At 50.3% G+C, this 286,609-nt stretch overlaps 4 protein-coding genes, 1 long non-coding RNA gene and 3 pseudogenes across 5 annotated transcripts; 2 read left to right on the top strand and 6 right to left on the bottom strand.

Moving 5' to 3' along the window:
- Window positions 1-20,969: 20,969 nt before the first annotated feature.
- Window positions 20,970-21,906, bottom strand: LOC129735176 (olfactory receptor 14C36-like; annotated as a pseudogene).
- Window positions 21,907-28,318: 6,412 nt separating this feature from the next.
- On the top strand, window positions 28,319-29,255 carry LOC129735175 (olfactory receptor 14C36-like; annotated as a pseudogene).
- Window positions 29,256-31,706: 2,451 nt separating this feature from the next.
- On the bottom strand, window positions 31,707-53,745 carry LOC102051567 (olfactory receptor 14A16-like). Its single transcript, XM_055700535.1, has 3 exons — window positions 53,622-53,745; window positions 37,699-38,567; window positions 31,707-31,838 (listed from the first exon to the last, which is right to left on the bottom strand). The coding sequence occupies exons 1-3, from the start codon at window positions 53,743-53,745 to the stop codon at window positions 31,707-31,709; spliced, it is 1,125 nt and encodes a 374-aa protein (XP_055556510.1).
- Window positions 53,746-81,594: 27,849 nt separating this feature from the next.
- LOC129735174 (vigilin-like) lies at window positions 81,595-89,476 on the bottom strand. Its single transcript, XM_055700534.1, has 10 exons — window positions 89,352-89,476; window positions 88,280-88,434; window positions 87,727-87,942; window positions 85,880-86,086; window positions 85,190-85,405; window positions 84,136-84,342; window positions 83,820-83,921; window positions 82,414-82,494; window positions 82,118-82,249; window positions 81,595-81,815 (listed from the first exon to the last, which is right to left on the bottom strand). Exons 1-10 carry the CDS (start codon window positions 89,425-89,427, stop codon window positions 81,606-81,608), a joined length of 1,602 nt encoding a protein of 533 aa, XP_055556509.1. The 5' UTR covers window positions 89,428-89,476; the 3' UTR covers window positions 81,595-81,605.
- Window positions 89,477-114,333: 24,857 nt separating this feature from the next.
- LOC129735173 (hydrocephalus-inducing protein homolog) lies at window positions 114,334-220,096 on the bottom strand (annotated as a pseudogene).
- An 8,218-nt stretch (window positions 220,097-228,314) lies between these two features.
- Window positions 228,315-231,412, bottom strand: LOC129735178 (uncharacterized). Its single transcript, XR_008730602.1, has 3 exons — window positions 230,309-231,412; window positions 228,843-228,998; window positions 228,315-228,421 (listed from the first exon to the last, which is right to left on the bottom strand). It is a non-coding gene; the product is annotated as an uncharacterized LOC129735178 (long non-coding RNA).
- A 1,529-nt stretch (window positions 231,413-232,941) lies between these two features.
- LOC129735172 (ankyrin repeat domain-containing protein 26-like) lies at window positions 232,942-237,661 on the bottom strand. Its single transcript, XM_055700532.1, has 4 exons — window positions 237,535-237,661; window positions 235,372-235,585; window positions 233,014-233,197; window positions 232,942-232,950 (listed from the first exon to the last, which is right to left on the bottom strand). Exons 1-4 carry the CDS (start codon window positions 237,659-237,661, stop codon window positions 232,942-232,944), a joined length of 534 nt encoding a protein of 177 aa, XP_055556507.1.
- Window positions 237,662-268,846: 31,185 nt separating this feature from the next.
- LOC129735171 (heat shock factor protein 5-like) lies at window positions 268,847-272,910 on the top strand. The gene is made up of 4 exons (XM_055700531.1): window positions 268,847-268,971; window positions 269,070-269,263; window positions 272,140-272,514; window positions 272,906-272,910. Exons 1-4 carry the CDS (start codon window positions 268,958-268,960, stop codon window positions 272,908-272,910), a joined length of 588 nt encoding a protein of 195 aa, XP_055556506.1. The 5' UTR covers window positions 268,847-268,957.
- The last annotated feature ends 13,699 nt before the right edge of the window (window positions 272,911-286,609 follow it).

Here is a 286,609-nt window from a genome sequence, read left to right as displayed (position 1 = left end):
CCACCACAAATCTGTGTCCACCTTGAAAACACAGCACCTTTTGCATCAGCAGTACCTTGCCAAAAATGTTGGGAGGAGGAAAACAACTCCTGGTTTCTCATAAAGGTCTCATACATCGGCTGAGCAGGTTTGATGTGTATTTTTCTTCTCCACAGGAGTTTGCATCGTGCCCAAAAGCCATTTTCTGTCAAAAGAGTTTTTGATGGGAAATGTTTTACTAAGCCTCTTTGAAGCCCATCCTAAGCATTGCCAAGAAAGAGGGAATGACTAAAGCCTGTGTCAGCTACTTGGCGCAGTAAAGGAAATATCACCCGCCTTCCCAGAGCCTCAAGAGGGTGGCTGGGTGGTCCTGGTGCTGGGATGGTGGGGCCGGGCACATCACAACCCCCGGCAAAGGTGAAGCTAACAAACCAACCTGCTTCCCTCAGCAGCCAGAGCGTAGCCTCCAAAGTGGCCTGAAGCTTTCTAGTGTTTGGCATGTTTCCTTGCAAGGAAGGCAGGCTCTGAATTCCAGCATTCCAACCCAAATGAGACATCTCTAAGAAGAGCCCTTCCGCATGGTGGGGCAGGATGCCGTCAGGAGGAGGAAGGTTGGAGGAAACAAGAAGTGCTTCCCCTGAAGAGGCAGGCTGTAGTTGCCAAGTGATGGGTTTCAGTTCTGCCTCTGGGTGATTGTCCCTGGAGTCTCCAAGCCCATGGAGGTGGCTTGCAGCTGCCGATGGCTGGGGACCTGAGTGGCTCACTGGCTCCTTGGATTGACAGATCCCTTCCGTAGGGACCCGCTGCCCCCCCTGCAGTGGAGCTTTGGGTCTGCACAGGCTCGTATTTATTACCCACTTGGCAGTCCCGGCCCTGGGCTCTTCCAGGTCCTGGTGTCGACCTTCTCCTTACTAGCCCCACTTAGAATGGACCACCAAAGCGTGCAGATACACTCATGCCCAAGGACACCACGTCTGATGTCCCCTTTCCAGCAGCCCATCTGCACAGAAGCCCTTGCACTTGCCTGCTAGATTTCCCTTCCCCTTACTCTTTGATCATTCAGACACCTTCCAACACTCCACTTGCTTCTTGGAGATTCAGGCAGTTAAAAGCTTGCCTCGCCTTCACTACTCCGCCCAGTGAAGCCTTTAGCCAGCTCTTGATATGTCTTTATTTTATCATTTCCTTTTCATCTGGAAGATTTCCTGCACAGTGATGCCTTGTGGAGGGTGAACCTCATTGGTGGCAGCTTGTCTTTGGCATAGGCCTGAGGAGTGTGTTTTGTTTTAACGGTGTGTGTTTTTAACCAGTTGCGGAGATGTTAGCCATGCCCGCAGGGATCTGGTCCACTCTCTCTGCCTGAGCAGGGCTTGCTCCAGAAGAGCCCTGGGTGCGGGAGCCAAGTGGGAGCTACTGTGGGAAGGCCATTGCGTTCTGTTGTCGCTGGGAGCATGGTCCTGTGTTGGAGGACCAGTTCTCATCCCCGCTGCTGAGGGGTGGTACTCTGTGAACTGCCTGTGGAGATCATAGCGGTGCCACAGGGATCTGCTCCGTGCTCTCTGCATTGGCAGGGTTTGCTCCCTGGGAGCAGCCCTGGCTGTGGGAGTATACTGGGCACTGCGTTTGGAGGGCCCTGGAGCTGTGTTATCCCTGGGAGTGTGGTGACATCTTGGAGGACTAGGTCTCCTCCTCTTCCTCCCTGTGGAGCGCTTGCAGTTTGTGGTTTCCACGAAGCAGCTGTGGAGATCATTTCTGCGCTGCGGGGATCTGCTCCGGGTCCTCTCCCTGGCACCATTCCTCTGGCAGCGGGAAGAAGGGCTGAATCGGTGCTCCTCTTGGTGGCTGTCTTCTCGCGCAGTGTGCAGCGCATGGTCAAATGGTGGACGGCGCTGTGGGCATGCAGCTCTAGTGCAGGACTCCAGCCTTCTACAGCCACAGGAGTGATGCAAGGGCATGTCCACATGGGAGGTGATGCTGAGCCCGCCTGGCCAGGAGCTGCTGTCCTCTGCAGAGGCCTCCATGCCCATCGCCATATCCTGCCAAGAGAGCTGTGAAAAGGTCCTGTCCTTTCCTTCTGGAGGGGATGGAGCGGGGGAAACCCCCAGAGCTCTCTGAGGCGACAGCTCAAGACCTCCCAGAGGCCCTCCTGGAGGGCTGCAAAGGCAGAGGGGCCAAAGGCACACCAGTAGGATGGATCTAGGGGCGATGCTTTGAGAGGGAGCAGCGCGGTGGCTCTGAAGAAAGCTGCAGTGTGTGGGGGCAAGGAGAGCAATGCCAAGACCCCCAAAAGACATCCGCTGTCCATCTGCTGCCCTGACCCACCTCCCCAGAGTTACCTTAGTCCAATCAGGCTGATCCCGTGGTCCCACAGGGTCTGCCTGCTGCCTGCTGCCCCGCTGCTGACTGAAGAAGGAGCAGGCATATGATGGTGCTGGTGACATTGACGCCTGTTGACCAGATTTCCCATCAGAGCATCTGGGGAAAATAAGAAAAAAGAGTGATGTCCACTTAGGGCTGCTCCTGCAACCTCCACTGGGCTTCACTCATTGACTTGAGCGGTTTGTATGACAGAGAGAAGACATGTCAAGGCTACAAATGGGGACTTCACTTGGGGTCTTCCCACCAACTCTGTCCCTGTCACAGCAAGACCTCCTCTTCATACCCGCTATGGCCTCCATTTCGTGGAATCATAAAATCACAGAACAGTTTGCGTTGGAAGTGACCTCGGCGATCATTTAGGTCATGTCCCTTGCCACAGGCAGGGACACCTTCCACTAGACTGGCTTGCTCAAAGCCCTGTCGAAGCTGGCCTGGAACACTTCCAGGGAGGGGGCATCCACAGCTTCTCTGAGCAGCCTCTTCCACTGTCACCACACCCCTGCCATAAAGTAATTCTTCCTAACATCAAGTCTAAATTTACATTCCTTAAGTTGAAAACTAATGGCCCTCACCCTATCACTATGCTCCCTGAGCAGGAGTCCTCCCCGCCCCCCCCCCCCCCCCCCCCCCCCCCAGCTTCCCTGTAGGCCTCATTAGGGACTCTGCTCTCTATCAGCCACCTACAGAGAGCAGACAAATAGCAGCTTACATGGGGGCAGCAGCCTAAAGCCCAGCAAGGGAAGGGAAGGACTGGCGGCAGGTAGGTCATGTTCGACAGCCCTGAGTGGTGCAGGTAGTAATTGCCTCCTGGGACGGAATGACTCAGGAGGATCAGAAGAGAAATAGCAAAACCCTGAAAAGGAAACGTGTTGTGAACACTGTTAGTCCTGGCTGTTACCTGACATAAAACAGTAAGTAGGCTTGCTGCCCAAGAGCTGTGTTGCGGTCACAGTAAGCCACAGACATATCATCCATCTGGTACCAGAGTCCATTGCTGGCCTGTCAAAGAAAGGCAAGGACGAGTGGAGATGAACTGCATGGTTTCTCCCGAACGACACAGGCAGAAAACTACAGAAGCAAGAGTCCACCAACGCAGATCCAATGCAGCCGGTAAGGAGACCTTCTCCCCCAGAACCTTGGCTGCCAGAAAGAGCGCCGCCAAAGTTTCCCTTCCCCAGCACACATTCTTCCCCGCGACAAAGGAAGTGGCTCTTTACCTTTGTGTAGCAGAAATAGTGTCCTGCCAAGGAGCTGCCACCGCTGTGCACCAGGACAGCGTATAAGGCGTAGAGGAGCGGTTCTGCAGCTCCCTGAGACATGTATGGCCGGAGATCCAAGTACTGGGGATACTGCACAAACTGCAGAGAGACCAAGAGGGCTCATAAGTGATCCTGGCATACAACGTGAAACAGCCTGCCAAGACCGGGGCCCAGCTGTGTAGAAATACATCTCTGGAGCTCATCAACACTTGCTTGTCCCTGAAGCAGCAGGTGATGCCTTGGGTGGCAGGAAACTGTTCTCGGCCAGACCAGCTCCGTCGCAGCAGAGCATGTGCTTGCCTTGCCACAGGAGCTCTCCTCTCCCCAGAAGGGAACACCAAAAGCTCCACCTGAACAGCTTGTGACAGAGCATCCTGCTTTGGGAAATCTCCTGCTCCAGGACGAGAAAGAAAGTGGCCCTCCAATTGCGTACACACCTTGCCGATCTTCTTGCCAGAAAAATCAAAGCGTTTCAGGCACAGCGTGAGAACCCTGGGCGCGCGATCGATTGTAAACCTCTTGAGGGCAGTAACCTTCTTGCCACACCTTGAAAGCAAGCAGAGAGCCAAGCACTGAAATGAACCCTAGCTTGCCCCACTGTGGCCAGACAACCGTAGCCATCTCACACGTCCTCAAGCCATTTCAAGACTCTTCAGAACCATTAGGCCGTAAGAAAGAAAAGCTGTGCCTCCTGATTGTACATCGAACCTCCTGAGGCTCGATGACAGGCAGCATCTCCACACAGGCACAAGTCTTAATCTGGTGTTAGACATCCTCTTACCTGCTACATTGAAAGCTGTTTTCACCAGCCAGCCGCTCAGGTTTGACAAAGTCCTCCAGAGATGCAGTGACAGATGAGGCTGCCTGGAGGGGTGAGAAAGGAGAGCTCTGAGCTGGGGGAAATGCCCTCACCCAAGCACTCAGGAGGAGTTGCCCACAAGACCCAGGGAGCTGCTGCTGAGGAGATCCACCGTGACCCTTCAAACCTTGGCCAGAGGGAGGAGGAAAGAGGGTATGATGCCAACCATTTCCCTCCCTTCCCAGAGATTCCCGGCTGACACTATCAAGAGCTACCTCGCCGTGCCACCGCTCAGTTCAGCTACCGATGGTGTGCAGGGTCATCAGGAATGAAAACAACACGAGCCATCAGCCTAGGAGCCAGGTGGGTGTTGAGGGAGGGCAAAGAGAAGGTGGTTGAGAGTCCCTCAGGGGTGCAGAGAGAATAATGCGTGCTTGTCCAGCTTAAAGCCAGCACCTACAGGGAGTCCACTGCTTTGCCGTTGCAGGAGGACACCACCCATACCACTTCCCACCACCCCCACAGCTCTCCTGTGTTCACAGTGCACTTTTCAAAGCCAGCTGCGCAGATTCTGGGAAGCCACAAGGAGCATGGGACGACTTGAAGCACAGTGAGAAACCCTCTTACTTCGATATCCAAAGGCACATCCAGGAAGGCCTCGCAGGAATCGGAAACTGCTTTGCAGCTGCAGCACGTGACTGGAAAGCAAACGGAAATGCTCAGCAACAGGCAAAGTCAATTGACTGTGCCCGTTTATGCTCTTCATCCCTACTCCAGCCAGCCCCACGCTCAGCTGTTTCTCACAGGCACACAGCAGGGCACAGGCAAGTGTAAGGAGAGCAACAGTTGTGGAAACATACCTCTGGACCTCAGGAAGCCCCCAAATATTTGATGGACAATAGTAGTATATTGAGAAGAGATGTCCCAGCTGGAAGGAAATGGTAAGGCAGAGAGTTATCTCCTCCAAGAGTTTTCCTGTGCCTGAAAGCCCTGGGCATAGCCTTTCCTTGATGGGGTACGTCAAGGAGGCCAAAACGCTGGGCAACTTTGAAAGGTCATTTGTTTGTGCTTACGCGCTGCTTCCAGCCAGACAAGCTCTCTGCATGGCAGTGACAGTACAGCGTAAGAAGTCGTGGGCGTCTTCCTGCATGCCAAGTGTGAAATGTCCTCCAATTCCTAATCAAGAGGAAGGTAGTACTTCAGTCCTCTACCAACAGAGGAAAGCACATCAAAGTAGCTGAGGTGACCTACGTGAGAGGGCATTGATGACGGCCCTGGGCTGGATGGCACAGGCTGAGGTGGACAAGGCATCGTTAACGTGCGCTTCCATGATGCACATCATGCAGAAGCCTTGCTGGAGACCTGAAGAAGGAGGGAGGGAGGGAGGGAGGGAAGGAAGCAAGCTGGTCAGGTTAGTAAAATAGCCATTGCGATGGGAAACCTCATGGAGACCTTGGAGTTCGGCTAGAACAGTCTCCTAGTCGTCTCCAGGTGCCAATGGCCCAGCAAGCCCACGACACGTCAGTTCACAGAAAACATTCTTGAGAGGGATGCCTCCCTGACAGAAGTTTTCTGTGCAACCAGCAAATATGTAGGTTATATATAGGAATAGGGAACGACAGGCAGCACTAGAAAAGGCGTCTTTGTGACAGCAAACACGCCTCGATAGGCCAAGCGGCTTTAGGCTTGAGTGTCCCAAGAGCACCACCTTGGCAGTGGCTGAGAAAGAAGGGCTGCTTTTCTCCTACATCCCGTTGCAGGTTCTGGGGGTCCTTGGGAAGTGCCCAGGAGACTGACAAGGAGATCTTCCTAAAAGTACTCACAGGAGTCGCTGTGCTCACGAGAGAGCAGGTAGTTGGCAAGAGGGGGTGTGTACGTCAGGCACTGCAGCACGGAGTTGAGGAAGCACGTATTGCCCAGGTTGTAGAGGCCTGCTCCAGCTCTCTGCCTTTGCTGCCAGTCCATGCAAATCTTCTCCGGGGGAAAGAGGATCCTTTGTGGTGGAGCCATTCCCCCGGCAACGACTGCAGGGAAATGATGGTTTTGTTGCACAAAACCCTGGGTAGGCCTGGCTGCTCTCAGGAAAAGCCCCAGAATTCCCTCGAGGTTGTCCCCACAGCAACATTGCGGGATGGAGCACCAGCCGTGCCCATTGCATTTGGGGATTCACCAAGGCCAGGCCTGCTGGTGAAACCGTTACTCACAGGAGTTGTTCCCCATTGCAGCCATTGCTCCTCTCAGCAGCACAGCAGGAAGCTTTGGCTGACAAAGGATGTCCGGACGCGGTCCAGAAAGAGAAGATCAGCGCCAATCCTGTCACCTGGTTGCAATGAAAGAAGTGGAGCTCAAGAAAATCATTCAAGCACAAAAAAACCCAGAGGCCAGCAGTCACCATCAAACGTGTTCCAGTGGTCATTTTAACTGCCTGTAGCGACTGTTGGCAGCAGAGCCCTCTGGCTCTCCAGCCCACATTTGCCCACCCTGTCCTGCAGGAGTGACAGCCTTTTGGCCGCTCCTTTAACGGTTGCCTTTGCTGGGCTGTGTTTCTGGTCTCCCTTCCTGACCCATCAGTCAAGGTGAGCTTTGGGTCAGGCTACGCTGAGCCCAACGCCTTGGGCTGCCCCCTCCCTACTTTCCTAGCCTAGGCGATGGCAAAGACATAGGAATTAGCCAAGAGGAACGCTCCCCATAGCGCCTGTCTGGCCAGCCTAGAAGGGTGGAAGAGCTCAGCCTAGAGCTTGGGAGGCAGAGAGCAGCCTCCACTTTTATCCCCAATCTACCTCCTGTAGGACCTGTGCCAAAAGTCAAACCCAACTTACCTTTGAAAGAGGGTGGAAGGTGAGGAGGGGTCAGCAGGAAAGGAGAAGTGCATGGAAGGAGGTAGCCATGCCAGGAGCCAAAGAAGGAGCCGTGTGATCCCGAAGGGCAGCTCAGCCCCACTGGCTTTCACCGCCCCACTGTGCAGGTTGTCAAGCCCTGGCCAGGTGAGGTCACAGTTCCGGGTGGGTGCCGCATCACTGCCCCTTTGTGACACGAGGCTGCACGGCGGGATATGGTTGCCACGCAGCCACCACCTCCCCTGCAGCCAGCAGGCGGCTGCCACTGGGCTTCCCCACGTGCTGCTGGCGAAGGGCTGTTTGGCCGCCAGCACAGCTCCCACCTCTTCCCCGTGCCACACAGCCATAGGAGGAAACTCCTGACCAGGGCTGGAAGCTGCCCGTGCACAGCTGCGGCTGGCACCGTCCATTGTGCAGGGTTTCTTTGTCACTCTTCTCAGCTACAGGACTGTGCACGTCAGACTCGTGGAGCAAAGCACCTGGGCTCTGACAGGTCCGCTGCCAAGGAATTTCATCTACCCGCCGAGACAAACCCTGACTTTGAGGCATCCAGTTGGGCCACCAACTTGCTTGGGTGGCTTTTCTTGACCCCTGCCCCTGGGGATGGCTGGTGTTTCCCCTCTCTTGCCTGGGGAGGCTGCTGGGAGAAGTCGTGCCCTGGGCATGCTGTGAGCTGTAGGCCTGGCACAGCCCCATGGCCATGTGGTTCCCAAGGCATGCTGGGAGCTGTAGGCCTGGGACAGCCCCATGGCCATGTTGTTCCCAAGGCATGCTGGGAGCTGTAGGCCTGGGACAGCCCCATGGCCATGTTGTTCCCAGGGCATGCTGGGAGCTGTAGGCCTGGGACAGCCCCATGGCCATGTGGTTCCCAAGGCATGCTGGGAGCTGTAGGCCTGGGACAGCCCCATGGCCATGTTGTTCCCAGGGCATGCTGGGAGCTGTAGGCCCTTGACAGCCCCATGGCCATGTGGTTCCCAGGGCATGCTGGGAGCTGTAGGCCCTTGACAGCCCCATGGCCATGTGGTTCCCAGGGCATGCTGGGAGCTGTAGGCCTGGGACAGCCCCATGGCCATGTGGTTCCCAGGGCATGCTGGGAGCTGTAGGCCTGGGACAGCCCCATGGCCATGTGGTTCCCAAGGCATGCTGGGAGCTGTAGGCCCTTGACAGCCCCATGGCCATGTGGTTCCCAAGGCATGCTGGGAGCTGTAGGCCTGGGACAGCCCCATGGCCATGTTGTTCCCAAGGCATGCTGGGAGCTGTAGGCCCTTGACAGCCCCATGGCCATGTGGTTCCCAAGGCATGCTGGGAGCTGTAGGCCTGGCACAGCCCCATGGCCATGAGGTTCTTAAGGCATACTGGGAGCTGTAAGCCCAATACTCCAGGGCAGACATGTTGTTCTCGTTGCATGCTGAGAGCTGCCGTTGCCCACCCTCAGCCTCCTGGCAGCCATGTTGAGCTGGGCAGGCGCAGCCTGGGCTGGGCTGGGGCTCTGCCCTTCAGTGGCAGAGCTGGGCGCTTCTCCTCGCTGATGGGATGAAGTTACAAAGAATCACTAGGAGAGGCTGCAGCTACAGCAGTGATTAACTCCACCTATTGAATTAGCTCACCAAGGGGTGGCAAGCCTTCTGAGGCAGCTGGGCTATAACAGTAGCCAAGGGAAGTGGGGTAACGGAGCGTTGCCTTCCAAAGCATAGAGCACAGAGAAGAAATGAAGTTCTGTAAGAACAAGTAGAGTGCAGGTGCCCCTGGAAAGCTCAGCTGAAGTTCACCAAGTTGTTGACCACCAGTGCTCTCCAAAGACCCCATTAAAGACCCCCCCAGGAGCAAAGGGCCATAGGCAAGTGCCTTATGCATATGTAAATATTTTTTAGGAAGTAGTTAGTGCAAAGTACATCTTCCCATCTGAACATGTGCAGAACGGACCCTGAGGGGCAGGATATTGACCAGAGGAGCGTGCTGATGGGTGGTGGTAGCTTGTTTGTTTTCCCTTCCCACACAACATTCCATTTTGGTTTGTGGGTAAGCAAGACTACATATTTCAATGCATTGTCTGGATAGGTAGTTTTTGCATAACACGTGCGAACTCCAGGTTTAAACCCTGGTGCCGGAAAACCCCAACAAGGACACGTGCTTGGAATAAGGCTTCGCACTTCTGGGGTATACCGTGGTTCTATTTCACGACTCACATCAAATTGTTCACGAACAATTCCTGAGGGAAGTATTTGGATGGGGTAGGGGATTTATTTCCCATGTTTCAACTCTTTGATGTGGTTTGGATGAGAAACGTTCAAGGGACCAAGGCCATACCCCATTTGTTAGGCATTTGAAATTTGCAAGGGGTCCAGATCCCCTGACCAGTAGGCAGCTGATTGAGGGGCCCACCAAGACTTCTCTGCCAAGCTGCTTTCCAGCAAGGTGGCCCCCGCTTGTGCTGGGGCCTGGGCTTGTTCCTCCACAGGGGCTGGACTCGGCACTTGTTGGACCTGATGGGGTCCCTGCTGCGCCCTTTCTCCAGCCAGACTCGGTCCCCACCTGCCAGCACACCCACTGTGGTACCAGACACCCCTACCCCCCTGTTGCCTTCGGAGGCGTGGCGACCTGCTTCAGGAACGGCATGGCGACCAACCCCAGGCTGCTCGGGCCATCAGCTCACAGACACCAATGTGGTGGATGGCAAATGGCGATTATTGGTAAGTGGCGCGGCATTATGTAGCTTGGGTTTACAACGTCACTTCCGTCTGCTTACGTCCTAAGCTAAAAGCTATTGGCTATCCGGAGAGGGGCTCTATATTTCCATACAGCGCAACATCTTCCGACCGCCAAGCCCTAACTACCTACATTCCCCCCCTCCCTATGCTTAACTAAACAGGCTAAAATAGTAAAAATATTTTAAAAAGTACAAATAATGATTTTGTGATAACAAACATAAGGCACACTTAGCAAGTGGTAATTGGAGGGTAACTGGGGGTAATGGGGTGTAACTTGGGATAACTGGGGATAACTGGGGAAAAAAACTGGGGGGAATACTGACCAAGTACATTTTTAAAGCAGTTGTTGGTGTTCTACAAACATGATGTTGACCTTTTCTAGCCGGCTCTTCACGAAAGACACAAGCCTATTTAATATACAGGGTCCGAAGATCAATGTCATCATGATCATTGCAATCGGTGCTATCAAGGTGGATATCAGGGTGGTTAGCCACGGTGATTGGTTAAACCATGATTCAAACCACCCCTGTTGGGCTTCCCTGTCTCTTTTTCTTTGAGCCAACCTCTCTCTCAATTTAGCCATCGAGTCTGTAACCACTCCGGTGTGGTCAGCATAGAAGCGACATTCCTCTTTCAGGGCGGCACAAAGGCCTCCTTGTTGCATAAACAGGAGGTCTAATCCCTGTCTATTCTGCAAAACAACCTCTGAAAGCGAGGAGAGGGATCATTCCAGAAAGGTCATGGATTTCTCGATTTTTTGCAGGTCTTCATCGATGGCGGCTTGTAGTTGAGACAGGCCTCGTTGCTGGGTCACCAGGGAGGTCATTTCCGTGGCCGTGCCAACTGCTCCTAAACCAAGCAGCAACACAATTGTTAGGGCTGTCAGCACTTCTCTTTTTTGAAGTCTGCTATTAGTTTCTCCCCAATAATGGTACATTTCTTCTTCTGGATGGTATAGGACTCTGGGAGCAATCAAAATTTGTACACAAAAGTCAGCAGAGTCATCAAAAAGTTCACGGGACACACAGGGGGTTACTCCCAATTGGTGGCAAATCCACATGCCGGGTGCGGACGGGATCGCCCATTTACTGGTCCTGTCAACCACAACGGTTTTTGCACAAACAGCACTATCCCAGCTTGCTAGGGTGGTATTACCAAAACACATGCCCTGGCCCCTGACTTGGTTCAGGGTGATTCCTTTCCATGGTGTGTCCCACCTACACTGGGTTGGACTGCTGTCTGATGAATAGTCAAAAGAAGCATTGAGGGCAATGCCCTCGTAGAAGGGGGGATACACGTCATAATATAACCAACAAGAACTCGTGAGACTCGGGTTTGACTGATCCAGCGACCGGAAGGTGGCATCTAACACGTTAAAAAATGGCTTGTCGGGCAAGTTGTGGGAGTTCACGTTTGGTTGGCTTGAGGGAACTATTTGCATGGTTGGCAGGGGATCAGTTGGAATGGGGGTGGAAATCGGCAAGCTTTCTTTTCTTTGCTGGTTATCGCTTTTGATTATGACATTGGGGCCAATCGCTGTGCTGCTTCTCACTTCCCGTTTTTTAATAAAAAACAGTCCCCCATAATCAGCACCGGGTTTAAAGTATCTAACACCCCAAGTTTTGCCGATAGTCCATCCCAGGTCGTTTTCATTGGTTACGTTTAAGAAAATATATTAGCACATGTTCTCACACCTGCCATGGCATACTATCCCTCCCGACCAGTCTGTTGTCAAAGGTTTGCAACCTGTTGACCCCCAACTGGTCTTAAGAAACGGGTCTGGTCTTGCTACCTTCCAGCCAGCCACGATGGTTTCGCAGCCCCAGTAAGAACAATAATATTCATTAGTAGCGTTACAGTAAGATTTGCCGGGGTTAGGGCTGGGACACATGTAATACGGTATCTCATTCAAACAGGGTTCTACAGGGGCTAGGTCACAGAGGTATGTCCGAAAGCTAGGGGGCCCCGGGGTAACAATCTTTTGTAGTATCTTCTGATCCTCCCATCAAACCAATACCCATTCCCATGGTTGATGTTCTATGAGCCACTAGTTGGCGTTATGAACCCAAAATTAAAATCACTTGGATGGGGATGTTTTGGCTCTTGGCTCTGTCTACCTCCATTTCCTCCTCCTCTAAGTTTGAATCAGCTGTGAGCCACTCATCCCAGCTGGTGTCTGATCCGGAGTCGGAACTCGACTGACTGGTCACTTCTGGCTTCCAGTACCTTTTTGTCGGGCTCCGGCCCCGCCCACTCCCCTTGTGGGCGGGCTGTTCCCTCCCTCTTGGCTCACCCCGCCTTCCACTCGGCGGGGTGTTTGCCCAATAAGGGCATTTTTTGAAATGGACCTTCTGATTGGTTCTCCGCCCCTCGCTCGTGATCTTTTCCCTTTTTTGGTCATCCCTATCGGTCTTTTCCTTCTCATTCTCCTCCCCCTCCCGTTTGCATGCGCTTGTTAGTTTTAACGCTTCCTCCCTGTTCCCACCGGGGGCATCCTCGCCCCGCCCTTCCCCTCTCCACTCGGTGCCATCTTGGGGCACATAGGGCGGTGGTCTGGCCCAGACTTCCTCAGACTCTGGTTTCCCCGCGGCGCCCCTGGCCTCCTCGGCTAACCCACCCCAGAAGGATTTTGCTCGTTTCTGTCCCTCCGTAAGCGGGACAGGGTTCGGGGATTGAGGGGACGTGTCGCCCTCTCACAGATCTTTAGGCTCAGCAGAATTGTCATCATCTGGGGGGTGCAAAGTTTGTGGGGCTGCCCCGACTCCCACTTTCAGGGTGACTAAGAAACAGTCCTTTGCCACCCTCCAGGTCTACTCCTCTTGTATGGCCTTCTGCAAGGCCTGTATAACTTTCCCCCAGGACTTAAGGTTTTTCCCACAACCCGAGGACATCGTCTCCTCGGCTAAAGCTTTAGTACATTTATCCCACACTTCAGGGTGGAGAATATCCACCGGACGGTCAATGACCCCAATTTCTAAAAGCCTCGCAACAGCGAGGGTAAAATCTTTGGGTTTACAATCAATACCCCACTGCTTATGTAAGTGTGATATGAACTTCACAAGGGCTTCCATCCTTCTTGTTGGTCCGGGAGCGTCCTCCCCGCCGGGCTGGTCCAGCCGCTCCGACCGCCTATTCACTCGATTCCAGGCGAGTAATTCCTGGGTTTCGGCACCACTTGTTGCCTTCGGAGGCGTGGCGACCTGGTTCAGGAACGGCACGGCGACCAACCCCAGGCCGCTCGGGCCATCAGCTCACAGACACCAATGTGGTGGATGGCAAATGGCGATTATTGGTAAGTGGCGCGGCATTATGTAGCTTGGGTTTACAACGTCACTTCCGTCTGCTTACATCATAAGCTAAAAGCTATTGGCTATCCGGAGAGGGGCTCTATATCTTCCATACAGCGCAGCATCTTCCGACCGCCAAGCCCTAACTACCTACACCCCCTGTTTTGTGGGTGCCAGCAGTGCTCAATGCCAGACCATCCCCACTGGGTTCAGGCACTGAGGGTGATGCAGCCCCAGCTGCGGGATGGATGCATGAGCTCCATAGATAGATCCATGGATAGAGAAAAGATTGAACATTTCAGATGAAGAGTATGCCAGGGGGGTCCCAGCCCTGCACCCCGCCAGCTGCTCACTGGCAGGGGAACCCACTGCTCTTGTGGGAGCAGCGCTGCCACCACGGGGGCTTGCAGAAACGGACACAATGGAGCCGGCAGTGGCATCTCCACCAAGCCTTTGGGCAGCCCCACAGGTGGGAGCAGCCCTCCTGCAGGCACAGTCCTGCCCGGCACAGTCCTGAGGACACCTGGCCACATGCCCTTCCCAGAGGCACACAGTGCTGGGCCTGGGCTCTGCTGGGGTGCTCCTGCCCAGCCCTACGTGGATGGTGCTGCCCAGGCCCATGGAGCTGATTCTGTCTGGCATCATGGGGCTCCTCTTCGTCACCCCCACTGGACTCCTTCTGCCCATCTGCACAGGGCTGTTTCTGCTTGGCCACGTGTCCTCCCCTTGGTCTTTGGCCTCATCCGCCGTCTTCTCCATGTGCGCATCTGCCCTCAGCAGCTCCACTCTAAGGCCCTGGGGCCACCCTCTTGCCTCCAGCAGCCCCGGCTAGAGCTGCTCCTCTTTCCTGGCAGGGTGGAGGGAGGCAACTGCGGGGAGGTGGTGTGTGTGGGGTGTGTCCCACCACAGGCCGCCTCTCGACACTTGGCCATCATTTTTTGCAGGAACTTTTGGTACTGCCTGGTCACTGTGAGGGTGCCGTTGACGATGTGGATGAGCTCCTCAGTGAGCTTCTCTGTGACTGTGGCCATGGCTGAGGGGATGCTGATGGTGGCTCCACATGGCAGGTGCTCTACGCCCTCTCTCTGCCATCCAGTGGGGAACTCCTCATGCTTTGGAATCCCTGCCATCCACAAGGAATTCCTCCTCTGTCACCTCCAGGGAGAGGCTCTGGCCAAGGGCTATTCCCAGCTTCCCCACTGGCACCCAGGTTGCCCTGATGGACCAGGAAGGTGCAGTGCCGGGTAGTGTGGAGTGGCTGGAAGACAACGGACATATTATGAGCAATGCAGACCAAGTAACTTTGTTGTAATAGCAGGCCGAGCAGGCCGCAGCTGTAACAAGCTGCAGGTGTTGGGAAGGACATGTGCAAGGCCAAGGGAGACAAAGAGACTGTGTATTCGCAAAGAGATAAGAGAGTTGGACAGAATGATGAGTAAAAACAGGATGCCTGCACAAGGGGGGAGCAGCGTGTAGGCGTCACACCAGGACCAATCAAATGGAGTGCGATGCCGCATGGACAACAGCTAGGTGGCATAAAAGACGCCAAAGGAGACTGATGTAACCAAGCGATTAGACAAGATAAAGGACCTCTGTGGGTCCCTAGCAGATCTGTCCACCCTGCATGTCAACTCCAGAAGAACGGAGAAAATATAGACGACAGCTTTACCTCCAACCAGTCTTCAATAAACTCTGTGCAGAACTTGGGCCAGTCCCATCCACCATAGAAGACGTGCTGTTGACAATAGCAAGAAGACAATCATTTGGGCCATGAGCTTGTAATGTTGTGTTGAAAAATTTTGTAATACCAAAAGTGCTCTTTGCAGAAACTGTACTGAACCAGCAGCAATAATATTAAGTTGTGGTAACTGTAGACAGATTTTTGTTATATATTGTAGCCGCTTGTGAAATGCTTATGTTTTGTGTTTAGATTGTCAAAACAGCTTTGCTAATATTACTTTTGAAAATGTTTGTAGGGAATTTTTGAACCTTAAGCCAAATCAACATTTTCCAGAAATATGGATGCCAGAAACTATTGACAGCAGAATTGAAGCTATCTCTTGGTGGGCCGTGACCAAAGCCTTAACTGCTGTTTTAGCTACAAAGAAAACACAAGCTCTTGGTTTGTGGTGCTTGTTTTGTCAGTTGGGAACAAGAATTGTGAGATAATGACATTGCTTGCTTTGATTATAGGGCTGGTAGGAATAATCAACACGCCCTCACAAGGAACAGCGTGGGTTCCTGCCCAACCACAAACCACCATGTGGGTTACCTGGGCCAACAAGACAGGGCAAGATCCATTTTGCTTATCGTTAGCTACCCCATCTGGCCCATTTTGTACCTGTTTGATTGGGGTCCCTTTAAACCATATGAAGGATTTTGGGCACTGGAAAACAGGTAAAATATACTCCGAGTACCTCGACCAAGCAACAAATGACTTTTAGACCATCAACAGTGGATCTGTGCAAGCCGATTGGTGCAAATCACTTGGTATTCCAAGAAAGCCCTTGGGGGCTCAAGCGTTCAAAATTGCTCAGGGCCTGAATGTTACGGGCATGGAACCTCAGGAGCTTGACATCTTAGGATCTATGCCGGGAAACTGCTGTTTGATTTTTGGGGTTTACAAGAAAGACATTGACTCCGGTAATTTTAGGATCCACAAACCAAGAAATTACAATACTTGGATTTGTGGAGATGGTGCCTGTCCCGCTGTACCTGCAACGGCACAGGGAGGACCATGCTACTTTGGCAAACTAACATTATTTGCCCCTAGCATCCATCAAATGCTTAACATAAGTAACAAGTTGAAACGTGTCAGACGTACTGTGTACCAATTGGGACCTGAATGAAAAGATGATGCTGAGTTGTGGGAACGTCCATCTGTCATTTTAGCATCACTCTTTACACCACAAGTTGCTTCTGCCAAGGCTCTCACTCAATTGAGACGGTTAGCTTGTCTGACAGGAAAACAAATTAACATTACCTCCAAAGTATTAGATGAGCTCACCACTGATGTCAACAGTATACGACATGCTATAATACAAAATCAAGCTGCTATTGATTTTCTGTTATTAGCAAAAGAACACGGTTGTGAGGATTTTGAGGGAATGTGCTCTATGAATCTTTTGGATCATTCTGAGTCCATTCACAAAAAGCTTTTCCAACTGCAGGATAATATGAAGAAACTCACTGTTGTTGAAAATCCTTTCAACGGTTGGCTTAAGAGATGAGGAACCACCGGCTGGTCAAAAACCCTGTTGATGGATGGGTTTCGATTTTTTTGTTATTATCTTTGTTGTGCTTGTTATCTTTTGTTGTATTTTCTCCTGTATGAAGAAAGGTTTGGAATCAATTGTTGATCGAGCCTGGCTTGTCCAAAAAGAAAAAGGGTGATGTGTAGGGGAATTCCTGACAGAACAAGGGCATACTGTACCATTGCAGGAGTTGGACATCCCTGGCCTGCAGATTGCAAATTTACTTTGAAAATCTTGTACTGTCCTTGAATAGGCAGAATAATGAATAATGAGTATTGTACAAGGACAAGGCCAGATGCCAAGCGAGATATGAAAACGGCTAACTAGCACATCCTTATTAGGCGCTTGCAACATAAATACGTAATTGACAGCCAATCAGCAAGTAACGTGAATACGTAACTGACAACCAATCAACAAGTAACATAATTGCTGCTGCGTTAACAGTTTATTAGAAGTATAAATAAGACAAAGTTGCTGAATAAAGGAGGGCGACATGTAGCCATACCGGTGTAATTGCCGTTACTCGGCTGACTCTCCGATCTGGGACCCTCTTCAGCTGTCCTGCTTCTCCTCAGCGTTTATGGCACTGATGTCACAGCTCTGTGGTGGCACAGGGGGCTCCTGCTTCCCGCGCGCCCAGGCGGTGGGGTCTGGGGCCCATGTGGGCTGCAGCACCTCAGGTGTGGCACCAGGGACAAGGGCAGGCTTGTCACACAGAAACCGGGTACCCAGGGATGGAAGCCCTTGTGTGAGAAGGGTTTGCTTCCCAGCAGAGGATGCTGGAGGGGATGGCAGGGGGCAGCAGAAGGAGGAAGGAAGTTCCCAGCATGAGAGCAAAGGCTGCAGTGGCCAAGGCCAGAGGGCAACAGGCCTGGGCTGTGCAGCCCTGGCAGGAGAGGGCTTTGCTCTCCCAGGTGGCTCTACAGAACCCTGCGGCCTGTGCCAGAGGTGAAGCTCATTTCCAAGAAGGAGAAGCTGCTGCTGCTGCTACTGCTGCTGAGCAAGTCCCTGGGGGAGGCCAGGCTGTGATCCAGCCCTCCTGTGGCTATCCTGCTGGTGGCAGGGCAGCCAGAGAGCAGCTCTGCACAGAAGGACCTTTGGGTGCCAGAGGACAAGCAGCTGAGCATGAGACATTGATGCACCCTCATGGCAAACGCCAACAGCTGTGGGGACTGCATTAGGAAAAGCATCGCTGGCCGATGGAGGGAGGTGACCCTTCCCCTCCTCTCAGCACTGCTGCGATGGAGAGACGGGACGCTGCTTTATGCAAGCAAATATCGATTTATTGCACACAGTCATTGGTTTATATATGTTATCAGAGGCCACGTGCTTTAAACTGATTGGTTCTTTAAGCTAAGCATTACATACTAGGCAATCCCTAATTGGTTAACAACAAACAAAGGACACTTTAAGTAAGTGTTTACAGTCATCAATTAGCAGCAACTTGCTACTTCTGGTCACCATCTTTCCTCATCTCCTTGTCTTTTCTCTGCATGACTCAACAGTCAGCACTCTGTGGGTTGTTATCTATTCACCCTCCTTGTCCCCCCAGGGTTTGTGGCCTACAAGCTGAGGGACATTCCTTTCAGCTAACTGATTGTTACTTATGGTCCTGATTTCCAGGCCCCGTCCTGCAAACACTACTAAGGCCACATCTGGAGTCCTGTGTCTAGGGCTGGGCTTCCCAGGGCAAAAAAGCTGTTGACCTACTAAAGCAAGTTCTGCAAAGGGCCACCAAGCTGCTTGAAGGGACTGGAACATCTTTCCCAGGAAGAAAGGGTGAGAGATCTGCAACTGTTTAGTCAGGAGAAGAAAAAAAAGCCTTGTGAGGTTCTTATGAATGTATACAGAGTTCCATCTGAACCCAAGAAAACACTTTTTGTCTCAGGATGATCAACCACTGGAAGAGTTGCCAAGAGAGTCTGTGGAATGTCCATCCCTGGAGATACTCCAAACCCATATAGCCAAGGCCTTGAACAACCTGCTTGAGCTGACTGTACCTCGGCTAGCACATTTCACTGGATGATCTCGAGAGGTCGCTTCTAATGTCAACATTTCTGTAATTCTGTGAGTATCAAGAGGAAAAGTAGACAGAAAAAATGAACAACACATACCCTTTGAGCACAAAGATGTTGGGGTCCCTGAAGAGGACCCAATCTGGAGAAGGGCAAAAGTGTGAGGAGAAAGGAGCAGCAGAGACGTTCTGTACCATCAACCCCCTCTTTGCTATCCCCCTAGTGCCTCCATGGCTGTGGGTGTGTAGATGAATTGGGAACAATGGTGTAATTTGGCCCTGGGAGAAACTGTGAGGGGCATCATCATTAATGTTTTGGTCCTTGTTTCTCACAATCAAAATCTGGTTGAATTAGCAATAAATTAAATTGATCTTTGGAAAGACAACACACCATTGGCTATGACAGTGATCGGTTAATAATCTCTCCGTCTTTATCTTGACCAATGAGCATTGTTGGTTTATTTTCTCCTTTGTCTTGTGGAGTCAGGGGAGTGGATGAACAGCGGGGGACTGACTGGCCACTGCCTAAGCTTAACCCACCACAGGACCATATCAGGACTGCTATGCCCAGAATGGGGCTCTCTAACAAAAGAAAGACCCTGACAGATTGGAGCAAGTCCTGCAGATGCCGGAAGAATGGTTGGGGCATTGAGCACATTATGGACAAGGACACTCAAAGTTGGGATTTTATCTGAGAAATTGTTAAGACTGAGAAACTGGAGTACTGAACCCAGGCCATCTGGTGGGACCTCACTCAATGGCCTGTTTAAACATTTCTAAAAACACAGCCATGAGCACATGATGTGGCTGAAGGTGTCTGACCACACCATTGGCTGAGAGACCAACTGTAGCAAGAGCTATGGGACATGTGTGGAACAAGTGTCAGCAGGAAACTCCCTCCCATTATATTTCAAAATGGCAATGCAGTTTGATGTCACTAAGCCACAGAGGATGACAGAGGTGATGATGAAGGAAAGGTCCCTTTTTGGGGCTACAATGTATGACCACAAATGGAAATGAGCAGTGTTTGGGACTTGTTGAGGAAAATTTCCCTGCTACATCTTCCCCAAGGTGTCCAAGGTACATGGCACAGACCAGGCTCTTCAGTCCTGCTCCTTTGGTGCCTTGCTTCATTCACCATGACCCCTGGGTCTGCACCAGGACCACCCTGCCCTGTGCCTCCACCCTGCACACTCACACAGATGAGCTCTACACTGGTGTTTCCCTCTCCCAGGCCCTTCCCAGCCCAGCCCCCCCACAGCTCTGCCCACCTCCCCTGTTCTCTCCCCAGCCCAGGCAGACACAGCAGCCCACACTGGGCTGGCCCCATGCAATTGCCCACCCAAAGGGGGCTGCAGAGCTCTGGGCACTCACCCCAAAGACTCTTGCAAGGGCACAGCAGATGCTGGTGATCAGAGAGGGGTCTCATCCTGCCAGTCAGCCCCAGGGCTGGCACCAGCCATGGCATGAGGGGACAGAGGCCAGTGTCCGCCTCTGTCTGCTGCTCTTCTCTCACACAGACCCTGATTGCCCACTCCCGGCATCCCCTCTGGGCCAGTCCCTGTCCCCAGCAGCAGGCTGCTGGCCTGGGGGCTCCCCAGGCACCTCCTGCTGCACCAGGGACACAGATTACAGTGATGATGATGAGGCCGTTGGCCATGAGGGCAGCCAGGTAGATGCCCAGCAAGAGCCAGAAGTGCAAGAGCTGCAGCTCCCGTGTGTCTGACAATGCCAGGAGGAGGAACTGGGTGACAGAGCTGCTTTTGGGCGTCTGCTGCCTCTGGGCCTGGGGACTCTCCATGAAGGAATATATAATGAGATGTTAGGCAAGACTTCTCTGATTAAAACCTAACACCTTTCTCAGAGAAAGCCCACTGAAATGGCCTCCCTGCTTTTTGGAGGACCTTTGGCAGGTCCATCTCAAGAATTGGTTCTGACTGAGGGAGTACAGGAAGCAGGGGGCTCTGCTGTGGGCTCTGGAGGAGTCAGTCCTGCCCTATTACAACAGGTAATAGGAACATGGGGTGACGGAAGATTAAATCCACTCAGGGCATCAAAGGGCTTTTCAGCATTGTCACCTCCAATTCACCCCACTACAGAGCGGAGTTGAGGGGATTTTTCTCTGTGTATTTTGTTCTGGTTGCCCCACCACAGCTGAGGAGTGGTTTTGGCACTGTCATTTCTGCTGCACTCCAGGTGCCATCAGGTGGATCCTGAGAGGCAAAGAGACAGTCCCTTTGTGCAGACTGAGGACAGCCATCTGTCCACCCGCCCTGGTCTCAGCTTCCCTGTGCTGGCAGCTCCTTGACCTGCAGGACTATCACCCCAGATGTTTCACAGAGAAGGAACTGGTCACTGCTGAGAGTAGAAGCATCCAGTTTCCAAGTACAGATCTCAAGTGCACAAGAGATTTCAGAGAGGAATTGGAAATGCCTTGTGAAAAAACGGGCAGCTTATTGCTTCTGAGACACACCTGACTGCATCATCTTCTTCAGTGCGCCCTTCAGCTCCTGGTTCCTCATGCTGTAGATGAGGGGGTTAACTGCTGGAGGAACCACTGCGTACAGAACTGTCACAACCAGGTCCAGGGATGTGGAGGAGATGGAGGGGGGCTTTAGGTAGGCAAACATGCCAGTGCTGACAAAGAGGGAGACCACGGCCAAGTGAGGAAGGCACGTGGAAAAGGCTTTGTGCCGTCCCTGCTCAGAGGGGATCCTCAGCACAGCCCTGAAGATCTGCACATAGGACAGCAGAACGGAAACAAAACAACCAAAGCCTAGAAATGTACCAAGCACAAGAAGCCATATTTCCCTGAGGTAGGCCCGTGAGCAGGAGAGCTTGAGGATCTGTGGGATTTCACAAAAGAACTGTCCCACAGCATTGCCTTGGCAGAGCGGCAGTGACAGTGTATTGGCCGTGTGCAGCGCAGCATTGAGAAACCCAGTGCCCCAGGCAGCTGCTGCCATGTGGACACAAGCTCTGCTGCCCAGCAGGGTCCCGTAGTGCAGGGGTTGGCAGATGACCACGTAGCGGTCATACGCCATGATGGTGAGGAGGGAATACTCTGCTGAAACGAAAAAGACAATCAGAAAGACCTGTGTAGCACATCCTGCATAGGAGATGTCCCTGGTATCCCAGAGGGAGTTTGCCATGGCTTTGGGGAGAGTGGTGGAGATGGAGCCCAGGTCAAGAAGGGAGGAAGTTGAGGAGGAAGAAGTACATGGGGGTGTGAAGGATTTGGTAACAGGCTACGATGGGGATGATGAGGCCGTTGGCCATGAGGGCAGCCAGGTAGATGCCCAGGAAGAGCCAGAAGGTCAAGCGCTGCAGCTCCCGTGTGTCTGCCAATGCCAGGAGGAGGAAGTGGGTGATGGAGCTGCTCTTGGACATCTACTGCCTCTGGGCATGGGGAGCTGTCACAGGAAAAAAAGGCAGTGACAAGTCAAGGGAGACTTCTCTAAGCAAAATCAACACCATTTCCCCAGACCATCCCCTGTCATACACAGACATCCTTTACTCTTCGTAGCAGACCTTTCTTCAGTTGTGTGGCTGGAGGCCTGCTTGGTGCTGGTCCTGTGGGCGATGAAGAGCAGGGCATCTGCCCTCGGGCTCTTTATCAGTCAGCCCCACTCCGCAGAAGGGGGTGGGGGGGGCAGGGACCAGTCCTGATGTCAACTTTGTCATGTGAAAGCAGTGCCAGAGTAGAAATGCCTGTCAGCATCTGCACTGCCAGAGCTACAGAATGGGAATGGTGAAGACACTTTGAGAATATTCAATTCTTGTTTAAAATCTCTACCCTCTCTCCTTTTGGTGAGTATTCTTGGATGTCAGAAACTCTCAGCATTTCTGCTGCTGTCAGGTGGAACACAGTTGTTATAGATTTGCTAATAAGTTAAGATTGATTGACTATTTGATTGATTATTTGATTTTATAAAATTATTTTATAGAATAGAAATGTAGAAGCATAAGAAATATATTTTAATGAAACTTATAGTTGCACAGTAAAAGCTGCTATGAGATCCTCTGTACATCCCGTACCACGGCTAGAAGAATGGGCTAGTATCAGTGTTTAAAACTTAGGTAATAAATTTAGGGTTGAAAGGTTTCTTTGTATTTAACCAGTCTTCTGTACGCAGAGGTGTATTGAAATGTCAGAATATGAGATGAATGGGAACTGGGGAGAGTCGACTGGAACAGCTTGTGGTTACCTGCCAAGAAACCGTGAACTTTAGTAAAAGGTAATTCCGGCAGGGGGAGATCGCGACCACCGACTCACATACCACCTACCCAAATCGTACCCCAGACCCATTACTAGACCTTTCTAAGCTTTACTGCGCAGAATCGGATATAGGAGGAGAGTATGTTAATGATTTACGGGAAATATCATGGTTATGCATGATTACTTAATGAATATGTATGAATAAGTTCTATATATAGTGTCTGATTTTGAAAGTTGGTGTGCGTTGATCGTGAGAGGACTCGCTCACGCACCCGTAAAGAAGTGTCTGCTTATCTACATCACATTGGTGTCAATAAGTTCTTCATTCCGAGATTTTGGTAACACAGTGAGGTCTGCGAGGCAAGAGGATTGCCTGTGGGTGAGTGCCCAGTGCGGGGAGGTGGTCTGTCCATCTGGTTCCCAGTGTCTCTGGGCTTGCACCTTCCTGAGGTGGAGGGTGACCACACTGCTATGTCACCCTGAAAATCCACCAGGCACCGCTGAGAGCAGCCTGACCCACCACACACCCCTCACCATTTCTTGAGGTCTCAGCACCCCACTTGCAGCCAAGGACACACAGGGCTCATTTCACCCACCCAACAGCATTTTCTCTGTCACAGCATCCCTGCAATTCTCCGTGAGGCTTTCAGATCATAAAGGGTGCGAGGGGACAGGTTTGCATTCTGGAGGGCAACTCACTGCTTGGAAGCAGATTTCAAGTATATAGGCAAGAGTCACCAATATAACATCTGATTCAGAGAAAAAAAAAGCTCAATGCCCATCCCCACAGAGGGCATTGCCCGCAGCCCCCCAGGTGGCAGGAAAGCTGGGACACTTGTTCCCATGGACACAGCTGCAGGAATGGACCCACAAGATCAGTGTGTGACTCTGCAGCTGAAACACCCATCCCCAGAGAGCCTGACAGCAAGAGCAAGAGAACAGTAACAAATAACAGAGACAATGGAGAAAGGAGGCAAAACAGAGTGAGGGTGCGACTGAGAGAGGCCAGGGCGAGCGTGCCAGGCACTGAGGGCAGCGCTGCCCTTGCCCAGCTCTGCTCGCCACCTCCCACACACCAACATTTCTGGGCAGCTGCTCTCAGCCCCTGTGCTCTGCAGAGGGGCCGGGGCACGTGGCTGGAGAGCTGCCCCGCGACTCTGCTGGAGCTCTGGCTGCAGAGGGGGTGGCTCATTCTTCGGGACCCTCAGCCCTGAGGGCAGAGGCTTTGCTGGGGGGAGAGCAGGCCAGGGGGATGCCTCAGAGGAAGGGCTCCCTCAGTCCCTGATATTACCCCAGCTGCACAGGGTTTCCCTCCTGGGAAGTGTTTCCCTGTGCCAGGTCTTTCCCTGTCGGTGCTCGCAGACCCCATCCCAGCCTCTGTGCACTGGCCCCACACAAACCTGCCTGTCTGCAGGGCACTGGCTGGGCACAGAGTCCTGTCTGCAGAGGGAAAGTGCAGCTCTAAACGACCCTGATGGCTCCAGCGAAGATGCTGCTGCTCCTGTTCATAGACAGAGGAGTGGCTGAGGGCACTTCAGAAGCTCCTTATCACTCATAGTTCCAGCTAGGAGTCTCAGGGACTTCTTCCAACTAGAGATTTCCTTTTCCATCTCTCCCTTCCCGCTCCTGCCCCCAAGAGCAGGAATCCGAGAAAAAGACTGAGGAGAGCCGTGTATTATGATAGCAAACTCTGCCCTGACCTTCCTCTTGAAATTAGTCTTCCAGACATGTCCTTAGGGTAAACTAGACCTGAGAGCAGCCCTGAACCATGCAGCATCCAGGCAAAAGGAAAGGAATCCTTCCCTACTGGGTGTCGTTCGGTTTCACCACCGAGCTGTGGGAAGCTCCCCGGCAGGCTGAGAGGTGCCCCTGGCAGGCGGCAGAGCCCCTGCCCCAGCACACAGCCCCCTGGGCTGCAGGGACCCTGCTGGCAAGGACAGCCCTGGGCACCCCTGCCTGCACAGCCACCTTCACAGCCCTGCAGCCGGCCGTGGCACAAGGCAGCCCACATGCCCTGGCCCTCCCACGCTGCAGCAGGGAAGCCCTGCTCTGCAGCACACTGGCCTCCTCCACAGCACAAGGCTCCCACACGGTCCCACAGGCTGGGGGTGCCCCAGCTGCTGCAGACCCGGCTAGGAACTGCAGAGGCATTGCCCTGCAGCCACAGACTCACCGGGTCAGGGGCTGTGCAGATTTCTCCAACAGTGAGCTCGGAGCATCCTCCCACCAAGGTCTGCTTTTGAGCTCTCCCTGCCTCCCTTCTCTGCCCCTCTGGGCTCCTCCAGGTGCCCCTGGGGCTGCACGGGAACCTGCTGGGGAACAGCCGGATGCAATCACTGATGCTCCCGGCCTCAGCTGGGCAGAGACACTTCTGTCCAGCAGTGGCATTTCTCTGAGGAGAAAAACTTTTGTGCATCAGTATCAACTTTTGTTAACCCATTATGAGACGGGATAACAGGAAGACTGCAGCAAAGGATCTAAGTACTCCTAAACAGCATCTGTGTATGTGTGTGTCTGGTGGTTCTACAGGCAGGGGCGGGGAGGATGTCTTCAGTGCTTCAGTAAGCATTGCAGAGTCAATTGAAGCACCTCACTGCATAGTCCTAGGGGTACAAAGACTCAGCTCTCCTTTGCCCAGGCCAGGTCTCTGCTCTGAAGCAAAGCCTTTGCACCCACGGGCTCGGGGACACTTGGTTCCAGGTTTCCTCATGGCAGAGCTGGGCTGGTGCCACAGCTGGGGGGCTTCAGCCCAGATGGTCAGCAGTGCCCTCAGCCAGGGGCCCACGCAGAGGCAACTGTTGCCAGTGCTGTTGCAGACAGAGCTGTGACACTGAGGGAACCAAGTGCCAAGGCAGGTGGCAGAGCTCAGCACAGCTGCTCTGCAAGGACAGCAGCCTCCACCAGTTCCAACATTCAAAATGGAGTTTATACTTGTGAGACAATTTCAGCGAATCCTAAGGAGTGTTCACTCCTTCAGCACAAGCCACTGCCTGCCGGTGTGTGACCTGGCACCTGAACTCTGCTGCTCTCCTGCCTCACTCCCCGTAGGAGATGAGACTCCAACATTTCTTTGCTTCTAGAACCAAGGTGGACACAAATGATGCAGGATTTTAGATCCAGTTGAGCATCACAGCTGTTGGCCCATCTGGCAGCTGTGCTAGAACGCTGATGCAAAGAATCTGCAGACACCTAAAGGAGCATTGTTACTGTATTGTCCTGTGACTGTCAGCAGGTGGTTACTTGACCACTGGCTTGCAGGATCCCACCAAGCCTCTGTCTTGATGGGATCCAAGCCTCTGTCTCACTGCTCCCCTCCTTCTTCACTCGCCTTGATGTCTGTAGGGTTGTTCTTTCACATCATTCTCACTCCTCTCCCGTTGTGTTTTGTCCTTTCTGCCATAGGGTATCACAGAGGTGCCACTAGAATTGCTTATTGGATCAGGTTTGGGTAGTGTCTGGTCCATTTTGGAGTCAAATGAAAGTGGATTTATTGCCATGGAGTCAGCTCTTGATCTCTTCTCACCTTTGCCAGACCTACAAACACCGTGACCACCACAAACCCTTGCCATGTAAACCCACGGGATCTCTAAATTCCCCAATAGGATGTGAGGTTATTGATCCTAAGGCTTCCTCACGCTGGTTAAATAAGACTTTTTCCCATTCCTCTCCCTGATTTAGGTTATTTCACAGCAGAGTTACCCTGAACCGCACCTGTGTCCCCAGGGCCAAGCTCAGACATGTAACAAAAAAAAATAATAATGGGTACCAAGTGTCCAAGGTCCGAGGAAAGCAAAATGTTTTACTGCAGAGCATGCTGGCGTGGGGGACAGAGGTCACTGTGGCGGTGAAATGAGATGTCCCTAATGAGAGCAAACCATGCTGTCCTTGGGGCCAGAGAGATGCAGGGCTGGACTGTGCAGTGCTGGCAGGAGAGGGCATTGCTGCTGTGATGTCTCTGCATCACCAGCGGAGTTGTGGTTCAGCTGTAGTTGATGCCCAGGAAGGACAAGGTCCTTTTGATTGACAATTGTCAATTGACAATTGTCAATTGTCAATTGACATTGTCCTTGACAATGGACATCCCATGATCTAGGAACCCTTTGAAAATCATTGGTCTGTTTCTCTATTGCCTCACCACAGCGATGACTTTCAACAGTGCTGGCTAACTGGGGAGGTCCATGAAGACTGAAGGTTAGTCAAGTGGTGCCCACCTACAAGACAGGCAGCAAGGAGGATAACTAGAGGCCTGTCAACCTGATGTTAGTGCCAGGGAAGGTTGTGGAGCTGATCGTCCTGAGCACCATCAAGGAGCAGGTGCCGGAAAACCAGGAGGTCATGCCCAGCCAGCATTGGTTTATGGAAAGCAGGTCCTGCTCGATGAATCCGATCTCCTTCTGTGACAAGGTTGTTACCGAAATCTCGGAATGAAGAACTTATTGACACCAATGTGATGCAGATAAGCAGACACTTCTTTATTAACGGCCGGGTGCGTGAGTCTTCTCACGATCAACGCACACCAGCTTTCAAAATCAGACACCATATATAGAACTTATTCATACATATTCATTAAGTAATCATGCATAACCATGATATTTCCCGTAAATCATTAACATACTCTCCTCCTATATCCGATTCTGCGCAGTAGAGCTTAGAAAGGTCTAGAAATGGGTCTGGGGTGCAATTTGGGTAGGTGGTGTATGAGTCGGTGGTCGCGATCTCCCCCTGCCGGAATTACCTTTTACTAAAGTTCACGGTTTCTTGGCAGGTAACCACAAGCTGTTCCAGTCGACTCTCCCCAGTTCCCATTCATCTCATATTCTGACATTTCAATACACCTCTGCGTACAGAAGACTGGTTAAATACAAAGAAACCTTTCAACCCTAAATTTATTACCTAAGTTTTAAACACTGATACTAGCCCATTCTTCTAGCCGTGGTACGGGATGTACAGAGGATCTCATAGCAGCTTTTACTGTGCAACTATAAGTTTCATTAAAATATATTTCTTATGCTTCTACATTTCTATTCTATAAAATAATTTTATAAAATCAAATAATCAATCAAATAGTCAATCAATCTTAACTTATTAGCAAATCTATAACAACTGTGTTCCACCTGACAGCAGCAGAAATGCTGAGAGTTTCTGACATCCAAGAATACTCACCAAAAGGAGAGAGGGTAGAGATTTTAAACAAGAATTGAATATTCTCAAAGTGTCTTCACCATTCCCATTCTGTAGCTCTGGCAGTGCAGATGCTGACAGGCATTTCTACTCTGGCACTGCTTTCACATGACAAAGTTGACATCAGGACTGGTCCCTGCCCCCCCCACCCCCTTCTGCGGAGTGGGGCTGACTGATAAAGAGCCCGAGGGCAGATGCCCTGCTCTTCATCGCCCACAGGACCAGCACCAAGCAGGCCTCCAGCCACACAACTGAAGAAAGGTCTGCTACGAAGAGTAAAGGATGTCTGTGTATGACAGGGGATGGTCTGGGGAAATGGTGTTGATTTTGCTTAGAGAAGTCTCCCTTGACTTGTCACTGCCTTTTTTTCCTGTGACAGCTCCCCATGCCCAGAGGCAGTAGATGTCCAAGAGCAGCTCCATCACCCACTTCCTCCTCCTGGCATTGGCAGACACACGGGAGCTGCAGCGCTTGACCTTCTGGCTCTTCCTGGGCATCTACCTGGCTGCCCTCATGGCCAACGGCCTCATCATCCCCATCGTAGCCTGTTACCAAATCCTTCACACCCCCATGTACTTCTTCCTCCTCAACTTCCTCCCTTCTTGACCTGGGCTCCATCTCCACCACTCTCCCCAAAGCCATGGCAAACTCCCTCTGGGATACCAGGGACATCTCCTATGCAGGATGTGCTACACAGGTCTTTCTGATTGTCTTTTTCGTTTCAGCAGAGTATTCCCTCCTCACCATCATGGCGTATGACCACTACGTGGCCATCTGCCAACCCCTGCACTACGGGACCCTGCTGGGCAGCAGAGCTTGTGTCCACATGGCAGCAGCTGCCTGGGGCACTGGGTTTCTCAATGCTGCGCTGCACACGGCCAATACACTGTCACTGCCGCTCTGCCAAGGCAATGCTGTGGGACAGTTCTTTTGTGAAATCCCACAGATCCTCAAGCTCTCCTGCTCACGGGCCTACCTCAGGGAAATATGGCTTCTTGTGCTTGGTACATTTCTAGGCTTTGGTTGTTTTGTTTCCGTTCTGCTGTCCTATGTGCAGATCTTCAGGGCTGTGCTGAGGATCCCCTCTGAGCAGGGACGGCACAAAGCCTTTTCCACGTGCCTTCCTCACTTGGCCGTGGTCTCCCTCTTTGTCAGCACTGGCATGTTTGCCTACCTAAAGCCCCCCTCCATCTCCTCCACATCCCTGGACCTGGTTGTGACAGTTCTGTACGCAGTGGTTCCTCCAGCAGTTAACCCCCTCATCTACAGCATGAGGAACCAGGAGCTGAAGGGCGCACTGAAGAAGATGATGCAGTCAGGTGTGTCTCAGAAGCAATAAGCTGCCCGTTTTTTCACAAGGCATTTCCAATTCCTCTCTGAAATCTCTTGTGCACTTGAGATCTGTACTTGGAAACTGGATGCTTCTACTCTCAGCAGTGACCAGTTCCTTCTCTGTGAAACATCTGGGGTGATAGTCCTGCAGGTCAAGGAGCTGCCAGCACAGGGAAGCTGAGACCAGGGCGGGTGGACAGATGGCTGTCCTCAGTCTGCACAAAGGGACTGTCTCTTTGCCTCTCAGGATCCACCTGATGGCACCTGGAGTGCAGCAGAAATGACAGTGCCAAAACCACTCCTCAGCTGTGGTGGGGCAACCAGAACAAAATACACAGAGAAAAATCCCCTCAACTCCGCTCTGTAGTGGGGTGAATTGGAGGTGACAATGCTGAAAAGCCCTTTGATGCCCTGAGTGGATTTAATCTTCCGTCACCCCATGTTCCTATTACCTGTTGTAATAGGGCAGGACTGACTCCTCCAGAGCCCACAGCAGAGCCCCCTGCTTCCTGTACTCCCTCAGTCAGAACCAATTCTTGAGATGGACCTGCCAAAGGTCCTCCAAAAAGCAGGGAGGCCATTTCAGTGGGCTTTCTCTGAGAAAGGTGTTAGGTTTTAATCAGAGAAGTCTTGCCTAACATCTCATTATATATTCCTTCATGGAGAGTCCCCAGGCCCAGAGGCAGCAGACGCCCAAAAGCAGCTCTGTCACCCAGTTCCTCCTCCTGGCATTGTCAGACACACGGGAGCTGCAGCTCTTGCACTTCTGGCTCTTGCTGGGCATCTACCTGGCTGCCCTCATGGCCAACGGCCTCATCATCATCACTGTAATCTGTGTCCCTGGTGCAGCAGGAGGTGCCTGGGGAGCCCCCAGGCCAGCAGCCTGCTGCTGGGGACAGGGACTGGCCCAGAGGGGATGCCGGGAGTGGGCAATCAGGGTCTGTGTGAGAGAAGAGCAGCAGACAGAGGCGGACACTGGCCTCTGTCCCCTCATGCCATGGCTGGTGCCAGCCCTGGGGCTGACTGGCAGGATGAGACCCCTCTCTGATCACCAGCATCTGCTATGCCTTTCAGAGAGGCTGGGTCTTTGGGATGAGTGCCCAGAGCTCTGCAGCCCCCTTTGGGTGGGCAATTGCATGGGGCCAGCCCAGCGTGGGCTGCTGTGTCTGCCTGGGCTGGGGAGAGGGCAGGGGAGGGGGGCAGAGCTGTGGGGGGGCTGGGCTGGGAAGGGCCTGGGAGAGGGAAACACCAGTGTAGAGCTCATCTGTGTGAGTGTGCAGGGTGGGGGCACAGAGCAGGGTGGTCCTTCTGCAGACTCAGGGGTCATGGTGAACAAACCATGGCACCAAAGGAGCGGGACTGAGGTGCCTGCACTGTGCCATGTTCCCTGGACACTTAGCAGGAGCTGCTGCAGGGAAATTTTCCCCACGAATTCCCAAAACTGCTCATTTCCATGTCTGGTCATACACCCAAGACCCAGTGAGGGATCTTTCCTACGTGGTCACCTCTGTCTTCCTCTATGACTCAGTGACACATAAATCCATCACCAGTTTTAAATAAGATGACAACCAGTTTCCCACTGCCACTTGTTACACCAAGTCCTACAGCTCTTGCCACAGTTGGTGTCTTACCCAAGCCCACCGAAGGACACCTCCAGCCACATCATGTCCTCATGGACTTGTTCTGACAAATACTGAGACAGGGCATTGACTGAGATCCCGCCAACTGGCCTGGGTCCAATGCTCAAGTCTATCACTCAAATAATGTCACAAAACCCCCAAAATCTCTCTCAGCTTCTCCTTGTTCAAAATATGATCCAGGCCTCAACCATCCTTCTGGCTTCTGCAGGATTTGTTCCAATCTGTCAGGGTCTTTCTGGTGCTGGGGAGCTGCGTTCTGGGGGCAGCATTTGTGATGTGGTCTGCTGGTGGGTTAACCTTGGCCATGGGGCAGCCAGCCCCTCAGCTGCTCATCCTCTTGCTTGACTCAACTAGATAAATAGAGAAAATCAACCAGCAATGCTCCTGGGTAAGGATAAAGACAGGGGGATAGTAACCGATCCCCGTTAAGGCCAAAGATGTGTTGTCTTCCTATAGACCAATGTCATTTTGTGACAATTAAAACCAGTTTGGATTGTGAGGAATAACGACCAACACATGAATGACCATTCCCCTCACAGTTTCTCCCAGGACCAAATTACTCCATTGCTCCCAATTCATCTACACACCCACAGCCATGGAGGCACTAGGGGGATAGTGAAGAGGGGGTTGATGGTACAGAACGTCTCTGCTGCTCCTTCCTCCTCACACGTCTCCCCTTCTCCAGCATAGGTCCTCTCCATAGACCCGACCATCTTTGTAGTCAAAGGCAATGTGTTGTTCATTTCTTTGTGTCTAACTTCTCTTGATACTCAGAGAATGAGAGACGAGAGAAGATTGGAAGAGTCTCTGGACATCTTCTATTTCAAGACGCAGCTGAGACAGGTCAGCTTGAGCAAGTTAATCGTGGCCTTGTCTAGGTGGTTTTGGAATATCTCCATGGATGGACATTCCACAAACGCTCCTGGCAAGTAGATCCAGTGATTGATCACCTGCAAAGTCAAAAAGTGTTTTCTTAGGATCTTGTGAAATTTTATATACATTTGTAAGAATCTCACAAGGCTTTTGTTCTCCAGACTGAAAAGGCACAGATCTGTCTCCCTTTCTTCCTGGGAAAGATGCTCCAGTCTCTTCAAACAATTTGATGGCCCGTTGCAACTCTTGCTTTAGTAGGTCAACAACATTCTTGCCCTGGGAAGCCCATCCTGGACACAGCACTGCAGATGTGGCCTCAGCAATGCTAAGATGAGGGAAGGGTCACCTCCATCCATCAGCCAGCAATGCTTTTCCTAATGCAGCCACCACAGCTGTTGGCGTTTGCCATGAAGGTGCATCAATCATTCATTCTCATCTGCTTGTCCTCTGGCACCCAAAGGTCCTTCTCTGCAGAGCTGCTCTCTGGCTGCCCTGCCACCAGCAGGATAGCCACAGGAGGGCTGGATCACAGCCTGGCCTCCCCAAGGAACTTGCTCAGAACCAGCACCAGCAGCAGCAGAAGCTAGTCATTCTTGGAGATGAGCTTCACCTCTGGCACAGGCAGCACGGTGCTACTAAGACACCTGGGAGAGCAAAGCCCTCTCCTGCCAGGGCTGCACAGCCCAGGCCTGTTGCCCTCTGGCCTTGGCCACTGCAGCCTTTGCTCTCATGCTGGGAACCTCCTTCCTCCTTCTGCTGCCCCCTGCCATCCCCTCCAGCATCCTCTGCTGGGAAGCAAACCCTTCCCACACAAGGGCTCCCATCCCTGGGTACCCGGTTTCTGTGTGACAAGCCTGCCCTTGTCCCTGGTGCCACACCTGAGGTGCTGCAGCCCACATGGGCCCCAGACCCCACCGCCTGGGCGCGCGGGAAGCAGGAGCCCCCTGTGCCACCACAGAGCTGTGACATCAGTGCCATAAGTCCTAGAGTAGGGGCAGGACAGCTCCCACGGCTTTGGTGGTGGATGGAGACACAAGGTCTGTAGGGGCGACCTACGGGAAAGATGAGGAGTGGGGGATGCTCTGTGTGATGTCAGGGCAGCTCAGATACATGGGGCTCTGGTATTGGACAGGCAAAGAGGTTGAGTGAGAGCTTGTGTGTGGATCAAAGGAGAGACCAGAAAGAATGACACAGTGGTAGGAATTAGTTGTGGTTTGACCCTGGCCAGCACCTAATCACCCAGAATCAGTTGCTCAGTGACCCCTTACATGCTCAGCATGATGGCGGAGAGGCTCCAAAGAAAATTCACAGGTCAGAAAAAAGTTCAACAGGAGAAGCAAAAGCTGTGTGTGCAAGCAAAGCAACATGAGTAATTCACTCACTCCATGCCATGGGCAGGCAGGGTTTCAGTCATTTCAGAAGAGCAGGGCTTCTGCACCATCTATCAGTGACATGGGAAGATAAACACCATTACCATGAAAGTCCTCTTTTCATCCTGCTTTCCTTGTGCTGTTATTATGAGCACAATGTCCCGTGATATGCAATAGCCCTTTGGACATTTGGGGTCAGTTGTCCCAGCTTCTTGCGTCCCCCCAGTCTCTTGAGCAGAGGCAGAGTGCGAAAAAGAGAAAGCCATGGCAACTACTCTGCAGCAGTAGCCAAAACACTGGTGTGTGGTCAGCGCTGTCTTAGGAAGAGACACAAAGCACAGCGCCAGAAGGGCTGCTGTGAAGAACATGCACTCCATGCCAGCCAGAGCCAGGACAGAGTTACAGGTCATACGGTCAGGCTGAGGAATGGACAATGTCTTCTTCACATGCTCCGAGGCAATCTGTGGGTCACAGAGCCTGGCTTTTCTGGAGGAAGCAGTCTCCTTGGTATTCACTGCACAGGTAAGCAAGGATGCCAAGAGTCCAGGGCCTTGTGGGCAAGTTCCCCATGCCCAACAGCCCATCCAGTCTGATGCCTGCCTGGAACTGGGACACCCCAAAGAGGAAGAGCTGCTCAGGGATGTGAAGACCAGTGCCAGCCTTGGTTGTAGTGAGTGTGAAGTTGTGGTGACCCTGATCCCCAGTCATGTGCGGAAAGAGATCAGTAGAGCACAGACCTGAGACAGGAGGGAATGAGAACCTGGCCTGTTGAGGGCCCTGGCAGGTGATATCCCATGGGGGCAGGACCCTGAGGGTATCCCTGTGCCTTCCTGGCCCTGATCAGATTAAGTGGGGCCTCCACCCAAAGCTTTGTCCATGGCTCCAGGAGTTCACTAAAGCCAGGCAGGAGTTTCAGGTCCAGCATCATCTACGCTGTATGTGTGTGGGTCTCTAGGCACAACCATAGACAAAGTCTTGCCTGTCCATGGACCTTGTCAAATCGAAAATATTCAGGCTCACATCCCAGTTTGATTCTTGATGGGGTGGCCAATGAAAGGACTTTATGGCCCTCAAAGTCTTAGGGCCTTTCTACTTCCTTTCTTCTCATCCCTACATCAGTTGATGGGAAGAGGGGAAGGAAGAGCAGGTCAGGCTTCAGGGTGTCACGGACTGAAAGGGGGGAGAAAAAACTCTTACCTTCAGCTCTTTCCCAAAAGCCTAAAATCTTCCATAGAACTGGAAAGCACTGACATTCTTCCACGACCCCCACTTTTAGCAAAGAAGTTGAGAGTTCCCAAGCAGAGGATTTGTTCCCATTCTGTTTACAGCTTCAAGCACCCCATGATGTGGAGGTTGGTCATTGCATTATCTCCTGCCAAGAACATTCTTATTTCCACACCTGAGGATTGCCTATCACATTCCTGCCAGGCACCACAGCTCCAAGACTGGCTTCATCCTCCTGACCACCTCCCCGTTGGGACTGGCAGGTCACTAGGAGGCTCCCAAGGCCTTCCCTTGTGCAGGCAGAACAAGGGCCTTGCCCTCAGTTTCCCCTCCCAGGAAAGTGTTCCAGCCCCTGAGCATCTCAGTGACTCTTCACTGAACTCACTCCCAGTCATACACATCTTCCTTGCTGTTATGGGTCCTGTCTCGAGGCACTGAGACACTTCTTGCCTCAGTCCCTCCCCAGTCAAGGCCCAAAAATGAACACAGCAGTCTACACATGGTGTAATGGGCGATGAGCATGGGGACATCATCACTTCCCTCACTCTCTTGGCAAGGCACCTCTTCATACACTCCAGGACACTGCTGGCTGCCTCTGCTACCAGGTCACAGGGGGGGATTGTGTTTTGCCTTCTGTCCCCCAGCACCACCAGGGCCTTTTCTGCACAGACACTGCCCAGCCAGGCAGGTCCCAGGCCCTGCAGCTGCAGGGTGTTAGTCCATCCGAGGGAGGTGCAGACTCTGCCCTTGGTCCTTCCTGCATCTGTGCAGCTCCTGACAGGGCAGCCACCCCACCTGCCAGGTTTTCCCTGGATGGCATCCCTAGGGCACAGGAATGGGCCTCCGAGTTCAGGGCCATCACCAGACCTGGTGCCAGTGGCCTCCACTGGGCCATGTGTACAGCTCCTAAACCTCACAGGGCACAGATCAGTCCCCTGTGCTGCCCGCAATGCCCCAGTATGTCCCAGTGGCCTCCAGGTGGGGTGTGAGCCCCTCACCACTGCTCTCTCAGCCTGACCATCCCACTGGTGTTTTACCCATCTCTTTCCATACGCACCCAGAGTGTCATGGCCTCACTGGGGCAGAACACTGAGGGAGACCATGGGCGGAGTTTTGCTGAAGCTGAGGGAAATGACATCCACTGTGGAGCTCCTCACACACAACTGCAGGCTGTCAGGTTGGCAAGGTGTGATTTACCCTTGGGAAATCCACCTGGACAGTTACCCTCTCAGGTGCCAGGAATGTCACCCAGGAGGACTCTAAGTGGTGGCACACCCCTCCCCAGTGGGGGTTTGTGCAGCCTCTGGTTCCCCGAGTTGCACTTATGGACTCCTTCCAAGACATCGCAACAATGCTTGTCCTTCCTCACAAGTAACTTCTGTCAATTCATGGAGCTTTCAAAAGGGATATTTCAAAGAAATATTAATTTTATAACAGAACTTCACCACCATTATTATTACAGATATACCACATCCTTAATTTATCTCATCCTCCTTATATTTGTACCTGACAAGGAGGCAGTGTCGACTTCTGTACTCCTGCATTAGTAGTTCCTGAGACCCGATTGCTCTGCTAATACCATACCCCTTCAACACCCTCCTTGTGCCCCATGACCTGACAACAGAAAAGCAGTCTTTTTTCTTTCAGATTTATCAAATGTATTTCGCACAAGCCATTTGAGAGGAGAAACAATCTCTACATGAACTCCTTGGGTTGCGTTGACACAATTTATGTATGATCTTCTACCTCTATGGCGTTTTTTCAGGTTGGACAGACCTCTGGAGATCATTGAGTCCACTCCTCCAACTGAGGCAGGGTGAGCTAGACCAGCTTTCTCAGCAGCTTGTCTAGGTAGGCTTGCGATATCATAGAAGCATAGAAACAGAGAATTGTTTAGGTTGGAAAAGACCTTAAAGATCATCAAATCCAAAAGTAATCTCAGGACAGCCAATTCCATCACTAAATCATGTCCCAAAGCAGTGCGCCTGTGTATTTCTGAAACATCTCCAGGACTGGTGATTCCACCAGCTCCCTGGGCAGCCTGTTCCAATGCTTGACCACCCTTGCAGTGAAGATGTTTTGCCTCATATCCAATCTAAACCTCTCCTGGTGTAACTTGAGGCTGTTGCCTCTTGTCCTGTCATTTGTTATGTGAGAGAAGAGACCTACCCCCACCCATCTACAACTGACTTTCAACTACTTATAGAGAGCAGTAAGATCCCCCTGAGCCTCCTCTTCTCCATACTAAACCACACAAGTCCCCTCAGCTGCTCCTCAACAGACCAGGGCTCCAGACCCTTCACCACCTTTGTTGCCCTTCCCTGGACCTACTCCAGCACCTGAAAGTTTCTCTTGAAGTGAGTAGCCCAAAATGGAAAAACAATGTTCAACGTGTGGCTTCAGCAGTGTTGAGTACAGGGGGTTGATCACTGCCCTGGTCCTACTGGCCACACTGTCTCTCATACCAGCCAGGATGATATTGGCCTTCTTGGCCACCTGGGCACATAGATGGCTCATGCTCAACCATCTGTCAGCCTGCACCCTCAGGGCACTTTCCCACCAGGCAGCATTCCAGAAACTCTCCCCCGAGCCTGTAGCGTTGTGTGGGGTTGTTGTGACCCAAGTGCAGAACTGGCACTTCTCCTGGTTGAACTTCATACAATTGCACACACACAAATGATCCAACATGTGCAGATCCCTCTGCAGAGCCTTCCTGCCCTCAAGGACATCAGCACTCCCACCCAACTTAATGTTGTATGCAAACTCACTGAGGGTGCACTCAATCCCCCTGGCCGGATCATTGATTAAAGTTCTGGAGCAGGACTGGCCCCAGCACTGAGCCCTGGGGAACACCACTCCTTATGGGCTGTCACCTGGATGTCACTCCATTTACTACCACTCCTGGGGCTTGGCTGTCCAGCCAGCTCTAACCCAGTGTGGAGAACACCCATCGAAGCCATGAGCAGCCAGGTTCTGCAGGAGAATGCTGTGGGAGACGGTGTCAAAGGCTTTTTTAAGGTCCAGGTAGACAGCATCCGCAGCCTTTTCATCATCATCAGCGCAGGCCAACTTTACAGTCCTCGCAGGCACATGTGCAAAGAGCTCTGGGTCAAACAGGCTGGGTTCATGTCTTTGAGTAATGGCAGTGGATGCTGCCATACGGGGACAAAGAGGCTTGTCACAGATAGAAAAATAAATGCACAGGAGTTTCCAGAGGTAACTTGGAAATTATTTGTGAAGAGCCATGGGTAGCTTATGGCTGCTGAGAGACATCTGACTGCATCAGCTTCTTTACTGCATTCTTCAGCTCCTGGTTCCTCATGCTGTAGATGAGGGGGTTCACTGCTGGAGGCACCACCGAGTACAGGACTGACATTACTGGATTGAGGGATGGGAAGGAGACTGAGATGGGCTTCCGGTAGGCAAAGGTGGCAGTGCTGAGTAAGAGGGAGACCACGGCCAGGTGAGGGAGGCACGTGGAAAAGGCTTTGTGCCGTCCCTGCTCAGAGGGGATCCTCAGCACAGCCCTGAAGATCTGCACGTAGGACAGCACAATGAAAACAAAACAGCCAAATGCTACTAAGAAACTAACCACAAGAAGCCCAAGTTCCCTGAAGTAGGCCCGTGAGCAGGAGAGCTTGAGGATCTGTGGGATTTCACAGAAGAACTGGTCCAGGGCATTGCCGTGGCAGAGTGCCAGTGAAAGTGTATTGGCCATGTGCAGTAAAGCGTAGAGAACATCACTGCCATAGAAAGCTACTGCCATGTGGACACAAGGTCTGCTGCCCAGCAGGGTCCCGTAGTGCGGGGGTTGGCAGATGGCCACGTAGCGGTCATACGCCATGATGGTGAGGAGAAAATATTCTGCTGAAAGGAAAAATACAAAGAGAAAGGCTTGGGCAGCACATTCTGAGTAGGTGATGATCCTGGTGTCCCAGAGTGTGTTGGCCATGGCTTTGGGGAGAGTGGTGGAGATGGAGCCCAGGTCAAGGAGGGAGAGGTTGAGGAGGAAGAAGTACATGGGGGTGTGGAGGTGGTGGTTACACGCTACAGCAGTGATGATGAGGCCATTGGAAACGAGGGTAGCCAGGTAGATGCCCAGCAACAGCCAGAAGGTCAAGAGCTGCATCTCCCGCGTGTCTGCCAATGCCAGGAGAAGGAACTGGGTGATGGAGCTGCTGTTGAACATCTGCTGCTTCTGAACATGGGGACCTGTTCAAGGAGGAAAGACAGGGACAATTTAGGAGAGACTTCTCTGAGCCAAGTGAAAGCCTTTCTCCTAGATGTGTCCCCGCTGCCCCATGTCCCCCCCTCTGCCGTTCCTAGGAGAGCTCCCTTCAGAGCCGTGGCTGGAGCTGTGCTGAGTGTGCTGTGAGGAGCAGGGGCTGTGCCCGCTGGCTGCCCAGCAGTGAGCCCTGCTCTGCAGCAGGGGCTTCATGGGAACCGTGGGGGCAGGGGCCACTCCTGGCCTTGGACTTGGTCAGACCCAACTGCTCCCAGCGCAGAAGGGCCTGTCAGCATCTGTTCTGCCCGTGCTGAGCAACGGTCATGGCCAGAGTCAGGTCAGGAGGGCTTTGTGCTGTGCTCAGGGAGAGCAGGGTGAGTGCTGAGAGGCAAGGGGACTGTCTGTGCCTTAGGGCAGTGTGAGGGAATCTGGTGTGTCCCTCTAGCTCCTTCGCAGCTGCCCAGCTCTGCTGGGTGAGGAGGTACCAAGGAGCCTGGAACTTAGGAGCTAAAGGCTGTGATGGGTGGGAGAGGAGAGAAGACTTGTGCTGTTCAGGGAAGGCATCTGCAATGTATGGCACAGCTGGGTGGTGATCCATCTCCCCCACTTAAGGTTTACCCTCAGCATTCCTCCACTGCCCCTGATCCCCTCTGTCTGTACCTCACCGGCCTGGAGCTGTCCCTGCCAGCAGCTCTTTCTCTGGCCCCATGGCTCTTCCCTGCCAGCGCTCACAGAGCCCAGCTCAGCCCCTGTGTGCCCAGCTCTGCCCTGCAGCCTGAAAGAACAGGTCACACAAACCCTGATGGAAAAGGAAAGCTGATGCTGGTTTCATCTGCAGTGTGCTGGGGAGGGAAGGCATTTGCTCAGCTTCCTCATCAACCTCCCTGTGATGCTTTCAGCATCTCACCTCCTGCTGTGATCTGGACAGCTCAGTTTCCATTGCTACCAAGTGGAGCCAGAGAAAAGTGGCAGCAGAGATTCAGGCAAGCACAGAGACTAGCTGGACACCCCTGCCATGAACTTTGTCATGAAAAGTCTCCTTAGAAATGATCTGGAGCTGTGAGCAACCCTGTCACATGCAGCACCCACTCAAAAGCACAGGGAACTTTTCCTAATGGGGATCACTCCTTCCACCCACAACTTCTCCCCAGAGCTCCATGGGAAGCTCCTGGGCAGGCTGAGAGGTGCCCCTGGCAGGCGGCAGAGCCCCTGCCCCAGCACACAGCCCCCTGGGCTGCAGGGACCCTGCTGGCAAGGACAGCCCTGGGCACCCCTGCCTGCACAGCCACCTTCACAGCCCTGCAGCCGGCCCTGGCACAAGGCAGCCCACATGCCCTGGCCCTCCCACGCTGCAGCAGGGAAGCCCTGCTCTGCAGCACACTGGCCTCCTCCACAGCACAAGGCTCCCACACGGTCCCACAGGCTGGGGGTGCCCCAGCTGCTGCAGACCCGGCTAGGAACTGCAGAGGCATTGCCCTGCAGCCACAGACTCACCGGGTCAAGGGCTGTGCAGATTTCTCCAACAGTGAGCTCGGAGCATCCTCCCACCAAGGTCTGCTTTTGAGCTCTCCCTGCCTCCCTCCTCTGCCCCTCTGGGCTCCCTCCAGGTGTCCCTATGGCTACAGGGGAACCTGCTGGGGAACAGCCTGATGCAATCACGGATGTTTTGTATCTCAGCTCTGCAGACACACTTTTTTCCTAGCAATGGCTTTTCTCTGATTAGAAAAAAGATTTCAGCATGAGAATCAGCTTTTGTTAACCCTTCAGTAGCCAGCACAGAAGGAAGTTCACAGGAAAGCATCTCAGATCTCCAATGTGGGGTTTTGGTGTGTGATGTCTTCAGTTACTCTCACACAAGGTAGGCATGTAAGTCTGGGTTTGTAGTCTCAGGCCTACTAAGACTCAGCTCCTTTTCCCAGGCCACGCCTCTGCTCTGAAGCAAAGCCTTTGCACCCGTGGGCTCGGGGACACTTGGTTCCAGGTTTCCTCATGGCAGAGCTGGGCTGGTGCCACAGCTGGGGGGCTTCAGCCCAGATGGTCAGCAGTGCCCTCAGCCAGGGGCCCACGCAGAGGCAGCTGGAGCCCGTCCTGGTTCAGACAGAGCTGTGACACTGAGGGAACCAAGTGCCAAGGCAGGTGGCAGAGCTCAGCACAGCTGCTCGGCAAGGGCAGCAGCCTCCAACAGCCCAGGCATCCACCACGCAGTTTAGACCGGTGAGGCAATTTCAGGGCACGTGAAGGAGTGTTCCCTCCTTCAGGAGCAGTCACAGAAGACACAGAGATACTGTGTGGCCTCTGCTGAATTGAGCAAGGGCAGGTGTGGATACAGCTGAGGTTGTCTCTGTCCTCTTCTCCTCTGCCTTCCCTGGCCAGTTCTCCCAGGCCTCTGTGGCTGCAGGCAGGACTCTGGAGGAGAACAACCAGCACTGGGAGGGGATCAAGTCTTTTGAACTCAGGGAGTCTTGAGCAGTCCGTGGGAGCAGAGGGGCGTTATCCCAGGGAGCTGAGAGAGCAGGCTGCTGTCACAGGGAGGCCACTCTCCATCCTCTGGGAAAGGCCATGGAGACTGGGGGAGCTGTGGGAGGTGTGGCAGCACCCACCCATGGCACGCCCTTTTAAAAGATGGCCAATGTATGACTAGGGGACGTAAAGGCTGTGCCCCAGAGCGTGTCCACTGAGATAATATTTCATGGTGTATGAAAGAGAAGTTGAGTGGGTTGATGCAGGGGAGATTGTGCCTGGACATCCTCTTTGCTTTCTGTGAGGAAAGGACAGGATTTCTGTGCTTAGAGAGAGCAGTGGTGGTCTTTCAGTGGAGGTCAGTAAAGCTTTCACATTCATCGCCTGCAATAATCTAATTTCCAAATTCTGATATTGTGGACTGCGTGGGTAGAGAACTAGATTGGAAAAAATACCTGGATGGTCAGTCTCTTAAATACGTGATCAGTACAAGGTGCTCTGCCTGGAGGCATCCATTTAGCAAGATCCTGCTGGGGTCTTTCCTGTCATCTGCCCTGTTGAACCTAGTGTGTATGACCTGGAGGAGATGAGAGGGTGATTTTTCATAGCATTTGTAGATGTCACGACACTCAAGATAACAGACACTGCACTGGAAGGCAGGGTTGCCATCCTAAAGGACATAGGCGGGTCACAGGGATGTGCCAAAAGTAACCTCATTGTATGCAATGAAGAAAAATCCAGAGACTCGTCTCCAGAATGGACTAAGCCCCTGCAATGGCAGAGGCTGGGGTCTGTATGACTGTGAAGGAGCTCTGTAGGAAAGGCTCTGGTGGTTCTCGGATGTCATCAGGCAAAGCATAAGCCATCAGCAAAGGCAGCCAACAGCATCCTGGGCTCTATGAGAAGGAGCAGGGACACTGGAAATGGTTATCCCCCTCTAGTCAGCACATCATACAATAGATGCAGAATATGTGGAATCCAGAATACCAGAGACATTGGTGACATGGACTCAGTTCAGTGGAGGCCCACCATGGTGGTCACAGGTGGAGCACTTGCAATGTCAGAAGAAGTTGAGACAGCTGGGCTTGTCCAGCCTGGAGAAAGGAATGTCTTGGGGGAACATGCAGCAGCATGGCAGTGTCCCCAGGAGGACACAGTCAGGCTCTTTTCCATGCTACAAGGAACAAGGACAAGATGCCATGGGCTGGAGGAAGACATGGTCAAAGTATATACAGGGAGAAGCTTTTCCATCATGACGACAGTCAAGTGCATATCCAAGAAAGTAACAAAGCTGTATCCAAGCTGTATCCAAGAAAGTAACCAAGGTGCCTTTGGATAAAATTTTGAGTCATCTGGTCTGGCCCTGGTTTTTATAAGCGATTGGTAGAGAAACATGCCCAGGTCCTTGCCAGCCTGAATGATGTTGTGTAGAAGGATTTTTAAAGGACCGAGGACATATGTTACCATTGTCCAGAGTGGACAACCCAGGCCTGTTAGTTGAAGCTGCAGAGCAACTTTAAATTGTCCTTGAAACAAGGAGTGAGAGAAAGAAAACAAGCTATGCACAAACAAGAAGCCAGGTGCAGAGCAAGTCCTGGGAACTGCAAAATCAACACACTCTCATCGGCACACTCTGATCAGGCGCCTGCAGCATGCCCACCAACCAGCAACACGAACACCCGCGTGACCAGAAACTTTTATCCAATCACCTGTGTGTAAAGTCGCGTGAGCGGTTGGTTTAAGTTATACATGGAATTAGATGTGTCAATTAAACTTTTAACTAGTATCCTCTTTAAGAGAGGTGAGAGCACTAAAGAAACAGAAGTGGAGGCTTTAGTTCGCTGGGCACGAAAAAAGGATAAGATTCCCGAGCCCGCGTTATTGTTTAGTGTTACTGAGTGGAGAGAAGTGGGAAATTGCCTCTGGAATAGTACAATTGAGGGAGGTAAGGAAGGAAAAGAAGCTAGAGCGTTAGGAGCTATGTGGCGGTCGATAGTTAACACTCTGGAAACTATGAAGGCGGAAAAAAAGGTAGCGGCAGCAGCTATAGAAGTGTTGCGGGGAGGTGTGGTAGAAAAGCCGGTAGAGCAGAAGGGTGACTCACCTAAGCCTTCTCTCTTGGCTACACTTTTCGGAGTTGGGCATACTCGTCCTATGAAGGGTATGTCCGCCCCTGCGTGTTCAACAGTGCCGGAGCTTTTAGATAAGACAGCGGACAAACCAGAAGTTACTCCTCGGGAGCCTGAGGTAACTGAGCCAAACCTGGAAGAGGCGGCCGAGCCTCCCTAGGAGGGCGGGGCAGCGCGTCCTGCTGCACCAATCGGAGCTGTGGGTGGAGCAAGGCCATTTCAGGAGGGCGGGGCAGCGCGTCCTGCTGCACCAATCAGAGCTGTGGGTGGAGCAAGGCCAAAACAGAGGGTGGCAACAGCTAGTAGGTCTCGTCAGGGCAGGCAAAAGCGGCGTCCGATGACGTTTCCTCCTCTTCCTGAAACATCATCAGACAAATTTGAGGAGGATAGCGGGGAGAAGCCTTGTGATAACAATACAGAGAAATCCTTACAGGAGGTAATAGATAAATAAAGAAACCTGGAAAAGCGAGTTGAAATGAACCTGCCTACTACTTCAATACCTGTAGTTCCTCTAGTTAATGCAACTACCCCTCTGATGCTGAACTCGGGAAAAGATCCAATTCTACAGCAATGGTCCGGTGCTGTTTGTGATGCATTTTTGGAGGGTGACTGGCAGGTGACCAGCTCATTAGCTTGTCCTGTAGTGGTTAATAATCTTGATGCACATCACTGGGACATGATTTATGAAAGGTTAATGATCAGATTTTAGAGATGGGTGTGTTGCAATCAGCTATTCCACCTTTGATGATGATCCCTCAGATCTGGCAAATTGTTGTGATAGACTTGACTGTTTCTTTATGATTCCCTTACACCCTGATGACACACAAAGAGCCTCACTAACGATGATTTGCAAACGTTCCGATCCTGGTTGCATGGCACTGAAGCCAACGGTCCTCGAACTTATTCACCAGAACAGTGGGCTGCCCTAGAAGTTGTGTCCTGCAAGACTCAGACTGGCTGGTGTGGTCGCCGAATGGTGAATCATCCGTTATCTTTCTTGGTTTGTAATGTTGCCACTTCACCTTTTGCCCTTATTTTGCAATGGCAAAAGAAAAAGGGGGGAAATTCGGCCATCATTTTAGAGTGGTTGTTTTTGCCATTGCAACTCAGACATCGTATTTTAAGTTGCCCTGAAGCAGTAGCGGCCTTGGTGAGAAAAGGAAGAGACAGGATTGTTGAAACTGATGGGACTGAACCGGCAGTTATCAGTATTCCAGTCCGTGGTGATGATTATGGGTGGCTCCTGAGACATTCAACAGCCATACAGGAAGCCTTGATGGGTTATACAGGTGTTGTACACAACAACCGGCCAAAAGGACCTCTCTGGAAAATGTTAGAACATTACCAGTGGATTGCAAGACCGTTATGCTCAAAAAGATCAGTTGACAAGCCAACGGTGTTTACAGATGTAGGACGAAAGATGAAGAAGGCTGCGTGTGTTTGGCAATCTGATAATCAGTGGCAGAAACACATGATCACCGGTGAACCATGGGACAACCTTCAAACCTTAGAGCTGAAAGCAGTGTGCTGGGCATTGAGAAGCTTGAACGGTACACCTGTAAACATAGTATCAGACTCATTGTACGTAGTTGGTGTAGTAGAGCGTATTGAAGATGCCTTGTTGAGAGAGACAAAGAACCAACATCTTGGTGGAATATTTCTACAACTGCGTGGTCCTCTTCGACAGAGAAAACATGAATTTTGTATTATGCATATTAGAAGTCATCAGTGGACCATTGGGTTGGGCAAAGCAATGCTAGAGCTGATGAAGCAGTCAGCTGTCTGGCAATAACTTCTCCAACAAATAAGTTTGAAGAAACTCGTAACAGCCACGAGATGTTTCATCAGAATGCAAAGTCTTTACATCGACAGTATCAAATACCCATAGCAGATGCAAAGAGTATTGTCCGCTCCTGTCCTCAGTGTAGTCATCATGGACCTGGTTTAGGGGTGGGCACTAACCCAAAAGGTCTGAAGGCACTTCGGTTTTGGCAAATGGATGTAACACATGTACCTGACTTTGGGAAGCTTAAGTATGTGAATGTCACAATTGACACATTTTCTCATTTTATATGGGCCACTGCACAAACCGGTGAAAAGGCATTACATGTGGAGAGACACTTAATGTCTTGTTCTGCTGTCATGGGAGTACCTGTAGAAATAAAGACAGACAATGGTCCAGCGTAGAGTAGTCAACGAGTCGCAAGGTTTATGACAACTTGGGGAATTAAACACATCAAAGGGATTCCTCACTCCCCAACAGGCCAAGAAGTTTTTAAAAGATCAAACCGTACCCTGAAGGATTATCTCCAGAGACAGGAAGTATCGCAGGACATAGATGTAACTAAACGGTTGACTAAGGTGTTGTTTACCTTAAACTATCTCTCCCTTATGGAGGATGGAGAGGGACCACCTGTTGTTATACATCACCAAACAGTACAAGGGAACCAAACAACTACAGTTCCTGGTTTGAATGTTCTGTAAAAAAATATGGCTTCAGGTGTATGGTAAGGACCTGATCTGGTGTTATTTATCGGTAGAGGTTATTTTTGTATCTCCACAGATAAAGGACCTATATGGGTCCCTAGCAAGTTTGTGCGATCCGTATGTCAAAATCAGAAGACGGAAGAGAAGACGCAGAGCGAGCAGATGGAATAAACTGTCTATGTTGTAAGGGATGTAACCCGCGGGTATTGTGCCAATGTATGCTATGTGGGGTAAAACTGTTCTGTAAGCCAAAGCTGTAATGTAAATGGTGTAAAGAGTGTATGTGTTTAGATTAGTAACCGGGCATGAAGCAAGAGAAAACATACGACTAGTGTAATACCATGCTGATTGGAGACAATGTACATCATCAGAATCTGTGAAAGCATTTGTGGATTGTGGTGGAATGTTAAAAAAAAAAAAAAGTGGAAATTGTAGGACTAAACATATTTGAGTGGTGGACTTGGTTTACGGTCTTGATGAATTTTTTAACCGTTGGCCAAAGTATTTTGCCATCTTGCCTAGGACAAACATATGGGTGACATGGGCAAATATCATGGGAGTAACAGACTTTTGTTTAAGTCTGCAACAGGCAGACAACCCCGTTAGAAATTGTTTAATTGGTATTCCCAAACAGCAAATGTCCTAGCCTCCATATTTATGCCGGGGGCAACGGCAGCATTAAATGCTAAGAATATATGAAGGTTAGCATGCTGGGGAAAGAAAAAATTTAATCTTACATCACATATTTCAAATTCGTTATTGCTTGATGTAGATAGTCTTAGGCATGCTACGTTACAAAATAGAGCTGCAATAGATTTTTTGCTATTAGCACATGGACATGGTTGTGAGGATTTTTTGAGGCATGTGTTTTATGAACCTTTCCGATCATTCCATATAGAAGCACAAGACGTTGTCACAACTGCAGGGAAACATGAAGCATATTCTTGCTGATGATAATCCCTTCAATGAGGATTGGGGATAACAGGTTGGTTAAAGACTTTATTGATGGAAGGAATACACTTTGTTATAATCATTGTTGTAATGTTTTTAATTTTTAGCTGTTTACTTTCTTGTTTGAAGAAAGGTTTAACATCTATTGTGAACCAGAAATAGGTTGTCCAAAAAGAAAAAGGGGGATATGTATAGGGATTTTTAAAGGACCGAGGACACATGTTACCATTGTCCAGAGTGGACAACCCAGGCCTGTTAGTTGAAGCTGCAGAGCAACTTTAAATTGTCCTGGGAACAAGGAGTGAGAGAAAGAAAACAAGCTATGCACAAACAAGAAGCCAGGTGCAGAGCAAGTCATGGGAACCGTGAAATCAACGCACTGTCATTGGCACACTCTGATCAGGCTCCTGCAGCATGCCCACCAACCAGCGACACGGACACCCATGTGGCCAGAGACTCTTATCCAATCAACTGTGTGTAATGTCGTGTGAGCGGTTGGTTTAAGTTATAAATACGACCTGTTTGCTCAATAAAGTGAGCACGGCATGTAGCCATATTGGTGTGATTGTCGTGACTTGGCCGACTCTCCACGGGGGACCCTCTTCAGCAATTATAAAGTAATTCATTACAGACCCAGACTGTCTCCTCTATTTTTTGATTATTGGGTTTGGTTTTGCTTACAATAATGTTGTCATTGCATTTGTAATTCAGTCTCAGCTTTGCTTTTCTGCCCCAGTGGCTGTGTAAATGAGGATCCCTGCTCTCCACCAGTTTGAACAAAATAAAGGGCCCTTCAGTCACTATTGTCCCCTGAGATCCTTCCTCCAAGGCCTATTTGGGGCTGCAGGGACAGTTTCTGTATGCAGAGCTGGATGGGAAAAGAGTCCTGGCATGGCCGCACTGCCAGGGGGTGGAAGCCCTTGGCTCTGCAAAACCGTCCTCTTCCCACTTCCACGCTCCTTCTGATCCCTTGCGTTGCTGTCAGGCCTGAGTGTGCTGGCAGCCTGGTCACAGCCGTGCTGCATGGCAGTGCTGTGACCGCAGGCAGGGACAGGCAGTGGCACCTCTGTGACACAGCTGGCCTCCATGAAATGTTCTGTATTGACAGAAACCACCGGAATGCAGCCCTGGGATGTGCTCCCTTGAACCGAGGTGCCTGTCTCCACTGCTCATGACGAGGGCCATCTCTGAGAGGTGCCGAGCAGGGCGCTACACCCCCGGGCTGAGGTGCTGCCAGCCTCTGGCAGGGGCAGCAGGAGGCCAGGCAGTCACTGTGCCCGCTGCAGTGCTCTGCCTCCGCACGTGCCAGGGAAGGGCTCACTAGCGGCATCCCTCGAGATAGGAACCTTGGCCAAATGTATGGAATGTATTTATTAAGGCACTGTATACTGTGATGGTGTGCCTTTTCAGCTCCTCTTTGGATGACACCAAGCTGTGTAGAGCCTTTTATCTACCTCCTCTGCTTCACCCTGCCTTGAGCAGGATAGCTGGACAAGATGACGTTCAAGGGACTCTTCCAACATGAGTTATTCTACGGTTTCATGAAGCATTTTCTTAGAGAGCTCTTCAAGACAGAATAGCAGGAGGAAGAAGGAAAAACTGGAAGAAAGAAGTGGAGGTATAAAAAGTACCAACAGAAATACCACAGTTCTTCTGAGGAACACTTCTCCACTCAAAACATGAGTAGGAAATCTATTAGATTAAAAGATCCATGAAAGAATCTTCCCTTTATCTGCTCAGGTACTGGGTCACAAGGAGGGTTCTGGGTTGGGATGCCTGCCTGAAGAGTGGTTTCCCAGGTGTTGGAGCTTTCCTTGGAGGTAGGAAAGAGCAGGAGAGAGAAACAGTGTCACAAAGTGCAGCTTAGAATGTTGAGAGTGGAGATCAGGAGGAGGAAATGTCACTCAAGGACTAAGGCTGTGGTAAGAGAAGTCCTCCAGAAGGAGTATGAGATCTGAGGAACAGAGTGTGAGGCTGGACAGACACCAGTGCATGTGTGGAAACGCCAAGGTAAGAGCAAGGTGGGGAAACCAGTTGGGTGTCTGCAGCCTTCAGTGAAAAAGCAGCAGCTGTGGGACAGCGTAGGACACTCTGTGATGGACATGGCAAAAGGCACTGGTAAGGCTGGAAGTCACCGAGAGAACCAAAGGCTTTGTCCCTGTGGTTACAGGCACTGTCTGCCACCAAGGCCTATGAGGATATAAGTTGTCCTAAGGCCCTGGGGCCTCATGGCCTCCTTGCTACCACTTGCAGAACACTCTTCTCCCCTTGAGCGATACTGCACAGTGAAAGTTCCCAGCATTGGCCACAGCCTGCCACCCTGAGGCCTGGCACCTGCACTCTGCTGCTCTCCTGCCTCCCTCGCCCTGGGAGATGACACTCCACCATTTCTTGCTCCTAGAGCCAAGGTGGACATGGATGACTCAGGGTTTCAGATCCAGCTGAGCATCACAGCTGTTGGCCCATCTGGTGGCTGTGCTAAAAGGCTGATGCAAAGAACCTGCAGACACCTAAAGGAGCATTGTCACTGTGCTGTCCTGTGACTGTCAAGGGGTGGTGGCCTGACCATTGTCTTGTAGGAACCCACCAAGCCTCATTCTCACAGATCCCCTCCTTCACTCACCTTGGTGTTGGTAAGGTTGTTTAGCTCACACGTTTCCAACTCGTCTCATAGATGCTGTACATTGGGTTTTATCCTTTCTCCCATAGGTTATCAGAGAGGTACCACTAGAATAGTCTATTAGCTCAGCATTGGGCAGTGGCTGGTCCATTTTGGAGTCAAATGAAAGTGTCTCTTATGCCCATGGAGTCAGCTCTTGATCTCTTCTCACCTTTGCCAGCCCTACAAACACCTTCAAACCGCTCCCAAACCCTTGCCATGTAAACCTGCAGGATCCCTAAATTCCCCAATAAGATGTCAGGTTATTGATCCTAAGGCTTACTCACACTGGTTAAATAAGACTTTTCCCCCTTCCCCTCCCTGATCTAGGTTATTTCAGAGCAGAGATGTGCTGGACCACAGCTGTGTCATCAGGGCCAAAATCAGACGTGTCACAAAAAAAAGCAGGTACCAAGTGCCCAAGGTCCCATGAAAGCACAAGTTTTGCGGCAGAGCATGCTGGGCTGGTTGGCAGTTGGCACTGTAAAGGTGAAATGAGATGTCCCTAAGGGGAGCAAACCATGCTGTCCTTGGGACCAGAGAGATGCAGGGCTGGGCTGTGCAGTGCTGGCAGGAGAGGGCATTGCTGCTGTGTGATGTCTCTGCAGCCGCAGAGGACCTGTGGTGCAGGTGAAGCTGATGTCCAGGAAGGTGTCCTGGTTTAACCCCGGCCAGCAACGGAAGACTACCAGCAACCAAACACCACACAGCCACTTGCTCACTCCCCCCCACCCGGAGGGGTGAGGAGGAGAATCAGAAAGGAATGTAAAACTTGAGTGTTGAGATATGAAGAATTTAATAATTAAATTGTTAAGGGATAAGAACAACAGTAATAACAATAATAATAGCCATAATGATGATGATGATGATAACAACAACAATAACAACAACTAGGAATGGAAAGGTGGGGAAAAAAGGTAAAATCCAAAGGAAGGGAAAAGGAAAAAAATAAACATCACGTGATGCACAGTACAACTGCTCACCACCCGCTGACCGATGCCCAGCCAGTTCCCAAGCAACAATCCCCCCAGCTAACCCTCCAAGTTTACATAGCAAGCGTGCCGTCCCATGGTATGGAATACCTCTTCGGCTGCTTCAGGGCAGCTGACCTGGCTGTGTCCCTTCCTAGTCTCTTGTGCCCCTCCAGCATTCTGGCTGGCAAGGCCCAAGAAACCAACAAGTCCTCGACTCTAGTATAAACATTACCCAGCAACAACTGAAAATATCTGTGCGGTTATCAACATTGTTCTCACATCACAGCCAAAACACAGCACTGTACTAGCTACTAAGAAGAAGATAAACTCCATCCCAGATGAAACCAGGACAGTATCCACTCCTTACTCCATACCATTTATGTCATGCTACATTTTCCCATACGTCATCCTCATCACTCCTCCTGTACTTTATATAAATACACAGATATCACCCCTTAGTCTATGGACCCTCCCTATAAAATCCATTGAGTTCATTTAGTCCATGATGTAAGGCTCCATCTGTTATAACAGTCTTTCTGGGCAAGGAGGACGGTATGAGGTGTTAAATTATTCCACATTGAAGCCAGTTCTAATCCTACTACAGCTGTGCTGATCTGGTTTCACCAGCCAATCTTCGCTGGTGTGGCAGTCGAAGAAGAAGTAAGGTTCAAATCTTCCCATCTAAAGACGGTAGAAATGGATGCCACAAGATTATCCAGTCTCTCCACGGTGTGGCTTCAGATTCTACCATCATCACCAAAGACAATATACAGCATTACATAACAATTAACATCACTTAATTTATTGACTATTTTCACCCATAATCAATTCCCCTTGATGCGCACGTTGAACTTCCCCACCTTCCCGCACTACCCACCAAGTGCTCCCAGGCCCTTGAGCAAAAACAGTCCCACGAATGGGTTTGCCTTTGCCTGAGGCAGGAATGACCCCGACTGTTTTCTCAAGCATATTTGTAAGGTGCACCACAGGACCTTTATCCCCCTCTACAGTACGCAAAAGCTTTGGCTGGGCAGGACCAGCTCGGGTAGCAGATCCTCTGGTATTAACCAACCAGGTAGCCTTTGCTAGATGTTTATGCCAACGTTTGAAAGTTCCACCACCCATTGCTCTCAGTGTAGTCTTTAACAGTTTGTTACATCGTTCAATTTTCCCAGAGGCTGGTGCATGATAGGGAATGTGATATACCCACTCAACACCATGGTCTTTGGCCCACGTGTCTGAGACTGTTTCAGAAATGAGTTCCGTTGCCTGATTCAGTTCTTCCCGGGGTGCCATGTCACCACAAGACCTGTCTTTAAAGGCCTAGGATAGCGTTCTGGGCACTGGCATGGGGCACAGGGTATGTTTCCAGCAAATGGTGGTTGCTTCCACCATTGTAAGCATGTGTCGCTCGCCTTGGCAAGTCTGTGGAAGTGTGATACACTCAATTTGCCAAGCCTCACCATATTTATATTTCAGCCATCATCCCCAATACCACTGAGCCTTTAACCATTTGGCTTCCTTAATTGCAGCGCATGTTTCACATTCATCAATTACCTGTGCAATAGTGTCCATGGTTAAGTCCACCCCTCAGTCTTGGGCCCATCTATATGTTGCATCTCCTCCTTGATGACCTGAAGTGTCATGAGCCCACCGAGCTATAAAGAATTCACCTTTATGTTGCCTATCCAAATCTACTTGGGCCAGTTCAATCCTTCCCAAATGGGTAGGATTTAGGTGACATCCATCAGACAAAGTATGGAAACGCTGTGGTGAGAGCAAGGCGGGGCAGCGAGATGGTGCCTACAGCCTGCACGGAAACAGGGGCAGGTGTCCAACCATGTAGAACAGCCTGTGGTGGAGATGGAAAAGGATTTTAGCAAGTCTGGAAAGCCTGAAGAGAACCCAGCTCTTTGTCCCCTTGGCTATGGCAGCTGTTTCTGACACAGAGGCCTGTGAGAAAACATGTTGTCCTCATGGCACTAGAGCATCATTGCCTCCTTGCAGCCCCACCGGGAAGCTGGACGTTGTTGTGCCATCACTGTCCTTCACTGGGCATTGGATCCCCCACCTTCCATGGTCCCCAGGAAGAGCCCTGAGCCCTGTGTGAGGGACAGCACCGACCTTCCCACAGGCTGCAGGTCACGGCTTGGCCTTTCTGCTTCATCAAGCAAGCCAAGGCTTTGCTCAGCAGCACAGCTGCCTGCACAGCGCCTTTGCCTAGCTGCACTCACAGCCTCCAAGGATGGGCTCTAACAAGGCCATGGGGACGCTTCCTCGGTCATGGCCCTCAGCGGGGCTTGTTAATGCTTCCAGGGACTTTGGGCTTTGCTTCTGACTTGGTGTTCTTGAGAGGTTTCTTCAGTCTCCTCTCATGATCTGAATTCACAGCACCAAAGACACCCTAGGCTCATTACAAGGCAGAAAGCCCTGACAAGCCATGTCTCTCCCATCAGAGACATCTGGTCTTCAAGTCTTGCTTGCACAGTTAATGAGATAAGTTTCAGAAGTACAGTGAAAGAGGAAGGCAGGTAATGACCACTCTGGAGAAGAGATAGAAGGCTTTTCCAATTGCTCTTGATGCAGAGTGTCTCCTTAATAGGTGTGGCCAGGTGGGAAAAGCAGTCCCTGGAGCTAAACACTGTGTGGACAGCCTTGCTCCTCAACTCTCCAGCCCCACTATTTCTCTTCTTGTCTCCAAGGGATTTACAACACTTTACATGAGACTTCTTCAACCAACTCTGCAGCTGAATATAGCAAGTGCTTGGCAGCAATTATTGTCTACTTTCCTTAGAGAACAGGGTGTTAAAGACAAATAAAAGAGGGCTTTCTTATGGAGGGGGTGTGTGTAGGGGAATGGGTTAGAAATTAATAAATAAAAAATATATTGCTCAGCTGTATTATTGTTAGTTCAAGCAGATCCCCATGAAGTCTGTTGCCACAACTGAAGAGTTGCCCATAGGGAATATTAGAGACACCACTGAAAGACAGTCCAACTTTTCCTCTCTGAACCTTAAAGGAGAAGCTACATAGGTAAAACGGATTGGCATGATCATAGAGGAAGAGAAGAAAGGCATCAGGAGATGAACTTCTTAACCCAGAGCTGTAAATCAGGAAACCAGGACGTCGGCGTATTCCCAATGTCTTGAATTCCATAGAAGGTGTCAACTTTCTGGGACTTATGACAAATATTACGATGTTTCCAAATCTTTTTTATATCTGTAGAAATCCCCCCATTTTAACGTACATATACTCAATAACTGGTATTAACAACAGCACAGGCTCTGCCTTCAGACACCAGCTTCATATCTAATGCCATTCCATTTTGCACAGCTATAGGGACTATTTCTCAAACTTCTTCCTGCAAAGCCTTCATGGCACCTGCAGGGTCCTTGGCCATCTCTTCCATTCCTGTGCATCTCTTTATCACTGCCTTCTCCAATTCAGGAACCGCTAACCAAGGAGTAACCAAGGCCACAAGAAGGTGGATGATCTGGGCTATCATTATGACACCCATGACATCTGAGAAGCTCATAGGCCACTAGGAGGCACGTGGCCATGTTGGCAAGTTTGAGGTCCCTGGAGTCTCCAGTTCCTAGGGGATTGGCCACCAGCAGCCCAGCTGGTTATGGCTGCAGTAAGAAAGGCACTTGGACTCTGAGACAAAGTGTCATTTCAAATGGCCTTGGTTAGAGCAAACTCTCCACACACGGAGACAATCGTGTCAGCTGTATTCCGTCCCTTCTGAGGCTGGGAACACGGAGTTTACAGCGTTGGGAGGGTGGTGCAGCAAGTTGTGCGGATCCTGCCTGCAGAAGGCTTATCCCACATTGTCTCCTGTGAGACCTTGAAGTGCTTTCTGCCAGGGAAACCCATTCTAGTCATCACTTCTCGTGTTCTAAGAGGAGATGTTCACTTGGGAGTTGGTAACTGCAGTCCCAGGTAAAGGTAGGGGCGTGGGGTTGGCCATTCACCAGCAGCTTCCTGCAGATTTCTTCTTCCAATATGGCTTATTCTGCAACCCAGGGGCACACTCAGCACAGACCAGCCTGAAGGCCAAGAGGTACGTGGAGCACAGCACAGGCCTGCTCAGGTTTCCTGTGACACTCATCACTAACTCCTCCATGTACAATGGTCCTCTGCTCAGATTCTCTGAACCTCCTGATGAAAGTTAGAAGGAGAGCAATATCTCCTTTAGATCACTAGAGAAAGGGACCTGTACTTGAAGTCCTTTCATTGAAGGGCAGGTGGAAGGTGATGCCTGAGCTGACTTGGTGGGAATGCTCTCCTGGACTTGTTTTGAACAAAAAGACAAGGCAGGAATGGCTCCAGATGTGGAGGGCAGCTTTGACTGGAGTATGGGTGAAGGTGGTGTGAGAAACCAAGGGACTCTCTCAAAGCTTGTTTACATCCCTGATGAGCGCTGTGAGGCTTAACAGTTGTGAACAGACACTGTGCAAACAGCTGCCTGACATAAGATTTCGGCTGGGGTCAAGGGCAGGCCACATGGCTTTGAGGGCTGTGCCTAGACATGGACAATAACCGCTACCTGTGCAGTAATCGCATGTGCCCCACAGAGGAGTGCGGTATGTCCTGTTTGGGAAATGCCCCCCCTGAACACCCTAGCAAAGACTGTGCTACCAAACAATATGTGGGGATGCACAGATCCCCATCACCCATGTGAATGGAGACTATGGATCAAGGGGAAGCTGCTGGATCCATGGTGGTGACTCTCTCTTGCAACTCTATCTTGACTGATTGCTAGATTTCTTTCTTTCCAATCTTTCTCTCTTCCCTGTCACTGTTTTCTTACCACAACACGTGAATGTTTTGTTTACAAAAGTGCTCAATACATTTCCTTTATTAAAGGCTACTGACCTTGTTTGTGTCTATCTCACTCTGAGAATCACAAAGAATCATCCCAGCTTGGGTCATCCCAGACCGGAACATGTGGTAACAGAGTAGAAAACCCTGAGAGAAGTCAGCAAGAAAAGTTGTAGCAGGGTTGGGTAGAGAGGAAAGATCACCTCCAACAACCCTTGGGCAGTGCTCTTCATAACAGCCCAGGATGCCGTGGGCCTTATTTCTTTGAAAGGTGCAAAGCCAGGAGAAGAGGAGGCTTTGGGGACACCTAAAAACAGCCTTCCCATATCTTCTTGGGACACAGCAGCAAGAAAAGGCAGCCAGGGTCTTGCCTCTTGTGCATGATGGGAGCAAGAGAGCTAATGGGCATCAGCTGAAGTGAGGGAGGACAATCTTTCTCCCCATGAAGACAGTCAAGCACTGGAGCATATGTCCCAGAGACCTTGTGCCATGTCCATCCTTGGAGATTTTCAAGACCCACATGAAGGAAGGCCTGAGCTACCCAATCTGACCCCATAGCTCATCCTGCTTTGAGCAGCACATTGGCCTGGACACCTCCTGAGGTCCCTTCCAGCATGAATGATTCTGCATCTCAATCCAGCATGGATCTTGCCTTCATGATGGGAGGGCAATCACCCAGGTTCCCAGCAGCTGTTGAAGCCAAACAGAAAGTTGGTCAGATGACCTGTGACTTTCTTTTCCCACTCCAAGCATTATTGCTTCAATACAGGGTTGCTCGGCAGCTACGCCCAGAGAACTGTGATTGATTCCAATTCTTCACCTTTTCCTTCCTTTGTCCCTCTTTTCCCTTGCACAACTGCTTCCCCTTGACCATCCTTGTATCCCCCCATGCAAGCAGCCAGCCCAGCCTTTCCCTTCCCTCCCTGGCCTGTGCCTTCCTTCCTTTGGTGACTGAACTTTTCAGAGGGAAAGGAGGGAAGGAGTGGCTGGGTGGCTGCTGGGTTATTTCCCAGAGACAAGCCATTATGGTAAGGAAGATGTGTATAACTGGGACGGGGTTCAGGAAGGAAGAGAGGCATCCAAATGTCCCTAGGACTTGGAGGGCCATGGTGTCCTTTCATTGGCCACCTCATTAGAAATCAAGCTGGGAAGTGAGCCTGAAATTCTGAATCTACAAGGTCCAAGGACAGAAAAGGCTGTGTCTATGGCTGTGCCTGGAGACCCGCACACCTACAGCATAGATGACACTGGGCCTGAATCACCTCCCTTGCTTCAATGGTGTCCTGGAGCCATGGACAAAGCTTTGGGCCCTAGGCCCCAGGTGAGGCTGGTCAGGGCCAGGAAGGCCTAGGGATGCTCTCAGAGCCCTGCCCTGCCCCCATGGGATCCCACCTGCTAGTGCCCTCAGCAGGCCAGCTTCTTATTCTCTCCTCTCCAAGGGCTGTGCACTGTTGCTTTCCTTCCCCACATGCCTGGGGATCAAGGAAACCACAACTTCATAGTCACTACAACCAAGGCTGGCACTGGTCTTCACTTCCCTAGAGCTACTCTTCCACTTTGGGGAGACCTAGGTCCAGAGGAGCATCAGACTGGGTGGGTTGTTGGGTCTGGGGAACCTGACCACAAGCCCCTGGACTCTTGGCATCCTTGCTTACCTGTGCAGTGAACACCAAGGAGAGTGACGCCCCCAGAATAAACCAGCCTTTCCCACCCATTGTTTCTCCTCCCATAGTATCTCACAATCCAAAAAATATTAATTGGTAAGAAATTAATCATTGGCAAGACAACACATCTTTGGATATGACAGGGATCAGTAAGTGATCTCCCTCTCTTTATCTTGACACACAAATGTTGCTGGTTTATTTTCTCCCTCTGTCCAGTTGAGTCAGGGGAGTGAATGAGCAGCTGGGGCACTGGCTGGCTTCAGGCCAAGGTTAACCCACCACAGGACCACATCAGGATTGCTGTGCCCAAAATGTGGCTCCCCAGAAAGAGAAAGACCCTGGCAGATTGAAGCAGGTCCTGCAGAGGTGAGAAGGATGGGTGAGACCTGGAGCACATTATGGACAAGGAGAGGCTGAGAGAGTTGGGGTTTTATTTGAGGAATCGTTTAGAGTGAAAGGCTGGCGCACTGGGCCCAGGGCATCTGCTGGGATGGCAACCCTTGGCCTGTTTCAATATTTGTCAAAACAAGGCCATGAGCACATGATCCGGCTGGAAGTCTCTGACCACGGCCTTGGCTGAGTGACCAACTGTATCAAGAGCTATGGGACACTTGTGTGTAAGAAGTGTCAGTAGGAAAATTAATCACTTTATATTGGAAATGGCAATGGAGTTTGGTCTCACTAAGCCACCAAGAAGGATAGAGGTGACAATGCAGCAAAGGTCCCTTGTTGGGGCTGGGACCACACAGGGAAATGTGAAGTGTTTGGGACTTCTTGGGGAAATTTCCCCTGCTGCATCCTCCCTGGGGTCTCCAAGGAACATGAAACAGTGCAGACCCTCTCCTTTGGTGCCTTGCTTCCTTCAGCATGACCCCTGGGTCTGCACCAGGACCGCCCTGCTCTGTACCCCACCATGCACACTCACACAGCTGAGCTCTACACTGGTGTTTGCCTCACCCAGGCCCTTCACAGCCCACCACCCCCCTCCCAGCTCTGCCCCCCTCCCCTGCCCTCTCCCCAGCCCATGCAGACACAGCAGCCCACGTTGGGCTGGCCCCATGCAATTGCCCACCGGAAGGGGGCTGCAGAGCTCTGGGCACTCACCCCAAAGACTCTCACAAGGGCACAGCAGAGGGGTCTCATCCTGCCAGTCAGCCCCAGAGCTGGCACCAGCCATGGCATGTGGGGACAGAGGCCATTGCCTCCCTCTGTCTGCTGCTCTTCTCTCACAGGGACCCTGATTGCCCACTACTGGCAGCCCCTCTGAGCCAGTCCCTGTTCCCAGGGACTGTTGCCCTCTGGCCTTGGCCTCTGCAGCCTTTGCTCTCATGCTGGGAACCTCCTTCCTCCTTCTGCTGCCCCCTGCCATCCCCTCCAGCATCCTCTGCTGGGAAGCAAACCCTTCCCACACAAGGGCTCCCATCCCTGGGTACCGGTGTCCGTGTGACAAGCCTGCCCTTGTCCCTGGTGCCACACCTGAGGTGCTGCAGCCCACATGGGCCCCAGAGCCCACCGCCTGGGGCGTGGGCAGCAGGAGTCCCCTGTGCCACCACAGAGCTGTGACATCAGTGCCATAAGCACTGAGGAGAGGCACGACAGCTCCCACGGCTTTGGTGGCAGGTAGAGACACAAGGTCTGTAGGGGCAACCTACGGGAAAGATGAGGAGTGGGGGATGCTCTGTGTGATGTCAGGGCAGCTCAGACACATGGAGGTCTTGTACTGGACAGGCAAAGAGGTTGAGTGAGAGCTTGTGTGTGGATCAAAGGAGAGACCAGAAAGAATGACACAGTGGTAGGAATTAGTTGTGGTTTGACCCTGGCCATAGCCTAAACACCCAGAATCAGTTGCTCACTGACCACATACACGTCCAGCATGACTGGGGAGAGGATCAGAGGAAAACTCACAGGTCAGGACAAAGTTCAATAGGAGAAGCAAAAGCTTTGTGTGAAGAACATGCACTCCATGCCAGCCAGAGCCAGGACAGAGTTACAGGTCATACGGTCAGGCTGAGGAATGGACAATGTCTTCTTCACATGCTCCGAGGCAATCTGTGGGTCACAGAGCCTGGCTTTTCTGGAGGAAGCAGTCTCCTTGGTATTCACTGCACAGGTAAGCAAGGATGCCAAGAGTCCAGGGCCTTGTGGGCAAGTTCCCCATGCCCAACAGCCCATCCAGTCTGATGCCTGCCTGGACCTGGCACTCCAAAAAGGAAGAGCTGCTCAAGGATGTGAAGACCAGTGCCAGTGTTGGTTGTAGTGAGTGTGAAGTTGTGGTGACCCTGATCCCCAATTAGGTGGAGAAGGAGGTCAGCAAAGCACAGCTCTGGGACAGGAGGGAATGAGAACCTGGCCTTTTGAGGGCCCTGGCAGGTGGGATCCCGCGGAGCCAGGGACCAGAAAGCATCCCTATGCCTTCCTGGCCTAACCAGCTTCATCTTGGGCCTCCACCTAAAGCTTTCTCCATGGTTCCAAGAGGCCATTGAAGCCAGGCAGTAGTTTCAACTCCAACGTGATCCATGCTGTAGATCTGCAGGTCTCGAGGCAACATTTTAGACACAGCACTGCCTGTCCATAGACCTTGTTCATTTGGCCTTCAAGCTCATTTTCCCAGTTGATTCTTGATGGGGTCTCCAATGAAATGAACTATGACCCTTTAAATCCTAGGGCCTTCTGCTTCCTTACTGCTCATCCCTTCATCAGTTGTTAGGAGGAGGAGAAGGAAAAGCAGGTTCTGGCTGTCAAGGACTGAAATGGAGGAGCAAAACTGTTACCTTCAGCTCCTTTCATATAGGCCTTAAATCTTTCACAGGAACCAGAAAGCAGTGAGATTCCTCCACCTCCCCACCTTTTAGCAAAGAAGTTCATAATATCCAAGCAGAGCATTTGTTTCCATTCTGTTTACAGCTTCAAGCACCCCATGATGTGGAGGTTGGTCATTGCATTATCTCCTGCAAGAACGTCCTTATTTCCACACCTGAGGATTGCCTATCACATTCCTGCCAGGCACCACAGCTCCAAGACTGGCTTCATCCTCCTGACCACCTCCCCGTTGGGACTGGCAGGTCACTAGGAGGCTCCCAAGGCCTTCCCTTGTGCAGGCAGAACAAGGGCCTTGCCCTCAGTTTCCCCTCCCAGGAAAGTGTTCCAGCCCCTGAGCATCTCAGTGACTCTTCACTGAACTCACTCCCAGTCATACACATCTTCCTTGCTGTCTCGAGGCACTGAGACACTTCTTGCCTCAGTCCCTCCCCAGTCAAGGCCCAAAAATGAACACAGAAGTCTACACATGGTGTAATGGGCGATGAGCATGGGGACATCATCACTTCCCTCACTCTCTTGGCAAGGCACCTCTTCATACGCTCCAGGACACTGCTGGCTGCCTCTGCTACCAGGTCACGGGGTGGGATTGTGTTTTGCCTTCTGTCCCCCAGCACCACCAGGGCCTTTTCTGCACAGACACTGCCCAGCCAGGCAGGTCCCAGGCCCTGCAGCTGCAGGGTGTTAGTCCATCCGAGGGAGGTGCAGGCTCTGCCCTTGGTCCTTCCTGCATCTGTGCAGCTCCTGACAGGGCAGCCACCCCACCTGCCAGGTTTTCCCTGGATGGCATCCCTAGGGCACAGGAATGGGCCTCCGTGTTCAGGGCCATCACCAGACATTGTGGCAGTTGCCTCCACTGGGTCATGTGTACAGCTCCTAAACTGTACCACGCACAGATCAGTCCCCTGTGCTACCCGCAATGCCCCAGTATGTCCCAGTGGCCTCCAGGTGGGGTGTGAGCCCCTCACCACTGCTCTCTCAGCCTGACCATCCCACTGGTGTTTTACCCATCTCTTTCCATACGCACCCAGAGTGTCATGGCCTCACTGGGGCAGAACACTGAGGGAGACCATGGGCGGAGTTTTGCTGAAGCTGAGGGAAATGACATCCACTGTGGAGCTCCTCACACACAACTGCAGGCTGTCAGGTTGGCAAGGTGTGATTTACCTGTGGTGATGCAAGTCGAGGTGGACTTAAAAGAAACACTACGTCTGCGTGGCTGGGTTCAGACAAAATGGCCTTTATTGTTTATACAAACTATTTATATATCTTAGACAGTGCAGGTGTTAGACCCTGATAGGATTTTGTGTCCTTCTTCTTGCTTGCTCTTTGCTGTTGCTGTAGATGCCCGTATGCTGCGGTTCTAAGTTCCGATTCTTCACATCCTGTTTATATAACTGACAATTTGTGGCTGTCTTAAAGGTACACGGCTAAGTCTTTGAAGTCAACTAACTTATCTGCAGACCCGCTGCAGACCCAACATTTACCCTTGAGAAATCCACCTGGACAGTTACCCTCTCAGGTGACAGAAGTGGGGAGTGAGTTTTTTTTATTTATGACACTTGATCATGCTTCACATTGCTTGCATATACGAAAGATCCATCTGCGCCTGTGTGCACCCAGAGCTCTAAGGCAAACAGGTGGGAGACGATGCAAAGGACCTGTAGAAACCACCTGCAGAACTGAGAATTCTTATGTAAGGAGAAGGGATGTAAAGTCCCCGGGGACAATGAGAAAAAGGGTGGGCTTGGGGACATTCAGAGCAAGGTTGTCCACCCTGTGTCAGACCTCAAGGGACAGTGTTTCCTACCACTCCAGACCTCCTCAGGAGAACCTCTGCCTCATTATAAGTTGGAGAATGCTGCTAGAACCTCTCCTCTAACCTAAAAAGTAGCAAAATATAAGCGATGAAATAAAAATTAATTATTTTCAGGTGCACTTTGAACTCCTCTCTCTTATCTACAAGAATAGGACAGATTCAATTAGCTACACAGGTCTCCAAGACTGGAAGGAAATGACAAAAAGATAAACACCTCATTAGGGCATTGGGGGTTCCTGCCATGAACCTGAGCTACTGAGAAAAGACTGAACCAGCAACTGAAGGAATGCAAGTCAGAAGCAATACTGAAAATACCTTCAAATATTAATGGGTCCCAATGAGGGCCGTTACTAAGAAAGTGTCCCCATGGACTCCTTAGGGTAGCTAATAGAGGCCAGAAGTGCAGGTAGGCAAAGGTACTGTGTCAGTGCTTGTAATACTGCAATTATCCATTTTTTTTATTTTATTATTTTTTTGATGAAGCAGAAAGGCCAAGCCCTGACCCCCAAGCCCTTGGAGTGCAGAACATAAGTCCCTCCCAATAAAGTTTCCTGTCACAGGCCTTGGTGACATGGGCAACTGCCGTTGCCAGGGGGACAAAGGCCTCAGTCCCCTGTGGGGCCATTCAGCCTTGCTGCAGCCCTGGGCCACCTCCGCTGCAAGTTGCCCTGCACTGTCCGTGCTGGTATCACTTTCCACTCTGGCGGCTGGCACATTTCTTTCTTTCCCACCCAGCCCTCACACCCTTGCTTGTCTGCCTTCACTGATGTCTCTGCACTCATCCCTGCTTCTTCCTTGAAACTCAAAGCCATGGGCTGATCCAGGCTCCCTTGGGTGAACCCTGGCATCCCAGGGTAACCCTCAGAGGGACACTTCTTTTTCCTCACATCCAATCTTATCCTTCTGTTATCAATTTGTTAATAAGTTAAGATTGATTGATTTTATTTGATTAATTGATTTTATAAAATCATTTAATAAAATTAAAATATAGAAGGATAAGAAAAAAAATCTTATAAGAAACTTATAGCTGCACAGTAAAAGTTGTTATGAGATCTTCTGTACGTCCTGTACCAAGGCTAGAAGGAGGGGCTGGAACCATTGTTAAAACTTAGGTAATAACTTTAGGGTTGAAAGGTTTCTTTGTATTTAACCAGTCTTCTGTATGCAGAGGTGTACTGAAATGTCAGAATATGAGATGAACGGGAACTGGGGAGAGTCGACTGGAACAGCTTGTGGTTACCTGCCAAGAAACCGTGAACTTCAGTAAAAGGTAATTCCGGCAGGGGGAGATCGCGACCACCGACTCATACACCACCTACCCAAATCGTACCCCAGACCCATTTCTAGACCTTTCTAAGCTTTACTGCGCACAATCGGATATAGGAGGAGAGTATGTTAATGATTTACGCGAAATGTTATGATTATGTATGAATATTTAATGAATATGTATGAATAAGTTCTATATATGGAATCTGATTTTGGGACCTGGCGTGCGTTGATCGTGAGAGGACTCGCTCACGCACCCGGCCGTTAATAAAGAAGTGTCTGCTTATCTACATCACATTGGTGTCGATAAGTTCTTCATTCCGAGATTTCGGTAACAGTTTTGGCGACCCAGATGGGACCTCGCTGAAGGAGACCGGCGGAGTCGGGGACCTGATCGGTTCCAGCCGGCACCGAGGATTTCTCGGGGACACCCATCGATCCCCAATCCGTAAGGCTCTTCGCGACGTTCCCTGGATTTTTGGGTAAGACACTTCTTTTTTTAATTGTAGTAAGTAAGTGCACTAGGGGAAGTGGGTAGGAGTCCCACTATAATAATTGTATGGGAAAGAGTGGGAGGAAGTCCCACCAGTGGGTTGGAGCCCCACTGAGTAAGTCTGCCTGTCAGACGCGGTGAAAGAGCTGCGCAGGGTAGGACTAGGAGTCTGCCCGTAAGACATAAGCGAAAGCTATTGCAGGGTTGGACTAAAAGGATCCTTGTGGAAGTGGAAGCCTAGGCGTCTGCCCGTAAGACATAAGCGAAAGCTATTGCAGGGTTGGACAAAAGTGGAGACAAGAGAAACTATACGCTATAGTGTTCTCTAAGGTAGTGCCTCTAACAAGAAGTTAGAAGGTTTTGGTGTTCTTTGTTGTTTTGTGAGTTTGTGTATTAAGAAGAAAATTAAGAGGTATAATATTGTGTTATATGTTTGTTTAAAGTAACTGTGGGAAAGTGTGTGTGTGGCTGTAAGGGTCAGACGTGCAGTTGAGCACAAAAGCGAGTGTGGAGTAAGGATCCGCGGATCAGAGTGACAGAGTTGAATAATTGTGTATTGTACTGTGAGTGATTATACCATGGCAACTAAGTTAACTCGATTGTTTAAAAGTAAAAGCATGGGTAATCTTGTGTTAAATAATAAAATCCTGAAAAATTCTCCATTGGGATGTTTGTTGGCACATTGAGGGGATTTATATGAGGATTTGCCAAAGAGCCAGATGATCGAGTATTGTAATAATTGGTGGCCGCTATATATATTGGAAAATCAGGAAAAGTGGCCCACCAATGGGACACTGAATTATAACACTATTTTGCAGTTAGTGCTGTATTGTAAAAGAGAAGGGAAATGGAATAAAATGCCAAATGTGGATTTGTTCTTTTATGTAAGACAAAGAAAGGATTGGCAGGATGAATGTAAGCTAACTATTAGAGATAATTTAGTAATGGCTATAACTTCTGATAATAAGAAAGTGGAAGAGAAAAAAAAGTGTTGTTCAAATTGTGAGGTTGGGAGTGGATACAGGAGTGACATTTTTTTTTATTAAATATCTGTAAAGGAAAAATTGGAACAAAACCAGGCCATTCCTGCAACCCCTGGATTTGAAATTTGGAAATAAGATAATTACACATGAATATTTGTATGGACCAAAATGTCCGATATCCTTCTTAGGAAGAGATTTGTTATCCAAATTAAATGCACAAATTGTTTTTGATGAAGGAGAACTTTTCTTGAAAATACCTGAGTCAAAAACGGGAGAAATCCTGATGATACAAGAAAAGGTAAAGGAACAAGAAATTCCACCGGAGGTGGATTTGGCAGTGATCCCTACTGTATGGGAGACAGATATTCCTCGTAAATCGAAACTAGCAGAACATGTTAAAATAGATTTGAAGGAAGGCGCAGGAACAGTGAGAATTAAACAGTATCCAATCAAACCGGAAGTGAGACAGGAATTGAAGAAATGGATTGATAAATTTTTGGAGTATAAAATTTTGGAAGAATGTGAATCTGAGTATAATACTCCTATTTTACCAGTCAGAAAACCTTCGGGTGAATATAGACTGGTATAAGACTTGAGAGCAGTAAATCAAATAGTTAAGGATATTTATCCTGTGGTAGCAAACCCTTATACACTGTTAACAGCATTGAGGGAGAATTATCAGTGGTTTACAGTGCTTGATTTAAAAGATGCTTTCTTTTGTATACCTTTGGAAAAGAAAAGCAGAAAACTGTTTGCTTTTGAATGGGAAAATCCTCAAACCGGGCAAAAGATGCAGCTGACATGGACTAGATTACCCCAAGGATTTAAAAACAGTCCAACTATCTTTGGAAATCATTTAGCAAAGGAACTTGAAATCTGGAAACAGGATAAATCAAGACCTGGGCATTTACTCCTACAATATGTGGATGACATATTGATAGCTACAGAAGAAAGACCTACCTGTATACAGGTGACTATTGACCTCTTGAATTTCCTGGGACTAAATGGGTATAAGGTATCCAGGAAGAAAGCCCAGATAGCCTGCCAGACTGTGATATATCTGGGCTTTGAGATTTCAAAAGGACAACGACAATTAGGAAAAAATCGCAAAGAAGCTATTTGTGGTATACCTGAGCCGAGAAATATTCATGAACTCAGAGCATTTTGGGGAATGACTGGGTGGTGTCGCCTTTGGATCATGAACTATGGGCTAATAGCTAAACCGCTGTACGAGGCCCAAAAGAACCCTCCCTTTGTATGGGGCCCACAACAACAAAAGGCTTTTGTAGAGTTGAAGCGTGCCTTAATGTCTGCACCTGCCTTGGGACTGCCGGATCTAACCAAAGATTTCCAGCTGTTTGTACATGAAAGACAACACCTTGCACCGGGCGTGTTAACCCAGAGGATAGGAAGCTGGAAACGACCAGTCGGATATTTCTCTAAACAACTGGACACAGTGAGTAAAGGGTGGCCAAACTGCCTGCGAGCAGTGGCCGCAACAGTGATGCTCATACAAGAAGCTCGGAAATTGACTTTGGGAAGAACAATAACAGTCTATGTGCCACACATGGTGATAACTGTCCTAGAACAGAAGGGGGGACATTGGCTGTCCCCCAGCCGAATGATGAAGTACCAGGTGGTATTGACTGAACAGGATGATGTGATTCTAAAGACAACTAACCTGGTAAATCCTGCAGTGTTTTTAAGTTCCATACAGGAAGAAGGACGACTGGAACATGATTGCTTGGCTACCATTGAGTATGTTTATTCCAGTCGTGAGGATCTGAAGGATGTGCCATTGGAGAGACCAGACTGGGAACTGTATACTGATGGAAGCAGCTTTATGGAACAAGGAGTCCGATACGCCGGATATGCGGTAACAACAGAGACTACAGTCATAGAAGCAGGAGCATTGGCGGGTACCACATCAGCCCAAAAGGCGGAACTCATCGCTTTAATTCGAGCCTTAGAACTAAGCAACGACAAGAGAGTAAATATCTGGACTGATTCAAAATATGCCTTTGGGGTAGTGCATGTCCATGGAGCTTTGTGGAAAGAGAGGGGGTTATTGTCCTCTCAAGGATCAAACATTAAGCATCAAACAGAAATTTTACGATTATTGCAAGCAGTTCAAAAGCCAGATCAAGTAGCAATCATGCACTGTAAGGCACACCAGACTGGCAATACAAAAATAATAGCTGGGAATAATTTAGTTGTTAAAACAGCAAAAAAGGTAGCAAAGAAACAAGCATTGCAAATGGCAATAATTCCTTCTAAAACAGTAACCCTTCCTAGGGAAAAACCGAGATATTCAGAGGAAGATGACAAATTGAGTCAGTTATTAAATGCTAAGAAAAACTTAGCGGGATGGTGGGTAACTCCTAATGGACAAGTAGTAATTCCACCTCTTTTGATGAGAGAGAGAATTCAAATGAGACACCAAGAATGTCACTGGGGAGCAGAAGCCTTAGTAACATCTTTGGGAAAACAAGTAATATCAGTTAAAATGTTGGGAATAGCTAATACGGTAACTGCAAAGTGTGAAGTAAGTTTGAAAACCAATCCAGTGATTAAGAAAAAGGTTCAAATGGGCAGACTGAAATCCGGTACAGAACCTGGAGATTATTGGCAAGTAGATTTTTCAGAGCTGCCTAGACAAAATGGGTACCAGTACATCCTGGTAAGGGTTGATACTTTTACAGGATGGCCAGAAGCCCTTCCCTGTCACACCACACAAGCAAAAGAGGTTGTGAAGTGGTTGTTACAAGAAATAATTCTGAGATTTGGAGTTCCTATTGGAATTTCCTCTGACAGAGGTCCACACTTTGTGGCTGAAGTAGTCCAAAGTGTTAGCAAAGCATTGGGTATTAATTGGGATTTACATTCATCTTGGAGGCCACAATCTAGTGGGAAAGTGGAAAGGATGAATCAAACGTTAAAATGACAAATAAGTAAAATTTGTCAAGAAACCAGTCTAAAGTGGCCTCAGGCACTTCCATTGGCGTTATTACGAATCAGAGTACAGCCAAGGAGTGGAACCTCAGTCAGTCCTTATGAATTATTATATGGAAAACCATATGAGTCTCCAGAACCAAATCCAAACATACATGTGAAAGGAAAGCAGGATGTATATAACTATTTGCTTTCTCTAGGAAAAACTTTGACTGCAATTCGGAGTGCAGTAATTTGGAATAGACCTTTATCCCTGGAAAATTCAGTGCATGATTTCCAACCAGGAGACTATGTCTATGTGAAGACCTGGACCTCTGAACCTTTGCAGGAGCGCTGGAGAGGACCTTTCCAGATACTGTTAACCACTTTTACAGCTATCAAAATAGCAGAATCAGATGCTTGGATACATTATACTCGAGTGAAGAAAGCACCTACTCCGTGGAAGACTGTTAATCGTGACCCAGAGACTTTAAAATTGACTTTGAAACATGTCTAATTTTTCATATCAGGTTATGATTATTCTTTGGATTTTATTTTGGTCGGTAGTGTTGGTGGGATCATGGGCTGACTTGGTGGACAGGAACAGAAGACAAGTAGAAACAGAACAAGTGATTGACATTCCCAAACAAATGGCTGAGGAAAATTTGATGGTAGGATTGATTAAAGAATTTGCCAATTTACAAAATGTCACACAGATCACTGCTTGTTTGCCAATACCGAGGGCAGTAGGTGAATCTATTCCATGGGGAATTTTAACCAAGAATCTGACCAATCTGGAACATAAAAATGAAATGACATATTGTAAACAAAGGCCAGTAACTCAATGGTATGAACAAGTAAAGGTTATTAGAAAACAGTGGAAGTCGCCAGGTAAAGAAACAGATTGTAAAAAACTACTGAATTATGATTTTATCACAGGATCCCAACCTAGTGCCATAACTCGAGTTCTTCTTCCTGGGGGTCCAAATCCCCAGTTAGGATGGTGTTCCTATGATGAACAATTTAAAACCAATATGAGCAAAAGTGTCATGGAATGGAAGTGTAACGAAACTGGCCAAGGTACCCAATTAGTAGCACAATGGGACTCTATATGGTCTATGTCCATATTTTCCCATTTTCAGTATATGGCAAGAACTTCTTGGTGTTTTACCTGGTATGGAAAGGTTTTTTCAGTATTACCCTGGGTTGATGATAGGTCAACTTCATCGGGAGAGAAGGAAAATAAAATAGTGCCATGGTGGAAATGTGAAAAAGTGTATGATTGCAGTAATGCAGACTTAGTAATCCAAAGAATTCCTCCGTTGGCCGCTGCTTTGAAATATGGTTGGTTTTGTCGAGGTCTTAAGAATACTCTCAATTTAACCAGCACTTTTACAGTTAGAAAAGGAACTTTGTTTAGTTGTAGAAAATCTACTATTCGAAGTCCAGGACATTTAGTTTGGGCATTAAGTGATGGAACCTGGACCACACATTTACCATTAGATGGTAAGGTGAAACAAATTACTTTAGGCATGCCAACATTGTGTCCAATTTGGAAGAAATCACCATTTAGAGGATCTCTAGAGAATTTAGAATTGAAACAAATAAAGAGATCTGAGATAAATGATGATATTTGGAATGAACCATCTACAGGAGTGAAAATTGGCTGGGCACTGGAATCACTTTTAAATCCTATAGCTTCATATAGAAACAGAGCATGGCTCTATCAGTTAACTGGTCAAGTGGAAAAATTAGCAAACATTACCAAAAAGGGGTTTAAGGTATTGAATATACAATTACAGGCGACCTCCAGAATGACTTTACAAAATAGAATGGCATTAGATATGCTCCTACTTAAAGAACATGGAGTATGTGGATATCTCAAGGATAAACTGGACCACTGTTGTATCCACATTCCAAATGTCACTCAGGATGTGCAACATGATCTAGACCTATTAGGAAAAATTGAAAAAGAAACTGAAACAATTCAAAAGGATATGTCAGAAGATTGGATTGGAAAAATTTTTAACAAATTAGGATGGAATTTGAGCTCTTGGATACAATCTATAATTAAAACTTTGTTTCTGTTACTAATTGTCTTTTTGATGATCATGCTAGTATATGCATGTTTGAAGAAACAGTTTACCAATAGAATTGCAGTCAATCGTATGATTATGAGAGAAGTACCAACTATTTTATCGACATGATCCATCACCAAAATATGTTGAAACAAAAGATATATGAATAAAGTGAAAGTATTGAAATAATGATTTTCAACACTTTCAAAGGGGGGAAATGTTATCAATTTGTTAATAAGTTAAGATTGATTGACTTTATTTGATTGATTAATTGATTTTATAAAATCATTTTATAAAATTGAAATATAGAAGGATAAGAAATATTTTTAATGAAACTTATAGTTGCACAGTAAAAGCTGCTATGAGATCTTCTGTACGTCCTGTACCAAGGCTAGAAGGAGGGGCTGGAACCATTGTTAAAACTTAGGTAATAACTTTAGGGTTGAAAGGTTTCTTTGTATTTAACCAGTCTTCTGTATGCAGAGGTGTACTGAAATGTCAGAATATGAGATGAACGGGAACTGGGGAGAATCGACTGGAACAGCTTGTGGTTACCTGCCAAGAAACCGTGAACTTCAGTAAAAGGTAATTCCGGCAGGGGGAGATCGCGACCACCGACTCATACACCACCTACCCAAATTGCACCCCAGACCCATTTCTAGACCTTTCTAACCTTTACTGCGCAGAATCGGATATAGGAGGAGAGTATGTTAATGATATTATGATTATGCATGAATACTTAATGAATATGTATGAATAAGTTCTATATATGGAATCTGATTTTGGGACCTGGTGTGCGTTGATCGTGAGAGGACTCGCTCACGCACCCGGCCGTTAATAAAGAAGTGTCTGCTTATCTACATCACATTGGTGTCAATAAGTTCTTCATTCCGAGATTTCGGTAACACTGGGAGGTTGTTGCTGTTAGTGCAGATCTCTATCTCCTCAAAAAAGTTAATTCTCAAAGACTACCTGAGCTCAAGTGCAGCTGAGTGCTTATTAATGGAAGAAAAGAAGATTCATCATGGTGCCTGTGCAGCTCTGGCTGCTCTGTTCTGCTCCTTTTTGGACTGAACCTGAGGACTGATGGAATGAGCTTGTCAGGTGAAGGAAGTAAGGCAGGAACTGGTTACAGGATCAGCAAGGCATGTAGCCTCTCTAATTGCACTCTATCACATGCAGATAGGAGCTCTGACATTAAAGAAAGATCAATCCACCCCCCTTTAACAAGCACTCAGGTTGCCTGAAGTACTGGTTGCTTGTGAAAATGTAGGGGGAAAAAAAAGAACAGGAGGTAGACACAGGCTTTCTGCTGACTTTATCTGCACGGCTCTGCCAATGTCCCTCACTCCAGGTTGCAAGGTACTCAAACTCTGGGTCTTGAATTACCCTCTTTCAATTCTGCCAGTTCATGTTGGTCCTGACCCAGCGCAGACAGTGCTCTTTCTATTTCCTGACATGTTGTTCATAGCTCTGGCCAATCCCCTCATTTTGACCCGAAGCTTTTCTTGTCTTTCTTGGCTAGATCCACTCTTGAACAGTTATTGTCAGAGCAGAAGTAGGAATTCCCAAATCTATTGACTCTAGAATTGTGACCGAAGCCAAAATCATCTCTGCCCTCAATAAATACACAAAAAATTGACCGGGTTGAGTAACATGTGAGTGATGCTCCCAGCGTGCATTAGGATTCTCCCTTAAAAGACCTAAAGAACAGGACTGAGAGATTAAGGGCTGATTTTAACCTGTCTAAAAGTAACAACTCTTTTGGAATAGTTTTCTTGATTAATTGGAAACTGAACATCTGTGGTGGCTGTCAAGGGTGTAACTGTCATCAAATGTATGGGGTGTCATAATAGGAGAGCAGAGGTGTCTTACAGAATGGAAAACTGGAGGCAGAGAGAACATTTTATATGACAGCTGAGGGGTGGGAAGAAAGGAACTTAAACCAGATTGAATAAAGGAAACAATGGTAAAAGCAGAGAGTTTAGTGCAAGATTGGGGAACCTGGAGTTTTGTAACAAAACTGTCTGCCACCCTCATCTTTATCAGTGATATCTGTGGTGATTGCAGGTTCCAGATTCTGTCCGTGTGTCTGTCTATTGGGTTATTTGTGCACTTCAAGAGTTCAGACTATGTTGCTGCTCCTCCCCTAATCATACTGTGAGTCTGTCTGGTTTTTCTTGGTGTCTCAGCTCCCAGAGACAAGTGACTGTGTAAATTAGATTTTACTTTAAAAATACATTTTTGTAAATGATTGTAGAGAAAAGTGGGAGAATGCAAACCCTGTCTCAAAAGCAAATTCAATTGGCTTATCCCCTCTAAAGTCACCAGCTCTCTGAGCCAAACTCATGAATTTGAGTGGCCTGACTCATGATTTTTGAACATGGAGGGGTTGTGATACTGATCTTCTGTCACCACAGTATCAGATCATGTAATGCTTCTTTCTGATCCAAGTGGCCAGCTGGCCATAATGTTGCATGCTGGGATCTGTAGGTTTTGCTGGCCATATGTCTGCATTAAAGATAAGCTTGTTTGCTCTAGCCTAAGCAGACAATCTGCTCAACTTTATGCACAATTAGATATAGCCTTTCAGCTGCTGGCAGATTGCCAGTGTGGTCCTTTCTGTTGCATGGAGTTTGGCACCCTGGGTGGTAGCATGTCAGGATCTAGAGTTGTGGCAGTTTTACATGTGCTTGTAGATAATGGAATGGTGAAAAAAATAGCAGAAATTCCTAGCATGCCTACAGCATTTTCACTTGATGACCTAATGTTGCATAGGTATGAAATAATGGTCACCTGTCAAGCATTGACATGATGGGAAAAGTGAAAATGGAGGGGGAAGGATGATTTTACTGTCACCATAGTATCAGATCAGGCTATGCTACATTCTGCAAGGACAAATGAAAGGGGATGGGAGAAAGCCTAAGGTACTAGCATAGACTGGAAAGCTTGGGAGGAAGTAAAACAGGGGATGCAGAATTCAGGTCTTTGGTGCTTTCAAAGTACAGTTCAGAAAAGCAATAAATTGACTCTGAGTTTTGTTACAGATTGCTGACTCAGATCACTTTGATATGGAGATAAGGGACACCAACAGGTTAAAAAACTGATGCAGTTAAAAACTGATGCGGGAGGGGAGGTATGTTGGAGGCAAAGGAAAAGAAAAATGTGGATAGGAAAAGTTATGAGTGGAAAGAGGATTTATAAAAGAAGACTTTATTCACAAGTCATGACTCCCAGTCAATAAAGAGCTGCTTCTGGCTGAAAGCCTACTACAGTTCACTGGTGGAATAAGGGTAGGAATTAGAATTTAAAAAGCAATATAAAAGAAATACAGAAAGTTGGGAACAAGTAATGATTGATATAATTTGGAATTTATATTGAGTAGAAAATGACAAGGAAGCCAGGATAACCTGCAGTAGTCCCTGACAACTATAAGGAGGACTTTTTCAACTATATTGATAGGAGAAGAAAGCATAGTAATGGTACTGGAAACTGTCACTAAATGGTGAAGGTAAAAAGGCTGATAAGAAATGTGGAAGAGCAGAAATGCTCAATTTTTTTTCCTGGTTTGTTTTGGGGAAGAATAAGGACTCACATGAAATGAAGACAATAAAATACTCTTTCAGACAGTTTTCAGACTGTTTGCTATGGGAGGGTAGTTAGACAACCTTTACTGTGTGTCAAAAAATGAAAATGGCTGAGCCAGATAAGTTATTGCTGAAATCATTATCTCAGGAGACTTGTGGCATACTTACAATGTTAACCTTTAATAAATCCCAGCATTGCAGAAATATTCCCCTAAACTTATCTTAATTAGTAGTTGTGATTTAGAAATCACTGAATGGGCATATTTCTGGAGAGGGTCAGAAGGGGAGTCAGCTGGGACTAGTGCCAGTACTGATATTCTTCAACTTATTTATAAATGATCTAGGAGTAAAGAATTGGTGGAGAGGCAAATAATGACAAGGGCAGGACAGCTACAGAGATCTGGTAAACTGGGCTTGCTTAAAGAAAGTACATTTTGATGTAGCTACTTGCAAAGTCACAGACCTAAGAGCAGGGACTGGAAGCCAGACTGTGAGTTGTATTCTGGAAGCTGTGGCTCTGAAAGGAAATCCAGGCACAACCCACTGAACATCAGCTCCCAGTCTGATCCTGAAACTTAAAAGGCTAATTTGATCTGTAGATTTATAAACAAGGGTGTAGCAAATAGGAACAGGGAGGTGATTTTTTTTCTGCGCAGGCTGTTAGTGGAATCAGGACTGGATTACTGCACATGGCAAAACTGGAGAGTTACAGAAAAGAGCCACAAAAGGATTCAAGGGCTGGTGAGAGACATAAACAGTTCAATCTGTTTATCTTGCAGGAAAGAACATGAGAATGACTGTATTACACTGTGTAAATACTCCATGGAGTTTAAGTATTGATTATTGAAGATCTATTTAGTATAGCAGAGACAGGCGTAACAGGAATCAGCAGCTGAATATTATAGCCAGAAAAATGAAAATGAGAAACTAGGTACAAATTTTAACAGTAAAATTACTACCGGCTAACAAGGATAATGGAGGAATTCGTGTCTCTTGGTATCTTAGCATCATTCCGGATGTCTTCCTGGGAACTGTGTTTTAGCCAAAGGCAAATCTAAGTTGCTAGTCCCAGACATGAGTAACTGAGTTAAGTTTAATGTAGGAGTACAGAACAGGTGATTTCCTGATATGCCTGGCTGTAAACTTGATGACAGCCATAGAGGGTGATTTTTAGTTTGGGCTTCTTCATTGTCAGTGACATTAACGCAAAGGTGGCAATGTGCTCCTGAGACAGCGACTCTAAGCACAGGACTCTCAGTACAGCTGGCTTTACACTCTGAACTATGACACACGAAGGCTCAAAAGAGGACTGAGGAGATTCCTGACATTGCCATGCATTGTGTAGGGTAGACTGGGGAGCTGAGACCTCTCAGATGTAATTGCTCTGGCTCTGTTATGCTGGGATTTCGTAGCGTCATTCTAAACGGGTATACAGTGGCAGGGTGGATCATAGTGGGTCTTGTCTAGTTGCTGTTTCATGATTCAGCCAGAGAAGTGCCTAGAGAGAAGATCGTTTACCATTTTGACTGCGGAAGAAGTGACAGCCACTCAGTCTGTAGCTCCGTTTCTTCACCTGAAAGTGCAGTGATTTTGAGGCATTCCTTACACAGCATTGCAGACAATGGGATTTGTGGCTGTTTCCTTGGCTGAATACTTTGGGCACTAGCCTTTCTGCAAACTTGCTGAACAGTAGCCTGGGTTAGAACACTCATAACCTCCTGTTCTCTGAGCTTCATTGGCATGCTTTTTACCGGTTTAGCAACAGCTGGTGCTTAATGGGCCCTTGAAGATAGAGAGGCTGCGTTTCTAAGTGGGAGATAATTTCCTTTGGCCACTCTCAAGGCCCATTTTGGTAGCTCCATCTTGGTTGCCCCAAAAGTCCAGGTGCCTGAAGTAAGGTGGCCAGGAGGCACGAACCTGCTTTATCTCCATGCATTAACACAGCTAATTAACTCCCTTTCGACCCACCCTCCAGGCGATTAATCCTCTATCAGCCTAGTCTCCAGCCACTTGAAGAGTCTGTGTCTGCAGAGGTATTTACAACCCCCAGCTAGCTAGCAGAGAGCAAGCCTGACCGTTATCAGGGCTCTAAGACAAATGGCTATCTCCCCAGTGGCCTTGCAAAATCCGGCAGTGCTATGCTGTGCTGGCCACCTACTTTCACCCAGCCTCCCTTCTCCGCTAACATTTCACAGATGTGACCTGAGCCCTCCCCTTTCATTGCTTAACAATAAGCAGCACCTCCCCAGCTCTGTGAAAACTGAGAGCAAAAGCACTTTACTTCTTAGCCTGCCAAGAGCCACACGGGGACACGGCTTTTCAAGCTGTCTTGCTGAAATTCAAACTAAAAGACCCATAATGAATGAGAGGGTAGTGCTTCATATTAGCAAGGATAAAAAGAGGTAGCCAAAACATAGAACAAAACTCCTAGTGTGGCTCACAGCTATCCTCATTCCTGGTTAGGAGAGGTGATCTGTAGGTCTGGTAAATGTGTGAAACTGAGCTACAGCATCCCATGGAGTTACCTGACATTTATAGAAGTGTTTTTGACAAACTTCATAACACAGTAGTACAGAAGGAGTAAAACAGATTAGCGTGCATCAGAACAGTCGGCTTTTGGATGTAAAAATCGAACCAGTTAGCTCAGTGGGTTATTACTTAAAGCATTGGTACCTGAAGTTCTCTGTTAAAACTGCAGTCATCCATCCCTAGAAATAGTTCCAGGCTGGCCGTAGCTGCTGCTTTCCAGCAGGGCGCACTGTGGTCCAGGCGTTGTCAGTGCTGAGCGCAGAAAAGGAGAGACTATAGAAAAGCAAAACGAGAAAGAAAAGCACCGAGAGCAGCATCAAATTGAGGAGAAGGTATGGCCTGAGTTTCCAGGCTGTGTGTGGTATATTGACCTTCTGAACTGTAGGTATGGAGAAGCTACTCTGTCCCTTCCAAGCTTAGGCAATTTCTGGAATGGTCCTGGGGCTTTTCAATAGCTTTCTTCGCACCCTTAGTGATTACAGGCATGCAATGGATGTACACAAATACGTAAGCATGTCTCCTACATCCTTCAAAAGTAGAGACACTCTTCATGTTTTTGGACTGAGGAGCCTTTAAAGGCTGTTAAGGCTACGCCTGCAGCGACCCAAGAGCATTGCCTGGGAGCAATACAAGATGTTGTCCCTCTTACAAGCTGGGGTGCTGCCAGCTCAGGAGTTCAAGATCAGACTGGAACCTCTCCTGCTATGTTGCCACGTGAGGACTCCAGAGCCAGCTGGTATTATAGCTTTTGACTGGCTGTCTGTGGTCTGCTTTGATTTCTGGAAAGGAGTCTGTTTTCCTTGGGCTCTGTGTCCATGGGTAATAAAGCCGTGCATTCACTGCTTTTGGGTCCTAGGTCTGTATCACCGCAGGGGTCTTGCTTAGTCAGAGACCTTGGATGAGTTTATACTGGAGCAGGGCTGCCCATCAACCGAGAGCTGTGGTGGAATCCTTCACTCTCCTGACTGCTGCAGTGAAAGGAGGAGGACAGAAGCAGAGTCTTCCGTAGCAACTTTCCAGGGATTGTATTTGAGTTTTTTCCTTCTCAGTAAAAGAAATCATGGCCCACCCTGTCTCCATTTCAGCTCCTGGTTCATTGGACATGAAAAGGAGATGAACTTCTTGCTGAACTGATGGGAAATGCGGGTGAAGCCTCTTAGAACCAGAAGTTGTAGTTTTATCACCACATCGGTCAGCCTTGGCCTAGCCCTTTCTCTAGGGAATGATGAAAAATTACTTGCAGGGGAAAGCCCAGGGCAGTCTGTATGTCACTGAAGTCACAACAAGTTGAGCTTTTGCTAGGAGTGATCTATTTCTGAGTGGCAGCTCCTGCCTGTGCAGCAGCTGGCATTGGTGCCAGCCCTGTTTATAGCTTTGCTTTGCTGTTTGCTGCCCCTTTGGCCATAGAACATTTGCAGGGAGGAAGTAATGGGCGTTGTCTTGCTTTACTGTATGCAAATGTCATATAGATTGAAATTCTGCATGCTGAATGGGTGCGTGGCTGTGTGTAGAGGGAAAAGGATGAGACAGTTCATCTATGGGTATATTTGTATGGCAGTTGTGCTGTGCAGGTTGTGCTGTGCAGAGACAGCTAAGATATCCCAGGCATTAGAAGACGCTTAGCCATCTTTAGTGTTCAGAATTAGCTTGAATATCAACACAACTGCACTGTGCTGTGTGGATACGCTCAGTGTGACAGTCTTCTCAGAAACTGGTAAGCTCTTCAGGTAATTCGGGCCAGAATTTAGTATCTAGTTTAGTATGAGAACATCAACAGTTAATAATCCATGCCATCTGTTCCTCACCCTAAGCCCTTTTAACTAGTCCTGCTAATTTGATGATGAGGTAAGTACAACTGGGGGACTGACAGGGCTTGTAGCCTTGCCCCTCCTGCAGGAGAGAGAATTGGATGTCCTCTAAGCATTCGATGGGTTTTGAATCCCAGCATCGACTGCTTTGTGTTCTCTCAGAATTCAGAGATGGATGTGAGGTTCTTTGCCCCTAATCCAGCCCCCGTTCATCATTATCACCTCCTCAAAGTGGCCAGTGCTTTGTTATCAGGAGAGGCAAAATCTTACAAGGTGGCCATAATCTCCTCTGAGAGTCAGACAGATACTCTCCGTGGGTAAGAAAGTGACAGTGACTGAAAGCTCTAGGGGGAAGCAGGCTAGAACAAAGCTGTCCATTGCATCCTTTCATCAAACTGTTAATCTTTCTTTCAAAGACATCACATTTGTTTGGTGACAAAAGCCCCAAAGAAGCTGAATTGAGCCTGAAATCCTGTAGCAAGATTTAGAGGAAGCGTCTTTCATTCAGAGCAGGGAGGGGCGAGAGTCCTTCGTTTTCCTCCTACCAACCAATGGGCTCACAGAAGCCCACGAAGGTGACGGATTAATGCAGGGGCTCCCCAGGTAGATGCTACGTGACTCATGCCACGCTCCAAAAACGATTCCACAGCGACCAGCTGAACAAGAAATACGGAGTGTGACAAGATCCAGCATAAACTTGTGCTTTGGAAGGAGGGTGCTTTGCCTCTCTGAGAGATTTGTAAATTTACTACAGAAGACCCAAGATACAATGATCAGTATTACAGTTGTCAGAATCCAAATAGCACAGATTTTAACCAGTTTTTCTACTCCTAAGTTTTGATTGTATATTGTCTTGCTGTTTCCTCTAGTGCACAGCCCTGTTCCAAATCTTTGTTCTGGATGCTTTCTGTGCAAAGTCTGCATCTTTTTCTCAAGGACAACAACAAAAGTTAAAAGGATTCTAGCTCTATTCTAATTATCAGGTGGATTTAGGACTTAAGGGCAAACTAACTGGGCTATAAGGGAGGCTGTAATTTGATGTGTGTTACTTCTGTGCTAGCTTTTTCAGTCTTTCCCATCCTTTGCTGCTCATTTATGTCTGTGTATTGTCCCTTCTTTTGTGTTGGCATTGCTGGCTGTGCAGCCAGATTTCAGCTGGAAAAATAACTTTATTTTTGGCTAAACTATTTTTCAGCCAGATCGTTCCCTGACCTGGTTCACTGAGCAGTAAATAAACACTTTTGTGGTCTCTGTGATGGAAGAGTGATGAGGAGGGGAATAAGGGTTTGGGGGCAGAGCCTGCTTAACCGGATTAAGCAGCACTGTTGTCAGATGTCTAAGTACGGCCTCATTTCAGCCAGTACTTGGAGGCACCTGAATACTGTGCTCCTGGGACAACATTGCAATGCCTGGGTCTTCCTTGTCAGCAGGAAACAGGTACTTTGTGCGTAAATGGAAGGCCCAGGGCTGTCTTAATCATTTGTGCTGCAGAGGCATCCCCAGTGGGGGAGGATAATGGAGAGAAAAACCCTCTGAAGCGAGACCATTTTACTTTGAGGTTTGGGCATGGTTGTATTTGTGTGTCAAAGATGTGGCAGGCATTAGGACCACGCAAGAGCCACTTGGAAGCATCTGACTGTTTGTAAACTGTGCTTTCCTGGCTCTGGAGGCTTTTAAAAATAGTACCGAACCTGCAACCAGTCTGTGTTTTTGTTTAATTATTATGAAATAGTTATATGGGGAATTGGAAATATTGACAGCAGTGTTAACGTATGGGGTGCAAGTGGTGTGTCAAGCAAATGAAAGAGATTTAGTTTGTAGCCAGTAAGTGGCATGAAGGAGTCTGAGCCCCACATATAAGAGCGTTTGGATGTGTGTCCTTATGGCTGGTAGGCTGTGCGTCAAATGTCTGTGCAGCAAAATTTCCTTACAGCTGCTCTGCAGGAGCAGGCTGGAAACTAGGACCATGCGTGGCAATCAGTTAGCTGAGGGGAATGTGCTCGGGCTTGTCTAGACAACAATCAACATGATGAGCTTGTCTAGACAGCAATTAACATGATAAGGCCTGTTTGCAGAGCACAGGGGAGCGGGAAACGGATGGCGCCAAAGTTGGCGCCAAGGAAAGGCAACACCTTGCTGTTAATTAGCCGCCAATCAGGGATTGCCTAGTATGCAAGGCTTAGCCTCAGGAACCAATTGGTTTAAGACGCGCAGCCTTTGAAAGTGTATATAAAGTTGTGCTCCTGTACAATAAACCGACATTTGCTTGCATCAAGCTGCGTCCCGTCTCCTCATTCGCCGCAGGCATTCTTTATGGCAGTGCTGGGAGCACGGGGGAATGTTTCCTCTGAGCGTGCTCACCCAGTTACTCGAGGGCACGCACTATGGACAGCAGAGCACTTGCACACTCATAGCGCATTACACATGCATTTTCAGTCAGGCACGGGATGGGTTACAAGTTGCTTGCTTTAATGCAAACGAGCACACACCCTCAGACAGCACTGCTGAGGTTTTTTACTAGCTCCCCGTGCTCCCCAAGCGGGGCCTTGCCCTCTCTCGGGGGGCTATCTGAGTCAGAGGTCACGATCTCCCCCCACAACAATTACCTTTGTCCGAATTCCAACCAACATTCTGCGGATCGCAGCACTCTTATCGGCTTGTCTCCTCCTGCGACCACAACGTCCTCACCCAGAGGCTCTTTCTGCATCACTGAAGAGAATGCAGATCTTTTCCCCATCCATTCTTTGTTCCCCATCCTTCCCAAGGCTGACTCCCTGCATGAGAGGTCCCTTAATTCGTCACTTCTAACAGCTTTAGAGAGTCAGCTTGGCCTAACCTTTGTGCGCAGGTGTGTTTAACGTAGAGCTACACAGCAAATCAGAGCGTGGTAACTGGGGAGCTCAGACATCTTGTCCCTTTGCCGAGCCAGCAGCCTTCCCTTAACAGAATCCCTGGACATAAATGTATATACGGTGGAATGTATACAGTGACATCAAAAGTCCCACCAGACACCACATTCGTCCCTAAAATCCTTCCCCCCCAAACAACCCTGAAAGACTTCCCTTGACCCCCTCCTCCACCCCAGGCTGTTCCTGAAATCATCCCCCACCTCCACCTCCCCGCCCTGGCCCTAAAACATTTCCCCCAGACCCTGGTCCAGCCCTAAAGTCCCTCCCCCAACCTCGGTCCAGCCCTAAAGTCCTTCCCCCAACCCCCCGGTCCTTCCCTAAAGGCCTCCATCAAACCCCCTGTCCGTCCCTAAAACCCTTCCCCCAGACTCCCCACTCTGTTCTCTAAATAACACACACCCCCTCACCCTACCCCACCCCCGATTTATCAATACACACCCCCCCACCTGCCTCCACCTCCCTCACCCCCCATACACCCACTTCCACAAACACACATCCTTGCCCCACCCCCCACCCCCACACACCCCGGTCCATCCCTAAAATCCTTCATCAATTCCCACCTGTCCCTCCCTAAACCCCTTCCCCCGCCCCCTCCCCTGCTCCCGTCCCTCTGTCCCTGGCATGGCCCAACTGCCCAGCACCACCAGACCACTCTGGCCCAAACACCATAAGGCAATGGTTCCCACCTGACAATAGCAAGTCAAGGAACATTTTTTTTTTTCCTAAATAGAGAGAGTTTTACCTCGTATGCTGCCGACTACATCAAATTATGTTTTGCTGGCTGACTGGATAGACAGCAAAGCTGAACTCCACATCAAATATAATCAAATCTATCAAGTATATCACATAATGGAATATATCAAATGCAGTTTCTTATATTGCAATAAAAGAAAATAGCATGCAATATGATAAAAGGAACCAGTGGCAGTTACTGTGAGCGATATGATAAAAGAGCAACAGGAGCGAAGCACCAAATTGTCACTGCAAAGCCTTAACGTGACTAAGGAAAAGGAGACATCACCAATTCCAACCCCAACATCACACAGAACCACCCTTTATCTGGGAGCGCCCTTGCAGCCGGCACCAGCAGTCTCTTGGGACCTGGGAAATTCCCCTGGAGAAGGTGCCAGAAAGGAATCCTCTTGCTGCTTCTCAGTCTGCCCTGGCAGACATATGACGCACATCATAAAAGTTCTGCTCCCTGCTTTCTGTGGTGAAAAATTGGCACAGCACATTTACACCCATACAGAACCAAAAAACATGGCTTGGGAAAGCGCAGCACTGTTCCCCTGGAGAGGGTTCCAGGCAGGAATTCTCTTGCTGCTTCTCACCCTGCCCTGGCAGCCATGTCAGGCACAGCACAAAAGTGCTGCTCCCTGCTCTCTGGGGTGAGAAAATTGACACAGCACATTTGCAATAATACACAGATTTGGACACCCGGTCATTCTATTCATAATAGATCTAGGGGGATCTAGGTGGAATAGACCTTTCCATTTTCTTTCTTCAACGATTTCCTGACTTGATGGCCTCCTTCCCTCCTTCAGGTGCCCACCTTTTCTTTTCTAGTTAGTCAGACTAGATGCCTTTCTCAACACAAACAGAGCATTGCCATTTATTTATTTATTGATTGATTGATTGATTAAGACCTTGTGCTGTTTCACAGGTGCAGCAGCTGTTTCTTGGCTTTCTCCACACCCTGGGCTGGGCCCCTGATGCTCACGGTGTCACTGCCAGAGCCCTTGGTGGGGAAGTGGATGTGGACTCCACCACACTCCTTGACGATGGAGCGGACGAAGCGGCCTTTGGCACCAATGAGGGAACTGTGCAGTTTGGAAGGAATAGAGACCTCCACCTCTGTGCTGTTGGCCTAAGGGAGGACAGTACCAGCCTCTTGAGTCAAGCTGCAGAAATGTGTTTGCACCCACTCTGCTTACCCTCTGACTCCCACCTTGCTAGGAGCTTTATACAGCTGGAAGAAATGCCTGAGCAGAGGGCTTGGAGACTGGCTACTCCTGACAGGAGCAGTCACAGACTTTGGTTTACGAGTCACGAACAGACCGACACGTTTGTCTCCACCCTGCCCTCATCCATTACAACCACGTCTGTATCTGTGTCTTCTAGCAACATTGTCAAGTCCCTCAACCGCAAAAGGCCAGTCGCTTCACTTACCAGCTCCTTCTGGATGGCAAGAATCCTGTGGCGAGCAGCCTCACAGTTTGCCCTCTTGCCTGTGATAACAATTGTCTCCGAGCTGCTGTTCTTTGCTGGGAGATCAATTTTGGTGTTGCTTTCTTTACGGATCTGCCACAAAGAAAAAAAAAAATCATCTCAGAAGTGTCCCATGTCAGAAGAAAAGCCCTTGCAGGCTATATTGGACATCACCAATGAGCAGGAGAGAGCATCCAGTGGGCTTTTGCTGCAGGCAGCGATTATCACGAGCACTTGAGTTAGGAACGATAGCTCACCTTCTTGATGTTGGCACCTCCTTTCCCTATGATGTTCTTGTGGAACTGTTTGCAGATGGGGACAGAAATAGAAAAGCTGTTTTCAACCTAAGGGAGAAAGGAAGGGAGAACTGAAGATTACACTGTCATGGCAAGGGAGGCCCGACTTCAGGAACTCTGATAAACGAGCTTTTGAAAACAGGCTTAGACCCAAGGAAGTTCTCTATACGAGGGACTTGTAAGACTAAACAAAGGCAAGGACGTTCCCCTATAGCCTTCCCATAACAGGTCCTACCCCCTGCCTCCATTCAGCCAAAACAGCGTCGACAGCTCCCTCATCTTGAGGTGTTTTAGCTCTACCCAAGCCAGTAGAGCTCTGCTTTGCCCCAGGGTTATCCAGGCACGTAGGAGGGAACAAGCACTTCTGCTCTTAAGCAGAGCACAAGCATTCCTCTGCTTTGAGAAGAGAGCATTGTGCTCATGAAACATTGAAAAGACTGACTTACATGCCTCTCCAGCTATAACAAAGAGAATCCTTCCTTCTCTGCACCAAAAAAATGAATGCTGACTTTTCAAGAATGCTATGGATGAGTTTCATAACCAAGGGGTGTCATCCACCTGCCACACAGTTTGTCTTCTGCAACCTCGATTAAGCATGCCAAGACATCCTATGGATGTGACAAACACCTCATCACCTCTGCTCTGTTGCCCCTTCTTCCCCCAGTTTCTTACTGGAACTAGTAACTCCAGCTCACCAGCTCCTTGACCATGGCTTCAATCTGTTCCTGAGCCACATGCACATCTTCCGTAGGTCCTTCCAAAGTGATGTTATCCTCTCCTCCAGTGAATTTGATGTGAACCTTGAGGTGAAGGACAATGAATCTTTTAAGAATTTGCCAAGATCCAAGCCAGGCCAATGCTCTTGGTCAGGCCTACACCATCGATCCCTGCCACTGAGAGATGTGCTCCTTCCGAAAAAGCCCAAACCAAATCCCCACAATTTTACAAGTCAGTAACTTAACGATTTCGGCCATATGGCAGTGCCTAGAGCCCAAGGCTCTGGTGCTGTCCCAGTTTCTGCAAGGGCTTTGGAGAAGTTTACTCATCTAGCCTTTATCTAGATACCGTCTAACTCCCCAGGGAGAAGCCTTGCTGCACTCGCCATTTCCAGGTATCCTACTACATCAGTGCTCAAAACAGCACCACATAAAGCTTCCTTGGAAGGGCTCAACCCATGACAATAACATAGGATGAGCAGTGTTTGCAGCAGTAAAAGAGAGGGTTCCCTTGAACAGCAAAGATCTGTGTCATTTCCCCCTGGGTTTACCCACGCTAGAAGACACCTCTCTCTTCCGTGTCGAGTGATCTGGACTAAACCTTTTTCTACGCCGGGGGTGCTAAGCTAACCAGCTCATCCATACCTTTGGCATCTGCTGAGTTATTTTGGCCAGGTTCTGTCCTTTCTTTCCAATAATGAAACGATGAAGCCAAGAGGGGGCAGAGACCGAGGAGATGGTAAAACTGTTGGCCTGAGAGACAGAAAAACAGAGAAGCTGTTTGATGGACAAACTGGGAGAGGCCTTCACAACAATTCAGTTCCAATTCCCACGCTGCACCTCCGGTATTGACTTCTAAGCTGCACCTCTAATGGCCCAAGAGAGACCACCCCCGCTACACCTGTCAGTGCTCACAAATGTATCTTCGCGGGACCTTCAAAGGAGGCCTAGCCCATCTTGTCAGTACCTTTGCATAGACTTCAGTCAATGCTTGCCCAAGTTTCTCAGGCTCGCCTCGCAGTATCAGCGTCTCCGAGCTCCTGTCAGTGGGTGGGATCTCGACAGAGACTCCAGTCTTCTCCAAGATCTCCTGCAGGGAATTCCCCTTGGGGCCGATGACATACTTGTGCTGGGACTTCTTCACCTCCACGGCAATAGTAGTAGTCTTCTTTTTCTGTAGGGGCAGAGACACTGAGGCATCAATCACAAGGGGGCGGGGAAGGACAAGAGCGACAGGAAGAGGCACAAGATGCAGTCAGACTCTGCACCCAGCAAAGAGCAAAGCCAAGCTGAGCACAGTGGCTCGGCAGCACCCTAGCACCCCTTGGACCCCTGCCTACAGAAAGCCTTGTGCTCAAAAATTCACAGGGGAAGTACAAAACTAGCATGCTGGGTCAAGCTCCCTGGGACACGGCATGCAAGAGACCACACACACACACACAGGCATGTCGTTGTCGTCGTCCCCGTCCCCCCGTTGGACAACAGGGTTCAACTCCCAGCCGTCTCCCAGGCAGTGCCGTGATGCAACACTGTGCAGGCTATAAGCCGATTGTTGAAATCCAGACCGGTACAAATACAGACCTAACCACGAGGAGAAACAGCCCAGCAACCCACAACAAGGATATTCACAGCAGCGTTGGCTGTGGGAAATAAACTGGAGTGACATTCACTCTTCAGCAACTTCTGCTTATGTAGCAACTTTGATACTGTCAGCTGGCCACCACTGTAGACTTCACACTTCTTTCCTTCCTTAGTAGCCCCGGTGTGAACAAGAGCCAGGGGAGCTCTTGGTGGCCTGCTAATTCCCACGATACAGAAAAGCCAGAAATCTGTCACCTCCCGGATAGTATCAGCCCAGCTCCCACTCTGCCGAGTGAGGAAACGGTAGGATTCGGGGTCATGTACTGCAAGGGCTGCTGAGCCAGATGCAACCGAGGGATGCACAAAAGTAGAACAAGAAGGGAAGAGTGCCTAGGAGCGGGTGCCAGGGGAAGGTGGGAAGCTTTATGGACCATCCGTACCTTCTCCTCATAGATCTTCTTAACGCGAGCCACAGCCTGGGCTAGTTGCTCCTTTTCTCCGGTGAAGACTATCTCGGTCTTGTTGACACTGGGTGGAGGAATGTTGATGCGCGTCCCTGTGTCCTGCATGAGCTCCCTCACCAGCTTGTTGTAAGGGCCAGCAATGAAAGGGTGGTACACTTTCTCCACGTCCAGCCGCTCCACGGCACGCTTATCCTGGAAGAGCCCACAACAGACCTTGGTGGGAACTGCCCTCTATATTACAGTCTCTGCCAGGCACAGCTAAGTTCCCAGGGGTGTCCTGCCTGACACTCTGGCCCAAGCAACCTTCTCAGTTTGCGGGCTTGTAGATCTCCACCTCTTTCAATCTACAAATACGGTTGCTGCTGCTGCTCCTTGTTTACGATATTCACCCCTGTGATCTCCTGCCTTATCCCAGCTGGCACCTAAGACGCGTCCCTTCAACTATCAAATGCTTGTTTGGGCTTCAGAGATGGACAAAACGCAGCACAAGAAGTTTCAGGACCTGGCAGCGGTGCTCATACAGCCGGCGAGTGGCACAGTATACGTCTCCGTTCAGGCTAACGTTAGCCACTGACTGTAGCCACGGTGGCTACAAACTCCAACTATACCGTGGGGAAGCAAAAAGGCTGACCAGCTAATGCCATGAGAGAGATCATACTGAGGTACCTGCTCAGCGGAGATAAGCAGGATCTCGTGCCGGGCCTTCTCAATCCCTTCTTTAGTGCCGCTGATCTTGATCTGGTTGCTGGGGTCATCTGGGCGGGGGATCTGCATTTTGGTTGCAGTTTTGAGCTTCAGGTCCTGCAGCTTCTCACCCTTCTTTCCAATGACAAAACGGTGGTGCTCCTTGGGGATGGCAACTGTTGCTGAAGCCTGCGGCAGAAGAACCAAGCATCTGTGAAAAGCCTTGCCTGCACTGGCAGATCCACAGGAACAGAGCCAGGGAAAGCAAGGTAGACGCTGCTCAGCGGTACTGCTCCTCAGAGCAAACACAACGCCTTCCCAGCACATTCTGTCTGAGGGCTGACACTGTACCAGCTGATCTACAGTGCCTCTATGCCAGGAGTATAAAGCCCACCTTTCCCTCAAAACCCTTCTGTTTGCACAGGAGCAGTACTCTGAATTAGCAAAGGCCTTCCGACACAGACGAGGAGGTGCCTCTCCTCCAGTGTAAGACACCAGACAACAACTGAGATGGCAGCGCACAGCTGGAGTTTATCTGAACTCTGGCATCTGCTGCCAAGGCTACAGAGAACAAGACATACAGTATGACTCCTAGGAAAGAGAAATTCAACACCAGAAACCTACTGCAGGAGGCAGGCAGCTAGCACATGCTTACCGCTACTTAAGTGCTAGGTGTCTTCAAGTGTAGCACATGCTGCTCCTGGGACTGCTTCTAGAAGGCCCCGCATGCAAAAGGGGTCCTTCTTAATCTACCATTAAAGGGCTGCTCTATACAAGGGCTTCCCGACTTCTTCCCTTCTCACTGAGTTTTTACAGGTCTGGTAGCTGATGACTGCTATCGTGCTCCTGATCCCTGTGATTAGGTAACCACTAACAGCAATCAGACAATGAACATTCAAGCTATAATGGAAAAATAAAAGATGAAGAAAAGATCACTCGGTGTGACTTTTCAGCTCTGTGTTCCTGTCCTGAAGCTAGCCAAGCCCAAGAGAAGCTGGAATACAGACACACCTTCCAGACCTGGGGCCAGGGCAGAAGGAGGTATATTTGAGAACAGTGGCTCACGGGTCTGTGGCGGCACGACCTGAACTGTTTTTTCAGATGCACATTGTGGATGTAGGGTTTCGTTCCTTTCTCTTTCCTCTGGCAGGGTATGACACAGGGGCTGAACAGCGCTAAGCAGACATGGTATTAACATTGCATTACCTACCTTTGGCATTATACTTTAAAACACACTGCAACACCTGGCTGCGATACATCCTAACAAGAGCTACCACCTTGACTATGAGCTCAAGAACCATAAGGGAAGAGATCAAAACCTAGAGGACTGAAGCAACCGAAACAACAGGGTTGTGGCTCCTTACCAGTGTGCCTTGAGTTACACAATGCAGAACCCTGACCCGAAGCTTTTGGCTTTTGGCAGGACTTCCTTTCCTCTACTTTTCTTTCTCCCAGCCTTCCACGTTCTCCTCTGAAGGACTTCAGGAAAAGCACAGTCCCGTTCTCACACACTACTAGCTTTGTGTGTGAGGCTCCTGCACCCCCTCCAGCACCAGCACCTCAGCACAAAGTCACTGGTTGCAACTCAAATGTTCCAGAGATCGCAGGCTCCACGCTTCATGCAACACCACGGCCTGTAATTACCTTGGAACCCTATTTTAAGCCTCATTCCCATTCCAAATTGCCAGTTGGGTGCTTTGAAAACGTACAGCAAAGCTGAATTAGTCATACCTCTTTGGCTTACAAGCACATGGGCCCAAGGGTCTCAAAGCATTTGCGAGTCTTGGGGAAGAGCAAAGACGAAGGCAGAAACAGTTAGATGCCCTCACCTGAGTCTGCAGTCGAGCGACAATCTGCTTCCGAGCCTTCGTGACTGCTTCCGCCTTGCCAGAGACCACGATCGAAAGGCCCTGGTCCTTTGCGAGAGACAGCTCCAGGTGAGCTCCCGTCTTCCGCATGATGTCAAGGCAGATCTTGGCCTGCTCGCCTTCTCCAAACTGATTCATGCCCTTGTATTTCCTCTCCTCCAGTGGCACATGGAACACCTGCTCAGCCACGGGACAGACACAAGCAGGGCACAGCAAGGTGTCAGTGTGCTTTGGATTGTCAGTGCCTCCCTCTGCAATCCTCCCTTCAGGCCTGTTCCAGCTATCTGTGCAACAGGGATGCAGAGCTTTGTCTGGGCAGTTTTTCAACACATCCCTCCCCCTCCAGAGCAGTCCTAGCATTCAGCTGCAGTCTTCCTTGTGCCCCAGGGCAAAGGACAGCAAAGAGGCAGTTACTCTGACACACTAAGGGATTTCATACTCCAGGGAAAGCTTCACTTCACCTACTTTTTGGAGGGATGAAAAGGAGGGAGATAAGACACCCACTCCCACCAACCTGAGTGATGACAGAAGCCTTTATTGGCCGGATTTTGCTCCAGGGCCCAGCAGGTTCCCGGGCAGCTTCCAAACATGGTGCTTTCTCAGGGAGCGCAGGGAAGGCTTCCTCGTAGGTGGGAGGATCCTTCTCTTCTTCAGAGTTTAAAGCTGTTACTGCGGTGAAGCAAACAAGGCAAATGAGATGCTCTCCCCACAGAAACGGCCCCATTCATCGGCAGTGCAACTCTACTGAGGCATCATCAAAGAAGGACAACAAAGGACTTGTGCACTTCTATTCATCCTGCTACAGTTATGCTTGTGGAGAGCAGCCGAGTTGGGAGCACAGCTGAGCTCAGCACAGCACAGACTGCAGTAGGTGCCGCCATGGATGCAGGAAGCAACCGTGCAAGTGAATGGTGGCAGCAAACAAGCACATTATGGCCAACTTTGTTGAGAGGAGCTTCATCAGGGGACAACAGGCCAAGCAGAAAGAAATCAAAGGGACACAGCAAGGCTGTAGGTCAGAAGGGGACAAGACAGACACATGCCCAGGAAGAAGGCAGAGAGAAGCAGAAGCACTCTAGTTGGGGCAGAGTCCAGGGAAAGCCTGTAGCTTATGTTCGACTCAGCTGTGCACTGGGCTGTGCCAAGCGGGCCAGCTCGCAGCTGGAGAATGGGTGCCGAGACCCACCAGTGAGTCACTCAATACGGTTATAATGACTTTCCCCAACACCTGGCTGAGCAAAGGAGGAAGTGACAGTCCAGCACACTGATCCCACGAGGCTCTCTTGCAGCCCAATGACCCATGCTTGCACATGCCCTGCCCCACGGCTGACAGCGTTGCTAGCCAGAGCTCTGTGAAGATCTGAGGCTTGCCTCCGCCTGGCCCTGCACTGTGCAGCACCACCGATGTGCTCCTGTGGGTGGAAAGCCAGAGTCTGGCAGGCCGCCAGCCTAGGAATGGCGAACGCCGTGCCTGGACACTTAGGGGGAGCCGGAGGCATGGAGCGAGCTTGGCTAACAGCAAGGAACCTTGCCTGCGCAGTCTCTATTTAGAGGCACATCACAGGAACTCAGCTGTGTCTTCTCACCTTTCACCTGCTGCTGCGTCAAGGCACTGCGGTGTTCGGCAAAGCTCTCCTGGGTCAAAAGTGCCACCGAGCTCATCGTCGACCTCCCACGCACACACACAATCTGGGTATGCCACTGGAAGAGACAGAGGAGGCAACGCTATTACCAGCACCATTCAAGATGCACACAAGTCACTCCAGGAAGGCAAAAGACGTGTTTACTGAGCACTTTTCCAGCCGGCCTCTTGAGAAGCGCCTACAGGGCCAGTCTGCTGCCCTGTTCTCTTGCTGAACCACACAGAAACTCAGGGGGGATTTTTCCTCATAGCACAGCGGGCATCAAAACCAGAGCTCCTCGTTAAGAAGGCAGAGGATGTGCAACCTAAGAAGCCTCTTGGAAAGGGGGACACCCCAAGCTGTTAAAGCATACTCTCATTAATCTATCAAGTATTAATGGCGTACAGTTTTAAAACCAGTCTCCCAAGGTACACATAGGCAGTGCAAGACCCTTGTGGAACCCTGGAGAGAAAACAAAAAAGAGCCCAGGATGCTGCCTCTTCCTGAAAAACTTACGCCTTGATTACCAACCGAGCATGAGCACCTGGGGCCCAGAGAGCAGCTCCTGGTGTCTCCAGCTCCTCTGCAATCCCTCCCACAACAGGCTCTACCGAGCGTGACCTTCCCTTCCGCTCCACGTACAGTCTCACAGCCCACAGTAAATACCACAGCCTCCTGGTAGCAGACTCTGCTGGAACTGCTTCTAGAACTCACCCCCCCCCCCCCCCCCCCGAAAAACAATCACCCAAACAAAAAACCTACCTGCAAAGCCCACTACAGTACATCATGCAGCCTAACAGTTTCTTCTCTCAAGGTTAGGAACATTAGGAAGAGAGGCCTAATCCTGCAGCTGGGTTTTACTTTCCTGTCTCTACTTTATCTGTTTTCATATTTTAATACAAAGAACACCTCCCTACTTCTTGCACAGACCCGTGTTGCAAAAGTTTTACAGGCTCTGGGCCTCTCAGTGACATGCTCTTGGACAAGTGAGACTCCTTACATGCTGGGTGAACATGCCTTTCCCAGCCCACTTCAGAAAAGCCCCGGACTTTCTGCAGCAGTGCATGTCTTTGTCAAGGATGTCACAGCATTTCCCTAAGGGTAATGCTGCAGAAAGAAGGCTGCTCTTGTGCTTGATCCACAGGGGCTAAAAGGCTTGTATTTCTTGTTACAGTGTCTGCTCAGGCCGTGCCTGGGTGCCCACTCCTGCTAAGGATGGGACCAACGGATCTGCAACTTCTCTCTTTCTGGCCACAAGGGAAGTGCAAAGGCAGTTTCCAGATCCTGCCTTGACTGCTTGTCAGCTTCAAAACAGCCACGAGGACACCTGCCAGGCTCTTGCTCTCCTGCTGTAAGGTTCATTTGATAAGCTCTGCACAGTATAGGCCTGAGGATTTTCTTCTGTAGCATTCTTGAACACAAAACAAATGTGAACCATAGTTTAGTACTTTTTTGTTTTTTTAAGAGAAACAATGCTTTCACATGAAGTGGGTATTTTGCAGAAACCCACAGATCAAATTGTCAGATACCCTCACAGCCACGGCGAATGAACTTTTTCAGCCATACGCTCGCATTCAGTTTGAACATGTTAGACTGGTCTCAGTGCAGCTGCTGACTGCTCTAACCACCTGACTGGTAGCGGCCTGGGTGAATGACCTGGATCCCCGCAGCAGCACAATCCTAAGTGCACTTGTATCAGCTTAACATGCTTCTATATGCAAAGGGAAGAGTATGTTTTGGGAAAGGCAGTATCAGCGGAAATACTGTAACCAACAGCACATCTTGATTTTCTTTGACAAGGTGTGAACCGCACAGGGGGGCTTATCTGGGATGGCTCTGCACTCTGATAACAGCTGTAAAATCCAGGGTTACAGATCTCTCTTCCAATAGGCCGTACCCTCTTCAGAAGCAGCTTAATGTGCATTGGGAAAAAAAGACTAGCTACCTGACCGAGAGCAACTGCCCTTATCCTACCAAAGAAAAAGTTACCATTGTTACCGGAGAGCGGCGGGGGGGCGACTGGGCGACCGCCCCCCGCAGCCCTGTCCCCTCGGGGGTGGCCCCGGCCCTCCCACCAACCCGCAGGGCAGCCGCCACAGACGGGGGAGCGCAATGTGACTCAGGGCTTTGGTTCGCGCCCTGGGTGCCGCCGGAGCGCTCCCCGTTGCCGGCGCAGTGCGGGGCGGCCACTGCGTGGGGGAGCGGCTGGGGAGGCCGGCAGGCTGGGCGGGTGCAGGAGGCCGGTGGGCCGAGCCCCTCCGCGCAGCCCCCCGCACCCCCGCTCGCTGCGGAGGGTTGCCCTGGCGGCACGTGGGCCACACCACGCCAATGGGAAAGGCCGAGACCACAGAGTGCAGTCGGGTGCTCGCTGGACATCCCGCTTGCGGAGCCCGTCTCTCTGCTGCCGCTGTCTTGTTGGAGGCAGCGCAACCCGCCCGGCCGCAGAGACGGGCCCGCACCCTCCTCCCGCTATAGCTGAGGCTATATCCCCAACCCCCACCGCCCGCCCCGCGCGGCCAGTGCCACCGCGTGCCCCGGGACCGGCCTTACCTCTAGTAGGCCCGCAGCTAAGCCTATGCTGGGCACGAGGCCCAGGGGCCTGCCGCCATCGTGGCCAAGAAGAGAGATGTGTGTGACCTCCCAACATACGGCTGGTCCCTCCCCTGTGTGCCCTTTGTCAGCCGGTTGCTAGGGGAAGAGCCCGACTCGTTCCCATAGCAACCGACCAAAGGGCACATGGGGGCGGGGCCACACCTGTGTTGGCAGGTCACGCACTTCTCTCCTCTTCACCAAGATGGTGCCCCGGGACCGGCTTCACCTCTCGTAGGCCTGCAGCGAAGCCTGTGCTGGGCACGAGGCCGAGGGGCCCGCCTCTTCCCGCCAGCTGCGCGCGTGGGAGCGGCGGTCGGGGTCGCTGGCTGCGCGAGGCGCGGGGCAAAGGTGAGGAGACGCGGCGGGAGGGGGGCGGCCAGCGGCGCTGCCCTCCCTCGGCGGGGCTCGGGGGTCTGCCTGCGTGGCCCCCGTCTGGAGGGGCGGTGCCGGACAGCCCCTTCCCCGGCTCTCCGGGAACTCTCCGGGAAGCCCCTCTGGGGTGCTGAGCAGGTGCTGGTGAGGAGGAAGCAGCCGAGGGGAGCTGCGGGGTGGGGCACACACACACCCCCCACCACCACCCCCCATACCCACAAACACCCCCGCCCACCCCGGTCCATCCCTAAAATCCTTCATCAGTTCCCACCCGTCCGTCCCTGAAGCCCTTCCCCCGCCCCCTCCCCTACTCCCGTCCCTCTGTCCCTGGCATGGCCCAACTGCCCAGCACCGCCAGACCACTCTGGCCCAAACACCATAAGGCAATGGTTCCCACCTGACAATAGCAAGTCGAGGAACCTTTTTTTTCCTAAATAAAGACATTTTTGCTTCATATGCTGCCCACTACGCCAAATTATGTCTTGCTGACTGACTGGATACACAGCAAAGATGAACTCCACATCAAATCGATCAAACATATCAATCATTGAAACATATCCAAGGCAGTTTCTTGTATTATAATACAGGAAAATAGCATGCAATATGATAAAAGGAAACAGCAGTAGCTATTGTGAGCGATATGACAAAAGAGCAATAGGAGCGAAGCACCAAATTGTCACTGCAAAGCCTTAACGTGACTAAGGAAAGGAGACATCACCAATTCCAACCCCAACATCACACAGAACCACCCTTTATCTGGGAGCGCCCTTGCAGCCGGCACCAGCAGTCTCTCGGGACCTGGGAAATTCCCCTGGAGAAGGTGCCAGAAAGGAATCCTCTTGCTGCTTCTCAACCTGCCCTGGCAGACATATGACGCACATCATAAAAGTTCTGCTCCCTGCTTTCTGTGGTGAAAAATTGACCAAAACCTTTTGCGCTCATGCAGAGCCAAAAAAATACATTTTAGGAAAGCGCAGCATGGCTCCCCTGGAGAAGGTGGCAGGCAGGAATTCTCTTGCTGCTTCTCACCCTGCCCTGGCAGCCATGTCAGGCACAGCACAAAAGTTCTGCTCCCTGATTTCTGTGGTGAGCAAAATTGACACAGCACATTTGCAATAATACACAGACCCAAGAAGTCACCTTGGAAAAGTAAAAGCGCAACACTGCTCCCCTGGAGAAGGTGCAAGGAAGGAGTTCTCTTGCTGTTTCTCACCCTCCCCCTTGCAGCCATGTAAGGAACAGCACAAAAGTTCTGCTCCCTGCTTTCTGCTCTGAGAAAAAGAAAATTGACCTCTCATACCTGGAATCATTCACATTCCAAAAGAAGCCACCTTGGGAACATGCAGCGCTGCTCCCCTGGAGAAGGTGCCAGGAAGGAATTCTCCTGCTGCTTTTCACCCTGCCCTGGTAGCCCTGTCAGGCACAGAGCATAAATTCTGCTCCCTGATTTCTGTGGTGAGCAAAATTGGCCTCTTTTCATTGGCAATCATGTACAGCCCAAAGAAACTCACCTTGACAAAGTGCAGCAGTGCTCCCTGGAGAAGGTGCCAGGAAGGAATTCTCTTGCTGTTTCTCTCCCTGCCCTTGCAACCATGTGGGGAGAAGCACAAAAGTTCTTCTCCCTGCTTTCTGTGGTGAGAAAATTGACTCGAACCTTTTGCACTCATGCAGAACCAGAGCTCACCCGGTGAAAGTGCAGCACTGCTCCCCTGGAGAAGGTGCCAGGCAGGAATTCTCTTGCTGCTTCTCACCATGCCCTGGCAGCCATGTGAGGCACAGCACAAAAATTCTGCTCCCTGATTTCTGTGGTGAATGAAATTGACCGGTTTAGTTGTACTCATGCAGAGACAAGACTTTTCTTACTCGAAAGCAAAACCAGAAAGCCACACAGGCTTGGGAATCCTCTTGTCTTCTGCGTGGCTGGTGACTTCCCATGGCTATTCCGCAAGGCAGGAGAAACAACCATGAATTTGGAAGCCCACGTAAATTCAAGTACACTTAGTCCTCTGACAGTCACTACTTATGGGCCAGCAGTCCTCTCACCCCTCCACAGATCTGCCTCTTAGTCCTCTAGCAGTCATCCTCCATGGAGGGACCACAAGTCCTCCATACCTACCTACCAACTCACCAGAAATGAGTCAGACCACATCAGAAGTAACACTGCCTGACCTGCAGGAGATATAGAAACCATCATTACTGGTCGACAAGACAGAAAAAACACCGCCATCCACCAGACAGCAGAAAAACAACCAGAAGAAACATTGTATACAAACCAAAGGCCCCCACCCAAACCCTGCAAAGGCCAAAAAGATGAAAAAAGGCACTCTCCACATAAAAAAACCAAACCAAAACCACACAAAGAACACATAATAAGATCACACTACCATAACCCCAGGAACTCAGAGCCAACAAACCCAGATTCTGTCCATAACAATAACATGCTTTAACGCTTCACTCGCTTAACCTCTGGCATACCACAACCTTGTCGCCCCCAAACCCCAGCACGCTGTAGCCCTAAGGCAACACAAAATGGAACACAAAGTCCCTGGAGATCTCTGTCAGGGCCTTCAGGTGGACCCTGACCTCAGGCATCGCAACCTTGAAGTGGGAGCCAGGTGGAGGCACCAGAACATCACCGGCACCCATCTTCACACCCTGAAACAGTGCCTGGGATAAACGCTCCTGGGCAGAGAGGCTGAGGCACTCGGAGGCTTTGAGCCAGCCCTCCACCACCACAGGGCTTCAGCTCATCATTTCTGTGTCAGAGCCACCAGGCAGGGGGCCCCATCCTCCCTGAGAGACCGCTCAGGGCACCTGTACCCAGCTCCAGGGGGCTGGACACACAGCCTCGGATCCATGGGGGGGAGGGGTGCTTTAATCCTGGGAGCAGGATTTCTGACAGTGCCCCTGAGGAGGAAAGCCTCCTCAGGCCTGGAAGCCTGAGAGACATCCCTGCGCTGCTCCACACGTCACCAAAAGCAGGGGCTGAGGAAGGCTGCTTTGGGGCCCGTCGAGGGAACCAGCTCCCCTGGGCTGCTCTGCGGCCACCGGCTGCCGTTGCTGTCGCGCGGGTCTCAGTGCTGCTCTGCAGTCGGCCGTCACCTCCCCGCGCGACACTCTCCAGCGCAGCACACGTCTGCACTGGCTCTCCCTGGGCACAAAGATCACAAGCGAGGGATGGGCTTGGCTTTGCCCCCAGTCCCAGGCTGCCACCAGAGAGACCTGCCACCCCCGCCCCAGCTGTGCGATGTGGGCACCACGTGCAGCTGCAGCTGTGGGTCAGGGCAGCTGTGGGCAGGGGCAAGCCCCGTGGCGGTGCCCCCGGCGCTGGCAGCAGGCAGAGCTGGGGGAGCGAGGGGCAGCCCAGGGCAGCCGGCAGCCGGCGGCGGGGCCCGGCAGGGTGCAGCACCCTCAGCAATGCCCGGCTCCTTGCGCCTCGGCCCCAGGGCTGCAGCGCAGGGCTGGCCCCAGCCGGGGCTGGGCTGGGAACAGCCAGGCAGGCGCCCTGGCACCCCGGCACGCACCTGCTCCCTGCATGTAGCAGCCTGATCCATTGAAAACAACCCCGTGGCATCCAGAGAAGAGCCCTGCGGGCCCTGCCCTGGGCCTGAGCCATCTCTGCAGGGGTGAGGCCTTCCTTGGCGTCCATCCCTCAAAACCCTCCCTCCGGCCCCCACGATCCGTCCCTAAAACACTTCCCCTCGCCCCCAGTCCCTGCGAGCGGGGAATCCGCCTCCCCAGCTTTGAGCCCGGGCGGCGCAAGCCCCCCCAGGGCTCACCCTGCCATCCCATGTGGTTCCTGGAAGAAACACCATCCCACCATGCCGCAGGCAAACCGCTATCCCTATGGGACACAATGGGGGCAGCCGGCACGGGGCGGGGGGGGGGGTGTCACTCTCGGGGCTATTCTAGTGAGCAACACTCAGAGAGGCCAAAAACTGAGTGCAGGGGTGATGCCGGCATTACAGCCGGCTGCAAGCGAAAGGCACTCAATGGGCATGGGCGCTGCTGGGAGGGAAAGCGCCACGTCAGGACGGTGGTCGGGAATCTCGGCTGGCTGGGAGGGAGCTCCATCGAGCGCTCAGAGTCGAGGCTTGAGATCCTTGCAGCCACGGAGGTTTTTGCACGGAGAGCTGCGCTAAGCAAGGCTGGTTTATCACTTTGGCTGCAACACGAGCGTGCTGCACCCATGCATGTGTGCTTCCCCTGAGCCGACAGAGAACTTTCTCTCCTGGGCTCTGTTCCCTCTGGGACAGCGGCTGTGAGCGAGGCAGGGCTGTCAGATATGCACAGCAGGGGTCGAGGGGCTCAGAACGGATAAACCCCCCGGCCTGCGCCCGGCCCTGCCCCTCTCTTACAGCCTCCATGGCAGTTCCCCTGCAGCTGAGTAGAACCATCAACGCTCTGTCTTCAGTGGGGTTTCTTGTACATAGAAAAAGGGGACAGCACAAAGCGTGAAGCAGAGCCAAGAAGGTGGCACCTGATTTTAAAAAGAATACATTCAGTACATCACAAAAAAATGCGGTGGAACTCACTCTTCCAATTGGGTTAGGCAGGAGGAAAATGGATTTGGAAAGCTCACTTCAAGCTATAAGGTGGCTACTGAACACAGACTCTCCCGTGCATGTCCTGCACATTGGTTCCGCGCCTTGGACATGCCTGCGGTTTCCCTGAAGCACCCTCTCTGGGTTACTCTTCCAAAGGGGTTCCTGGGACATCTGCATAGGGAAGCTGCCTGAAGCAATCACCGTTTGTTATCCTGTCAGGTTTCAGCCAGGGCAGATAGCCTGTGCATGCAGGGACTACAGACTTTTTCTGTAACTACAGACTTTTTCTGTTAACACACTGATCTTGCAGAGAAGTCATGCACTGTGCAATTAAAAACAGAGAACAGTGCGAAACTAGTTTTGGCCTTCAAGGCATTTCTGACCTAATTACATTGAACTTTATTTGCTCAGAAGCCCTTAAAAAGTGCTCCAGTTGAAGGCAGTTTCCTGATCAGCTCTGGGTTCAGACTAACTCCTATACACCTACAGCCGTCCAAGTCTGAAAAGTCACACAAGGACCCCCCTACATCACCCCAGCTTTGAAGTGTCACTTCCAGTGCCTCCCCCTGGGCTAGAAGCATTTCCTTGCTGCCCCAAACGGAATTTCAAAGCTTCAGAGACACCCTTTGGAGAGCCTGCCCCACCTCTCAGCACCATGAAGACACAGGTGCTGACGCCCAAAGGCACTTCCAAGTCCTGTCCCTGCCTTCCCCGCAGAACCCTCCACCTCCGAACTCTCCCCAGCCCCGGAGAAGGGGCAGGGATACCTCGTTGTGCTGGAAGCCGGGACAGCGCGAGGCAATTCAGCATCCTACAGCCGGATGGCCTCAACGTTCGGGGCCAGCAAAGCACCCTGCCCTGCGCACTACTGCAAAAGCAGGCTGAAGAAGGTTGCCATCCTACCAGAGCTGGAGGGGAAGAAACTGCAGTGAATATCACAGCAGGTATGCTGCCTGCAGCTGTTAGGTGCTACCGCTCAACGCCGTCCCAGGTAAGGAGTGCCGACACTTTCCTCAGCCTCACAGACCCCCTGCGAGCCCAGGGACCTGGCCTCACTGATTTAGGGCTCCCACAGACGGGAATTTGCTCTCCGAGGAAATGCAGTCATTGCAATCAACCTTTCCTCCCCAAAACATCAGCTGGAATGTGGATAACTGGCTAGCTGAAAAGGGTCACATAGACATAGTCCAGCTGGCTGGACAAAAATGCACATGGCTCTCAGCTTATCTGAAGTAAAGCAAAATACACTGTCCTTGGCTGTTCTTGTTACACAGTAACAGGAAGATTGCGGTGGGAAAAGAATGTTGCAGGTGGGAACAGAAAACTACAGAAGAGAAACAAGGGGGCGGCTTGGTATTTAGGCAACTAACCAATAATGAGCTTAACTTTTGTAATATGTATGAGCTAATTATAACAAGGTATAAAAGGTGACTGTGAGAAACAATAAACGAAGTCTGCTGATCACTCATATTGAGTGACTGTGTCTTCCCTCCGTCGCGACAAATGGCGCTCCGAACATTCAATTGCTGAAGTTCAGCATAAAATCCGTATCAAGCAGGATTCAACACACGCTGGATCACTCAACAGAAGAGTTGGCAAGGACATTGCCAAGAGATGCCAGACACGACTGGGTATCTGTTTTGGTGGTGACGACTAGATCTGGAAATCCCAGAGGGAAGCTGTACAGGGATTTACAAGGTCCTGCCTACGTATTTCCACAGTGAAAAGCAGCAGCCTGCTTGAATAGCATCCTGGAAGCCTGCTTCAACAGCCTTGCCAGGCTTTGGTAGAAGCCTCTTGGACCTTCACGCTTCCCAGGAGAAAGAGCAAAGAGCCTTCTCTTGACCCCTGTTTTCCTGGGGAAGAAACTGAAGCAACTCAGGTGCACTAAGGCAGACGGCAGGTCTTTGCTGCGTTCTGGACCTCAGCTCCTGCACCAAGACCTCTGGGACCAAGCAACTCGGAGCTAACTACCAGCCAGCTGAACTGGTTTCCTTGCAGGTGCAGTGTCCAAAATGCATTACCTTCTCCAGTTCAGCAAACTGGAAAAACAGTGACTGTCTTCTCAGACCAACAGGAACAGTACAGGCTGTCCACGACACAGCACACATCGGGCGCTTGACCAGGAGACTGCCCAAATACCACGTGCTTGTGGCCTCCCAGGGAATGGGTATATTTGGCCAACAGGGCCACATAACCATTTCAGAAGGTACTGAGGATTAAGGAGGTTGCTGGTAGCTACTACAGCATGCTAGAGCACTTTCCAGGAGATCTGAGAGAGACAAAGCTCTAGAAAAGGCTCCCAACCCACGCACCAGGTATTTGCTACATCTTTTGCCGGTGCGCCCATTGGCATTCTGGTTTGGGGCTAAAGTGTAGTTTTGAAGCCGCTGCCAGCTCATCTCCACTTAAGAGCTCATTCTGCTGAAGAATATTGGATCCCAGGGACCAGATCAAACCTACTGGAGAACCAGGTTCTGGATCACAGCCTGTTTTTGTCAGGGTCTCTATACCAATTGCTTTGATCTACAATCTCCAATTGCACTTGCTACTCTAGACAAACTGCTGATAAAGCTGCTGATAAATTCTTAAATGTCTCTTCCACCAGCTCAGAGCTTGCCCATTTCTTAACACTGCTGCAGGAACTGAGCTCCTGGAGCTGTTGTCTGCCCCGCAGGATCTTCCACAGCCCGAGGGCAGTCCAGCTGCCTTCTTACAATTGCTCTTTCAGTCTAACAGAATCAGTCTTGCACGACTGTGCTCTGAAGACACCGTTGCACTATAAAACTCCACTCTGCAGCTTGCAGGGTTTTAGCAGAGGTTGCGCCATGCTTCAAACACTATAATCAACAGCAAAACCCACGTGCTCTGCCCATTTCCAGCCACGGCAGCAGCACGGCAGCTCAGGTGCTCCGGTTCCTTTTTGTCACTGTTTCCCAACTATATTATCACGCCACAGTGTTTTGCACAAAAAAAGATGAGCTCCCTACCTCTGCGTGCTGATGCAGTAGCGGGCCTCCCGGTTACCAACATTGCGAACCAGCAGCATTTTCTGGGTGCTGTACTTGACTGGACAGGCTGAGAAGTTCACCTGGTCGGGGAAGTCCAGGATAGCTCGGGCACCTATAGCTCGGATTGGCACAACAAACTTCTCCCTTTCTGTGATGCAGATGAGCTCGTGGAAATAATCCTGCAGGGAAAGAAACAATCTCAGCACAATGCATTTAGCACCATTCCCACGGCAGAAGAAAAACTGCTGTTTTCTAGGACTGTTGCAGTAGCGTTCAATAACGGAATAATAGTACCTTTTACCTTCATGACCTTTCATTCCAGCATGACTTGCACACAGTTGTTAACTTGCAAAGAAGAAACAAGCCCACTGATTCACCCGCTTTCGCAGCAAGCTGGTAGCACCACAATTATCTGATGCTTTGATTCCGAGGCACCAAAACAGAGTCACTTCACGCAAGGGATCACAGCACTAATGGAACCTGCTTCGATCGCCACCGCAGACTATTGGAAGCACCACTGAGAACCCAGCTGTGCCACAGCACTAACTTCAAAGCCAGCAACGCGGCGACCTCGTTGAAGCTTGGCAGGGGATGCTCAGGTACGTTTTCAAAAGGACTTCAGCACATGCATGGTCAACGGTCAGTCGCTGGGGAAATGCTTCACAAGCTGGACACGGTAATTGCTGCGATGCCAGCTGAGTGTAGGGTACAGCTGTATTTCTCACCCGCTCCCACAGCCTTACAGGGCCAAGGCTGGGGACACGCACCCTTCAAAAGCCACCTGACCCATCTCCCCACACCAGAGCCGGCTCAGCTCCAGACCCAAACTGTTTTTGCAAGAGGTTTCACAGGTACTTCAAAGCACTAACGGTTCCACCCCTGCCCTCAGCAGCCTACGCCAGCTCTGCACTGCAATTCAAGAGAGTTCTTCCTCTGCCTCATCTCAGTTTCCCTTTACATCTCACCCAGCCCCAGGGGACACAGAGACAGCTCTGGCTGATGCCTTAATCGAACCCCTCTGTAAGGTCTGTTCTAGAGGAGTAAGTGACGGGGTGCCTGGTTAGCACACCCACCCCAGGCAGGCGGCATCGGGAGCTGCACACGGGGGACACTCAGACACCCCACCAGAGCAAAGCCGGCTGTGCATTCCCAGCCACTGGCTCGTTCAGAACAGAGCCAGGCAATCCCCCCCGCGCCCCGGCTGCCTGGCATTTAGCAGCAGGAAGGCAAATCAAATTACCAAAAGCATTTTACTGTAGGGATGAGCAGAGCAGTCTCCAGATGTATGGCATGGCGTCGCTGCGCTGGAACTATCACCTTGCCCCCACTGAAATCAGTGGTAAAGCTGCTGCCATAGGGCCAGGAGCCATTAGCCCCAGCAGCGCTCTTGTTGATGAGGTGATCAAAGCTCTGCTTCTCATCAGTCACTCGCTGCCCTGATTTTTGCCCCGGTGCTTTTAACTCATTTGATATTCTTGTAATTGTTGAAGCAGCAAGCACTTTGATTTAGGAACCGCACACAGCAGCAAACTCCCTTCAGCAGAACTGATCCGGATTCCTCCGCGGTTGGGATTTCCTGCTCCCATCCCCATCCCCTCCTGGAAGGGCCCTAAGGCAGCCAGCCCAGGCACAGACACGTACCTATTGCTCTAACGCAAGCGCTGACAGCCAGCGCCTCACCCACAACCCAGCACCTCGCCTACCACCTGCTCAGCTGGGGTTTAAGGTTGTCAACACAGATGCTGCCCCATCCAAGACAAAAAGAATAATCTCTTTTTCTAGACATCTCAAATATTCACCCTAGAAACTGCAGAAGGGCTTTTGCTTTTCCTATTTGGAAGGTAAAATACTAGGAAGGGAACTGCAGCAAGCAACCTGCATGATTTAATACCACATTTCAGGAAAGCGTTTCATCTTCAGCAAGTCGTTCTGAATTAGCAAGTTTGTACTCAATCTTGCAGCTAAGCCCTCTAAAATAAAAGCTATGGGCAGCCCATACGAATTTAAAGCACCTGTTATCTGGGTACTTCACGTCCTGCACTGTTTAGATCCTCAGAAACTCATTAGCAAATGAAGAATGTTATTTGCTTTTGTTGTTGTTCTTTTGGCCACACTACTGTAACAAAGGCATTGCAAAGCCAATTGAAAGCTACCTGCCTTATTAAGTCTTGGCATGCCATATTTACTTATCTCCCTCTTCCAGGTGCCAGGTAGGCAGGGGAGGATGCAAGTTCAGATCAGCAGGAGGATAAAGAAAAAAGGAACTTCAACAACTGGAGCTACTTGAAGGAAGTAAAAGGAAGTAATTGTCAAGGCGTTGTCATTGCTAAGGAGCAAACGGATCAACAGCAATGCAATTAAGAGCCCAAGAAATAAATCCCCCCCTCCCCCAAAAGCAAGCACAGGCAACCTTCCCAGCTCCTTTGCTGGTGAGGGGCACTGGGACCACCTGCACAGCAATGCACAAGGGATTTCTCCAGGGACCTGAGGGCAAGGCTAAAGCAGCAAGGATTTGGTTTCACAGAGACAGCCACGACCTTGGGAGAGAAAGCTGCCTCTCACCATTCATGCAGATGCACATCATGTCCCAAGCCCCCTCTCCAGGGACACCGTGGGACATGGCATCCCGTGCAAGGCTTGACTCAGCACTTCAGAGCGGGCTGACCCTTCAGCCACGCTCTACCACCCCACCAACGTGGGACCTTGCACCAGGCTGAATGCAGCGTCAGCCCAAACAGGGTGAAACCCAAGGCAGGAGGGGTGCTAGGCAGAAGCTGGCTGTTTGTGACACTGTGGACCCATGGTCCCTTAAGCTTTTGAAAGCTGAATTGCCCTCCCTTGGGGGCAACAGGTTGCAAAGTCTCTACTGCAGCACTGCCTCGTGTTACCAGGGCACTAACCCTGCTACGCACTTGCTTGCAGCCTAGGGGCACAGTTGAGACCAGTTCAAAATGTTGTTCTGCTTCGCAACTGCAAACCCTTAGCAGACTGTTTAAGACCAGGTTTCTAAATAAACATGCCTGGATGACAGAGGGGTTGCATCCCATCTATGCTTTAAAGTTTGTTGTGTTTAGACACAGCTTCAGGCTATAGGTTTTCATGCAAATATGACTTCATCCTGCATACAACTCCCCTCTCAATTTCAAGGAAGATACAGACAGTTGTACGATGGTTCCCCTTCTCGTGCTCCCCTGTGACAAGCAGTAAATTACAAGCTCTGGCCTTCCAGGTTTCACCACTGGCAGCTGAACTGGCACCCACTGAGACTGAAGCAGCTGCTCGTCTTGGGTGTTGTTTCAGGCTCTTTGTAAACTCAGGCTAACAGTAATTACTGTCACAGCAATATTAACCCTAACTGCCCAGAACCCCAAACTCAGATGTCAGTTTCCCTGCATAACCTATCCCAAATGCTTCACTGAATTCCTTGCAGCAGACGACTTGCACAGAAAAGATCCTTGTAGCATGAGGTCACACGGCAAGCCAAGCAGGGAAAGCTCCCGCTGAAACCCTGATACCAGAAAGTCTGGAAAATAAGGGCCGTGACAACAGAGGAGAGACCAGAGGATGAAGATCCGTTCGCAGCAGAGGGGGTGCCCCTGCGCCTGCCCCCCTCAGCCGCCGGTTCGCAGGAGTCTTTGAAATGAGTCACTTGGCTTCACGTTCATGTGGCGCCGGGCCATTTGCCTTGGTCTTCTGCCCCTTTCCTCCCCACACGAGTCATCTTAAAAGTATTCTTGGAATAGCTTCTGGGCGCTACAAAGCATCTAACAGGGCTGCGCTGAATTGTAAAGGACTTCATTTCAGTAATGCAGTAACTCGCTGTCCTGTCGTATTTCATAGTAATCAATGTGCATTAATTCAGTCTCCACCGAGCACCAGTAATGAATTTCACAAACCTCACAGACTGAACTTGCATTGCCTGAAAACAGTGCACTGCTACAGTGAAAAGAGCAAGACGACAACACGGAATAAGCTGTGCTATGTTTTTATGTGCTTCTTACTTCCTTCTTCCTTTACAATAAACTATTAATAAGCCTGTAGGATGCACAAATGGAAGTATTTCTGTCTGTTGTTTATCTGCCAGTCAGTGCCACAATGGTTTCCAATTCAGCAGAGGCCGTCAGACCGTAATGCAAGAACATGTGGGAACAGGGGCTGGCACGAGAACACCCACGCTGTACAACTGGAGCCATAAAACAGAAACGTGCAAATCAGAAGCAGCAAGAGTAACAAATTGGAAATGTTGCCCAGCAGAAAAATTAGCAGTTCATTTATAACACAAGTGCCAATAAACCAAGAGGCACACCAGCTGTTTATTTATTTTCTGACAGTCCAATCACGTGGCACATTCCCAAATGACTGCCAGACAGCAGGGAACTGCTCATTTTCCAAGAAAGGGCTACGTGGCACACAGCATTTCAGCCACCAACAGCTCACATGGCCCTAGTACTTAAGGCTTGGCCACAACTGTACTCCTTTGATTCAGGAGTGACTTCACTGAAGTCAGACTTACCCCAGGGAAGAACAGATTCAAAGCAAGAGAATTATACAAACCAACTCCCCATCAGGAAGACCCGCATCCCAGTTCACTGGGTTACCCACAGTCCCTGTGGATCGTGCAGCATCAGGGATGTAGAGGTTGTTCAAAGGCAGCACTCCTGAGCCTTCCACAATTAACACACAGATACTCTGCAGGCAAGCAACTGCAAGCCCAGCGCAGGAGGCTTTACGGAACCATTTCCCAAAGCCTGCCTCTTGGCTAAGGGCTTTGCAAGGTGCTCTGCACATCCTGACCATGCTACTGATGCATTTCTAGCTCAGCTACAGCACTCTGGCACTCCGCTGACTCACGCTCCATCAAGTATGAGCCAAAACATTCCGTTTGTACAACATTCTGGTTCTGCTGTACAATCCCCTTGTGCTCCTCACCAAGCAGCCCACATCCCTCCCCCAATGCCCTGCAAGGAGCACAAAACCCAGGTCAGCAGAAACTGCCGTGGTGTCGCTGAAGCTGTGCAGAGGACCTTGCTGGCACAGCTCCCTAATGCCACACACTCACCAGTTCAAGGGCAAGACAAGGGACAAAGTACTGGACATGAGTGCTCCTGGGGGTTCTCTCACCCTACTTCTATTTGGGGTGATGTTCATGTGTTGCTCTGCTGCTTCTCTATAGTTGAAGAGCAGCAATTTGCCCTTCATGGGAACCAATTTACTTCCACCCCAAAAATGAATGCTCATGAATACTAATAAATCACATTTTAAAGGAAGCAGCGTCCTCTGCAAAGCCTACCTCGGTGAGGTTAAGCTCTTACGTCACTTGGGCAGTATGGAGAACTGCCCTAGGCCAAGGTCATTTTAACCTTCCATACGAATGATGTAAAACCATTTCTCAGTCCCTCCCCAAAGCAACAGATCATTTCACAAGCTCAGGGAGCCAGGGGCCGCAGGGCATTTCCTCTTTAGTTTGCTACAGCCACGCTGTTTGAGGATAGGACAGGGCATTAAACTAAATCTAAGCAGCAAACAGAAGATGAGAGAACAGCTGTGCCCAAAGAGAGCCTGCACCTCTGGCCTGGTGCGGAAACGCCAGCTGGCTCAGAGCGACCCCCTCACCTTGCATCACCCACAAATTCACACAAAGAACTGTGCCAAGAGGCAGCAGAGTGCTGGTGCAAAGAATCAACCTGTCTGTCTGTGTTCCCCTGTAGGACAAGGCCTCAAGGACAAGAGTCCAAGTACTGATAGCCTGATGAGTAGAGACTTGTTAGAACTTGCAGGGCACAAGCCCTGGGAACCAAGGAACAAGCTAACTGCAGACCCCTGAGCCGTCACAGTTGAGGAGGCAACCAGACGGACAGAGAAACAAGTAGCCAGATAAGGGAACGGATGGCGCCGATATGTAACTTTGTTAATCAAGAAAGCCGGGTAGAAAGAAACCCCCTAATTTGGGTATAGAAATTGTTGCTATGTCAAGGTAAACTAATAAGTTCCTATTGTTCTAACGGTGTGCCTTAAATATCAGCCAATCAGTGTTTTTACGCTTAAGATTTAACCAATCAGTGTGTAATATGTAGAAGGTAGAAACATATGTTATTGTAAGAAAATCACTAATAAATGGACAACTTGCTTGCATCAAGCTGTGTCCCGTCTCTTCATTCGCCGCAAATTGGTGACCCCGACGTGATCCAGTGAAGGATCTGACGTGAAGGGCTCTCGAATTGCCTAACTGAGCGACATGCAGCGAATCCCACAGAACTCTGAATGATCCGCTGAAAGGAAGCGGGAGCCGGCCAGAAATCCCTCCGGAGTTGAGAGGTGAGCTGTGGGAAATCCGTAATGGGGAATCAGGCTTCGTCCCCAGAAAGAGACGTTTATGAGCTTATGAAAGGTCTCCTTAACAAACATGAGAAAAGTATTTCTGGGCATGACCTTAAAGCAATGCTTAAGTGGGTGCAAGTAAATATGCCTGCAGTGACTGCAACTACAATTTTCACGCGGGAACTTTGGGACGACACAGGGGTGAAATTGTGGGATTCTGCGACAAAAGGCGATACTGAGTCCCACCATCTGCTCTCTTCATGGAGAGTTATTTTTGAGACTATGAAAGCACAAAAAGAAAAGGCAGAGGAAGGAGAGGAGGAGTCGCAAGCTCATATAGCCCTGTCCTTATCAGCCTCTAAATCACAGTGCTCTAAACCCCTGGGTGTCAATGCAGTGGGGTATCCGCCAGAAGAAGACCCCTTTGACCCGGGACCAGTAGACCCTGAACAAGAGCCTGATTTATACCCTCCTGATCTGCGTGATGTGTGGGCAAAAATAAAGAAACAAGCCTTAAAGGAGGGGGATCTAGAAATGGCTAAAACTATAGTTGCTCCGGTCTTGTATTCTCAGGGTCGGGCAGGGGGAGCACGATGGGAGGCTCTTTCCTTTTCGGTTGTTAAAGAACTGCGCCGCACTGTTACGGAACGTGGCATTTCTTCTCCCTATTTTATAAGCCTGTTATCTTCTGTGTTTGATACTTATATCATGACTCCTCATGATTTGAAACCTTTAGCACGATTGTTACTAACCCCGACTCAGTACACGTTGTGGGAGTCGCACTGGAGAGGGGGACTGCAAGCCCTCCTGCTCACGTACGTTAACCGTAATGATGCTGCATTAGCTGCACTGACAATAGAGCATCGTACGGGCACCGGGGCACGTGCTGATCCGGTAGCGCGGGCTCAACACTGCCCCCGTGCGGCTCTCGAGGCAATTAGAGAAGAGGCAAAAAAGGCTTTTTTCCAGGTCCCTGACGTACAAAAGCCACAAAAAGCTTTTACTAACATCACTCAGGAGTCTCGAGAACCTTATATGCAGTTTATTGATAGACTAAAACAGGCTTTGGAACATCAAGTAGATAATGCGGAAGCTTGGGATATATTGTTAACAAAACTAGCTGTTGAAAATGCTAATGTCGATTGTAAAAGGCTACTGAAGTCTCTTCCCAACCCGAACCCCACTCTGGTGGAAATGGTGGAAGCATGTAACCGAATCGGTACGGTTGACCACAAGTTTGAAGCTATGGCTGCTGCTTCTGCAGCGATGCGTGGTGTGGGGAATTGCTATGGTTGTGGTAAGCCTGGTCATATAAAAAGAAATTGTCTTGCTCGGGCTGCGGGGAATAAACAACAACCTCCTGGTCCTGGATTTTGTCCGAAATGTCAGAAAGGGTGTCATTATGCTAATTGATGTCGATCTAAGTATGACTTCCAGGGACAACCGATACAGGGAAACCGACCACGGAGCGCGGGGCAGCGACGCGCGCAGACACAAGTGCCACAGCTGACATTTCAACAAGCTCGGAGAGAAGCACCGACACCTCAAGTCTCTGTCCAGCAACCTCAGGCAGCGCCGGATTGGACCTGGCAACCTCACACACAGTAACACTGCTCGATTCCTCGGTTCATTTATTATCAACAAATGTCAAAGGACCATTACCCCCTGATACACAAGCTCTGTTAATTGGTAGATCTTCCACAACATTTTTTGGTCTATTTGTTTTACCAGGTGTTATTGACTATGACAGTGTGGACGAAATCAAAATTATGGCACGGACTCCATTTCCACCCTGTACGATACCTCAGGGTAGTAGAATAGCGCAATTGATACTGATTCCAGCAACGGTAAACTCTCTTATCACTGATCATCCTCCGCAGAGGAGAGGAGGTTTTGGATCCACAGGGTTACCTCACATTTTGTGGGTACAATCCATTTCTCCACAGCGACCTATGTATCAGTGTACCCTTATTTACAATGACCAACAAATAGCACTAAATGGGATCATTGACACTGGAGCTGATGTCACAGTAATTTCTCAAGCCAAATGGCCTCCGCAATGGCCACTGACTAATGTCTCTCAGGCACTGGCTGGGATAGGGGGGACCGGTAACAGTCGTCAGAGTTTGGAACTAATTTGAATTCAAGGACCAGAGGGACATGTGGCTTCTGTTAAACCTTTTGTGCTGCCTGTCCCTATGGTTTTGTGGGGACGTGATGTATTGTCACAATGGGGAATGTCTATCCGTACACATTTTTAGATGGGGTCACTGAAGTGCACGACACCCTAAAAATAACCTGGAAATCTGATGTTCCTATTTGGGTGGATCAATGGCCCCTTCCTTTGGAAAAACTTCACGCGCTTCAAAACTTAGTCTCAGAACAACTGTCCCAAGGACACATTGTACCTTCTACTAGCCCATGGAATTGACCTGTTTTTGTTATTAAAAAACAAACTGGCAAGTGGCGCTTGCTCCATGATCTCAGAAAAATTAATGATGCTATGGAAGATATGGGAGCCCTCCAACCCGGGCTCCCGTCCCCAGCTATGATCCCTCGACATTGGCATCTGACTGTCATAGATCTTAAAGATTGCTTTTTCAGTATCCCGTTACATCCAGATGATGCCCCGAAATTTGCCTTTTCATTTCCAAGCATCACCATGCAAGCTCCGTTGCAGAGATATCAGTGGGTTGTACTGCCACAAGGTATGAAAAATAGCCCTACAATGTGTCAATGGTATGTGGCGAAAATACTCAGTCCTGTCCGAAATGCTATGCCTACTGTGTTATTGTATCATTATATGGATGACCTTTCAGTGGCAGCACAACATCACGAAGTCATGGAGAAAGCTGTAGCCCTTGTCACAGATGCCGTGAATTCGGCAGGTCTCTGTATAGCAACAGAAAAGGTCCAGAAGTTTCCCCCTTGGAAATATCTGGGCTGGCGAGTAAGAGCACAAACTATTGTTCCTCAACCATGGCAGATCAATACCAATGTAAGAAACCTGCATGATGCACAAAAATTACTGGGAACAATAAATTGGGTTCGACCACTATTGGGAATTTCTAATACAGACTTGGGTCCTCTGTTTGACCTACTAAAAGGGGACACTAATCCTTGTTCTCCACGTAATCTTAACCCTGAAGCAGATACACCTTTACAAAAGGTTGCCTCAGCTATCGCTTCTCGACAGGCCCACCGATGGGCCCCTGAACTACCTTTTTACTTGATTATTTTAAACCCTGCTCGACAGCCTCATGCCCTGATATTTCAATGGGACCTTCAGAACTCAGACCCCTTGTTAATTATTGAATGGGTCTTTTTACCTAACCAGCCTACAAAAACTATTTTGACACAACATGAAATGCTTGCCTCCCTGATTGTTAAAGCTAGATCACGCCTGTTAACCTTATCAGGGAAGGATTTTGTCTGTATTTGTCTACCAATAACAACAGTATACTTACAATGGCTTTATCAGCAATCAGACACCTTTGTTATGGCACTTGCCGACTATACAGGCCAAATAACTTCTCATCCACCTTCACACAAACTGTTTAACATTGACTTTCGTCTGATGTTAAAACCCAGAAGAAGCGAGCAACCCCTACAGGCACTTACTGTGTTTACAGATGGATCGGGCAAATCACATAAATCTGTTCTCCTATGGTGGGATGATCAACGGAGACGATGGGACTCGGACATAGAGACAGTCTCCGGTTCACCTCAAACAGGAGAACTGAATGCAGTTGTTCGCGTTTTCCGAAGATGGAACGTACCACTCAACCTTGTTACTGATTCAGCTTATGTTGCAGGTATTGTTCCACGAGCTGAAGCTTCTGTGCTGTGGAATGTTTCGCATTCACAACTCTTTACCCTGTTACAGGAACTTATTTTCCTTTTGGACGCTCGATCTGCGCCTTGTTATGCATATTAGGTCTCATACCTCGCTACCTGGTTTTCTTGCAGAAGGCAATCGACGAGCTGATCTATTGACGTTACCAGTTCAAGTACTGCCAGACCGCATTGCACAAGCTAAACGAAGTCACTCTTTTTTCCATCAAAATGCTGGAGCTCTTAAACGACAGTTTGACCTTACTTCTCAACAAGCGTCAAATATTATTGCTGTCTGTCCCGATTGTCAAAAACATTCTTTCCCATCAGTTGCTGCAGGAGTTAATCCTAGAGGATTACAAAGCCTACCGTTATGGCAAACAGATGTCACACATGATTCTGAATTTGGTAACCTTAAATATATCCACTCCTCCATTGATACATTTTCAGGTGCCTTGTTTGCCTCGTGTCACACAGGAGAAAAGGCACGAGCTGTTCGTAGACATTTAATGCGTGCTTTTGCTACTTTGGGTATTCCCTCAGAGATCAAGACAGATAATGGTCCAGCTTATGTTTCAACAACTATAAAAACCTTTTTTGCCCTATGGGGTATAACTCATATTACTGGCATTCCTCATTCCCCCACCGGTCAATCTCTCATTGAACGGTCTCATCAGTCTCTAAAACGTCTATTACAACAACAAAAAGGGGGAATGGGAATGGCTATTCCAGAGGAACGGTTACAGAAAGCATTGTATGTTTTTAATTTTTTAAATTGTTCTTGAATAGATAACAACCCACCGATAGTTCGACATTTCACTGCAAATACATCTTTTGAGGCACGGGTTAAAGCCCCAGTGTTGGTCCGAGATCCAGAAACAGGTAAAATTATGGGACCATATCCTCTTGTTACATGGGGAAAAGGTTATGCTTGTGTCTCCACAGAAAAAGGACCCAGATGGATCCCAGCAAAGAATGTACGACCTTTCCGTGAACCTTTATTGCAGACAACTGATACCGACACCGACCCTACAGAATGAAATAAAAACTGCGTGAGGATTTCTGTTTTGCATTAATGTCAGGTAAACAAATTCAGGATATAGCATCTAGGTTTCGCTTTTTACAGCGCTTGGAACGGACAATATCACCCTGGATTAAACCACTTAACAAAGGTAATACATTTGGACCAGACCAGATCCCCAACGCACTGACGGCACCACTAGCAGATATTATCTTCCCTTACATCGACTTTCAACGACACTGTCATGAACCAGATTGGACAGCGTCTCGATTTCTACAGTTATGTTGCTATGAACACGGACCATCTTGTCGACCGTGGATCAAGATCCATTGTGAACTCTGTGATCACGATCGCTGGCGAGTTGTAAGACTAAGGGACAGATGGGGTCATTGGATGTGTTCTGAGTGTAATAATCAAATATTAAGGTTTAATCAGATACAGTGGGCTGAATGTTTTATGGGAAAACCTCTTTTGGAATTAGAGGGAGTTCCAGGGTTAGGTTCTGAGATTTTGCCAAACTTAGTTTTTGCAAATTTTTTATCATTGATTGAAAGCCTAGAAGTACGGGCTATTGCACGGTTGTTGTTTCAATATATTGCATTAGCAAGCAGAATTTATATTATTAACAAGAACATTATTGTAGGATTAGAGTGTGGACAATCAATTGCAGTGCCTCGGTCGTGGACAGTACGACCAGAAGAATGGCTGGTTGTAAAACGACAATGGAAAAAGAAAAAGAGAAACAAGCATTGACAGTAATACGGATAATGATGTTCATACCTGGACCTTGGCCTATTGACGGTAGCTCTTATCCCCCTTTTCTACCAAAGGTAAATGTTTGGGTCACGTTGGCGAACTTGACTGGACAGGATACTCTGTGTCTTGCTATGGCCTCTCCGGATCAGCCTTTTTCCACCTGTCTTGTGGGCTTACCATTAGATGAATGGCCTATACTAGGGACCTTCAAAGTCTTTTTCCACCCAAAAACGTATCAAAAAATGTGACAGACAATTAGGATGTATGGATACCCCATCTCCCACTGGCCACTTTGGAACCACAAGAAATTGAACTCCTTGGTTCTGTAAAAATGGATTTTTGCATAAAATTTAACTACATGGGAAAGAATCAATCTAGGGAATGGGACGTTTCCCCTATTCATCCTGTTTTTAGAAATGCAAGTATCTGGTGTAATTACACTGCTAACAACTTGTCTAAATCTAGCAATACTCTGCTCTTACTACCTACTGGAGTATTTTTTATTTGTGGTGATCGAGCATGGCCTGTCATTCCTTCTCATATAAAAGGAGGTCCGTGTAGCTTAGGGTGACTTTCCGTCCTGATTCCTAACACATCTATGATTTTACAACATCGCTACTCTCGAAGGACAAAGCGTGGCGTTCATGCATTTGCCTCCGATTGTGATGATAACATGCAATTTTGGTCCTTTGGCCAACGCTTTTTTGCATCTCTTCTGTTGCCTGGAGCTGCTGCAGGAAAGGCTCTAGCGACATTAGATAAGCTTGGCTGTTGGCTTGCCAAACAAACTAATGCCACAAGCAGTGCCCTGTCTGGTCTTTTATTAGATGTTGATAGTGTTCGCCACGCGACATTAAAAAATAGAGCTGCAACAGATTTTTTGCTTCTGGCACAAGGTCACGGTTGTGAAGAGTTTGAAGGGATGTGTTGCATGAACCTTTCAGATCATTCGGAATCAATTCATGCTAGCATCCAAAGATTGAAGGATGGAGTTTCTCATCTTCAACAAAGTGATACTTGGGATTGGTTAGATATTAGTGGTTGGGGCATTTCAGAATGGTTAAGTTTAGTGAAGATGATTATATATGCTTTAGTTGCTTTTTTGTTTGTTTTATTACTTACACCTTGTCTTTTACAATTCTTACAAAAATTAATAACTCATTCGATTTCAGGGTTCTTTTTGTGCAACAGGAAGGGGGAGATGTAGGACAAGGCCTCAAGGACAAGAGTCCAAGTACTGATAGCCTGATGAGTAGAGACTTGTTAGAACTTGCAGGGCACAAGCCCTGGGAACCAAGGAACAAGCTAACTGCAGACCCCTGAGCCGTCACAGTTGAGGAGGCAACCAGACGGACAGAGAAACAAGTAGCCAGATAAGGGAACGGATGGCGCCGATATGTAACTTTGTTAATCAAGAAAGCCGGGTAGAAAGAAACCCCCTAATTTGGGTATAGAAATTGTTGCTATGTCAAGGTAAACTAATAAGTTCCTATTGTTCTAACGGTGTGCCTTAAATATCAACCGATCAGTGTTTTTTACACTAAGATTTAACCAATCAGTGTGTAATATGTAGAAGGTAGAAACATATGTTATTGTAAGAAAATCACTAATAAATGGACAACTTGCTTGCATCAAGCTGTGTCCCGTCTCTTCATTTGCTGCAGCACCTTACCATCCAGACTGGGTGGAAGCAGCTCCCCAGTGTGGCTCAGTGCCCTTTCGTCCTCCACAGCCGCCATCCGGTTGTATTCCAGGGCCACATTGCCCGTGTTGGACAGCATGGAACTGAAAAGCAAGAAGGAGGAGTGAAAAGACAATGACCAATAAATACAAAGCAAGTAGAAAAGTAACACTGTATGGTGAGCTTCTGGTACCCCTTCCTTGATGCTCAGGAGTATCTTTGTCCCCAGGTAACTCTGCCACGTCTAGACCACTGCCCTGGGCTGCCCCGAGACAAAGTGTTTCAAAGTTTGGAGGTTAAAGAGGAAAGGGCAGGCATGGTGCCCAGGAGACTTAATCCAAGGGTCTTATTCAGTTTGACATTATTTTGACTGCAAACTTGTCCTCGAGCAGATGAGGACAGGCAACATGCAATGGAAGCAAACCCATGGTTGTTGTCAGCAGAAAGGCATGGCAGAATCGAACCTTTCCTGGCACGTCTTGGCAGGATGGTGGCCACCATCTCCTGCTTGGCTTTACGTGCAGATACGCAGGCCCCAGCACCCTGCCAGGACTTGGACAGGATGAAACAATACATGACTTGTTTAAAGAGAAGAACAGCAGGTGAGACTGAACACAAAGCCCTAGAAGGGACTCGAGTCCACATGTGAGGCATCTCCAGGCGCCCAGGATGTGTGGAAGCTGAAACCTCAGAACCAGCAGGCAGCAGCACACACACCCCTGCCCCCACCCCCCGCCAGGCCTAATCACCCAGTTAGAAATTAGAAGAGGTTTATTAAGTGGCCAAGCAATAAACACGTCAGTGGGGTTTTTTTTGCCTTTATTGGCACTTTATTGCCTTTATTTTCACCAGACCACGAGTAGAAGGAGAAGCAGAGGCCACCAGAGAGCACGGCACGGCTCCGGCGAAGCAGGCACCAGGTCAGCCCTGGGCAAAGGCAGCTCCCACGCACGGGTCCCTGCCTGGCCTCTGGCTCTCACGTGAATGTCCTCATCTGGAAGAGCAAGGTCTCCTTGAACTTCCTTGAATCGTGTCCGTATCCAGCTTGAGCTCAGCGTAGTCGACAACAGCACTGAGGCAAAGCTCCACCTCACGGCTGCTCTCCTCCAGGACAGTGTGAGCTGGTTCTGGGTCTGTCTCGATCACCTCCAAACAGGAAAGGGAAGAATCACTGAGCAGAGCCTAGAAAGCCCGGCTGAGCAAGAGGAGGCTTTTGGCCTCCAAGATCAGCCACGTACAGGGGCTAGAAAGGACCATTCCCATTTATTTCCCCGGGAAGGTGATAAAATTTAACCCTTCCATTACAGTGTTTGTTTCTACCGACTGAACACCATAATCACCACCACGACTGAGAGTACACCCATGGGGACAATGACCGGGTCATAGGTACCTCTCCCTGTGTTTCAACCCTGTAGAGTGTCAGACCTTTTTCATGGCCCGCTACAGATCCAGCAGGCCTCTAAATTAGGATTAAGTTCCCCTGTGGGAGGTCTGTGGATGGAGAACCCCAAGACTGAACCAAACCAGAAAGCACCTTTTCCCTCTTGTCTTAGCGGGAGGTGCTTTCCAGACACCATGTGTGGGGCAACAGCCACGCTGGTGAGGGCTGGGGACGGGCATTTTGGAATGGGGACGAACTCACTAGGAAAGCCTCCGAGTGCTGCTGCTGACGGGGAAGAAGTGTGGTTTACAGGTCTTAAAAAGGCTCAGAAACTAGGGAGGAACCGTCACTCCAGGTACGTGTGTGTGGCAGTTTCTGGAGCGATGCTTCTCCAGACTGCTGCACGACTGCCACGCAGCGCCCGGGCTGCTCCACAATGAGACATCCCACACAATATGGGCACCACCACCAAAATCTCTGCTATCGGTGTAGGCAGAGCTGACAGCTCACCCACCATGTGCCGGTGGGCTGGCCAGCGCACACACAAGAGCACTAGTGTGGCTCTCCACTCCAAAACAAGAGTCAGAGTGCAGCGCCTTAAACTCCCTGTTGGTGAAAAGGCACTGAATTTGATGAAGAAATTTTAACACCACAAAACGTGATAAAATCGTAAAATGTGCCCTCCCGTTCAAACAGGTTGCAACACTTCAGCTTTTGGCAGAGACCGGTAGTTTGCATGTGGCTAAACGTGTCTTGTCAAAAGACCTCCCCATTTTGTGTTGGTGTCACAGGTCACTGCATCTGCCTCTCCCCCAAAACGCACTGCGGGTGAACCTCACGGATGGATTAAACGTCAGGAGGATGCAGGAGCTGCTCAGCCAGCAGAGATGGTGGCCTGCCAGGGGTTTTTTTGTAGCAGCTCCGTTAACTTTTCCTGTTTGCATTTCTTACCTTCTTCTTCACAGGCCACGTGGCTCCTGGGCCCCTCATGGTGGTATCCACCCACTTGATGGTGCGCAGGCAGTCATCCCAGTCTTTAATCTGCTCCGGCGGCAGCGCGAAGGTGATCCTAGCCACCTTGCACTTCACAGGGTGCATTTTGAAGGTGACCGCGACATCTGATTTCAAGGTCACTGTGATGGCCTTAGCACAGCCAGCATGGAGGTGTCCCACCTAGGGAGAACCAGAGAGCCAAGACCTAACTGGAATCACTAGCAAGGGCAGGACTGACAGCAAAGAGATCGATGTGGTGAGCAGCTGTGCCAGGAATCTGCCTCTTACCGTGTATTCATCTGAGGTTTGACAGAGGAAAATACAAAAGATGCCACCTCCCGTAACACTGAGCCTTTTCTGTGGGGTTGACAGCCCCGCGCCAGCTAAGCCAGGGATTGCAGCTCCTTTGTGGCACTGAAACAGGCTCTCACCGGTACGTGGTGACTCCCTGCCAGCTCCTGGGAACCCGCCGGGCAGGGCTGGAGCAATGGGAAAAGGCAGAGCCATCCAAACTCACCTTGGGGGAGAAGTGAAATGGGGTGTCTGCCAGCCACTCAAACCGCATCGCCTCCGTCCTGCTGCGGTTGGTGATGGTGAAGGTCACGCTGTAGGGTTTCCCAATGTGACAGTCCCCAAACGGGATGTGATTCACTCTGGCAGCTGCTAGGAATGAGAGCAGGAGGTCTCAGTGTGCCTGAGGTCCATCCACCCCCCTCACATCCACAGAGACAGGCGTGGCCAACTCTTCCTTGCTCCAAGCCTTCCTCCCTGGGGAGACGCAGTTCCCCATCCTCCCGCTTCCATGGAAGCGCCCTGCCACATGCCTAAACCCGTGGCTGTGGCTGTGCAGAGCCACGCAGCACAGCATGCACTGCCCCTCTGCACAGAGCCAGCACGCTCCCAGACCGCCAGGTCAGGGGGTGACAGCACAGGCTGCGTATATCGAGGGCACAAATCATTAGGCACAGGCTTCATCTCCATGGCATACCATGGGCTGGCAGCCCTCCTTTTGGAGATACCCAGCTGAACGTGGGTATCTCTGACCCTTCCCTGCTAGCCTGCAAGCTTCTCCCTTGACAGAAGATCTTCTCTTCTGCTCTCAAGCTGCCTCTTAAGCCTCTGCAGGCTACAAAAGGCAGCAGGATCTGGCTGCTGAAGCTGGACCGCAGGTGCGCGGCACAGGGTGAGCAGAAACGTCTGTTTTCCTGTTCCTTGATCCACCTGGGCAGCCTTTCCTCTCTTACCCTCAATTACGTCTTCCTCTAGATTGCCCTCAGCATTCTCCTCCTCCTCACTGTCTGCCACCAGTCCGTGGATGTTATCTAGCGTGAAGTCATCCTCGTAGCCTTCGCCCACCAGCTGAATGTCGGTCTCCTCATACGGGTTGTTCACCACTGACAGGTGGATCCTGCCTTCCACACGTTGGGCCAGGGTGGGTTTGAAAAGCACGTCAAACTCTGCTAATTCCCCACGGAGCAGGACCAGGAGAGCGGTGTGAGGCTTTCTCTCTGCACAGCAATGGAATCAGCGACAAGTGATACAGCTGTACCGCTGAAATATTTCTGTGGGGCGTAAGGGGCTGAAACCCAGCTGCCTCCAAGCACAGGTTCTCCCACCAATGGTGCCAGACCCTCCTCCTATGTTCACAAGGCTACGACAGCACCACGCGTATCACTGCTGAAGTGTCTTAAACACAGGTTAACACCCAGCGCTCACTCAAACTGCAGTCAGTCAGCTCCTGCCACACGTAAAGCTGAGCCAAAGAATGGGTTTGGCTTCTGTTGGCTGGCTGTGGGCTCAGGGGCTGCCTCCATTCAGGCTGTTACTCTCACATGCAGCAAAGACCTCAGATAGTCCGCTGAAGTGGTGATAGGCCCCCGCAACTCAACCCACCATGTCCAGAGGAACAGAAAAAACTTCCAACCACTTTCTAGGAGGAAGCCCTGCGCAGAGTCCACATGAGAAGCTGGGGGTACAGAGAGCCCCAGCAAAGAAACAACATCTAACATTTGGCGGCTGCTTGGCCAAGCCAAGAGCAGGGCACACATTTCTCCCCTGTGTGGATGACCGCGCTTCACGCTTACTGGATTTACGTCCTGCAGGAGAGTCCTCCTTCACGCCCCCAGCTTGGTAGACGCACTGTGTGGTGGGCCTGGCTTTCAAGAAGAAAACTCCCGCTTCATCCAACAGGTCTATCGTCAACTGAGAAAAAGGAACACAGAGCACAACCACACTGGTGTGGGTACAGGGTGACACGTGGGTTGGCACCATACTGGTGCTGGTCCAGCACGGGGCATCCAGCATGCTTCTCCGCTTCAAACACAGCTCGTAGCTAAACTTACAAAGTTCAAGTAAAACTAGACAGAAAAAAGAAGTGTTCAGAGGTGCTGGGATACAAAAGTAATGAACAGAATTTTTCATTAAAGTGTAGTAAAATGGGATCAAATACAATCTAATGCAACTAGGACATCACACGTGCCCACCCGAGAATCAAAGCGTGAGAAGAGAGATGGGGGGGAAACACCCCACCAACTTTCTTGCGTTGTATTTAACTGAAAAGGATAGGCTAGTCAGAAAAATCGCATTTCCAAGAGGAACTCTCTTCCTGGAAATTACAAGTCATTGATTTGCTTAAAAAGAATTTGAGAGCTGTTTCCAGGTCTGCCATGCTTCCTGGGACCTCTTCTCCACGAGACAAGCACTTGTTCCCAGACCAGAGCATTTCCTGAGCAGGTCCTCACCTGGACAGGTAGGGTGCCACCATTACGAAGGACCAGAGGGAGTTTTTGTGAATCACCCAGCAACAGCTTCTTAAAGACCAGCAGAGGGTTCCCTCTCTTACTGTGAAGTACCGGGCGCAGGACTGTCACCCGAGGCAGAGTCCCATCTCCACTGACACGGAAGGTCAGGCTTTGCGCTTTAATTGCTGCAGGGCTGCAGGAAAGGCAGAGGAGAAATCATGACGGCTGGCACTAACCAATTTCCCACCTGGCAAGCAACAAAGCAGGGGCCACCCACTGCATTTCCCCTGGCTGGTGCTCCTGTACCCCACGACACAGGTCTCCTCCACCCCCCTCCTCCCAGTCCGATCAGGGCCATTCACAAGAGCTCTGAAGAGCCAGAGCCTTCCAGAGTAGCAGTTAAAGAACATGTCACTGAATCGAATCGTGCAGCACAGCAGGTAAATAATGAGGCGACAGGTGAGACATGGCAAATTCACTGGCTGCGATGATATGAGACACATGCAAAAAGCACGAGCGCAGCATGGAAATAGTATAAAAGCAAGAAGGGAAAAATAAATAGCACCATCAGTAACGATTATTTCCAAGGACGCTAAAAAAGGAATTGCGTACTAGAGCAGAAAGCTGACTTGTCCTGACTCAGCCACTAAACAGCTGGGGAAGAGCCGGTCAGGGCCCTGGTACACACGTCCCAGGACAGGGGAACTGGGCTCCTCTTTTAGAAGGGCTCCAGTCGCTCCTTTGACAGAGAATAGCTTAACATACCCCAGGTAATCACATACAATCATCTCATTTTAACAGAAACAAGGAGGAAATAACGCACGCTGGCTGGCTGGCACAGAAACGGCTTCATCTAAACCTTTGTCCTTGGAAAGCCCCAGCTCAACTGTTGCACATCTCCATTTCTTTCGGATTCACTAACTCCCAGTTGGCTGCCAAATGCTGCACTGTCTTCACAGTCACTCGAGGCTAAGCTATAACCCCTTCTCCTTCTACTCTGTCTAGTAGTTACCGCCTCCTCTATTCTCTAATGCTAAGCACTCTGCCTAAGGCTACTGAGAGCATCAGGGTTAACAAGAGGTCGGGGTCCTCCCAGAGGAGGGGCAGCCATCAGGCAGGTCCCCCCGCCCAGATTTCACAGGGGGAGTTACCTCGCCAGGACATCGAGGGAAGCCTCAAAAGTGCACTGGTAGCTCCGCATCATCTGTGGAGTGAAGGTCACCGTAGCAAAGGCGTGGGAGCAGCTGGGCACGCACATCCGAACGGGATCCACCTTGAAAATGTCCCTGATGGGGCTGTGAAACTTGGGGGAACCCACAGAGCCCTGTTAGGAGGAAACATCCTTCGGTGTTTCTTACGCAGTCTTATTCTTATATGCGTCAGCGGGAACAGCCCCAGACAGCGTGTCTCCCTTCCTGCTTGCCCTGGGCAGGCTCCTTCCATCGCAGGGGGTGACTCCAAAGCGGTGCTGACCTTGCACAGGGAGCCCAGGAGCGCAAAAGCTGGCTTTGAGCACTGGGCAGCCACCCCAGCACACAAGGGAGGGGGGCACTGCACGGAAACCCCGCGACTAACCTCAAACTGGCCTTTAAAGAGAAGGAAAAGGCCAGGGAGCCTGAGGGAATGGTCTGCTTTGAGCCCAGGCACGTCAGGCCAGTAAAGGCCCCCTCCGAGCGGGCTTCCAAGAGATGTGCAGAAGGGTTTGGGTCTCCCACCAAAGACCCAGAGCGGCGAGCCAAAGCCTTGCTCGAGACGTGCCAAATTCAGAACTGCCACCCTGGCACTGCTGCTCCCCCCTGCAGCCTGACCTGCACGGAGCTGGACTAGTGCGGGCAAGAGGAAGCAGCGAGTCTGGAGAACAAGGCAGCGCAGCCTGTAAAGAGCAACGGTCACCCTGGCCTCTTGTTCTTACCTCACCGGCGATGGGTTTGATGGAAAGGACCACATTGCAGGGGACTTTGTTGACATTGTGGATCTTGAAGCGAGCTGTGGCCCGGTGCCCAACCCGAACATTGGTGAAGATAAACTTGTTCTCATCTCTGACATACACACCCTTGTCTCGCACCGTCTGCGGGGTCTGGCAGAGGTTGACGTTGCTGCAGATTCGATGCTCCTCAAAGATGGACTCGATGTCATCAACCACAAATGCTGCGAGCAGAGCAGAGGGAGGGCTGAATGCTGAATTCCTGATGAATTTCTCGGGACCCTGCTGGCCTCTCGGAAGGCTTGATAAACCCTTTTTGCCCAGGTCACTGCAAAACCCAGCCTTGGGCAGGGAGTCGGCTGCGAGGATGGAGCTCAGTCCCAGTCAAGGAGTACTGCTTTCCTTTTATCCTTCCATGCATCCCTCCCAGCCTCTCCCCGCTGGCTGACTTGAAAAGAACTGGAACCTCTGAGGATTTTAGGGTTTAGCTTCAAGGTCAGGGCGCCTCTCTAACCAAGCAGTAAGTTCAGGTGCTGACCAGCAGCAGGTCTGGCTGCGGGAACCTGTGGACGGGGCGTACCTGGGAGGCAGGACTCAGCCAGCAGGGTATAGGGGATGCCGAGGGGATTGTCCTGGGGGTCTCTGTCACTGATATCGATGCGCAGGTGCTCCTCGCACGTCCCCAGTGATTCCGCAGAGCAATCCACCGTGATCAACTGCTGGCCCCCAGGAGGGATGGAACCAAAGCCAGGGTACACCGTGAACATGCCTAGAGTGATGCGAGCCTGCAGAAAGAGTCCCAGGAGAAGCTGATGTCCAGCAGCCCAGCCTTGAGCATCCCCAGCAAGGAGTACGCCACTCCTCAACCTCCAGCCAGGCCGAGCCCCCAGTCCCAGGGCAGGGAGGGATGACTCCACGGCCCAGAGGCAGCCCCAGGACGAGAGGGACAAGCCAGGAGGAGAGGGACAAGCAAGCCAGGAGGAGAGGGACAAGCCAGGAGGAGAGGGACAAGCCAGGAGGAGCTGCAGGCCTGTCCTGGCTGGCACACAGGAAGGAGTTTGGGTGTAAAAGGTGAAGGTGCTAGCTGGGATCCTCCAGCCTCAGGGGTAAAACAGGAGAGCAGAAATAACTGTGAGAAGTGACGGGAGGGAAGAGAGGGGACTGGGAAGACGAAAACACAAGGTCAGCTGGTATCTATGGAGTGGGACTTCAAACAGGAACGTGCCCACATCTGTGGTATTCACAGACCTATTTTGGCTAGCAGCCACCAAACACGGGACCTGCTCCTCTCTCTTGACCCCACAACTCCAAGTCTGAGCCGGAGCACGGGACTGTCAGTGCAACTGAGCAGCTCCTGCCTCTGCTTGTGGCTGGGAGATGACGGACCTCCATCGTGCAGACCATGTCCCATCCCACGGTGATGAGCCCCCATCAGCGTCCTCCCACAGCACCCGCAGCAGTGTGTCTTGGGGAGCGGGAGCCACCCACCTGCATGAAGGGGCTGGCAACCTTCTGCAGCGAGCGCTTGCTTTTCTTGGCTGAGGAAGTCCTTTGGTGTAAGTTCTCACTCTTGCCAGAGTGGGCAGATTTCATTTGACATCCACTAAGAGGAGAAAGCAGAAACATCCATCATGCTGAGCCCCCACCCCGTCTTCCTCTGAAGCCAAAGCTGACCTTCCCCTCCCCACCGAGGAAAGCCTCCCTGCCCCTCGCAGCCCCCGGCGGCACCTCCTGCAGCTTACGGACAGCTCAGCTGTATCACCAGCTTTGCCCGACACACGGGGACACTGAGGCATTTTTCCACTCCCTGTTCACAAGCAGGTGACGTGAACTGGACAATAACCCAGGTGTCTGGGCTGCCTGTCACACACCAGCCATGCTGTCGTGCCTCCTCAGGCAGGGCAGGTGGTGCAGGTCTTCTCTCACCTTTTCTCTTGCAATCGGGATGCGTCCTGGTCTGCTCGGTAGATGAGGAATTTAAAGTCAAGGCTGCCTTTGTTCTCCAGCATGAAGGTGCAGGTTTTCCTGCTGCCCTTCACCATGGCACCGAAGCTGATGAGCGAGGCGGGGTGAATGCTGTACTTGCTGAACACAGCTTTCGCCGACACCCTCACTGGGATGACGGCGACGGTCTCGCCTCCTCCGCAGATGCTGGGCTCCATCACCTGCAGCCAGAGGAGGGCTTGGTAAAACCAGCAAAGAGGCCAGCCTCTGACTCTGTTCCCTGATCCCACCCCAGGTCCCCACCAGCTCATCCTCCCTGTTTCAACGCCTCCTCCGGAGCCAGACTTTCAGCTCCGCTTAGGAAGCATCACAAATGTTTTCTGAGACATTGCTGTCACCTACGAGAATTACCCAGCTAAAGCCCTCCTTCCAGAAGGCACCTGTCCTGCTCACGCTCCCAAGACATGCTGTGCCACCACTGCCTGGCTGGGGCAGCTCACCTGGTAGTGCAGGATGGGTTTGTCCTCGATATTCACTTCCGTCTTGGGGTGGAAGAACACCTGGACCTGCACAGGGCGCCCGGAGGCAGCCAGCAGGCCCTTCTGCGGCTGGATAGTGAAGTGGCTTGCCAGGTCTGGTATGGTGGTGCCTGCAGCTTTCAGCTGGAAACTGGGGAGAAAGGAAAGGAACAAAGACCTCTGCAGTTAAAAGTACAAGTGCCACCAGCACAGCCAGGACTTGACATAAGACCATAAAAAAATTAAAAGGGAATGAGTCCAGCTCTGCTTGGGGAATCTCAGATCTTGACAGAGTGCAGACCATCATGAGTGTTGCAAACTAACCTCGACACCCAATTTTCTCATCCCCTCCTTTAAAGAGTCATAAAGAGAAAGGAGCTGCCCCTCAGAGGAAGGCAATGGATCTCAGCAGTGAGTGGCTTCAATTTCAGGGTCTCTCCTTCTGGTTCCTGCTCAGCTGTGAAGGACTGCTGGTGTGGGGCTGCATTCTCCCTTAAAGTCTTTGAGATTAGGGAGCCCGGGCTTTTTATTTAACCAGACCACGAGGCAGCCAGCACGGGAAGCGGTTCTAGCCAAGGGCAGGAGGAGAAGGCAGGCCTGGGCAGATGGTGGCACCACGCGTTCACAGACCAGGCAGCTGGACCCACCTGTACGCAATCTCGTACTTCCCCTTGTTCCTCAGAGTCAGCACTTGCTTTGCATCATCCAGGACTTTCAGGACTCCAAAATCCACGGTGCCACCTGCACCTGCAGAAAACCCGCAGAGCCAGGCAAGAAACGGGGAGTATTAGTGAGCTGCTACAGACCACACCAAGTGACAAGACAGATATTTCAACACTTCCAGGCCAATTTCAATTGGCCTCTCAATACTGAAATGGGGCTTATAAGAAAGGTGGGGACAGGTGTTTCCGGGGGGGCTGTAGTGACAGGACAGGGGGCAATGGCTTTGAACTGGAGGGGAGAATTACATTAGCTGTTGGGAAGAAATTCTTCACTGTGAGGGTGGCGAGGCACTGGCAGAGGCTGCCCGAGCAGCTGTGGCTGCCCCATTCAAGGCCAGGTTGGACGGGGCTTGGGCCAACCTGGACTAGTGGAAGGTGTTCCTGCCCATGGCAGGGGGGTTGGGACAAGACAATCTTTGAGGTCCTTTCCAACCCAAACTGTTCTATGACACTTGGAGTTCTCAGGCAGCCCAAAACCCTTCTCAGCAAGTCTCCATTCTTGGAAATTTTCTTTAGCTACTTTGCTGCCCTTGCTCTTCTTACTCGGAGGGTATCTGCAGGGTTTAGCAGGTGAGGAGCTGCGTTTCTGTCTTCTTGCTTCCAAGCACTGATCCGACAACTTTGTGTGCCCTGCTGAGCCCTCAGGAGCTGCCAATTGCTCGCTCACATCGCTGTTGTTTCTAAGCCCCCAGACCAACCTGCACACTGCAAAGCTCAGGGGCGAGAGACTCGAGGCTGGCTGTGCCCTGACAGCCCTTCACTCCACTCAACTTGCAGGATACGCGCTTTATGTGACTGGGCCACGCTTGCATGCTACCCCATCCCAAGCGCTTTGGTTGCTCACCTGCCAAGGCAAGGCAACACACCCAGACTGCTTTGTTTTGGGGCATCCACTGACCTTTAGGAATGCTGATGATGGGAGCAACATCATAGCCCTCTGCAGAAATGAGGATATTTTCAGTCTGGACAATCCCCAGGATGTTTTCTGCATCTGAAACCTGAGGCAGCGAGAAACGAACACTGCTTAGACCGTTCTCTTAAATTCTTTTGGTAGACAACGTACGAGTCCTTGTCTCTGCTGGCTGCTTCCACCATGGCCTCCCCTGCTTGACAAGCACTTGTGGATTCCCAAACTCTCCCAACCTGCTCATCTCACGGGCTGACCCAGCGAGATGCTGCTGCAGTAAGAAGCCCTACCAGCCCAGCTCGGCACTCCTTCAGCAGGGAGTGCTGCCGCGGAAGCACCCGGGGAGACACAGCGATGGAAAAACAACCTCAAGAATTGTGAGGTGTCCCAGAGCAGGTGGCATTGACCGTCAACCCTCTCCTCTTCAATCACCCAGCATCCTCACTGAAGTGCAGCCCCCAAACCACGGGGAACAAAACCCCAGGGTGACAGCTTGTTGCTCTCCGTTAAGAGCCCCGGACAGGCTCCAGCATGGGCGCAGGGAGCACGCCGAGGTCTGGACAACCAAACAGCAGCATTCAACCACGCACAGCGGCAAGGTGGCTGTAACGTGCGCTCAGGACACAGCGCCTGGTTGTCTGGGCTGACGCAGATGCTCAGGGATGCACCATGTGCTCTGGTGAACCCAGGCTGAGGCAGCAGAAGTTGGGGTCACAGCAGCCTTGTGTCCCTCAGGTGCAGCTCTTCCTGGCCCAGCAGCACACATGCCCCCTGAAGCTCAGCTATAAGAGCAAGTTCCTTGCTGCTAAGGGCCTGCCCCCCCGGCGATGCGGGTAGAAAGGAACCTCAGGAAGGCTCATCCTTTGTCCCCCTCTTTGCAGGGAACCCTTCAAGCACAGCCTCCACCCCGAAGATCTCGTTGCCCTGCCAGGGAGGGCACAGTCCCCCCCTCACCTCCAGTCGGATCTTCTTCTCAATGTTGAGAGCCTTTGTGGGCTTGAAATACAGATGCACGTCAAACTCCGTGCGCGGAGCCACGATGCCCTCGCGTTGTGACACGGAGAAGTCCTCGCCCAGGTTTTCCAGCCCACAGAGCTGCCAGGCCACAGGCAGCAGGGTGCTGTTTTGCAGGACCAGGGTCTTGCTGTCCTCCCTGCAGAGGCAGAAAGACACCCTGCACCAGCTGCTCGATGGTCAGGATAGGCCTTGCAACTGAATGCATCTTGGAGCAGCCCTATGCATTAGTTTATATATATATCTTTATCTATACACATCCAGTATTTATAGTATCCATAACATTAGTTAAATGTTTTCTCTGTGTCACAAGTCTCAGAGGTGAGGTCCTGGGGAAGGGCTGGGTGCTAACGGTGTATCCAACAGAAGGGACATAAGGAGGAGCAACTGCACTGCTCTCCGAAACAGCAGACGAGATACAAATGAATCAAGATGCCCATTGCACCACGTTGCTGGGGGCTACAGAGCTTGCGGCTGTCCTGGGAGAACCAAGCCAGCAAGGAACGGTGAGCAAGAGACCGGGAACTGCTGGCAGAAAGAGGGACGCCAGCCCAACACCCAGCCTGAAGGGCCATGCAGCCAGCCAGAGAGGCTGAAGGGGAGCTCACCGACAGCACCCGTCCCCAGCAGAGGGGCCGTGAGATGACTGACCTGTGCAGAAGCAGCCTGTTGAAATGCACGTGCTTGGGGCTGACCCTCAGCTCCACCTTCACCCCCTGGCAGCACAGGGGGAAGACCACCGGCTCTGGGTTCTCCTTAATGCGGCAGACGAGCTTGTCTTCCACCAGACCAGCTGAAGTGGGGTACGCCCAAATGCTCAGCTTCTAGCCCCGTCCCCGAAACAAGAAATACAGAAGAGCACTCAGTGAGCAGGAGGAATGGCTCCTGGGCACTTACACCAGTGCCTGCCCTACCTGCTGTCCCCTACCTGCTTCTCGTTCGGTTTCAGCCTCAGGCTGGGAGGTTCTACAAGGAACGTGTCCGCCTTGAGATCGCGCTCAAAGGAGAAACGCGCCTCTACTTCCACGGGGGTGACGTTGAGGATGGTTATCGTCTCACAGTTGCTGGGACAGTCCAGTGCCTTGTACCTGTCCACAAAAGGGGAAAAGGCTGCAGAGGAGACCGTCGCCTTCATCCCACACCAAGGAAAGCGCCATGTCCTGGCAGCGGGAGGCTGCACTGCAAGACCATGTACCAACAAGCAGGCCAAGAAAAAGCATCATTTTCAGGGGCACACTGGATGCTATGTGTGTCCATCCTTGCGTTACTTTGATGTCCACCCCTGTACTTGGTGCCTCCAGCCCAGACGCGTGATGATGCACAGGCCACTTAAAGAGCATTTTACAAATTAGAAATTCAAAGATGCCTGGAAAAACAGAGGTACTGCAGGCACGTGGGTTCTCCCCCTTTCTTTGTTGGGTTTCCTTCCCTGCAGGGTACAAAGAAATGCTCTTGGAAAGAGCTTTTAAAAATAGTTTAGCTTTTGTCTTCCAAAACAGTCACGAGATTGCCTTGTATTTCACAGGTTAGCTCAAAGTCTGAGGGAAGGAAATAGAGAGGATTCATTCCCAAGAGGAATGCTGAATTTAAAAAACGTCCCTTCCCTCGGGTATGGAGCAGATTTGGGAGTTAAAGGGTTAAAAAGCACAAACAGAAACCCAAGGCCATGCAGCAGCCTGGCTAAAGATCCTCTTTTGGGTTTTGAACTGTTTTGATTTCATTTGCTTGGGTTGTCAAAATACCACTGGCTCTCCAGAGCTCCCATGAAGAGGAGAACTTAATTTCTAATATTTTAAAAAAAAGCTATGTTAAAAATAGAAATGCGCCAGCAGCTACAATGGCAACTTTTTCCGGCAGACTTTGTCCAGCATTGAGGACGGGGAAACAGAATTTCCATTTTCATTCCTCTGCAGATCCCCCACGCCCCCATATCGGCAGGTCGAATCATAAGGCCTTACTAATATTACAAATGGATGAATGTTTTATAAAACCATCAGCAAAATAATTGCTTGTTCAGTCCACCTGTAGAGCTCAAAGCACTTTTAAAAAACACCATAAAGTTCATTTCTTAGGTGGCGAAGCTGAGATGTGGCGGGGAGACACAAGCTGCTCCAAGTGACCTTCAGGCTGGAAGCAGCACATGGCTCTGGCCACCAAGGCACCCACCAGGGAGGAAGATCAGCTCCGTCTCTCCCCTGCTCCTCCAGGACTCACTTGCCCATCATCTGCTCAAGTTCACACATCTGTGGCCCTTCAGCCCCCTGCATCTCCCAGGCAGGTCTCCACCTGGGCCTGCCCTGAATTGTGCCTCTGGGACGGCTCGTCCCCAGACGTGTCCGTGGCAGCACGAGGCCCTGGAGGTGCCATCCCAACGTCCCATGCTGCGCAGGCAGCGCATCAGGATGCTCGCTCAGGGCGGGGAGCACGTACCAGTCTCTTGACTTCCCACACAGCAGCGGTCCAAAGTGGAAGACACCCGTCTCCGTGACATACTGCTTGAAGACAATGTCGTCGTCTGCCTTGCTCTTCCTTCGGCGGGGAAACACCAGCCTGGGCAGAGAAAACAGGGAATGAAGAGCTGTGAGATGCTCCAAGTAGAAAACCTGGTCAGAAAGCCGTAACCCTTACTGGTGGCTGCGGTACCAGTACTCCCAGCTCCAGGCATGGGACAAGATGCTGGGCGGCTCAGGCAGCACGCTCTGCCCGAGCCAGAAGGTCACCGGGGTACAAGGGGCAGCCCTGGCTCTGAGCCCAGGGGGGAGCAGCGTGGGAGGCTCCCAGGGGCAAGCCTTACCGTGGGTCTTGGCTGATGGTGGGGTACAGGCAGGTGCCCCTGCAGGGCAGCTGGTACAGTCGCTTTGTCCCCAGGATCTCGAAACGCAGCGTCTGCTCAAACTGGCCCAGCACCGTGGAGCTGAAGTGGACCTTCAGTTCCACCTCACCGCGGGCAGGCACTATCCACCGGCAGCTGCTCAGCCTGGCAGTTAAAGAGAGGGCTTCAGACACGGCTAATGAGCAAACAAGACGAGGAGGAGGGCTGTGGACTCGCCATCCCACGGAGGCACCAACAGAGGGGCCCTGAGGAGCTGGGGATGACAGACCTCACTTGACAGGGTGGCCATGAAGCAGAGCGATCTCCTCAGCCCTCAGCTCACCTGACATGTCTCGGCGGGGATGGGACCATGTCCTCGCCGCTTTGGTGCGCCCCAGGAGAAGATACGGGTGCTTCCCTGTCCAGCCCCTGGAGACATCTCCTGCCCTGACCGGAGCTCTGCTTCTCCCTCGCAGCCTCCCAGCTGCCCGCAGCTTTCTCCTCACTCGACTGGCTCCTCACAGGGGCGACCTGCTCCTCTGGGGTCTGAGCCACAAGGGGAGGGAGAAAACAGAGAGGTGAGACCTGCCCCGAGACATCCCCCTCCTGGAAAGCAAGCTGTGGGTTTGTTAACAATTAGGGGAAGCACTAAATAAACAACCACATCTGCCCAGGGACTTGGTCTTCCTCATCAGGTCTAGTTTTGCCTACAACACTCTCCTTGCCCAGGACCTCAAGGCAAGGCGAGGGTTTGAGGTGTTTTTTTAAACCGTTATTCTCATCTTACAGACATCACAGTGATCCTTCCCCACCCACCCCCCTGCCCTGGCACCTTCACTTCGGGCACAACGGGGGCATCCACGAGACTTACGGCAGCATTCTTGTCTTCTTCTGCAGTGGCGCCTTCTGGCACAACAAAGACAAAGTGCTTGAGGGCTTCTGCTGCAGGGGCCATCCGCTCTGCCGGGTAGTGGATCACGGAGTAGAAAGCAGTAGGGGGGATGGGAAGCCCGGAGGGACCCAGTCCAAGGCTATCCAGGACCTAAAGCGTAAGAGAAAACCCTGTTTGTACTCCTGTCACCTTCATCCTCACACTCACTCCTTAAAGGCACGGAGCTTTCGGCAATGTGGTGGGGGTTTATTTATATCGGGCACCGTGCTTCTTCATGCCCAGTGGAGTGGGCAGGCTCCAGAGCAGTGCCAGGACCTACAAGTGGGACCTAGAGAGAAACCTCTCCCTGCAGTGACTCAGCTGAAGGAAACCTGAGCTGCCCTGCCCTGGGACCATTTGCAATGATTTCCAGGCTGGGAAATTCTCTCAACAGACGGGATGCTTGTACAGAGAGCACTCCTGCTTCCCACCCACCTGAGGGATGGTGAGAACCTCCCGCAGCCATGGGGCTGCTGTGGAGCCATTGTGGAACATCATCGGTGGCCCGGACAAGGCTCTGTGCCATTGTCACCTGGTGGGACACGATGCACCGGGGCCCAGGAGCACGGCAGGCTCAGCCTCCGAGCCTCACAGGGCTTTACCTGCTCTGCCGCTGGCAGCTCGCTGCTCTCCAGGATCTTCCTAGTAATATCTTCTGAGCCCAGCACCTGGATGTCCAAGCAGGGCACCCCGACACCCTGGCCTCTGGCTGACCCTTTTGCACCTTCCCCTTCCAGCTGAGGTATTCTGGCATCCTCAAGAGCCTTCAGTTCTGCCAGATGCTCTTTCTCCAGCCTCCCCTGATGCTCCTTCTCTCTGTCCCTCCGGCTCCTGGGGCTGGATGTGTGCTGGGGCTGCTCTTCTGCTGGGTGCCGTGCGTCCTCGTGGTTCAGGGGGAACAGCAGGATACCCTGAACCCTGTCCCAGGATGACAAAATATGCGCAACATCCTTCTGTGACGTCTCGTAGATATTAAACCTCAGGGCTAAGTTCTCGCTGTCACTCTGGGCCTCATTTTTGGTTTCCCCCTCTTCCAGGTCTGTGGGGTGTGCAGCCGCTGCCAGGTGGGCATCCATCAGGGTGACCTTGCTCTGCTTTTGCTCATCTTCCTTTGTGCAACGTGCAACAGAGCCCGGGTGCTTCCTTACAGATCGTGTCTTGACCACCCCCTTGGCGACCTCCGACCTCCGGCTGTTGGATGTGTTGGTGTTGCTGGTGGGACTGTTCATGCCCTGGGCAGGAAGAGCAAAAAAAGCAGTGAGCATTTCAAAGCACTGACTCAGGTGCTGTAGGGCAGCAATGATCTTTACAATAGCACCCCAAACCTCGCTCGAGACCTGTGCTAGGCACCCTACAAATCCCAGTTCAGAACATAGCTGGTACCCAGTTTAGCTCAACAAACCAGACTCTTCAGTGTCAGACTGATGAGGAGTCCTGCAAACCAGCTGAGGAACAGAACAGGTTCCCAACCCAAGCAGAGAACTTAAGACACCTCCTTACTCCCGTGCAGTCCTCTGGGTTCATTTCTGGTGCGCTGAGCATCCCTGTGGCTGGCTGATCCTTTGCAAAGTCTGCCTGCTAATGAATACCTAAGGCCTGGGGGCATCTCCTGCCAGACATGTAGGAAAAGACCCCACATCCCAGACAGATCATGGCTCACAGGTGTAAGTCACAGGCAGAGTGGGAAGAAACGCTGGACTAAAACTACCTAGGGCTTCAGTAGTCAGTATGTGGAGTTACATGAAGCCAGGACTCAAAGGCGGCATGATCTTAGTAGAGCAGCTCTAGCAGCAAACCCATGGGAAGACACCCCGGTGCAGCAGCAGCACGATCAGACCCCGGTGGTTGTTTCCCAGCACAGCCCCACATGTTGCTCCTGCCAGGTGCTCGTCCCCAGCACTGCGTGGGGCTCCCTGGGGCACGGCGCAGCTCCGTAGGAAGGTCCCCAGGGCTTTCAGTCATCTCTGTAAACAACCACGCACCTGCTTGACACCAGGCCGGCTTTTCCTCCTCAAAGAATTCTCTTGGTCTTTTCCAGTCTTTCTCTTCCCCTGCTCAGAATTCTTCAGCTCTTCCTCCTTCAAGCGTTCCAGCTCCTGCCGACGCTTTTCCTCCAGCTCTCGAGCTAGCTGCTCCATCTCCCTTCAGCAAGCCAAACAGAAAACATGCCCGAGAGTCACCACCAGAAGCCTGGGCTTGCCGCCATCCCAGCTGGTCCTGCACTTCGTTCCCTGACCCTGAGGCCAGGCAGAACCGTTAGGCCATCTCTGTGGACCTCCCTCAGCCTGGGGAGGCTGGGAATATCCCATGTGAGGAGAGGTGGGAGGGGACCTCCAGGGCCAGCCAAACCTCAGCCTTGCTTCGTAAGGTCAGCCTGGGCTGAACGAAGTGCGGAAACACACGCTCGCTTTAAACAGGTCCCCCTCCCAGTTTCAGACTTAGCCTGTGCATCCTCCTCAACCCCTGCGGCCTCCCCTCCTGGGCTGCTTTGCTGGATCAGAGCTTCTCCCAGGCTGACCTGCTGCTGCAGCTGAGGGTGAGCCCAAGAGCCACCGGCTTCTATGGCCAGTGTCGCTCAGGAAGGAAAAACCTAGGAGATCAGCAAGGACTTCCCCTACGGCAGGACTGGCATCTAAACCAAGCCAGCACAGCTGCGCCTCACACCAAGCCACACCACAACCCCTCTGGTGTGGGGAAGAAGGGGGTGAAGATGAGAACCAACGTAATTAACTTAGAGACACTTCTAAGAGCAGCGGTCAGGCAAGCCCAGAGCCCAGGTCCCGGCAGCCACCGTCTAAACCCGCGGGCTCTCCGCTCAGCTGGAGAGAAGATGTTCTCTCCCGGGAGGAAGGGCCTTCCTCTGCTGGGAACCTGGAGGGTGGAACTGCCCGCTTGGAACAGACACTTTCGGGCCTTCGCCCCGTGACCCCTCTGAGCTCAACCGAGGTCTCCGGAGCAGGAAAACCCTGCAGGGGCACCCTCCTGGGGAGTTACAGGCGCACAGACCTCTGCCTCCTCTCGCGCTGGACTTGGCGTATCTTGTTATGAAGCTGAATTTTCTGCTCCACACTGAGGGCATCATACTCATCCTCGTCCATCTCCCAGAGACGTTCTCTCTCCCTGCGGGCAGCTTCTTCCTGCTCCCGTCCTTCAGCCAAGGCCAGAGGAGAAACCATTAGCAGAGCTTGCTGTTGGGGGTGAGCTGCCAGGATTCACAGCTGTGTCCCGAGCCAGCCGATCATCCTGCCAGGAGATGCTGGGGAGCTCACAGCCCTGCTCCAAAATTCAGATCAGCCCCTGAACTGTCAACAGTTCACGGCGAGTTCCCGCGCCTTGCCTGGCTCCTGCGCACCAGCGTGGCAGGCAGCTGCTGCTGCTGCTTCGGTACTGAGCCACAACAGCTGGCACTTGTGCCCAGGCTTTCACGGTAGAGACCAAGGGAAGTCTTCCCAGCCTCAGCTCTGCTCTGCTGCATTTTAAGCGACTGTGAGCTGAGCGCTGGCTACACCCAGGCAGAAGGTGGAAGGATTAATAAGACCACTTCTTACAAGCTCTGCTGGTAACCCAGATACACACAGATAAGGCTGAGTGCTTGACAGGGAAGATTTGAGAGGTGCGGAGATGAAAAGTCTCACCTTCCTGCTCTTTTGCAGCTGTCTCCCTGGCTTTAAAGGACACATAATCCTGGAACAGGTTCACGACGTAGATGTGAGGCCGATTTCCAACAGCTTTGAGCAGGCAGAGGAGAGCAGATGCCATGTTGTGCGCAAAGAGGGTTTCCAGGCCATCAAACACCACGCCCTGGTAGCAGTCACTCAGCTGCGAATAAAGTTGAAAAGGAACAGCTTTTCTAGTCAGCTGTGGCACACACGGGGCTCTCAGCCAGTCAGTAAATGTCCACTGTCAGCAGATGTCAAAGGACACCAGCCATCGTTGTGTCCAGCGCATCAGCCCAGACGAGCTCTGATCTTTCCCCACGTTCTGCCACCTTGGGGCATCTGCAGCTTCCCCCAAGGATCCCTGCGTGCAGCTCGGGGCTCCTCTGAGAGCAGATACAGACCTCCTCTCCAAACTGCCTCGCTGCCTGTCTCTCTGGAGCAGGAACGCAGCATCTGCCCCCACCCCACCCACGTACCTGGAGCCTTTCGGAGAGGATGGCCACCAGCAAGTCCTCGGGCAGCACGCAGCTCAGACAGCCCAGCCCTCCCTCTGTGCTGCCACCGATGCTCAGCCGTCGCTGCGCAGGGACGCAGGGAAGGGGAGGGTGGAGATGAGAAATGGAGGAGCCCTGCAATGTTGAACGCCACAAGAAAAGTAAACCACTTGGGTAACCCCTGAACAGTTCCAACTGCTGGGCTTGCAGCCAGGGTTTTCCACTAGCGGGAGGCTCGAACCAACCCTGCAGGCCAGCAGCTCCAGGGGACAACCCTGGAGGACACATCCCGTGGCTTGCAAGCCCCCAGCGCAGCATCCCGCAGCTTTGCCCACTGCCTGCGGCCACATTAGCCAGGACTGCACTTTGCCAACAAACTGTTGAGGCCCAGTCGAGATTTCTGCCAGAGCACAGGGGTTTGTTCCCACCCCAAGCATGCCCAGCTGGCGCTCTGCACCACACACCCACACACCAGCCCCCACTCTAAGCAGCCCCTTCGCTTCTCAGAGGCAACAGAAAGGACCCAGGCATTAACCAGCGCAGATCACGCTTCACCTGGCAGCTTGTCGAATCCCTTCGATGCTGTTCCCGGGATTGGGATGCACGGCCATCCGCCTTGCTCTTGCTTGCTGCAGTGCTCACCGGCCTTTGGGAACTCGGGGACTGCAGGCTGCCGTCCTCCCCAGAGCTGGACTGGCGCAGCACTGAGCTGTGCCCGGCCTTGGCATGGCACTGCACGCTGAGAGAGACATCTGCATTGTGACCTGCAGAGGGGACAGATGGCTCAGCGGGGCTGGCGATGGGTGCTGCGGGGAGCAAGCGGGCACCTTCCACCCCTGGCAGGGACACAGCACTTGTCCCCCAGCCTGCTGGGCACTAGCAGCGCTGCTCTCCAGAAGCAGCTCCTGCCCTGCTTCCCTTACTAGCACGATAAAGCTGAGAGAGGACGGAAAAGCCAGAGAGTTTGTCGTGCACAGCCCCGTGTCCCTCCTTAATAAACATGCACACAGGTGACACTTTGCACAGCAGCTCCCCTATGGATCAAGCCAAAGATTCGTCCCCCAGCACCATCATTTTCCTACCTTGCACCCATCCTGCCTTCTCCCGTGGAGACTGTAACGGGCAGCCCTGCCCCAGCGGCATCACCCATCTCCACGGAAGCTAAACCCTCTGCCTGGGATAACCCCACCCGGCACCCAGAGCCTTTTCCCTTCCACCAGCTCCCAACCACCCAGGTTCAAAGCTGAGCAATGTAAAACGTCCCCCGCCAAGGCCAGCGTCTGGCCTCACCCTGCAGAGCTCAGGGCAACAACTGCCCAAGAAAGTTTCCCCAAAGTCTCCAGTCTCACATGGAGCACAGCACAGCACGCGCCAGCTCCGCAACCTGGCAGTGTCAGTATAGGGGGAAAAAAAATACATTTCCAGAGAAAAAGAGCTCATCTGCAGTGAGTCTCATCCAAAATTCCTCCAGGAGGTTATTCTTCCCTTCCTCTCATGTCTGTGAAGCTACACTCACAGTCAGTCACCTAGAGCTTAATGAGCCACTTCAGAGGGTTATTCCTTGTTCAAGTGGGCAGCAGTTCTGCCTGATGGCCACAGGGAGCAAGCTGGATTCAGCTCTGAGAAAATGTTTTTATAAAGCTCTGAGAAAGGTACGGGTGTGCTTCACCACTCCCAGAAAAAGGGACGTGTGTCAAGAAGCCCAGAGGCAGTAAAAATGCCTTTGTCTGACCCCTCAAAACAGAGCTGCTTAATCACCCGAGCTGTGTTATGAAATGGCTCTGCATTTCTACACGCTTGCACCCGTGCTCCCCAAGAGACCCAAGGGCTGCCAAACTCCTCTGGAGCAAGCAGAAGCAGGTGGCCGTGGTGGGCTTCCAAAGCGCCGCTCTGCGCCCAGTGTTCCTCCTTACCCTCATCCTCTGTCTCCTTGTGGCTCTGCTCAGCGGCAGCCCTGACGCACAGCTCCCGGGCACGGAGCCCTGCCGCGCTGCTCCCGTCAGAGATGGCTTCTGTCACCACGGCGTCGATGGACAAGCAGGCAGCGCCGTAATATTTGGACAGGGCGACCGCTGCCGCTGTCTTTCCTTGAGAGAGAGAGGAAGGCGGCTTGGTGACATTTGCAGGTGAAGCATTCTCAGGGACAGGCTCTGGAAAGCCCCCCCAGAGGCTTTGCAGGTTTCAAGGACAGTCAGAAAGCACATGTCCCTTTAGGGGACACCACGAGGGAGGCAGCTTCAGCACGGTCAGAAGCGCTGAACTCCAGAGGCAGGTGGATCGCCTCCACCTCCGGTTCAGCCCAGGACTCTGTCCCTTGTGGTGTGACCTCAGCCCTGGGCCAGGACATTGTTTCGAGCCCTGTCCCACCACCACCGTTCGCTACCCTGTGCTGGTGGGTGCCAGCTGGGCACAGTCTGGGGGTCAGCACGGGCTAGGGGCTGCTCCCATGAGGAAACACGGGCACTAGGCAATGTGGTCCCATGCAGCAAGAGGGACGTGGCCACCCCGTCTGGGGGGACAAGAGCCTAGCTATACGGACACAAGATGAGCCACACCACTGGCACCAGCTAGGCAAAGGCCTGGGACTGTTTCACGGACCAGCAGAGCTGTGGCTTGCCTCGCTTCGCTTCAACTGGCCGACCAAGCACCACGGCCCACCAGGATAAGTCTCTCCTGCTTCCCGCTCTCCTTGCAGCCAACAGCTCACGTGCCTGTCCGAGGTGCCCCATGGACGATGATGACGATCCCTCTGCGGTTTCCGCCTGTGCGCCCTTCTGCAGGGATATCGATGCCCAGGTGGCGGGCGATGGCCCTATGGACAGGGCTGTCGGCCAGCTCTCCCGCAGCCTCCTTGCTGCTGCTGGTGCTCTGCTGGTGCTCTGCTGTGTAGAACCAGGTAGAAAAGTCAGCCTCCTGCCTCCCTGTGACCCTGATCGCCCTCCCCATCCCCTCAGATCCTGCGAGAGGAGACTGCTGAAACCAATGTCACAGCCCAGATCTCATCGTGCCTGTCCTCGAGGCTCGCGCAGATCCAGCTGCTGGTGAAGGGGCCTGTTCAGAGCACAGTAAGTGGGGTGGCAGGAGGAGGAAAGAGCATCTGGCAACACCCAAGAGGCCCGGGCCACATCTTCCATGAACCCTCCCCACGGTCCTCATGGGAGTTTGGTCCCGGGTCCTGGTGCCTAAGGGGGGTGACAGGTGCAACTGGGCATTGGAAACAGTCCCGAGGGAGATGGCACCAGGCTGCAGTGAAGCAATGGAGGTGGCACTGAAGTCCACCGCTGGGGCTCTTTTGCTACAATGGACAAAATAGGTGAAGAGCTTCGGGTTACCAGCCGTCCCGCGTCTTTCCTTAACACCTTCCTCCTCCTCTTCCCCACATTCGGATTCTGAATTCACCCTGTTGGACTGGCTTTCATCGAAAAGGGAGGGGGGAACGACCGAGCTACGGGGTGAGGTGCTGCAAACAACCCCAGCGGAGTGCTTTCTGCCCCCATCTGACAGGTGCCAGGCACCTTCAGAGCTGGCCGAGGAGGAAGGACGTGGGGAAGGAATGGCAACCTGCTCTTGGCCATTCCCACTTTGCAGGGCCACAAGCAAAAGCAAAAATCTCCTAAGGAGGGAGACTCCCAAGGCACCGAGGAGCCTGTCCAGGGGTATTCTGAGCTTGTGCTTGTGTTGCCGCGAAGGAACAAATCTAAACCAGCTCGTTAGATTAGACTTGGTCCTACAGGCTGAAGAACTCATCTGAGCCTGCTCTTTGCGGCTGAGGGACACAAGGGGACACCCTGATGATTTCCCCAGTGTGTGGCAGTAAGATATGAGCTTGCTTTAGCTGCACTCAGGGCTGCGAGAGGATGCGTCTCACAAGCCACAGGTTTTCACCTGGCAATTCCTCCACCAAGCTGGGGAACAGGCGGCTGCTAAAAGCACGGGCTTTCCGTGGAGAATGAGGTCATGGAGAACTCAGGGTACGCAGCCTGGACTCCCTGCTGTGTCCACACTCAGGACAGACCATGCCAAACCCTCACCCTTGTCCTGGTCCGCTGGGTCCCCGGTCTTGGGCTTTGCTTGATCATCCTGCAGCCTCTTCTGGTCCTGAGAGTACTCCAGCACCTCTGGGGGCAGCTTCTCACCCGGGCCACGCAGAGGCAGCAACAAGGTGTTGCGGCTGTCGTAGTCCTTCAGCATGCGCAGGACCTGTGCGCGGAGGGAAGAGAAACCACGTACAGGAGGGGTTTCTTGACCACACGAACACACTGCCCAGCCAACCAGTCTTCTCCCTCATGCCTTCCTCCCAACACGGACTACCCAAGCACCCCCCTCCGCCTGCCAGCAGAGCTGGCTGCCCCTCAAGTGCCGCCAGGCTGTGCCCTGGGGACTGCCTCCATCTCCCTGGCGCAAGCCCGGGAATGCCACCACAGCGCTGTGAAGCTACGGCAGCACGCACACGGGGACCAGACCTTCCCGCTCACCTGCTCCTCCTCAAGGTACTGCTGGTCAAACTCCAGCGAGTAAAACTCGATGGGAAACTCGCACGGGTTCTTCACCACCACTGTCCCCTCCGCCCCACGGCTGTATGGCAGCACCGGTCCCAGCTCAAGCACTGGGGGGCTGAACTCCAGCTGCGGCTCCAGACCTTGTCCCGAGACCTGCAGCTGGAGGTGCTGGCTGCTCTGGCAAATGTTAATCTTCAGCCTCCTTCTGTAGGACTTCTGAAAAGAGAGAAGCACAGAAAGGTCCTGCACTAAGTCCCAGGTGACAAGGGCCTGGAATTCAACCCTTGCCCCAAGGTCAGCGGTGTCATCGGTACCTCTAAGGTGAATGGAAAACAGGTATTTAATTATAGCAGAGGCTGCAGCACCTGCATGCTGGCTCCGGGTAACTGGGATGGATCCTGGGTGAGGTGTAACTGGCTGTTTGGTGTCAGATCTGAAACAGTCTGTCACACGTTTTCACCCAGTCACGAGGGAGCGCAGTGCTCGTGAGAAAGGTCCTCGGGGTTACGCTGCCCAGACACAGCTGTGGCACTGCTGCATCAGGCAAACACCAGCCACGCAAGAGGCAGATGAGCTCCCGCTGGCTAGAAATAAGGGTCATCTTCTCTGCTCAGCGTTTGGCTCTGGCCAAAGCCCAACACAAGCTGGTTGCATCCCTACTAGCAATTCTACCGTCCCTGGGACTGTTCCCAGGCATGGAAGCACTTGTGTCCATGCTGTCACACACTGCCAGCTTCCAAGTCACTGTGGCCACATGCAAACTGCCTTTGGGAATGCTCCATCGCTTAAGCTGACTCCCAGACCGCGTGGGAACACGCAGGCAGGTTGGGCCAGAGCCACAGGGACTGCTGGCAGCATACCGCTACAGGTGACAGTCCCGCCGTGCCCAGGAAGGTGTCTGGCGGCTGTTTTGTCTGCTGGTACCGGCAGCAGGATTAGCCCAGGTTGGCCCTTCCAGGGTTGTCCCCTGCGAGCATGCCAGCTGCTCTGCACCGGGGCGTTGCAGCCTGCAGATATGCCCACACCAGGTGGAAGATGAGGGGAAACAGGTGGATCTCCTCCACGTGCCGAGAGGGAGCCACACCGCCGAGCCTGGATGCTCCCTGTGCAACTCCCCGTGGGGATTCCAAAGCGCTTCTCAGAAGTGCGCGCTACAGGGGAAACTGGGGCACAGTGGGTACGGGGCTGGCAGAAAGCTCCATGCGGAGGCCAGACCTCATCCCCTGCGCTGGGCTCTCATTTCCACACTGCCCTGCCAGACCTCCGCGGGGTGACACCTGCCAATCTCACCTCTTCCACGGGTGAAAACCTGACTCGCATGTTGCATCGCTGTCCGGGAGCGAGGGTTCCGGCCGAGGGCAGTGCCTCAAAGACACGGGGCTTGGCTTCCAACTCCTGCAGCAGCTTCCGACGCATGCTCGCTGACAAGCATTTGTCCACCTGGGCACAGAAACCAGGCGTGTGAGGTGGCCTTTGTGGGGACAGACTCTTGGTTCCTGCCGTGCTCTGAGATACTGTTACGGTGCGGAGAGCACCCATGTCCAAACCAGACGTGGCCACCATAACCTGGTGGCACCATAAATGGGAGCAAAGATGTGTAGGCAGGGCAGGCAGATGGGGAGGCACTGTCCTCAGAGGAGGAGGAATGGGTGAAGATGGCAGAGAAGTGAAGCATCAGCTAACGAACAGGTCCAGGCGAAGCAGCCTTGCTCCGTACCCTCAGAAGCTTCCTCAGCCCAGCTGTAGCCCAAGCGCCCAGGCAGCCACGGGGGCAGAAAGGGCAAGAGAGGCAAAGAAAACCCAACCAAGAAGTTACGTGTCACACGTTGTCTGTGCTTTACCTTAACAGGCTCGTGCACGGTGACGAACCATTGACAGGGGACCTGGAGCTGATTGTGGAGCTGGACAGTTTCTTCCCGGCACTGCCCACACTGGACAGCGGAGAACTCCAGCCTGTCCCTGGAGAGGCAGAGGGACGGCACAGTCACGTCGGCACGGAGGCGGACATGGAACGTGGGGCCACCTGCTACCTAGTGAAGGACAGAACATCCAGCTGAGAGACCAGGTGACATCTGCGGCTGTGTCCAGCCTGCTGCCTGCCCCAAAAGGTGGTACCTTGATGGGCAGGAGCACGTCCACCTCTCCCAGTGGCAGGTTGGCGCTTTGTGGGTCAAAGCGCACTCTGAATGTCTTAGTCCTGCAGCAGGGCAGGCACTTCACATGGTCCAGATCCACGCTGAAACCTTGAACAGATGAAAATAAAGCAGCTGAGATACATCTCATGCCGCTTGTGTGTCACAAGCACGTTAAGGCCACGCGGGTGTCCTGGCTGGCAGCTCTGCGAAAGACCCCCTTGTATCCCCGGAGAAGCCTGCTGCTCTTTCTCCCTTGTCACCGCCCAAGGAGAAAGCGTTTTTGCAGCCAGAATCCAAGGTCCACATGGTAAAAATGAAACCCATCAGCTGAGCTTCAGCAATTCCTTCCTTGGGCATCTCAGGGAAGGAGGCACAGACCTCCCCAAAGGAGAATTTCCAACGAAGGTTCCCCCATGCTGCGGTGTTCCCTGGACAACAACTTAGAGAAGACACCTGACCACCCCTCAGACACAGCAAGTCACCGTTTGATGGGACACAGCCTTGCCTCAGGGCCTGTCGTGGAAGCCTGTTTTGATACACCAGAGGATCTCACAGGCTCTTTTCTCAATAAAGGCTCAACTGAAGGGCTATGACATCATGAAGTCTAAACAAAGCACTTCCAAACCACAAAGGGTCCCGTCCGTTTGCAACACGAGCCCACAGAGAGCACAAAACCTCGGCTGTCACTCATGGTAGCCAAGAGCAGAAGATGATGAGAGGTGACCAAGGTGATCAGCCCACCTAGTCCCTGAAATGAGGTGTCAGGGCAGTCCCAGGCAGACCAGGTCTCTGGGCACTGCTGGCCAGGAGAATTCAGGCTCTAAAGCACCGGGCAGGGGGCAGTCAGGAAGAAAAAAGCTGTACAAACAGGCACTCAACCCCCCCACACACCCAGTGACTTAAGCTCATCTGTCAAGCCCACGGGAAGTCCCTCCAGCACTGGTTACCTGTGCCACACAAGACACGTCTATCGGCGAGGAAGGACACAGGCAACCGCCCGGGGTTGGTGATCTTCACAAGGTGTGTGCGGACGGTACCAGGAATGACACAGCCAAAGTCCAGGATGTACTCAGGCAGCTGAACTCTGAAAGGAATAGAGACATTCCTTAAACCACAGCCCGGCTACATTTCCAGGTGGACAGAAGACACAAATAAAGTGGGTATTTGCTGCTGTAAAAACCCAGCTCAAGCCTGTGAAAGCCAAGGCCTGACCACCTGGTAGTAACACTTTGGTAAGTCACGGAGGGTGCAGGTCCTAGGTTTTATCAGCTACCAACGGGACCTCAACATAAAATTGTGTTTAACTGGTCGCAGCTCCTCGGCTACAAAGAGCCACTGTGGCTAAGTCCACCAGACCTCCACTGGCCTCAGTGGAACTGCTAACCTGGTGTACAGCCCAAGCCTGAAATCGCTTCAGGACCTTGCAATGAGATTTGCCTGCACAGGCAATCTTCCCTGCTCTGCAGCCAGGTCTGTCCCCAGAGCAGCCCCGGGAAAGGCAGGAATCGACACCTACAGCGTTCAAGGGCAGCTCCTTTTCCAGAGCAATCCCACTCGGGAAAGCGCATAAGTGGTCTGTTTTGCAGAGCATTTTCTTCCTGAACTGGAGCCTACCGTGCCCCTGCCTCATCAGGAAGGAGCAGAGGGAAGGACCAAGGCACCCAGGCAAGCCCTACGGTCCCACCAGCATCTACACCCCCTGCTTTAGGGTTTCTCAGCCCGTGCGATTCCCTGCTGGCTTTGCTTAGCGTGGCCTGTCAGTTGGAACAAAGATGCCAGCTTTGAGCTGCCTCTTTCAGAGCTGGTCAGCAGGGACGGTGTCTGTGCTGTCTGGAGGGGCTGGATGGTCTGCACTGCACCCCCTCAGCACTAAGAGCAGAACCCAGCATCTGTGGGGAGCTGAGCACCCCAGGGTGGCACTATGAAGTGAGGACACTCGGCTGCTCACAGGGAGCACGTCAGAGCTACCAGGGTCAGACCCTTTCTGCAGTGCCCAGCTACTGCCAGCTCTGCAGACACCAGGAGCTCTCGGGAGCAGGGGTGCACTGCTGGGTGTCACCCTTGGGGCACCTGGAGTCTCTACTAACTTGAGAAGCCTCCGACGAGCACGCTGGTCAAAGGCTGCTTCCTCTGGGGGACCGGAGCTGAGAGCTTTCTGCTGCTCCAGGGCATGTTCCTCTATCAGCAACTGCTCCATCTGCAGCTGCAGCTGCGTGTCCCACTGAGGAAAGGAAAGAGAGCGGCTGGTTAGCAAAGGTCCTGCCCAAGGCACAGGCTTGTCTCTGAGAGAGGATCCCACCCTGATCTTGTTGAGAGGGGCGATGGAGTCCCTCTGCCTCGCTGCTCAGCGTCTGTGACACCTCCTGCTCCCTTAGTCAAGACCTGATCTCAAGGGAAACAAACTCCTGCACCTTCGCCTGCCCAGTCACTGTCACAAAAGCTGATCTGGCCAGACAGCCAGCCAGACAAGCCAGGAACCTTCCAGAGCTCCGAGTATTTGCCTGCCCCCAACCAGTGCCAGAGCAGCTTGGACAGCAGCTCTCTTGGAAAGGGAACCACGAGAAAGCTGACGCCTCTTGGAGATGACCGCTGACAGCACAGCCCCAGGGCGCAGTCAGGCTGCTGCTGGTAAGCTGGGTCGTGAGCAACAAACCCCTCAGCCACGACCCGCAGCTCCTTCAAAGTGCCAGGAACTCAGTCACTTGAGCACGGCCTTCAGGAGCTCTCCCTGAGGCAGTCGGGGAGCTGGTGCATCTGCTGGAGGGACAACAGCCAGAGCTGGGCAGCCCCTGGGGCAACGCTGAGCTGACACATGGTCGTGGCCAGGTGCGGGCAGGGAGGTCCCAAGTGCCAGCAGGGCCCCAGGAAGCCTGCTGCGGGGTGCCCAGGGCTCGAGTGACACAGGGGCAGGGTGGCACATGCCAAATGGGGCTTCTCACCGCGGTGTCCGCATCGTCCCTGGGTGGCTCCGCGGCCGCAGCCTCCCCCAAAGCAACTGCTTCAGCTCGCTGGCTGTCCTTTGCCATCTTTTCTTTGGCCTCTTTGAGGACCTTCTCATATTTTGCATTTCCTGGAGGAAGAAGAGATCCACAAATAGAAGCGTGGACGCCGTGCCAATCCCACTTAAGCTGGGAAGCCCCACTCCCCTGATGCTGGCCTCTCCCAGAAACAAACTCCTTGAGCAATCTATGGGAAGTGGATGCTGCTGCTCCTCTCTGAATCCTGACGTTCACTACCACCCACCTTCCCCTCTACAGAGGAGCATCCCATCCCCTGCAACGCCATGGCAAATCCAACCCTGCCAACATCCCTGCCAGCCCGCGTTACAGCTTCCCCAAGCTTTTCTGCCCAGCCGCCACCTTCCCAGGCCTCCGACAGATATGCTGGCAAGCTCTGCAGGGTGGTTCCTGGGGCAAAGCCCACATGGACTCACCTACTAGAGACTCAGGAAGCAACCCGAGGGTTGAGTGTTGCTCTGACAGCCCTGAAACCTCCAGGCTCAGTGGGGGTGGGGGTGAGCTGCCCTGTGGGCATATGACATGGGGAAAAAGCCAGGGGACCTTCCTGCGGAGCAGAGAGGCAGTGCTCACCGCTGATGTTCCTGGGCAGGTCCAAGCAGATCCTGGGAAGGGTCCCTTCTCCTCTCAGGGTGATGCTTGCTGGTTCCAGGTGACCCACTTGAATCTGCAAAGCCCTGCAGAAGACTCCAGGCACTCCTGGCAGGTAACAGGCTTTGAGCACTTGCTCCTTGCCAGGTCCAATGTAACCCTGCAGGGCACGGGAGACAAGAGAGGGAATGCACCAAAGAGCGTTTGGTGGGGGGACGGCTCAGGCGACAGACACACTGAGAAGAGAAAACAGCTTCTCCTATGGAAGAAAACGTCAGACAACATGGCCTTCTGGCTTTCTCGTATCCTAAAAGCTCGAGTCTCCTACACCAGGGTGCAGTACGTCCTTCAGAGGGCTCGCAAGGCTGCATTCCCACAGCACAGACCGCCCTTTGCTCAGCAGGAGCGCAGCTCTGCTGCTCACAGCGCTTACCCTCTGCTAGCAAGAGCCAGACTGAATAAAGAAAAGCTCTTTTACCAGCTGCTGTGGAAGACGAGCTAAAGCCCATGCCCTCAGCAGGGCCAGCAGCTCCTCACACTGCACGTCAGTGGTTCCCAGGCTGCTGCTGAAGGGCCTGACTCATTCATCATCCCAACCAAACATCTCCTGCCTGCGTGGTTACACCAGGGGTGCGTGAGCCCATCCAGACTCACAGCGACCTGCAAACATACATCTCTGGAAATGCAGGAGCAGACTAGGACAAATTCTAGGGAAGAAGGTGTTGCTGGGAAGGACATCTCCTCTCTGGGCTTCCAGAAAGGCTCTCCAAGCCTCAGGCTGGGCTCACGCCAGCCACATCGAGAGCAAATGGAAGCAGACAGCAGCATGGCTCTGGGTGACCGGGCACAGACGCAGACGCCTTTGGCTCGCCCTCTGCACGCTGGGCTGGACCCTCGGCTCCCCGCTCCCCTTCACGCTGCAGGGGAAGCCGCTGAGTGGGACAGCTCCTGCCACTTGGTCCCCTGAGCCTGTACTCCAGCGCACAGCGCAGCTGCAGCAAAGGTGAGCCCTGCCAAGCTGCCAGCACCCACGCTGCTGCTGCAGCAGCTGGCTGCACGGGTCCAAGCAGAGCTGCGTCTTCGGCAGCCCGCGGGAAGAGGGCATCAGTGTGTCATCCCTTGTAGGAGACGGGCACGAAAACAATGTGAAAGCCATTTGGCTTCCTCTTCCCCTTGCAAAAAGAGACAAAGGTAAGAACGCTGCTTCAGCTCAAAGACATCCACGCGGGACTAAGAAGCTGGGGCGCCGGGATGCTGCAAACTCCTCTCCTGGCTGTTCCAGCCCCGATCCTCCCTGACCCCCTCGCTGCCCCACAAAACTGCTGCAAAGCAGCAAAGCTGGAGGAGGGACCAATACAGGGGCTGCTAAAATTTCTGGCAAAGCAGCTTCATGCCCAGGCAAGACAGTATTTCAGTCCTGCTTAGTGCTGGCAGGGGGCAGGTGGGGTTTCTTACAGGCAGGGACAGGGAGTACGCCCTGCTTGACCACACAACCTGGGGAAGGTGACCCTCACAAGAGCCTGCACCATCTGGCTCCAGTGTCGGCACAACCACAGAGCTCAGCACTCGGGGTCCAAAGAGCTACCGAAGCCCTCGTGCCTCCCGCCGGCGGCTGCTGCAGGATGCCAGAGCCACCCACCAGCAAAGGCCATGAAGGGGCTCTAGTAGGACCGCGCTTGCTCGACCTTCTCTGCCACCCAGCAGCAGCTGCTTACAGCCCTGGCTCTCCGTGCTGGTTTTGTGGCTCTGTCTTCCTTTTCTTTTTTTCCACCCGCCCCACCACCTTTTTTCCCTACAACCCTCTCCTGGGCAGCCTGGCCAGGGTGAATCACTCGTGCTACTCACCGTGCTGGGCACGGCCAGGGGCACGCCGAGCGGAGGGCTGTCCGCAGCGGCTGCGCTGGAGCCGAGCACCACGTAGGTGAATCCCATCTTCCCTCTGTTCTGCAGGGTGACCTCCGCTTCCCTGACTTTGTTAAACAGCTGGAGAGAAGACAGAGGAGCGGGAAGTTACAGACGCAGGTCTGCTGCTGGGAGTCTCCTTCCCTTTTCCCTGGCTTGAAAGCACATGAACACAGCGCAGAAGCAGGGAGCGCAGAGGAGGTACAGGCACTGCGGTGTCCTGGGTTAACCTGGGCAACCCCCAGCCACAGGGTACCTCTTAGCCCTACGCAGGAACACTATCGACGGCAGCACGTAGAGGTGCAGTAATAAATAAACCAGGGGATACAAGCCCCCTGCTCTTTAAGGTGTCACCTAACAGCCAGCTGAAACAAAAGAGGAGGCATCGAGGCATTTCAGAACAAGAGGCACCTGCATACAAGTATTTGCAGGCAAAACAGAAGCAAAAGTAGAGACAGACAGGGCAACAGCCAAACAGGGCCAACAGCTGGAAGGGTCTGTGGGGATTTTAACTGAAAAGGAGTGCCAATTGTTCTGGGACATTCTCGCCAGATGCAGTGACTGGAAGCCCAAGTTAACTTCCTCCCTGGTTTATTTTGTTGATTAATCAAGAGCATTAAAAGAAAGCATCTCCTTGGACCTCAGGCTTTAGGAACGGATGGGCGGATGAGGGTCCTGGGGACATGTCCCTTTGGAGATCACCACGGGGTCCCTGCCTGTCCCGGGAGGCAGCGCTCGTTACCTTGAAGAGGAGGAAATCCCAAATATGGGGGGGTAGAGATGGCCATTAAAAAACAACTCTGATGCAGAATGTATCACCCAAAGGCAGTACTTCCAAGCGACAGAGCCAACAGAGTAGCTGGGAAGGGAAGAGCGCCCTAGACCTCGGTGGGCAGCAACGCGCCGGCGACAGTTCCAAGACAAGGACCTCTGCCAAGAGAAGCGTGCGGTACCTGCAGCCCGCAGTCGATCTCCGTCACGTCAAGGAAGTAGTTGATGAGCGAAGCCTCCCCACTCAGCGCAATCTCGTAGGTCGGGCCTCCCTCCACACTGCACAGCGCCGTGACACGGGCAGCAATGTTTGTGCGGCCAACGAAGGTGAATGTGACGCGCTGGCTCTTGCCCGGCGGCAGCACGCCGTACAGTGGCAGGACATCAAAAACCTGGAGGCAGGGGAGGAGAGACAGAGATGTCGAGCGTGGAAATTGATGCAGAAGAGCAGCCGTGGCTGGGAGCAAAGTACAGATGTGGCTGGAGGGGCCTCTTCATCACAGGCGAGATCACCCTACTCTCATTCTGCATCCATTCCACTTACCGGTGGGAGAGACCCTGGGAAAAATCTTCTCCCATACTAATTAATGTATTAATACACTAAATTAATTTGGGATGTCTCCTGGCAGCAAGACATTCTCTCAGCTGAAGAACTTGCCTTGAAAAACACTTTTTACTGCCTTCAGAAACACACGAGACTTGGAGATGAGAGCCCTTGGAGCTGGGGGTGGACTCCAGCCCAGCTCGTCTGACTCCTGACACTTTTCACACTCTCTCCGACCCACACACTGCTCTCGCAAAAGCTACTGCAAAAGCTACTGCAAAAATTTCCTACCGAGCACCTGATGAGCAACAAGATGAATACACCCTCCACAGGCGCTGCACAGGCAGGACCCTCGGTCAGCCCTACATGGCCGGTTGCTTCAGCAGCGCTGTGCAACGTGCTGGGAGGGATGCGAGGCCACTCCGTGAGCAGCACTGAGGGCCACCAGTGGCAGCAGGGGCTACGTAACTGTTTGCCACGCTGGGAACGGGGAAGTGAGACAGATGCCCACTTACCTCCTCCGCTCCCGAGGGGAGGGGCTCCACCTCCACAAACCGCATCCTTTCCTGGGTCCTCACCGGCCTCCGACTTTCCAGATCCACAGCAGCGGACGGCAGCAGCTGGAAAACAAGCACCATGGGCTACAGGAGGCAGCTGGCTGGGCTGAGGGGGATCACTGTGCTGCAGGCTCCACCGCCTCATCGAGCCAAGAGCAGCTAAGATGGGACACAGGCACACACCAAGTACGGGGACGCCTGTGCCATTAGCCGAGTGTGGGTCCAAGACCCGTGCGGATGAGACACGAGGTGCAGGTGGAGCCCGTGTCACACCGGCAGGTGGGCTCGGACCCACCGGCTTGCACGAGGAAGCGGGGTGCTCCCAGCACCCTGTCCTGGCAGGGACCTCGAGGGCACGTTGCACCCTCATGCCACCCCAGCTTTGCTCACTCCTGCCCAAGAAACGCACCAAACACCCCACCCCTGGACAGCTCAGGTTCTCCATGACAACAATAGGAATGCAGCTGCAAGCGAGAAGTGTCAAAAAGGGGAAATAAGGACTTCAGAAGTCCTTGGCACAGCTGTCCCATTTCAGGTGGTGCTTAGCTTTCCCCTTGTGCACTCGTCAGTGCTGGAGGGCTGAGGATCGCCATTTCTCTTGAATAACACCATCCTGGAAAAGGCAGCTGAGATGTTTTTCTGCCTTGCAGCAGCTGAGGGCTGGTGTTTAACCTCAGAGGTGCCATCCTTTAAATGGAACCTCGTCCCTGGGCTTCTGACCCCTATTTATAAGCAAGGGCTTTGTGATTGCTCTTGAAGTTTAAGAATACCTGCTGCTTCGGTAACATGAAGGAGGGCTTTGCGCTGGGGCTCTGACATGGGCAGGGTACGTACAGCACATCCTCAGGCCTAACCAGAGGCTACATCTCTCCAAGGAGATAAAGCACTGGGGAGGGCTGAGCCTTCTCACATCTCAGTGCTCTTTCTGTTGTCTCCACATCTTCCAGCCTGCAAAGCTTTGCCAAGGGCATATTCCCAAAGACGCTAACCCACATCTTTCCCAGGCTTATGGTCTCCCACCTCCCCAGGAAGGCTACATGGACATTGCCTTGATACAGTGACACAAGCAGAAGACAATGCTGCAACCCAGATGTATCCTTTGAAGCAATTTTGGATCCTACCTAGCCATATCCCCTTGAATTTCCCTGCTTTATCTGCGCATACATGGCAACAAAGCAGGGCACAAAAATGATTTCATGCTTCTATCTGAAAACATTCAGCCGCGCTATTCTTTATGCCTACCAGGTATCCTTTTTCCTGATTCAGAAAACACGTGCAGAGCTACAACATTAAAACCACTGATATTTAGATGTCAGCAGGTGCGACCCCCCTCCTTGAACTTGACACCAACTCCGGCACTTTCAGAACCTCCTGTGCTCTCCTATATCCTTTTTTATTGCCCCAGGAGCAGCCTCTGTCCCACGCGAAGCAAAAGGTGCCATCAGCTCCCACTAGCACCGAGGCCAAGCCCCAAAGCACCGAGGCTCACCAGGAAGGTCAGCAGACCAAAGGCTGTTTCCCATACTAAGAGGAAAAGACAGCGACTTTGTCAAGTCTCCATTTATAAAAAGGCAGCTCTGTGGCCATCGCTGCAATACCGGGGCTCGGGCGAAGGCAGAGACGTGACAACGGGTGGCTCTAGCTGGGGCTGAGAAGGTGGTACATGGAGACCAGTACTGGGCAGGGCTTGACAGAGGAAGGGAACTGGAAGCCTCCACATCACGGTGCAGGTAAAACCCCTCCTTTCACAGTGCAAAAAAAACCCAGCCAAAAAACCCCAACCTCACCACAGGTCAGGAGGACCTGAATGGGCTTCTCCAAACAACACTACCCTACTTGTCCCTCCCCATAAGCCCCGTGTCCAGCTGCTGGCCCTGCTGCCCAGCCCACTCTCAGGGCACATGGCAGCAGGGCAGCAAAAAAGGGACGCTACGCTGGCACCAGCACGGCTTTTTGGTGGCAAGCTGGGGGAGGCAACGCAAAACAGTGAGCGTACAAGAAAATCTACCTTTGCTTCCAGGGAGTCCTCTGCATCTGCTGGCTCTTGGGCAGGATCCCCCACTGCTCCCAGGGCTTCAGCTGGCTCCTCTACGCATCCATCACTGACACTGCTCTCTGCAGATGCCGAGTGCTCCGAGCAGGCTCCCTCCTCCTTCGGTGGCTGGGGTTTGATGAACAGTTTAGGTGCTGGAGGGCTGAACCTGGAAGAAACCGTAACTTCCATCATGAAGCTGCAGTAGGAGGGAGGAAGACCTGGACAAGCAGCTCCTTGGCAGGACGTGGCCCCTGGGTGGGCACTGGTGCCGCCAGCCCAGGAATGGATCCGACCTGGCAGCTCCAGAACCAGGATGCAGCAGGTCAATGCTGGGGGCTGCCCAGGGACAACGCTGGTCCAGCAGTGGCAACTGCTTGCCATGAGGAACTGCAGATATCAGAGGTGAACACCTTGCAGGGAGACAAAAGGACAAACTGCACAAAAAGGTGGGACTGAGACACAAAGGGGCAGATCTGGATGGCGATGCGCCAGCACAGACCCAGCGCCGCAAGGAGGTTTTCAGCTCTTCTAGGTATTTACCCTGAATTCTCCCCTGGGCGGTTACGCACAGCTGCGGGTCAGGACCAGCAGCGGCGATGGCAGGAGCAGGGACGGAGCCCGCCGCCTGCTGTGCCTGAACCCCGACAGAGCCGGCACGAGCCCAGCACGGGACACCTTCGCACACGCAAGGAACACGGGAAGACACGTCAAGCGGCTCCAGGCAGAGACTCACAATTAAACAGCCCATTGATCCCCGATGAGCACCAAAGCAGCTGCGATTAGTACTTTGGGGAAGGAAACGCTGGTCATTTTTAATCAATCTATTCCAATCGCGACACCGAGATTCAGCTCCCTGCCGTGCCACAGGTACTCCTTGGCTGCAAAACAGCAGCTCGAACCGCACCTCGCGCCACAAAGGCTGCAGCTCTGCTGAAACGAGCTTATAACCGGTGTGGCACGTCCTGATGCCATCATTACCTCCCCAGCAGTTTCTAAACACAAACTGTTGGAGGACAAATTTGGCAAATGGTTCAGCAAAGCAGTTCAACCACTCGTTTTGCAAACAGAGCCGAGTTTATCCTTTGAGCAACAGCAGCCAGTAAAAAGCATATGAGTTAACGTTTTCAGAATTCCCAAGTGACTCTGACTATGGTCCCTGTATGAAATTGCAGCAGGTGCTCACAGTAGCTCTGCTTGGATTTCCAACGCCACGTGGAGGGACGCGCTCAGGCCATGCCTACCTGCCGCTGTGCCTAGTCGTAAGCGTTCCCCCCGCAGTCAAACACGGCACATTTTTTACAGCTGGGAATTCAGTGCCTTGAACCACGGGCTCCAAACAAAGATTTGTCTTTAGTATCTAAGGCTGGTTTTCATTTCTGGATTACAGGCTCTGCTCTTCATAACCCGGAAGAGATCCCGCCTGACTTGCCCTCCCTACAGCGACATGCAAGAACACGGCTTGGCCCAGGTGAGCCCCTGACAGCCCTCCCTCCGCCTGCTGCTGGGACGCCACGGGGACCCCGAGCAACAGCTCGGCACCGTCCGTGGGGAAGAACAAACCAGGGCTGGAGGGGATGAAGGTGCTCGCTCAGCCCTGCAGCGCATCGCCCACCTACGGTCCCACCCACGCAACCTCTGCTCCTCTCAGCCCAGGCACCCGGGTGCATGTTGGGGGGCCCTGATGGGCGACCAAACTGCCCGACACCTCCAGCGGCCGCTGACTTGGGCAGCTCCGTAAGGATGAGATAAATCCAGCTCAGCTGGGACAGTGGTGCTTTTGGGCAGCCTGCAGCTGCACGCTACCTTTCCCTGGCGGCAGGGGAGATGCCCGCAGTGTCAGGCCACCAAGAGGAGCACCTCAACACCCTCCAGCCACGCACCAGCCCACGCACCCGTAGGGCGCCTGGGTCCGGCCGTCATCGCAGCAGCTGTCCCAGAACCGCTCGCTACGATGCACATGGTGAGGAAATGAAACCGCAGCTCTTAGAGTGGCTCGTGATAAATACTGCGGCTTAGTGACAGCTCCCGAGGAGAGGGAAACCCCCGAGATGGAAAATCCATAATCATTTATTAAGGTACCTCTAGTTCTACAGAACGGTTTGAGGCAACTTCACCAGACCGTGGTGCCTAGACAACAACAGTATTTTTCCCTCTAAAGTAGAAGCCCTCTGGGACCCAGCGCTGGGAGATGATGCGATTAGCAAGTCCTGCTGCGGCGAAGCGTGAAGCAGCACAGCCAGGGACTCTTTCCAGTGGGGGAAAGTCAAAACGAACAACAATGAGCATCACATGAAAAGGAAGGGAGTGAGGAACCCGAGGTGTCAACAGAAAGCTGATCTCTATGACACGACATCTTCCTGGCACTGAAGGAAAGGGGGTTGGTCCTGGGAAAGAAGGGCAAGATGATGAGATGTTTGGCATCAGCCCAGGCTTGAGGTAACCCTTTCTCAGAATCGGGACCTTCTGGGCAGCCTCCAGCACTTTCAGAGCAAGGCTGTGAACGCAGGGATGAAGGCAAGGAGCAGCGAGCGGCTCCTCCACCTGCAGAAGGGACCAGCCCCAAAGCAGAGGGGCCAAAGGGCTGCGGAAGTGCCTCCACCAGCACGCTGGAGCGGAGATGAGGAGCCTCCTGACATAAGCAGGTCAGCCTGGGGCTGGAGGGGCTGACAGCAAGGTGTTAACCCCCCTGTGTCCATCTCACCCAACCTGACCACCCGTCAGATGAGACAAAATGGATCCAGGTATTAACAGGGGGGATTCAATGGCAGCACAGGCACACTGACAGCAGGGAGAGAAGAGTCCTTCCTGCTAGGGCCAGGACAGCCTTGTGCCACCCACCATCCGAACCGCTGAGACATTAGGAAAAAAATCATCTCAGCCTGTCTCTTGGTTTCTGAGCCTCCTAAGGACACAGCTTCACACCACTTCCCACACCCACCTCCCAAAACAGAGGAGCTAGAAATCACACCGCTTCTGCAAACTGCGCGTGAAGATTCAGGCAGGATGACGTGACCTTGCCAGCTCAGGCTGTGTGAGAGCCACCACCAGCAGGACAGACACCCCAGAACGGTGATCTGAAGACCCGAGGTCCCTGCAGGTCCTGCCAGCACCAAGGACACGTGCCAGGAGCCACCACCCCTTTGCATTAAATGCAGGAGTTTTAACAGCGCTGAGGCTGCTGCCCTGGTGCGTGGCACCCACACGCCCGGCATCCTTGCCCAGGCCCCCAGGGACCACACGCTGGTGCATCCCTTCGGCACAGCCAAAGCACCGGGGGAAAACAAGCCCCCCAACAAAGCCCGAGCTCTGTCACAGGGCAAAGCACCAGAGACCACGCGCCCCTGAGGCATCTAAACAGGCTTACGGACCCCGACGATGCACTTTGATTTGTCCTGCAGGCCAACAGACGCAGATTAAAAAGGGACTTTGGAACAAGCAAGACAGCTCAAGGGTGTTTGCAACTGAAAACAAAACAATGTGATACAGAAGTAAACTCAAAACCTGCCCAGTGCACCCTGTGGGAACACGCGGCTTGAGCTGGGCCACATGGCCAGCAGCTGGGGAAGGTGGTGGTGATGGTCTGCCCTCGCCAAGAGCAAAAACTAGAAACTGCATTTTGTCCCAATGCCCTGATGACTATTTCTTTGCTAGGATAAATTCCTCTGCTGAGCTAAGATTTGTGCATTTACTGAGCCACCCGTTGACATTCAGACCAGGCAGCGCGGAGACAGAGAAGCAACATCACTACAGTGAGATCCGACAGCTCCAACTGTCACTGTGCGCGCCCTGGAAATGACTAACCGCACAGCAATGGCTGGACTGTGTTGCTGATACGATTGCTCAAAGTAGCAGCAGTGACTAAAGAGTAAGGAGGAAAAAATGGGTTGAACAATTAGAAGAAACAAAAAAACCAAACCCACTTTAAGCACAAATAGTCTTGTCCAGGCAGAGAAACAACATTTTTCTCTCCTGGCCAAAATAAATGTGTGTGTCTGATTGATGCTGGGAGTCTCTGGTGATCAGCTCCAGCAAGGTTAGAAGTGTGGACGCTTCAATTCTATCGATCTCGCCTTCACGAGACCTGATGTTTGATTCCCTCGATGTCAGACCAAGTTAGTTTGATCTGATAATTTAGAATAGCAACAGTGCTTAATGTAGACCAGAAATAATACCTGACATGCTGCCCTTCTGCTGGGCTCTTAATGAGCAATCTGAGGTGTTAATAGCCTGGAGACCATCTTCATTTCCAGCCCTGACATGGAGAATCACATGGTGTCTGCCGAGGGACCCAGAGCGAGCACATTACTGCTGAATTAACATGCAGAGCAGAAAAGGGAGCTGTCCTAACGTCCACAGCACTAACGAGCCAGCAAAGGGGCTATGCCAAACCCTCTGGAGCAGGGGCTGCTATCCTGCCAGATGCTCAGCTATCCTGCCAGATGCTCAGGACCCTCAGCTGCTACCAACTCAGAGCTGGGTAACTCAGCGTCTGCCGGAAGAACCTGCAGGCTCAGGTCCAGCAAAGCTAGTTTAAGTGGAGATGGGGGAATTAAAAGCTGAAAACTGATTCAGCAGTCACATTTCCAAAACCCTAAAAAAAAAAAGAAAAAAAAACAAACCACCCAAACAGGCAACTGGCCAATAAGTGGCCCCAGAGGAAATTAATTCCACACAGGCTTTGCTCCAATGTGTGTGTTTCTCTGTTACCATAAAATATATGCATTGTTCTACCATCAACATTAGATTTTTCCCTTAGCTTGTAATTAAACCCTAATCTAATTTACCAGGAGATGACAGGGGCTTCCGAGCAAAGCTTACAGCCCTGTTACTCTTTCCCTGTCCACCTCCTTGCACCTGCTTTTGCAGACTTTCCCCTGCATTTTAGGGTCTGTTCTTGAAGGTGCCGCGCATGAAGGGCCACACCAGACTGGCCGTTCCCTGGTAAGACCCCGCTGTGAACGGGCTACCCCAGTGTCCACAGCTTCTCCCCCAAGCCCTCCTCACCGCCATAGCTAATGCCAGTGCCCAGTCTCCTCTAAGCCAAATTCCAACTCCCTAAACAAAACTGATCTCTGTTATTTGCAATAGCAGCACTTCAACGCGCAGTGGTTAACTTTGCTTGGTTTCCCAGGGCATTATGGAAAAACCAGTTGCTACTGCCATTAAAACCGCCCAGACTAGACTTCTGTACTACGCAGAGAGGCCACAGCGGGAGGAACTGCTAGAAATGTGTTTATAGACGTGCTGCAGCACCACTGCAAGAGTGCTCTTGGGCTTGGAAACCACTGACCAGGGCTGGATGCCCTGCCTCCCAGGGATGCTCAGACAAGCGCTCCCACCGACACCTGCAGCTGGACCTACAGCCCCAGCAGAACCTGCCGTTTTGGTGAAAAATGCTGAATCAACTGCACATCGCATTCACAAAACAGCTAACAGACAAAAACTCCCTTCTCCAGGGTGGTGTTTGCCTCAGGCCACCAGGGTCTGCGAGCACAGCTCTCCACAGCAGCTTTCCTTCCCGGGGAACCAGTACGGGGGCTACAGCAAAGCAGCAGCAAGGGACCGGGGCAGCAGCAGGTCCTTCTGGTGGCAGCGCCTATGTAGGCTCTTAGGATGAAATGACAACGTACAGGGTCGGCAGGGATGGAAAACCGGTGATGTTACCGTCCACGTGCCTAAGCGTGGCTTTGTAGCTCCAGAGGCACAGCAGGACTCCAGGGTATGGGCTAAGCAAAAAGCGTTAGTAGTGTCATACAGCCCCAGCTTGGCTGGAGAACATGCTCTCCCCTGCAGCGTCCAACCGGCAGAGATCACCTTTTCCCTGAGCATCTAGCCTGACCACGGCTGGCAGCTGTTATTCCCACCAGGGAGAGTTGAAAGCTGCTTGCCAGATCCCAGGCAAACAGCCTGGGTCTTTGCCAGGTACAGACAGGACACTAGGAAGAGGAGCTTCAAGGAGAGGGCAACGGTGCACATACCTCAGCTGGCTCGCGTGGCCGCCCGTCAGGAATGACCAGTGGTACCGGACGAGAAGCGGGCTGCAGTTGGTCATCTCAATGTAACGCTCCACCTCAGTGTCATTCAAGATGCACCCAAAGTCCACGGCCATGGTCTGGAACTGGAGATTTGGGAAGAAGACTTCTCCCCGAACAGTGACCTGCTCCTCGTGAGGATGCTCGAGCAGCTGTATCTTCAGAGCCTTCTCTGCCACCCAGCTATTCAGACGCTCCTCGTGAGCAGGGTTAAATCCGATGAAGAAATGACGTTCCTCCCCTACCTCCAGCTTCGTTGGCTGCAAGGAGATTAAAAAGATCAAACACCAGCGTAATGAAGTCCAAGGCTGGATAGCATGGAACACGTCAATGTCTTAAAGCATGACCTCAGCGTGGGCTTCTCAGCCCACCCTGCACGTTCTTTACAGCGAGTGCCTGACTGCAAGCACCACGCTCTCGTCAGACTATTGCAGGCTCACGTTTCTGCGCTTTGCATCGATACCAGGGGGAAATAAATATTGTCCTACTGAATTCTGGACCCACAGAGGCTCTGGGCTAAACACACAGCCGAACCAGCACTCCGGCAAGCCAGGGCTGCTGCCCTGACTCCAGAGAAACTCCTTTATCCTCACAGCACAAGTGCACCTTGTGCAGCCTCAGCCTCGCAGGGGCCAGTCACCGGCGCGGCACAGGAACGGTGCCCGCACCTCCACCAGCGCGTGTCCAGCAGAGCCCATGTCCAGCGCCTTCCACCACCGACAGGGCAGGTGCCAGGCGACAGTGGGAGGAGCATCCTCAGCCTTCCCGAAGGCAGAGCTGCCCTCACAGAGAGCAAGCTGCTCTTGAGGTTGGCTGAGGACGGCTGCTGCAAGTCCCAGGAGATACCTCTACTCCATGGCTTGCCCAGCCCTAGGTGCCTGCTCCCTTCTCCTCATGGCTTTGAGCCACGAAGTATCTTCCCAACTCGGGTATTTTTGTTTCTTCCAGCAGCTCGCTTCAGATCTGATTGAGTTGGGGCCAGGCTACTGCTGACTCTACAGGAGACCCTGCCAGAGGACCTCCCAACAGGAACGCACCGCCACATCCCTCCTCCTCAAAGCCCACCGCGGGAAGGTCCTGCTCACCTGGACATCTGCAGGGAGGGGCTGCCGGGCCGCATCACAGACTCGGAAGGGTTGGTCTAAGGCCAGGACGACGCCCAGCGGCAGGGAGGACATGTTTTTTAAAGAAAGAGGCTTATGCTGTAGGCTGAGGACGTCACTGGGTAGCTACAGAAAGAGGAGACAAGAAAAAAACAACCCGAAGTGGCCACGCACCTCCCTTCCCTTCCGACGCATTTCAGAGTTTTCAACCCCAAAATTGCACACATCTCTTATTCACTGTCTGTATTAGTTTCTACCCTTCTACAAGGTTTTTCTTTCAGAACGTCAGGTGCTTTTCACATTTAGAAACCACAGCATCCCCCAGGGGGCCGGGAAACAGTCTCACATACAGACGAGGGAACAGCACCTCGAGAGGAGGCAGCTGCTTGACCAAGGTCAAAAGCAGAAAGTGAACCCAGAGCGCTTGTCTCCAGTTTACCCTCTCTTGGGCAGAATGGCACAAGACGATTTTCACCCCCAGTCATTTCGTACAGCCTTAGTGGCTCCAGGAGCCTCATAAAAGCAGGGATGGCTAGTCAGAAGAGAAAAGCAAGCAGGATTTGGCCTGGAGGAGAGAGCCTGCAGTAGCCTAAGGTTAGCTTGGAACATTTACACGCACAAACAGCCAGCTAGAAACCTCAACGGTCTGGTTGCAACGTGTGTCCTGCTGTCCCTGCTCCAGTGACAAAGTGTCTGTAGCCTCACAGTCAAGCTCAGCCTAAGCTATTTCCTCCTGCTTATGCATCGCTCTGGCCTTCCTGCAGGGTTCACATCAACTAGGCAGCGGTTGGGAAACTAGTTCTGGATGTATCGATATCCAACAGCTGCAGTGTCATAGCACTCGATAAACCAGAGCACGGGGCATCAAGCAGAACACAGGCAGACATCAGGAACAGCTGAAAAGCTTCTCATTAAGTGTGAACCGCCCGCTCACAGGATTTTGTGCTTCTCTGGAAGCCTGGGAACCAGAGGAGAGGCCTGAAAATACAGAAACTAAATAATGGACAATCTTCTCTGTTTCAGACACCGCACTGGAGAGGGAAAGATGATGGAGGAGTCAGGACCCAGAGACTAAAGGGCTCCTGTTTTGCATCGGTGTTGTCATCACTGCAGCTGAGGGATGACTGCAGGTCCTTTGAAGGAGGTGAGGCTGAGGGAAACGCAAAGAGCATCCATGCCAAGAGCAGGGAAGGCAGAGAGAGACAAAAGATGACAGTTTTCCTTCACCAGCCTGAGGAATTGGCAGGAAGCTCCATTTTTCTCAGCTTCCCTGCAGGATCGGCGTTCAGACATCCCCATGCCTTGGAGGAGCCTCAAAAACCTCCCTTCATCCTGACTACACAAATGCGTGTCTCTCTACAAGTGGCTACGATCCCCCCTCAGCGCAGCAGCTGCAATCTCAGCTTTACTTCGCTGAAGTCAGAAAACCATCTCATCACTAAGAATACCCTCACTTACTTCACAAAGCACCTCAGGAAGGGTGAGGAGGGGTTTAGCATCGCTCAGCTGCAGCGATCGGCTCTTCCCCCAGCAGCCCCAGCGCACAAGGCAGCTGTGCAACGGCCACGCTGCGCTCGCGGGTCCCACTGCCTCACCTGTGCCCTTGGCGCAGCAGCTCGATCCTGCCTCCACCTCGAGAAGGGCAGAGCTGTGACTGTCCCCGACCCCAGGGCAGCAAAATCACCATCTCTGTGGTAGAACCATCTCGTGGTAACGGCCAAAGCTTGCTCTGGCTCGAATCGATAGCCGAAGCCCCGTGGACCTGGGGAAGCAGTTTAACCATCCCCGTCCCCCCGTGTTTAACGGGCACGCACACCCCGCAGGCTTTCGGCCATCAGCCACGCTCTTCAATGCCAGGATGCAATCCTGAGACTTACCTTCTCCACCCGGAATGCGATTTCTCTGGTAGACACTTGCAGAACGGGATCAACGAACTCACACGTGACGTCCATCTGCATTATCTGTGCCTTCCCCGCCTTGCTCCCCACCACGGCGTGACACAGCAGCCGCTCCTTCACCACCTGCATGCAAGAGTCACGCGTCACCCAAGCAGGTGCTGGCAGGGCATCCACAAAACACGCTGCAGTTGCTAGCCACCCAACCACGGACCCTATTCCTGCCGCAACTTACAGCCACTGCTCTCCTCAATAGCCCCCTCCTCTTGTTATGCTGCATCCTATTTATGAGGGCACTCAGCTAGGCGAGCGATCAAGCCTTCTGCAAGCTGCCACTGAGGCAACCCTTGCAAGCACCTTTCAGATCATTAGGAACAGCAGGAGCTTCATGAAGATTCATTCCACATTTGCTTAAACACCTGGGCCCAGCGGTCCCAGAGCCAAGGAATGTACACCAGGGTTAGCTGGCAGCTCCTCTGCAGAGTTGGATTTCCCCTGGCCTGGAAAGAAGGGCCCGGGGGGGGAGAACACCCCGTGACCCTGCTGAGCTGCCACCCAAGGGTGCTGCCAGACCCGGCTGCCCTTGGGACACCAAGGCTGGCTGAGAGTCTGGGGTGAGCTGGTATGGAAATACCGACAACAAGTCAAGCTGTCAATTGTAACGGTCCCTGGGAACACTTTCCCACGTGGATGAACGTCACTCTGACCATCAGGGCTGGCACGCACTGTTTTTTCTCCTCCAGGACTCAGCGCTAGACAAGCCTCTGCCCATGTTTGTCTACAGAGGAAAAATGATGCTGCTCTCAGACTCTCCCTCTCTTCACAGGTTTGGTGCTTGGGTTTTTTTAACTCACTCTTTTCACCAGATCTATGACCTCACATGTTTTCATTTATTTACAGCCTCTGCTCCTAGCCTAAGCGTAACTTATTTTCTCCGCCCTTCCTTTCTGCCTCAGCACACGACACCCTGTAACCTGCCCTCTGCTTCTGAAGCAGCAACATTCCCTTCAGCCCGCATTTTGGTACCAGCGAGCTGGGTTTATGGTGGCTATGGAAACACTGATGGCGGCCAGCAAGGAAAGCAGCCGGTGCTGCCATGGCAACTTGTGGCATTAAAACAGTTTCTGGAAAGCGCTTGCTCCTCTTCCCAAGGCAAATGTCAAGGGGTCGGAAGAAGCCCCAGCGGAGGTGACCTGGTGGGGAGGGCGCAGCCCTCGTGGGGCACCTCACCTGGGGAGTGCTGGAGGAGCCTTCCAGCACCATCTCCACAGTCTTGCCCGGCATCAGCTCTGTCCTCAGCGGTTGAAGCTTAAACACAGGGCAGGCAGGTTTGGGGCTCTGGGAGGAATCTGTGCCCTTGGTGTTACTGATGGCACGGAGACGGTCACGATGGCTGAACGTGGGGAAGCCTTCTGTTGACCAATACAGCTGGTGGGTGCGTCGTCCTCTGTTTGTCATCTTGAAACGGTAACAGCAGCGATCAAAGCTAGAAGACAAGCAGAGATGGAAAACGTTATGGGAGCTGCTATTTCCCAGCGGTCACCCAGCTTCAGCACCCCGATGGCGTTATCTGACCACACGCCCAGCAACAAAACCACCTCTGAAAAGGCTGACCTAGCTCAAAGCTTCAGCCAAAGCCAGACCTCGGCTGGCCCGAAGTTCAGCATCCAGCAGCTGGTCAGTTTGTGTACAGCAAGGAAAAGCTTTGCAAAGATCCATCACCTCAGGTACTCGCGAGCAGAGCATCACCCTTTGGTGCTCAGCACTCAGAGGGTTTTCCCAAGGTGCGTCCTGCAGGTCTCCCTGCACCAGGCACGAAGCTGGTCTGCCCTGGCTGCAGGTGGGTGGACGAACAGCTCTGCTGCCATTTCACCTGCCCCTGGGGAGCTGCTGCCTCAGGTGGCTTCCTCTGAAGATGCTACTGGGGAGCTGGCAGGGTGCAGAGACTCATCTGGAGATCTGGGCACCAGTTATCCCACCGTCGGGGCCCATCTTACCCCCCTCACTCCCCCATCTCTTAGGGAGCATCCAACTCTCCCTGCCCCCAACGCATCAGCTGAACAGGGCAGATGGTTTTGTGTCTTCGGAAGGTAAACGCACTGTGAGAACGCAGGATCAGCATAAGCTTCGCCCAAGACAAACACAGCAACAAGACCCGGTCTACCAGCTGAGGGAATGGAGTGACAACAAGAGATTGACCAGTACAGCTAGATATAAACCAAAACGAATATTCCATGGAAATTGGTTCCATTATGTAAAGAAACACTAACTGCAGGCCAGCGTGGAATAATTATTCTACCCTCTATAAATCTGAGCACCACCAGGAACAGAATTGTTCCTACAACAGTTATTGGGTTTTTGAAAGGTACAGAACACGTGGCTTGCAAAATGCACGTCTGCCACAAGCAGCTAAACACCAACACAGAAGTGACAGATTAGAACAAACGAGTCTTTGAAACACACTTTACAAATGATGTGTACAAGGCTTAGTATGAACCGGTTTTCTGTTGTGGACAGCGGCAGATGAAGGCTAGGGGAAGCTCTGGGTAGATGCCTGATTTGTGGCTCTGGGAAAGCCCACCTCATCTGGGATGTCACCTGGGTCCCCCCAGCTCACCTGGTGGCAGCTCTGCACCCGCTGCCAACGGCGGCTCCCAACTAGCTTGCGGGCAAAGACACGAAGGGGGGCAGAGGACGACGACAGCAATCCCACCCACACTCTCCCCTCCGCAGTGCAGCCCATCTGTGGCTGCACAGAGCACAGGGCACGCTGGCCAAGTGCCAATCTCCCTGTAATGTCCCTGCTTACCTGGGGGGCTTGTGGGTGCACATTTAACACACCCCAACACCCCACCCCACCCCACTAATCTAGCCTAAATGCTTAAGGCAGCATCAACCTCCTCTTTCTAGCCCAAAATTTAGGTATCAGAGCACTGTGGAGCCTCTTTGCAGCCAGCAAAAGGAACAGGCACTTGGAGAAGAGTATTATTCTCGTCCCAAGAGGACTCCGACAGCAACAGCGCTTTGAAAAGGCTTAGTTTCTCTCCCATTTATAAGAATGTAGCCAGTTTCAGACACACGCACTAGGATCCGCGAATGCCCCCTCGCGAGCTAAGCTCTTTCAGGCAGCACACGCAATTTATCCCACCCAACCTCAGCCAACCTCTCCTCCTCTCCCGCTCAGAGCTGCTCCTGCAGGCACCCTCGCTCGCTTCTGCCTCGGGCTGCCGCCGCCGCAGTGCTGGCAGACCGCAAGGAAAGCGGGCGGGGGAAACGAGGGAAGAGCAAGCGCCTCTAAAGAGCGGCCCAGCCGGGGAACCGGGGAAGACGAGCAAACTGATGGATGATACAGGGCAAAGAAACTCGGCAGCTCCTGCAGGACTCCCAGGCAGAAGGGAAATAAACCAGCACCATTAATTCAGTCGAGGAGTTGCTAACAAGCTACCACCAAGGTTTTCCACTCTTGCGAGAGAATAGACCATAGCGACTGGAAAGGTAAGCAACGTTATTGCAAACAGAAATATGTTTATACTTGTAATGTAGCATTTTCCAGCAGGAGGCTTCTGGGACCTGCTGTTTTCCTCCAGCTCATTCTTTGATAAAGTATGGAAATAAACATATTCCAACTAAAGACAAGTCAGGGACAACCTAGCAACTGGTTTCCATTTTGGTAGCTTCTGAGGGTATCTAACGACTTTGAAATGGCCATAGAACATTCCTAAAGGAGTTCCTGTGGCTTCGGTGAAGCAGAGCCAGGACCTCGAGCACTGAAGAACAACTAGCCTGAAGGACTACAGCAAAACTCCTTGCCGAGCCCACGTGGGAAGTGGGAGCCGAGAGATCCCTACCTGAAGCGGAGGCCCAAGTTGAGCTCCGGAGCAATGGGTTTGTCGGTGACAATCGTTGTGCCCGTGCCGACAGCCTGGACGGGGATGACGTAGGTGTGGCTGTTCTCTATGGACACCTTCACCTCATCCTCAAATCTCTCGGTGTCGTCCAAGTTTGCTATGATGGCCACAGACACCTCGCTCTCGGGGGGGATCACTCCTTTACTGGGTTCAATCCTCCAGCGCGAGCGTTTGCCAGCCTGTAAGATGAGCCAAACAGTAACTTAGGATGGAAACCATGGACCCTGGTCTCCTGCGGGATGCAGAAAAGGATTAAAGACATGAGGGTAAAAACCATGAAGGCTTCGTTTCCCCAACTCTGAGCTACAGTGCCTGGAAACAGCACCCGTGCAGGAGCTCATACAACCTCTGTTTTACCCTCCCTTAACAGACTCACTTTGTTAACCCAGCTTTGTCTGACCCAAGGGATGCTCACCCTCAGGAGAATGCTACTGTCCCTCCAGCCTCCCTCTTGGAGGGCACACCCAGGCAAGCCACTTGATATCTCCTGGCTTCCCGACAACGGTGGCCAGCTCTGCCATAAAGGCTCCAGGCCAGAGGAAGCCAGGACTGCTCCAGTCCCCCCGCCGCAGCCACACGGCTGGGGGATACTGCTGAGACCCCAAAGAATAACTTTGCAAAAGCGGTTGATGAAACCCCAAAGTCTTCTTTCCCAAGAGTCAGGCTTCTCAACAGCCCCTCAAGGGCTGCAGCCCTCTGTTCCCACGGATCATCACCTGCAGTGAGGTGCCCCAAGGCCCTCTGCTTTGGCAAAGTCAGCTCTAAGTGTTTATAGCAGGGCAGCGAAACAAGAAGCAGAAAGAAAACCACAAGACATGTGCCCTGTGGGCATGGCCTGGGCTTCCCAAGCACTCTTTTCCTCTGGGTCCTCACGGGCCTCCCTCTACGGATGGGGCAACAGAGGCGCTGGACCCCTCCAGCCCACCTAAAGCCACATTCACAAGGAGCAAGCTCGCAGAGGAGAAATGCACGCAGTGCTCCTGGGCCAGCAGGAAATGCACTGGGATGCAGACACGTGGCTTTCAAGTGTCCGTCACAGCATCAGTGCTGCATGCATCACAGTTCAGTGCTGTGTTTGGGATGACAGGCACCACTCATCCAAAACTCTACAGTATTGTCGAGAAGAGGGTTACTTTCCTTTTCTTTTTTTTTTTTTTTCCTTTAAATAGAAAACAACGGTGTGCTCAGAGGCCTGACATGATAAAAGCAAGTGCTCGATCCAGGTGAAGTTAGCTCGAGTTTCCGTCCGGCGGGCTGGCAGCTCTGAGCTCTAACAGGACACCAGCCAGCCCAAGGGAGAAGAGCAGCAGAAAACCAAGCAGCACTTTGAAGTCACAGAAACATTTAAAATAACACCCCAAAATGACCTCTGCTGACAAGGTGAAGGCTAGCTGGAGGCCAGGGAAGCGGTAACTTGCTGAGCATTCAGGGTCCCAGCAGCAAGTGTAGATGCTCCCGCTACGCTAACTCCTTAGGCTGGCTGTGCCCTCCACGTAGAGCAGGTCAGGGCTGCATGCCTGCATCCCATAACGGAGCGTGCCAAAGGCATCAAAACGATCCCAGGCACCAGCAACATTTATACACTCAGCTCCATTTAATTTGTCCTCTAGGGCTTCAAAAAAAGAGTCTTGAAAAAAATTTTTAAAAAAGCAAGACGAGACTGGGATGGAGGCAGGTGGCTGCCACGGGGTAAACACTGGGACCTCACTGACCACGGAGGATTCCCACCAACCCTCCCCTGTGGTCCCTGCAGCTGGTCGCTGGCCTCGGAGGGCTACCCAGCCGAGGGCTACCCAGCCAGCTCATTCACACCGAGCCAGTGGGCGTTAGGTTTTCACTGACGTTAATGTACAACTTCTCCTCCGATTCACGCTGACACCGAGCAGCTTGCTTGAAAAGGAGACCCGACAGCTCTGCTCCAGAGGTGAATCTGCAAGTCTGCTATCTGACAAAGCTCATTTATCACAGCTTGGCAACAAGCCGCGCAGTAAGTTGTACCCAAGGAACTATTACTGAGGAACAATGACAGGCTGTCTCGATGGAGCCAGACTCGCAGTGTCCCAGGGTGACCCAGCGCAGACCCACCATGCCCTGCCAGGCCAACAGCCCACTCCGGAGGAGCACGATTTGCATCGCATCCTCATCCTTTCCGTTAGCATCTGGTGTGGGTCCCAGGGGCAGCACAGTGCACCGCTGAACAGGAGACCTGCCAGGACCAAAAGGCTCTGCCGGACCAGCTCCGCTCAGGTTTTTAGGTCAGCTTCTGCCTACACCGGTCCAGGTTGTGTCCCAGAGACAAGAAATCCCTTGGGAACACGCTAAAAGCATCCATCCCCCTGCTCTGAAGGCCAAAATCTAACTTCTGACAAGATCCCTGCTCCTTGCTTAGGCGTGAATGCTCCAGAACACGATGCAATAGCTGCACGTGCTGGGCAGACAAAGACAGCAGCTATTTCTGTCCCTGCAGGAGCCTGCACCACTGGACGCCAGAGCCAGAGCGCCAGGCAAGGGCTGGCATCAACCGCTTCGAGAAGCTCAGCGCTGAGATCGTTAGCTTCTCCTGGGACAGATTTCATTGGGAATAAGAGCTGCCAACGTTTGCTTCTAGCGGGCATCAGCGCGCATCAGAGATGGACGGCTGGATGGCTGCCCCAAGGGATGGCCGAGGACCCACCACGCTGCCCTCTGCAAGTTACTTTGAGCCCGTTAATTGAAGCCATCTGGTCATTCCAGCCTTGCACGAGTGGAAGAAGCAGCAGAACTCAACATGAAAAATGCAGCTGTACTTTACCAAGCCATAGCTCTGGCGAGAGAGCGCTCACACCTCGTCAGGCGGATCCACCGCCCCCAGTGGGGGTCACGCACGAAGGGGAAATAACCCCCCACCACATCAGCTGCGCACGGAGCCTTGTCCCAGGGGCTTTAGCTGTCCTAAGGGGCGGGAGCCTGTGCTCTTCATAGCAGAGTGACTCCTCACCCGCACAAACTGCCAGTGGCAGAAAGAGCCCAGAAGCACCCTAAGGCCCACAAGGTGGGGATCAGAGCACAAGGCTGGCCGGATGCTCCCACCAGCCACCAGCCTCCTCCTGGCACCTCGGCACCAGCATCTCCTCGGCAAAAGCAGGGGGACCGCTTTGGTTGAGCCTCTGCCCCAGAGCACCAGCAAGGAGAAGTTTTGTGAAATCGAGGCAGAGCTTCTAAAGCCAGTGGAAAAAAAAAAAGAAAAGAAAAAAGAATTAAAGTGTGGCACTCACTGCCACCGACAACGGAGCCCAATTTGTCACACTTGCTTCAGCTAACAGCAGCTGCTGAGTGAGCCAGCAAAGCTTGTCTCCATTTGTGTCCCCTGGCCATTGCTCAGCCCTCCAGGTCCCATCTGCCCTCCCCGCTGGGCTGGGGAGACCAGTGCCACCACTCTGCACATCGGGGCTCTCCAGCCAGGACACGGCCATGGCTTGGCCAGCTGCTGCCAAGCACAGGATTGAACAACCAAAATCCTCCGGCTTTTCCCTTGGGAAGAGAGCACAGCTGAGTCACTCTGGCCTGTAGCAGCGTAACTGCCTTGAAGACTTCTACCCTTCTTGAACCCTGTTGGCCAGCGGGTGCAGCACAACGCGACAAGTTCCCTTCTCCTAGATGAGCAGAGTAACAATTTCTTCCATTACTGAAACACAGCAATTTTGAAAGACCATGAACCCATAGAAGATACCGGATGCCATAAAATCCAAACTCTTCCCTGAGGCCAGGTTTCAGGCACCTTTTCCAAGGTCTCCTCCAAACCTTTGCTCCCCCTTTTAAGGCCCACGTGCCCCAGACCTAAGCCTGAGTGACACTGGGAGGGAAACAGCCTTCTACCTTCCTCAGCTTTTGGTACAACCCCTCACCAGCATGAGACTGGACGCTCCTGGCCACGAGCCCTGTTCACGACTGATGCTGTGTGTTTCCAGGCCCTGTCAGCTACAACAAAGGGCTCCGGCAAAACCAAACTGGGTGGAAATGCACAAACTGGTACCGCTGTGTATAAGCAAAACACAGCCTTTAAAGCCAAACCAAGGGTTTCACTCTAAAGGTGAGCTTTTGGAGCACCATGAGGCTCTGGTGGGACAGCTCAGGAAAGAGTTAAGCCTATCCATCTTCAAAACTTCTGCTCACCTTGGAAGAGGCCACATATGCAGGGCTAGTGCTGCCCGTACCCTGGAAAGTTAATTTAATCCTAATTTCTAAACAGCACTGCAGATATCATGAGAAGGGCGCAGCACTGCCTGCCTCTGTCTCACTATGAGCAAACACTGACAGGCTGGCCAATTATTCAGCTGCTTTGGGGGCGGGGGGAGTGATTTACAGTAGATTTGAAAACCATCCTCTTGCTGATTGAAGTCTGCTCCGACTTCAGCGAGAGTAGCTGGGGAGAACTGCAGACAATGCTGATGTGCTCTTCAAAGCCTTCACTGCCCGCAACCTGCACGGTTTGCTCAGAGAGCAACAGAATCGCCCATCAGCCAGACCCAGAAACAGAGTCACTAAAGCAGCATCAGCACTGTTTGGAAGTTTATCTCCGTGTTTTGCGGTCTTTCCATATGGCCATTTCATTAATAAAAGCAATGTCATCAAAAGCTTGAGGGAATAAGCAATGAAATTAGTAAATGAAACAAATCCTGCACTACAGGGGAGCAGAGAGTATGGGAACTGCGTGTTCTGCCCTTGCTTACACCGCACCTGACCAAGAGCCTTTATACGCTGCCTGAAAAATCCATGGAGTTATCCACAGCGAATCCCAGTGACAAGATAACCAGGTACAGCTTTTTTTTTTTTTTTTTTTTAAAAAAAAAAAAACCAACCAACCAACGAAATCTTGGTCTATGCTGCAAGGTCAGCTCCAGTTGAATGTGGCAGCAGCTCATCCCCGGGAACGCAGAGGGGGATCTGCACTGAGCCACCAGGCACCCTCCTGAAGACAACCCAGCTGGCTGTACAAGCACTGCTGGAAACCAGGCAGCAGCGAGCTTCACCTGGAGCACAGGGCTCTGGATCCGGGAGCTCAGGGCTCAGGCTGAAGGAGACAGGACCCCGCATTACGACTGTCATGAGAAGAGGAAACCCCAAGGAAGCTTTTCTGTCTCCTCCTCGTTACAAGGCACTGGGAAACCATTTGCCACCCTGCGGTAGCACATAACAGACCCAGCACGGGCGTTATGCAGGCAGAAGAAAGCTGCCACTGAATAAGAAAAATTACACCCTAGGCCTGTCTTTTCTTTCCTGATCACAGAGACGTGATACGCAGCTGCCTTCTGTGATGCCAAGAGATGTCAACCTTAGCAGTCACACAAAAGATCCCTGAGAAGACAGCATGACAAAGAACAAGTAGGAAATGATCTAAGAACGATGCTTTTTCCTTTCTGCAGGGAGAGCAAACACTTCCATCTATCCATAACAAGCCTTTGGCACTTGTCAATATGGCAAAAATCAGGCACTTAGGGAGGCAGGAAAAGAAGATGACAGCGGAGCAAGGAGGAGAAACAGCCACTTTTATCAGCAGGTTACATCAGCCCCCAGCTAAGCTGCAACAGCTCCTTCATGTTGACCCATTGCTCCAGTCTTTTTTTACCCAAGACAGACACAAATCCCCCCCTCGCTGGATCCAGAGGATTCCCTAGCAGGCTGGGCTGCCTGGCAGCTGGGAAAGCAATCTGACAGGGAAAAGCACACCCGACAGACACAGGATTCACTGGGTGAGCACAGGACGACACACTGGTCCCAAGGGTCGCAGATCTGCAGACACCCTGGCAAGCAGGGATAAGCCAACCGAGGACGCAGGTATGCAGTCCCTACAACCCTCTTCCCACCCAAAAAGCCCCATCTCAACACACAGATTTGGCAGGGTTTTATTTATTTTCTTCTGGTGGCAGAGATGCTCCCTGCTGCTCCCTGCAACTGAGAACAGAACAGACACAACTCACCCAGCAGAGAGGAGAGGGGTACAGGGAAGCTGGTGCCTGAGGGGAACTGCAAGTAATTCCTGAAGTCACTGTCCCAAAGTGAAGTTCACCACAAATCATCCTGGCTTGCTCAGGTAATGATCTTGTCTCCCCCAAAGCGAGCAGCAAGCTTGCCTTAACAGGAAGAGCAATTTTCACTCGACGGTTAAGAGTACCATCGGGGTGGCAGCACGGCCATCTGCATTACAGCATCTTCCTTTTCTGTTTCAAACAAGACACCAGCCTTTCGTTTGCCCTGTTGCTGCCCCTCAAATTAACCTCATTCAGTTCGTCAAGCTGCCGGTCAGTGCGCATAACATTCCCGATGCAACGCTCCTGCGAAAATTTCAGTCAATAACTTGCTCTTTCAAGTGGAGACCATGATCTCTGAGCCTCACAGCCACCGTTTGCAGATTGGCCAACAAATGGGAGACAGGGAAATCACGGCTCACCCCCCTGCAGCAACCTCCAAGCAGGAATCAAAGCAGTGGCTTTGGCGCTTTACAGGACACAAGGCTTGGGTTCAGGGACATGGGGGAATGAAGGATGCCCGTGTCACCCATCAGCTGGGCTAAGGCACAGCCCAGCCTGCTCCGCTCTCAGGTGGACACGTGCGCGTCACCCTGACGCCCGACTGCATCCCAGGCTTTATCTCCACAATTATTCAGTCCCCTCTGCTTCCCGTCAAGGAGCTGCCAGGCAGCGTAAGGCAGCCAAGGGCAAAACTTCAACTGGGGCAGCAAAAGAGCGGCAGAGCGGGCAGCTGCTGAGGGCCAGGGCGCAGCTCGGGCACATCTCCCCCATGCCCGCGCTGCTCCCATCAGGCAGCCTCAGCAGCACCGTGCCCGGAGTCTGTCTGAAGAGCCCTTGGTGAAGCGGCTGATGGAGCAGGTTCTCAGGACCTGCCTCCTGGCACGTCTCCATGAGAGCAGCAGCTGCCCTGAAAAGCAGAGATGCTCACCATGGGGGAACTCAGCCCCGTGGAGTCAGCAGGGGGGATCATCACACACACACAGTCACAGAGCGGCTGGGGCTGGCGAGACCTCTGGAGATCATCTGGTCCAAGCCACTGCTCAAGCAGAGCCCGTCTTTATTGCAGGCAAAGAAACCGTCCCTGAGCCGCCTCGTGTTACTGCTCTAGTGACTGATCAGCCCCAGGACTGGCAGAGATGGCGGTGAAGCACGACAGGCTTTATTGCCCAGTCCCATGGGTTAGGGCCCTGAGGCAACGGAGGGGCAGATGTACCCTGCAAGCCCCCCGGCTACACCGCGAGCTGCCCGGGGAGGAGGGAGGCATTGCACCGGGGCAGCAGGACCCGAACAGCTCTGCGGGTCACTGCCTGCGACAGGCATGCAAACCCATCATTTCAACACCAGTACCAGCCATCCCTGGTGGCTTGCTCTCGCCACAGATGGAAAGTGGGTTTTCATGGTGGATTCAAAGAAAGCTGCCCTGGGAATCCCTCCCCGACTTGGAGGTTACCTTTGTCCCCCAAACAGCTGGAAAAGCAGCAAGGAGGAAATTCGTCCCCCTCCTCCTTGGCCCAGGAGGCTGAGCCTGGCCTCTCGCACGCTGCCTGATGCTTTACCCGCAGACCCAACCAAGCCCACAGAGCCAGGCCTGGGTGAACCAGCTCCACAAATCCAGCCCACCTAGCATGGAGCAGAACAAACCTCCCCCCAACCCTGTTTTTAAGCCCCTCACAGATCCCACCTCCAGTGAGCGGCACATCCCACCCAGCCTCCACACGGAGCCCTCCCTGGCTGCACCAGCCCTGCCCCCCCCCGACAGGGCAGCAACCCAACCGCCTCCTGCCACCTGCCACGCAGCTTGTCAGCTGCGGCCTCCATCAGTTCAACGGCCTTTCCCTGCGGCTGGCCCCCGGAGATGCTCTGCAACGCGACGGAGCCCACAGACCCTGTAGCTACACAACCCTTACCGTTACATGTTTGTGCAACACCACAGCTGGTTGGGCCCCCAGCAGGTGTGAAACTCACCTCACCACAAGCAGGCTGAGGACAAACTTCACACCCCAGACTGTCACAAACAGCAGTCTGACACAAAGCAAACGCAGACCTAATGGGGAAAGTGTCGGGAAATCCATGCCCGTCCAGGAGCAAAGGGCCACAGGGGCCTCTTGATCTCAGAGTTCCAAAGACACGACTCTCCGTTAAATACCCTCCAGAAAACAAAGGGAAAACTTGTAAAGATGATCCAGACTCCTTTCTGCACAAGCGTCTATGCAAGCTGTCTACTTTACTGAGGGGTGCCCCAGCTAAAACTGCCCCCAGAGCCAGGCTTCTCTCGCTGCGTTGGGACGGAATGCCTTGCTTTCTCTCCAAGACAGCAATATGGAAACGGTGCATGTAAAAATCAAGCCACAGGCTGCTACAGACCAGTCAATTTTCATTGGGAAACAGCCCCACAGATACTTACCATCTCTACACAGAAGGATGCAGGGATGACAGCCTGATTGGAGAGGTGGAGACTTTTGGACGCATCTTGTAGAACTTGAATACTGCCAAAATTTATCTCCCTCGGATGCACATAGACAACCAGTTCTTCTCCAATGCTCACTAAAGACACGTTCTGCTCCAGGAAGCAGGTAGGAAAGAAAAAAGAAAAGCAGGGGAAGTTAAAAAATATGAGACAGCTCTAAGGTTCCTCCTCGACGGGGCGATAAGTACGGCTGTTGGAAGTTTTCAGTGTTGCAAGGCTGAAACAGAAGGCCTGGGGCAAGTGCAGGCTCGGGAGCGATCCCATCTGAAAGCCACAAGCTCCCGTTCTCAGGGGACAGAGAAACCCTGGGTCCCACGCTTTCCTTTCCAGACCTCCTCCACCGTTAGCTCTCCTTTCTCTGCCTTGTGCCTGCTCCCGCTCCTTCTGCTGCTCAGCCGAGCCCCAAACCTCCCTGACCGCTGCTGCTGCACAGTGACACTTGGACGGTTACTTCTCTGACATTCCCAAAAATGCACCTCTGAAAACCAGCACAAGCCAGAAGCGAAGCAGGCTCTTCAGAGCAGAGATCGTGCAAGTTACTGCACACATCTGATGTGTGCCTAGGTGCATTGCCGGTATGGCATGAATAACAGGCATTAATTATTCATTACATCATTCAAGCGGTGTTTTTTCTCTTGACAGTCAGACCCAAAAAGCTTTCTCCTTGCAGAACTGGCACAGACTACTGGAGGAGGAACACGGATCCCTTTGCTAAACCACCTTCCCACATCATTAAAAACAAGGAGAATTTGTCCAGTCTTGCTGTGGATTTTACTGGTTCCAAACACCTCAACACTTCAACAGGATCTGAATGCATAAAACTCCCAATGCTGACCAGATGCTGTATGATTCACTGGAGGGCACAGAGTACGATTTAACCGAAAAAGAAACCAGCCTCCACCGTGTACAACCTTTAATGATGTCTGGCTCAAGGAAGTGGTATTGACAGCTGTCAGAATCACCAGCCTAACTCAGCCAGAAGCAGCAGCATCCAGAAATGCTCATCCCTTGACAGGCCACTGATGCATGCAACTAAGCACCAAAAAAAATCACCTACCAAGGCTGGGGCCTCAAAAATAAGGAACTGAAGCCACGCACGACGATGCATGTCTGGGCGATGCTGCCCAAAGCTCCCAGGAAGGAGGAGCTGCAGGGAAGAGCTGCGCCTCGCCAGCCAGCTCAGCTTCCTGGTGACAGCAGGACAGCAGCAGCAAAGGCAGGGCAGAGCCCTTTGGGGATGAGCGGAACAACATCTGGAGGATGCCCAGGCAAGCTGGCTTCTGTCAGCCTGTGTACTAACACGACGCATCCTCACCACCAAGGAGAGGGCTTCAAAAACCCCAACCCCTTCGTCTACAGGGTTCTTAAAAGGGACAAGAAAAATGCCATGCAACAGCGTTACAGGCAACATGGCACAGGGAAAGGCAGCAAGAAGAGATGGCAGCTCTGCCATCAGCAATATTGCCACAGCTACAGAAACAGCCACCAGCCACCGCCCCACCCCACCCCACCCCCCAGCACCTCTGGCTTTGTCAACAGGTAGGTCATGTCACATTTGATCACTTAGGAACGAAGAGCATCTGACCCTGGCGGACAGCTGTGCTCGAGTGCCCGCTTATTCTGACAGCGGTCAGCTGCCAAACCCCCTGCCCGCGGCACACGAGGCTGCCTTGCCACCAGTAACGCCAGGGCTGGGATTTACCAGCTCCTTCATGGAGCTGGCGCGTGGTCACCTGCAAACAAAATACCCGACAACAGAGCTGTGGAGGGACTCTGCACAACCTGGATGAAAGATCTGTACCACGTTCCGCCTGAAATGGTGGTAAAGACCAGGCATCGACACTGGGCACCCCAGCCGAAGGCAAGAACAAGCTTTGAAGTTCTATTGGAACACGCAGCCATTCCCAAGGTCAGACTTGCATCCGTACGGGTAGGATCTGCCACCAGTGCAGGACACGTAACAAGACAGCCAGCTCTTCTGCCAGCCCAGAAAGCTTTGGGTGCGTCAGCTACCAGGGAACTACTGGAACTGCACTGCAACCAGAAGACAGACCTATAGAAAACGCAATGCATCTAGTCCTTTCTTTAGGGACAGCTACGATTCTCCAGCTGAAATGCTCGCCCTTTGGGCAAAACATCGACACGTTCACGGCCAAATAGAAAAGATTAAGGTAAGGTCAACTTTCAATTTATAAATTGTTAGCCCAAGGGTAAAAGCTTTTCAAGGGACCTGCAGCTCAAAAACCAGGTGACATTTAAACAACTGGCTATTCCAGTGGGGAGAAACCCTCCTCTTCCAGGGAAGCATGCCTTCTGTTTGCAAGCAACTGTTCTGTCAAACGTGAGACTTCCCTGCAAAGCCTGCATTGCCTGGCCTTGCTGTTGACTGGTTTACATGCACATCCCCAGCAGCCGGGGTTGAGATGATCAGTGGCATCCAGGGGATTTGGCATCATCGTTTCAATTCATTTTATAAAAAGTTTATAGCCCTGCATTTGCTTTCAAAATGCCAGCCTTCCTTTCCGTTACAGAAAGCTTCAGGTTCTCAGGAATCCTCTGATATCCCCTTCTGTGCTCAGAGAGAGGACAAGACATTTTAAAACAGCTGCTTCAAAAGTTAATCTCCTTTTAAATTAAAAAGGTTTTTAAATTAAATTATTAACTAAATTTGTTCTCTGTTTCAGCCAGTGGAAGCCAGGACACCACATACAACATTCTCTTGCCTACACTTTGTTGTTGCTGCTGTACATGCCTGAATGCCAATGTCTTGTAGGAGGCTTTAGTCCAGGAATGCTTCGCCTCACCCCTTTCCAAGCTTGGTAGGGAAAAAAAAAAACCAAACCAGTCTGTGCTCCAGATGCAAGCAGCGTGGAGTCTCATGCATCTTTGGATGGGGCTTTTGGCAAAGAGATATGATGGGTATTTCTCAGGTGGGATGGACCTGACTTTCATGAAAGCTTAAATCCAGCTTTACAGAAATCATCATTTCAGCACGGCCTCCTACACCGCCCTTGCTTTAGCGGCATGCAGCAATGTCCCTGTGTGCTCCTGAACAAAAGTTCTAATGAAGCAGCAGTTGCTGCTCATCTAATGATGCAGGAGAGCGAGAGACCCAGGAATTGTTCTGGGTTTCAGGCTGGGCTTGTTATCCCGCTTCACACGCCCATAATTAAACACCATCTCAGACGCCTACGAGGACACCACCCTTCCCTAGGCATTAGCTGTTACTTATGCCACGAACCCCTTCTTTCCTTGTCCACACCAGCCACATATTATGACCTTCTCCTTTTCCCTGGCAGAACCCCAGCACACTTTATGCCCCACCAAGATGAGTCACACAAAGGCACGCATCTCGCCTAGCACTCACCAGCGGGGATCTTTCATTCCCAAACACTGAGACACTAGCAATAGTGTCCTGCCTTCCCATCGCCTGGGCTTCCAGCGTAAACGGGATCTCCACCGAGCTGTGAGGCTGGATAATCCCACACGGCACAGGGCTGGAGTACCACACAGCAGCATCCTCCTTGTGCTCCTATAAGGGACAGAATCAAAGAAGACAATTGTCAGAATTTGACAGAACCTCAGAATCTGAGGAAACTTCAAGCTCCTTAACATCTACTACAATGGAAATTCACCCGCATTTTTAAAAATCCCTAGGAGAAAGCAGAGAAGCGCAACGCAAGGTGCAAGATTTATATGGGGCTAAGTAGCATCCTCACAGGGTCCAAAAGCTGCTGCACCCACAAACACCCACTCCGGTGCTGGCGGCCTCCTTGCAGCTGCTTTTCACAACCCTCAAAGTTCTCCTGCATGAAAGCACCCCAAAGACTAGAACCAAAACTGCTTCCTAAAGAGTTCAAACCGCTCCTGAAGTTCATATTCAGGTAGCTTCCCGTTCTCTGCAAAACTTTAGGTTTGAACACTAAACAGCAAGGTCTTCCCCAAACCCCCTTTTTTCCTAATAAACCCCTCGATAACGACGTTGGAGGGCAGGAGGCGAACGCAATGCCAAACCTGAGGAAGGACTCCATAGCAGCCTGGAAGATCACTGTCATTCACAAGGGTCAGTGTCCGCTCGTAAGGGAATTTCAGAAAGCACCGTCCGAATCTCAGAACAGGGCTGAGCACGTGCAGCGGAGGAACCACACATCTGGGTGAAGAGATGACCAAAAGGAATTAGAGACACAGAGAATGTAGAAGTTGTTCACTCCCCAAACAGCATGAAATAGACACAAGGCATTTGTCTCTGCCAGATAGACGTTTCCTACCTCTACAGCAATCGCTCACCTCTAACTTCTTTTTTATCAACAGACTCTTGTAAAGGAGGGGCAGCCCCAGACTCCCGTGGCAGAGGCTGCCCAGTGCCCTGCCCCAGTGCTCTCTCATCAAGCTTTGCCCCTCCTTTGCCCCAGGAGGCCGGCAAGGACCCTCCCACAGTCCCAGCAAGGCACGAGCTCTGCGGGAGCCTTCCCGCTGAGGACCAGCGCTCCCCAAAGCTCAAGAAAAACAAGACTCCAGCATCTCAGTAAAAGCAACTCCCTCCTCTCCCGTACCGCTCTCGCCCTGCCTGAAACCTCAGCCGCTTGCCCCCGCGATGGAGGGCACCAGCACCGCCTGCCTCTCGCAGTGGGTGACCAGCCTCTCCCAGCTCCTGCAGCTGCCTGGGTCCTCCACACACCAGCCCACACACTGACTTTTCCCATTCCCACTCGTTTTACAAAATTGCAGCCCAGGCACCGCCTGGCTGACTGCCTGGGAGAGGGAACAGCACCAGCGAACTGTGTCCCTCTCGTCATTAAACTGGCACCCGCTGCGGCGCAACGCCATTGAGCGTGGCTGCAGCAAGAGCAGCTTTTGGCTTAAGTCTGGGAACGTTCGTGCTCAAGAGAACCAGAGAGAGCTGAGCTCACCTGCCACAACAAGGACGAGTTTCCCCTTTAGTTTCCCCCCACCAGTCCTGCCGTAAGCCCCTTTCCCATTTGCACACGCCTTCATTAACTGAGCCAGACCCCAGCTTTCAGCAGGCTGCTCGTCGCCTTCCAAACAAATGCTGCATTTTGGGCCAACCCAACACAAGCCCACCGCTTGCAGGGAGAAGCAGGGGCAGCCCTTTGCAGATTCGTTACTCCTCAAGTCCCAGACGACGGGCCAACAAGGAATATAAGCACTGTTGCCTTCAAAACAGAACAAGAAAGGCATGGCCCTGAGCACGGAGCACAGGTGCTTCTCAACAGGGCCGCTGGCAAAGCACGGCTGTGCTCACAGCGAGCTGGGCAGAACCAGCTCATGAAGCACCATTTCTCCTTTGGGGCGGCAGCCAGCACACCACACGCCAGGCAGCGTGCTGGGCCTGGCTACGCGGGGAAAGGTGGCCAGCTGCAAGGAAAGCGCCGGTACCTGGCTGTGAGAGGCAGCGCCAACACCTCCTGGCCAACACCATCCACGTCCAGCACCAGCGCCAGCTCGTATTGCCTCACCGTGTTGGAACACAGGGTGACCTGGTAGAGGAGAAGAGCAGCGTCAAATACTTCAGCACTCCCAGAAGCCATCAGCCACGCACGTGTGGTGTCCTGCCCTTCTCCTTCCACGCTAAGGAAAGGGAGTGTTTTGCCTTGCTTCTGCTGCTGCTCCACGTGTGGACCACTGCCTTTCCCAGTAACAAAACTCTGCTGACAAACCCCACCTGTGAAATACACCTTGCACACCAGGGCACGTGTAAGCTAAATCAAAGCACAACTCATGGTCTACTCACCACTGTATTAAGGGACCAATTTTTCATCTCAACTACAATAGCGGGAACCCAGGGGAGATCTGTTGACTTTCCCAGAACGAGTTCAGCTTTACACTGGGAAGCTGAGGGCAAAACGTGGCCCAGCAAAAGCTGTGCAGTTTGTTCATGGCTGCTGGAGCTTTCTCAGCCCCCGCTGCAGTGAATGCAACTCATCCTGCTCAACAGGAGAGGAAAAATAAGACCGGGAAGAAAAGCAAACTGCTTTAGGGAATGGCATCTCTCTTTTCAACAGCCACCTTCCGTCCTCACCCTTCCTCGGCCCCCTTCAAATCAAACAAATCGCTCTAAGCAGCTCAGAAACACACACACGGCTTCTGTGCTTGACCACACGATACGTGATCCTTGGCTTACGACTCTGGAAACAAAACGCTGCTCCATCCCAGAGTCCCCCAGCTAACAAAAGCCCATCTCTTACTCGGTTATGCCCAAAGCCAGCAGCGCTGCAGCTCCACCTGTTGAAGCACGTATGGCCGGGCTCATCCCATACCTGGATATCCAGGGCTCCTTGGGAGCGGATGGTGCCTTTGCAAGGCATTATGGTAAATTCCATTGGCTCGACGTGATGTTGGGCTCCCTTCCTCCAGGACAGGCAAGCGTTGTCTGAAATCTGAGTAAAACTGGTGATGCTGCGCTGTCCTGAGCCATCGCCAGGAATGCGAAGGTTGAAAGTCACAGGCACCAAGGAGGTGTTAGTGAGGCGACACGGCAGGGTGTGAGGAAAGCCTGGAAAGGTGAGACAAATACCAGTTAAGTCCCCAGTTACGCTGCGATTCCTGCTGCGACTCTCCTGTTAGGATAAAACCCTGCTTGGAGTTGAGCTCTTGTCAATGTGCACGGCAGGTAACTGAGAAGCTCGGGGAGGAGCGAGTTGTGACTGAAGTTGCCTTTTCTCTCGACGGCCGAGCTTGCTTCCTTGGCAATGGGCAGCGGTGTTGGTGCTGAAGAGCAGAAGTCTCCCTCTAACTGTGAGGAGCCCTCTCACCTGCCCCCAAACCAGCCCCAACTCTTTCTCACTGACGAGCGTGCATCCAGACAGACCATTTATGCTGAAAATTCAGCCTGTAAAATTCCCCATTAACTCCATGAACATTCCCCTGGTTTTCAATATATGAAAGTAGCAGATTTTCCTTACTGTAGCTTCTCTTCAATAACAAGGAAGGACGAAACTGGGCACTACAACATGATGCACAGCACTCTGATGCAGCTTCCCTAGGCAGGATCCCTAAGGCAGCTCCTGTTTCGGGGCAACCAGACTGAGCACAGGACGACTGAGCACAGGACAACTCAGCCCACCCCACTGCAGGAAACCTGACGCTTCCTTAGAAACGAGCAGGAACGTGTCTCGCCTTACCTAACAAATGGGGACATCACATCCTCGCTGCCTTTGATTACTGCCCGCAACACCTGACATCACTTTAGCTCTGACACTTGCTTTCCCTAATGGAAAACCAGTGATACAACCACACTGGGTGGCAGGGGATGTGCTGCAGAGGCAGGACACCAGCCCGCAGCTTGCTCTGGAGCGGACACCAGCTCTGCCAGAAGGAGACACCTCCCATGCCCTGCTTACCAAGCGCTATTTGCATACAGACAGGGAGGAAAACCACCTGCAGGCACAGCAGATGTTTCTCCGTGCCCATCAGCAGTGAGCATTGCCCACCGCCAGCAATTACTCCGGCCGGGGGGTGGGGGGGGCACAGAAAGGACACACACAGACTGCACAGCCCCAAATGGGACCGAAGTCGCCAGAGGCAGACAACAGTCAGCAGCACAGTTACAAGAAGCAAAAATACAATAGCTGCCTTCAGCTGAAAAGGCCTTGTTAACGAAATCAGATTAAGTAGGATGAATCTCCTATTACACAACCGTATTCCTGCCTGGTGCGTTTCTTGTGGGTTTATTTATTCAAAAGGAAACACAGCAGTGGCAGAGCGGTGATGCAGGGAGAGGGGGAAGCGGCTCGGGGAAGGTAATGAGTTTACTTTAAAAAGCCCACAAACATCATGAAAACACAGAGGCATCCAGGGTGCAGAATGATAACGGCCCTTCAATCAATCCACAATTGATTTCACATTTAAACTTTAGATCATCTCAGTAAAAAGCCTTTTGTGAGACTCGAGATGGAGAATCAGAATCTGCATTTCAATGGAGACACTGGGGCTCAGCCACCCGCTCCGTCAGCGCTTCAGCTGGGGAAGGAGAAGGAGCCCACATCTCTGGGGACATCAGTGCCCAACACAGAGCTACTGCCTGGGCTTAGATAACCAGGAGCCCTCACGGCACAAATCAACATCTCACACTAAAGGTCAAGTGGGTAAGTGGTGTCCTCGCCTTGCAGCAGGAGCGTTCGCCCTGAGCAGCCACAGGCTAGCGTGTGGCTCCAACGCCCTTCTCCTGCAGCCCCAACCCCTGGGCCCTTCTGGGACAAAGGCTTTCACCATCATTCTGTCGCCAAGGTATGGGAGGCTGGGGCTGAGCAGGCTCTGAGGGCACCAGAAAAATACTGGCTTGCTATTCCTTTGGCCCTATTTGCTCTCACGACAGTAAAACACCACCTGAGCAAGCGGCAGCCCTGCTTTTAACACCCTGAAGGCTGCTGTGGAGGAACACAAGCGACAGACGCTCTTCAAGTGCTTCATTTCAGTAAGGCACAGACCTCCCGACCTGCGGTCCAAGCCCAGGGCACACTCACCAAAGGAGACATCACCGAAGTGGAGGGAAGGTACATTGAAATGGAGAGTTGGTCCAATGACACAGCCCCTGTAAGGACAAAGGCAGAGGAGGAACTGGCTTGGTTAAAAAGAACTGCAAAGCATTCAGCTTTTGTTACCACCGGGACAGGGAAAAGCTGGTCTCAGCACCACAGTGGGTTTCAAACCAACCCGTCACCCTCGTGCTCGACTAAGACATTAGACGACACCCTTTTTTCTCTGCTCCATCACCAAATGAGGTAGGTGGGAGATGATTACCCAGAGATGGCTACAGATGTGCCCACCAGGCTCCTAGAACCCTCCTCACCTGACAGTCAAGGTCACAGGCTCAGGGGACCCACCCACACTGAACCGGAATTCTTCTGTGAATGGCCCCAGGATGGTGGAACTGAAGGAGATCCGGAGGACTTGGAGGCCATCTGGTGAAATGATGCCCTCCTGGGGGTGGAAGGAGAAGCAGGAGCCCAGAGCCGTCCCTGGAGGGACCAAGCTGAAGGGGGCATCGATGACTCCTTTGTTAAACAGGATCGCCTGCAGCAGCAAGAAATCAAAATGGAAATACATGAGGAATCTTCCTTCCTTACAGAAGGCTGATTTCTTCTCTAATTAGACATCTATAAAAGGCAGAAGATGCCACGTGTTGCTGCTTGGCTGAAGCTAAAGAACACACAACAGGGCAGGTTCTGCCTTTGGGCTTTTGCATGCAGAACAGCGATAACTTCACAGAAACTGAGTCACCCTGGGCTTATTCCACTGACACAGAGCAGTCCGCTTGGACTTGCATCACCAAGGCGATGCAGACCTGCCCCAAAGAGCAGCAAAGGGCAGTCACAGCATTACTAGCGCATCGCCACCTAACTGCTTCTGCTCCAGACGAGCCCAGTCCCGCCAAGGGCAAACACATTCAGCTCCCATTGCCGCCAACAAGCTCATCTGATGTGGAAAATACCTCAGGACAGCCCTATAACCAGCTTCAGCAGCACTCCCCGACTCTGCTAGGGTACGTCAGTGAGGCTCATTTTATTCTTTTCTTTCATCCGAGAGTCTCTCTGTCTTTGCTCAACCAGACACGTCAAGAAAGGGCGAGAGTGAGGTGCATAGCAGCTCCTCCTAGACTAAAGAATTTCTCTTTCACAAATATTCACAGCCATCATCTGCTAATTTACCATTATTTACTGTTCCAACAAGCGACGCAGTCCTGCGGCGCTTGGTGAGATTCAGCTCTCTTCACGTTCAGCAAGGAGCGCCCACACCTGCCTGTGAGTACCAGCACGCTGTTGGTCACCAGACCTACCCAAAAGCAAAGCTCTACAGTTTCCGATGGCTGCAGGTGACATCCTGCCATTTCTGCACTCCCAACTACCTGCTCTGGAGGTTTTTTCCCTAATTTCTGTCCCCCCAAAACCTGTCAGAAAAACTGAGACAGAAGCAGACATACAGCCCTTATTTTCCAGTTTTGCAGCTGCTGTTGAAAACATTCACCTATTCCAACTCTGCACTGGTAACTGGAAAACTACTCATGTGTTTTACACCTTAGTTACAAATTGCACTTAGGGATCCTGCGCTGAGGTTCACCTCCAGTCTGGCTGCTCAATACAGCACCTACAGTATCATCTACTTATTCACATTTTCTCAAGTAATGAAAAAAAATAATTTATATAAATAGACTCCATAAAGTATCAGCATTAAAAATGCATAGAGCGCACAAGATTTTGGTAAGAAAACCCCTTAACATGTCCTTCCCTGCCACAGTCAAGCTTTTGAAAGCGTCTGGCACGACGTATTGCCTCATTTTCTACCTCTTTCAGTTGCTGTATTTTTTGGGGGGGGTTAGATTTTTGGGGTTTTGGGGGTTTGTTTTTTGGGGGGTTTTTGGTTTTTTTGGGTTGGTTTTTTTTCTTTGTGTGGGTTTTGGTGGTTTGTTTTTTTTGACAGAAAACTTGCCATCATGGGTGGGGGGAGGGAAACATGTAGAAAGCTCCTCTGCTTCATTTCCAGAACTGCTCTGCTCTGTTCACAGAGCCAGAGGTGCACCAGGTCTGAAGGGTGGCAGGAGGCTGGTCAGCAGGGAAAGCGCTCCCGGTGCCTGCGCGGGCAGCTCTGTGCGGGGAGGCTGGCCGGCTTCCCTCCGGCGCCAGGAGCCAGGAGGATGCGCTTCACTGAAAGGTGTTTGCAACGGACTCGAGTTGGAACACAACACGTTTGTTCCAGCTGCTTTTTAACCGCCAGGGTACCAGGGTGCAGTGATTCTAGGGCTGAAACAAAAGCCTCTGGATCCTGACCTTTTTGACCCGGTGTTGCTTTCATGTGTCAAGGTCTGGTTTTTCTGCATGAAGCCTCCCAGCTGGTCTCAAAGGGAGGTTGCCAAAAAGCAGGGATCGGGGCTTTGGGAACAACAGACACACCCTTCAGACCCCATCAAAACTATCCAGATTCTGCAAAACCTCCCACATTTCACTCACGTCAAATATTCCGTGCTCACAACTGCCAGCGTTGCCAGAAATCCCGCAGGCCCACAAAGCTCACCGCTGCCCCAGGAGCCATCAGGATCCACCCCAACCCCAGAAAACCCCACTGCTCACCTCATAGCTCTGGGCTGATCCAACAAAAACCTTCCCGATGTCCAGCTGGTCAAAGCTGAAGCGCAGCTGGGGCCCTATGCCGCTCCCTTTGATGCGCAGGGGCAGCCTGGTCTCACGGCCTGGGGAGAGATTGCCATGTCAGTACAGAATTCCTTCGGTTCGCCTGGATTTTCCAGGCAGCCTCGGAGTCAGTCCCTAACTCCGGGCTGGGTGGCACCAGCACTAGGTGCTCCGCGAGAAGATACCGGACCCCTCTCTTCCCTCAGGAGATATACTTCGGGGCTGGCTTCTCATTTCTAACTGAGCCCTCGGGCTGCTTTATAACTTAGCAATCACTTTGCACCCTGAAGAAGATATGCTGCGCATAAAAGACAATTTCGGAATTCCTTCCCATGCACTTAGACAAGCTTTGAAATCCGTTCAGTGAAGGCACAAAGCTCACAAAACAGAACCAAAGATAAAAACCTGCTGTCTGTATCACTGCCATCAGAGATGACCGCACAGGAGCTGAGAAGGAAGAGCCCAAGCAAGGCCCAGCAGCCAGCTGACAGCCGCACCCCAGCAGCCTGCTGAACCCTGCGCAGTTACCGTATCAATAAAAAGCTGTTTCATGGCCTTTGCATCCGTCAGCTTGGAGCAGTAAGGACGGGATCAAAGCAGCTGGGTTAGTGATCTCAGCACCCTCCAGAACGGGAGCCTGGCTGCTGGGGACCACTGGCCTCGCACCTCCTTCCTCTTAGATGGGGAAAATCATTTCCCTGGATGGAAATCTGACAGGGACCTCCCGCTCTTGAAAACCACCTCAAGCAGCACCACACAGACGGAGAGGAAGGACAAGGTAACCTGAACCACGGAGCTTGCTGCAAGCATTCCCTGCCCCGTGCCAGCACAGCAAAGCCGTCACACCTCTGTAAGGGCAAAGGCAGCGTAACGCGGTGGGTCAGTGATAACCGCTCCCAGCAAAAGCCGTGACAGCACTTCTGTCAGCCAGGAGGAGCATAAAGCTTGTCTAGCAGGCTGCTCGCACTGTGCTTCCTGGGCAGGGAGCTCACCCTGCTGAGGGCAGCGAGCCCTGTACAACACTACGCAGATGCAGCACGGACTTCGAGCCACGAGGTGACTGGTCCCACGCAGGGAGAGCGGCACACGCCTGGTACTTTCACAGACACCCTGCGCTCAGCGGGGCTCAGCCACCTACGGTCTGGCAGCGCCTGGAGAGCGGGAGGTGACCCAGGGGCAGGGGGCACGTTTCACTCAGCTCCTACCGCCTCAGGAGCCTGACAGTGCATCCATGGATCCAAGGCTCATCTTGCAGGTCTACAGGGGCTCAGTGCTCGTCCACCAAAGCTCTTCTGCGGTGTAGCTCTCTGGCCTTTACAAACACCTTGCAGCAGAGCAAATGCCTGGTAGGAAGGCTTATCCCCTCGCTGCTTTGGCTGCTCTAGAGCCATCAGTGGTCAGAGCCAGGCATCCTAAGCCCTGGCTCTGCACAGACCAGCTGGAAGCCACAGGGACAGCAGGAAGGTGCCGGCGCTGCCCTGCTGACCACCGGCCCTTCCTAGCAAGTCCACGGGGACCAAGGGGGCTGGAAGAGTATTTGTGCCCTGCCTTTGCGGTGGGTGGCAGGAGGAGGAGAAAGGAGCCGTACCTGAGATGTCGCAGTAGGCTGTTTGTTGATAGACTCGGGCTTCTCGGGGTTTGAAGATCACCTTAATTTCAATTGAAGAATTTGGCCAGACATCTCCCTCCTAAAACAGAAGCAGACAACAAACCATTTATCCTCAAACACTACATTTCTTGTTTTCAACCACAGCCCTGTAAGCCTTTATTTAGAGCACCAATGAAGAGCAAGAAGCAAACAGCACTTATCCAGGTTTGTAAGACTTTGGAAGCAGCTGCAAAAAATGTCAGTCCCTTACCTTTACTAGCACCTGGTAAAGGCTTTTTTTTTTTTTCTTAATTAGGGTTCTAATAAAGGAACCCAACTGGCTGGCTTCAGCAAATCAAGCATTTCTTCAGAAGTACCAGCTGATCTAAGCACAAGGCACCTTTTTCCTCCAACCCTTCCCTTGCATCCCTGTCTCCCTATGGCCATGGGAATGTTTTACCCAGATCAGAAGAGAGTCAGCAAGTCAAAGGGATTTTTCCATTCTTCGTTACAAACGTGCTGCCTCTTATACCCTCAACCTGTACGTGCATGTAACTCTTTAATGGATTCTGGTGAGTCAGGGCACTCGGCACCAAGCAGAACAAGCCCTCCTGGGGAGCAGTGAAGACCAGGCTCCTCCTGCCCTGTGCCGCCAGCACTGAGCCAGCTCGCAGGCTCTTCCAGCTGATGGATGACCCGAGAAGGGAGCTGAGAGTCACATGCAGCCCGGTTCTCTCTGCAAGGTGCGTACATCCCTGTTTCCCTGAACACAGGCTCAAACAAGAAGAGATGGCATTTGCTTACAGCTCCACACCTACTGCAACCAGCAAGCTCTTTTCCTTGCCAGGCTCTTGCTCCGGGATTTAACTCCGGCCCATGGTACCAGTGTGTGCGCAACCGCTGCTTCCTCAGGGTCTTCATTCTCTCCCCCTCTCTCAGAGTCCTGGCACTGGTGCTCAGTCCCAGGGAGCCTCGTCATGTGTTTTCAGAGACATCCCTGGCTTCTAAAGGCTCTTGCTTCTTGCAACCGGTTTCAACAAAGGCACCACTGATATTCCCCTCAGTCCCCAGCACTACAAATGCTTCTTCATCCATTTGTTGGCATAAATATATGCATCTCTGACAACCGTAATAATATTTTAAAGCAATGAAAAAAATTGGGAAGACCACAAAAAGAACAGTTATTTTTCTATGCACAAAGCTTGATTCTGCTTGCTGCTGGGTATTCTCCGTGCTTTGTCCAAAGGAATCTTGAACTGAGTGGAGCCTCCAGCACTGCCACAGCATAAATATTAAACAACTATAATACTTCCCATCAACTTAGCACATAGAGCTCAGAGGCCAGCCCCCACAAAAATTAAAGAGCTATGACATGCTGAGTTACTGGGCTGCAGCTACAATGATTCCCTAATGCACAGCCTGCTCAGAGGGAAGAACAGGTAGAGAGAACCGTTTCCAACTCCAACAAACCAAGCGTAAGAACACAGAAGAAACAATAAAGTCACCTGGATTTTTCTCAAAACCTAGAGAAAACACTTTGCCAGATCAAACGGACTTTGTGTTTCTGCCCAGCAAGCAACTGGAGGAAGATGAAGCATTACTAGATGATAACACACTCGCTTGAGGAAGCAAACTGGGGACACCAGCCTGCAACCCACAGTCAGCGTACGAGATAGCAGATCCCTTGGGTCCTGCTGGGATGCTGCACAGACTCAAAAGCGTCCAGAGAGTAATCTTGAATTTACAGGAATAAAAGCCTTTGGGGTGCTGCTCCGAACAACATAAGCCCTGCTACGACACCTGGAGCTTGCCTAAGCCGAGCCACTGAGAAGAAACACTCAGATGACGGATTTCCCTGGCTTGGCTAATTAGAGTCTAATAACTCACCAGCGCTCCTCACCCAGCTGCTCGCTGTATGTTTAACAGACTGAATTCAGTGGTCTCACCCTGGGCAGGCAGTCCCTGGGGGGGCGGGGGGGGGGGGGGGGGGCGTGCATTAGGCAGCTGCTTGCATTTGCTTCCAGCCTGACAGCTGCGGCTGAACACACACCCCGGCTCACCGGCGTTCTGCGCTCCTCCTTAAAGGGCGCTGCGTGGGCTGAGCTGCCCAGTGGTGCCCTTAGATCCTCCAGCTGCTGGGGCCCTCTGCCCAGAGAGCTGCTGACAGCCCTCGCTCGGCTCCTGCGCGACAAACTGTGCCTTGCCAGGCTTACCAGCACCACCCGCCACACAAACCATTGCTGCTGCTGTGCTGAGGAAGGACGTTAATGAAATGCTGAGAGTAGTGACGATGCTTGAGGTCTTCATCTTAGAGGGGCACCAAGCGGGGAAGGAGAGCGCATCCTGAGCCTTCAAACCAAATCTCTCCTTCCACTGAGGCCAGAAAACAAGCTTCTGGCAGCCTAAGGCAGCAGTATCAGTCTTTCAGGTCAACTATCTAACAAAGTACTCTTTTGCTGCTCGTCTCTGCTGGATCACAAGCCAGTGGTACTCACTGGTCTATTTTATGTGCCGCCATCAGATATATTGGCCCTGTGGACGCTTCGGGGCAGTTTGGTTATTACTCAGAGGCTGACAGAGGCAATACATCTCCCGTTAATGGAAGCAAGTGTAACACAATTCATAAGCAAAAACGAAGCTAAGCGGGAAAGGAAGAAAATTAAAAAGAACCGTTGGCCTGGTGAATATGTATCTGCTAACAACAGCGCGCTTTTCCAGCTGAGTGAGTTTAGCTGACTTTGGGATTCGATGAACTCCAAGGCCAGCACATCTGTGACAGAAATACAGCCGACATCTCCGATAAATCAAATCGGAGACACGCTCAGAAAGCCAGACTTACACAACAGCTTGTCTCCCACAGGCTTGGATGGCTGCTCGGAATGTTCATGGTCACATGCTAATTCCAAAATCACTGCCTCCTTTTTTGTTATTATTTTCATCCACAAGTTAACCCCATACAGGCTGAAATAACCCGCTGCAGCTTCCACAGAGAGCAACACCTGGCAGCTACCGGCCCGCTTACACAGCAAAGCTGCTGCACAAACCCTGCAAAGCCACCCTGCCCAGAGAGCCTTTCCAAGGCTATCGTCCCTCCAGCGGCCTCCTAACCTCTGGGAACCTCCAGCCGCTTCTTCCAAGGGTTTGATTCTTTCTATAGGGTGCTCCCAGGGTGATAGGTGGGAAGAGCAGCAGCCGCTTTTGGCCAGAAGGTCCGAGGCAGCAAGGTCCAGGCTCTGGCGGGGCCCCTCCAGCAGATTTACACGGCGCTGCCAGAAGGGGCCTGCCCAAGCTAAAAGTTACGGGGCTGTCACCGGGGAGAAGGTTGTGGAAGTCGGCGGCAGTGCATTCTTAGATTTTACACTTGATAAAGAGGAAAAAATACTAACATTTGATGTGAAGACACCCATATGCCGGGGGGGAAGACAGACACGAGCAAAACTCTGAATGTGAAACTCATTGTTCCATAGATCATGGAATTAATGGGAATCACAAGATTGATAATGCTGGACAGGACAGAAGGGGAGAGGCTCCTGCAGTAGCCCACTTACGCTCAGTCCTAGAGCAAACTATAACATCAACACAGCCATTTAGGAAAGGTTTCCACTCAAGGCGTGAGGCCAGGCTACACTCTGGGTCCGTACAGCGCTACAGGGAGCACCAGGACTCAGTGGGCAGCCAGGCTGCTGGACCTCACCCTAATGCACTTCAGGAGCCCAAGAGCAGGTTAAGCTCGTTATGGAGGTATAGTCGGCTGTACTGGAGCAGGAGCCCTGGGACACGCTCCAAAACCAGCTGACACACTGCAGGATGCTCTTCATGTTCAGCTGATCAGCTCCCACTCCCTGCTACAGCCCTGCTGCTCCGACACAGGCTCTTGGTCACATCACGCTGCTCTCAGCTGCGGCGGTGTGAAACTGCAGCTGTGCTGACATGGGGGGCTCTCAGCCTTGTACGGGCTATAGGAGCAACCAAGAAGAGAACACGATCCCCTTCCTTAAAAATAAATAATAAAACAATAGTTTCACCTATTTTACAAGAAAGAAGAGGCTAAGATTATTCTAGGGTTTGCTCCAAGATGAGAAGGGATTTTACACTGCTCAGACAGCAGGCACTCGTCATCTCAGACCACACAAATACTCAGAATCAGGGCTCTAGTTAATTGAAGGACATGAGGTTTTGTTTGCATAAATACAAAAGCAAAAAGTTTTCTCTAAGCGTGCAACAGAACTCAAAAAAGTCTGTTTAAACCCGCCAGCCTTGCGTGCAGGTCACAGACGATGCTGGGAGGGAGATTCAGGCACGGTCTAAGTCCAGATTATATGAAGGGATTGGTCTTGCCGCAATTAAACTTGGGCTGAACTTGCCCTCCTTTCCATAGAGGACCTTTTCATTCTTCAGTATGTGAACTAATACTCATGGTTAATCCCCATACGCTACGTGTAAGGAGTGCCCTTATATATAATCATCGATACCTCGGAACACTGTCAGGACACTTAGGAAGTGCCCTTAATTTACAGCCCTTGCAGCAGAGCTCAGCTTTAGGCAGGCTCTCAGCGCCTGCCCGGAGCTCGCAGTTTAGAAATGCTTTTTGCAACAATCTCTCCCAGCCTCACTACAAACCTCATGTCTTCCCTCTCGGCACATCAAGACACTGATGTGGGGATCTGCCAAGCAACCTCATTCAGGGAGGAGGAAGAGGAGGAGGAGGAGGAGGAGGAGGAAGGGAGGTTCCCAGCTATCACTTACCACTGGCTCAATGGCAAAAATATCATCAGAGAAAAGCATAGAGTCTTCCTGCACCTTTGCCCTTTGGTTCTGGAAGGCACGGGAGAGAAGGGCAAGGCGTTCTTGGAGCGTGGGGTCCACCGCGCGCTGCTTGAGAAAAGAATTCCTCTCATTCTCCTCCTGCTTCTGCAGCTTGCGACAGCGCCTGCAGCCATGGGGAGACACAAACCAAGCAGATCATTTAACAAACAACATATTTGCAGAGACTGTCATGTAAGTGCAGGAGCAGCAACGCACTGGGGGAGGAAGAGCAGCAGCAGCTCAGCAAGGGGCTGACCCCAAGCCACGGGGTCCCAAGCAGATCAGGCTATCACTCCTGCACTGGCACGGCAGGTACTTTTACGCCACACTCACAAGCTAAGAAGAGGGGTTTGAAAGCTAGCAGCCCTCAGGGGAGCCTCCTGGCTCAAAGCTACAGCCACACCTAATGGACAACCCCACCAACACCCTCAGATGGCTTTGTTGCCCGTAGAGGTGCTCGGGGGAGACGGATGGAGATGAAGGAGCACCCACTGCAGTGCTTCGCTGGGAAGCGGAGAAGCAGCCGGGCTTCAGCTGCAGGTTACCAGCATCACTTGTTTATCTTCCCTTTTGCACCGGCAGGGATAAGCAAACTGGCTGCTCCGTTGCCTACACTGCCATCCAGCAGAGGATCCCAGAGCACTTGCAAAGCAAGCTAATGCATTCGGGCATCGCATCACTTCAGTGAAATTAATGGGTTTAGGTGCATGAAGACAGAGGCCCTGAGAGCTTTGCCTGGCATTGAAACAGAGCAAGGTCTTAAAAAGATTAGTCAGGATGTGTTTGGTACTGTGCTCTGGGTGATGCTCTCTTTGTGTTGAGGTAAGAGAGAGATGGCAGGGCCTATTCCCTCCCACTGACCACGTTAAAGTAGAGGAATGTGCTCTGAATGATTAGAAAAGGTAAAGGCGTGTACTCTGAATAATTAGGAAAGGTTCCACTGAGGATGTTAAAGGAAAACCATGAGTCAGAAGATCATTGAACAAAGAAAGTTGAAAGGTTTACTCCACCTAGATCCCACCTATTATGAATAGAATGATTAGATGTCAAAATCAAATGAATATGTATGTAAAGATGTTGTAACCTCTCACAAAAACTGTATAAATTACCCGACTTTTCACCGAAAACTTCGGAGCTAGTTTGTCCGGTGCAAATCGGTAGCTCCCCAGTGTTGCACGAAATAAATACCTTTGCTGCTTAAAGACAAAATTAGTCTCTGAGCTGTTACTCTGTGCCGTTTTGGCATCAGCATTAGCCAATAAAGAAGTCAGCACCAGCACCTCTGAATCCAAACCCTTACATCCAGCCTTGAACCACTTCACCTTTTTCCTCTTTTGGGCCTTCTCCACAGAGCTTTGACACAGGTCACCTCTCCCTTACTTGGTAGTTGTAGCAGCGATCATTGCAGCATTGAAAGCTCACAACCGAGAGGTGAGAAGGGAGCACTGCTGCAGAGCACTTGCTTCCCAGCTGGCACGTTGCTGTGCCCCCTTCACGCTCCAGTCCCCTGGCCACCAAGAACCAGCAGGTGACTACTCGAGGGGGATGAGGGGAAGGCTCCGTACACAGAAAATCGAGGCAACACGCTATAAACAGGACAGCAGTCACCACCCAGCTGAATTCCAATACAATCAGCAAGGAAACACAGTCACGGACGTTCCTAGCGGCACACAGACAGAGCCTCGGGCAGCTGCTGTCACTGGTGCCAAAAATACTTTCTTTGGCTCGCTCCCAGTGGAGTGTCGTGGGAAATGTTTCTCCATGGCTGACCTACAGCGCTGTGCATGAGGAGGGCTTCCAGCCACCGACATGAGCAACCCTCAACTCAGCCTTCAGCAACGGACAAGAATCCCACCGCTACATCCCAGAAAGTCCTGCAGGAGGGAGACAGAGCAAACCCCTGGGTAGACCTTGTGAGAGCCAGGTCTTTCTGGGTGACAGCCAAGCACAGGCTGCTGCACTGCCTCCTCCCATTGTCAAAGTCCTCTCTGCTCTCAAAAGATCTCAAAAGCTGCTCCGACAGCAGCACAGTGGCCTCGGAGCCATGACCACCCCTAAGACTGCAAGTAAGGAAGAACAAAGCGCCCTGGTCACAGTAAAGAACACAGGCTGGCACGAGATCAAGCGTCACTGCAAAAAAATTGGGGAAACACGTTAACTGTGGCGAAAGCTGGTCGCTTCTGAGGGGAGAGAGGATCGCTCAGGGTCCCATCTGTGACGGGCAGCTGGGGAGAGATGCGAAAAGAATGGTGCAGGGAAGTAGCAAGAGAAGGTCATGAGATTTTTTCCTTTAGCACACTGCGCTTGCACCAAAGTCACACACTGTGTAATTAAAAACAGAGAACAGTGTGAAACTAGTTTTGGCCTTCAAGGCATTTCTGACCTAATTACATTGAACTTTATTTGCTCAGAAGCCCTTAAAAAGTGCTCCAGTTGAAGGCAGTTTCCTGATCAGCTCTGGGTTCAGACTAACTCCTATACACCTACAGCCGTCCAAGTCTGAAAAGTCACACAAGGACCCCCCTACATCACCCCAGCTTTGAAGTGTCACTTCCAGTGCCTCCCCCTGGGCTAGAAGCATTTCCTTGCTGCCCCAAACGGAATTTCAAAGCTTCAGAGACACCCTTTGGAGAGCCTGCCCCACCTCTCAGCACCATGAAGACACAGGTGCTGACGCCCAAAGGCACTTCCAAGTCCTGTCTCTGCCTTCCCCGCAGAACCCTCCACCTCCGAACTCTCCCCAGCCCCAGAGAAGGGGCCGGGATACCTCGTTGTGCTGGAAGCCGGGACAGCGCGAGGCAATTCAGCATCCTACAGCCGGATGGCCTCAACGTTCGGGGCCAGCAAAGCACCCTGCCCTGCGCACTACTGGACAAGAAGGCTGAAGAAGGTTGCCATCCTACCAGAGCTGGAGGGGAAGAAACTGCAGTGAATATCACAGCAGGTATGCTGCCTGCAGCTGTTAGGTGCTACCGCTCAACGCCGTCCCAGGTAAGGAGTGCCGACACTTTCCTCAGCCTCACAGACCCCCTGCGAGCCCAGGGACCTGGCCTCACTGACTTAGGGCTCCCACAGATGGGAATTTGCTCTCCGAGGAAATGCAGTCATTGCAATCAACCTTTCCTCCCCAAAACATCAGCTGGAACATGGATGGAACCAGAATGGGAAGCACCGAGCTCCATTACCCTGAAGCCCATGGACACAGACCCGGATGCGGTGGATGCTTTATTTCTCCTACACCATCCAAAAAAGCACCAACATCCCTCTGAGGCCGTATGGTAGTTTTACCCCTGGGCAGTGTGTCTTACTGAAAGGAATCTTTCCAACGAACCTCAGCTTCTCCTGATCCTCCTCCTCTTGAGTAAGAAAAGCCTTCCACTGGAAGTGGGCTATGATTTTACTCCGGTTGTGGATGACCACACATCTGTGATTTGACAGCGTGATGTAGGTCTTCCCAACTGCCAAGGAATTTCTGTCCAGCCTGATGTTGACATCTTCAGCGGCTCCATGAAGGCTTGTGTGCGTATCTTCACCTAGAACGAAGCAAAAGGCAGACATTGCTCATCGCCCTTGCTGATGGGAGTACAAGGAACGGAGGAAACCACAGGGAACAGAAGTGTCACAGCTTTTAGCTGTGTGAGCAGTTCCACAGATCAATATATTTATTGCACCCCAAGAGCTGCAGGTGTACAGCATGAGGATGTCCTGGGCACCACCTTAAGCACCTTATTTCTGGGTGGGCTTGTAGACATTTATCCCCAAGGCAACACTATCTACAGGGAGACGTTTTCAGTGTGCCCAGGTGGCCTTTGGGTTGCCATCCCACCTGGGTCACAGGGAATTCTGCATCCAAAGTCATTCAGGTGACTCTGAGGAGGCCCCACCTCGGTCACGGCTCGCCCAGAGTCTCCTGCAAGCACGCCACCAGGGTTGTCTCTCCTGATCCCTTGTTGCCAACATGACAAGATGCCTGGGGCATGCAGGCAGAAGAGGGAGGTGAAGAGAAACAGGCAAAGTGACAGCCCACGGCAGGATGGGACGCAGATGAGAACTTCACCGTGTTGGAGCAGCAGTGCCCTCACTTGCTGTGGGTCTGTGAAGATATGTCAGAATGAGACCGGTGGGGCACGGCCCACACCAACCTGCCCATCACAGCCCTGCAAGCCCATTTCTTCTGCCTGGAGCCTGCTGGTGCCTATGCCTGAGCGTGCAAGTCTACACCGAGTATTCCCAAGCTGTCCCACAACCCGAGCGAGCACACCTTTGCTTTCCGCCTCAGACCGAGCTGAAGAGGAGAGAGTCCCTGGCTGCGCACAGCAGCCGATTAACGCCTGGAGTCTTGCTGGAGCACCTGCCAGCACTTCACCCTCCAGAAGAGACCCCCACCAAAGCGTCCCTCACTGCCAGAGCTTCCAAACCTTCATTCTTCCTACCAAGCAACTCCCAGGAGTCAACTAAGCACAAACTTGAGCACCGAGCCTACTCTGCCTGTTGCAGGTGAGGGCCTCCCAGGTGAGAAGCAAACCCCAAACACGAGACATTCTCCATCGAAATGGCACTTCTGTGGAGCGTGTTTAAAGCCTCAGAGCCAGCCCCAGCTGAGAAGGGCAGCGACCCGGCCATCCCTGGAGAGCATCCCTCTGCCGAGGCAGAGCCTTCCCCTCGCTGCACGGGTTACAGCAAGGCAGCCAGGGGATGGACCTGCCTTTCCAAGGCTGCCACACAAAAGCACAAGGGGAGAGCTGGCTGCCTACTGGATGGACTCCTTAAACCCTAAGCCAGACACAATGCGGCAGTATCACAGTCGTGCCGGCAAAAAGAGCCCCCCCTCTCTTGGAGGGAGGTTGGAGAACGACTCACCCTTCAAACAGATCTCTGCAGCCATTCATTCATCTCCACACACGGAGAGTTCAGCCTTCGTGCCTGTATAACCTCGACTTCTCTGCTCTTAAGGGAGCCGAGGAGGAGTGGGAGGGATTCGTGGCCAGACACGAGTTATGTTGCGAGAAACAGCAACGTCTCCAGTGACTGGACAGCCTGCTTTCTGTAACAGACAACTCAGCGTACAAAAATAACCGAGGTTCAGAAGCGTTACAGAGGCAGGCGTGCTTTATAAGCTTGCCTTCCCCCTCCGCTGAATCCTCGGCATACGTTGGCAAGCAGAGGAAGCAGGACCCAAGAACTGGGAGACATGCACAGTGCTTCGAGCATGCACAACTCCGGTTCATGGAAACATGACCTCATGCTCTACGAGACAACTAACTACTGCAAAATAAACTCCACGAAAACTATCATGGTCTCACTGTCTAAACCCATGGCCACGTGGGTCTCGAAATAATGGGTATAGTTTTGATCTTCAAAGCCAAGCTGAAGCCTTTGAAATGTAATCATTCTTTCTGCCCTTCTCCAAAGTACAGAGCAGCTTCTATATGAAGACTGAACAGGATTCCTTAACCTAGAAATCACACAAGAGATAGGTAGGTTTGTAAGAGCACAAACGGCCTGGGAAAATCCGAAGGAGGAAAAATTTGTCACCATTTGTCGTAAAACAGGAACCCAAGGGCCTGAAATAGTATTAGTCAGAAATTACAGAAGTGTAGTACCAGCACTTTCCCAAGGAATATTCCTTCCTTTGGAACGTACTGCCATGGGAGCCTACAGACGCTCATAGCTACAAACCCACAAAGCAACTGGACAAAGGCTTGGAAGGTAAAACCATCAGAAGTGATTAAACAAAGACGTGAATAAAGCCTCTAGCACAGAAAAATGCTAACTCCAGGGCCCACGAGGCAGAAAGCACATGCACTGCCTGCTTCTACACGCTTTGCTGAGCATCCCCTACTGCTGCTCTCCTGGAGAGGAGCCGGGGACACAGACACACTTACGCTCCCGGCTGACACCAGCGTCCCCCAGGGAGAGACCAGCACGCAGCCACACAGAACAAGGGCACACTCAGCCTTTGCCCCTTACCTGCTCACTTGAAGCACCAAAACATGCAGAGGTTTTGAAAGAAAAGGGTTTAGAAAGAAAAGGGTTTAGAGGAGTCTGCAAAGCAAGTTTAACAGTCTTCTGCTTTGAAGGACGCAGAGCGTGGGCACCATGCAGTGTCCCGCACTTACCTGTGTCGTAGTGTACTGTCAGGGACCCGGAATAATCACCCGTCTTCTGTGGGTGGAAGTCCACCGTTACTTGCACGGCATCACCAATCCCAAGAGTCCCAGCAGAGGGATCGACAGAGAAAGGGCTGCAACACAGAGAGGCACATCAGGATTACTGTGGGACATTTGGGGACTATGTGGCTGTCTCGTTCACTCCAGCTCACCTGCGCAAGCAAGAAGCAAACAAACCACAGTCAGCAGAAGAAAAAGAGAACAGACAGTATCAGAAACTGAGCCACCAACTCGACTCCTGAAGAGCTCCAGCCCTCAGAACATCCTATGCTATAAAACGACCTCGTCTCCCCCATACCCTGCATCCAGTTCTCTGCAGCAAGGCTCAAGAGTCTGACTGCTAGCGATACGATCGGAGGAGGGTTTTTGAAGAGCACGGAGATGGTGAGGGTTATTTGCATGCACAGCTTGACACAGACTTCCTCAGGAATCCATCTTTTCCTGCCACCTATACACCTCAAGAGATACAAATGTCAAGGCAGTGAGATTGCAGCCTGGAAATCAGACAGGGAGAAGAGAATTTCTTCTTGAAGACCAGAGAATAACTGGAGTTTAATTTGCAGAATTCAACTCTTTTTTTTTTTTTTTTTTTTTACCTTGAAAGCATCCTGGTTTTGCCTAAGAAAGGGCACATTTTAACAGTGTTTCAGTGAAAGCTGCTCTAAGCAAAGAAAAATCTCTACGAGTGCAAAGGCACATTAGAGTGATACAATAACAAGGGAACAAGACACAAAAGGAGTACCCATTTACAACCTGAACAATTAGATCTCTGGCTAAATGAAGCACCATCAGCAGGAGCATATCGAGGCAAGTTTAACAGGAGCTTTTCGGTGTATTCACAAGCAATGCAGTCTGGGGCTCCGGGTTGTAATCCAAGCTTGGTAACTGTTTGCTTGGCCTGCTGGAGGAATTCTGTGCAATGTGTTGGAAATAATTATGAAAACGTGTTGGTGTACTTTAGATTTAACACGAGCAATTATGATTTGTGGCCAGGTAAACAGCTCTCGGCTGACAGACACATAATTCAGTTCTTTAACGCTCAGGGAAAAGTCAGATGCAACATGCTCCTGCACAACAGCAGCTGGGCTTTGTGGCTCCTGTACAGCCCCACTTAGAAAGCAAAAGTTACTGGCTTTAGTGCTTTGCTGGTGGTCAATTTGTCACCTCAAAAACACCTTCCAGAGAGTTTCCCAGTGATTAGGGAATGCAGCACACAAAAATAATGAGAAAATCTGGAGCCATGCACGAGCTGAGCTTCATTCATGGAAGTAGTGACAGCTGATGACATTGCTGGAGTTCCTGCTCATTAAGGAGATATTGCTGCAATTAGGGGCCTGACCTGCTCCCCTGACAACAGCAAGAACATTGGCAGTGACTAATGGGGAAGCACTGGGCCTGCAATGTTCACGTGCTGGACCTGAGACACCTGGGAGGGAGGAGGAAAGCCAAGGCCCTGCCAGCCTCAGAACTGGATTGTTCTACATGGCCCTGCACCTGCACTGGGGGTTGTGCCTGGTTATACTGGGCAGGGCTCTGCTGGTGCTTGGCTAGCATCACTGCCTGCTGGAGGAAAGGCACAGAAAAATTCCCCCAACTTTTTTTTTTTTTTTTTCCCTCCCCCCCCCCCGCCCCCCAAAACATGGCCAGAACAGAAAAGCTGCTGGTTAAGGGCCACACTTCAGCACCACCTCCCATCCCATCCCCTTGTCTGCATACCCCTGCCCTCAGATAGCTGGGATGGGCATAACACTCCTGAGGATGACTTCAGGGGATGCCCGAGAAAGAAGGTATCTTCCCATCTTCAAATTATCAGAAGAAGAGGATCCCACCAAGGTCAGGACTCATTCTCAGGACTGAGAAACAGAGCACAAGTCAGACACCGCACCCCCTGCCTCCCACCCCACGCTGCACCCACGGGACAACTTTGTTACTGCTGTCGCAGGAGCTTGGTACCCCTCACGTAGACCTGGTTCTCCAAGACCCAGAGGGATGCAAGGTCCATGCTTAACCTGAACTCTGAATTTCAGTCCACATCACTAAGCTGTTCCCTGCAGCCTACAGATAAGAGATGCTAAGGAAACGTCTCTGACACACTAATAGCCACATGAAAGCCACTGCCAAGAGATGAAGCTGGCAGGCTAAACTCTGGCCTTCTCTCCATTAATTGTGAGCTGTTCTTTAGGATAATTCTTGTCCTGTTAGATCTACCCTGTTAGTGAATCACTACTGCTCCTGAAAAAACAGGAAACATAAGGTTTGGAGGTTTTTTAACAGCTTCTTTTCTGACATCCTTTTTAACTATGTCCATTTGTACGTTTGCTTTGTTGTACAACATCTAAACTGTCACAGGTCCAGATCTCCCAGCGGTGCCTTGCAATCCCCAGCTTGTATAAACTCCTCTAGCCACACCAGCCTGAGGGAGACCTTCCCGCCAGAACCTGCTGAGATCTTGCCCGTTACTGCCCTGCAGAAAGGGAGCAACACCAGACTAGTAAGCAATTTCATAGGGATCTGTTCTGGCATCTGTTGTCCTGTCCTTGTACATCCTGTGGTAACTCTCCAATCCCACACCTCGATGTCGTATATGGGTACTACAGGGGGCTCCTAGCACTGCACCTTGTAGCATCATTTCCTGAGCTTTCAGAGCCTGATGGGCCATTCCTTAATGTATCTTCTCAGACAGATCCTCTCTGACGCCATAGCACAGCGTAGCACAAGGTCTGTAACGTCAGAAAAAGGCAGTGCTGCGCTGAGATCTGCTTCCAGATGCCATTTTCAACTGAAACGTACTGGAATGACATTTATCTCCCTGAATGCCATGGAGAAGAAACTCGTTATCCAGCCTTAACAACGAGAATGACAGGAAGAGACTTTCTATATTTACACTAGTACTGCTCTGACTCTCCAGCCTACTTGTCACGCCAGCTGGGAGGCCACTTCTTTTCTGCTGGGGTTGCTGGAGCCACTGAGCTCACCTGGGACCTCGGGGCAGGTACCTGAGCAACTTCTCACAGCACAAGCAGCAGGGAACCCACTGTCACACAGTGCAGTCCCCAGCACTGGCTGGAAGAACCGCTCCTGGCACACCATGGCCTCATCGCACAGGGAGAAAGAACGTGGGGGTTCTGCTCTCGGGCTGCAAGGGGATGTGCTGACCTGGTCAAGAGGGGGGAACACTTGGATTCTGAGTGGGGGATACAAGCTTGGGGCACTACGGTCCAGATACTGGAGGGCTGGGCTGCCATTCACTGGGACACAGCAGAACTGCATGCAGCCGAGGGATGGGAAATGCAGCCGAGGGATGGGAAATGCAGCCACCTGTATTTGGGGTGGAAGAATCCCTGGCAGTACAGGCTGGAGGGCACAAAAGCCTTTCTACGGAAAGGGAGCTTAGAGGCTGCAGCACAGGACATACAGGGAGATGCTGGGATAAAGGGCTTTGCACAGCCTGGAGGAGGACAGAGCAAGGCTGGTATTACCCGATCTTACTTCTCATGTTGTGTGCACACCCGACTGAACTTTGACACTGGTCTTGCTTTGAGCGCCGTGTTTGGTCAGATGATCTCCAGAGGTCCCTTCCAAAGTTATTCTGAGTTTCTCTTCTCCATCAGCCCAATTCCATTTCACATATAGCCCCCAAATTTCTCATATTTCCTATACATTTGTGCATATATCCAAGCAGATGGTAGACAGACAGGCATTGGAGGAACTCAACCTCTAAGAAAGTTCCCAATGAAGAATCCATTATGACATTTTGCTGAACACTTAAAGCAAAAAAAATAAAACCAGCAGAAACACAGGAACTTCAGAGTATTTAAAAAGAAATCTGAATGAAAGTGGAGGCGACTTCATTAGAATAAAACGCTGCTTATACTCAAAGATTTAAATCATCAGTTTGAAATTTCAAACTGGCTTTCAAAAATTCGTAATGAAATGGAAGAGATGACTGATGCCTTCAGCTGACATGGGAAATCTTACCAGCTTCTGATCTCTGCACACACACAATCCAGTTATTCAGAATTGTACTTTTTTGTGTGTCGTATGAAATAAAGCTTTTGTAACACTTCCCATCTCTCTGTTGCAAATCAGGACTGAAAAATTTAATTGCTGAAGTTCAGCATAAAATCCGTATCAAGCAGGATTCAACACACGCTGGATCACTCAACAGAACAGTTGGCAAGGACATTGCCAAGAGATGCCAGACACGACTGGGTATCTGTTTTGGTGGTGACGACTAGATCTGGAAATCCCAGAGGGAAGCTGTACAGGGATTTACAAGGTCCTGCCTACGTATTTCCACAGTGAAAAGCAGCAGCCTGCTTGAATAGCATCCTGGAAGCTTCCATAGCCTTGCCAGGCTTTGGTAGGAGCCTCTTGGACCCTCATGTTTCCCAGGAGAAAGAGCAAAGAGCCTTCTCTTGACCCCTGTTTTCCTGGGGAAGAAACTGAAGCAACTCAGGTGCACTAAGGCAGACGGCACGTCTTTGCTGTGTTCTGGACCTCAGCTCCTGCACCAAGACCTCTGGGACCAAGCAACTCGGAGCTAACTACCAGCTAGCTGAACTGGTTTCCTTGCAGGTGCAGTTCAGCAAACTGGAAAAACAGTGACTGTCTTCTCAGACCAACAGGAACAGTACAGGCTGTCCACAACACAGCACACATCAGGCACTTGACCAGGAGACTGCCCAAATACCACGTGCTTGTGGCCTCCCAGGGAATGGGTATATTTGTCCAACAGGGCCACATAACCATTTCAGAAGGTACTGAGGATCAAGGAGGTTACTGGTGGCTACTACAGCATGCTAGAGCACTTTCCAGGAGATCCGAGAGACACAAAGCTCTAGAAAAGGCTCCCAACCCATGCACCAGGTATTTGCTGCATCTTTGGCCTGTGCCCCCGCTGTAAGGCATTCCTCTTTGGGGCTGTAGTGCAGCTTTGAAGCCACTGCCAGCTCATCTCCACTTAAGAGCTCATTCTGCTGAAGAATATTGGATCCCAGGGACCAGATCAAACCTACTGGAGAACCAGGTTCTGGATCACAGCCTGTTTTTGTCAGGGTCTCTATACCAATTGCTTTGATCTACAATCTCCAATTGCACTTGCTACTCTAGACAAACTGCTGATAAATTCTTAAATGTCTCTTCCACCAGCTCAGAGCTTGCCCATTTCTTAACACTGCCCTTGGTCTGCAGGAACTGAGCTCCTAGAGCTGTCGTCTGCCCCGCAGGATCTTCCACAGCCCGAGGGCAGTCCAGCTGCCTTCTTACAATTGCTCCTTCAGTCTAACAGAATCAGTCTTGCACGACTGTGCTCTGAAGACACCGTTGCACTATAAAACTCCACTCTGCAGCTTGCAGGGTTTTAGCAGAGGTTGCGCCATGCTTCAAACACTATAATCAACAGCAAAACCCACGTGCCCTGCCCATTTCCAGCCACGGCAGCAGCACGGCAGCTCAGGTGCTCCGGTTCCTTTTTGTCACTGTTTCCCAACTATATTATCACGCCACAGTGTTTTGCACAAAAAAAGATGAGCTCCCTACCTCTGCGTGCTGATGCAGTAGCGGGCCTCCCAGTTACCAACGTTGCGAACCAGCAGCGTTTTCTGGGTGCTGTACTTGACTGGACAGGCTGAGAAGTTCACCTGGTCGGGGAAGTCCAGGATAGCTCGGGCACCTATAGCTCGGATTGGCACAACAAACTTCTCCCTTTCTGTGATGCAGATGAGCTCGTGGAAATAATCCTGCAGGAAAGAAACAATCTCAGCACAATGCATTTAGCACCATTCCCACGGCAGAAGAAAAACTGCTGTTTTCTAGGACTGTTGCAGTAGCGTTCAATAACGGAATAATAGTACCTTTTACCTTCATGACCTTTCATTCCAGCATGACTTGCACACAGTTGTTAACTTGCAAAGAAGAAACAAGCCCACTGATTCACCCGCTTTCGCAGCAAGCTGGTAGCACCACAATTATCTGATGCTTTGATTCCGAGGCACCAAAACAGAGTCACTTCACGCAAGGGATCACAGCACTAATGGAACCTGCTTCGATCGCCACCGCAGACTATTGGAAGCACCACTGAGAACCCAGCTGTGCCACAGCACTAACTTCAAAGCCAGCAACGCGGAGACCTTGTTGAAGCTTGGCAGGGGATGCTCAGGTACGTTTTCAAAAGGACTTCAGCACATACGTGATCAACGGTCAGTCGCTGGGGAAATGCTTCACAAGCTGGACACGGTAATTGCTGCGATGCCAGCTGAGTGTAGGGTACAGCTGTATTTCTCACCCGCTCCCACAGCCTTACAGGGCCAAGGCTGGGGACACGCACCCTTCAAAAGCCACCTGACCCATCTCCCCACACCAGAGCCGGCTCAGCTCCAGACCCAAACTGTTTTTGCAAGAGGTTTCACAGGTACTTCAAAGCACTAACAGTTCCACCCCTGCCCTCAGCAGCCTACGCCAGCTCTGCACTGCAATTCAAGAGAGTTCTTCCTCTGCCTCATCTCAGTTTCCCTTTACATCTCACCCAGCCCCAGGGGACACAGAGACAGCTCTGGCTGATGCCTTAATCGAACCCCTCTGTAAGGTCTGTTCTAGAGGAGTAAGTGACGGGGTGCCTGGTTAGCACACCCACCCCAGGCAGGCGGCATCGGGAGCTGCACACGGGGGACACTCAGACACCCCACCAGAGCAAAGCCGGCTGTGCATTCCCAGCCACTGGCTCGTTCAGAACAGAGCCAGGCAATCCCCCCCGCGCCCCGGCTGCCTGGCGTTTAGCAGCAGGAAGGCAAATCAAATTACCAAAAGCATTTTACTGTAGGGATGAGCAGAGCAGTCTCCAGATGTATGGCATGGCGTCGCTGCGCTGGAACTATCACCTTGCCCCCACTGAAATCAGTGGTAAAGCTGCTGCCATAGGGCCAGGAGCCATTAGCCCCAGCAGCGCTCTTGTTGATGAGGTGATCAAAGCTCTGCTTCTCATCAGTCACTCGCTGCCCTGATTTTTGCCCCGGTGCTTTTAACTCATTTGATATTCTTGTAATTGTTGAAGCAGCAAGCACTTTGATTTAGGAACCGCACACAGCAGCAAACTCCCTTCAGCAGAACTGATCCGGATTCCTCCGCGGTTGGGATTTCCTGCTCCCATCCCCATCCCCTCCTGGAAGGGCCCTAAGGCAGCCAGCCGTGGCACAGACACGTACCCAGTGCTCCAACACAACAGCTGACACCCAGCGCCTCACCCACCACCCAGCGCCTCACCCACCACTAAGGTTGACAAAACAGATGCTGCCCCATCCAAGGCACAAAGAATAAAGAAGGATCTCTTCTTCTAGACATCTCAAACAGTCACCCTACAAACTGCACAAGGGCTTTTGCTTTTCCTATTTGGAAGGTAAAATACTAGCAAGGGAACTGCAGCAAGCAACCTGCAGGATTTAACATCATATTCCAGGCAAGGGTTTCATCTTCAGCAAGTCTTTCTGAATTAGCAAGTTTGTACTCAATCTTGCAGCCCAAGCCCTCTAAAATAAAAGCTACGGGCAGCCCATATGACTTTAAAGCACCCATTACCTCCTGGGTACTTCACCTCCCAGACTGTTCAGATGCTCAGAAACTGCATTAGCAAATGGAGAGTGCCATTTGCTTTTGCTGTTGTTGTTATTTCGGCCACATTACTGTAACAAAGGCAAATCCAATTGAAAGCTACCTGCCTTAGTCTTGGCATGCCATATTTACTTATCTCTCTCTTCCAGATGCCAGGTAGACAGAGGAGGATGCAAGTTCAGATCAGCAGGGAGATAAAAAAAAAGGAACTTAAAACAACTGGAGCTACTTGAAGGAAGTAAAAGGAAGTAATTGTCAAGTCGTTGTCATTGCTAAGGAGCAAATGGATGACAGCAATGCAATTAAGAGCCCAAGAAATAAATCCCCCCCTCCCCCAAAAGCAAGCACAGGCAACCTTCCCAGCTCCTTTGCTGGTGAGGGGCACCGGGACAACCTGCACAGCAACGCACAAGGAAAGGGAATTCTTTCTCCAGGGACCCGAGGGCAAGGCTAAAGAAGCAAGGATTTGGTTTCACAGAGACAACCACGACCTTGGGAGAGAAAGCTGCCTCTCACCATTCATGCAGATGCACATCATGTCCCAAGCCCCCTCTCCAGGGACACCGTGGAACATGGCATCCCGTGCAAGGCTTGACTCAGCACTTCAGAGCAGGCTGACCCTTCAGCCACGCTCTACCACCCCACCAAAGTGGGACCTTGCACCAGGCTGAATGCAGCGTCAGCCCAAACAGGGCGAAACCCAAGGCAGGAGGGGTGCTAGGCAGAAGCTGGCTGTTTGTGTCGCTGTGGACCCATGGTCCCTTAAGCTTTTGAAAGCTGAATTGCCCCCCTGGGTGGGGAACGGGTTGCAGTCTCCACTGCAGCACTGCCTCGTGCTACCTGGACACTAACTCTGCTACACACTTGCTTACAGCCTGGGCAACTGTTGAGACCAGTTCAAAATCTTGTTCTGCTTCGCAACTACAAACCCTTAGCAGACTGTTTAAGACCACGTTTCTAAATAAACGTGCCTGGATGACAGAGGGGTTGCATCCCATCTATGCTCTAAAGTTTGTTGTGTTTAGACACAGCTTCAGGCTACAGATTTTCATGAAAACATGACTACATCCTTCATACAACTCCCCTCTCCATTGCAAGGATGGCAGACAGTTGTACGATGGTTCCCCTTCTCTCACACCCCTTTGACAAGCAGTAAGTTGCAAGCTCTGGCCTTCCAGGTATCGCCACTGGCATCTGAACTGGCACCCGCTGGAACTGAAGCAGCTGCTCGTCTCTGATGCTGTTTCAGGCTCTCTGCAAACTCAGGGGCTAACGGTAATACTGCCACAGTGATATCAACCTTAGCTGCCCACAACACCACACTCGGATGTCAGATTTCCTGCATAACCCATCCTAAATCCTGCACTGAATTCCTTGCAGCAGACGACTTGCACAGAAAAGATCCTTGTAGCATGAGGTCACACGGCAAGCCAAGCAGGGAAAGCTCCCGCTGAAACCCTGATATCAAAGGCTGGAAAATAAGGGCCATGACCAGAGAGGAGGGACCGGAGGATGAAGATACAGTCGCAGGAGAAGGGGGTGCCCCTGCACCTGCCCCCCTCAGCTGCCGGTTCGCAGCACTCTGAAATGAGTCGCTTAGCTCCAGGTTCATTTATCACCGGGCCATTTGCCTTGGTCTTCTGCCCCTTTCCTCCCCACACGAGCCATCTTGAAAGTATACTTGGAATAGCTTCTGGGCGCTACAAAGCATCTAACAGGGCTGCGCTGAATTGTAAAGGACTTCATTTCAGTAATGCAGTAACTCGCTGTCCTGTCGTATTTCATAGTAATCAATGTGCATTAATTCAGTCTCCACCGAGCACCAGTAATGAATTTCACAAACCTCACAGACTGAACTTGCATTGCCTGAAAACAGTGCACTGCTACAGTGAAAAGAGCAAGACGACAACACGGAATAAGCTGTGCTATGTTTTTATGTGCTTCTTACTTCCTTCTTCCTTTACAATAAACTATTAATAAGCCTGTAGGACGCACAAATGGAAGTATTTCTGTCTGTTGTTTATCTGCCAGTCAGTGCCACAATGGTTTCCAGTTCAGCAGAGGCCGTCAGACCATAACGCAAGAACATGTGGGAACAGGGGCTGGCACGAGAACACCCACGCTGTACAACTGGAGCCATAAAACAGAAACGTGCAAATCAGAAGCAGCAAGAGTAACAAATTGGAAATGTTGCCCAGCAGAAAAATTAGCAGTTCATTTATAACACAAGTGCCAATAAACCAACAGACACGTCAGCTGTTTATTTATTTTCTGACAGTCCAATCACGTGGCACATTCCCAAATGACTGCCAGACAGCAGGGAACTGCTCATTTTCCAAGAAAGGGCTACGTGGCACACAGCATTTCAGCCACCAACAGCTCACATGGCCCTAGTACTTAAGGCTTGGCCACAACTGTACTCCTTTGATTCAGGAGTGACTTCACTGAAGTCAGACTTACCCCAGGGAAGAACAGATTCAAAGCAAGAGAATTATACAAACCAACTCCCCATCAGGAAGACCCGCATCCCAGTTCACTGGGTTACCCACAGTCCCTGTGGATCGTGCAGCATCAGGGATGTAGAGGTTGTTCAAAGGCAGCACTCCTGAGCCTTCCACAACTAACACACAGATACTCTGCAGGCAAGCAACTGCAAGCCCAGCACAGGTGGCTTTACGGAACCATTTCCCAAAGCCTGCCTCTTGGCTAAGGGCTTTGCAAGGTGCTCTGCACATCCTGACCATGCTACTGATGCATTTCTAGCTCAGCTACAGCACTCTGGCACTCCGCTGACTCACGCTCCATCAAGTATGAGCCAAAACATTCCGTTTGTACAACATTCTGGTTCTGCTGTACAATCCCCTTGTGCTCCTCACCAAGCAGCCCACATCCCTCCCCCAATGCCCTGCAAGGAGCACAAAACCCAGGTCAGCAGAAACTGCCGTGGTGTCGCTGAAGCTGTGCAGAGGACCTTGCTGGCACAGCTCCCTAATGCCACACACTCACCAGTTCAAGGGCAAGACAAGGGACAAAGTACTGGACATGAGTGCTCCTGGGGGTTCTCTCACCCTACTTCTATTTGGGGTGATGTTCATGTGTTGCTCTGCTGCTTCTCTATAGTTGAAGAGCAGCAATTTGCCCTTCATGGGAACCAATTTACTTCCACCCCAAAAATGAATGCTCATGAATACTAATAAATCACATTTTAAAGGAAGCAGCGTCCTCTGCAAAGCCTGCCTCGGTGAGGTTAAGCTCTTATGTCACTTGGGCAGTATGGAGAACTGCCCTAGGCCAAGGTCATTTTAACCTTCCATACGAATGATGTAAAACCATTTCTCAGTCCCTCCCCAAAGCAACAGATCATTTCACAAGCTCAGGGAGCCAGGGGCCGCAGGGCATTTCCTCTTTAGTTTGCTACAGCCACGCTGTTTGAGGATAGGACAGGGCATTAAACTAAATCTAAGCAGCAAACAGAAGATGAGAGAACAGCTGTGCCCAAAGGGATCCTGCGCCTCTGGCCTGGCGCAGAAGCATCAGCTGGCTCAGAGCTATCCCCTAACCTCGCCTCGCCCACACAGCCACACAAAGAACCCTGCCAAGAGGCAGCAGAGTGCACATCTTCTCCCCTAGAATCACAGCTGGAGCACAGGCAGGCAAGTATCCTCAGGGGCAGCACAGCGGCAAGGCTGGAACACAGAGGGTATGAAAAAGCATCACCTTCGCTCCAGCCCAGGGTGAGGCAGGGAACTGGTTGCCAGATGGGAAAGAGGAAAGCTCTCTGCGTCTATTCACTCCTCTAGTATTTTCTATCATAATTAAGCCCCTAACACTGAGTAGAGAGGTGGGATGGCTAAACATCAACACTCCTCCCGGCCATCTTCCTACTGTCCCACGTGCACCTTCCCCTGCAAACGCCCAGGAAAACACGGGGAGGGAATGCACAGCCCGTCAGTCCCTGCTGCGGTGGCATCGCATGGTGCTGCCAGCCAGGATGTGACCAGCCGCAGGCTGCCTGACCACAGCCTAGAGCAAACCTTGCAGCACGGCACGGGCTATAACCAGTGCGCAAGGAAAGTGCCGGCTTCAGACAGAACGTTCCACTGTCTCACTGCTGTGTCCAACGTGATACACATCCCAGTGACTCCAGTTTTCAAAAGTGGTGGTCCTCACTCTGATCAGGCTCAACTTCGCGTCCTCCAAACAACAGGTCAATTTTAAATAGGCTTTTGTATTTATAATTATCAGAGCAAACCCATAACCATACAGCAACGGACAGATATTAGCAGTGCCGCAAACCCCACAGCAGACGCCCTGTTCTGAACCCAGCCCCGCAGGTTCGCCTCCCGCTGAAGGCACCTGTCTCTTGGGACCTCCAGTCTCACCTTGTTCTCATTGGGGGTGAAAACGATGTGGAAAGTCACAAGCATGCCAGGCGGTACTTTGCGGCACACGGCACGGTGGCTGATCAACTTGAAATAAGGTGACCTCTCCAAGGTGACCTTCAGCAGCTGAGGAACCTGCAGAAAAGGTAAGAAAGTATGATTTTGCAGCTTGTGGAAACAGGAGCAGAAGAGACCTGCCAATAGCCTTCCTTAACCACCTTTCCAAAGCACTTTTAGCTCTGGAGGTACGTGCACATAATACACAAGAGTCAACATTAATCCCTTCTGCCTGGGCAAAATAGCTCAAGGCCAGAGGCAGCAGGGCAATGAAGGAAGGGCCAAGCAGGGAAGACACCAGCAGCACCGAGATATAATATCTGAATCAAGCCACCCGTGTATTCAACAGGCCCAAAGAACCTGCCGGCTTCTGCCCATACACATCCAGGCAGTCATGCCCCTAGAAGGGGACTGTGTTGTCTGAAAGCCAAACAGTACGTGTTAATCCTGGGGGAAGAAATGCACTTTAACGTGCTGGGTTTGAGCAGGGCACTCAAGCTGCAGTGCTAGAGTCATGCATGCAGACCAGCAAGAGGAGACCACACATACTGTGGCCTCACTGGTAATAAAAGCAAGCCTGAAGAGCAAAAGGAGGAACATGGGAAGACAAAGCGACAACCCCACAAACAGAGGATGGCTAGGAAAATTCACAGGGAGCTGTAAAGAAGCAAGGGAGAAGCACAATACGCTACAAGGAAAGGCTGATGCAGAGGATGAGAGCCAGCAACTTGGCAAAGTGATGGAAATCCAGGCAACCCCCCAGGCTGTGGCTATCAACTATGGGCTCCAAAGGCATCTTCTGCCTCGAGATACATGACCGGCACTGACTGCCGCTGGAGTCTCAGTTTTAAAAGCCAACCTCTGCTCTCCGGAGGCTCCTGCTGCCTGTGACCGTAGCCAGGCAGCTGCCAGCGCAGGCAAGCCAGATCCCTGGGGATCCCTGCCCACCCCCAGCAGTCCCTGCAGGCACCCTGCTGCACGGTTCTGCCCTCTGGGACACCACCAGCACACAGACAGCACGCAGGCATTTCTTGACCCCTGAGCACCAAATCTCAAAGTCTAAAGCAGGTGATTTGGACTCACGGGCAGCTTCACTGACAAACAACAACCCCACAGGAGGCTTGGAAAAAACGGAGGCTTGTTCTGCACCACCCACCCGAGCCTGGTAACCCATGGCCCAGGCAGTCCTGAACTCTCCAAACGCCCTTGGAACCCAGCAATGTCCTGGGGCAGCGGGTTCCAGGAGCCAGTTTCACAGCGCACACAAGCAGTTTGGTCACCGAGTCCCTTAGGAGAGGAGCACGTGTGGCTAAGACCTTCAGCAAAAGCCACCCAGAACACCTGAGGGTGCTGAGGAACAGCCTGAAGACAGAAAAGCAATTGTACAACACAGGTGAGAGCAGTAAGTATATAGCGAAGCACTTCTGTAGTTGCACCATTACAGAGCCTCTATTTGGAATACATTTTGCTGTCAGCTGGGTTTTTAGGGGGCAAACAACTTCAGGCTGCCATGCAGTATAAGATTCAGAAGAATCTGGGAAACCAGCGCGAAAACTCTGAGACAGAGCACAACACTGCTCTTCTCCAGGACATTGCCAAAAGCCAACAAAATTAGAATAGAACACCCTCTCAGGATTATCATCTCTACCTTTCTGTATTTAGAACATACCAAGGATTTTCCTTAGAGCTAATCTTACTTTTACACCCACGCTCTCCAATGGCTGAGGTCTTACCGGCTTCAAAACTAGTTCGGTTTGGAAAAATCCCACATTCACACACTGCCTCCCCCCTTACAGGGCACGTAAACCCCAAGGTGCAGCTGGACAAGTTTATTATTCCTTACTGGGAAGGGCAGAAATGTTATGCAGATGTTCTTTTCCACTTGAGAAAGCACAAACAGAGCAAATCAACTGTTTGCCTGTTGGCTGGTACTTGGCAAAGATAACCATTTTGAGGTGCTGCATGGATAATGGAGCAGCTGAAGCCAAAAGACTCAGTGGGAACGAAGCAGAGAGTAGGAAGAGAGAAACTGAGGCACATTTTAATTGGGAAGAAGATACCTACAGCAAGGGGTGCCCAAACCCCAGTGTAGACCACACCAGTGGCATTCCCTGGGTGCAGGCACCCATGCCACACCTTATCCACGTTCCCAAGTTAAATGCCAGACCAGGAATGGTGCAGTACTCTCCAGGAATAACTGAGGGACCACACACGCATCCTTCCCAGCCAAAGGGTCTTCCCTTTTCACCCACATCCCTGTCAAAACCTGTTCTCTCAGGAAATACTTGGACTTCTCCCGCTGTCCTTCCACTCGCTGCCTTGGCAGCTTTTTTTTGTTGTCCACCTGTTTGTCCCCCCCAGCAGGTAAATCTGGAAATCTGGGCGGAATTCACCGGCTCTTGCGCACACTTCCATCTTCCCATCCCACCCTCCCCTCACACATACCTCTTATTCCTCATTACAAAAGAGTATCCTTAATTACACCTCTCTTCCTGACCTTTCTCTGCTGCCAGTGCACTTACTGCTACAGATCAAGAGAAACCCTTGCGTGTAGGAAAGTGCGCAGTGAGAGAACACTGAGCTCAGCTCCTTTCCTCCCTCTGCCTTTTCCCACCAGCTTGCTCTTGGCACATGCCTCATTCCAGCAAATGTTTCCCCAACTGAAATTCAAAAGGTCTCAATTTCCCTCTTTACAGTGGAACAAAACTGCTGACATTTTCCAACTTTTCCATTTGCAGCTTTCTTGGGAAATCTCAAAATGATCAGGTTTTTCAAGCAAAGGTGGAGACCTCCGAGGGCACTTGACTCTGAACGTGCTGTGGCTCTCCAAAGGGGAAGCAGAGCGTCACATTGCCTCAGAAAAACCTGAGCAGAACCCAATTAAGCTTAGCAGGAGCCTGAAGCGGCACCTAAAGGCCTCCCACTGCTTCTGCTACATCAGTCTGTTTCCACTGCTGTTTCAAACCACCTTTCCTGAAGCGCTGTTACCACTAATTATAACTTACTCCAGCATAAAGCGGAGAAGACTCAACCCCTGCGCTCTGACAGCCCGTTCAGCTCTCTGTGCAGCTCACCCAGAGGCAGAGGTGCCCTGTGGAAACCAAGATTAACCACGGAGCCACCAGGACGCGGTGCACACTCGAGGGAAAGCACGAGGGCAGGGAAGAACTGTACAGCCCTCAACATTCCCAGCCATCCAGGGCTTTCAGGGGGAAGGATGCTGACTAGAAAAGTTCCTTTCGGTTAGGGACTACCAACACACAGCCAAAACCAGGGCGAGAAACCTCAGCATGGCAACATTTCCACCATCTTGCAAAATAAAGGTGGCGAGACATTTTACTCCGGATGTGCTGTGCTGCAGCAGGTGACTGGCTGTGCTGTGCACTGCGCGGATGACACTGCTCTCCAGTTCCAGCACAGGGTTAAACTTCCACATCCCAGCACTTACCTTGTCCTCGTTCCTCAGAGTCAGTGGCACTTCATAGACCTCATAGGGGACGTAGCTCTGGAATACCACCTCTGACGGGAAAGGCTGGAACGAGCGCTGTCTCGGGGAAGGTGCCGAGAACTGCAGACGCAAAACAGAGTTTCAGCCGCTGGGAGAAAGATTCATCAATCAGAGAATACTACATCGGTCCCCAGTGAAGTACAGTCTCCCGGTGAGTACGCCTGCCCAGCTCACGCCAGGGGAACGGCAGCTCACCCACCTGTGCTCTGAGCAGATCAAATGTTTCTGGGCCACACTGAGCAGGCTCAAGCGAGCAGCTCTTTTGCTGGCCGTTTCTCCAGGTTTCCTGCTCCAAAAGGCAAGGCAGCGCTTACCTCCGGCAGAGCCCTGGGCTAACACGGTCACACCGCTCCAGAGCACTTACTGCGAGAGCCGTAAGCACTCGTGCAGCAAGTGAAAGCCAAGCATTTACAGGAGACTCCACGGGAAACAGTTTGGGGATTATCTTTACCCTGAGACAGTCACCAAGTCCAACCCATCCTCAAATCTCTTTTTTGATACACAGCCTAGAAACCATGAGGAAGAGAAGACAGGCCAAAAAGGAACACCGCCGTTAAGAAAGCAACAGATGAGGTGATAAGGTTCAGCTCCTTCCCCAGCACTACTGCGCAACTTGAATAGGGCTGGACTTGGCATCTCCTTTTCCCATGAGCTTTCAACGGATGCTTCATTACAGTCCATTATTGCCACGTCAGTTAATACCACTACAGAAGCGCGCCTGACGACACACAGAAACAGCAAACGCTTACGGCGCAGAGGCATTACTTGGAGAAAATCCCTCCCTGCTTTGTCTCCCCCCTTCCAGCTGAACTCTTCGCACTCACAAGACACAGGCACGTCTCCTGCTTCTGCACAGGAGTCAGGGTCGTGCTGAAGCCAGCAGCCACAGCACACGGCCAGTTCTGTGTGCGCTCGTCCGAGGCGTTCCCAACCTCACGTGCTGTCTAAGGCAATCCCCAACCAATTTGTTACAGGTCTCTTGCTGGCACTTTTCCACTCAACAGCCTACCTCAGTCATCTGCCCACTTGGAACGTGCGTTCTACTAAGCAGATGTGTAAGAAGAGCAGCTTTCAACATACATGTAAGCAAACACTGATCCAGATAAAGCACACCCGCTCCCCTCTGCCCAGCGCCATTCCCCTGTGTACCTGGCAGCCTGAAAAATCTAACACCCTGTAAGGGTCCCACTCGTCGTTCCAACCCAAAGCATTCATGCAATTGCTTGAGCTACACCTTGAAGAGTTACCGTAGGCCCTCAGCCCTCAAAGACCAACGCTGCCACCATTGAGGCCATCCGATGACCCCAAGCGTTTGACAGAGACTACACCAGACCAAGGGCTGCCTATTTCAGCAGGAGGGTGGGAAATTGCAAACTTGCATCCTTGTGTCCCCCCCCAGCCTTTCTCCAGGATCATGCTTTAGCCACAGTAGCTCGTCTCCAGCAAAAGCCACCAACTTCAGCAGAGGTGATTTATATGGGCTTAGTGCAGGCCAGGACTTCAACAGCTCACTGGGGGAAAACATTTCACCTTTCCCCCAGCAGAAGGAACGCCACCACCACCAGCAGCAGTTTGAAACGACAAACTGCCACCAAAGTATTTAGATAAGCTGGAGGCAAGCCTGTCACAAGCATAGGCCCACTTCAAATGTCACGTCAAACAGCAAGGAAAAGGGCAAGAAAAGGCTACCTTATGACGGGAGGCTTCGCTCACGTCGAGAAGCTGGGTAATCTGGGGCCGCCGCATCTCCCGAGTGCTGGCCAGCCTCTGCTTGGTGCTAAGAGTCATCTCCTTCAGGAAGGCAGAGGGAGTCAGCTGAAATGCAAAACACCAGCAAGAGCTACAGAAATGCCTTCATTCAGAAAGGCTTTTCTTGTGCAAGAGCCACTGATGAATAATTTGTGATCACAGCCACTAGGATAGTCCTGGAAGTCCCATAATTACCCGCTGAAATATTTAACATCAGTAAATTAATGATAGAGAGCGGAATACACACGCTCCAACCAAGTGGCTCTGTCCCAGTAGCTTCTCCTTTGTGATTTGATGTGACATGTTGGGGGATTTGGCTCTTCAGGCATTTGTTTCCTCTTCAGATTTGCTGGATTGAGCCAGTGACCTTTGAAGAAGGTCGGGAGGAGTTACCAGCAACCCCCTAACTCCATCCTTGCACAACGCTTACAACCACCACACGTGTGGAGACGTCACTGCTGGGTGAGTCAGAGGAAAGCAGAGAAGCAGTGTTGTGCCAAAACTGAAGTGGAGAGGAATGGCTCCAGGTTTTAGTTATCTCTTTTGAATTAGCACTTGTTTTCTCTGTTCTGGCCTCCGAGACCTCTCCACAGAAGTATGCAGAGAGATCTCCTCGACAGAGCCTCAGGGCCAGGTCGCCTTCAGTCAGGTGAGCTCTGGTCAGCAAAGGACATCTGAGGATGTGAAGGAGGAACTGCCCTGACTCTGCTGCTGTCTGCAGCGCTGGGTCTGTGCTCCACACAGGATACGGGACAGAACAACTGTTTTGGAACCTGTTCCATCTGGGACCAGCCATACCTCTCGAAACCTTCAGGCAGAGTTTGAGCAGCCCACCACATGCCCAGCTGCCTGGAGGGCAGGTATGGTCAGAGCAGCGCTGGCAAGCATCCCGACGTGACAAAACATTGCTGCCCACACAAAGGGGACAGAACGAAGCACATGCTCATGCTTCAGCTATTCCGGTGCAATGCCCGGTACGTCCATTTAAATTGGCTCCGGTGGCACATCCAGACAGACTCTGGGCTTGCCCTGAAGCAGCACACAGTCCATCCCCTACTGCACCATGATCGCCACCTCCGACAGAAGCACGGCAGCAGAGAGACGGGGAGGTGGTGTCCAGCTTCACAGTGCGGCCAGACAACAGGAGGGGCAGGTAGAGGAAGGACGTGGGGGCAGTTTCCAGCCTTACACAGCTCCTACCTGGCCGCAGCAGGTACTTACAGCTGCAGGCTTCTCCGTCTCTCTGACTAGCTTCGGATTACGAGGCACTACCACTTGGCTCGGGAATCCAGCAGCCACCCTGGAGGACCCTGTGAACCAGCAGGGCTTTCCAGTGGCCATGCCTCAGTTGACCTGCAAGGAACAACAACAGGACTTTGAAAATCCAGAATCCCCTACATGGCAGACCCAAAGGAGACAGCTGTGTCTCCGGGTTGTGGCATCCTTCATAACTGTGGCCTCCCCACCCTGTCTCATAATTAGACCATGTTGAAGCAGAAGAGTGAAGATTGATAGAAGTAAAACCCCACAACAAACATTCCCTGAGCCAAAACAGCCTTTCACAAGCCACACGCACACATCAGAGCCTGCTGGCATTTCTCACCTTCTCCCTCCAACTTCCATCTATTTTGGAACTATTTACTGGAATTTTTATCCAAATCTCGATTAATACCCAAACTGTCCTTTATTACTTTTCAAAAGTTTTTCGGTGGGAACAAAAGAGAAATGTCACTTCACTGCTTCATTTTGCAAAAGCAGCTGACCCGATGCGACTCTGCGCCTGACCCTACTAAGTGCTCAGAGTATTAGGAACAACCTTAAAGCCGGGGATCGCTGCTGCCCCGAGCATCAAAATCAGACCGCTCTCCTACTTTGCAAACCGAATGCCCACCCTTTGTGCAAGGAGGTTGGTGATGGTTTTAACTAATGGAGCACAGAGCTCAGTACTCTGATTATCAACTATGGTTTCTCAAAGCTAATTTGGTTAACTTGCAAAAATGATCCAGCAAACAGGACTCCTTCCAGGCATGAAATTGCCACAGTTACCAAGAGCCTTTCTCCATGGAGAACGAGGGCCCCTTTTTTCACTTATTAACACCCAAACTCAAGGCTCCCTACAGGCGTTCGAAGGTGTAACAGCAGAAAGAAAAGCATGAAACCATTCAAGCTGCATGAGCAATTAGCTCAAATATAAACGCAACGTTAGTGAAAGCAGGGCCACTTAAGGCTATCCTCACGGCAGCTCTTCTCCAGCATCCTCATCCTGCAGGCCGCATGGGTCAACAGGTCCATGGGCCATTCTTTTTCTACCACCAGCCTGCTGACGACCTCTCCATCTGCATCTCAAAAAGTGCGGGTGCAAGAAAGGGAAAGAGGAGAAAACACCCCCAGAAAGCAGGTCTCAAGCATCGACAAAAATCAAAGAGAGGTATGTACAGCACTTACTAAGCACTACTTTGGACTAGAAATCATTTCCCCTCCCTTTCTGGCTAACTGGACCAAGGGACGGATGGATTTGCCCACTTCTTATTTTATGGGACTTGAAAGACCCAGCTCTACCCTAACACTTTTTGACATCCCAAAATTAAGCAAAAACTCACAGATCTCAGCTTCAGGTAAATTCATCCAGACACTGCAGACAAGCTACTCATTTCTTTAAGGAGTACAGAAAAACCTCCATGCTGACTTACAAAGCAAGAACTTAATTCCTATTTTGCTTGCCTGGGGAGGACCCCAAGCACATCAACGCAAAAGAGAACAGGCAAATCACCGTGTTGCCACAGCTCCAACAATGCCTTTGGGGTGTCCTCTGTTGTTGCACCTGGTGAGTAGCCACCTAATGAGCTTGTTCCAATTAACCGTGCACACATCTACACACACGCCAGCTGAGGACATCCAACTTACAGGATGCCAGGGCTGCCATCTCGGCTGCCAGGGAGCTTCACGCATTTTCAGCGCAGCATACGGCATAAACAAACGCTTCCCATGAGACTCGCGGCCACAAGCAAACCAAATCAGCACATCTGCTCGGCAGGGAACCAGGAACCCTCCGCTGGAAAACCAGCATACATTATCTGGGGCTTTACAGTCCGGTCAGGGAAGATAAAAGCTGGCTCTCCAGCCAGCTAGCTTGCGGCAACTCACTCCAACACGTCTCCCACATGGTGTCCAGCCACAAATCTGAGCAGGAACTGCAGAGCTCAGATATGACACCCCGGTGCGCTCCAGGCTCCAAGACAGAAGCGCTCTAAAGAAAGGGAACCGGACGCTGGGTGATGCTTCCTGCCTCAGAAGGCAGAACTCCAAGACAGACGTCAAGGTGAGACCCATCAGGGCTCTCATGCTTGGCCCCAGATGCACTCACCGGGCTGCCACCACGTGCTCCTGCCCACCGCTCCCCCACCTCAGAAGCAATGCCAGAGCCTCCCCGGCTCGGCACAGAAGTGACTCCTGCCTGCTGCAGGCAAGCAGCACAGCTGGAGCCAGGCTTCACACTCAGAGGACTTGACAAAGCAGCCACAGGTGCTTAGCAAGGGAAACCACTAGCTGCAAAGTGCCTTCATGGAGCTGCATGGCAGAAGCCACATGGAACCTGTGCAAAGCCTGCAAGCACCGCAGCATCCAATGCTGGCATCTCAGCCTGCTCTCAAACCCAACCACCCTGCTCCCACACTCAGCTGCGTCCCTGCCATTGAACTCCTCTGGTTTTCCAGCCCAAACCTTTCTGCCCTCCCAGGGAGATGGAGAGGGCCAAATCCATTCCTCAGCCCTGCTCGTCAGCCCAGACAAGATTGTTATCGATTTGTTAATAAGTTAAGATTGATTGATTTTATTTGATTGATTAATTGATTTTATAAAATCATTTAATAAAATTAAAATATAGAAGGATAAGAAAAAAAATCTTATAAGAAACTTATAGCTGCACAGTAAAAGTTGTTATGGGATCTTCCGTACGTCCTGTACCAAGGCTAGAAGAAGGGGCTGGAACCATTGTTAAAACTTAGGTAATAACTTTAGGGTTGAAAGGTTTCTTTGTATTTAACCAGTCTTCTGTACGCAGAGGTGTACTGAAATGTCAGAATATGAGATGAACGGGAACTGGGGAGAGTCGACTGGAACAGCTTGTGGTTACCTGCCAAGAAACCGTGAACTTCAGTAAAAGGTAATTCCGGCAGGGGGAGATCGCGACCACCGACTCATACACCACCTACCCAAATCGTACCCCAGACCCATTTCTAGACCTTTCTAAGCTCTACTGCACAGAATCGGATATAGGAGGAGAGTATGTTAATGATTTACGCGAAATGTTATGATTATGCATGAATATTTAATGAATATGTATGAATAAGTTCTATATATGGAATCTGATTTTGGGACCTGGCGTGCGTTGATCGTGAGAGGACTCGCTCACGCACCCGGCCGTTAATAAAGAAGTGTCTGCTTATCTACATCACATTGGTGTCAATAAGTTCTTCATTCCGAGATTTCGGTAACAAGATCACTTCCAGATCTCCTAGCAATGCTGCCTCCAGAAAGCAAGTGAGAAAAAGCTTGATCTGCAGGCTAGCAGCTAGGATGCTTGAGAGCTAAGGAAAACCCTTGGCTGGGGGGGCTCTGCTCCCTGGGTTACAAAGTCTTTTAGCTAATGACTCATGTGCAGCACATAAGGAGCCTCTGGAGAAAAAAATCAAAAAGATCAGGACAATCTTCAAGGTGACAGAAAAGGATCCGTTTCATGATGTGGGCTCACAGCTACTACAGAGATTCCTTGAGTCAGGTTAGGCAGAAAAGAAGGGTCTGCACAGGATCATCCTGCTCCCAGGCGAGTGTTTTGGCCATGAGCTACATTAAGGATAAATAAAAGCACCTCTTCTCCTTAGGGCAGCAGTATTAACCTCTGAACACTGCCTGGCTCACGATACGGGCTAGGGCCGTACAGCCAAAGTATCTGCAGGCACAAGGCAGGGCTTCACGTCTTGAAAAGTCAGAAAGCTCAACCAACGCAGGCACAGAGTGGCCCTTCAGCACCCGTGAGCTTGGCAAAAGCTGTGCTGAGGAACACTTTGACGAGAGCACTTAGATATGGCCCTAAAGCATCCAAATCCCTTTGTGTGCATGTCCAACAGCTTCCCTCTATAAATGAAACTGAACAGCTCTCTGATGATACTGTGCTCAAACAAGACAGGAAATTAAGAACAAACAGCAAAATCCTTAATGCCCACTAGGAGAAAAAGGGCAGTTTGACGGAAAGGCACAGCTCTGTCCATACAGATCCTGCAGCTGTCACCATGCCATGTGCCAGTGCTCCTGTTTCGAAGGACCCCACGTCACTCGTGCTGCAGCACCAGCACCAGCCTCTGAGCCGGTCTGACACCAGCCGATTGCTCTCCAGGCAGAGGCTGGGGATGGACCCGCACACTGCGCTGCAACACACTACACCCAGCTTTTCTGGTAGGAGCACAGACTGGTGGCTCAGTCTTGCTTTGGCATACACAATAAATCCTCTTCTTGCTTCCGCAAAGATAAACCATCTCTCTCTGGAGCAACTGCTTAATTTGCTTTTCTATTACACTTTGCTGGAAGAGCAAGACAAGGAGATCCGTTAAAAGTGAGAATCAGGATGCTATTGAACAATTTTGTTCAGTTAGACCATCTTGCCCTGTTCAGGCTTCAGTAGCATCATCACATCTCTTGCTTAGAAATCACCTGCTTACCTATAATTACCATATCAACAGCATCTCAAGGAAGCCAGGAAAGGAGAAGCAGATTTGGCTTCACCACCAAGTTACTGCTCATCCTTCAGTGAAGGGGTGAGGCTGGACAGCCTGTTAAGAATCATCTGCTCCCTCCTGGAGCACTCTAGCCTCTGCATTTTCTCTAGATGTATACACAAATTGCTTTTTCTCAGAAAGTCACCTATGGATTTAAAATGCAAGGAAAGCAGTGAGCTTTGCAGTCACTTCTACCTGGGCCATCTGTCCGATTTTTCATCGCGAGCCTTCACAGCATTTTGTAGACAGAGCAAGAATAACTCATCTCACCCCTCATTTACAGACGGGGCAACACAGGGAGAAAGCAAGATGAGGAGGGCGAGAGCAGCAGCAGCTAAGCAGGCAGCTTCCATCCCCTCCACGGTTAACCCAGTCCGGATGCAGGCACACCGACACCCCGTGGGAATGGGAAGCAAGGAAGAACCGAGTTTTCTTTCGGGGAGCAAAGCTCGCTCCCTGTCCGGCTCGGGAGGGGAGGAGAAGGGGCTCCAACTGCCGGTGCCTGACAAGGGATGTCTGCAGCCTCCAGGTGCCTCAGGAGCCCCCCCCCTCCCTCCACAGGCAGCCACATCCCCCAAAGCCTCCCCCCCACAAGCAGCTTCCTTGCAGGGACACAGACCCCGCCGGAAGATGGGCACAACGTCCTGCCGGGAGGCGTTTGGCAGGAGCCGTGTCACCCCGGCCCAGGCACAGCCCTGCCTCTGTGTCCCCGCTCCGAGCTGCCCCCAGCCCCGCTCCCAAGCCCTCCCACCCGCAGGTGGCCCCGGCACCGAAAGCCACCCGCCACCTCACCGGCGGGGCCGCAGGGACACCCGCGCACTCCGCGCACTCCCGGTCGGCGCTGACAGCCAGCCCCTTGTCCTGGCTGCCACTTCAACGGGGACAGTGGCTAATGCAGGGGCAGTGGCTGATGCCACCGCGGCAACGGCAGGGACAGTGGCCGATGCCACCGCGGCAACGGCAGGGGCAGTGGCCGATGCCACCGTGGCAACGGCAGGGACGCGGAGAGGCACAGCAGAGGGCTGCAGGGATGCTCAGCACCCAGCCGGCTCCCACCCAGCCTCTGCCAGCCCAGGGGGACCCACAAACAGGAGCCCAGCTGTGCCCAGCTACCACACCAGCTCACGGCTTCAGCAGGGAGCTCCCACTTACCCCTGCCCCAGGGCAACTGGAACCAGCCGCGCTTCCCTGCACTTGCTGGGCACAGGCACTGCAGGTGCCTGGCTAGCACAGCCTGCTCTCCAAGCACCAACAGCAGCTCAGGGAACGCGTGCATCGCCCACAGCAAGCATGCAGCCACACTGCCTCCAACACACCCTCCCAGCTTCAGCACAGCCACAGCCCTGCCCGTCTCAGCACAAAACACGGTGGCAGCCCTTAGAGAAATTCATGGCAGGACCCACAGGGTTTCCCCCGGGGCTAAGAAAGCAAGCCAGCACTCCAGACTCATCATCCAAGAGCCACACGCCATCTGGAAACACCCACTATGACAACAGATCCTAAAAATCAAGCCACACAACCCACAGAGGTGCCAGCACTGCCCTCAGAAGGGACCAGCTGCTCTTCTGGCCTGCTCACTTTGGGATAACTTGGAGCCCAGCTCAAGCAGCTCACCTGCTGCGCTGCCACCGCGCCCCTCGCAGCCTGCCTGCGGCGGGGCTCTCGGCGCAGGCTCACACCCGGGCACAAACCAGCACAACTGACCTGTCCTCGGGGAAGCACCGCAGCCAGCAAACCCTGCTAAGCACAGCATCACACACAGCTCTCAACTCTTGACAGAGTCCACAGGTGCCCTTACGCCCTCGCTGAGGAGCTCGGGCACCAGGCACACCAGTGGTCCATTCAGACAGATGCACTTCACCTGGGCGCCTCTGCCCTGCCCTTGTGCAGGGTCTGACACAGGGCTCGAGGGAGGTCAGTGCTTGCTGAGTGTTGTTTGAATCCCTCACGTTCCTTTCAAGGACACAGAGGCTCCTCCAGCTAGGAGGACAGAACTGCTTCTTTGGCTGGTGAGACCACAGGGGAAACATGGAGCTGCGTAAGATGGCAAACGAGAGCACTTCCAAATCAGACAGCTGGAGACTTATTCCCACTTCAGAGTGAGCATCGCTGGTATTTCATCAAGAAGCCAAGCAGGACACCTCAAAGCCTGAGCCTTGGGCATATGCCATGGGATCGCAGAGTGTGAAATAATCATCCAAAAAGAATTTGTGTTGTATATTAGTCTTCCCCATACCTCCTTCTCAAAAAGGCTTCTGCCCAAGTAACTGGACCTCAGAAGGCCCACAGCCATTATCGCACTGCACCTGGGAACACGAGCATTGCAATCCTGGGTAACTGCAGCCCTTCAGGCAAGGCTCAGCCTGGTACAGGAAAGGGACACGGGGCCACGTCTGATCCTCAGCACAGTCTTTTCCAAGGACTGAGCAACAAAACACGAAGGCATGCAATAAAAAGGCACCCCGATGTGCAGCACATCACCCTCCGGTGCCTTGCACAGCCAGGGCTCACCCTCCTCCCTCCGGACTTTGATCTCAGAGTTACACGCTACCCGTGGGCCACTTCACTTTTAGCCTGTGCTCCCTGCACTGCCACCGAGATGAGCCAGTCATTACTTGGCAGAGGCAAACGCAGGGCAGGGAAGCAGGGAAGGCAGGACCCACCATTCTTCCCAGCCAGCGCCTTCCTTCGTCAGCCTCCGATCACAGGTCAGCTTGCTCACCCCCATTTTACCACGTGGACATTGCAATAGGGTTAGTTCACTCTGTTTTCTCGTATAGGTTAAGACCCATCGGGATCTTAGAGTTTTCTGCACAAAGTTTAGCCAGTTTATTTTTTTTTCTTAGACAGGTTCAACCTAAAGTAAAGCAGAGTTCACAGTACAAGAGAAGCCTGGGACAGGGGAGTTCAAGCATGCTGGACAGAGAGAAACATGCTCAGTTTTGGGGGGCTTTTTTTTTGTTTGTTTGTTTTTTTAATGCATACACCTTGACTTCAAAGCCTTTTTCTCCTTTGCTCCTCTTCCCACATCCCAACTCTCACATGTAATGGAGGCAAATCTATCTGCTGTTGCCAGACCCTGGGCTGGACATACCCACGCCCATCAACTGGAGGGCAACTACACCAGCGCACCCACAGCAGCACAGCTTGTCGCTGTGGAAATCCCAACTTACAGCACTGAAGAGGTCATCGCTCGGCAAGAGCACGCCAAGATGGTCTGCAGGAGCTACTTCCAGCCACCCAGGCTAGAGAAGCACAGCACCCAGAGGGCCCCAGCTCAGACAGGCTCTTCAGCCTCCCTGCAGTGCCTGTCACTGGAGGGAGAGCGTGGGTCCCCCTTGCACAACCCGCTCCCAGCCCCACGGGAGGCAAACTCCCTTTGCCAGGGCCTTTAAACACCCAGACAAAAACCCTGGCAGGCAGCAGGGAAGAGCTGATGCAGCCCCGTGCAAGGGGAGCTGCAGAGACCCTGGTGATCCAGCAGAAGGGGACCCACGCTCTCTGCAAAAGGCAGCTTGATTTGATTCGCTCGTGTTTTGCACGCAAAGCCCTTGGGGTGCTCCAGCATTTTGCAAAACACGCACGTTCTGCCAAAGCTGCTTCATTTCTGGGGGCAGGGAAGGTGAACAGTGCAGACTATTCTTTTTTTCTAGCTCACGGGGACTTTGAGGGATAGGAATACACTGCATTCCCAGAGAGCAGGCTGGGGAGATGGCACGGCTGGTGTGTGCTGTCAGCCAGCCTGCTGGCAGACGACAAGAGGGAGGCCACAGCCAGCTGGTCTTGCAGCTTTTTCACCAGAGCCACGGCTCCTGATGGCTACAGACACCAGACAGCCCTGCCAAGCTGCCATTTTCGAGCAGCCACGGACCTGAAGTTACAGTCGGTATGGGTGCCCACACTTGGCGAGCCTACACACATGGTTCAGGATGCCCTGCAGGATGTAGAAGACTGCAGCCACCGCTTTCTGACCCAGTTCTGGGCTTCGCTATGCTTGGAGATGGAAATGTAAGGCAGACCACCCCTGTCACAGAGCTGGACGCCCAGACACACAGGCGGAGCTGAGACAGGGAAGGGGAAGGACAACCAAGTCTCTTCCAGGCTTCTTCCCCGGGACAGGGCTTAGCCACCTCCCCTGGGGGAGACGCACACTTTCAGAAAGAGCCCAGAGGCTGAAAATCACAGCACCATCCAAGCTCACGACCATGGACTTGGGGGTACAGGGTTTATATCACTGCCCCCTCTCCGTTCTGTTCCTGGGGTCCTACACAGCCAGCTCTGCTCCCGCAGGGACCAAGCCCCTCCTCCCCTGCCAACACCCCCCCTGCCCCAGCAGCTCACCTCTGCTCTCCTTCACAGCATCCAGCTGCCACCATCCAGTTCAGCTGGGAGCCATCCCTCCCGGTTCACACTTGGCTCCCAGCTGGCTGCCTGCGCTCCTGACAGACACATGCCCAGCAGCACAGGCTGCAGCTAGTCCCAAGGAAGCAGACAGGGGATCACACTCGTGCACAGCGCAGCGCACAAGCGAGCCACCCTGCTCCATCCTAGCGGGGTCTGACCAAACCAGGCTGGTGGCCCTGCTCTCTTTTAGAGGCACAGAGAACTTGGTTCATGCAGGGAGCTGCTCCACCCAGGCTGAAAATCCTTCCCCCCAGCCCCGGGGAAACACTGTTTACACAGCTCTTCTCCTCCTGCAGAAACAAAGGAGCCTACAGCCGCGGGCAAGAGCAGGCACCTTGCATTATTAACCTCTCCTTTGCTGCAGCGTTAGAAGGACACAGAGCACCGTCAGCCAGCACCCCCCAGAAGCCCTGCTGCGGGCTCCGAGGTCAACCCTGACAGCACAGGCACTCTCCAGCTTCTGAACACCAAAACCCCTGCACAGGGTCTGAAACAGGCACATCAGAAGCACCTTTCCTGTCATCATTGCTGCACCCACGCCATCAAACCCACAGAATAACTGGACACGGCTGCTGTCTTGCAGAGGACACAGAGCTGCAGCAAAGGCAAAGAGCTGCAGTGAGGATCCAGGGAGGGGGGGGAAGTGCTGCCACAGGCAGCTTATACGAGGGGGTGCAGAAGGAGCCTTCACTACCCCCATTTTAACCCATGGAGGAAGAACTCCAGCGCTCGGTTCAAGAAAGGACTGACTGCAACACTCAATCATTTTAGATGCTATCAAAACATCCTCTAACAAATAACTGCAGTCAGATCACTTACCCACTGACACCTGATGAAGTCCCAAATAGGCAGCTCAGTCTTCTTGAGCCAGAACAGGCTTCGTATTTGTTTCCCGATGAGAAAGAAGGAAAATCAAGGTAGCTCCTTTTGTCCGTGTTTCCCCTGCCGCGTTCTGAGCAATGCAGTCCCACACTGTAGGGGAGAACAACGATTTCATTTTGGTTTTGGTAGCACAGACCTGAACGCACAACCCTGGCTTTGCTGTCCCCCTTTTTATACCCATGCTGGGAACCCATTTCGTTTTCTCACTTTGTTTAGTTTACATCTCACTTCCAAACTCTGAACTGCTTCTCTACTTCTTCTCTGAAGCAAGACAGCATTTCAAATGCCTGCATTTTTGAGACATTAACTGTGCAGTTACTTGCAGAGTAAGTTGTTCTCCTCCCATTGCTTTTTTAAAACAAAGCAAAATCTTTGGCCCTAACAAGTGTGATGCCTCCTAGCTTTTCTTTTTCCTTAATACTATGACACCCTTTAATGCAGACAGCTGTCTCTGTGTACATGCAGAAGAAAATTTACAAGCCTCAAGAAGTTAATCACAGTTCAAGGGGAATCTCTGACATGGAAGTCAACAAGGCAGTATCCAAGGCTGCGACTGCCAGAAGACAGTGCCACAGAAGGATGGATAGATTCCGGATAGAGGTTCAGACCTGACTCTGCAAGGTATCGGCACAACATCTCAACCTAGACAAGAAAGGGTACAGCTGTCAAGGACACCCATATCTATGCAGTTACAGGATCGGTCAAGTAGTTGTTCCTGGGGCTGACGCTGCCTTAACCCCAGCCCTCTTGGCCTCCTGTTTCCTCTGGCAGCTAAGAGCCATCTAAGCCCCCACGACACCGAGGACAGAACCATGCTGCAGTACCACCACGCTGTAGGAGCGGGGCTTAGTGGTCTGTCACAGATGCAGAGCAGGAGCAGTCCCTCCTCCCTCACACCCAGCAATTCTCCTCAGCTAGCAGGGTCCTGCCAGGGCATCTCCCATCCCGCCCCATACTGCGGGGCACCACAGGCTGGGGACTACCAGCCCCTCCTCTCCTCCACCCGACATACCCGACCTCCCTCAGAGCCTAAGCACATGGCAGCTCTCTACTGCTTGGCATCACGTGCATTTAAAACCATGGCAGTACCCAAGCACCCACTGCCCAGCAAGATCCTCCCACGGTCGGCTCCAGAGACCACGTTAAACGCCACAGACGGTCCTTCCTCCAACTTCTCCAGGCCAAGAAAAAACCCACACGGCCTTAACCCAGTCCACAACAGCTGGGTTGGCATTTGCAGCTTCTGGCACCACTTGGCAGTTCCATTTGCAGTAGGACTGCTCTCCTCGGCTTCACAGCAAGCTGGTCATCCACAGCCCCAGCCGATCCTAACCTCTCCTGCAAGGCACTTTCAAACACCAGCATCTGCTTCTGTGATCTGAAGCAAGCGAGAGGGAAAAATCAGACAACACAGTGGGACACAGGGAAGGGACAATCCCAGCCCATGACACATGTTTCAGCCTGAGCCCACAGGAGCACCTGGCACCATCACAGCAGCTACAAAGCACCATCGGGTGTTCAGAAGCGGTGCTGTGAAAGGAGTAGCTTCTTTTATTTGTCACTTGTGAAGCGCTGAAGGGACAAGCTCATCTCCTGGCTGCTGCCGGGCCAGCTGGCGCAGCTCCCTGCAGCACACAGGGCTGCGCTAAGAGGTGCTGGGGCACTCGGCAGGCGCCACCGCTGCTGTGCAAGGAAGTTAACCTGAAGCAGGCACCAAGGAAATAAAAGCAAAGCTGAATGTGGCCTCACCTGCTCTGGGCAGTTGCCTTCACAGGCCCAACACAACCACAAAGGCACACTTTGAACTCAAGCAAAATCCCAAAGCAATTGCTGGTTTGCTCAGGGAGGGACTGCTGGGTTACCTTTTGCTTAGACAAGTATTTGACTGCATTTGTAGCGGAAAGTCTTTTGCCAAAAAGACACAGTTTTGTTAACGAGCAGCCACGCAGAGGCTGCCCTGCGCTGGAACCCGGGCCAGGGCTTTCTGATTTTTAAACAGGGCACCTAGTGCATCCCTTAAAAGAGCCTCTGGTCTCTGCCACGGAGGCGCTGTCAGACTCTACAGCTTTTAGGGGATCAAGGTCTCCGTGCTGACTCCCAGCACATCACGTTTTGGCAGTGGCAGCACAAGGGCAGGTTTTCATTTTCCATATAGAGACTGTTGAAGCTGAACTGCTGAAATGAGCTCCCCGGGTTCTTCCTTTGAACCTCTTCCCACCCTTCACACGTCCCAAGAGCTCTCATGAACCGAAGAGCCAGCAGCAAAAGCAGCCCCTGCAGATCTGCAGGAGCGGGCTGGAAACTAGGACCACGCGTGGCAATCAGTTAGCTGAGGGGAATGTGCTGGGGCTTGTCTAGACAACAATTAACATGATGAGGCATGTTTGCAGAGCACAGGGGAGTGGGAGACGGAAGGCGCCAAGGAAAGGTAACACCTTGTGGTTAATTGCTGGTAGTTAACCACCAATCAGGGATTGCCTAGTATGCAATGCTTAGCTTCAAGAACCAATTAGTTTAAAACGCGCAGCTTCTGAAAGTGTATAAAAACGCGTGCTTCTGTACAATAAATTGACATTTGCTTGCATCAAGCTGTGTCCCGTCTCTTCATTCGCCGCAGAGCAACCTCAAAACCATTTGTGGGTCTCTAAGACCAGGAAAGACCGACTGAGTCAGCTACTAGTAAGCAACAAGTTACAGGGTTTTTTCCGCACCACCTCACACTGCATTGTGCCCTGGGAAGCAAAGACACCATTCCGAAAAGCAAACCCCCACCTGCCTCCTGCTCAACTCGTGCCCGAGACAGGCTTCAGGGGGTGACCTTGGGCAAGGCCAACTGCACAGAGCTGTTCCGAGTGATGGTGGCATTACTCCCCTCTCTTCCGAGAGGGAATGCATCCGTCGGAGCCCGACGATGCTGCCACGGCCTCAAGCTGCAGCCAGGCCTGTGCTGGGCCTTCACTGCTCTCAGCCCTGACCCTCACCCATGGATGTGACGTCCCAGTAGGACTGCAGACCTGCCCATCCCTATGGACCGGCCTGGTGATCTGCACTCTTGGCGCACTCTGCTTACTGTCCCCAGAACTGTCCCCAGAACTCTTCTGCTCTTCTTGGTGAGGGCCTGTGGGGCTGATCCCTGGCCTGTGTGGTCACAGACCCTGCCAGCCTTGCTGTGGCTCTTGCTTTGCCCTTCCTCTGCAGGACAGCCTACCCCTGATGTGCCCTCGCAGATACTGCTGTGTACGTAACACTTGCGTCTTTACCCCTAAGAGCTACATCAGTATTACAGTCGCCTACTACTGTGACCATAGAAGGAACATCAAAACCCAGCCAAATAATTTCAGAAATACAGCCAAGAAAAAAGTAGTCAAAATCAACAACATGAAAAGAAGTATAAAGAAAGAACAAAGGTTACAAAAGAAAAACCACCACAATAACCTAAACAAAATAAAGCTCACCTTTGTTCTTAATCTGCCGATTTCATTGACCATTTCAGAATACCTGTTCTTCACTTCTCCCTGCAAATTAAGCTGGGACAGTCCCCCTCTCTCCTCATACACCCTTAGTTCCTTCGTAGCTCTGCTCAGCAGCCTCTTCAACCTGCACTGCAAACTAGTCATGAAAACAATGAAGCAAAGGAACAAAACTGGACTTTTTCACATACTCTCATGTAAACAGCACAGACACCGCTTGCTTTATCTTTAATGTACTTGACACACCAGGAATCACCAGGAAAAAACAGTATTCCTGTGCCACATACACTTGGAGAGTCCAGATTTCACCTGAAAAGAGGAATGAAAGACTCCCTTCTTCCCAGGAGAACTGCAGGGCAACCTGCATCTGCAGTTGTTTTGGCAGCTATTGAAAACTAGGGGCTGGTGTACAGAAGTACCTTGCAAGAACTAACACGAGGCTGGCATCTGCTCACAGTTAGGTACACCTATTTTTACACTAAAGTTTAATAAAACATGACTTCTACGCAGGGATACCTCTTCACCACGCTAAAAAGCCGTACCTCTTACAGTCTTTCTGCAGCGGAGGTTTATTTTCTTTTCTTGGTCCAGACATAGTTCAGCTGGGCGTTTCAACTCTACCAGCTTCTTCACTTCCTTTCTTTCACTCTCACACTTTCAAAAGAGAAAAGAAAGATGTATCACACACACAGAGCACGGGAAAAATACCTACGTACAGTCTGTGCATCTAGCACTCTCCACAGAGAAGCTGCTGGACGTCTCTATCTGTTAGCCACGTCCCACAGAATGCCATGGGACGGAATTCCTGAGGATATTCCATCCCTTCAGGTTTCACATCAAACAGACCAATATGTAACTACAGAAACAGATGCCCTCGCTGAAGCAAAGGCCATCCTCTTCTAGACATAACAGGTGGAAAAGATGCTGGAGAACACTTTTGGCAGTGCCTCTGCTCATAGTAGGGATTACGTAGGTATGCACTTCATGGGAGAACACGGATTCATCCAAAGCTTTCATGGGATCTTCCAGCAACCAGCAGGCAGGGGCTTGTGGAGGAATCTGATCTTTTGGAGTTCTTCAACATTTTATTCCCCTCAGCCATTACCTCCACCTCTTCTGTGTGGGCATTTACTTAGCCACATGCTGGTTTTCCTCCTCTTGGTGTTTTCTCAGCCACACCAGAGGAGAGCCGGCAGCTGTTTTGACTTTGTACTTCCATTTTCCCTCTACAGAAAAGGAGAAAAGGGGAAGGCTGTCCCTTGGCAACTGGCAGGCGCTGCTTGTTTCCCAAGCACTCGTTCATTTACCCAGCGTTCCTTCAGTATGTTTTCCTGCAAGGCTTTTAAGCTCCCGCTACGCTGAAAACATACAGCAGCTCCTCCATACACGCACTGGAAACATCACGCATTTTAAACCTGCCCAGAAACCAAGGGGTCAGAAGATGACCACACAAAATCCAAGGAAGAACTGGGAACTGTGGCCTTGCTCGATGTGCTCAACTGATAGCAAACCACACTGGGAACTCTTCCCAACAGAGCCACTCCAGAACTTACACAAAGACACCCATCTAGCTTTTATTTGCTTCCTCCATGACCCCCAAACGATAAGGTACTCGCAGCCTGAATGGCAGGGATAACAGAAAACAATGATATGTAAGAACCTGACCAGAAGGTGCATGTGGTTCTCCTGGGTATTGGCTCGGTGCCTGGAGAATTTTCTGGGCTCACCTGTTGCAACAGTTCAGCCTTCTCCTCGTCCAGCTGAGCAACGCACTCTTCAAGGTGGGATCTTGACTTCAAGTGCTCCTCCCACGTGCTGTGCAAGTCCTTGGATGTCAGTGCCAGCATGTTCTGCTTCTGCGTCTGTGAAAGCAACAGTGGCAGAAGAAAAAGTAAGGTGGCCGGAAAAGACAAGAGCGCAGGAGAATGCAGTAACTTACACAGAAACAGGCCTAAGCTCTCTTCTCCCCGTCCAAGACCTATGGCCAAGGTTGATGTGGAGTGTAAAACACACCTTAGGAACCATAACCAAGAACAGCAGCTGGAGCTGGTGGGAAGAAGGAATACTCTAGAAGCGACAGGATGAGGTTACAACTTTGGGGGATAAGATGACATGCACACACACACAGAATCACCCTACAGCTTTCCTGCAAAGCTCCTCTGGTTCCCTCTATACTTCAGTTTTCGTAAGAACACTGCAAAAGGTGGTGCAAAAGGACAACATTCGCTCCTACTTTCAACAGCTACACTCAGATTTATTCATATAGTTACAGACATTAAGTACCTTAGTTTTCAACTTTTTTTCCAACTCCTTTTGCAAGCGCAGCTTGTCTCTCTCCAGGTCACTGTGGTAGCGTGTAGTAACTTCAAGTGAAGCTTCTGGCATAGATTGCTTTTTAAGTGCATCAGCAAGCTCCTGCTGCAGTTGTCCAAACATGCCCTAACGAAACAGTTAAATTAGCATGAAGAAAGTTCTAAGAACATGAAATACGCCTTTAACTTACTTTGTTATACAATTAGACCTGTCTAGATTGAACCCAAAAGTATGAAATTTTGCCTGCCACCAGCAGGCATCTGCACAGATGATGACCTCTCATCATCTTTCTCAGCTGAGCACCTTTGACTATCAGCAGCTGTTCATGAGGATTTCTGTTTCCTAACACATAAAAAAGGCTCAGGTATTGTTCTTCCTTGAACAATACACAGGAACACACTGCAATCGGGTATTTTTTCCTAACAAAACCCAAAGAAATCTGTTGTGATCCAAGAGCCACAGTTTGACTGCAAATATTACTCCAGTGACTGAAGGCAGGACTTTGTGTTAGATTGTTCTTTGTTCTGTTTCTTCACTATACAAATACAATTAAATGAATACAAATATCTGAAAGCTCCTTTGAGATACACTTTAAGGGTATGTTGAATCACATCCTCTTGTAGTCTTCTTACTCAGCTCGTTTTAGAAATACTGATAGATTAGGTTTACAAAAATCTGGATAGCTCATATATATATATAGCTATATACATATACACACACACACTCTCTCACATGATCTTCAAAAGGAACCCATTATTTTGGTAGTAAGAATACAAAGCAAGTCACAGTTCACAATGATTGACAGTACTGCTGGAGTGTGGCTACACATCATAAAAGAGAAAGCTTAAGGTCACCGTCTGACATGAACTTTGAGGAACAGGCAGGCCCCTCAGAACCCTCAAAACACATACAGAAATCAACAGCTGGACATTACTAATACTCTTCAATCTTGATAGCAGCTTACAGAGAACCTATTTTTTCCCCTCTATAGAAGCTTCATATAAATCTGTCCCCAACCACTTCACTTCTCTGTATCTTCATTTCTCAGCCCTCGTGTATTGGATGGTTCCTCCTTTTATACCACTCTCATTCATGTCATCAGTGCAATACTTACATCAAAACCATCCAATACTTAAGACTATTCTATAGGGCATAACATGGACTAAGGAAAATAGATGGAAAAAAGTTCTAGAGAAGAATCACCTTTCTTGATCAAAGCTTAGACTTGGATACCTTTTTTCTGTTCTCTGCTTAGATCTGAGGACTAATATCCCCGTTGCCAAAACTTTCCGCAATTCCGAGGGAAACATAACAAACCAGAACAAATCAGTATTCTTTGGTCCCATGCATGTAACTTACACCGGATACATTGTAGGAACAAACTGATTTCAAGAATGGACAAACTTTAAATTGTTCTTTCTACGCATATATTTTACCTGTCTTTCTACTACGTCAGTCTCATATTTAAAGACTTGTTCCCTTAAATCAGTACACTTGGCATTTAAATCCTTGTTTCACTCTTCTATTAGATAAACTTGCTTTTCTGTATCAGCTCTAAGTTTGTTGAAAATGTCATTAAAACGGTCCTGCCCATAATCCACTATTTTTTCTTTCATGATCCTCTTGTTCTGCATCTCTTCCCATTGCTGATGGAGTAAAAAGGTTTTCACTCTGGAGCTGGGCCAATCGCTCCTGCAAGGACTCCTGTTTTATTACAGGTTCGCTTACTGGATCTTTCTCAAGTTGTCGAGCATGATCACATTCCTGTGCCCGACACTGGCCTTGACTTAATTCTTTTTTGTCATTTCTAAAAGCAAAGCTTTTTCTCTGAGCATTTGCTTCAACTGGTGAAGCTCATTTTCTAGCCTGTTAGCTTTGCTTTTAGCTTTACACAGCTGCAGAGACAAGCTCTTGTTGGTTTCTTGCACGTCAGAGAGGTCACGATGGAGCTCGACTTGCAAGCAAAGGCATTCATCACGTTCTCTGGGAAATCTTCGTTCAGCATTGCTTTTTGATGACAAATGAAGTTCAAGCTCTTGAACTGCAGCGTTCAGGGAGGAACGAAATGATTCAATTTCTGTCTCTAGTCTGTCTTTGCTTTTGTTTGTCTGCTCAAGTTTGGAAGTCAGCACTGCAGATTCTGTCTTTACTAAGTCCAGCTCCGCGTTGAACTGAAAAAACATTTGTCTTAATGCTTCCTTGTTCAGTTTAAGTTCCTTTTTGAGAGCTTCATTTTTTTCTTTCAAGGTCTCATTTTCCTTTAAATATTTTCCTTGTTCCTCCTGGTGCCTAAGTCTTACTTGAGTGAGTTCTAGCCTTAGCACAGCAATCTCATCTTGTAGTAACTGATTCTTGTACAACAGATCCTGTTCTCTATCAGTGCTGGATTCCTGAATGACAGGGAAAATGAATAAAGAGCCAATTGGGAAATGAATCTACAAAAAACCTGCAGCAATAAACTGCATTTTAACATTTCTAGTACTGAAGCATGACTTCAAAGATGAAGTTTCAGGCAATAAGCTACTCTGTGAACCCATGCACATGTACAATGTACGTACACAACGGAAGTGCAACATATCCTTAAAACCTAAATGAACATCCCAAATACACAGTTTCATTTTTTTCCCCCCTTAAACCAGCAACCAAAGCTTTTAAAATGACAGCGCTTTCTTGTATGTGCATGCCTTTATAATACTGCCTTTAAGGTTGAATTAGTTGTGCTACAGATCTGGTAAAAACAAGGCTAGAAAGGGTAATTTCCTTCTCAAATGTCTTCTGAACACTTATCCTTTTGTATTACTGAAAGTTAGCTGTAAGACTCAATCACCCCCGGAATGCAATAGTCCTGTATATTTCCTCTTTATTGTATGTATAACTTTTTTCCACTTGAACACATTCACCCTACATTTATTGGGCAGCACAGCCAAGAACAAAAAGGCTTCAAGGCACTGCACATTCTTTAGGAAATTCAGTAAACTCTTTTCAAGATCTTTTTTAATACAGTGTTTATGATTGCTTTTTCTCCTCCAGTTACTCTAACTCTTACAGAGAGTTGAATTCATTGCTGATAGTCGATCATAAAATTTTAGTTATGTGGAGGTGGCAAAGAAAGGCATACTTGAAGTAAGTTCAATAAGGGAATAACTAATTTAAAAAAAAAAAAGCAATGGAAACACAAACACTGTCAAACAACTTTCTTCCTGGTCAACCTTGCCATAGGTAGCTAGGTGTTTCACTGCTAGAAAGCCTAAAAAGCGATGACAAAATGTCTATGAAATGGAAAATAACAGATAGGTTAAGAAACGGGGTAAATAGTGTCTTCTATTAGTTTCCTACTTGCACAAGTAATTCAGGTACATACAGGAATGATGCTGCTTTCCAGAACTTTTAGACATAAGAGAAAACAAGAAAGGTATTTACCCAGGTAAGTTACACGGGTAAACAGTAAATAAACCATCAAGAAACAGAAAAAGCTATGTAAGATTTATTATGACTTTAAAACAAACATGGTGAAATTTAATTTATTAGAAAAAAAATCTGCTTACCTCTGATTTTTTTCCTATAGATCTTCTTGTCTCTTCTTCTAGTTCCGTTTGTCTCCCAAGGTGGTTGTTCAAAATTCCTTCTTGAAGGGCTCTGGCCCTCTTTTCCTGAGAGCTGTCTCTGTGTTTCATCACGTTCCTCTTCAGCCTACAGTAATACAATAAAACTGCTTGCATCTTAAGAAAAAACAGAGCTAGCAATACATCTTCCCATTCTCCCTTGCATACTTGAAAACATTTTTGATTCCCCACCGTTATGATAATCCACCTATAAATAAATAAATTTAAATTTTCTTAGGAAAATTTAAGAAGGCAAAATACAGGATGTTTTGTAGTAATTCAAAAAAAGGTCAGGCTTTGCCTGAAATACAAATGAAACCTAAATTTTGAAAAAGGAAAAAAGGAATAATAAACTGCAAAGCAAAAAAAAAAAGAACAACCCAATTGTGAACCAACTGTACTCTACTGTTCTCAAAATATGACAATTGTTATCCAGCGCCTCTTCCGTGAACAAAGCGCCTCCTTCTCTAGGCATACTGGAATACAATTGAAAAGAAGCAGAAAATAAGACAAAGAGTTTAATTCATTATTTAATATACCTGTTTCAAGAGCTTTCTCAGTGTTCTTAACTCCATTTCTGAATTCCTAGACTGTAACTCAAGTTTCTGTTTCTCCTCCATCTCTTTACAATATTGATCTTCTTTCCTTCGGAGGTCTTCTCTCCTTTTCTCACACAGCACTTCTACTCTGAGCCTCTTTTCTTCTTCTTGTTTCAAAGAACATCTGGGATTTAACGGAGTATTTGAGAAACAAAAGCACTGATATAAAAGTAGATATTCCACATGATGGAGTTGCAGAGACAACTCAAACCATAAAAAATGTTAAACGTTTTCAGAGTTCATATTTTTACTGTACTTTTCAACTTTTTAAAGAATTCTAACTTCATTCCATTGTGCATGGTATCAGTTGTACAAGATACAGAAAAAAAACTTTGAGTGATTTATCAGTTATTTGTAAGTTTGTATAGGGAAACACACACCAGTGTGCACACTTCTATAATAAAATTAAAAAAACCATCTTCATATTACAGCCATTTTGTTGAAAAAGGAGTTTGTTGTCTCATCAGATCAAAGCATCGCAAACTTTTACTATGGTTAGTATACATTTTCTTAGTATACTGAGCATTGCCTACACATTACGGATTCAGTGACCAGAAGCAATACTGGTGAATCAGCACGCCACTTACCTATGGCAGACCCAACAATTTTTCAGCAAGCCTTCTGTAAGTCTAAAACAACTGCTGACCACAGGCAGAACAAGCAGCTTCTGTTTACTCCAGAAGGATGTCAGTGTTCAAAACCAGATTCAGAAATGCATGGGGTTTAAGCTGAATACGATTAAAAACAGTTTTAAACCTCAGTTGGATCTACCTCTGGGAGAAACTACAGCAATTCCATTTTGAAGCTGACTTACAAGGAAAGCCTTATGGAAGGTCAGCTTCTTTACCAACTGAAACAATCAGCAATAAGCCCTGACATGGTAAAAAACGGTCCATGGTGTGCCCGCGGTACCCAAACAAGCAAGCAGCTTTGTGTTTGATCATTATTTTGACTATTTTTTTCCCATATACTCGCAACAGTGAACAAAAAAATAAATTAAAAAAAATCGTCAACGTAAGGGAAGAACTGCCAATTGAAAGCCTGCTTTAGAAATTCTGCAAAACAAGAACCAACCACCACTAAAATTACTTGAAAGACTGACAGAAGCATTTGTATTTGAATGGTGTATATTGCAAGGAAAAAGCTTTACATGTAATTTCTAGTGTAATTTCGCAAAAAGTTGCGAATTAAAAATAAATTTAACGCTGCTTGGAGAATTCACTTAGAATGAAAATACTACTTCTTTATACTTGACAGATGCTTGAGGATTTTGAACACCTGCTGAAGTCAAACCCAGGCCAAGCTGGGACCGGCCTCGTCTTCCTCGTACTCCCCTCCCCCGCGCTGGGAGGCCCAACTCCCCCAGGCCCAGCTCCCGCAGCCTCCCCTCACAGGGCTGGTGCTCCTGCCCCCGCGCCAGCCCGGCATCTCCCTGCCGACCTCACACGGGCTGGGCAAGATCTCCTGGGCTGGGCGGCCAAAAACCGGACCCCGGGCTCGAGACACAGCTCAGCAAGCCCTGAGGAGGGGTGGGCACTCACTGCCCCCAGTGCCCTGGCACTGCTGCCCCCCAGACAGCCCAGGCCGCTGCGGGCCGCCCCAGCTGCCAGCTCACGGTGGCTCCTGCTGAGCTCGCTCTCTGCCTGGGCCGCCTGGCCCTGCTGGGCCAGCTCCCCAGCCACGCCATCCCACCGGGGATCACCACGAGGAGATCTCCCCTCCCAGGCCAGGGCTCTGCAGTTGTCCTTGCTCAACTGCCTACGGTGCCTGCTGGCCACCCCTGTCTGACGTGATGTCAACAGCGATGAGAAACCTCACGCCTCCGGGTCTAGCTCAGGAGTGTGGGGAAAGGGGCAATCCCAAACTTGACCTTTCCAACAAACAAACAGGTAAGCAAACAAATGCTCTAAGCTCTGGTTTGACTTGCACTGGGTGGAGTTACCAGAAATCCTAGTATTATAGGCCAACTGAAGCTGCAAGGACAAAATGAAAAAAAAACAAACACCCAACCATCTCTCAAATCTCTCTTATAAATCTGATTTCCCTGTACACACTCTCTTGCTCTTTTCTTGCTAGAAAACAAAGTTAGAACAACATCCAGAAGACTGTACATGGAGCTGGTATCCGGACGTTTTTCCCCTCTCACATTATGTACTTCATAGCATAACTGGCCCACGGGATTCAAAAAACCCAAACCCAAAAGCCTGGAAACTTCTCATCCTGTTGCCTGCACCATCAGTGTCTTTCGGAACAAAACCACTACCAAGATAATACATTATCAGACCACAATTTACATACTTAAGGCTTTGGATATCCCTTTTCCATTCTGCTTCTTGGTGAGCCAACACGGATTTCAAATCTTGAGTCTTCTCCGCTCTGAACTGTGACTCCTCCCTTTCGTCTTCCAATTTCCTTACTTCTCTTGAGAGCGCTTTATACTGATTTTTCTGACGTTCTATTCTCCGTTCATATTCAAGAAGTATGTTTTGCATTTTCAACAAAGTAGCAGAACCTGTTTTGAGACAGAAAAGACACAAAGCTGCACAAATACTGCCCAATGTATAAGCTGTTCAGTGCTTTGCTGTATTAGGTGCAGGTGGCAGGTTAGTGGGAAGGTCCCTGTGAGAAGCCAGGGGTCGCCCCGTGCTGTACATGGACGGTTTCAATGGACCCACCGCAGGGCACAGCTGAGCCTCTCAGCTGTGCTGGCAGCTCCTCAGGAAAAACAAATGTAGGAAAGGGCGAAACCACCACACGGGCAGAGAAGGGGAAAAGCATGTGAAAACCAGCCCCGCAAACGAACACCCAGGTCAGCGAAGGAGGAGGGAGAGGTGCTGCTCCAGGTGCCAGAGCAGAGATTCCCCTGCAGCCCCGGAGAGAACCATGCTGGAGCAGATACCCACAGCGCAGTGCTGCGGAGGACCCCGTGCCAGAGCAGGCGGATCCTTCCCGAAGGACCTGCGACCCATGGAGGGCCCAGGCTGGAGGAGATTTTCCCCAAAGGACTGCAGCCTGGGGGAGGACTCACACTGGAGCAGGGAAAAGGGATGAGGAAGGAGCAGCAGAGAAACTGCTACGTCCCGACTGCCGACCGCAGCCTCCCCGCGCTGCCTGGGGAGGTGGCAGGGAAGGAGCGCGGCAGAGCTTGAGCAGGGGGGGTGCCGACGTGTCCTTCTCAGGTTTGGGGTCTTTGTTTCTCACTATCCAAATGTATTTTAATCGGTGGAGTCTGTTTTGCCAGTGACAGTCCCTGGGAAGTGACAGCCCTGCCTTCACACTGACCCACAAGCTTTTTCACCCCATTTTGTCAAGGAGGGGCAGTGGCAGCACTGGGGGGGGAGTTTGGCCTTTGGCCAAGGTTAACACTTGCCTAATGAAATTTTAGCATAGTTTAAGAGCCCTAGTAAGTGATGCTTATGTTTATATAATGCCTTGTGCATATATGCAAGCATCTTATGACAGTTGAAATTTGTTATATATATGTACTTACTATTTTTAAGCAAAGCCATTATTTTGCTGTACTCTTTGTCATTAGCTGTTGAGGGGTGTGCTGGTTGTGGCTGGGATAGTGTTAATTTTCTTCACAGTCGCTGGTACGGGGCCATGTTTTGCAGTTGTGCCGCAAACAGGGTTGGTAGCACGGGGATGTGTTCGTTACGGCCCAGCAGCGCCCACACAGAGCCAAGGCCTTTCCTGCTCCTCACCCCACCCCACCAGCGAGCAGGCTGGGGGTACGCAAGGAGCCGGGCCGGGACACAGCTGGGACAGCTGACCCCAGCTGACCCAAGGGATGTGCCATGCCATGCGGCATCATGCTCAGCATATAAAGCTGGGGGAGGACGAAGGAAGGGAGGGACATCCAGAGTGATGGCACTTTGTCTTCCCAGGTATTTGTTATGCGTGACGGAGCCCTGCTGTCCTGGAGATGGCTGAACACCCGCCTGCCCATGGGACTGGGACGTGCTGGATGAATTCCTTGCTTTGCTTTGCTTGCGTGCGTGGCTTTTGCTATTAAACTGTTTTCATGCCGACCCATGAGTTTTCTCACTTTTCCCTTTCCGATGCTCTCCCCCACCCCACTGGGGTGGAACAAGTGAGTGGCTGTGTGGTGCTTAGGTGTTTAGGTGTGGCTGGGCGTAAACCACATCAAGGGGATATAAAGAAGAAAAAGCTCTTGCTGACTTTTGATGACCGCATTAGAAGGAGCTGAACTGTACTTTGCAAGAAACTGCTTCTCCAGCTCTGACTAGACAGAGAACCAATGATAACGTAAGGCACATCGGCTGGTAATGCAGGCAACATCTCAGGTCAGGTGACAGTTTCACAGCTTTTGAGGGGGATCTCTAGTCACAAAGAGATACTATATCAAAATATGAAATTAAAATACTTAGGAGCGCATACAAAGAAATCATGTTTTAAGGGGAACTTGTAACAGCTGAAGACAGAGACTTGAAAACATACCCATATGAACCACACCAAGCTCTTCCAACAGCAGCATAGTCTCCTTGTAGGTTGAAGCTTCCAACCGGACATCCTCTGAAGTTGGGTCAGATGAGTGAGTTAAACCAGGGCCATCAGTTACTTCCATTGGTATGCTGACCTACAAAAAATACAGTACTTTCTGTAATTCCACTGTCTAGTATTACAGACCATTACAAATGCATGAATGATTCATTCTCTCCTTCACAGCCCACAGATTTGTCTCAAACACAATAAAGCTGCATACCAGCAGCAATTTGTACATCTGGTTGATCACTACATAAACACTGCTCCCATCTACGTGATTAAAAGCTGATAGAGACTGTTTACCAAGAAACTAGTTTTACAGTACCTCGTTCCTTTCACTCCTGGGTGTTGCTGCAGGTCTAGAAAACAGAAATATATTTCAGTACTGAAATGCTTACTTTGCATTATGAATAATACCTACAGTAGCTTTGAAAACTTAACTGCAGAACTGAATTAAACTAAAATCTGGTATAGTAACTTTGCTAGATATAGTTCAAGACTGAAACAATTATTGTGTACTATTAATGTCTACTGGAAGGCTAATTTTTCCGCAAGATATTAAGCAAATAGTTGAAATAACTGTTCCCTAAACTTCACGCAAAGTGACAGAAATCTTACAGCTACAGACATGTAGCTATACGGTTATGTGCATTCCCTGTTTAATACCAGGGGTTTAGCTCTCTTCAGTACCGAGAATCCTTCTCCTACAGGTCAAAGAACTGTAATTTTGGATTCTCTGGTGTCCTGGGTCTGGCTGGGATGCAGTTTATTTTCTTCACAGCAGCCCACACAGGGCTGTGTGTTAGACTTCTGACCAAAACAGTGTTGATAACACACCAGATTTTTAGCTAGGGCTGAACAGTGTCAACAACTTGCTCTTTCTCACTTTGCCACAACCCACACAAGTAAGTTCAGGGTGGGCAAGAAGTCGGGAGGGTACGCAGCTGCAAGAGAAAAGGTGGAGTGGGGAGCAGGGCAAAAAATCCTGAGATACCTGCCGTGAAAAAAACTGAGATACCTCACCCTTTTTAAACACATGAAATACTTCTATGCCTGTGCACACACACTCATGTAATGAATCAGAATTTGTGCACGTGACCTTATTGTTAACTTGGCCAGCATGTTCAAAAGCACTCTAAACAAAAGTGAAGTGTTTGTCAACACAAAGCGCATCAGGCAGTCACATGAACGAACGAACAAGAACGAACATCAGGCGGTCACATGAACGAACAAGAACGAACATCAGGTGGTCACATGAAAGAACAGGAATCTTCATATGCATCAGGTTTACAAAAAACCTAAACACACAACAAAAACCCAAACTTGCCTCTAGCTCTCAGGCCAATTTTTATCATTAAGTAAGTTTTATTTTCAACATTCCTTACATGCATACCTTCCTTCATCCTCAGATGTTTCACTGGAAGTGCTCTCATCCGGTACTTGACCATGATTGCCACTGGAAGAGCTCATCTGCTGATGAGCCCTCTGCTTTGAAGGCTGTCTTTTACCTTTCTTTGCAACTTTGGCATTCAGGGCAATTTTACTGCATTACACAGAAAGAAAGAAAGAAATCACCAAGTTACTAGGTTTTATAAAAAATATTTCTGTGAAACAGACATTAAGATGATGTCCAGAAACAACTGAGACAAAAAATATCTATGATAAAATCACAGACTTGACTGTAAAGATCATGGAATATGCCCAAGTATTTAAAACCCTTCCCCTAGGAGTGCGGGGGACACGTGGAATCTGAGCTAGATCCAGGTTAAGCTGGACTATACCCAATAGCCACGTTACAGAAAGCACCTAGAGCAGAGATTCCTTTGAAGGACAGACAGAAAAAGCTCCTGCTTAGGTCTGCATAAAAATACGTGTGCCTTCTTTAGACTTTTGAGATTGGTTTGGTAATATCATCTTTTCCCCTCTCCTGACAAAGGGCATATTAACTTAATGAAAAGGAAAACACCAACTGCACGGAGATCACTAAAATCACCTAGAAAAGGGAGTAGTAGCAAACCCCAAATTCCTACTTTTCTTTTCTAGGTGGCCATTTCCTACAAAAATAACTGCTTTTTCCAGTCTTCAGTTCTGGTTTTGAAGATGCATTTTACCTCAGTGTTAACATGGAAATCACAGGAATTTAGGTGGGGGTTTTCTTTTGGTTTCCCCTTTTCTTTTTTTAGAGCAGGCCATAAATTTGAACCTCCATCGTGCGCTTCATTTTGTCAAAAAAGAATTTTTCTTCATTTTTTGAGAAGCAGTGGACTGCTCACTATGGCTTTCACCACTGAGGAAACTACTTCAACTACCACAGTATCAGAAAACCTAAGACACTTACATAGTACTACAAATAAGAGCTAGAGATTATTTCCTTAGCTTACCCTTTTATTGGCACTTTAATCAATTTTGAGCTCTCCCCAGATGAAAAACTTTTTGTCTTTTTCTTCTATCGTGTTTTCATTCTCCATTTTCAAACAGTCATTCTTCCTTACAGTAATCTTTTGTTTCATTTGACGATTAGTGATGTTAATTAATTTATCCACACATTCCTGTTTTGCCACCGCCTGCACTTTTGAACATCTTTCTTTGCTTTTTTCCTTCTCAACCTATAAAAACAAAGTTAAGCTTCACGTATTTCTAGAAGACAGAAACACCACATCCAAGATTGATTAATTCAGGGTTTACCCCTGAAATAATATAAAATGATCTTTTTTGTAATTCATAGAGAAGCATTTTCACAAAATTACACTACAAAGTGTATTATGCCATTGAAAGTACTTTGAATTCACTCATGATGCAAGACATAAAAAAAATACAGCCCTTAGAAAGAAAACAATAGTGTCTCTTAAAACAGGAACAAGAAAAAAGTGAAAACATTACTGATGGACAAAGCGTTAGGAGGACTGCACAATGTTCGTTGTAACACCACCAGAAAAAAATCAAGTGGAACTGTGAACAAGGAGAGGAAAGAAAAAAAGATCTCAAACCCACAAACACAACTGGTTTCAAAGGAAAGAGGAATTTTAGTGAAAGGCAATGAAGACACACCACGCAGATATCACAGCACATGAATTAGTAGTCAAGACCCTGTCCAGAAGCTATTTTCATTCTTTGATTCAGAATCAGAACTGATATAATTGTATGGATTTCTTTTTATGGCAATGAAGAGATAATTACTTGCACTGGAACCAAGTGCCACCTGCTGTTAAACTGGAACAATAATGCATTCCGTTTTGCAAAAATGGGGAAAAAAGACAACTCTCCACTGCCCTCTTTATTCACCAGTCACCTATTTCCATTAGAACAAACCCCAGTTTGTAGGAAGCATCTTCCTGTCGTGACCAATAGCTCAAGTGAACAGGAAATACTCTGCCTGGCTCCAGAAGGCTGCGGGTCTCCCCAGGCTCTTTTACACACGCTCCATCGCTGCTATCGCTTCAGCAGCGGTTTTACCTCCCAACAGAGACCTCCTTAAAAACATGTTCTGACTTTCCTGAACAGTGGATTGTATCTCACAGTTTCATTGATTTGCACAGCAGAATCCTGCAGTTTCCGTTGAAGCTAACGAAGACCGTGTGCTTTCAAACCCAAGCACATCCAGCACCTCCACCATAACTCTGAGTTAGAGCTATTGCCTAAACCACTACATGCTGCACACGCTGCCCGTGCCAGCCCTGGCTAGCCCAGCCCTGTTTTACCGATTCATCCAGGCACTTGCATCAGTGCGTCTGACTTGGTGAATTTACACATGAGAAACCAGGCATTTCTGACCAACACCCATGCTCTTTAACCGCACTGGTTATTTTTAAATTAATGACACATTACTAATTAAAGTGACCAAGACAAGTCAGAATTACAGCTTGGTTGTAGTCAAAATCACATGCACCGCAGATTTTCCCTGAATTTCTTCACAGCATCACCTATGATTGCTGTTGTCAAATACATGACTGCTTCTTTCTTTACCTGCAGAAAGCTTGGCACAACACGTACAATAGTGTACAACATACAGCTCCAGCTGACAGTCAGACCAGAATGACCTTCCTGCAGTGCAGGCGGGCTGCGTATCTCCAGTAGCACCCACAGCCCCAGCCTGCACTGCTTTAGAGACAGCAAAGATCTGCGCTGATGAGAAACGCTCTCATGCACATGGCATTTCACCTTGTCCACGGATGTGAAACACGGGTTGCTTCGCGAAATTTAATTGTATGGTTTCGTTCCAAGGCAAAACAGACTGTCCAACAACTTTTCACTTACACTAAAAACCATAAATATTCACCTTCCATATGAACGGATACATGCCAGGATATGTACGGCTGATGAATTTTTTCGCATGTTGCTGGGGAGCAATACCTGCACGTGTTCATCTTTTTGTCCACCTCTACTGGGATTCCTTCTAGCTGGGTACGTTGCATCTCAGGGTTGTATGGAGGGGATTACCTCCAAGCAGCGGGACAGATCACCCCTGTCGCTCCTAAACTGCCTCTGCTGAGCATCTCAGTGCCTCCCACAGTGGTGGCTTGCTCAGGAAGAGGTGGCCTGTGATGGCTCCTCTCCGGTGCACATGCCCACAGGACCACCGAGCAAAGGACTATCCCACACCATCTTTCCCCTCTCTGAGAAAGAAAGCACGTACGCATCTATGGCTGATCTCCCTTCTGAAGCAGTACAGCTCAGCTGAGACCTCAGACTGCTTTTCTGCAGCACCTGGGATTCTTACCAACACTGTCTCCGTGGACTCTACCCGGACTCAGTTTTGTGCAGAGGAGGTGTTTACTGCCGCATGCGCAACAGCAACGGCAAGGGCAGGCAGCGCAGCGATCTCCTGTTACCGAACGTGCTGCTCTGGGACTCCCAAACAGGCGGTCAGTTATATCCCTGGCAAAGTTCTCCAGCAAAGCCACCCCCGATTTGTACCCACCTCAGCTGTACAAACACGGTGTAAACAGACGCGCAGCGGCTCTTTACCTCCAGCACTGTATGTCCCTTTCCTTCCCGTGTCACCACCACCTGCAAAAGCGCTCACGGAAATGAGCAAACCCCACCCGCCAGAAAGAGGCAGGGCTTTCAAAGGGAAGGAGGGTATTCAATGGAAGCTGCAGATGTGCCCTGCCTGCAGAAGGCACCACTGGCAACCCCTCCTCTGTGAGAGCTGGGGAGATGCAGAGGGGGAGGAAGGCAGGCGTCGGGGAGGAACTAGAAGCCCTGGTTTGCTACTGCTGCAGTAGCCCTGGCTGGGGGGACAATAGAGCTCGCCATGAAATGAGGATCAACCGAAATATTTCAGAGGCGCACAGCAGGGAGCACAAGCTGCTGGGCGTCAGCAAAGGGCTGTGCTCAGCTTTTCTGCGGCAGGTTGTCATAGGCAAGGTGAACACGAAGCACAGGGAGGATCTGCAGTTCTACCTGCCTTGCAGGGGCTTGGCCTGAGCTCCCCCTTTGCAAACCAAGTCACCCTCCCGCCACACCGCACAATCTCTGCTTAATGTATGTCCCAGCAACTGGGGTACCACACGCAGAGAAATCTGAGAGGTCCCCCCTGGTCACAGCTCTAGTCATCACTGGTTCCAACAACTTCTGATGCTCAGGGTGTCCCCTGCGCCAGGGGTCCTCCCTCCAGGCGCCCCTCCTCCTCTGCATTTGCCCTGGAGTAGACAACTCAACATCACACCCGTTCTGGGGAGATTTAAGCCCCAAAGAGCTCAGAACTGGCTGAAGCCAGCACAAAAGCCTATCTTCTCTCTGAGAGTTGCAATGTCCTTACACCCTCCCTGTCCTTCCCGTCTCGATCAGAAACCAAACAGGGGAAGCGGTGCACGCAGATACACAGAGAATACTGAATGGGACACACTGGCTCCTCTTCCAACTCCTTTATTGTCTCAAAGGTGTTTTCATTCTGTTGGAGGAAAAAAGAGAGAAATATGTAGAGTCCCCAGGTTTATCCCTGGTAAGCACTTTCACATGTTCATTTAGTAAAGCAGATTAGATTGATTCCTCAGATTTATTTTTTTTTGGGGGGGTGGGGTGGGAAGGCGGGGAGGGGGATTATAATGAACTCATTCAGTTTTTAAATCAGGCTTAGGAGCCATGACTCACTGGCTACGAATACATGTACACACATGCATGTACAGGACAGCACAGAATACTCTATTTACTCATATGCCTCTGAAAAGACTTTTTTTTTTCTATTATTTGTTGTTCTCGGCATCATTTATGGCTGGACTGCATGGACAAGATGGTTTTCTTAATTCTGTGAAAACACTTGCATCTATTGATGCCTGCACCTCTAAACATAGTGATATGGTCATACAGCCAAATCTGCAAAGCGGATTACTGTTCTTACACCATTCTGGGCATGGCAGGCATACCCATAGAAACACCCCTGATGGCCTAATGGTCATGCCTATTTACACATTTATTTCTGCTATTTCATCCTCTGTAAAGAACAAGTGCTCCTTTCCTCGACCTGTCTCAGAACAAACCTGAATACTTAAGGAATTAAAACAGATGAGTCGGCCAAAGGAAAATTTAAACAGACTTAATTTAACAATGCCAAGGTGTTATTACTAAAATGCAAGCACTTTGACAGCAGGTATCTTATGAGCGCTGTGCAAAGTGACACAGAAAAGCCTCAAGAAAAATCTACTAGAGTTTGGGTCAATACACTAAATCCCAGCACAATGGTTCAAGGGTAAGGGCACTTTAAAACAGAATGTGTCCCGAATCATGTTAGGAAGAAGACAAAGAACATATCCTGCTGGGAAGATCATTAACGATTAGGAAAACTCGAGCAGGCTACTATAAATTTGTCCCAGGTTAGAAAAGGCCAAGAATCTTTCAAAGGACACCACAAAAAAATAACATTTAAGACAAAAGGCAGTGTAGGAGCAAATGGAATTAAAAGGAGTCCTAGAAAGTAAATCTTTCAGTAATAAGCAAGCAAGGCTAATAACAATCTAGGGCATAGAAAAGATTAGCTCAGCACCAGGATGCACAGCAGATAGGAGAGCAAATTAGTTCTGTCTTACCAAAATGTAAATGGGGGCCGGGGGCAGGGGGGGGGGGTGGAATTCAGTACTTAGTGTTTCTCTTTATTTTTCCTGCATCTAATTTTTAACTGTTAAGAGAAATAACACTAAAACTTTATTTTTGCTAATGCCAGGCAACCAGAATCTGGAATTTAAATTAATCCTTCACACACTGCCATTTAGGGATCATTTCTACCAGATCCAACAAGGATACAAGGGATAGGACAAGAGGAAATGGCCTCAGGTTGCCCCAGGGGAGGTTTAGATTGGACATTAGGAAAAAATTCTTCATTGAAAGGGTTGTCAAGGACTGGAACCAGCTGCCCAGGGAAGTTTCAGGGTGGCCTCACCATCCCTGGAGGCATTTCAAAGATGTGTAGATGTGGTGCTCAGGGACACAGTTTAGTGATGGACTTGGCAGTGTTAGGTTAATGGCTGGACTCAATGATCTTAAAGGGCTTTTCCAACCTAAATGATTCTATGATTCTGTGCTGTTCAAAATGACCTACAGTCTTCCTTCAAAAAAGAGGGGCTATATTGCTGTTTCAATTGTACTGGTTATCGGGTAATCCAGCCTCATAGCACTCTTTAAATTAAAGTTTACAAGCACCGAGATATTCCCCAGTGACTGCACTTTAGCTAGTTTGATATTAAGCTATACATTTTTCTTAACGTGATTAGCAGCATACCTCAAGCTATGTTTGAACATATATTCTTAGGTGAATGGGAGATACTACCAGCTTTTCATTAGACAGAACATACGAGTATTTTAAAAAGCCAAACTCTAACAGAATACACAGCACAAGCATGTGTTTCTGCCAAGATATTTTCTATTAAGTAAATCAAATGCATATGTTCGTTCTCTCCCTCTTCTGTCCATGCTTAAAATCCAGGCAAATTTGCAGAAGAACAGCGCAAAGAGCGAGGTGTTAGAACTTAGAGAGAAGACCCACAACTTCTCTCGCACATGCTCTTCTGCTACCTGTAGCTACGTGCTTACCTTTGCACTCACATTTGTTACACAACACACTTTGGTGCCTGGGAATTTGATTGATTTAGATTCGCCCTGACAGAAGGAAACCTTTTTTTTTAACCGTTTGACCTTGTTTCACTTCTAACTGGAAGATCAGTCCTGCCAGGAAGGAGAGGTGAAACCTCACGACAGCTGGAGGGTGAATAATCTCTCTTCAAACTCTAAAACTCTGCGTATGAAGTTTCCTTTACAATTTGTACTCCACCGGGCTATTAAAAATGTACGAAAAGCACAGCAAGAAATCAAGCCGCCCGCCAGTACAGAAGGTGCCAGCAGCTCCTCCTCGTTTCGCGAAAATCCAGCCCTCACCCTGAGGCTGCGGGACCAAATCCTGTGCAGCTGGAAGCGGCAGCGAGCCCTGGCCCCGGGGAAGGGCAGCTCAGCACCCTGCAAGGACGAGGCGCATCGCTCCGCTCCCCGCCACCCCGGGATGCCACACAGCCCCGGCGCCGGGCAGCGGCGGCAGCACGGGCTCGCTGACGGTAACGGCGACCCTCCTGCCTCCCCCGAACGCGTAACGAGAGGCGAAAGCACCGTCCGGGCCGGCGGCCAAAGCACCTGGAGCCGCATCTCCCACCCCGGCAGGCCCGCCACTCGCCGGGCCGCCACCCCCCTCGCACCCAGACGGGGGGCGAGCCCCGGGAAGGGACATGTCGCACCGGGACGTCGCGCAGCCCCTCCGAGCGCCGAGGCCGGCAGCGACCGTCTCCTCGGGACCTGATGCTGCCGGCCAACGGCCGGATCCCATCGCCCGCCGCGCAACGGATCGAGCACCCGCACGGCCGAGGGACCAGCTACGCGTGTCTGCGGGGACGGGAGCTGGGGGGCAAACCCACAAAGCTAGCACAGCTCTTCGCGACAGGAAAATACTTTATACCCCTGGAAAAACCGTTTACGATGACCTTTAGTCACACTTAACCCTCACTGGGTCTTACGAGCCTCGTCCCCATTTAAAGGCACAGCGGTCTTTACTTTCACTCAAGTGTTCATGCACAGTTCAAGTAATTTCTGTTTGGTCCCATTAACCAACTGGTTCTCCTTGAGCTTACCTTGTGCCCCAGCTTGCCCCATGGCGTCTGTTCCCCCTCCCGAGGCCGTGTGCTGCCAAGCGCCTGCGACACGCCTGTCCTCCGGACCCTCTGCTGTGCTTCGCTGCAGACCCTCACATCTTTTCTCTACGTCGCCACTTAAGGCGCAGAGCTGCCTTCTGCTGACCACCTACGTGCAAGCCGTCGGTCCGCAACGCTTCCCGGGGCGCCGGGGGCTGCCTGCGGCGCGGCGCGGCGCGGTGCGGGGCCGGGGGCGGCTCTGCGGGGGCTGCCGGCGGCTGAGGCGGAGCCGCGAGTGCGGAGCCGCGGCGCAGCCCCCGGGTTCGCCCCCTGCGCAGGGCTGCCCGCTCCCTTCCCTGCGCGCTCCCCGGCGCTCGCCGCCTCGCTCCGGCCTCTCCCGGAGAAGGGGTCCGCTCTCCGGCTGGCCAACGCCTGCCCCGAGCCGGGCACGGCCAGCGCCGCCGTCGCAGGAGCGTGTCGGGCCGAGGGGCGGCGGCGAAACGTCTCGAACCTCGGCAGCGACAGCCCCGACCGCGCGGAGACCCGGCAGCGAGCCCGGGCCCCCCGCGGGAGGCGGCTCCGGCTGACCGGCACCTTCACGCCGCACTCGCGGCCTCTGCCGCGGTCGTGCCCGTCCTCCGCAGCCGCTCGGGGGGCGCCCGTCACCCGCAGCTCCCCCGGCTCGCCCGCGCCGCTCCCGCAGCCGCCCCCGGGCAGGGCGGGGGGGGACGGCGGAGCCCTCCCCGGCTGCCGTGCGGGCTCTGCGGCCCGGGCACAGCGGCCCCGCCGGCGCACCCCGCAGCGAGCGCACCGCGGCGCGGGGGGGCGGGGGGCGGCCACCGGCTTCCAGCCGCCGGCTGGCCCCGACGGAGGGGCGGGCGGGGTCGCTCCAGCCCGCGGCACCGGTGCCGGACCGCCCGCCGGCCGGGAGGGGTGTCCCCCCGCGCCGGGTGGCCCCGCGCCCCCCGAGCCGCCCCCCTCTCGCAGCCCGGGCTGCTGCCGAGCTCCGCTGCCGAGAGCCCGAGGGAGATCGCTGCCCCCCGGGCCCCGGTGCCCACCCGGCGCTGGAAAAGCGCAGCCCCCTGCGGCGTGCTTACAGGCACCAGGGGCTGGGGGCTGCCTCTGCCTGCCTGTGCGGGTGTGTACACCGCATAACCCAGCGCTGACCCTACCTGCATGCACACCTGTGTGTGGCGGGCATGCCCGCTCGGCACGCGTGTGCCCACTGGAACACACTTCCTTGGCCGGAGCCGGGGGGGGCTGCAGCAGCCTCCCCTCTCTCCTGGGCTGGTACTGTAATAAGTAACTAAAGGGAATTTGCTGATCAACCAAGGTAAGCAAGAGGAAGGAACCCATCGTGGTGGCCTTAAGAACTTACTGTTTAACAAGAAGAGACATGTCCACAATGTTATCTTGCTGCACCAAACATGGGAACGTCCTGTCTGACGAGAAACCAGGATAACAGAAGCAGCAGAGGGGCTACTGAAGGTGTCAGAAGCGACCTCGGGGAAGATAAAAAGAGCTGCTCAGCTTGCTTGAATTTGCGCGCCGTTGGTGGAGCAGGAGACCCCCCGGCCGCCCAGCGCTGTTTTGCTTACTTGTCGCTTGCTTTAATAAATCACATTTTCTAATTGGCCAGTCTCTGTCATTTCATTGGACAGGTAAACTCTAACAATTTTGGTGCCGTGACTCGGATAAGGGCAGTCTGGCCTGAGGTCCGTGGCAGGGGAGGCGCCCCGCTGGATAAGCGGCCCTTGTCAGGGTGCTTCTACGCCAAACCCTTTACCGACGAACCTCAAATGTGACAGTAGGCAAATAAAACCGGTTACCCCATAACCTCTGTGCACGAAGCCCGAATGAAGACGCAGGACGCGTGAGTATAGGCCGGTTCACCGTTCGGTTGGGGTTGGGTATCCTGAAGCGTGCTTGTGTGCGACGCCCAGGGAGGGCGAAGTGAGTGCGGACCCTCAGTAGTGCGGTTTCCAGACCCCGCGAGGGGCTGCGCCACGAACCAGGGGAAGCGACTGCGCGAGTGAAAGAAGGCGCCTCGGAAGATGGGACAGAGGAAAAGCAAGCCCTCTGATCCCATGGGTGGTTCTGGGGTCCAGATTAGGCTCCCACAGATACCACCGGAGAGTCCGCTAGGACTCATGATAAAATTTTGGGATGCGTACCCTTCTAGGCAGGGTAAGAGTAAAGTAAGATTGATACACTACTGTATGGAAGTTTGGGGTGGGAAACAAATCAGGGGCGACCACCTCTACCGACCAGTCTTCGGGCCATCTGAAGACTGGATATGCCGGGCTTTGAATAGATATGTGAATTCAAAAGACCCCTTTTGCCCGGAGGAAAGTGAGTATGCTTCCTTATGGGTAGGGTCTGAAACTAGGGCCCTTTTGTTCCCGTTAAAAGAAAACAACGGGGGGAAAAGAAGAAGAATAGAAGTGAGGATGAGATCCCTACCTCTCCCCCTCCGTATATACCTCCACCGCCCCCCCCCTGCCCCCCCCCCCCCCCGCAGCAGCCCTTACCACCTCCCTCCCTCCCCTCCCGCCGCTATCTAGACCCTGTGAAAGTGTTAAAGTATCGGGGTGAGTTTGTACAAAGCCCCGTCGCCCCTCGAAGGTGCGGCTGAGTCCTGCGGGACGCATGGCAGGGTGTTTGCTGTTTGCCTGCGAAGGCGTGGTATGTAAGAACGCAGACTTAAAGCAACAAGGAGCAGATTTGCATTCAGGGTCAGAAAGAGTCAAAACAGAAGTGCTGTAGCAGAGGCAGGCTTGTGTAACCTGCAGAGCAGGAAGAGCATCTCCTGCCCCGAACCCTTCTGATGGTGGGGAGGAGGGGGTTGCTGTTGCTGACAATTGAGCAGAAGGACCTGACAATGTCACCCCGATTGCTGCAGCATTTGCAGCACAACAGGACCGGTAACGGCCCCTCTAGGGCAGGCAGCGGGTCTGAGGAGAGTGAAGGTGAATCTCGGATGGGGAAATTTAGATGTTGGAAAGTTGGTTGTGAATAGGCCTGGATAAAGGTTTGAGTTGATTTTTACTAAGGTAATCGTGATGTAGAAAAGTTGATAGAAGGAACAGGGAACGTGTACAGAAGGTGAGAGAAGAAGAGCTGGGTCGTGCTAAACTGGTAGAGGAGATGAAGCAGAGACCGAGGAGGAATATCAGGCAGAAGCGAATGAGCATATTGTAGGGAAAGTGGACACTGGAAGCGAGAGGGCCCTGAGCTAAAGAACCAACAAGGGGTTCTGGTGAACTAGGGACTAGGAAAAATGAGGTGGAATTTTTAGTGAATACAAACCCAACTTATTTGGTGTTAAACTTCAGTGAAAAGAATTTGTTACAGTTGTGGGAGCTGCTGGCCACCAGGAAAACATCCTGAAACCTTTAAAGTACAAACTAAGAAAACAAGTAAGACTGCCAAATTCACCAAAATCTTTAAGTGGAAAAGAAATCTTTAACCAGGTATATCTGGAAATAAATTCCAGGTAAGGAAAAAATGCTTTACCTGTTACAGTAAAAATGATAAGGGGAAGGCCTGCCTAGTTCAGGTAAAACAATATCCCTTGCTCAGCAAGGCTATGGGGAATATTGGCAGAAAAACTGAAATAAAATACACTCTGTAGTAGTTCTACTAATGTAAATCTGTGTGTTTTACCATGACGGTGACTTGTTATGGGATGTGCAGGTGAAACTCTGCAGCAGCAGAGGAGGTAGGAAAGGAAGAATTATCCTTAATACCAGATGGTAAAATCCAAACTGTAAGTACAGATCAGGAGCCAAACTATTCTAATGATTCTCGATTACCTGCTAGCCGAAGAAGGAAGTGTTTGTGGTAAATGAAATGTTTCCAATTGTTGTTTGAAAATTGATGGCAATGGTGAGGGAGTTAAACAAATCACATCAGAGACAGGGAGGTTAGCCCATGTTCCCGTCCGAACTTGGAAAGACTGGAATATTGACTTGTTTTCCTGGCTTCTCGGGAGCCCCTGGGTAAAACGAATCCTATTTTATTTGTTATGTGGATTAGCCACCTTATTGTTTTTGCCATGTGCTGTTCCATGTTTTATAAGATTAATTCAACACGTTATAACTAACATGCAATTTGCTACTATGATTTCACCCAATGGCGTTAAACAAATTCGAGTAGTACGCCGAAATGTACAGTCGACAATACAGATTAGATAGTTAACACAATAACAATTTAATAGCAAACAGGAATCTGGGAATAATTAACTATTAACAATTCATACAACAATGTAGGCTGATGAAGAATACAAGTAGAATACCAAAGAAAACAACCATCAGGAACGCACAGACGAGGATGTGGTAACGTCTTTTATACTTTTCCACCTCCACCATAAGTTCTTGATGTGTGACAGCAGAAAAACTCACCCTCTGCCTAACCAACGAGGAAAAAAAAAAAAAAAAGGGGGGTTTGATTCCCCTTTATAATGAACCATACAGGTTAGACCATCCAGAGCCTTCCTCCCTGGCAGGTGACGTGGCGGTCTGATGGTGAGAAAACATTGCACTGAAAGCAAGGACCTGTCATTTGGCCATAGTGCCATAAATGTTACCATTAACAAACTTACCGGAGTGGTAAGCTCGGGAAATGGGTCCAGGACTTCATCTGGACACCCAGCAGCCATCTTTTATCGTGTATGCCTTTGAACATGCGCATGCGCAATTTTAAACCCCACAGAATGTACTGGAACAATCTGGAAAGACCGCGCATGCGAAATCCCTATAGTCTAGCCATGATAGTGACGCATATGTATTAAAAAAAAAAAAGAATGTTTAAAGAAACTATAGTATTTATAGTTCATTTATTACTTAACTGGAATGTATAGTTATCAGTGTTGGTTTTAGGTTTTGTTTTTGTAGGTTATTATATGTATTACCCAACCCTTTTGATTTATTTTGAAAACCGTGTGTTAGATGTAAAGTAAATTCAATGAATCATTTGACAACCAGTAAACAACAAATAACAATTTCTTAACAAACATGAACTAGAAGTTGAATAACAGAATGACAGTCCAGCAAAGTCTCATGTGAGGTGGAAAACAGGCTTCTTCACTCGTGAGTCCAGCACGGTCCTGAATAATGTCGGGGTGGTAACTCCATCTGTTCCCTCCACGATAGTCTGTCTGGTCCTTGGTATTTTTCTTCACGAGGTAACGAAAATGAACAGAAACAAATAACAAGTCACATGGTAACTGCTGGAGATCAACAGTTTTCTTTTGTTTATGTAACAGTCTCTCGCACTCTGCTTTGGTATCCCATGGGTTCCACTACTCGGGGCGGATTGCGAGGAAGAGATCCCACTCTTCTGTACCGGCGTGACCAAAAACACTCACAAAAGCACATGCTGATGGTTACTGTAGTCACGATGAGACCAAGGCTGAACAGCAAAACCGTACAGAGCGTGTCGTCTCCTGCTCCCATCTTTTCCAAAATGATAAGGATTGTTTGTGGCGAGACAAACAAATTGGTCCGTGACCCTCCTGGTCAAGATTCAGGCTAATGCCCTGACCCAAACTGCACAATGAAAACGCATGCGCAGCCTAACCTTAAAGGGGCATGAAAATTTACCCCTTTAAATGCCCACCTCTTGGCTCTTGATTCTTAACCCCCACAAACAAACCTTATATATGCTAAGAAATGTTGTATTGTGTTTTGTTATGTAATCCTGTTATGATAATGTTTTGAAATTAGCTTATGACATGTTTGAGTTTTGAGTTGTTAGCTAACGTTTGTTAGGGATTTGTAGTTCTTGTTAGTCATTTGTAGTTATTGCCTGTTACTGTTTATTGATAATGGTAAATGGGTTTAATGCTTAGATAAAGATTGTTAACCTCCTTTGTATAGTTGGCAGAATCTTTTCTCTATCTCTATCTATGCCACCCACGGAGCAGCAATGTTGAGCCACAGGGCGGTGTGAAGGACGTTATTGGGACATCGCTATCTGTCTCACCATTGCTGGCTGACCGCAAAACAACACAGAGACGGAGATACCCGAATCAGCCAGAAGAGGAGATCTCCGGGGAATGCCCTGCTTAAAACACCCCACTTCCGGACATTCATGTTGGGTTGTTTGCCAATGTCTAAATTGTGATAGGGATTGGTCCTGTGTTTCATTTAAGAGACAACCTTACTGTATGAAATGTCACAATGATTCGATACGTACCAGGGGACCAGAGGATCAAGTGGAAATTTGTAAATTATTTTGTGGATGGGAACTGTCAGTACCTGAACTTTGGGAAGTACATGAAACAGACTGGTACAGAGTTTTAAGACAGTGTACTATAAGATTCGCCTGGAAACGGACACAGCAACCAAACAGGTGGAAATATATTTAAGAGATAACTAACTCTTTAGACCTTGGAAATTATTGACAGGATAACAGCAAAATTCCCCTGAAGACTACCTGCTGCTGCCAAGAAGATATTGATATCCCGTTGTTCTCTGCAAAAGAGTGGACGAGGAAGGCAGAGAGGTACTGAACAGTGGGGAAATGAAAGCTAGTATCCTATTAATGGTATTGGTTACCATGACTTTAAAAAAAAAAAAAAAAAGAGCATTACCCTTCAATTGGACCTTAGGTTGATGGGAAGATTCAATAGAAGTTCGGTATAACGATATATTTGATCCCCAAAATTCCAAGTTAAATTGGAAGATTTAGTCTTTTATGAACTAGACCTACCCGGTCGACGAGAAAGAACAATAAAACCTTTTTATCTCTGCCCCAGTTCGAATCCAGGGAAAAGCTATTGCAATTTCCCTAATCACTATTACTGTGCATATTGGGGATGTGAAACCATAGCTTCAAACTGGGACGTAGGCATTAAAAATAGATTCTTAAATATAACATGGGGACCCAGAGGATGCAATCCACCAGCTCCTAGCTGGGATAGACACACAGAGGACCCCCATCTTGGCAGCTGTAAGCACGTTATGTACTAGAAATCCTGCAGCCTAATGACCACGGATGGCTATTAGGACGAACCTGGGGAATAAGATATTGGGAACCTGGAGCTGATAGAGGGGTCTTAATATTTATTCAGAAACATGAACTAAAAACGCCACAAGCAGCGGGACCCAACAGAGTTATTAAAGAGCAAAAAGGTAAAAAGGAAAAGAGAGTCATTAAGAGAGTTCAGCCAGCACAGCCATTGCCCTCTATCCATTTTCATGACAGTTAAAGCCTGTACACCTCTTTGTTCAGGAATGCTATTTTCTTACAGATTCTTCCATTCATGTAAAGGGGCTCTCAGCTGGGCAGTAGGCAGTAGGTACTATCACAAAATAAGAGATTCATAGGAGCAACGGCCACAAATACCTGACTTTCTAGTATAAAAATCTTGGGTTGTTGAGGCAGCATGGTGATGTTACAACAAAAGGCATAGAGAGAAGCGTAAAGGAAAGCTCTTAAAATCAGTCCAGTTTTAATGAAAACAGAATCCCATCAGGTTGCTTTGTCTTTCTAGCTTTCCTGTTCACTGGAACACTTGAAGCACACATCTCTGTGTTGTCCTCGTCAGTATTATAAGCTGTCCTTGTAAATGAAATTGTGCTATTCTACTCAGGGATGAATCTGAATTTCTCAGTTCATTTGGGTCTGAAAAGAGCTTACTAAGCTTACTCTGCCATTCGTGTCTCCCTTCTGTTGCTCTGCACAAAACAGGGTATGTATTAATGATGCTGGCCCTGATCCTGAATGTCCTTTTTGCTGATGGTGGGACCAGGGGGGAGACCTCGTGTATGCTGAAATAATCACCGAACCCCTTTGATCCACTTCAAAACTCCCAGGTCTTTTTTATCTGCTTGTGTTTGAACTAGGAGACATGACAAGTATATACCCACAATTAACACAGTCCATGAGGATTTAGATGGGGAATGCAATTCGTTTGCCTTTTAACTGTCCAATTTTGGACATTTTCATAAGGGAAGTGAGAGAATTACTTTCAGAGGACTGATAACAAGCAATCTGTAGAGTGACAGATGTCAGAAACAGACAGCACCATCCTAAAATGGAGTGGATACAGAGCACCTGCATCTATGTACACCTGTTCCTATACACATATTTCAGGAATGGGATTGCATCAATAGATAAAATAGATATCGCTATGAGACTCTGCATCTCAAAACTCCTTGCAAGTCTGCAGGAGGACTGACCAAAAGTCTAAAGATCAGATTCAAGGCTAAAAAAAATTTGCATGACAGTCAAAGACCAGCACTGATTTAAAAGAACTGCATGTGAGGAGGCCAGTAACAGAGGGAACACAACCTAGAGACAGCACTCCAAGTTTTACAGCCTGTTTCATGGCCACATGTAGGTGTGGCAGTTACCTGGAGGACACGTGCTCTCCTATCACAAAGAGTAAATGCCTCACAAGTTTGTGATCCTGATGGAGGAAAGGCTGTGCTACTGCCCCTTAGCCCCAGCTACCCTTATGCCTTGTCCTGTTTAATGGCTGCTTTGACTGTGTTTTGGAATTGTTAAATAGGTGAAAACATTGTCTGTTTGTTATTTCTGTTATTGCTGTTGTCATTTCATAGAATGCTAAAGGCTACTCTCAAAAATAAAGATGAGGTTTACCTTCCTATTTGATCCTTACAGTGATAAACAATTTTAGGTTGCCATAATTTCAGACAACCAAGCTTAAGAAATCCTAAATCAGTCTGTGCAGTGGGAGAGAGGGCACTTACTCAACCTCTCATGACAATGAAGCAACATTTGAGGACTTACGAATTGGATATGCCAAAAATTTCAGCCTTGAAAACCATTAAGTGACCTGTGGAAATGCAGGCCTCCTTAGGACAACAGAAATACCTCTGTTTCATTTTGCTTTCCAGTTCTAGTGGAAGCAAATCAGCTGTTCTGTAACATGCTGCTACCACCACAATCAGTTCTGGTGCTTAAACTGGAGTCCCACCGTTATAAATGCTGGTGAGCTGCTGGTCAGGCACTCTGCACAACACATTTTTCTTTGGATCTCTCTTGGTGATCTCACCAGTTAACAGCCTAAAAATTGTATGGTTCAGAAGACAGTGGTAAGTTCATGTTTTACCCTAGTAGCTTTGTGAGGAGAAGAATTCTGAATCCTGTTGGTGCTGGGAAGATTAAATTTAACCTCCCATTTTCTGGATTTTGTTGGGTGTGAAGGAGGAAGAAGAGTTTGAGTTTAGTAAACATGAAGAGACTCTTGATGAATGTTCTAGAAGCCAAAGAGCTGTTCTACATTTTTTTTACTTTACCATCAAATGAAGAAACATGGGGTTCTGCTCCCCATAATAACAACTCAAGCATCATATAGCTGTAGAGATGGCATTTGAAGTATTTAAGTAGAGTCTAAAAACTGAGGCAACAGAACAGGAGATAAACTGCAAGCACAAAGAAATCATTGGGACCATGCCCACGCATTTCAGAAGCGTTATCAGCCAAAGGCCAGCCTTAGAAAAGCCTTTAGGTACCTTATACATCTGTTGATGTACACGTAGGAAACATAAATAGAAATAAATTCCCTTCATCTTAGTAAATAAGCAAAGGTATTCTTCAGAAATGCTAAACCCATGTGTTTGTACGCAATGTTGAGGGCTAAGCTGACAATGCCCCAATAGCACTCCGAAGGTTATTTCTATAGATAACCCCTTTTCCAGTCATGCACGGAAACAGCCCAGGAAATTCAGCGCCTCTGCAAACAGTGAGAGTAGATCCCAGGCAATATACAGTATACTCTCATTCCAGGTAGCTGAGGTGTCTTTTATTTCACTATACCTATCTGTTCTCTTGTTACATAAGAAAATTGTAATGATAAACCTAAATGTTCCTGTGACCTTAAAGATGTAATAGCAACAACTCTTTGTTTTGACGGAGAAATGACTTCGTGGTTGTAACAAAGAAAACAAAAGTCTGTTCAGCTCATGCGTTGGTATGATAAAGCCTGCTGTACTCAGAGCCAGCTTAATGAACCTTGGACACAATCAGTCCTCACTTAATAGCAGGTCTCCCTTTAGTGTGTTGACAAGAGATGCAAAGTCAACAAGTTTAAATCTTCCCTGAGCAGTGGGTTTTGGTTCATAATTACCTGGTGAATGGAGCCTGGTGGCTGTTACCGCTGATCTCTTAGGGGGTGAGACAACAGGCCTGTTAGCATCCTGATCTTTTTGTACTTCTTTCTCCACACCTTTAGGGAAAAAAAAAAAAAAAGGTAGAAATAAACCTGTTTTATAATTCTGTTTGCAACTGTGCAGAACTATGTCACTAAGATACATACCAGAATGGCGAAATACCAGTATTTCATCCATGCACACCCTGGGCTTTGCACAGAATGATACTACACAGTACTTCTGTGTTGGATGTCAACCTGCCCCTTCTGCAAGCATGACTGTGTGCATGTGGCTGAGCTGACACGCACAGCACTAAAGAAGGTCAGAAGGTGCCTTACACACTATCTGGGTTCTCCAGCCACCTGCACGGTGGCAAATGCCATTAAGGCACAAACAGCTACATAGGTAGCCCATCCTTTCTGTTCTGAGCTCTGTGTTCTCTCTCTTTACCTTGCTGTGCATCCTCACCCTGGGCTGGAGGAGAAGCTGAGTAGGACTATGCAAAGCTGACTGAAGTTACCTGCAGGGCCCTGCTCTATCAGCTTCTTCCCCAGGTTGGGAAACGGCCTTTTCTGGTGGCCAGCTTTCCCAAGAGGGTCTCACACAGGCAAGAGACGGGCTTCTGCAGAACCAGAAGCAGGCAGGCTGTGTCGGGGCTGTGCTGGATGTGGCGTGCCAGACAGGAGAGGGGGTCTCTGCCTGTGCACTAACTCAGCCAGGGCCAGAGAGGTGCAGCACAGGCAACGCACAAAACCGACAACACGCTGTGCCAATGCAGGATACAACAGGGCCACATCATTTCCTTGATGTCCACAAGGCCGAACCAAAACCTGGTTCATGCTCATCTATGACCCAGGCATGTTCCAGGCTGTCTGCCCTCCCTCCTCTCCGCTCTGTGTGTGTAGCTCTCCACATTACTCTTGACCTCTGCATTGATCCCTTTTTTCTGCAGCCACTAATTCTTCCCACTGACAGCAGGATGCCCCAGAGCTCTTGGATTATGACCTCCAGAAACTTTGCGCTAGCCTTTCCTCTTCCTTTAGTTTTCCAGAGGGAGGCAACTGGGTGTCTGTTATTATCCCTCCCATGGCTGGAGCTCTCTGGTTAGGGGGCTCAGGGTGGTCTGTCAGTTGTCCAGGCTCTGCAGCCGCCGACTGCCTCTTGTACCAGGGAGATCCAGCTTCATCTGGAAGCCAGAGCGGCCACCCAGGCTCAGCTCACCCCTCCCGCCCACCCACGATTCTCATCAAAATAGCTGTGGGGACCATGCTGAGTGCAGGAACGTGAAAGACTGGCCCTGCTTGTTTTTCCATGGTGTGACAGTCAAGCCACGGGATTTCATGTGGAAAACGCTGAGGAAGTAAGAAGAAAGAGCAAGGAAAAGCAAATCTCCGAGACGGTAAGGGATTTTTCTGTATACTTTCCTTTTTTATCGTTAGTGTTTGTTGGGGGTTGCATTTTGGTCTGCAGGACTGTGTCACAGCCCCCGGACACACAGGAGAAACAGACACTTAAGGCAAACAATGTTTGCCTCATTAACTTGCCCTTCTCTTGAGTAAGTTCACAGACAGCTTGTAAGAAAATGTCAACGTCCCACAGAATCTGTAGTATCTGAAGCAGGAAAACACACTCCTATTTTCTTGCTGGTGCTTAAAGACGGTGACAGTCCAAAAACTAATGCTCTCTTCCATTTGGCTTAATGCATATGTGGTACGTCTCTTTCAATAGTGGAGAAAAGTGATAATTTTATAGGGAGATCAAAGCTTCAGGCACACTTACTGCATGACTAGTTTTCTGCTCTTTCCAAAGCCACAGCTAGTCACAGCTGCAGTACCAGATGCATCATTCACCCTGCCACTTCCGTCTGCATTGGGACCTGCAAGCAGTGAGCTGCAGACACAGCATTTGCCGAGCACCGAGCTTCATGTTTTCTAGCACCACATCTCAGCATTCCCTTGCAGAGTTCTGCGAAGAACACGTGCACACCCACCAGCCCCGAGCCCAGCCATCTGCAGGAGGATAGCACAAGAGGAAGTCTAAGACCCTCTCTGACTCCCTTCCACCACTCAGAGGCAAATCACACCATCAGTCTTCAGGGGCTGGTAAAGACTGAACTTTTCTTCATACCTTTACTTTGGTCCATCTCCATTTTCTCTGCTGTTTATAAATTTGACATGTTGAGGCTACTGCTCTCATTTGTCATTAATACCTTTCACAGTGAAGTGACTAAGAATATAAATTTCTTGTGTCTGCCACCTACTGCACTGTGCTTTACTACAGAGCAGGGCATAAAACAAGTTTATGGTGCCGTTTTATCACTAAGGACCAAGTGAAAGCAACCTGAGATGGGAGCTGTGAGAGAAAAGCAGAGCTTGTTTTATAAGGTATGGTTTATATTCTTACAGATTTGAGCATTACTTTTTCATGGCAATGAGACTTTGGGTTTCTTGTGTTTCCAAATTAAAAATACGATGCACAAATGGGCCATACACCAAAGTCCTCTGTAAATTTTGCTATGGCAAATGTCAAACAGGGACAATGGTAGGGAAAGTGTGTTTTCCTTTTGCTTTCAGGAGTAACAAGGGGCATATAAATACTTAACTACTTTTGGGTTTGGGACATTTTCAATAAGGAACACCTGGGGAACTAGTTCAGCTTCTTAACCTTAAGCACAAAGCAAGGAACAATTCCCCAGTTAGAGCTCAGGCAGAAGAAAACAGAGCAAAGAGGCAAAGCCGCCCAGCAAGCCCCACTGTTCCGCAGGGGGCAAGGTGAGGTCTGCGGAGAGCAGCAGGAGCCACAGGCAGGTGCAGGCAGTGGTGCCTGGCAGGGGCGGCTGCATGGGCGACATCGGCCCTGGAAGGTGGGAGATCAGCAGGGCGAAGGTGGAAATAGTATCTCGACAAGGACAGAGGAGTAGGATTAATAGCAAGAGTGGGAAATGAGGATAGCCACCCTCCTTCAGTTTACAACATCAGGAGAGCTCCCAAGGTCTGGTAGGGGCAGCAATGCAGCAACTGGGGAAGCGAGGAGGGGCTGCGTAGCAAGGGAAGAGCCAGCGCACCTGCTGGGAAGGGTACGGAGAGAGGGGCACATGCAGCTAGCAATTACTCAACTTCTCCTTCACAACTAGAAGGGTCCTGGTGGCCTCTCTGTGGCCCTCATTAGCAGGGAGGGATTTGGGAAGCACGCAGCTAGCAAAAGAAAGGACAGTCCGCAGGAGCAAACCGTTCCCGTTCTGCTGAGCTCAGCAGCCACAGGGAAATCTTAGCTGCTTCCAAAGCTTTCAGTGAGCAGGAGCGTGCTGCGGCTGGACTAAGGCTTCCAAACAGAAATGACCTTACGTGTTTAAAACCTGTGTCTCAGCCTGAACTTTCTTGGCCTCAATATACAGCTGACGGGTCTTTTTGTAACTTTGCTGACTGGGATATCATCAGTTAGGCACAACATCTGCTGTCACTTAAGAAGAGAAGCTGTTCCAAGTGTCCTGAGGGGAGCAGACCATAAGAAATGGCTGCACCGTGTCTAACCCTGTGTCCTGTCGCCAGTCGTGGCCACCAGCAGGTGCCTGGGGATGCAAAGCCTCCAGTGACACCTCCTGGTATGCACTCTTCCAAGAATGTGCCGCTTATGGACCTCTCCAGAGGGATTCAGGAAAATCTTTGCATTTAATAGCTCAACAGGATTTCCTGTCCAGGCTTTTACACAGTGTCCTCTTGAGATCGTGTAAATGGCCATCATTCATAGCATCCTACAGCAAGGCTTTCCACCAGTTTAACTACATATTGTATAAAGATTCACCCGGTTTTGTTCAGTGTGAACTTGCCTCCTGCGAGCTTCATTGGCTGAACCCTAATTGTCCCACAGGGAAAGAAAATAAACAATAAACTTCTCTGGCTATTTATGGTTTTATATGCCTCTGTCACATATTGGAGCTTTTCTGGGCTGAAGAGTCCTGGTCTGCACAGTCTTCCTTCACGTGGAAGATACTCCATACCCGTGATCTTTGCTGTTCTTCTATGAGCTTTTTCCCACTCTGTCTTTATGAGATGAGGCAAATAAAGAAACACATTTAATAACTGGGTGCAAAATACATCTAAACAGTTACTCAGTTTTGTTAGCAGCTTCTTCAGTCCTTGACAGTTGCTGCATCCTGAATAACTTCATACTATTTGTAAAGACTGATACCTCATCTGTCGTTGATACCTACTCCTAAGTTGCTCGTGAAGGCGAAAAACAGCCTTCTGACCACTTATTGAACGTTTACCCTTCTCTTCTGTTCCCTGTCTTTTACCCAGTTATTTAACCATGCAGCTGCCTTCCTCCTTATAATGTCTGAATTTCCGTAAGAGCCTTTGGTGAAGGACCTTGCCAAAAGCCTTCTGGAAAACCAGCAGTCAAGCCCGTATCAATATGCTTGTCAACTCCTAGAACCTGCAGGTTGGTGAGACAGGACTGCTCATCACAAAAGCCACACGACTCTGGCTCAGTATCTGATATAATGGTCCAAATCTGCATTAGATACAAATTAAACTTCTAATACAAAACCAAAAAGTCCCAGACATTTGATGTGCGAAAGGAAGAAGACAGAAACAGTGCAGTCAGTAATACTATTGGAGAAGAGTGCTTCAGCAGAGATGGTGTAAAATTATGGAGGATTAAGAAATATTTCAGAGGGAGATAGAAGCAGCAGTGATGAAATTTAACTTGAAGTAAATAAACACACATTAGCCTGAAATAATCCCATACTTCAATTACTGAGCACAATTACTGTGCTCTGAGTAGGCAGAACCTCTTCATAGGAGCAAACATAAATAGCAATATCAATTTCTGCCCCCCCTCCACCAGAAGTTAACAATACAGATAATGTATTTTTTAAATGAGCAGCGGAAAATCAAACATATGACATCTTTATATTCTTCAATGCTACTGTTGTATTTGAAATTATTTGCTAAAACAAAGATTTTAAGACAAAGGGACTAGCTGAAATGGTAGCAGGCAGCAGGAAAAACAAGCTTTTACTGTAATATTTAGCAGTGTGAATGGAGAGAAAGAAAAGGAAAGAAGCGGTGTGTTTTACAATTATTGGGAAATATATTTAACATGTGTAAGTAAACTGTGGGATTCACTGCTGCAGGAGGCAAAATGTCTGTGATGACCTTGAATGATTAAATGATACATCCCAAAATATTGTGAAGGAAATCATACGGGCAAGGCCACAAACAGGAGTCAGAAAAAGATATTCCACATTAATCTGTAATATTAGAGAACTGACTAACAACAATAGGAATTATTAGTCTTTGAAGAACTTTTCACTGGATGGATCAGGACATGGTGGGGGGGTGATTTTCCTTTTGAAGATTGCAAAGTAATAAATATGAAATGTAAAAAAGTTTCTAGTTTCCAAATGCTAACTTAATCCCCCCTAAATTATAGAAGCAGCTAAGCCAAGCAATGTGTGATCAGCCAGCTAGCTGTCTGCAATATTTATGGGTGTCATGGGAATAACAGTAAATGTCAGAACTGAATGTATGCTGTCATGGCCACTAATGCAAAGCCACAGCAACTTAATTTTTCCGGTCTTCTTTTTAGTGATACAAGGCTTAAAATGGTTTTAAATGCATTTAGAGAGTTCTTTGTTAAAAACCATATAAATGTCCAAATGCTGGCATGTTTAAAAGATTTTGGAATAACGTATTATGCTAAACTGTTTGAGAATGGCTATGCATCGTTGTAAGTATCAGTCTGGCTTATTCATCTCCCAGACACTGTGAATTTGGACAATGAAGCCAAATCCAGAATTCTCATTTTGTTGTACCTGCCCTGACTTCAGTGGAGGACCTTCTTGAGCATGATCACAGGATTAACTGAATATAGGAACTTAAGAACACATTCTGCGTGATGGTGAATGCCTTTAACTTGGATTGATTTCAGAGGAAATTAACTTTAGGAAGAGCTAAGAATCCTCTAGGGATGACCTCTTTAAAAAAAACAACCACCAAACCAGCCACGACCCCCTACTCCCCCAAATACAAAATCAGACAAAATTCCTGACAATACGGGTATAGAAGTCCTGATTCGGTCATTCTACAACCTTGGCAAAGAGTGGGCTACCAACTCTTCCTTGAAGATGATCATACTCTGATCTCATAGCCATTGATACATGAGAGTTTCAAAGATGTGTAAAGAGAGCAATGAATTTCACTGCAACAATGATGTAGCCAGGAGATAGCTTTTAAGGACCAGATTATATGAGCATGTAACAAAGCCACTGACTTCCCTATTGTCATATTTTGTTTGCCATTTTACATGTAGTCATATTACAATAACGATAATTTTTCATTTCTGTGATTGATCTGTGAGGAACAAAACTTTGGGTTTATCTTGCCTGAGGTAGTTCAGATATTTACCCACCTGGATCTGAAATATCTATGCTCTTACGATCCAGCCACTTGTCCTACATCTTGGGAACACTTCAAAATTTTGCCAAAGTATGTCAAAAAAGATGATCTGTGTGAATGGATAATTACAAGAGACAGTCATGTAAGGCTTGTCCTACCCTTAAAACTTTTTGTATCAGAAGATGCTTATCTAGCCAAACTGCTTTGCAACTCAGGCTGACCAGAACACACCCGTTGCTGCTGTAGCTCAGCTGACAGATAGTACTTTATTAAGATGCATTAGCTGGGTGGATTAGGACCACCGACTAAATTCCTGCGCTCTGCACCCAAAAATCATGATAGTAGTGCATGAATTTTTGGGAGCATGAATTTATAGAGCACTCATCTTGATAAACATCAAAGTCATAAACCTCTTTCCTCCACAGACAATGGAGTAGAGCCCTATGCTGGGAGCCCTCACCAGCATCTTCTGTTCTGGTTCTCAAATGCTGACTTAGGGGGGCTGCCTGTCCTTGGAGCGAGTGTGCCCTGGGCTTGGGGGGTGTCACCTCGGTACCCTTCCTGCCCGCCCCCCCACAGACGGCTCACCCACCAGACCCCAATTCACAGCACAGAAGGGTGCTGTCTGCATCCTGCTGACCCCACACCAGGGAACAGCAGGGAGTGAAATGAAACCGGTTTTATAGAGGGTGCAATTAAAGGAAGCAAGGGGCAGAAGTTCATCATCCCCCTTTAACAGGTGCTGAGTTTAGGTAAGCTGCTCTGATGACAGGACTGCTGTGCAGTTGGATAGCCACAGACTTCTGAACTTTGTGGAAGATAGGTCTTTTCTTTACATTTTGGTCACAAAGGATTTTTCTTCCCACTGAAAAAACACCTCAGTTACTTGTAATATTATTTAAATGCAGTCATTTTAGTACTGGCGAACACTGCAACAGACTGACAGCATGATAGTCTTAACAGGTCTATCCTGTAGAAATCTTTCTAATGTCTCAGAACACATTTTACAGTATTTCTTAGTGTAAAAATATCATCTTAAACCTCAGCTTTTAAAAAGGGGTGTTTTTTTGAAAGAAAAAAATTAAAAGAAAAAAAAAATCCTGCCACAAAAATAGAGAATTCTAACATGTTTTATGGCAACGGTTTTAAATTAAACTGTTTCAGAATTAAAAATCCATTAATAGTGGAACAAAACCTCCCAGCATAAAGACATCTATCTAGGGATTCAATTACTGAAACTGCTTGCAATCAACTTACTTCAGTGGAATATCCTTTTTTCAAGCTTACAAGAAAAAAAAAAATTGAAATAAATCAGAGAAGTCAACACCAAAGTTTCTCTACGTCACAAAGCAATAAGGCAATTTAATGTGGTATTAACACATGAAACAGAAGTTAACTATGCTTTTCAAAGATCACTTAAAACAGAACTGAGAAAAATGGGCTGATGATATGTTCTTAGGCTCCCGTTCTAAAATTGTCATGTTCCATAGTTTCAGATGAGTCAGCTGAGTAGGAAAGTTGGTTGTCTTGTACTATGCTCGTGCTTCCAGACCTAATCCCATCCATAATTAAAAATAGAGATTATTTGTCAAAATTTGTCAAATCTGAAAACAGTTTTGAGTTTCGCCTTATCTGACTTATTAGCAAAGCATCTAGGTCCTTCTTTCCTTCCTAATTAAGATGACATGGATAGAAATATTCAATGTTTACTTATGTTGATTCAGAACAAATTAAAATGTAGTAGTATGAGACTCTGCCTTAGCTGTGTTACAAGAGGTCTGGAGCTCAAAGATTTGTACTGCTATACATCAATAAGAAAATAATATCCATCCTTCTGCACTAGCTAATTATTTCTTTAACTAGAAAAAAAAATGTAAGAAAAATCACTTTTCTTCCAAAATGTTAATTCTCTAGGGAATGTTTTTCAACTGTTCTTTGTTACCTTCCTAACAAAACTGAAACTAATTACAGCAACACTTCTTACCACTCACAGATCTAACAAGCATATAATCATGGTAAGAACAGTTATTTTCCAGCTTTATAGTATATATGTACATTCCTCTTATGCATTTAGAGGTGGACTTTTTCAGCCCAGGAAGGGTGACTGTACGTAGCGTGTCTGGCCTTCTTCAAATTACAGGCTTGATAACGTAAACTGGTCACTTCCTCAACTAACTGGTAGCTGAACAAAAGCACACATTGATTTAAATTTTCCAGGTGATGAAAATTCCTCCACTTAACCTGGTAAGACCTTCCAGGGATTAAGTGCTGCCTTTACTAACAGTAGTATGTCCTTGGATGGTAGTCAGGGTCAGCACACCGCATGGAAATGCAGCTGTCCTTGCCCTGACATACAGTAGACAAGCTAACAATACCATTTTTGTTCAGCTCTGCAGAATCAGTTTGCAAAATGTGTAATTTACATCGTTCAGTTGGTAGGGGTTTTTACTATATATATATGTATAAGCAAGGGAAACACAGAAAAATAGGAGGTTATTACAAAAGGTTGGAATGGAGATTAAGCACTGGCAGGAGAAGAGGATTATGAATTTCTGGCAAAGGCCCACCTTCTCGTGTGTAAAATAGGGACATCTCTGGTGTCCTGCAGCAGGGAAGGAGGAAGAAAGCTAGCTGCAGAGAAAGGCACAGCTGTGAGAGAGGCAGACACCAGGGAGTAACTGCCATGGTACATGGCAAATAGGGGCGTGCGGGCTAACAGCAATTTGAGTTCACATGGGTGAAAAAGAAGGAAAGCACTGAGTCCATAACACAAATTAGTAATAAGCTATTTCTTCTTGCAGCTCCCATCACCTTTGGCTAATAACAATCTTTGACAGCAAAGTAACGATTAAAGTCCTCAGGACCAAATTTAACCCACTGACCATGAAGTGGCAAATGAATCCGCTCTTGTGGCTGAAGTCAAGAATGGCCAGTGGTACCAAAGGGACCGCTGTTTCTGTGTGTTAGTTCTAGGGAATCATGCTCTGCATTTCAGTTATGGACTACGTATTGCTGGCTCTGCCCTGAGTTACGGATGATACACTAAAAACCTCACCTGTCCCACCATCAGGTAGTCATGGTCTTCTGGCACTCTCGCTGCACAGGGGGAGAGAAACCCAGATTCATTTCACTGAAGTAATGCAAAAGACAACCTCAGGAATGCCGAGAAGAATTTTTTGTGAAGTGGACATTTTTCTGGATTTTTCAGATTTGCATTCACTATGCTTTACTTAAGTTTTAGCTGTTTACACTGAGCAACATAATTCTTAATAAATTATTACCGAGGGGAAAAAAAATGCAAAGCCTCTTGGGAAGACGACAGCATGAGGTTACTAGAATCGCAGGCCGTTAATTCCTTGGGTAAAGCAACATCCTTCTGTGGTGCTGGATTTAGCTTTGATGACAACATTGACAAAATTTCTGCTTCTGGTTTAATTTGAAGTGTGAAACTCTGTTAGCCACCCCGCCCAAACACCATTTTCCTCACTTCAGCTATGCGGAAGAGCAGAGGGATATTACTTTCAGTTTAAAAATAGGAACGGTTTCCCATCAGTTTATTCAATTTTGCCCCCTTTCTGGAACTTACTGCGCTTTTACTTGCCTTGGTGGTTAGGGGCTGTGCTGTAAACCAAAGCAATAAGGACGACTTTAGGTAAAGAAGAGGTTTGGGTTTGTACCTTCTTGCTAAGAAATTTTACGACAACTCCAAGATAATGTACTTGAGGTCACGAAACACACAGGTGCTCAGTCTTCTCGCTACTGTCTTGCTTTGAGGGCAGCCAAGAGAGAGGAATGTCATTTTCTTCCGCCACTGCTGGTGACCTGTGGGCAAGATGCAAGCAGAGAGAGAGATCACCGCACTCTTCCTTCCCCGGCTCCCTGCTCTTCTTTGCCTGTTGGTTCGTAGCAGATTCCTGTTCTGCAGCGGTAAGGATGGTTCTGCTGGTTCCTGCAGTCTGCCTGCAGTCACAGCTGGCAGCACAAGGCTGAGGAGAGGGCAGATCTGCACCAGTGCAGCTCAGGCACCGCCTCAGAGCTGTGCCAGCGCACAGTGCAAGCACTCGCAGTGACAAAGGTGCCGCTTAAGAGTTCTGGCCTTTGTGAATATAGCTAATCTTGTTCTTTTTCTTTTTTCCTCTCTTTTTTCTTCACACACACGCACACCCCCACACCCTCCCTTAGCCAAGTAACATTGTGGTACCCAAAACATCCTGTGGCAATTCGTTCCCCGGTTTCCCTGTGATTAAGTACCTGATTTGATTTCTCCTATTTGAAAACCTCCATTAGTCGTGCTTGCCTCCTTTACACTAACTACAACTTTACTACCTATGTTTTTATACAATAACCGCCCCTCTGAAGATTCCTTCTTCAGTATTTCCTTCCGCTGAAGCTAGTTCTTACCCTCGCTGCTGATTTTCTCTGCCCCATTTTAACCCCACCTGATCTGTTCTGGTGTGGGGATCAGAGCTGCACGGGTCTGGGGGGGTTTAGGGCAAACGTGACACAATTCCCGATTTGTTCCGCGCTCCTCATAAATTTGCTTTTCCTTTTGTGAACTGCCAGTGGTTTTTAAGCCGACACTTTGCAACACCTGCTCTGCCGGCAGCATTCCTCCCGGCGGGGTAAGCACCAGCCCGGTGCACCCCCGGCACATGGAGCAGCTCCCCAGCCCCCCGCTGCCCGCGTCCCCCTCTGTCCCCCCCGTCCGTCCCCTCCGTCCCCGCCGCCCGCACCCCGCGACAGCGCAGCGGCCCGGGCAGGTCCGGCTGCTCAGCAGAACCCGCCCCCGCCCCGCCCCTCCCTGGGATGCGAGGTGTCACGTGGCCCTGCGGCCCCGCCCCCTTTCCCGCGCGCGGTCCCGGTGCGGCGGGCAGCCATGGCGGGGCGCGGGGCTGCGGAACGCGTGCTCCCCGCTCTGCCCCGCCTGCAGCCGCTTTCCACGGCCCGGCGCCCGCCCGCGCCGTGGTTTGAGGACCTCCAGGCTGCCGCCGGGACGGCTCCGGGCTGGCGGCGGGGCCGCCCCGAGCGGCAACTTTCGGCCCCGGGCCTCAGCCGCCCGGTCGCTCACGGAAGCTAGGGGAGATGCTGGTGGCAGCGGAGCTGAGGGGCCGGCGGGGTGAGGGGACCGGCGGGGCGGAGGGGGTGGCCGAGGGGACCGGCGGGGCGGAGGGGGATGGCTGAGGGACGTGGCCCGGCTGAGGGGACTTGGGGAGCTGAATGGACGGCGGGAGCTGAGGGGGATGGCGGGGCTGAGGGGGGCGGCGGGGCTGAGGGCACCGGCGAGCTGAGGGGCGGCCGGGCTGCGGCCGTGCCGTGCCGAGGGACCGGGGCGCTGCGCGGACCAGCGCCGCGGCGGGGCTGAGGGCCGGGGGCCGCGCGCGGCGGGCGGCGCCTCGCAGGCGGGGCACGTGCCGTTCGGCGCGTGGCGGGGGGAGCGGAGGAGCGGGGCGGCGGTTGAGCGCGGCGTTGGCGCCACCTACCGACACGGACGCGTCGCAGCAGCCCGTCCCCGTCAGTGCCGACACCTTCCCCGCCAGGCTGCGGCGGCTGGTCGACAGCCCGCGCTGCCGCTCCGTTCGCTGGGGCGCCTCCGGCCGGGGGCTGGTCATCAACCGGCCGCGCTGTGAGTGCGAGCTGCTGGGCGCCGGGCCGGCCGTCGCCGCGCAGCCGGGTGGCCGTGGGGCAGCGGCAGCCGCCGGTTTCTTCAAGACCACGAACTTCAGCAGCTTCATGCGACAGCTCAGTCTCTATGGCTTCCGCAAGGTGGGGGTGTTGCCGGGGAGCGGTGTGCTGGGGCCGGGCCCAGAGGGTGGACAAGGCAACGGTGGCAACGGCACCGGGCCCCTGCATCGCTTCCGCAGCCCCCACTTTTGCCGCGACCGCCACGACCTCCTCGTCCACCTGAAGCGCCTGACGAAAGGCAACAAGGCGAAGATGGCAGCGGGCCTGGATGTGACCAGCCGCCCACCCAACCGCTTCCAGCGCTTGCTTGGCACGCCACTGGCCGGGCAACCGCTGCTTCCGCCCTCGACGCTCAGCAATGCCAACAGGCCTGGTGAGTCGGAGTGGGCCGTGTGGGGCCTTGGTGGGTTTTTGAGAAGCGCTGGGTGGCATGGGATTTGGAAATCAGCACTCCCCTGAGGGAGAAGGGTTACCTGTCCTTGCCGGTGGCATCTCAGTTCAGCTGGCGTAGGGAAGCTGTCGTTGTTTATGCAGGTAGATCTGCTGCCAGTAAGCATGAGTAGCATGGTTCACATGTATTTCAGGCTGCCTGTAGACTATAGTACAGTCTCCATTGCGTACTACACTAAGAACACCCTTGCCCGATCTCTGTGGAGCTGGCACAGCCCTACCAGATGAACGTTACTGCTTCTTGCCCGTCGGTAAGGATGCCCATCAGTAGGCGTGCTTAATAAGCTGTCATTAATTGTGTGCGAAACAGTGAGTCATGTGAAGTGATAATTAGAGCATCGTGTTAGTTTTGTGCAAAGGAGGCAAGACCTGGTAGTAAGATTTTTGTCGGTTGTCTCCTGAAAAAGAATTCACAAGCTATGCAGTTTTTAAAACGGATTGCATGAGTAGGTGAGAGCTAATTAGAAAATAATACTGCTGAAAAGCCCTAGAACGTGTTTTCTTTCTTTCTAACGCTCTTTGAGAGGATCTGAGTTTTCCCAAGACAAGTCTGAGCCCTCAGGATTATTCCACACGTTTTGTATCGGCCCGAAAGCTTTGTAGCTGGCGCTGTGTAAGGCAGATGTGAATATCTTGCTTTGCAGTGCTCTTGGGCTGCTCTAACTGTGGGCTGCTGCCAGAAGAGCACTCCTGCTTCCCATTCCTTTGGTGGCGTGTTAACTGTCATCTTCCTTGCAGCTGATACAGCAACATGTTGGTTCAGCGCAACGATCGGAGAAGACTTCAACAGCCTTTTTGTGGCTGGCTCCTGGACCCGGGTGATGCACCCCGTGGGTGCAGAGCTGTAAGGCGCGGTGTAGGAGGAGCGGCAGGACTGTAAGGCGCGGTGTAGGAGAAGCGGCAGGACTGTGCGACCAGGGGAAGGGGAGAAGCAGTTGACGGTACTGCTCTCTGCAGCACCGGCTGGCATTTAGAGCAGAGTAGGGTATCACCATGCTCGTGGTTACTGTGTCAGGGTAGGAACTGTCATCTAATTCAAGTGGTGTTTTCCGTGATGTGTGTGGAACTGCACGTGCAATACCAAGAAAACAAAATGAAGCATCGGAGAAGGGATGGAACTTATTTCAGTAGGGAGGCTAGGAAGCATTTAAATTAATGATTTGATGTGAACGTTGTTAACGCTAAGATGAGTCATTGCAGACTTCAATGACATGTGGTTTGTCTGATGTAATGCAGACCACTGGTAAAGGAAATTATTAGAAAGAGATGACCTGTTCATTTTTTGTCCTCTGTTTTGATGGCTGCAGTTTCAGAGTTTTTGCTCTAGGAGTCTCATTTTTCTAGAAAGACAGAACAAGGAAAACGTTGGGGTTTCTATGCAGTCAAGTTCTGACAGGCTGACAATGCACTGTTGCGCTCTGTACTGACTATTTAGGGACACGTCTTTGCTGTAAATGTGAGGTAATTTGATAGATAAGAGATACTTGTGTTTGCAAAGCGTCAGTCTGTTCCCAGTGTCTTGCAGCGTGTAACGCTGTGTTAAACATTCAGGAACAATTCCTGGACAGCAACGGGAGGTGGGTAACTTGGCATCCTGTGGTGTCTTGTGTATGTGTTAGAACTAGATAATCTTCATGTCCCTATCCAAAGGTAAAATATAAACAAAAGGATTTTCATACCCCTGTTCCTTCTCTGTTTATAAATGGTGAAAGTACTGAACAGGAAATAAATGGTCCTATACGTTAAGTCTTAGCAAATCTTCAGGGTCAGCTGGTATTTATTTAGTGATTCTTAATGGTTAAATGTGAACTTGCAGAATAATGACTGTATGTTACTGATTTCTTGAATTAGCTTCCGTCAGAGGAGTGCCAGAGGTAAATGTGAGGCTATTTTTAAAAAAAAAATCCTTTTGAGTGAGAATTGGAAACTACAGGTCTGAGAAAGCCTGGCTTCTAGATCAACCCTATTGATGTGAACCATCCTGAAACTCGTAATTCTCATGGCTAAATGCAATCCTGCAGGGGAGTCACAAATGCAGTAGTTCTTGGAGAAATCAATGAGCACAGGCGTTCGGGGTGTTACTGTCAGTGTTTCAACAAAGCCACCAAAACAGAAATTGGGCTGTCATGGTATAAAAGCAAATACCATTTCATGAAACAGTAACTGTCTGAGAGAGGAAACTGTAAAATAATAGAGAAGAATAAAAGGACTATCTAGGAAATAGCAAAATGGCAAAGTCTGGGATATTTTAGTCTGCACTGAACTAGTTGAGCTGACTGAGGAAAAACTGGCTTTGAATTTTTTTTCTTGACCAAATAAATGACTTGTCATAAAGTACTTGCAAAGTCCTTTGGAGGATTTTGACATTGCCCTTCCCTTAGCTGTTTGTGAGCTGTCAGTAGTGGAGTTTGGTCAAATCTTGCTTTATGATGTCCCTTTTTTAAAATGTATTGTCTGATTTAACACACAGTACTTTCAAAATTGCTTTTGTTTGGTTTAGTAAGTTACTACACGTTTTGATTTATAGCACATTTCTAAATATGGGTAACTCGTTACTGCCAGTTGAAGGAGATTGAATGCTACGCAGACACCTGTGTTGGCGCTTCACTCGTGTGCCGCACAGCAGTTACTGCATGCTCGGGTCTAAGAGTACAGTCTCCTTTCTGGGTTAAGTATGCTGGAGCAAAGGCAGTCTTCCCAAATCATGTTGTAGAGCCTTGGCTCCTCATATTGCCTTTCTTTGCCTGTGAAAACTCCTTTCCTTAACACTTGTTTCGCTTTATTTTGTACCCACTGCAGGACTGCTGACTGTAGGACAGTTTCATCAACTTTACGGTCAAGGTGTTTTCCCTCCTTACTCCTACACGGCAACCTCGTGCCAAGCCCCCAGCACTTCACCAGCACAAAGATTAGGTCCGACTCCAGTCCCTTCCACTTGGATCCAGCAGGGACCACTTGGGTTGCTGCCAGGGCAAGGGGCTTCCCCAGCTTTTCCAGATAAAGGGGCTGCCTTTCCGGTACTCCAGACGCTTCCAACGGGAGCCACGTACACACTCCAGCCTGTGGCTTCTCTTCCGCCACTTCAGCAAGGGACTCAAAGCGTTGCCACATCCATTGCAAATTGCAGCAGCTCTGCATCTTCAGTGCCGTACTCACAAACCTGCTGTCCAACAGGTATGGAAAAAAATTTCTGCATTTGCTTTTCAAAAATAGATTTTAAAGTGAGACTTTCAAATATTTTTCTATAATACTCTGCCATGTGTATATCTCAAGTGAGAATTAGAAAGTGTCAAGTCTAAAAGGAAGATGGACCTTTAAAGCAAAAGGAGTTTCTGTTTGCTATTCGTGTCCTTCCTCCAGATTTTGCGTGTCCCCTGGTGATTTTCTGGATAGCTTTTCTGTTGAGGTGAAAGGGCGAGGAGAAAAACATTTGTCCAAAACTAGTCGGTGTGAGGCTAACTTTCATTTTTGTTTTTTCAATTAAGCAAAACTTGGACAATGATATTAAAGCACTGAGACCTTGTTAAGAAGTAGTATCCTAGGCCTTGGTCTCATGTTTTTCCAGGTTAAGGTTTTAAACCTTAAAGATCAGTCAGACGTATTGTGTAGAACAGGGGTCCTCAAACTTTCTAAACAGGGGGCCGGCGCGCGGATTAGGTGGCCGGAAGTCATCTGCGGCTGCTTGGTTTCCCCCTCCCACCCCCGGCAGGGTGGTGGTGGTGGCGTGGGGGTTCTGTAAATACGGGGGGGCGGATTGAGGACCCTGGGGGGCCATATCTGGCCCACGGGTCGTAGTTTGAGGACTCCTGGTGTAGAATATTTCATTCTGCTCGTACTGTTTTTGTATCTAAATTTTTTTTTCTTGCTTAGCTTCTTTATGTTGTATTTTTTTATGCACTGAAGACTAGAAAGTACAAAAGTCTTGGCTCCTTTCTTTTTTCGAAATTATTTCTGCCACAATTGTCAGTCTCACTTAATCACTTGATTACAAAGTAAATCAGTCTCACTTCAGTGTTTTTATTCTTCAGAAGAGGAGTTGAAGCAAATTACTGTTCTTTTCCTTGCCCTTACCTTGAATTGGAAAAATCACATGATAGGTTATTTTCTGGGGAGTGGTGGTCTGTTTGTTGTTGTTTTGTGGTGTGTTTGTTTAATTTCCCTAAAACTTCTGAAATTCAGAACAGTGACCCTTTCCTTGAACAAACTAAAGCTCAGTTATTATTCTTTCCTTCTGCCTGCTCCTCCTTTGGCGGCCGCACCTTCACAAAGACAGCTATCTGTCCCTGTTTAGAAATCCTACACAGTGAAATCATTACATCTTTTGTGCATCTCTTCTGAGACCTCTGCTGAGAACATTTCAGGCAATAATCGCTAGTTTCCATAACGTCATTTTTGTCAAGGAAGGGTTCGGAGGAGCTGGGCATTTCTTGTAGACACACTTAAATGTTTAAGAGACAGGCAACTTCTGCCACGTGCTCCTTGCCTTGTGCCCCTTATGCAGAGATTACTGTGGTGGCCAAAGTGTGGAGCCTGCCTTACCAGCTGCTAACTATTAAGTCTTCTCCCAGGAGCAGGTGTCCTGAGAATCACAGAATGGTTTGGGTTGGAAGGGACCTTAAAGATCAGCAAGTTCCCACCCCCCTGCCGTGGGCAGGGACACCTTCTATTAGTTCAGGTTGCTCCAAGCCTCATCCAGAATACTTGCTTCATTAGGGTGGGAGGTGGGAGGTGGTCCCCGCTTTGCGTTTCTATGGTTACAGAGCATAGGCTGAAACTCATCATGATGAATTGTAGTTGTCTCTGTCTCAGCTAAGGCCCCAGCCCTCTTCCGTAGTCAAGGGAAGGAAAGGGGCGTCTCGGGTGCGATTCACGTAGCTCGGTTTAGAGTTTGTCTTGGGGTAAGATTCCTGGTGTCCTGGAAGTGCCTGTTTTGAAGTACTGCCTGTAGGGGAGCTGAGGGAGACCAGCGTAGATTTAGACATGAATATGGAGATCTCTCTCGCTGGGTGACGCTCGTTGCTTTAAGTTTAAAGGATAACTTGGCTATGTTGCTCAGGTAGAATCTTCTGGGGTGGGAGGTGGGTGTGAGAATGCGGTGAAAACATACCAAATTTTGCAAGGTGTAATCAAAACTAAAATGCAGAAACTTAGGGAATCTGAGGCGTTTGAAAACTCCAGTGAATTAATTAGCGTTTCTGAGAGTGTAAGTGACATTTCACTGGAGTATGATAAATCTTTTAATTTTCACTGTCGCTCTAGGACTGTCTCAGCGGTTTTACTTCTGTGCCTGTGTATCTCTTAATCTCTCCGCTATCCTTTCTTCTGTATATTATAACATACAGCATGCTGAAAGCGTGTTTCTTCATATGTCCACATGAAAAAGTCTGGTTTCCTTCATCATGAGAGCACAGCAGCAAGATTAGTTTGTTTGGAAAGTGATAGTTAACCTTAAGATACGTATTTAGTAAGTGAGAGAACTGAAGAATGTATGTTCAATCTTATGCTTGACTCTCCATTTCACTTTTGAAGTCCCATTAAATGAAATCAAAGTAGAACTTTCTGAAAAGATTTCTTTTTATGTGTATTCAAACTTGTTTGTTAACTTGCGTGACAAAAAAATTCCCTGGTTTTTCATTATGATTCTTATTGAAAAGTCAGTAACATAAAATATGCTCGTCTAAGTCTCTTTTTCCCCACTAGCCTTAGACCATAATTAGTTTAAGGATTTAGTTCTGTTTACTTTCGGCTATCTGCAAAACCTTTGACAGTAGTAGAATCGGGTGAAAGAAATGCGTTGAAGCTTCATTATCTGAGAGTGTCTAATAATGAAAAATCAGTCATGGAGACCATGTGAGACATGTTAGTTATTGGTGCCACCTGACAGTGCAAGTCCAATCGTGCCTTTGGCATACATCTGTGCCTGTAGGGTTCATTTACATATGAAAACCTTTCTGGTGAGTGGTAGTTCAGGAGTAGTCATGATATTCTTCGGAATGACACACTCTGGGTTAAGATAATTCATTTTCTTTGTAAGTCTTAAAATTCACATGGTCACAAGTGTGTATGTGTGTATGAACACCTAGGCTCAGCTATGTGAATGCACTTTGTGGTGTATTGTGACAAGAAACTCAAGCAGCCAAATCAGGGAGGTGATATTAAGACAGAAAAGACTGATGATGAAGTTTCTGCATGTATGTGTGTGTTTTATCAATTTTACAATATATATTTTTAATATATCTATACATATCTTAAAATAAGTATTTTTAAGATTAAGAAATTGGTCTTAAAATGGCTTGGGAGGTAACAATAAATTTCTGGAATTTCGCTTACTGTGTGATTATTGAAATGTTTAATCGAAGTAAGCAATAGAACTGCACACCAGACACAAGTTCCGGCAGTCTGATAGCTGTGTTTGAATTCTTGCAGCCACACCAGAGCTGTTCAGCAGCAGCCCACACAGATCCTCTGGCTGGCTGTGCTGGTCCTGCTGCTTCAGCGTGCACCCACGACAGCTTTCTCCAGGTGAGCGTAGCCTACTGAAAGGAGGTGAAAGCGAAGGAGACTGTATGAATGAGCTGCAGGTTTATACACTTGTGAAATTAAGGATATAAATTTGAAAATTGATCTGCTTGATAAAGTGAAAGTGATGTGGTTTACAAATACCTATTTCAAAGAACCACTGAATGTTAAACGGGTAGTTTTGTAATTCAGGTTAGGTTTCAGGGTAGCAGCATAGTGGGTGTCCTCATCAGCGGAGTGTTTTTTTGCTTGACTTCACCAGAATCACTTTTAGTTAATGAGCCTGCATTTGTATTGGAAGAATGCTCTTGCCTGGACAAAAAGAGATTCTTTAATATTATGAAAATACTGAGAAGCAGCTCCACTTCTTTGTCCCGGACAGCTTCCTGCAGTCCTGAGTTTCATTTGTTGAACGAGAAAAACTAAGGTGACTTTTTGGAATGGGCCCCGCCTCAGAGATCTCTTATTAAAGATAACTCCAGCACTTCCTGTAAATGCGTTATGTAATTCTAGTGGAAACTGCACCTTATTTGGAGGGCCTGGCTTATCAGATATCAGAAGATCTTTAGTAAGAATGCAAGGGCTTCCTTTTCTATTACAGCGTAACGCATATACTTTTTTCCCCCCTCACAGAGGACAAGCGAAGCAAGTTATGCTTATGTGTGTTGAAAAAGGGTTGACCTACCCAAGCTTGATCATCCAGTTTCCTATCTTGCAAATATCAACCTTTGTCTTTTATTCATGAGTTTTTTTTAAAAAATAAGCTTATCCAAGATGGGCGGCTTATGGCCTGGATAACTCCAGCTGCTTGCCAGCAAAGATCAGCCGCTGCTGGTCGGGGGGAATGCCTTCCTTGTCCTGGATCTTGGCCTTCATATTCTCAATGGTGTCACTGGGCTCGACCTCAAGGGTGATGGTCTTGCCAGTCAGGGTCTTCACAAAGATCTGCATGCCACCCCTCAGACGGAGCACAAGATGGAGGGATGTCCCTGTTCGGGCGCCACATTGACGAGCGAGGGGAAGCAAGCAGCCGACTCAATATGAGTGATAGAGCAAGCTCCGATTTATTACGGCGCGATTATGTCATATATACAGTTCCAGTTAATTATGCCTACATCTGCTGATTGGCTAAGCTCTAAAGGGTTACATTTTCATACGTCCTCCTACTTGCGGTTTCTGCGGATAGCTAGCTACATATTTTTTTTTCCTCTCTTGTCTACGCGAATTCCTCAAAGTTATTTACAACATTAGGCACAAGGTCAGTGTTTTTCTCAGCTTCCTTATCAGCATGCCTCAGCATAGGAGGCCTGCTTCAGCTAACTTACGCTAACTTTGTTTCACAAAGATCTTTAAGGGAGTCATGGCCATGATCACACAGCCATTCTGCAACAGATAACACGTTAGTGTAAGGCTATAAATAGCCAACAGCCAGTCATGCCGTCGATATTGTAGTATTTATTTTTCGCGCAGTGCATCTTTGTCCTCTCACTTTGATCGTGAGCTGCTTTTTTCATCCAGGACGCGAGGATCCATCTGAGCGATGGGAAGTCACAATTAAATAGCTTATCTCGGAAGGCCGAGATCAATGGGATAGTAAATCATTCCAAAGGAGTTGTCAAAGGTGGTGTTGTGGCTAGATTGAAGGGTAACATACAGTGTCCAAAGGGTCTAGTAAAACTCAGTTGTTTGGAGAAGCAAGTCCGTGGGCAGTGTGTGGAGCCAGAAGAGCTTTAGGCCACTTGCTAGTGGTTGCTTTGTTTCCTGGAAACCCCCAGCAAAAAGCTGCCGAGCATCTGGGCAGAGACTGCGGGAAGGCGATCCTCTGTGTGAGAAGGCCAAAGGCGAGCAGTGCCCTGTATCAGTTCCACCAGGTCAGTAACCGGCTGTCTCTGAGCAGGGTAACACAGCTATCGTACCGCGTGGATCAACGGGACTTCTAGAGATTTCTGAGTCTTAGCATAGCATAGGTCATTTCTCCTGGAACGTGGTGACAGGCTGTGCAGGTGGTACAGAAGACAGCAGTTTGCCTGCGGTTCTTGCTGAGCTGTGGGGAATAATCAGTTTGCCTTTTGTGTGTTCTGGGGCATATACTTCCCCAAACTTCTGCTGGGGGATGTGGCAAGCTGCAGTATTGAGCATCCTGCCCGGCTGGCGTATTGATCATCCATCAGTAACCACTTGCACAAATCCTCAAAAGCGGTAAAATTCATCAGCCCTGGCTGACTAAGCATTTTTATTGTTCCTCACAAAAAATAGAACTATTGCATGGAATATTTCCTATCGTTCCACTCAATACCTTCCACCAGTTGCAGGAATTCAGTGCGATGCTGTTGAAGCGTGGTTTGCGGGGCGTTTTAGGCTGTTTGGTCCCGCTGTGTGCTGCTAGGTAGGAGTGGCAAAGCCTATACGAAACTGCCGGGCCAGTCCCGAAGACAGCGAACCGTATCGGCGCACTAGCAGTCAGCAAGCTGGTTACCAGCCCCGTTTCTGTTGGATCCAGACGGTGCTTTGTGGTCTCAGAAGGAAAAGCTGGCACTCTCGGACAAGGAAGCTTAAACCTTGTGCTGTTCTTACTGGGTCTTGCAGAGAGCATCACTTTTTAAGTTTAGGAGAGATTAAGACAGGTGGAGTTTCTGGGTCTTGGAGGCCAGCTGCTGGGCTTGTACAGTTCGCACCTGAGCTGCTGAAAGTGTTAGGTGACCCTGCCTGGAACACGGGCAGACCAGGCCGGTAACTAACTGGTTGGTTGCCTGCAGTTTGCTCTCCAGGAAAAGCTGCAGAGAATTACTGCGTGGAATGGCAAGGGGGCAGAGGTGGTTATACCCAGACATGGTGGCTGATGATGGTGTATCTCACCAGGTTTCTGAAATCGGGGTTTCAGAGGTTTGTATTACACTCTCATCACGGTTGGTTACAAAACAGGGAGCTCGGGTACAACTTCTTACCCATTTTCCATTAGGGTTCTCTTAAGTGGGGTTTGGATTAGTGTGATGAATCGGTATCCTTGGGTAGGAATGAGTCTTTTGAGAGACCTCCTGCTATCTTCTGCAGCAGCAGTGCTGGCAGCTCACAACCATTAGCTCAATACTTCCCCACTGCTTTATCATAGATGTGAACTCAGGCTACATGTTGGATTTCAGCGATTATTTTTTTTTTCCTGCCCTCACCTCATTTTTATTTTTATTTTTTTAATAGCAGCCCTGCTGTTTGATTATTGCTATTACCATGGTTATTAAGCTGTCAGTATTTCCTTGTGGAACTGAAGCAAGAGGTAACAGGAAATGGAAGAAATAAACGTGCAAGAAAAAAGAAGAAAAACTTTCTATTTGTAGTAAGGAATGATAATCAGCTATGTTATTTCAAAAAGAAATCAAGTCTGAATTCCGATTGCCCAAGCACTCAAGCCAGATTTGTGTAGTGCTAGCAGTCCCTGAAAAGGTGTGGTTGTGCTTTAATTCCTGCTCACGCTATGCTAATCTTATAAGTGAAATGCCCATCTTCTCTTTCACCACTTTTGCTAAGTCAGACCATTTTTCCTCTTGAGCTTGCATGACCAGCAAGCTATTAGTCTTTCAAGCCCTGACTTCTCAATCTTTTATTGGTTTTCCTTGTTTCATTGCTCCCCCCCCCCCCCCATCCTCGTCTGTCATATCTTTTCCAGGTGAACTAAAAGGATTTAAATTGTACCTTTGTGTGGCTCCTTTCTCCTGTTGGAAATACATACGAGATCCTGTAGTGCATCCAAGAGGACAATATGTGCTATAACAGCTTCAAGCTGAGGTCCCCTAAGAAGAGGCAGAAAAAGATTCAGTATGGGTGGGTTGGTTGGTCGGTTTTTGGCAGGGATGATCTTATTCCTGGACGGTTTGGTAACCCAGATCTTAATTAAAATCCTGACTACTTACGACAGTAAACAAGCAATGCAACAGAAATGAAACACCTTGTTAACATTTTAAAAAAATAGAACTGAAAAAAAAATCAAATGAGAGGAATAATGTGTGAACCTATCTCATAAAAACATAAAGGTGGCTTAGCCTTTAATGAAAAGATTTTGCTTAACTTAACCTAAATTTCTCAAATTCCAGGTTTTATTTTCCCCTCTGTTTCCCCCCACCCTCCACAGTTTGTGGCTATCTGCAAACTGGCACATCTACACAAATCCACACTAGGACTTGACTTCACACACCCAGAAGACGGGATCTCATCTCTTTGTGGTATCTCCTTCAGGGAGAGACCAAGTCCTTCACTGGCATTTGATCTGATACGGCTTTCCTAGTAGGTGATCCTGCAGCTTCCTGTTTCTAATTTACTCGTCTCTGGAAGTAGCTTTTCATTAACCATGACCTCAGCTAGAAGGTCTAAGGATAGTCAGGCACTAAGGACTAATCCTTCATGCTGGATCTCTTCCAAAAGAAGGCTGTATTTTAAATAGACCTGAGTTTCTGTTCAACATCGTTGTATGACTTGTATTTGTCAGAAGAAATGACCCTTCTAGTGTCCTTTGAGTCACCTCCAGAAGAAGTAGCAGTACAGACACTGGCTGTTAAAATGTCATCTATCATTTCACTTGGGTAGGACTTGATGCTTTTGAAAAACTCTGTCATTGTCTTTGTTCTGTTTCAAAGGTTATTCGATATATATGAATGCTACTAAAAAAATCATCACTGGATTGCTGATTGTGTCCTGTCGTCCTGTGATGTCATTACAGTGAAAAATTTTAGTAGTGTTCAGACCTGATCTGTGATGGCAAAGGCAGTCTCTGTAGGTTCTACAAGAAGGGTTTCTGACCTGAAATTCTGTCGGGTTTTTACGCAGATTGATGCAGACTTCGAGTTGTGCCTCTGTGGGACCCTGTCATGACCGGAGAGTCCAGATGTGAGGCTGTGACAGGCAGGGCAGTTTTACAGTATTTGCTGTCATCGGTATTTGAACTCCCACTCCTCCTGGGACTGGGGCATCCCTGGGGGGCACCCCTTGTGTAGATGTGCCTATGGACAGTCGCTTGAGGAGGAAAATGATGTTATTGGTTAAGAAGCGGTGAGTTCCTCAAGTTGTGTTGTCCATATGCACATTTACAGCATATGGACCTTTTTCTTTTGCTTAAAAATGTTGTGGTTTATACTGGGTTTATACACAACAGGAATGCTTGAGTTTCAGAAGGAACTGAAGGCGGGTGGATTTTCTCTCTCATTTTCTATTACATATGTGGCACGTGAAGAGGGTGGTTCTAGTGTACCCCCACAGGTCCTACTAAGACCAGAAGTCTCTGATTTGAATGCTTGGGTATATTTAACACCTGCGGTGCAAAGGGTGTGCAGACAATGCATCTGCAGGCATACACCAGCTCCTCTCCAGGATAGACCATGAATAGAAGAAAGGAAGTGTGCCAAGAGTAAGGTGGTTAATGAAAACCAAGACAAAGCAGTAGCTTTTTTTTTTTCTTCTTCTGGTTAAACTTGCTATTTTAACTGAGAATAACAGACAATCTTTCAAGCTTTTGGATAAATGGATAAACAGAATCAATACACATCCTGTCGTGGTAATTTTTTATACAAAAGTTCACTGTATTTTGTTTTTTCCAGAATCCTCCAATGCAGTCATCTTATGAAGCTGAACTGATGCCATCTGACTGGCTATGTAATATATCTGAAGAAAACAAGAAGGCAGAAGTCGGTCTTGAAGCCACGTTTCAGGTTGCCGCTGAGGTGCATTCATCATGCAAAGCTGAAAAGGTGGGAGTGGCACCTGTAGAGAGCCAGAGTTCAATCCTGGAGCTTAATGGAAATCAGGCAGTGCCTGTTAATAGTTACACACCTTTTTCAACTGAGGAAAGCCAGCTGGAACGTCTCACTCCTGTAACTTCAGACACGTCATTTCTGGTGGCAGCAGATGGAGCACTGAATTTGTCTCCATTACAGCCTTCTGACATTCTTTGTGCTGCCGATCCCACTCTGTCTATAGAAACTGCTGCTGCTGCTAAAATACTACAAGAACTTCTGACCACACAGGAAGCAGATGAAGAACGGAGCAAAGAACCAGATCACCGCCCAGCTGAGTTCTCCCTCATGATTTTTCAGGAAGAATTGTTCAGTCCAGAGCAGGTAAGGGGTAAAGGGAGGTAAACCAACATCTTTCTTGAGCTAACTATATTTGATAGTAATGCTAGGGTCTGGACCGATAGCTTTTCAATATTCTTGCCTGCTTAAGAACCGAAGGCTTCTTTAATTAAGCTGTTAATGGACAGTGAAGGGTTTGCTTGGTAAAGCAAGATACAAAAAGAAGACGGAATGAAAAAGTATCCCATGTTAATGAGCATGACATGTGTCAGCCTGTTGGCCAAGTTAGGGTGTTCATTTGCATGGGAAACATGTGTAGTGCAGGTGTATTCGTGGTGATGAAGTGGATGCTTTTTTGGGTTGTAACATACCGTCTTTTAATCTCCAACAAAGAAGAGTATTTTGAGAATTGCCACTGGAGGCAGATTTTTGCTTAAATTTAGATAAACGCTTAGATTGTTTCTGATAAATAGTTATTAAGTTCTGTTTTCAGTGGAAAGTATAGTCTTTTGACATTTGAATGGTATAAAGCATCTTCATTGGTTTATACTTTGTGGTGTACAACAAGTTGTAATTGTACTTCAGTCTACCTGGAGCTGGTCTTCCCTGTAGGTAAAGTTGTAAGTCTCATGAGGAGTGAGGGGCATTCTAGATGTTACTCTGTTAAGGCAGCAAATGCATGCTCTGCTTTTTTTTGCTTTTGTTTTGAAAACAAAGTAAGCTCAGGAGATTGACTGCATCTGTTTCTGCTGCATGAGACCTACCTTGCATGTAGGCACTCAAAATCTCATTTTTGTGTATGCATTGAAGCTACTGTCTTATTGTTCTGTCGGTAGCTTGATGCCTTCACTGAAGTTTCTAGATCGGAAATCATCAGCTGGTGCAAACCTCCCGTTGTTGCTTTCAGCCAGCGTTATAAAGATTAGTCATCTTCCTCTTGGGTATCTTTCTAGAAAGGGATGTGTATTCTGATCAAGCCTCTGCATAGCTCAAGCCTAGACTAGACTGTTCTGCTCCGTACTGTGTAGGGAAGAGCACATCCCTGTGCTAGTGCATAGAGTTGGCAGTACTCCTTAATTGGTGCCCACTCAATATATTAAGCGTTGACCGCACTTTAAATGTTGTCAGTTTCGAGAATTTTTGGACTGCATTTTTAGAATGATAGGTTGTCCCTTGTTGAAGGCCTTTGGAGTCCATGACCTGAAATTCCTTGTCAAGAACTGGGGGAATTAAGCGCATGAACCACGTAGTTGTTTGGGAGGGAGGTTTTGTATATTTGTGAGAATCCTGATGTTGGTCCTGGACCGTAACTGGTTAAATAACTGGCCTCATTTTTTGAGCAATTGAAAAGCAATTCAGGGACTGTTCAGCGTTTTGTTTGACAGATTCCCTCTTTCTGTTAGAACTACTCTTTAACTAGTCTCCTCCTCCCAAACTCAGGAGAGGGAAGGTTAACTTAACACCCTGCTTGTCCAGAGCCTGCGGTCATGGCAGGTGCCGAACTCTCCAGAGGAGGCTTCTGTGCCTGTACTCCTCACATCAGGCTCCAGCACAGTTTTCTTCCTCATCCCTGAGTCTGGAAGCACTCAGGCTTTCAGCGGCTGTTGGTACCATGTGTTTTAGAGCAAGCTTGTGACAGAATAGTGGGCGTGCACAGAAGACCGCTCTGTTCCTCTCTATACGAGCAGAGGGGGAGCAAATTCCTCCACTGTTCGTACAAGAGCATCAGAACAGCTCTGCTGGGTCAGATCAAAGGTTTGTCTTGCCCAGTGTCAAGTCTCAAAACAACAGCTGTAATCTGATGTGTAGGGAAGAGCAAGAACAAGGCCCGCAAACAGAGCAGGGCATTCCTGCTTATACTTTCCAGCTACTTTCAGCCCGAGGACTTGCGATGATGCTGTGTACTTCATCTTGGGTTTCTGCTCTGTGGACTGAAGTCAGCCCTTGAAACTGTCGGTTTTAGCCTACGGGACCTTTTGACCAAGCTGGTACTTTGCTCACGGGCTATTCCTGCACGAAGAGCTTCCTTTTGTGCGTGGCTGTTAGTAGTTTCATGTGATGCTTCCCCATTTCCGTCTCAGAAGGGACATTCAGCTGTCATCCCTGGCTGCTTACTGCATGTCACTTGTGACTTTCCGCATCGCTTATCACAGCCGCCTCAGTAGTCGCCTTTCCTGACTGTACAGCCCTGCTGTAGCTTCCTCTGCGTGGCAGCTGCTCTGCACCTCTGGTTAGCATTGGAATTGTTCTCAACTTGTTCTAGTACATCCTCTTCTGAAATGAAGAGAACATTTTTACAGTGACACAAAGATGTTTGCTGTTTTGTTTTCTGTTTCGTTCAGGTATTTCCCAGCATTTAATTACTCTTGTGACCAGCACTGAGCCTTGAACTGTCTTCCTCATAGAAGTAACAGTTTAGTAGAAACCTGCTTTATTCTGCTTTCCCGATTTCCTAAAAGACAGCAAATTAAAGAGCAGTTCTTTACATGAAAAGAGTTAGTACATTCAACAGTTCAGATCCAGTGTTGCCCTCTCAGCCTCAGTGAATTTCTGTCCTAGACTTTTACAGGCTTTGGCCTTTAATGGGCATATTTTATTCCACTCCTACTCCTAAGAAATGTTTTATTTGCTTCTTAAAGTGGAAATAGAACATGTCTGTAATGCTTGATCAAGAGGAATTTGCCTCTATTTCGTTCAGTCTCCTTGGCCGCATACCTATGTGAAGGCTGAAACGCTTGCTTTCTTTGGGGAAGGTGAATCCAGCAAACCCCGTTCATGCGAGTTGCTAGTTTTAGTACCTCAGCTTCCCATCATGGTTCCAGCTGGGTATAGGTATAGTCCAGTCAGTGTCTCGTAAGTCGTGTAAGTAGTGAGTGAGATGAAGCAGTTTTGGCGTTTTTCAGTAACTGAGGTGAAAAGGCAAAACTTTCACGTCTGTCAGCTTTGGTAGCTTTGATTCTCCGCCAAACAATGTTTCGGACTCTGAAGCTGCAGAAGTATCAGACCTGAGTGGAGGGTCTGTCCACAGGTGCGGTGAATCCGTGGTCAGAAACATGTTCGCTTAAAAGACCAAACAATAAAAAAAAGGGATAGCTTGGGAACCAGACTTGTGTGGGCTAGGCTGATGCTGTTAGGATGAAAATGGTATTATTACCTATTACATTAGATTACTGAAGAGTTGGTGTGTAAGATTCTATAAACACAGTGATAAAAAGGAATCTGAAAGGGGTGCTGTGCAGTGTGACTGCTCTTCAGTTTCCACACACGCAGCTGTAAGGGTTAAAATTGGACACAGCATTGGAAGTACAGGTTCACCAGTGAGGGGGAATGAAATTTCCCCAGTTTGCTGGCCACGCTCGTCCTGGTGTAGCCCAAGGTGTCATTAGCCTTACTGGGCACTGCAGCACCCCCAGGTCCTTTGCAGAACTGCTAGTTAGAGTGTCTAGACTTCTTTCACCACGTCGGCTAGTAACAGTTTCTTGATAATGGTTATCCCAATATGCATGTTACTTGTTTTTTCTTTATCAAACACTGCAATTTGGTTTTTACATCCCCCACCTGGTATTGCTCTTCATTATTCTCTTCTTTCTGCAAATCTCATTATTTAAAATTGTTTCTAGAGCAGTTGTTCGCTGGAATATCCAGTTTAGAACGCTTACTTGAGAAATCTTCCCTTCTCTCACTGCTTGATTAAGGCTGCTCACTAATTTTCCTGGAAATTTATTATTATGTAAATGTCACCAGGAATAAAGAGGTCATCATCACTCGTGAGACTTGGATTCTAGCTGGTGTAGGTAGTGACCTACAGCCTGCCTGCCGCCTTTGTTTTTGTGCCTGGGAAGGAGTTGTGGTTCGGACATCAGACAAAAGGCACTGCTAGCCACGTGTTTTTCACGTGGCCTTGTTAATAGTACTGAAGCAGTACATCCAGACAGCGCATTTCAAAGATGGAAAAAAGAGTCAAGTGGGTGTCCAGCAAGTGCAGGAGGTGTGTTGGAGGGAACTAGTTCTCCCTGGAGTACTCCATTACTGTATTTGCACAGGTCTTTTTGAATGATATTATACAACTTTGTCAAGGAATGTACGTGTGTTTCTATTGATATGTATACACATAGCAGGTTATATACTCAGCATTGAGTAATGACAGACTCAAGGTGGCGAGCGTGATTTTTGGAAAGACTGTCTTATTACCAAGTGTGACCTCTTGTCTTCTGTAAACTCACACATAATGGTTTTCAAAAGCTTTTTTCCTCTTAACAGAAGGAAACATTGCAGACTCTGAGCAGTCATTCATCTTTAGGTCATTGATGGATAAGATATTTGCAGAGGAGACGAATATTCTAGAACAGGTGATACTGAGAAAATTTTTCTGTCTAAAGCTAAATTCCAGGTGCTTAACTTTGGGCCTGTACTGCCTCAGTGAAATAGAAACAGAACTTGGTTGTTTGGCCCTTTTCTCTCTCTCTTTTTTTTTTTTTTTTTTTTTTTTTTTTAAGCTACAGATTTTTGCCACATGATCATGGAAATGTACCCGTCTGCCCAATGGCTGCCTGCAAAACACATGCAGAGCAGCAGCAGAGGGCTCTAAAAAGCAAGCAACACATTATAACTTAAGGTCTTAATGACTGGATGGGGTGGGGTGAGATTCCCAACCAGAAACGTGTGGTTTCCATGTGGTTCTGCATCACACAGCT

Source organism: Falco cherrug, unplaced genomic scaffold (assembly GCF_023634085.1).
Source record: "Falco cherrug isolate bFalChe1 unplaced genomic scaffold, bFalChe1.pri scaffold_44, whole genome shotgun sequence".
In the NCBI taxonomy this organism is placed as follows: Eukaryota; Metazoa; Chordata; class Aves; order Falconiformes; family Falconidae; genus Falco; species Falco cherrug.
This window is presented reverse-complemented; position numbering and strand designations above follow the sequence as displayed.

Coding starts and splice junctions, on each gene's coding strand:
- LOC102051567 (XM_055700535.1), bottom strand. CDS start 53,745: ATGATAGCCCAGATCATCCACCTTCTTGTGGCCTTGGTTACTCCTTGG. Junction 38,568..53,621: donor GATGGCCAAGGACCCTGCAG/GTGCCATGAAGG, acceptor CTCCTTGAACAG/GTCCCCATGTTCAGAAGCAG. Junction 31,839..37,698: donor ACTCGGTGGTGCCTCCAGCA/GTGAACCCCCTC, acceptor TTGACTTTGCAG/GTGATCAATCACTGGATCTA.
- LOC129735174 (XM_055700534.1), bottom strand. CDS start 89,427: ATGAGCTCGGTGGCACTTTTGACCCAGGAGAGCTTTGCCGAACACCGC. Junction 88,435..89,351: donor GACGCAGCAGCAGGTGAAAG/GTGAGAAGACAC, acceptor GCTTCACCGCAG/TAACAGCTTTAAACTCTGAA. Junction 86,087..87,726: donor TCGCTCGACTGCAGACTCAG/GTGAGGGCATCT, acceptor CTTCTGCCGCAG/GCTTCAGCAACAGTTGCCAT.
- LOC129735172 (XM_055700532.1), bottom strand. CDS start 237,661: ATGGAAGTAACTGATGGCCCTGGTTTAACTCACTCATCTGACCCAACT. Junction 235,586..237,534: donor GCTTGGTGTGGTTCATATGG/GTATGTTTTCAA, acceptor GTCTCAAAACAG/GTTCTGCTACTTTGTTGAAA. Junction 233,198..235,371: donor AGGGATATCCAAAGCCTTAA/GTATGTAAATTG, acceptor GTTAAATCCCAG/ATGTTCTTTGAAACAAGAAG.
- LOC129735171 (XM_055700531.1), top strand. Junction 269,264..272,139: donor CAGCAATGCCAACAGGCCTG/GTGAGTCGGAGT, acceptor TACCCACTGCAG/GACTGCTGACTGTAGGACAG.